The 283,792-nt window shown below is 48.5% G+C and overlaps 5 protein-coding genes, 2 long non-coding RNA genes and 3 other non-coding genes across 19 annotated transcripts; 6 read left to right on the forward strand and 4 right to left on the reverse strand.

Moving 5' to 3' along the window:
• The first annotated feature begins 32,920 nt into the window (after positions 1-32,920).
• On the forward strand, positions 32,921-33,025 carry LOC115932405 (small nucleolar RNA U13). The gene has a single exon (XR_004068690.1). It is a non-coding gene; the product is annotated as a small nucleolar RNA U13 (small nucleolar RNA).
• Positions 33,026-33,408: 383 nt separating this feature from the next.
• Positions 33,409-80,419, reverse strand: LOC129533399 (uncharacterized). Its single transcript, XR_008679612.2, has 3 exons — positions 80,258-80,419; positions 64,548-64,719; positions 33,409-33,695 (listed from the first exon to the last, which is right to left on the reverse strand). It is a non-coding gene; the product is annotated as an uncharacterized lncRNA (long non-coding RNA).
• On the reverse strand, positions 54,520-54,657 carry LOC115932079 (U4 spliceosomal RNA). The gene has a single exon (XR_004068436.2). It is a non-coding gene; the product is annotated as a U4 spliceosomal RNA (small nuclear RNA).
• Positions 74,451-79,122, reverse strand: LOC134758225 (uncharacterized). Its single transcript, XR_010133176.1, has 2 exons — positions 78,645-79,122; positions 74,451-74,718 (listed from the first exon to the last, which is right to left on the reverse strand). It is a non-coding gene; the product is annotated as an uncharacterized lncRNA (long non-coding RNA).
• Positions 79,322-225,865, forward strand: CAPZB (capping actin protein of muscle Z-line subunit beta). 6 transcript variants are annotated; one of them, XM_055386230.2, is made up of 10 exons: positions 127,282-127,495; positions 128,476-128,974; positions 145,101-145,190; positions 179,233-179,354; positions 186,141-186,254; positions 207,278-207,419; positions 208,101-208,217; positions 219,397-219,462; positions 220,217-220,293; positions 221,770-221,882. In XM_055386230.2, the coding sequence occupies exons 3-10, from the start codon at positions 145,134-145,136 to the stop codon at positions 221,870-221,872; spliced, it is 798 nt and encodes a 265-aa protein (XP_055242205.1). In that variant the 5' UTR covers positions 127,282-127,495; positions 128,476-128,974; positions 145,101-145,133; the 3' UTR covers positions 221,873-221,882. The 6 variants fall into 6 exon arrangements, with proteins under 6 accessions (XP_004024835.1, XP_055242188.1, XP_018867480.1 ...); XM_004024786.5 differs by lacking the exons at positions 127,282-127,495; positions 128,476-128,974; positions 221,770-221,882 and adding exons at positions 79,322-79,476; positions 225,021-225,865; XM_055386213.2 differs by lacking the exons at positions 127,282-127,495; positions 128,476-128,974 and adding an exon at positions 79,350-79,476.
• LOC101142173 (uncharacterized) lies at positions 210,755-219,430 on the forward strand. The gene has a single exon (XM_004024790.5). The coding sequence runs from the start codon at positions 210,861-210,863 to the stop codon at positions 212,091-212,093; it is 1,233 nt and encodes a 410-aa protein (XP_004024839.5). The 5' UTR covers positions 210,755-210,860; the 3' UTR covers positions 212,094-219,430.
• Positions 225,866-235,402: 9,537 nt separating the features above from the next.
• On the reverse strand, positions 235,403-252,464 carry SLC66A1 (solute carrier family 66 member 1). Of its 5 annotated transcripts, XR_002003105.4 has the most exons (10): positions 252,316-252,404; positions 251,785-251,945; positions 246,845-247,086; positions 239,917-240,046; positions 239,097-239,184; positions 238,298-238,440; positions 238,062-238,154; positions 237,284-237,469; positions 235,900-236,128; positions 235,403-235,789 (listed from the first exon to the last, which is right to left on the reverse strand). XR_002003105.4 is itself a non-coding variant. In XM_004024788.5 (9 exons), exons 3-9 carry the CDS (start codon positions 247,006-247,008, stop codon positions 236,057-236,059), a joined length of 876 nt encoding a protein of 291 aa, XP_004024837.3. In that variant the 5' UTR covers positions 247,009-247,086; positions 251,785-251,945; positions 252,316-252,464; the 3' UTR covers positions 235,403-236,056. The 5 variants fall into 5 exon arrangements, 4 of the variants coding, with proteins under 4 accessions (XP_004024837.3, XP_063560895.1, XP_063560926.1 ...); XM_004024788.5 differs by having other exon boundaries at positions 235,403-236,128; positions 252,316-252,464; XM_063704825.1 differs by having other exon boundaries at positions 235,403-237,469; positions 252,316-252,398.
• AKR7A2 (aldo-keto reductase family 7 member A2) lies at positions 252,424-260,706 on the forward strand. The gene is made up of 7 exons (XM_004024785.5): positions 252,424-252,848; positions 256,028-256,215; positions 256,408-256,512; positions 257,260-257,356; positions 257,569-257,668; positions 258,528-258,657; positions 260,285-260,706. Exons 1-7 carry the CDS (start codon positions 252,551-252,553, stop codon positions 260,444-260,446), a joined length of 1,080 nt encoding a protein of 359 aa, XP_004024834.5. The 5' UTR covers positions 252,424-252,550; the 3' UTR covers positions 260,447-260,706.
• Positions 259,493-259,597, forward strand: LOC115932131 (U6 spliceosomal RNA). The gene has a single exon (XR_004068460.1). It is a non-coding gene; the product is annotated as a U6 spliceosomal RNA (small nuclear RNA).
• Positions 260,707-275,103: 14,397 nt separating the features above from the next.
• LOC115933748 (aflatoxin B1 aldehyde reductase member 3) lies at positions 275,104-282,004 on the forward strand. Its single transcript, XM_031008634.3, has 7 exons — positions 275,104-276,096; positions 278,234-278,421; positions 278,614-278,718; positions 279,490-279,586; positions 279,820-279,919; positions 280,489-280,618; positions 281,675-282,004. The coding sequence occupies exons 1-7, from the start codon at positions 275,883-275,885 to the stop codon at positions 281,834-281,836; spliced, it is 996 nt and encodes a 331-aa protein (XP_030864494.2). The 5' UTR covers positions 275,104-275,882; the 3' UTR covers positions 281,837-282,004.
• Positions 282,005-283,792: the final 1,788 nt, after the last annotated feature.

Here is a 283,792-nt window from a genome sequence, read left to right on the forward strand (position 1 = left end):
TAATCCCAGCACTTTGGGAGGCCGAGGTGGGCAGATCATGAGGTCAGGAGTTCGAGACCAGCCTGACCAACATGGTGAAACCCCATCTCTACAAAAAATACAAAAATTAGCCAGGTGTGGTGGCGCATGCCTGTAATCCCAGGTACTCAGGAGGCTGAGGCAGGAGAATCGCTTGAATCCAGGAGGCAGAGGTTGCGGTGAGCTGAGATTGCGCCACTGCACTCCAGCCTGGGCGACAGAGCAAGACTCCATCTCAAAAAAAAAAAAAAAAAAAAAAAGAGAGACAGTTACTTGGGGCCAGGCATGGTGGCTCATGCCTGTAATTCCAGCACTTTGGGAGGCCGAGGTGAGTGGGCAAATCACTTGAGCTCAGGAATTGGAGACCAGCCTGGGCAATATGATGAAACCCCATCTCTACAAAAAATACAAAAAAATTAGCCAGGCACAGTGGCACATGCCTGTAGTCTCAGCTACACGGGAAGCTGAGGTGGGAGGATTGCTTGAGCCTGGGAGGCAGAGACTGCAGTGAGCTGTGATTGCGCCATTGCACTTCAGCCTGGGTGATAGAGCAAGATCCCGTCTCAAAAAAAAAAAAAGAAAGAAAAAAGAAAAAAAGAGCTAGTTGGTCAAGGGCGTGGCGCTTTGCAGGTGTTTAATAAATGCCAGTTCCTGGTCCCCTTCTGATCCGGAATAAGTAACTTCCTCCTGTTGGCATGGAGCCCCTGGACTCCAGTAAAAGAGCCGAGTTTGTGTCCCTCCCCCTCGTCATGTTCTCAGAAAGGCTCAGAATAGAACCCAAATCTCCCGGCTCCACTTGGAGCTGTAGCCAACAGACCACACGACCACTTTTTTCCTGTCCACTACTTTCTTTTGAGGTGGAAAGTAGTCAGTTGGAATAACTTACCCAGGGGCAGGGAAAGGAAAAAACAGCAAAAATTGTTTTAAAAGGGAGTTATACAAGCATTTGCAGGAAAACCCCATTGAGGGGCATTAATGCTGATTCAAAGGAGGAGGAAATATGAAATCTGACAGTTTTCCAGGCCTCTGGTCCTGAATTTCCTCTCTTCCATCACACATTTTTCTCACCCACAAAATGGGCCTTAAAAAAAGGATGACAGGTTAGAAAATAGACCATGTCAAAAAAAGTGGGGAGTCTGAGGTTGTTGTTCCGCAAGAGCATAAATGCTGCTCCCCATTATGACCGGCCAGTTCCCTAAGTAATGATGGGGAAAGGCAGGCTCAGGCAGAAGCTGATGTCTCCCCAGGGAAGGAGAATGAATTCTGGATTACGAATGGAGACCATTTTCCAGGGCTGCTTTGATCTCTTGCCAGATCCAGGGCTGGAGACCAGCAAGTTGGGACTCCAAGGAAAACCGGACTTCGCAGCAGTCTTTAGCAGCTGTCTTCCCAAACGGGTGTGTGCCTGCAAAGCCGGGGCGGCCCTACGGTCCAGCCCAGCTTCTGCCCAGCGCCTGTGCCCTTGCACTTCTGCCCCTGGGAGTCCTGCCTCCTGCTTTTCCTCCCCACCCAAAACAGAGCTGAGTTGGCGGCCGAAAATGAGTAAGTGTGAAGTGAGACTGCACACTGGTCTTTGTTGAGGGTTTGTTTTTGCCAAGCAGCTTGGTGGAGAAGATTGCATTGCTTGGTTATTTTTAAACCTGGATTTCTGGAATTTTATTTGGAAAAAACAAAACAGAAACTCAAGTCTTGAGAGGCTAGGGGCTCCAGGCATCCTCTCTAGGAGGCTTGATATTGCCTAGAGCTGCCAGGAGCCTGGGGGAGTTTTGGGCCGGCAGAGGACGGAGGAGCAGAGGGTTTCCAGTCAGTTCTGGAAAGCAGCCCTGCTCCCCATCCCCAGGGGAGAGAACGCCACACCTATATGAGGGCTCACTTCTGGTGCTTCTACTTGCTGTGTGCCAGGCTGGGTGGCAATCAAGACAGTTTCGGTCCTTGGTTGTGTGTGGCTCATGGCTTAGATGAAGATAATTTTCTTTTTTTATTTTTTAGAGGTGGGGTCTCACTATCCTGCCCAGACTGGTCTCAAACTCCTGGCCTCAAACCATCCTCCTACCTCAGCCTCCCAAAGTGCTGGGATTACAGGCATGAGCCAGTAGTTCACCTGGCCTAGATGAAGAAATTGATAGTTGCAATATATTTACAATACCAGCTTCACAGGGGAAGACACAAAGGTTGGGGTTGGGGCTGCTAACCTAGCCTAGAAGGATCCAGAATGAAACCCAAAGAATGTGTAGGGTCAGCAAAGCACAGCCAGAGAGGACTGTGGGTAGGAGAGGGGTGGGGCGGGGGTGGCAGCAAGAAAGCAGGGGCTTGATGGCAGAGACTTGGCTTCTAGCTCCTGCTCCATCTCCAGCAAGCAGTGCCATTTAAGCAAATGTGCTTGTCTCCTCTGCACTTCATTCTGTTCATCTATAAAACAAGGGATGTTATTAATCCGTTACTTACAAAAGCTAACATTTACTGAGTCCATACTTGGTGCCAGGCCCTATTCTAAGCACCTTATATATATTAAGTCCAGGGGTAATTTTCAAAAACAATAAAATTATGACTCTCATACAGATATTAAATGAACCTATATCAAAGATTTTGTGGAACACATTAAGTAATGAGGGAATTGATAAGATGTTACGACTAGTTCAAAATATCTCACAGTTATAGTCGCGTAAGGAACAGGGAAGTGAACTTACAGATTAGGTACAAAACTGGCAAAGTTGGTTGATATCCACACGGCAATAATTAATTGCATTCTACCGGACACAAGTTGCATTTCTATGGACGAGAACCAGGCCGGGCACAGTGACTCATGCCTGTAATCCCAGCACTATGGGAGGCCGAGGCAGCAGATCACTTGAGGTCAGGAGTTTGAGACTAGCCTGACCAACATGATGAAACCCTGTCTCTACTAAAAACACAAAAATTAGCTGGGTGTGGTGGTGCATGCCTGTAATCCCAGCTACTCGGGAGTTTGAGGCAGCAGAATCGCTTGAACCCGGGTGGTGGAGGTTGCAGTGAGCCGAGATCACACCATTACACTCCAGCCTGGGCAACAAGAGTGAAACTCCCATCTCAAAAAAAAAAAAAAAAAAGAACAATTTGTTTTACTGACAGCTTTCTACAAGATACAGAGCTACAAAGTAGCTCAAAGACGAAGGGCCAAAAATAATCCTATGGGTTGAGCTAGTCAGGACACCCACTGAATGTCAAGGTTTTTCTAATTTGTCCCTATGATCTCCCCAACCCCTTAGGATCATTATAATCTTAAATAAAAATGACTCTTGATTTAAAAATTGACTGTTCTCATTAGATGTGGCCTGATTGTTTATGTAGGTACAGCAAGAGAGTTAATTTGTCAGCTAGACATGGTGGCTCATGCCTGTAATCTCAGCCCTTTTGGGAGGCCGAGGTGGACGGATCACTTGAGCCCAGGAGTTCCAGACTAGCTTGGGCAACATCATGAAACCCCTTCTCTACAAAAAATACAAAAGATTAGCTGGGCATGGTGGCACACACCTGTAGTCTCAGCTACTAGGGAGGCTAAGGTGGGAGGATTACCTGAGCCCAGGAGGTTGAGGCTGCAGTGAGCCATGATTGCGCCACTGCACTCCAGCCTGGGCGACAGAATGAGACCTTGTCTCAAAGAAAAAAAAAGTGTTAATTTGTCGTATAGGCCTCCTAAATGTGCTTCACAAAATTTAGAGCCATGTCATTTCAAACAATTACAAAATTAGCTTTTGTCTAGAAGTTTTCATAAGGAATCTCCAATTGGAATCTTTATTCTTTTCCCAGCTGGAATCTTAAAAGGCTTTATTATTTGTTATTTCAAAGTTAAGACACCCAGCTCAAGACACTTCCCACAAAATTTCTTTCACCTGTCAAACCTGTATATCTGAGTGAATTCTTCTCTTTTTTTGTTCTCTGAATATCATAAAGTTCCTGGCCTTCCATGAAGTGACTGTCTTTAATATCTGTAAATCAGGTACCAAGTCACTTTTGATTTTTTTGTTTGTTCTTTTTTTTTTTTTTTTTTTTTTTTAAGACAGAGTCTGGTTCTATCATCCAGGCTGGAGTGCAGTGGTGCGACCTCAGCTCCTGCAACTTTCGCCTCCCCGGTTCAGGCTATTCTCCTGCCTCAGCCTGCGCAGTAGCTGGGACTACAGATTACCGCCACCACAGCTGGCTAATTTTTATATTTTTAGTAGAAATGAGGTTTCACCATGTTGGCCATACTGTTCTCAAACTCCTGACCTCAGGTGATCTGCCTGCCTTGGCCTCCCAAAGTGGTGGGATTACAGGTGTGAGCCACCGCACCTGGCCCCAAGCCAGTTTTCATGGAGACCTTTGTAGGCGTGTGTTCCGTAAGTATTAATACAAATTGTATCCCTTAAAATGCCCTGTCACACCTGATTTAGTGAGCACCACTCTCAGATATGATGCTCCAAGTGAGGCCTTGGCTACAATTAATCCATTTGTCCTGGTAAGAAGGAGGACATAGTCTTGCTGAACATGTGCAAATAACTATTACCATGAGAAGTAAAAAGACTTTTTTTTTTTTTTTAGGTGGAGTTTCGCTCTTGTTGCCCAGGCTGGAGTGCAATCGCGCAATCTCGGCTCACCGCAACCTCCACCTCCCGGGTTCAAGAGAGTCTCCTGCCTCAGCCTCCTGAGTAGCTAGAATTACAGGTGCCCACCACCAAGCCCGGCTAGTTTTGTATTTTTAGTAGAGACGAGGTTTCTCCATGTTGGTCAGGCTGGTCTCGAACTCCTGACCTCAGATGATCTGCCCACCTCGGCCTCCCAAAGTGCTGGGATTACAGGCATGAGCCACCACGCCTGGCCAAAAAGTAAAAAGACTTTATAAGAGTTTCTGAATTCTAGAAGGCCAGGGAGAATCAGATATCATTTTTAAATGGTTTCTTTCCGTTTATAAAAGCAGAGATGACAAAATTGTTATGGTTACAGATGGATTAAGAAGAGAGAGAAAGGACATTTCTTCTTTAATAAATAAGGACAATAGAACGTTGAAACAACACCAGCAGTTTTCTAAACATATTTGTTTAGAAAAATACAATAAAATTTCCCTCATCAGTTCACTCAGTCCTATGTAATTAATTCTTATTCTGCTGTCTTCTGAGTTAAACATGAAACTATTTGCTTCTAACCCTCAACAGCCCTGGAAATCCTGACTCATTCCACTGATAATAGTCTAAGAATTTTCTAAGTAATGTCAGCTCAGCTCAGTTTGAAGTACCTGGTACAGTCCTTTCCCATACAGCTCTGAGACTGTCCTTGGTTGGAAACACCAAATCCAGCCTATAGCTTATAGCAGTAAACCTCTGAGGCATTGCAGATGACAGAGAGTTAATATGGCTTTGGTTAATTTATTATAGATCATCTTAAAATGTGAAAGGTCTGGCCAGGCTCGGTGGCTCACACCTGTAATCCCAGCACTTTGGGAGGCCGAGGGGGGCGGCTCACCTGAAGTCAGGAGTTCGAGACCAGCCTGGCCAACATGATGACACCCTGTCTCTATTAAAAATACAAAAAATTAGCTGGGCATGGGGGCACACGCCTGTAATACAGTTACTCAGGAGGCTGAGGCAGGAGAATCGCTTGAACCCAGGAAGTGGAGGTTGTAGTGAGCCGAGATTGTGCCACTGCACTCCAGCCTGGGCACAGAGCGAGAGTCCATCTTAAAATACAATACAATACAATACAATACAACACAATACAATGCAATACAATACAATATAAAATAAAATAAAATAAGAAAGATCTGATGAAGGTTCGTAACAGGAGCCAGGAAACAAGGAAATGTGGTTGTTTTTGTGGCACGCAAAACAGAGATAATAAAACCACATCCAAAATTTTGACAAAAATACCTCTAAAGATAATTGATAACATCTATCTGCACAGAAATCAGTAAATATTACATCTGATTCATAGAAATGTATGAACATAATTTGTGCAGAGGAAAGAAAATCTTGAGATTGAACATATGATAATACAGAAACATTTTTTTTTTTGAGACAGGTTCTGACTCCATAGCCCAGGCTGGAGTGCAGTGGCATGATCATGGCTCACCACCGCCTCAACTTCTTGAGCTTGAGTGATCCTCCTGCCTCAGTCTCCCAAGTAGCTTGGACTACGGGCGTGTACCACCACGCCTAGCTAATTTTATTTTTATTTTTTATAGAGATGGGATCCCACCATATTGCCCAAACTGGTCTCGAACTCCTGGGCTCAAGCAATCCTCTCACTTCAACCTACCAAAATGTTGGGATTACAGACATGAGCCACTGCTCCTGGACATAATTTTTGTTTTTATGAGCCCAAGAGTTTGGTACCAAGAATATCAACTAAAGAGATTCAGGCCAGGAGTGGTGGCTTCATGCCTGTAATCCTAGCACTTTGGGAGGCTGAGACAGATGGATTCCCTGAGCTCAGGAGTTTGAGACCAGCCTGGCTGACATGGTAAAACTCCGTCTCTACTAAAATACCAAAAATCAGCTGGGCATGGTAGCATGCACCTGTAATCCCAGCTACTCAGAGGCTGAGGCAGGATAATTGCTCAAACCCAGGAGGCGGAGGTTGCAGTGAGCTGAGATTGTGCCACTGCACTCCAGCCTGGGCAACAAAGCAAAACTCTGTTTAAAAAAAGAAAGAAGCAAGATTCAGTAACAGTAGAGTAGAGCCTAGACACCTTACAAATGTTTACAGCTCTCTATTCCATGACGAGTCTGATGTGCATCCTAACCAAGACACACTGGCTTTGACCACGATAGACTCAAATTAAAGAAGGAAGGTTGTGGCAAGTAAACATTTTAAATAACTGAACTTGGCCGGGTGTGGTAGCTCACGCCTATAATCCCAGCTCTGTGGGAGGCCAAGACGGGCAGATCTCTTGAGCCCAGGAGTTCAAGACTAGCCCGGACAACATGTAGAAATCCCAGAAAAATACAAAAATTGCCAGCCATGGTGGTGCCTGCTTGTGGTCCCAGCTACTAAGGAAGGCTGAGGTGGGAGGATCATCTGAGCCCGGGGAGGTTGAGCCTGCAGTGAGCCATGATTGCATCACTGCACTCCAGCCTGGGTGACAGATACCCTGTCTCAACAAAATAAAAAAGAGAAAGGAAAGGAAAGGAAAGTGAAAGGGGAAGGGGAAGGGGAAGGGGAAGGGAAGGGGAAGAGGAAGGAAAGGGGAAGAGAAGGGGAAGGGGAAGGGAAGGGAAAGGGGAAAGGGAATTGAAGGGAAAGGGGAAGGGAAGAGAAAGGGGAAAGGGAATTGAAGGGAAAGGGGAAGGGGAAGGGGAAGGGGAAGGGAAGGGAAGTGAAGGGAAGGGAAGAGAAGGGAAGGGAAGGGAAGGGGAAGGAGGGGAAGGAAGAAAGAAAACTGAACTCATAGCTGATAACACTATACTGTTGTTGCCAATATCATCAGGCAAAGCATGACCAGGACTTTGATAAAAGTCGGAAAACTCGACAGATCTGTTTCATGAGTTCTAGTTCATAAGAGAACTAGCTCATGGGAGTGTTCTCCTTAAGGATAAAAACATAAAAAGGACGGCTGGGAGCAGGAGTTCACGCCTGTAATCCCAGCATTTTGGGAGGCTGAGGCAGTGGATTCCTTGAGTCCAGGAGTTTGAGACCAGCCTAGGCAACATGGTGAAAACCCTGTCTCTACTTTAAAAATAAAGAAATTAGCTGGGCATGGTGGCGTGCGCCTATAGTTCCAGCTACTTGGGAGGCTGAGGTGGAAGAATCACCTGAACCTGGGAGGTTGAGGCTGCTGTGAGCCGAGATCGCGCCACTGCACTCCAGCCAGGACCACCCCAAACCCCCCCAAAAAACAAAACAAAAATATAAGGGACAAGGCCATTGTCTCAGGGGCTTCCCATAAAACATGCAATTTTAAAATATTTATGTGAATAATATTTTAATTACACAAATTTAACCTGAGCGTCTCTTCTGAATTGACAACTCTTCCTGTCCAACTTTTAAATTAAACCTAATTATTTCTTGCATTTTTCATCTAAAGTGAAAGAACAAATCTTTGTGATTTTCCAGGGTTACTTGGGAAATCTCAAAGATCATTTTAGGTGAAGAACATATTTTGAAAGTTTTATTTTTTATTTTTCTATTTAAGGATTCAATTTAGGAAGGCAAAAATCAAAACAGTTGTCAAGGAGATTTGGACATTTGATTAAGATAGGATCTTGGGTGCCTGTAATTGTGACAAAAAGCACTTAAAAATAAGCATAGAAGGTAACAAAAATGGTAAAGAACATTAGCTTCTTCATAAGTGAGAATTCCTGAAGTAAATTGATTATTTAGGGGGAAAAAGAATTTATTAAGACCTGGAGTCTTTGTTCTCTGTGTAATTATATAGTAAAGAATAACCTTTTATATTGCGGTAAATCAAGCCCATCAAGATTGAGCAAACTTTGCTACAATTTCAATGTATTTCATAGCTCATTTTCAGACTCAGATATGGACAAACCAAGACAAGTGAAATTCACTTTTGAGTTTTGTCTTTTTTAATGCTTTTTTATATTCTGGGCCACATTAATGCTTTACTTGAGTACAATGTTTCTCTTTCAGTGGGTCTATGAGGTCAAAACAATTTTCATATTAACAGTAAAATGTTATTTATATTAGCATACAGTGTATTCATAATTCTTAGCTTTAAATGAGTCACTCATTAAGTATTTTAGGCCAATCACGGTGGCTCACACTTGTAATCCTAGCACTTCGGGAGGCTGAGGATCACTTGTGGCCAGGAGTTCAAGACCAGCCTGGGCAGCATAAATAAAAAGTTTTAAAAAAAAGTAGCCAGGCGTGGGTTGGGTGCAGTGGCTCACGCCTGTAATCCCAGCACTTTGGGAGGCCAAGGCGGGTGGATCATGAGGTCAGGAGATCGAGACCACCCTGGCTAACATGGTGAAGCCCCGTCTCTACTAAAAACACAAAAAATTAGCTGGGGGTGGTGGCGGGCGCCTGTAGTCCCAGCTACTCAGGAGGCTGAGGCAGGAGAATGGCGTGAATCGGGGAGGCAGAGCTTGCAGTGAGCCAAGATCGTACCACTGCACTCCAGCCTGGGCAACAGAGTGAGACCCTGTCTCAAAAAAAAAAAAAAAAAAGAAAAAAGCCAAACATGGTGGCAAGCACCTGTAGTACTAGCTACTTGGGAAGCTGAGGTGGGAGGATCACTTGAGCCCAGGAGTTCGAGGTTACAGTGAGCTGTGATCATGCCACTGCACTCCAACCTGGGTGATAGTGCAAGACCCTGTTTGAAAAAAAATAATTCTTTTTAATTAAATATTGATTAAATATTGATAGCTATAATTCACATAAACAAAAACTGTTGTGGATCTTCATGAAGTCCCAAGAATGGAAAAGATTCAAGAAACCAAAAAGAAAAAAATAAAAACCTGAGAACCTCTGCTTACATAAAGATGGATCTCTTAGTCACTGTTGCTTCTAGTGTAATCTCAACCACTCATATTAATTTTTATTTGATACCAAAGTTTTACTTTTTACCAAAGTAATGGACTTCTATTTTGCAGGTCAAGCTAGGGGGTGGAGAGAGGGTAAGTAATTAAGGCCGGTCTGCTTTATCCAGCATGGGAGCTGACTAACAAAGATAACAGTACAACTTTCTACAGCCACACATCCTTTTTTACACCTTTAAAAAATGTCCATTAACATAACCCCAAATATTTTAAATAGTACATATATTATTTTATAAATATCTTATATAGCATATGAGCAGAATTATATAAACTTTAAATTATGTTTAGTAAACATTGTTTCTATCTTTAGTTAGCAATCATTTAGGTATCAATGATTATTCATTAAATAACTCAATTTAGTATCAGTTCAGGTTTTGTGGAGACAGAGTTTTGTTCTGTCTCCCAGGCTAGAGTGCAGTGGTGCAATCATGGCTCACCCCAGCTTCGAACTCCCGACTCAAGCAGTCCTCCCATCTCAGCGTCTAGAGTAGCTAGGACTACTGCAGGCACATACCATAGTGCCTAGCTAATTAAAAACATTTTTTTTTTGTAAGGACAAGGTCATACTTTGTTGGCCAGGCTGGTTTCAAACTCCTGAGCTCAAGTGATCCTCCCGCCTCTGCCTCTCAAAGTGCTGGGATGCCAGGTGGGAGCCGCTGTGTATGCCCTTAGTTCAAAGATTTTTTGTTTTGTTTTGTTTGTTTTTGGAAACGGAGTTTCGCACCTGTTGCCCAGGCTGGAGTGCAATAGAGCAATCCTGGCTTGCTGCAACCTCCGCCTCCTGGGTTCAAGCAATTCTCCTGCCTTAGTCTCCTGAGTAGCTGGGATTACAGGCACCCGCCACCATGCCCAGCCAGTTTTTTGTATTTTTTAGTAGAGATGGGGTTTTGCCATGTTGGCCAGGCTGATCTTGAACTCCTGATCTCAGGTAATCCACCCACCTCAGCCTCCCAAAGTGCTGGGATTATAGGTGTGAGCCACCGTGCCAGCCTGATCTTTTCCCTTCTTGAGCCAGTTATTTTGACTTTGAGCAGGAAGTGCTTTTGTGTCCTATTTCAGGGTTTGCTGTCTGACCTAAAGACACACTCTCACTAGCAGAAGAGGAGTTAGAGGGAACAAATGAATGAACAGTGAGTTGGGAGGAAAGAGTGGATGAATAAGTAAAGATCCCTTGGTGGCAAGTAACAGAAATGAAACTCAAACCATCTTAGGCAATATGTCTCTGAAAATCCCATTGGCTTCAGGTATGGCTGGATCCAGGGACTCAAGGTTATCAGGACCTATCTCTCTTTGTCTTTTTATTGTGGAATGTTATATAGGAAGGCTTATTGAAAGCTCTGGCACTGGCACCAACAACTCCAGGCTTACACCTTATCTTCTCTTAAAACCAGCAGGAAGATGCTCTAATGCCCCTGGAGCTCATTGGCCTGCATTGGTCCTGACTCTCTTTTGTTTGAATGGGGTCACATGGCCATAGTCAAAGCAGTCACTTGGCCAGGGATAAAATAGATGGACTAGTGTAGACCTGATCTGCATGCCCATTCCTGGAGCATGGTAAGTTATTCCAACCAAGTCACATGGACTGAGAGTGGAGAAGGGGTAGTATCCCTAAAGAAAAATCAGAAGAAGGAGATTTGAGAAAGAAAAGACATAAAATAAAGGGACAGCCAAGTGGCTGGATGAGGCTTCAGCTCCATTTCAAATAGTGACAAATCTACAAAGAAAAATAAAGCAGGGCCAGGCACTATGGCTCACACCTGTAATCCCAGCACTTTGGGAGGCCGAGGTGGGAGGAACACCTGAGCCCAGGAGTTTGAGACCAGTCTGGGCAATATGGTGAGACTCCATCTCTACAAAAAGATCCAAAAATTAGGCCGGGCACGGTGGCTCACACCTGTAACCCCAGCACTTTGGGAGGCTGAGGCGGGCAGATCATGAGGTCAAGAGATCGAGACCATCCTGGCCAACATGGTGAAACCCCATCTCTACTAAAAATACAAAAATTAGCTGGGCATGGTGGCACGAGCCTGTAGTCCCAGCTACTTGGGAGGCTGAGGCAGGAAAATCACTTGAACCCGGGAGGCGGAGGTTGCAGTGAGCCAAGATCACACCACTGTACTCCAGCCTGGTGACAGAGGGAGACTTGGTCTCAACAACAACAACAACAGAAAGGTACAAAAATTAGCCAGGCATGGTGGTGCATGCCTGTCATCCCCTGCTACTCAGGAGACTGAGGTGGGAGGAGTGCTTGAGCCTGGAGGTCTAGGCTGCAGTGAGATGTGATGGCACCACTGCACTCCAGTCTGGGCAACAAAGTGAGACCCTGCCTCAAAAAAAAAAAAATTAAGCAGGATAATGGGGACCAAAAAAAGAGAGAAAATCTTCACTGCTCTGAAACTAATACCTCTTTTGAAGCTGCTCTTGCAGCATTTTTGGAGCTTGAAAGGTCAATGTCTTCAGCTTTTAGCTTTGCACTCTGGAGATTCTTTGAGGTGAAGTGAAGGAATTCATTAACAACTTTCTGAGGGTGGGAAAAGATGTTCAATTACAAGCTGTAGGGGTTTCAGGGTCTTGATCTTCCCTTGTGTTTGAGTGAAGCCACACCTCTTCCTGGGTCAGGAGTCTTTCACTTAGCAGTTAATCATTGAGTGCCTTCTCTGCTTCATGCAGAGTTCACAGTGATGCAGCAGCAAGTGAGAGTTCCTGTCCTCATGGAGTTTACTCTCTAAGACAGGGCACAGAATGACCAATGAAACAGGCATGTGTGGCATGTCCAGTGGTGAGAGATGCAGGGAGGAAGGATGAAACAGGCTGAGGGGTAGAGGGTCACCAGGTGGCCGAGGAAGTCCTCTCTGTTGAGAAGACGTTTGAACAAAGACTGAAGGGTGTGATGCGTGAAGCCATGCAATTGTCTGGGGAGTAGAATTCCAGGCAGAGAGAAACGCAAGATCAAAGGCCTTGTGGCAAGAGATGCCTGCCTCATTGGAGGAGCAGCCAGAAGGCTGGTGTGGCTGGAACAGAGTGAGTGAAAGGGAGAACGGTAGGAGGTGAGGTCAGAGAGATAAAAGGAGGTCACCCTGGTAACAATGTTGGCTTTACTCTGAGTGAGACAGGAAGACAGTGGGCATGGTGAGCATTATCTGACTTTGGGTGTTAAGGAATCACACAATGATATAGTTTTGGAGACGGAGTCTTGCTCTGTTGCCAGGCTGGAGTGCAGTGGCACGATCTCGGATCACTGCAACCTCTGCCTTGGGTTCAAGCAATTCTCCTGCCTCAGGCTGGGATTACAGGTGCCTGGCACCATGCCCAGTTAATTTTTGTATTTTTAGCACAGACAGAGTTTCACCATGTTGGCCAGGCTTGTCTTGAACTCCTGACCTCATGTGATCCGCCTATCTCGGCCTCCCAAAGTGCTGGGATTATAGGCATGAGCCAGCACACCCGGCCTCATGTTCGACTGTAATCCTCAATGTTGGAGGTGGGGCCTGGTGGGAGGGGATCGGGTCATGGGGGTGGTTTCTCATGGTTTAACACCATCCCACTTGGTGCTGTCATCACGATAGTGAGTTCTCATGAGATCTGGTTGTTTAAAGTTGTGTGGCACTTCCCACCTTGCTCTCTTCCTCCTACTCCAGCCATGTGAAGATGCCTGCTCCAGCTTTGCCTTCCACCATGAGTAAAAGCTCCTTGAGGCCTTCCAAGAAGCAGATGCTGCCATGCTTCCTATATAGCCTGAAGAACCATGAACCAATTAAACCTCTTTTTTTTCTTTTTTTTTTTTGAGATGGAGTCTTCCTCTGTCACCCAGGCTGGAGTGCAGTGGTGCAATCTCGGCTCACTGCAACCTCCACCTCCCAGGTTCAAGTGATTCTCCTGTCTCAGCCTCTTGAGTAGCTGGGATTACAGGTGCACACCACCATACTCAGCTATTTTTTGTATTTTAGTGGAGACAGGGTTTCACCATGTTTCCCAGGCTGGTCTTGAACCCCTGAACTCAGGCAATCCACCTGCCTCGGCCTCCCAAAGTGCTAGGATTACAGACATGAGCCACTGTGCCCATACCTCTTTTCTTATAAATTACTCAGTCTCAGGTGTTTCTTTATAGCAATGTGAGAACAGACTAATACACACCACAAACCAAAAAACCAACACACAGACAACAGAAGAAGTACTTTGGCAGCTGTGTGAAGAACAGACTGCAGTAAGCAAAGGTGGAAGCATGGAGACGGGTATTAGGCATCTGCTGCAATAATACTGGTGAGAGATGGAGTTGGCTGGGACTAGGGTGCCGCAGTGCAGGTGGTGAGAAGTGGCCAGATGCAGGAGGAAAGACACTGTTTTGGGAAGTCAGGGACCCCGAATGGAGGGACCGGCTGGAGCCAAGGTAGAAGAGCATAAATTGTGAAGATTTCATGGACATTTATCAGTTCCCAAAATTAATAGTTTTGTAATTTCTTACTCCTGTCTTTACTGCAATCTCTGAACATAAATTGTGAAGATTTCATGGACATTTATCACTTCCCTAATAATACTCTTATACTTTCTTATGCCTGTCTTTATCTCTTAATCCTGTTACCTTCATAAGCTGAGAATGTACGTCACCTCAGGACCACTATTGTACAAATGGATTGTAAAACATGTGTGTTTGAACAATAATGAAATCAGTGCACCCTGAAAAAGAACAGAATAACAGCGATTTTCAGGGAACAAGGGAAGATAACCATAAGGTCTGACTGCCTGTGGGGTCGGGCAGAATAGAGCCATATTTTTCTTCTTGCAGAAAGTGAGTAGGAGAAATATTGCTGAACTCTTTTCCCAGCAAGGAATAACCCTGGGGAAGGAATGCATTCCTGGGGGTAGGTCTATAGACGGCCGCTCTGGGAGTGTCTGTCTTATGCGGTTGAGATAAGGACTGAAATAGATCTTGGTCTCCTGCAGTACCCTCAGGCTTACCAGGATTGGGAAATTCCAGCCTGGTAAATTCTAGTCAGACCGGTTGTCTGCTCTTGAACCCTGTTTCCTGTTAAGATGTTTATCAAGACAATGCATGCACAGTGGGACATAGACCCTCATCAGTAATTCTAATTTTGCCTTCGCCTTGTGATCTTTATAGCCCTTTGAAGCATGTGATCCTTGTGACGCACTCCCTGTTCATACATCCCCTCCCCTTTTAAAATCCCTCATAAAAACTTGCTGGTTTTGCAGCTCAGGGTTGCCATCACGGTCCTACCAATATGTGATGACAGCCCTGGAGGCCCAGCTGTAAAATTTCTCTCTTTGTACTCTTTCTCTTTATTTCTCAGACTGGCCGACACTTAGGGAAATAGAAAGAACCTACATTGAAATATTGGGGGCTGGTTCCCCCAATAGGACACGAATGAACAAGCCACCTAGATCTACCTGGAAGGGTCATATAACAGCAGTGGTGATATTTGTAAGCATTTGTGAAGACATCTATAGACTTTTGGCCAGTCAGCATCCATCTCCTTCCTTCTTCCTGTTAATACCCCAGTCCACCTCTACGGGAACACACTTGGAGTCTTGATGTGAGGGCAGTTCTGGCACCCTTTACCACCCTTGTAAAGGAAACCAAGTGGACCAGATCTTTTCACCTTCTGTCCCATAGAATAGCCAGGGCTGGACATTGGACTTAAGCTCAACCCATGGACTCTCTAAAGACAGAGAACAGGAAAAGAGATTGGAAACCCCAGATTCACCACTGAGAAAGCACATAAACCTCACCTGTCCTGCAGCATGCAGTTTTGCCTGCTCAGCCTCCCTCCAGACAAGGCCACCTGTATACTGCACAACTCCAGGAGGAGTGCCATTTCCATTCTATTCTATGTTAAGCAATGACAAGGGTCAGGAAACATTTTCTGTAAATATTTTAGGCTTTGCAGGCCACATGGTCTCTGTCAAGTGTGAAGGAAGCCATAGGCAGCAACTGATGAACATTCTTGGGGACAGTTATTGTTCATTGCAGACCGGATTGAAGAAATCAGCTATGTTATCAGAAAGAAGTAGTTCCAACAAAACTTTATATTTATTTATTTATTTTTTTAAATTAATTTTTTTCTTGAGACTGATGCTCACACCATCACCCAGGCTAGAGTGCAATGGCATGATCTCGCCTCACTGCAACATCTGCCTCCTGGGTTCAAGCAGTTCTCCAGCCTCAGCCTTCCAAGTAGCTGGGATTACAGGTGCCCACCACCACACCTGGCTAATTTTTGTATTTTTAGTAGAGACAGGGTTTTGCCATATTGGCCAGGTTGGTCTCAAACTCATGACCTCAGGTGATTCACCTGCCTTGGCCTCCCAAAGTGCTGGGATTACAGGTGTGAGCCACCATGCCTGACCTAAAACTTTATTTATAAAAACATGTAGTGGGCTGGAATTGGCCAGTGGGCCATAGTTTGCTAATCCCTGGACTTTGAGAGTAGCCCCTAGAGTTGTGCAAACATAGCTGCCAGGCCTCCAGAGCTCTGTTTGTTCCTCCTGATTTTCCACACCTGGCCCCACAGCTTCCTCTTGATTCTATGAGCCCCTACATTCTTCTAATAAATTTTGGTTTTGCTTAAGGTAGAGTCAGTTTCTGTGGCTTGCAACCAAGAACCCTGATTGATGCAGCACTTACTCAATCTCATTTAATTCTCTGTGGCTTTTAGGAAAGAAAGTTAGAAGGGAGAGTAGGGATGGCTCAAAGTCCCTCTTTCCCACTGCTGGAGAAACAGCTCAAGGCAGATTACAACTCACATAACTCATTAGTGTCAACTTGACTCACAATACAACCATGTCTTTAAAAGTTTCCTCACTGCATAGTTTATTTTTATTTTTATTTTTTATTTTTTTGAGACAGGATCTCACTATGTTGCCCAGGCTGGAGTGCGGTGGTGTGATCTCAGCTCACTGCAGCCTCAACCTCCTGGGCTCAAGCCATCTTCCTACCTCAGCCTCCCAAGTAGCTGAGACTACAGACACATGCCACCACACCAGGCTAATTTTTGTATTCTTTTGTAGAGATGAGGTTTTGCCATGTTATCCAGGCTGGTTTCAAACTCCTGAGCTCAAGTAATCCACCCACCTGGGCCTCCCAAAGTGCTAGGATTACAGATGTGAGCCACCATACCCAGCCTGCAATATATATATATATATATATTTTTTTTTAAAGATGAATATTTTAGCTGGGCAAAATCCCAGCTACTCAGGAGGCGAGCAAGAAGAATCACTTGAACCCAGGAGGCGGAGGTTGCAGTGAGCCAAGATCATACCACTGCTACTGCACTCCAGCCTGTGTAACAGAGCAAGACTCTGTCTTGAAAAAAAAAAATGAAGTTGGAACTAATCAAAAATTGGGGAAAGAAAAAAGATGAGATGAATTAAGAGACAAGTTAAAACAGAGTTGTTGAAACATCTCTTGCCTTAAGCACCATGTAAATGTTAGAGATGTACTCAAATCTTATTCTGAGCTTCCTGGTTTGCAAAGCAAACAGGAAAACACTTCTGATGTGTGAGTCACAGTGTCGTTAAGATTGAAAACAAACTAATTGCTCTGACAACATGGCTGTTTCTAATTCTTTTTTTTTTTTTTTCACATGGTAAATGCTAGTTGAATAGTTGTATCTTATTTGGGCTCAGAAAATGGCAACTTTTTGAATCTCAAGAAATGCTATACATTTGATCACCTTAAGAAAACCCAGCCAGGTTCAGTGGCTCATGCTTGTAATCCCAGCACTTTGGGAGGCTGAGGTGGGAGGATCACTTGAGCCCAGGAGTTCAAGACCTACCTGGGCAACATAGTGGACCAAGGCCAGCTCAGTCGTGGAGACCCTAACCCATAGGCACTAGAGGACTTAAAGACCCACACACAGAAATATAGAGTGTGCAGTAGGAAATCAGGAGGCTGACAGCCTTCAGAGCTGAGACCCCCGAACAGAGTTTTATCCACGTATTTATGGACAGCAAGCCAGTGATAAGCATTGTTTCTACAGATTATAGATTAACTAAAAGCATTCCTCACAGGAAACAAAGGGATGGGCTGAAACAAAGGGATGGGCTCTGGCTAGTTATCTGCAGCAGGAACATGTCCTCATGGCACAGATCGCTCATGCTATTGTTTGTGGTTTAGGAACGCCTTTAAGCAGTTTTCCACCCTGGGTGGGCCAGGTGTTCCCTGCCCTCATTCTGGTAAACCCACAACCTTCAGTGTTGTGTCATGGCCATCATGAATATGTCACAGTGCTGCAGAGATTTTGTTAATGGCCAGTTTTGGGGCCAGTTTATGGCCAGATTTGGGGGCCTGTTCCCAACATGTTCCCCCTTTTTGTTTTTGCAAGACAATAAAAGCAAAGGTGGCTTTATCACAGTGAGCTACTTCTCACAGGAATCGGGATCCCCATCTGCAAACTATATAAAGATAAACAACACAGATTAAAAGCACAATCATCATTGAAATCACAGAGCTTCCAAGTGTTTGTATCCATTTTGATGGGTTACTAGCTGCTAATCTGTCTGCAGCTCCTTCAAACACTCCAGTTCCTGGCATTAAGGTCAGGTGTGCCTGGGATGCTTTACATATTTGTTCTTTTAATTTTGCAATATCCAAAGACAAGTTTGTACAGTGTCCTTCTAGATGCTTTTTCATTATTTCCCAAATTTTGATCTTATTAAGAGCCATTAATAGTTTCCACAAATCCTTATGTTTAGCTCCTAAAGTGGGCCATATCATTTGAGGTTGAGGTGCCACTATACCTCCATGTTTCCAGACAATAGGAACTCTTGCAGTATTTTTTTTTTTTTTTTTTTTTACCATTTCTACTATCCTACCATTTTGTTCAGACCAGCTGAACACAGTGTGGCCATGGCATGCAGACTGAGAGGTGCAATTCAAGCTAAACATCCCCTTAGGGGGACCAATCAATAATGATTCCATAGGAATCATTGTGCAGCACCTCTGCCTGTTCTGCAATGTAATCTTCCCAAACAAGTACATTCACTATTTCTGACCAAGTCCAATTCTGTTTACAAATAGGTTCTTGAGGGCAGTATGCCTCAATTATAGGAGCAGATTCATTATGGTAAATACTGAGATCAGAAAGCATGTGTAACTATGTCATAGAGTGATTGCACCCAGGCATTATTGCCAGCCAAGATTGATAAATATGCCCAATAAGTATAATTGTTCTTTGTGTGAGCCCTTGCTAAAGGGATACTCATGGCAATGGTGATCACCGCTATCATAGCTATCATTAAGTTACTCGTTGCTACTGGTTGTCCCACTTTTCTCAGATTTTCTTCTGCCATCTGCAACAGCTTCTTGATCTGTCTCCAGGTGGGTGGCTGTGTTCCATGGATGTTGCTCATGACAGCTGGGGTCCTCCTCAGCGTCAGTCTCGATGTGGCTGCAACCAGGGGTCCTTGAGATCCTCCTGGAATCTCTTCCTCAGCATCTGGCTCATGACAAGGTTTCAGGTATCTTGCTGGTATCCAAATTGGCTGCTGGTTTTGGCCTGAGAAACAAGCATAACCTCTACCCCAAGTTATTATTTTACCTATTTCTCAACTTTTTGTTATCAGATCTCTCCACCAAACCAGTTGTTCTGCCTATGTCTTTGCAGCTGGTTTCTGTAGATGCTGTTCAGCTGCTGATAGCATCTGGCCTTTAGGCAGGCTCAAAAAATTTAAAGTCAATAATGCTAGATTCAATTGCATATGGGGTGTCGTGTAGTCCCTGTTCCCTGCCCTCCCCCCCACCTCTGCTTTTGCAATTTTTGTTTTAGGGAGAGATTCATTCTTTCCACTATGGCTGGTCCTTGAGAATTATAGGAGATACCAGTAATGTGTTTAATATTCCATATAGAGAAAAATGTAGCTAGAGCTTGGCTAGTATAGCCTGGGGCATTATCTGTTTTCATAGAAGCTGGAATGCCCATCACAGCAAAACACTGCAAAAGGTGACATTTAACACAGGCAGAAGACTCTCCTGATTGGCATGTAGCCCAGACAAAGTGAGAAAAGGTGACCACACATACATGTACATAAGCTAGTCCCCCAAATGAGGGAACATGTGTGACGTCCATTTGCCAAAGAGAATTAGGTTCTAATCCTTGAGGATTTACTCCTCCTGTAAAAGATGAGGAATGTACCATTTGGCAAGTTGGGCATCGCTGGATAACAGCTTTAGCTTCTTTCCAGGTAATGTTGTATCTGCATTTGAGACCAGAGGCATCAACATGGGTTAAATTGTGAAAGGGTCTGGCATTTGACATTGCAGTAGCAACTAGGCGATCATTGATTCCCTGCAGTCAAAGGTCCTGGAAGAGGTGTATGAGCCCTAATGTGAGTGATGAAAAAAGGGTGCATTCTACTCCTAACTGCTGTTTGTAATTGAGTAAATAAAGTCATCAGTTGTTCATCTGTATGGAATCACAGCTGAGCATTTTCAACTAACTGTGTAGGATGAACCACATATAAAGAATCAGAAATTACATTAATAGGCATATCAAAAGCAGTCAATACCTTAATTACAGCTACAAGTTCCACTTTTTGAGCTGAAGTATAGGGCGTCTGAAAAACTTTACCTTTTGAGCCAGAATAAGAAGCTTTAGCATTACTAGACCCATCTGTGAAGACATTTTCAGCACCTTCAATTGGTTTAAACTTAGTTATTTTAGGGAGAATCCAATTAGGTAATTTCAAAAATTGAAACAGTTTCATTTTAGGAAAATGGTTATCGAGAATACCCACAAAGTCAGCTAAATGGGTTTGCCAAGTAAGACTATTTATAAAAACTTGCTGTATTTGTGCCTTCGTGAGAGGGACAATGATTTTTCCAGGATCATATTCATGCAATTTAACTATCCGAGTTCTCCCATTTCCTATCATAGTAGCAATTTGATCCAAATAAGGAGTTAGAGTCCGTGAATTAGTATGTGGAAGAAAAAGCCATTCTACAAGATCTTGCTCTTGAACAATAACACCAGTAGGTGAATGCTGAGTTGAAAAAATTAGCAAATCTAGAGTCTTCTCTGGATCTATTCTATTTATTTGAGCCTTATGGACTCGCTTCTCTATTAGCTGTAACTCTGCCTCAGCCCCCTTTGTTAATTGTCGAGGGCTAGTGAGACTAGGAGCTCCTCTAAGGATAAAAAATAGATTACTCATGGCATAGGTAGGAATGCCTAGAGCAGGTCATATCCAATTAATGTCCCCTAGTAATTTTTGAAAGTCATTTAATGTTTACAATTGATCCCTACATATGGTTACTTTCTGTGGCACAATGATAGTGTCATTTACTAAGGTCCTTAAGTAGGAGTAAGGAGTGTTAGTCTGAATTTTGTCAGGAGCTATAATTAAACCAGCATGAGAAATTGAATTTTCCAAGTGATCATAACATTGGAGTAATATTTCCCGAGTTGAGGTAGCACAAAGAATATCATCCATATAATGAATAATGTAACACTGTGAAAATTTTTTACAAGTAGGTTCAATTGCTTGCCCTACATAAGTCTGGCAAATTGGTGGACTATTTAACATGCCTTGTGGCAACACTTTCCAATGAAAACACTTAGCAGGCTGCAGGTTGTTTATTGCAGGAATTGTAAATGCAAACTGTTCACAGTCTTGTTCAGCTAAGGGGACAGTAAAGAAACAGTCTTTTAAATCTATGACTATTAAAGGCCAATTTTTTGGAACCATAGCAGGAGAAGGCAATCCTGGCTGTAATGTCTCCATAGGTTGTATAACTGAATTCATGGCCCTTAAGTCAGTTAACATTCTCCATTTACCTGATTTTTTTCTTCATTACAAAAACTGGAGAATTCCAGGGGAAAATGTTGGAGCTATGTGTCCTTTTTCTAATTGTTTAGTAACTAAGTCCTCTAAAGCCTCCAGTTTCTCTTTACTTAGTGGCCATTGTTCTATCCAAATTGGCTTATCTGTTAACCATTTTAAAGGTATAGGTTCTGGAGGCTTAACAATGGCCACCATGAAAAACGATATCTTAAACCGTGGCGGGAACTTTGTCTTCCTGCTTGAAGCGGTCCCTTCGAAACTTGAAATATTTTCCTAGTGCCATACCAGGGACATACCCCATTTCATGCATCATATGTTGACTTTGAGGGCTATATAATTGCTCTGGAATTAGAACTTGTGCTCCCTATGGTTGTAATAAATCTCTCCATCATAAATTTATAGGTACAGAAGTTATAATTGGTTGAATAGTCCCAGGTTGTCCATCGGGCCCTTCACAATGCAAAATATAACTACTTTGATATACTTCAGGGGCTTTACCAACTCCAACTATGTTAAATTGAGCGGGTTGAATTGGCCACATGGATGGCCAGTGCTATAGAGAAATGATTGAAATGTCTGCTCCTGTATCTATTGTATCTACCAAACCTTTAAATTTCTGTCCCTGAATAGTTATTTCACAGGTAGGACATTTATCAGTAATTTGATTCACCCCGTAAGCTGTTTTGCCTTGTTTATTTGTGCTTCCAAATCCTCCTGTTCATTTAATTTCACTTTTCCCCATTTCCACATACAGTACCATCAGGAGCTGTGCTATATGCTCTCCTGGCTCTGCTTTCCAGGGAACAGAAGTAGATATAAAATTTGAATTTTCCCATTGTAATCTGAATCAATGACTCCTGTATGTACTTGCACTCCTTTTAAATTTAAACTAGATCTACCTAGAAGTAATCCTGTTGTCCCTGCTGGCAAGGGTCCACAGACTCCTGTTGGGACCTTTTGTGGGGTTTCCCCAGGCAGAAGACTCACAGCTTTTGTGTAGCATAAATCCGCGGCACTACTGGCTGTGGTATGGGACAGACTTTGTACAGGAGTGAAGGAGTGGCCTGAGCCAGAAATGCCCCGGTTTGGAACAGGGCCCAGGACAGGCCCCTCATGGCGTTTCCTGAAATCAGGTTCCAATCTTTATCAAACTTAGAGTGATGCTGATTAGCCTAATGTTTTCCTTTTTTTGTATTTTGGACATACTCTAGGCTCACACTGATTGATAGCTTATTTAAATTCTTTGAGTAATTTAAAAGGAAAAGGCTCAAATGTAGCTATAATATTTCCCTGTTGATCTGGGGGGTGTATCCTAACAGGGAACTGCCAAGCCTCTAAGTCACCCTCTCATCTAGCTTGCTGGATTCCTGCCTGAATAGATCTGACAGTGATCGCTTAAGGCGCTACTCAAACAGTCACTGGGGCAACTACTTTTCACCTAGTGTCCTCCAGAAAAGAAAGATCTGGAGGGTCAGGCCACTCTTTCTCTTCAAAATAAGGAGGGGGAGCAGAAGAGTAGGCATTAACCTCTTCCTTCTTTGCCGCTTTAGCTTTAGCTGGCAAACAAACCTGCTCTGTCACCTCTTCTGTTACTTCATTATACTTTCCTTCCTCCTCATCGTTAGTGTGAAAAGGTTCCAAGGTGGAATGAACCAGATCCCACACTTGTCCCATTGTTACCCTGATGCTTCTGAACTCCCCTTCTTACTCACCACAGGGATTTTTTAAGAGTACTCGGGTGTCCTCCAGCTTAGTTCCACGTTCTCCAACCATCGCTCCAGCAACCCTTCAACCCGGTTTCAATCCCCATGTATGGGCGCTACTTGCCAAGGCCAGCTCAGTTGTGGAGACCCTAACCCAGTGGTGCTTGAGGACTTAAAGACCCACACACAGAAATATGGAGCGTGCAGTGGGAAATCAGGGGGCTGACAGCCTTCAGAGCTGAGAGCCCCAAACAGAGTTTTACCCACATATTTATTGACAGCAAGCCAGTGATAAGCATTGTTTCTATAGATCATAGATTAACTAAAAGTATTCCTTACAGGAAATAAAGGGATGGGCTGAAACAAAGGGATGGGTTCTGGCTAGTTATCTGCAGCAGGAACATGTCTTTAAGGCACAGATCGCTCATGCTATTGTTTGTGGTTTAGGAATGCCTTTAAGCAGTTTTCTACCCTGGGTGGGCCATGTGTTCCTTGCCCTCATTCTGGTAAACCCACAACCTTCAGCGTGGTGTCGTGGCCATCACGAATATGTCACGGTGCCACAGAGATTTTGTTAATGGCCAGTTTTGGGGCCAGTTTATGGCCAGATTTGGGGGCATGTTCCCAACAATAGTGACGTCTCTACGAAATAATTGTGACAACCCCATCTCTACAAAATAATTAAAAAATTAGCCAGGCATTGTGATGTGTGCCTATAGTCCCAGCTACTTGGGAGACTGAGGTGGGAGGATTGCTTGAGCCCAGGAGTTGAGGCTGCAGTGAGCTATGATCAAGCTATTGCACTCCAGCCTAGGTGACAAAGAAAGACTGCCTCTCTCTCTCTCTCTCTCTCTCTCTCTCTCTCTCTCTCTCTCTCTCTCTCTCTATATATATATATATATATATATATATATATATATATATATTAGAAAATAAAAAATAAAAGGCTCATGCCTATAGTCCCAGCACTTTGGGAGGCTGAGGCAGGTGGATCACTTGAATCCAGGAGTTCAAGACCAACCTGGGCAACATGGGGAAATCCCGTCTCTACAAAAAAAAAAAAAAATTTAGCCAAGCATGGTGGCACATGCCAGTACTACCAGCTACTTGGGGGGCTGAGACAGGAGGATCACCTGAGCCTGGGGAAGTCGAGGCTGCAGTGAGCTATGATCACGTCACTTCATTCCAGCCTTGTGACAGAGTGAGACCCTGTCTCAAAAAAATAAAAATTAAATAATAATAATTTGAATAATTTTAATTTTATAATTTAACATTTATATTACCACCAAAAAACACATTTAGGTATAATCTAAAAAAAATGTACAAGATCTATATGAGGAAAACTATAAAACTCTGAAGAAAGAAATCAAAGAAGGTCTAAATAAATTGGCTAGGCACAGCATCTCATGCCTGTAATCCCAGCACTTTGGAAGGCCAAGGCTGGCAGATCACCTGAGGTCAGGAGTTTGAGACCAGCCTGGCCAACATGGTGAAACCCTGTCTCTACTAAAACTGCAAAAACTAGCTGGGCATGGTGGTGGGTGCCTGTAATCCCAGCTACTCAGGAGGCTGAGGCAGGAGGAGAATCACTTGAACCTGGGAGGCAGAGGTTGCAGTGAGCTGAGATCATACCACTGCACTCCAGCCTGGGCGACAGAGCAAGACTCTGTCTCAAAATAAATAAATAAATAAATAAATAAATAAATAGACATTCCATGTTCATTGATAGGAAGACTCAATATTATCAAGATCCCAGTCATCCCAACTTGATCTATGGATTCAATACAATCCCAATAAAAATTCCAGCAAGTTATTTTGTGGATACTGACAAACTAATTCTAAAGTTTTTGTGGAGAGGCAAAAGATCCAAAATAGCCAAGACAATATTAGTAAAAAAAGAACAAAGTCAGAAGACTAACATTACTCATCTTTACTATACACTGCAATAATCAAGACATGTGACACTGGTAAAAGAATAGATACTTTAAAAAAAAGAAACAAAGAATAGACAATTAGATCAATGAAATAGAAGAGAAACCTAACCAGGTGCGGTGGCTCATGCCTGTAATCCCAGCACTTTGGGAGGCCGAGGTGGGCGGATCACCTGAGGTCAGGAGTTCCAGACCAGGCTCAACATGGAGAAACCCCGTCTCTACTAAAAATACAACATTAGCCAGGCGTGGTGGTGCATGCCTGTAATCCCAGCTACTCGAGAGGCTGAGGCAGGAGACTTGCTTGAACCTGGGAGGCGGAGGTTGCAGTGAGCTGGGATTGTGCCATTGCACTCCAGCCTGGGCAACAAGAGTGAAACTCTGTCTCAAAAAAAAAAAAAAAGAAAAGAAAAGAAATACAAGAGAAAGCCTAGAAATAGACCTACATAAATATAATCAACTGATCTTTGAAAGAGGAACAAAGAAAATTCAATGGAGAAAGAATTTTTTGTTGTTGTTGTTATTTGAGACAGAGTTTTGCTCTTGCTGCCCGGGCTGGAATGCAATGGTGCAATCTCGGCTCATCTCAACCCCCACCTCCCAGGTTCAATCAATTCTCCTGCCTCAGCCTCCTGAGTATCTAGGACTACAGGTGTGGCTCACCACACCCAGCTAATTCTTGTATTTTTAGTAGAGATGGGGTTTCACCATGTTGGCCAGGATGGTCTCGAACTCCTGACCTCAGGTGATCCACCCACCTTGTCCTCCCAAAGTGTTGGGATTACAGGCGTGAGCCACTGCACCTGGCCAGAACGTTTTTTCTTTATTTTTCAGAGACAGGGTCTTACTCTATTGCCTAGGCTGGAGTGCAGTGGCATGGTCTTGGCTCACTATATCCTGGACCTCCTGGGCTGAAGGTATCCTCCCACCTCAGTCTCCAGAGTAGCTGGGACCACAGGCACATAATCCCATATGCCCAGCTAATTTTTTGATTTTTTTTTTTTTTTTGGTAGAGATGGAGTCTAGAGATAGGGTTTCACTATGTGGCCCAGGCTGGCCTTGAACTCCTGGCCTCAAATGATCCTCCTGCCTCAGTCTCCCAAAGTGCTGGGATTACAGGCGTGAACCACTGCACCTGGCCGTATACAAAGAACTCTTGAAACTGAATAAGAAAATAAGCAACCAAATCAAAAAGTGGGCAAAAAATCTGAAGAGACACCTCACCAAAGAAGATATACAGATGGATGCCTGGGTATGGTGGCTCTCAGCACTTTGGGAGGCCGAGGCATGTAGATCACTTGAGCCCAGGAGTTTCAGACCAGCCTGGGCAACATGGTGAAACCTCATCTCTACAAAATACAAAAAATTAGTCAGGCGTGATGGTGCATGCCAGTAGTCCCAGCTACTCAGGAGGTTGAGGTGGGAGGATCACTTGCTGAGTCCAGGAAGCTGACGCTGCAGTGAGCTGTGATTATGCCACTGTACTCTGGCCTGGGCAACAGAGCAAGACTCTGTCTCAAAAAAAAAAAAAAAAAGAAAAGAAAAGAAAAAAGAAGAGGCCAGGCAAGGTGGCTCACATCTGTAATCCCATCACTTTGGGAGGCCGAGGCAGGAGGGTCGCTTGAGCTCAGGAGTTCGAGACCAGCTTGGGTAACACAGCGAAAACCTATCTTTACTAAAACTTCAATAGAAATACAAAAATTAGCCAGGCATAGTGACGTGAGCCTACAGTCCCAGCTACTCAGGAGGCTGAGGCTGGAGAATTGCTTGAGTCCAGGAGGTGGAGGTTGCAGTGCGCTGAGATCCCGCAACTGCACTCCAGCCTAGGTGATGGGAGTGAAACCTTGTCTCAAATAAAAAAAATTTTAAAAAAAAGGGAGAAGAAGAAAGACAATAGCAAATAAGCAAATGAAAAGATGTTCATCATTGTATGTCATCAGGGAATTGCAAATCAAAACAACAGTGAGATATCACTACATATCTGTGAAAACAGCTAAAATCCGAAGCACTGATAATGCAAGTGAGGACACAGAGCAACAAAAACTTTTTTTTGAGATGGAGTCTCGCTCTGTCGCCCAGGCTGGAATGCAGTGGCACCATCTGGGCTCACTGCAACCTCTGCCTCCTGGGTTCCAGCGATTCTCCTGCCTCAGCCTCCTGAGTAGCTGGGATTACAGGCGTGCACCACCATGCCTGGCTAATTTTTGTATTTTTAGTAGAGGTGGGGGTTTCACCATGTTGGTCAGGCTGGTCTCGAACTCCTGACCTCATGATCCACCTGCCTTGGCCTCCCAAAGTGCTGGGATTACAGGGATGAGCCATTGCACCTGACCTCAAAAATTTTCATTCATTGCTGTTGGGAATACAAATGGTACAGACAATTTGGAGGACAATTTGGAGGACAATTTGGCAGTTTCTTACAAAGCTAAACATAGTCTTACCATATGATACAGCAATCACACTGCTAGGTATTTACTCAAATATGGTGAAAACATGTCCACACAAAAACCTGCACATGAATAGCAGCTTTATTCATAATCGCCAAAACTCGGAAGCAACCAAGATGTCCTTTGACAGGTAAAGAGATGAACAAACTGGTACATCCACACAATGGAATATTAATTCAGTGATAAAAATAAATGAGCTATTGGCCGGGCGCAGCGGCTCATGCCTATAATCCCAGAGCTTTGGGAGGCCAAGGTGGGCGGATCATCTGAAGTCAGAAGTTCGAGACCAGCCTGGGTAACATGGCAAAACACCGTCTCTACAAAAAATACAAAAACTAGCCGGATATGGTGGTGTGCACCTACAGCCCCAGCTACTTGGGAGGTCGAGGTGGGAGAATGGCTTGAGCCCAGGAGGCGGAGGTTGTAGTGAGCTGAGATCTCGCCACTGCACTCCTGTCTGGGTGACAGAGCAAGACCTTGTCCCGCTGGGTGCGGTGGCTCATGCCTGTAATTCTAGCACTTTGGGAGGCCAAGACGGGGTGGGGGGGCCGATCACCTGAGGTTGGAAGTTCGAGACCAGCCTGACCAACATGGAGAAACCCCATCTCTACTAAAAATACAAAATTAGCCGGGTGTGGTGGTACACACCTGTAATCTCAGCTACTCGGGAGGCTGAGGCAGGAGAATAGCTTGAACCCAGGAGGCAGAGGTTGCAGTGAGCAGAGATCACGCCACTGCACTCCAGCCTGGGCAACAAGAGCAAGACTCCGTCTCAAAAAAAAAAAAAAAAAAAAGAAAAAAAAAATATATATACATATTATATATAAAATTAGCTGAGAGTGGTGGTGCGTGCCTGTAATACCAGCTATTCGGGAGGCTGAGGCAAGAGAATCGCTTGAACCCAGGAGGCGGAGGTTGCTGTGAGCCGAGATCGCACCACTGCACTCCAGCCTAGGCGATAGAGTGAGACTGTCTCAAAAAATAAAAAGAAAGAAAGAAAAAAAGAAATTATGTTCCTTCTGCTTCACATCCAATTGATAGCTTGGCTGGAAATAAAATTCTATGTTAATGATATTTTTCACTCTTAATAAATTCCCTTTCTAATTAAGTCAACTAGAGCTGACTTTTGAGTATTTTGAAGATATCGTTTGTTGTTGTTGTTTTTTGCCTTCTAGTTTCTAATGTTATTATTTAGAAGTTCAAGGCCATTCTAATTCCCATCTTTTTTTAAAAACAACTTTATTGATGTATAATTAATACACCCCAAGTCTTTTTTTTTTTTTTTTTGAGACAGGATCTCACTGTGTTACCCAGGCTGGAGTGCAGTGGTGCAATCACAGCTCAACTGCATCCTCCACCTCCCAGGCTCAAGTGATCCTCCCATCTCAGCCTCCCCAGTAGTTGTGACCACAGGTGTGAGCTACCATGCTTGGCTAATTTTTGTTTTTGTTTTTGTAGAGATGGGGTTTCCCCATGTTGCCCGGTCTGATGTTTGAAGTCCTAGGCTCAAGCGATCCACCTACCATGGCCCAAAGTGCCAGGATTATAGGCATGAGTCACCGCACCTAGCCATACCCCAAGTCTTTAGATGTGGCATTCTTTTAGGTTTTCTCCTCTCTCTCTCTGAAATCTTGTTAGGTTCCTCTCTACCTCTCCTACCTCTAGCCCAATGGCCACAAGTTTCCTGGGGCTATTCCTCCCACATCAAAACACAGTTCTCCATACTCCATAAGGTTTAAGGAATCATAATTATAGAATGTCCCTGCTTCTTTCATTCAGCCAGTGATTTATTGAGCATGTACTGGACAATTGCTGGACAATTGGCTGAACTGTCTTCTAAGTCTGGGTTTATAATGGGTCAAAAACACAGGGCTCCTAACCTCAGTGGAGCTTGTATTACAGCAAAGAGATTTTGCTACTTTTTTTTCTTTTCTTTTTTTTTTTTTTTTGCGATAGAGTTTCATTCTTGTTGCCCAGGCTGGAATGCAGTGGCACAATCATGGCTCACTACAGCTTTGATCTCCTGGGCTCAAGTGATTCTCCCATCTCAGCCTCCTGTGTAGCTTGGACTACAGGTGTGCACCCCACAGGCCTGGCTAATTTTGTTCATTTTTTTTTGTAAAGATGGGGTCTCACTATGTTGCCCAGGCTGGTCTTGAACTCCTGGACTCGAGTGATTCTCAAGCCTTGGCCTCCCAAAGTGCTGGGATTACAGGCGTAAGCCACCACATCTGGCCTGACATACTATATTTGTTTACTTGTCATGTTTACGGTCTGTCTTTCTTCATTAGCATGTAAGTTTCCCAGTGGCAGGGATTTGCATGCCTTTCATTCCTGTCTCTTCAGCACCAAGTACAGTGTGTGGCACACAGTAGGTGTTTCATAAGCACTTGTTGAGTGAATAGGTAGCTCTATAGTTTGGTATATTTGTGCAACAGTAGAAGGCCAGTGGATGGGACAAGGGAGCAAGTCAGTGGGGCAGGAGGGGAGCTTGGAGGGGTGGTCAGGGGGCAGACACACAGGCTGCTAGGCCATGGAAATGAGGGTGGATTTAAACAATAATAGAAGACCTTGCAGGGGTTTTAAGTAGCAGAGTGACATTATCTAATTTGTATTTTTTAAAGGGTCACAATGGCTGCCTTGTTAGGCCCGAATGTAGGGGTCCAGAGTAGTAAGTAACGGGTAGAAAAGAATCAACCAGCCAGGCATGGTGGCTCACACCTGTAATCCCAGCTACTCAGGAGACCAAGGTGGGAGGATCGTTTGAGGCTGAGAGTTTGAGAACAGCCTAGGCAACACAGTGAGACCTTGTTTCTAAAAAAAAATAATAATAATTAAAATATTAGCCAGGCATGGTGGTGGCATGCACCTGTAGTCCCAACTACTCAAGAGGTTGAAGTGGGAGAATCGCTTGAGTCTAGGAGTTCAAGGCTGCAGTGAGCCATGATCACACCACTGTACTCCAGCCTGGGTGCCAGAGTAAGACCCTGTCTCAAAAAAAAAAAAAAAAAAAAAAAAAAGAAAGGAAGGGAAAAGGCCAGCCACAATGGCTCACACCTGTAATCCTAGCACTTTGGGAAGCCAAGAAGGGAGGATTACTTCGGCCAAAGAAGGAGGATCATTTGAGCCCAAGAGTTCAATACCAGCCTGGGCAACATAGTAAGACCTTGTCTCTGTAAGATAAAATAAAATAAAAAAAGAAAGAGAAATTAAAAGAAAAGAGCCACCCAGTTAGGAAGCTACTGCAGTAGTCTAGGCAAGAAAAGATGTTGGCTGAGATCCAGGTGAGGGCAAGAGCAGATGGAGAGAAGCAGCCAGAATGCAGACTCCACAAGAAATCTGCACTTCATCCTGTCGTGGGATCCTCGCCACACACTGGGTGTGGGTTTATAGACCTCTTTTAGTGATACCTCTTCTAATATCAAATCCAGTTTGGCAGTTAATGTTCCAGCTAGACTCTACGAGGGATCGGAGGAGGCTAAATTAGATCCTGCCAGCCAGGTCTCAGAAGCTATGACCAAGAATGCAGAGGAATCCCTACCCCAGCCTTCAAAGTCCTCCAGCCAGGAAATACCCTTCCCCGTACTTGGCTCCTGGCTGATAAGCCTTGTTATTCCCTGGATCTATCCCATCCTCTCCATCTCCAAGGCCACTTCCAGACCCTCATCACACTTGGCTGCACAAGTGATGGCAGCGTCCCTCTTCACTGGCCTCTCTGCTTCCAGTCTTCAAATCCACCATCCCCAGGGTTGACTGAATGAACATCCTGAAACCCAAACCTAATGGAGTCCCTTTTCTGCTCAAAACCTTTCAGTGACTGCCTATCACGTCCAAGATGAAACGCTAGCTCTGTATCGTGGGATGCAAGACTCTCCTCCGCTGGACACTTCCTTCTCCTCCAGCTACACTTCCCGCCCCTCCCACTTCACCCCCACTTGACCCCCAGCCTCACCCAGCACTTGGTGCTCCTCCTTCCACTTCCCGCCTTGCTGGTGAGGCCTGGCTTAGGCTCTTCCCTCTGCCTAGGTAACTGTTCCCAGCCTCTGTTGTGTGGTTACTTCTCTCGCCTCACAATTAGCTCAGGAAACACAGCCTCCAAGAGTCCAGGAACCCTCCCTTGGCCTCCCCTGTCTCGTGCCCCCAGTTCACCTGGCGTGGCAGTACACCTCTGCTGCTGCTCTGGGTTTTTTGTTTTTTGTTTTTTATTTTTTTGAGACAGGTTCTCATGCTGGTCACCCTGGCTGGAGTGCGGTGGTGCAATCTCAGCTCACCACAGCCTTGACCTCCCAGGCTCAAGCGATCCTCCTCAGCCTCCCAAGTAGCTGGGACTACAGGCGTGTGCCACCATGCCCAACTAATTTCTGTATTTTTTTTTTTTTGGAGAGACAGGGTCTTGCCATGTTGCCCAGGCTGGTCTCAAACTCCTGGGCTCAAGCAATCTGCCCGCGTTGGCCTCCCAAAGTGCTGGGATTACAGGCAGGAGCCGCTGCACCTGGCCAAGTGAAGGCAGCAGCTACTGCTCTGAACTGTAGTTACTGATTGGTTTGCTTGTCTTCCCCAACTGGACCATGAACTCCCCAAGGGCAAGGACCTTGGCTACTCATCTTTGTGTGCTGGCCTTGTCTACAGTGACTGGTGCATAGCACATGCTTGGTTAAAGACTGTTGAACTGGCTGGCCTTAGCCACACCGCCATACCCTTAGGACAGCCTGGCTAAGGTCCTCGTGGTGAAACAGAGAGAGCTAGCCAGCCCATCTTATTTATTTATTTATTTTTATTTTTATTACAGATGGGGTTTCACCATGTTGGCCAAGCTGGTCTCAAACTCCTGGCCTCAAGTGATCCGCCTGTCTTGACCTCCCAAAGTGCTGTGATTACAGGCATGAGCCACTGCACCTGGCCAGCTTGTCTTTTTCAGCCCCGAGCTGATGAAGCTGTCAAATGTCAACCTCAACGCTCTTCCCAGCCTCTCTTTTCCACCTCAGGCAGAGTTTGTCTTCAGATGCAAAGGCCTATAAGTCTTCTCTCCAGTTAGTGCTGAGACTTTGCCAGCCACAGAAGGGATTCTGACATTGCATCCAAATAAGGTGAAAGGATTAGCTGTTGTTAAAACAGTGTGAGAGCTGTGAGTAAGGAAATATTCTCTCTGAGATGGGCCCTGCTGAAATATACAACATGAGCCTTCCAAATATGAGCTACTGACTGGAAAGAAGCCTGCTTGTTATGGAGCCTGAATCTTCCTCCCCAGCCAGGGATCTGGTGATGCCAATCCCGCTGAGGTCTGGTGTTCATCGGAGGTCAGGACGCAGCCCACCTGAGACCTTAAGGGGTAGGGGGTCCTTCATTAGTTAGCAGGCATGGTTTAGTAACAGTAACATCACCAATAATGTGTGGGATTCAGGGTTTCTGAATAGTGCTAACATAATGTGGAGAATGAACAGTCCGAAGTCTCCATGAGGAAGGATTGATAGAAAAGAATTCGTTCAACAACCTTTTATCAAGAATAGTCATATAAGATCCTTTTGTAGTTCATGAGCATGATGATTGGGTGTTTATGTGTATGTGTGAGATCTGCCACTCTCTGAACCTTGTTACAACATTGTCACATTACCCGTCTAACCTGAAAAAAAAAAAAAGTCATATATGGGCCAGGCATGGTGGCTCACACCTGTAATCCCAGCACTTTGGGAGGCCAAGGTGGGCAGATTGCTTGAGTTCAGGAGTTCAAGACCAGTCTGGGCAACATAAGGAGACCCTATCTCTACAAAAAAAATATTAAAAATTAGCCACGGGTAGTGGTGCACACCTGTGGTCCCAGCTACTCAGGTGGCTGAGGCAAGAGTATCGCTTAAACCTGGGAGGTTGAGGCTGCAGTGAGCTGTAATCATGCCACTGCACTCCAACCTGGGTGGCAGAGTGAGACCCTGTCTCAAAAAGACAAAAAAAAAGTCATACAAAATGTATAACTTATCTATTGCTGTGTAACAAATTATCCCTAAGCACAGCAGCTTAAAACAATATTTATTTATCTCACAGTTTCTGTGGGTCAGGAAATTGGGAGTGGTTCTGCTGAGTGGTTCTTATTCCTGGTTGCATGAGAGTTTGCAGTCAAATCATCAGCTGGGGCTGCCATCATCTGAAGGCTTGACTGGGGCTGGAGGACCTGCCTCCATGATGGCTCATTCACACAGCTATTGGCAGAAGGTCTCAGTTCCTCGTGACATGACCCCTCGCTAGAGCTGCTTGAGAGTGCTCATGACATGGCAGCAGCCCTCTGCAGGAGCAGGCAATCTGAGAGAGAGAGAGAGAGACCAAGACAGAAGCCTCAAGGTCTTTTGTGACCTTGGTCTTGGAAGTTGTACACTGTCACTTCCACTTTATTCTGTTTGTTACAAATGAGTTACTAAATTCAGTTCACAGTCAAGAGGAAGGGAAACAGGGTCCACCTTTTGAAGGAAGTGTCAAATTGTGGACATATCTTAAACCACCTCATCAAATCAAAAAGAAACAAGAAACCTGAAAGTCTTGAGGCTGCTAAAACTCCTGCTGCCATTAGGACAATGGGAATTTAGTATGAAGAAAAGAGTTCTAGATTGACAGTGATCGCAAGATTCATTCACTAATTCATCCATCCATTCATTCATCCACTCATTCAATAGCTATTAATTGACCATTACTGTGTGCAGTTGGAAAACTCTGTTATATGCTACAGGGCTCAAGAACAAACACCATTATAATTAAAATAACCATTGCTAGCTGGGCACAGTGGTTCATGTCTGTAATCCCAGCACTGGGAGGCCAAGGCGGAAGGATCGCTTGAGCTCAGCAGTTTGCGACCAGCCTGGGCAACATGGTGAAACCCTATCTCTACAAAAAATAAAAAAATTACCCAGATGTAGTGGTGTGTGCCTGTAGTCCCAGCTACTAGGGAGATTGAGGTGGGAGGACCATGAGCCTCGGAGGCAGAGGCTTCAGTGAGCCAAGATTGCATCACTGCACTCCAGCCTGGGTGACAAAGTGAGATCCTGTCTCAATAATAATAATAATAATAACAACAACAACAACAACAACAATTGCTGGCCTTTATCTAGCACTTACTGTGTGCCCAGTACTACAAAGATCTTTGGATTTAATTATCTCATTTAATTATCCCAATAACCCTTTGAGGTGGGGGCTGTTATTATTCCCCATTTACAAATGAGAAACCTTAGAAAGGGAAGGTCATGTACTTTCAAGGGGTAGAACACATGATGTGAATCTTAGTCTGTTTGGGCTGCTATAACAAAAAAACACCATCAACTGCATGGCTTATAATCAACAACCACTTACTTCTCACAGTTCCGGTGGCTGGAAAGTCCAAGATCATGACACCAGCAAATTCAGTATCTGATAAGGGCCTACTTTCTGGTTCACAGATAGCATCTCCTCACTGTGTCCTCACGTAGTAGAAGGGGTGAGGGGTCTCTCTAGAGCCTCTTTTACAAAGGTACTAATCACATTCATGAGGGCTCACCCTTATGACCTGTCACCTCCAAAAGGCCCCACCTCCTAATACCATCACTTTGGGGGTTAGGATTTCAATGTATGAATTTGGGAGGGGTGCAGATCACAGACATCCAGGCCATGGCAGAACCAAAGGACTCTGACCTGAAAGTCTGTATGCTTACACCATAGAGTGTTCTAGTAATAACAGTGACAGTTGTTATTACTGTTTTAATGATGGATTCCTGTTACCTAGCTGACGACTCTGAGGCTCAGAGAGCATGAGTGAATTGTCCAACGTTGTTTTTGGCAGAGCCGAGCTGCAAAGCCAGGTCCCAAGAGTGCCGAGTCTGTGCTCTTTCTTCTACACTTGCTTAAAATGGAATCCTTTTTGTCCTGCTTCCTGCAGAAACAGAGCTAAGATGGAAAAGGGCCCAGGAGACTGGGGAGGAGCGTGGGAAGGGGGGAAATTATTGCTGGTGCCTGGAAGTTTTCACAAGCGTGGATTTCCCCTGGTTGGTTGAAGACTAGATCAGAATCTCTCCAGAGTCTGCTGTGAAGATGCTGTGGAATTCCTGGTGTGTCTGATGAGGTGTTGCTGCACCGAGGCTGTCAGACAGCTGGCTCTCTGAGAAAAGCTCCAGACCCTGTTGCTGCCCCAAGGAATGAGGTCAGATATAGCTAAATGTTATGGAGCCTTTGCTGAGCGTCAGGCACGGGGTTTAGGTGTGCACATTTACTCAGCGTCTTCATGGCCATACACAAGTCAATACCCTTTATTATTCCCATCTTACAGAGGGGGAAACTGAGACACAAAAAGGACAACTTGGGCCAGGCGCAGTGGCTCACGCCTGTAATCCCAGCACTTTGGAAGTCCAAGGTGGGTGGATCACTTGAGATCAGGTGTTTGAGAACAGCCTGGCCAACATGGTGAAACCCTATCCCTACCAAAAATACAAATATTAGCCAGGCATGGTGGCACATGCCTACAATCCCAGCTACTTGGGAGGCTGAGACAGGAGAATCACTTGCACCTGGGAGGCAGAGGTTGCAGTGAGTCGAGATCACGTCACTGCACTCCAGCCTGGTCTCTGTCTCAAAAAAAAAAAAAAAAAAAGAGAGAGAAAATACAAAACGGACGACTTGTCTGGGTGCGCATAGATATATGGTCTTCAAGCAGGTTAGCTGGGGTGTGGAGAGCTGGTAAACTGTAACAGTTTAAGCCCGGGGCCTGCAGTGAGGGGGCCTGATTTCATGGACCCTAGGCAATCTTGCCTCTGTGGACCCCTTCCCTCCATAAAAAAATGTAACTTTATATTTCACGACTATGTCGGAATGAAGTTAAATCTAATCCAGACTGAAGTCACTATTTTTAAAATGTATTTTTTTATTTTTTAATTTTAAAAAATGTAATAATAGAGATGAGGTTTCACTATGTTGCCCAGGCTGGTCTCAACCTCCTGGACTCAAGTGATCCTTCTGCTTTGGTTTCCCAAAGTGCTGGGATTATGGATGTGAGCCACTGTGCCTTGCTGAATTCATTATTATGTGCTCATTATTATTATATTTATGTTTTTCTTCCAAGTTTAAAACAAATTAAAATAAAACAATGTTATTAGAATAAAATAAAGCCTCATGGGCCCTGTGCTTGCAGTGTCTGATGGGGAAGTTGGCCTTGTGGGGTGAGTCCTGATTCTCCCACGTGCTGACTGCGTGACCTTAGCCAACTTCACCTCTCTGTGCCTCACTTTATGTAATGTGGGAATAAATGGTAGACTATGTGGTATGGGGTGATTATGAGGATGAAATGAACAATGTATGTAAAATGCTCAGTACAGTGCCTGCCATAAATGAAAATGCTCAATCAGTTAATAAATGTTAGTTGATATTTTTTGTTTTTTAGTAACTTGTACTGGTCCCACAGCTAGCAAGTGGTAGAGCTAAGAGTGTACCCTAGGTTTAACTGACTATCAAATCTCTGATCTAACCTCCTCAAAGCGGTGACAGAATAAGTGGCAGAACGGAGCTGAGAATTGCGCTACAGTGAATCTGTTCCCCAACTAAAATACAGTCAACATTGTAAATTTCCCAGCAGGGTCTTCATATATATATATATATATATATATATATAGACACACATACACATATGCACATACACACACATATCTCTCCCTATGAAGTAGACATTATTTATTTAAATTTTATGTAACATATATTTTACCACTATATATATGACCACTATTATATATATATATATATATATATCTCCACTATATATATATTTTCATATTTTTTATTTTATTTTTTGTGACAAAGTCTTGCACTGTCGCCCAGGCTGGAGTGCAGTGGCACAATCTCAGCTCACTGCAACCTCCACCTCCTCGGTTCACGCGATTCTCCTCCCTCAGCCTCCCGGGTAGCTGGGATTATAGGTGCACACCACCAAACCTGGCTAATTTTTTGTATTTTTTTTTTTTTTTTTTTTTTTAGTAGGGACGAGGTTTCACTATGTTGGCCAGACTGGTCTCAAACTCCTGATCTCAGGTGATCCACCCACCTCAGCCTCCCAAAGTACTGGGATTACAGGCGTGAGCCACTGCTCCCGGCCCACTATATATATTTTACCATTGTATATATACACCACATACACACACATATATCTCCCCATGAAGTAGACATTATTTATTTAAATTTTATTATATTTATTTTATGACTATATATACAGCCACTTTTTAATATATATAAGTATATATTTTACCACTATATATTTATATATAAACATACATATACCTAGTGATAAAAATATAATAATATAATATGTATAAATATATACATGTTATATATAATATGTATACATATATAATATGTGTATATACATGTTATGTGTATATATAATACACAATACATAGTCTGTATATATACATATTATATATACATTATATACATATCAATTATATAATATTCATGTAATATAATTTATATTCATTATTGTATAATATGTATTAATTTATGATATGTACATATTAATTATTATGTATACTGATATGTACATATTAATTATTATGTATACTAATATGTATATACATTGCATAAATACATAATATGTATATATTATAATATGTGTATATTATATCTACATATGTGTATATGTATTTACATATATGTGTAAAATATTTATATATCATGAATATTTTAATATGTATATATTAATATATGTATGCTATATATATACCAAAATTATTTATAAATATATATTTATATAATCTATAACATAAAATTTACTATTTCAACCATTTTTTAGTGTATAATTCAGTGGTATTAAGTAGATTCACATTGCTTGCACTATTTATCTCCAGAACTTTTTTATCTTTCAAAACTGAAACTCTGTACCCATTAAAAAATAATTCCTCATTCCATCCTCCCTTCAGCCCCTAGTAACTGCTCTTCTAGTTTGTCTCTATGAGTTTGACTGATCCAAGTACATCATATAAGTTTCATCCTAAGTCATCAAAATCTGTTGTGTATTTTACACTTACAGCATATCTCAGTTTGGCCTCACCATATATTTTGAGTGCTCAGTAGCCACATGTGGCCACCATATTGGACAGCACAGGGCTATAGGTTGGGTGATCAGGATTCTGGGGACACTCCATATCCAGGATAACCTTTACTACTACAATTCTCTCCCATATTCCCCGTGAATATGTGAGTTGAGGTTAGAAAAATATACTCCTCCTGAGATTATGGTGTAGGAGTAGAGTCAAAAGCCTGAAATAAGAGTCCACGGGTTTTAGTTGAAGTGGACTGGAGTGAGCTGCCGGGACTTAGACTTATCGAGGATCTGCAGAAGACATGCCCTCTCCATCGCTCTTCCTACCACCACTCTCACTTGCACCCATGCATGGAGTGCTGGAGGCTGGACAGTGGGATTTCGATTGAGGATGTCTACTATGCTGAAATAAACAAGCAACACACCAGACTATTACCCGTAGGCTGACACACTTGAAGACTGAAGGGTATCTTAGGCATCATCCAGCTGAGTGGCTTTGAGCTGGTTTGTGGAGTCACTGGGCTTTAAAAAGCTAGAGACGTGGATCCTGGAGTTGAGTGTCTGGGTCTGAATCTTGGCTCTGTGACTTACGAGCTGTGTGACCTTCAGCAAGTTGCTCAACTCCATTGGGCTTCAACTGCCTCATGGAAATTGTGGATCATTATAATGCCCACTTCACAGGGTTATTAAGAAGATTTAAGTGAAATATTAAATTAATGCATGTAATACACTTAGAGCTGAGCTTAAAGTAAATACAATTTCAGTGTTTGTTAAAGAATGACTCAGTGGCTCTACTGAGGGAAAGGCCAGGTCCCTGTTCTCACTACAAGCAGAGAAGCTTCGCTTTTATCTGCTTCTATGTTGGGCTTCCTTGTAAAATGTCATTAAAAGGAAGAACAATGGGTGAACACTCACTCGTGTTGTAATGTAAGCCTGTACTTTACAAATGGGAAACACAACCAGGACAGCTATGTGCTCTGCCTGAGGTCCCACAACTGAGAGGTGGGTAGAACAGGTGCAGAAACCAGGGCAGGGCTGTTTCACTACACTGCGCTGCCTATACTGTGCTGAAAGACTGGAATTTTGGGGTCTTGTTTTCCTAGGGAAGTCTCATACATCACTGGTAACAGCTCAGCTCCATGCCAGCTTGAAAAAAGATGGTATAAATGAGCTCTTTGGCTGGGTGCAGTGGCTCACATCTATAATCCCAGCATTTTGGGAGATTGAGGCAGGCAGATCCCTTGAATCCAGGAGTTTGGGATCAGCCTGGGCAACATGGTGAAACCCCATCTCTACACAAAAAAAATACAAAAATTAGCCAGGCGTGATGATGTGCACCTGAGTTACAGCTACTCAGGAGGCTGAGGTGGAAGAATTGCTTGATCCCAGGAGGTCGAGGCTGCAGTGAGCTGTGATCACACCACTGTGTTCCAGCTTGGGTGACAGAGGGAGAACCTCTCGGAAAAAAAAAAAAGAAGGAAAAAAAGAAAAGAGCTCTTTGCTTCTTCATGGCAAATGTCATTGAAGGTGGTCCCTGGAGGAGTTGCGCTTTCTTGTCCCATGAATGGTGGAGAAGTTTTGTTGTTGTTTTGAGACAAGGCCTCGCTCTGTCACTCAGGCTGGAGTGCAATGGCATGACTATGGCTCACTGCAGCCTCAACCTCATGGGCTCAGGTCAAGCCATCCTCCCACCACAGCATCCTGAATAGCTGGGAGTACAGGGGCACACCACCACACCTGGCTGATTCTTAAAAATTTTTTTTGTAGAGGTGGGGTCTTGCTGTGCTGCCCAGGCTGGTCTCAAACTCCTGGGCTCCAGTGATCCTCCCATTTCAACCTCCTAAGGTGCTGGGATTACAGGTGTGAGCCACTGCACCCAGCTGGTGGAGAAGATTTTGAGCCTGCTGGATGGTATTTCTGGGTGCTAGAACTTTCCATAAAGTACATGACTTTGGGCTTGGCGCTCAACATCCTCTCCATCTCTCCTCCACAGAATAATGGCTGAGAGGCTCAAGGAATTGATGCCACCTCTAGGCCTCTGATTAGTCTAATCAATCACCCACCTTTTTTTTTTTTTTTTTTTTTTTTTTGCTAATGTTTGGTTCAGGGATGGCAGGTCGAGGCCAATGTGGGCCAAAGAGATACTGGAAAATTTTGCTAAGTTCTCAGTCTTTTTGAATGTAAACTAGAAACACATTGTTCTAGTTTCTATGGGAAGTCCTTCTGCAGTCATGAAAAAGACATCCTGAGAACTAGACAATATTTGAAGTAAGAAAGAGAATATCTGGCCTGGTGCGGTGACTGACACCTACAATCCCAGAGACCGAGGCAGGAGGATCCTTTGGGGCTAGGTGTTCGAGACCAACCTAGGCCAACAGAGCGATACCCCTATCTCTAAAAATAAAAATAAAAACAAAAAATTAGCTAGGAGTGATGGTGTGTGCCTGTAGTCCTAGCTACTCAGGAGGCTAAGGCAGGAAGGTTGCTTGGAGCCCAGGAGTTTGAGGCTGTAGTGAGCTATAATTGTGTCACTGCACTCTAGCCTGGACAACAGAGCAAGACCCTGTCTCTAAAAAAAATTAAAAAATAAAAAGAGAAAATCCCCCAAAATAGTGTCTCCAGAGTACTTACCAACCAACTGTAGCCCTGTGCTATTCAATACGGTGGCCACATGTGGCTTCTGAGCACTCAAAATAGATGGTGAGGCCAAATTGAGATATGCTGTAAGTGTATAATACACAACAGATTTCAAAAACTTAGGATGAAAAAAGCCAAAATATTTCAATACTTTTTTATGTTGATTACATATTGAAATAATCTTTTGAATATATTGGGTTAGAAAAATTTGTATTAGGCTGGGCGTGGTGGCTCACGCCTGTAATCCCAGCACTTTGGGAGACTGAGGCGGGTGGATCACTTGAGTCAGGAGTTCAAGACCAGCCTGGCCAATATGGTGAAACCCCGTCTCTACCAAAAATACAAAAATTAGCTGGGTGCAGTGGCAGGCACCTATAATCCCAGCCACTGGGGAGGCTGAGGCAGGAGAAGCGCTTGAACCCAGGAGGTGGAGGTTGCAGCGAGCCGATACTGTGCCATTGCACTCCAGCCTGGGCATTACAGTGAAACTCTGTCTCAAAATAATAATAATAATAATTAATACTGATTACTAATTTTACTTGTTTCATTTCTTTTCTTCTTCTTCTTCTTTTTATTTTATTTTATTTTTTTATTTTTGAGACAGGGTCTCACTCTGTTGCCCTAGCTGGAGTGCAGTGGGGAGAACATGGCTCACTGCAGCCTTGACCTCCTGGGTTCAAGCGATCCTTCTGCCTCAGCCTCCTGAGTAGATGAGACCACAGGTGCACACCACTACACCTGGCTAATTTTTAAAATTTTGTAGAGATGGGTTCTCACCATGTTGCCTAGGCTGGTCTCAAACTTCTGGGCTCAAGCAATCCTCCAACCCTGGTCTCCCAAATGCTAGGATTACAGGCATGAGCCACCTCGCCCAGGCTGTTTCTTTTACTTTCATTAATGTGACCTAGAAATTTTAAAATTACATATACTGCTTTCATTCCAGATTTGTAGTTATGCAAGCCAGGAGAATCCCACTGATTTGCTCTTTTACAGGTAAGTGTGACTTTGAGAATACAGAATTTCCATGCCCTGAAACCAATGTGCTTGGTTATACTAAAGCAAAGCTCAGACATCAAATCTTCCCATTTGCAAATGTGTCACAGTGTATTTTTGTGTGTATGTGAGACAGGGTCTCACTGTGTCGCCCAGTCTGGAGTGCAGTGGCACGATCATAGCTCACTGCAGCCTTGACCTCCCAGGCTCAAACAATCCTCCCACCTCAGCCTCCCGAGTAGCTGGAACTACAGGCATGCACCACCACACCCAGCTAATTTTTGTATTTTTCATAGAGATGGGATTTTGCCACGTTGCCCAAGCTGGTCTTGAATTCCTGGGCTCAAGCTATCTGCCTCCCTCAGCCTTCCAAAGTATTGTGGTTGTAAGTGTGAGACGCTGTGCCTGCCCTCTCACCATGCATTTTTAAGAAACAAGATCAGCCAGGCATGGTGGCTCATGCCTGTAATTCCAGCACTCCGGGAGGCCAAGGTGGGTGGATCACCTGAGGTCAGAAGTTCGAGATCAGCCTGGTCCACATGGTGAAACCCTGTCTCTACCAAAAATACAAAAATTAGCCAGGAGTGGTGGTGCACACCTGTAATCCCAGCTACTTTGGAGGCTCAGGCAGGAGAATCGCTGGAACCCAGGAAGCAGAGGTTGCAGTCAGTGAGACTGCACGACTGCACTCCAACCTGTGCATCAGAGCAAGACTCCATCTCAAAAAAAAAAAGAAAAGAAAAAAAAAGAAACAAGATCTTTTGTTTTAAAAAATAAAAAATAAAACTATGATACCATTAACACATGAAAAAACTCTTAATATCCACTAATGTCTAGTTAGTGTTCAGATTTCTCTGATATTCTTATAAATGTCTCTGTAGGGTTGTTTTGTTCAAATCAGGATACAAACAAAGAATCACTTTTCATCTATCATGATTCCTCTATTTTTTAATGCCATTCATTTATCACGTAGAGGATTGACTAATCTCCTCCTCATGGTGTCTTTTTTTTTTTTTTTTTTTTTGAGACAGAGTCTCGCTCTGTCACCTGGGCTGGAGTGCAGTGGCGCGATCTCAGCTGACTGCAAGCTCCGCCTCCCAGGTTCACGCCATTCTCCTGCCTCAGCCTCCCAAGTAGCTGGGACTACAGGCACCCGCCACCACACCCAGCTAATTTTTGTATTTTTGTAGAGATGGGGTTTCACCATGGTGGCTAGGCTGGTCTTGAACTCCTGACCTCAGGTTATCCACCCACCTTGGCCTCCCAAAGTGCTGGGATTACAGGTGTGAGCCACTGCACCTGGCCTCTCATGGTGTCTTTTAACATGCTCCTCTATCCCCTGTTGTTCATCACATTATCTGATAATTACATTGAGAAGATTAATGAGATTCAGCTAGATTTATATTTTTGGCAGGAATACTTTACTGGTGGTGCTGTCTGTAATGGTTAATTTTATCTGTCAACTTGGAGGGCGTGTTTGGATGAGATCAACATTTAAATCTTTGAGTAAGCAGGCGGCCTTCCATAATGTGAGTGGGCCTCATCCAATTAGATGAAGGCCTGAATAGAACAAAAATTCTGGCCTCTGTGAGCAAGGAGGAATTTTCCAGAAGACTGCCTTTGTACTGAAACTATACCACCAGTTCTCCTAGGTCTACAGCCTGCCAGCCCACATTGCAGATTTGGGACTTGCCAGCCTCCATAATTGTATGAGCCAATTTCTTATAATGAATTTCTCTCTCACCCTCTCTTTTTCTCTCTGTTAACATTTGGGTATGTTTCCTTCCCACTTAAAAAAAATTTAACACCGTTGAGATCACTTTACATTATTTTGTCTTCTGCCTTTTAAATTTAATATTATAACAAATTGCATTTCCTCATATTATAAACCTTGTAACCATTATTCCTCTTTTCTAATCATAAAAGTAGGATTATTGCAGGACATTTGACAAATACAAAAAATTGGCTGGATGCAGTGGCTCATGCTGGTAATCCCAGCACTTTAGGAGGCCAAGGTGGGAGGATCACTTGAGCCCGGGAGTTTGAGACCAGCCTGGGCAGCATAGTAAGACCCTGTCTCAATTTAAAAAAAAAATAAAGAAAAAAGAAAGGAAGAAAAATGTTTAAAAATTTAAGAATGAATAAAAACTCGTCTATAATCCCATCATATATTAATATGTTTTTGTAATACATTGTAGTCTGTGTTCTCTTTGTGGAAATTATATTATAGTATAGCTGGGCATGGTGGGTCATGCTTGTAACCTCAGCACCTCAGGAGACTGAGGTGGGCGGATTGCTTGAGTCCAGGAGGTTGAGGCTGCAGTGAGCTAAGATCATGCCACTGTACTTCAGCCTGGGTAACAGAGCAAGATCTTTCTCAAAAAAATAAAAAAAATTAAAAAAAAAAATCGGCTGGGCGTAGTGGCTCACGCCTGTAATCTCAGCACTTTGGGAGGCCAAAGCAGGTGGATGACCCGAGGTCGGGAGTTCGAGACCAACCTGGCTAACATGGTGAAACCCCATCTCTACTAAAAAATACAAAAAATTTAGCCGGGTGCAGTGGCGCGTGCCTGTAGCCCCAGCTACTTGGGAGGCTGAGTCACGAGAATTGCTTGAACTTGGGAGGCAGAGGTTGCAGTGAGCCAAGATTATGCCACTGCACTCCAGCCTGGGTGGCAGAGGGAGATTCTATCCCCCCCCCCAAAAAAAAATGATAGTATAAGAATAAATTTATTCTACTTTTTTCACTATAACATTATATTAATATGTTGAGCATTTTATACTCCCATATTTTTCCAATTTGATTTTTAGAAGTCTTAATAATAAAGTATTATATTAATATACCATGGATTCTATAGTACACATATAACACTACTTTTGAAGTGTGAATGCAATTTTTTAAAGGGTCTATAACATATCGTAAGTAGTGGTTCCATAAATCACTTGACCATTCCCTTTAGGAAGACATAAATATTAGAAATACCAAATTATTTCTCTTTTCCACCAATTTCCTGCAAAACTGGCCCATTTATTCAGTTTACCCCCAACCTCTTTCCTTCTAACCCAACATTCCATACTTGCTTGGCTGCGCTTGTCTTAGTGTATAGGATGTATGAACAATCATAGTAGAATATAAATTGCAAGCTTGCCTAAGACTCTTGAATCTTGGATTTTGTTTTATAGATAATGGAGAATGAGCAAAGACTTGAGTAGCAGAGGGTCTTAAGTAGATTAGATCAGTTTTATCAGAAACATCACTGTGGTAGGAACTGAACAGTAAGTGCAGATGGAGGGCAATAAAGGCAGGAAGTCTAGGTAAAAAGTTTTTCCAACAGTTCAATCAAGAGTTGATGAGGCAGGGCACAGTGGCTCATACTTGTAATCTCAGCACTTTGGGAGGTCAGGTTGGGAGGATTGCTTGATCCCGGGAGTTCGAGACCAGCCTGGGCAACATAGCAGGACCCCATCTCAAAAAGAAAGAAAAGAAAACAAAAAGAGTTGATAAGCAGGAGCACTGAAAATAAAAACGAGGAAGCAGATGAGAGAAAGACCTTGCTGAGAAAGAATGCACAAGGCCGGTCATTGCAATCGTCTGAATGTTTGTGTCATCCCCAAATTAATAGATTGAAATCCTCATCTCCAAGGTGATGGTATTAGGAGGTAGAGCCTTTGGGAGGTGATAAGATCATGAGGGTGGGGGCGCTCATGAATGGGAATGGTACGCTTATAAAAGAGGCCCCAGAGAAACCCCTCACCCCTTCAACCATGTAAAGACACAGTGAGAAGGTGCCTTCTATGAACCAGAAAGTGGGTGCTCACCAGACATTTTGGGATGACATAAACATTCAGATATAGCAATGACCAGCCTTGTGCATTCTTTCTCTGCCAAGATCTTTCTCTCATCTGCTTCCTTGTTTCTATTTTCAATCCTTCTGCTCATCAACTCTTTTTTTTTTTTGAGATGGGTCCCACTATGTTGCCCAGGCTGGTCTCAAACTCCTGCACTAAAGCAATTCTCCCATCTCGGCCTCCTAAAGTGCTGGCATTAAAGGCATGAGCCACTGGACCCAGCCTCATCAACTCTTAATTGAACTGTTGGAAAAACTTCTTACCTAGACTTCCTGCCTTGATTGCCCTCCTACTGTTCAGTTCCTACCAGAGCGATGTTTCTGAATCTTTTGGTACTTTGATCTTCAACTTCCCAGCATTCAGAACTGTGAGAAACACTTTCTATTATAAGCCACCCAGTCTATGGTATTCTGTTATAGCAGCCCAAATAGACTAAGGCAGAAATCAACGCGGAGAGAGGAACGCAGTAGAGAGGTCAACAGTGACTGAGGATGGTTAGGCTATTCAAGAAAAACCCTGCCCTTACTCCCAGCAACCTCCAGAAAGGCAAACAGGCAGCCTCCACTCCCAGGAAGGTTCCCATCTTATTACAGCAATGGCGCAATCTCGGTTCACTGCAACCTCTGCGTCTCGGGTTCAAGTGATTCTCCTGCCTCAGCCTCCCAAGTAGCTGGGATTACAGGTGCCCAATCCTCCCACCTTGGCCTCCCAAAGTGCTGGGATTACAAGGGTAATCAATTTTTGTATTTTTAGTAGAGACGGGGTTTCACCAGGTTGGGCAGGCCGGTCTCAAACTCCTAACCTCAGGTTATCCACCAGCTTCGGCCTCCCAAAGTGCTGGGATTACAGGTGTGAGCCACCGTGCCCGGCCTCCCGGCTAATTTCTTAATTTTTTTATAGAGATGGGGTTTTGCCATGTTGCTCAGGCTGGTCTCAAACTCCTACGCTCAAGCGATCTGCCCGCCTCAGCCTGCCAAAGTGCTGGGATTACAGGCATGAGCCACCTTGCCCAGCCCCTCTTTCATTTTCTACCCCTCGACCCTCCTCCAGAGTCTCTGGCTCCATCCAACCACAACCTCAGCCTTTGTGATTGAGGCTAAAGAGATATACTTCCGTCTTAATAATATGAATAGGTTCTTGTAGATCTTTGGGGAATTATTATGTTGAAAGATCTGCCCTCTCATCTCCTTCCAGGTAGAGGCACCAGAAAAACCCAATCTGCCACATAACCAGAGGGGAAACATATAAAGAATCAGGTTTGAAATTCATGATGCTAATTTCCACCTGACTAGGGCACAGCCTGGTCTGCCCCAGTCACAAAGGGAGGCATGATTGGACAGGGAGTGGAGTGTTCTTGGCAAAGGGAGATGATGTCAATCGTGATGATTGGATCTGGAGGCAATACTCTCAGAGTCTGTCTTCCTACCTATAAAGGGGTCTGATATGGTTTGGCTGTGTCCCCACCCAAATCTCATCTTGAATTGTAGCTCCCACAATTTCCATGTGTCTTGGGAAGGACGTGGTGGGAGGTAATTGAGTGATGGGACAGGTCTTTCCTGTGCTGTTCTCATGACAGTGAATAAGTCTCACGAGATCTGATAGTTTTATAAAGGGAAGTTTCCCTGCACAAGTTCTCTCTCTTGCCTACCACCATGTAAGACGTCCCTTGCTCTTCTGCTATGATTGTGAGGCCTCCTCAGCCATGTGGAACTGTGAGTCAATTAAACCTCTTTCCTTTATAAATTACCCAGCCTTGGGTATGTCTTTATTAGCAGTGTGAGAACTGACTAATACAGGGTCTAAGTATTACCAGTATTGGAACTATTCCTGAAGGCAAACTTCCTTTTCAAGGTCAAGTTCTTCTTGGGTAGAGTGTAGTGGTATAATGATAGCTCACTCTACAGCCTTGACCTCCTGGGCTCAAGCACTCCTCCCACCTCAGCATCCCAAGTAGATAGGACTACAGCTGTGCACTACCACAACTAGCTATACTTTTATTTTTTGTAGAGATGAGGTCTTGCTATGCTGCCCAGGCTGATGTTTAATTATTGGCCTCAAGCAATCCCTTGGCCTCCCAACATGTTGTGATTACAGATGTCAGCCAGCACACCCAGCCTAGTTCTGCTTTCTGATTCAAGCAGTTGTCATCTTCTTTGCCAAGAGGCTGTGTCTGGGTTCCTTGGCCAGGCCTCTCCTTTGCTTCATTCTTCATCAAGGTGTCTGCTGGTGGCAAACTTCCTTTGCTCTGGCTTCAAGTTTCCATGTGGCAGGAGGTCCATCAGAGTAACATATTAGCTGCTCTTGGTCCCCTCCCTTACTGTTTCCCATGGGAGGAAGAATAACACTCTGGTGGGTGTGGGAGAAGGAACTGGGCATGCTCCACTGAGTTCCTTCTTTCTGTTCTTTTTGCCAACACACCTTCTCTTCTGTTCCTCCATGCCTTAAGTCCTGCAGGGCCAGGCTCTACCTCTGAGGCATGGGTCTGCTCACTTCAGTGCTGGGTAGTAAAGCACCAAGCACTCAAACAGGGTGGCTAAGTCTGCTTAACTCTAGGGTGAGGAATTAGAAGCTCCTTAGTTGACTGGATGCAGTGGCTGTAATCCCAGCATGTTGGGAGGCTGAGGTGAGAGGATTGTTTGAGCCCAAGAGTTCAAGACCAGCCTGGGCAACATAGTGAGAGCCCACCTGATATGGTTTGGATTTGTGTCCCCACCCAAATCTCATGTGGAATTGTAATCCACAGTGTTGGAGGAGGGGCCTGGTGGTAGGGTGAGTGGATCCTGGGGGCGAAGTTCCCCCTTGTTGTTCTCGTGATAGTGAGCGAGTTCTTATGAGATCTGGTTGTTTAAAAGGTGTGTAGCACCTCCTGCTTTGCCCTCTTCCTCCTACTCCAGCCATGTAAGACTTGCCTGCTTTCCCTCATCTTCTGCCATGATCCTAAGTTTCCTGAGGCCTCCCCAGCCATGGTTCCTGGTCAGCCTGTGGAATCACGAGCCAATTAAACCTCTTTTCTTAAGGCTGGGCACAGTGGCTCATGTCTGTATTCTCAACACTTTGGGAAGCCGAGGCAGGTGGATCACTTGAGGCCAGGAGTTTGAGACCAGCCTGGCCAACATGGTAAAACCCCATCTGTACTAAAAATACAAAGATTAGCCAGGTGTGGCAGTGAGCACCTGTAGTCCCAGCTACGCAGGAGGCTGAGGCAGGAGAATCTCTTGAACCTGGGAAGCTGGGGTTGCAGTGAGCCGAGATCCCGCCATTGCACTTCAGCCTGGGTGACAGAACGAGACTCCTCTCAAAAAATAAAATAAAATAAAACTTGTTAAAAAGTAAATTACGCAGTCTCAGGTAGTTTTTTTTTTTTGGAGATGGAGTGTCGCTCTGTCACCCAGGCTGGAGTGCAGTGGCACGATCTCAGCTCACTGCAACCTCTGCCTCCTGAGTTCAAGTGATTCTCCTGTCTCAGCCTCCAAAGTAGCTGGGACTACAGGCACCCACCTGGCTAATTTTTGTATTTTTAGTAGAGATGGGGTTTCACCATATTGGTCAGTCTGGTCTCGAATTCCTGACCTCAGGTGATCTGCCCACCTCAGCCTCCCAAAGTACTTGAATTACATGCGTGAGCCACCGCACCCAGCCCAGTAGTTCTTTATAGCAGTGCAAGAACAAACTAATATGCCATCTCTACCAAGAATACATTTTAAAATTAGCTGGGCATGGTGGCATGTGCTTGTGGTCCAAGCTACTTGGGAGGCTGAGATGGGAGGATTGCTTGAGCCTGGGAGGTCAAGGCTGCAGTGAGCCATTATCACACCACTGCACTCCAGCTTGGGCAACAGAGCCAGACTCTGTCTCAAAAAAAAAAAAAAAAAAAAAAAAAAAAAAAAAAAAAGAAGAGGAAGAAGCAGCAGCAGCAGCTCTTTAGCCACACACCTAAAACAAATCAAATCTCTCCAAAATCAGTTCACTGGAAATCAAGTGATATTATCATCCCCACCTACTTGGTTCTTGTGTCTTCCTTTCATTTTGTGCCAAATTCAAGCAGGAAAAAGTGGCATGTTCCTTTTTTTTTTTGAGACAAGTCTCGCTGTTATCCCCCAGGCTTGAGTGCAATGGCTTGATCTCAGCTCACTGCAACCTCCGCCTCCCAGGTTCAAACAATTCTCCTGCCTCTGCCTCCCAAGTAGCTGGGATTAAGGAGCCTGCCACCATGCCCAGCTAATTTTTGTATTTTTTAATAGAGACAGGGTTTCACCATGTTGGCCAGGCTGGTCTCGAACTCCTGACCTCAGGTATCTGCCCGCCTTGGCCTCCCAAAGTGCTGGGATTACAGGCGAGAGCCACTGCGCCCCGCCAAAAGTGGCATGTTCTTTACTGTGCTTTCCCCAAACCCTAGCAGTCTCAGTAGAGGCACATCTAAGCAGCCTACAATTAAATTAGAGAACTGGACCTCCCAACAAATAGAAATAACACATAATTCATTTTAAGTCTAACAGCAAATAGAGACAACACATAATTCATTATAAGTCTAGCAGCGAAGTGATGGGATTTCAAAAAAAGTTATGTTCTTTCCATCTGTAGCTAAAATATTTACACGGGGCCCTGGTCATATGCAAGTGGTGGTTTACAGAGCACAGCTTGTTCAAACCAAACAGTTGCTCTGTTCCCGCTTTTGGAAACTTGTCAAGGAATCAGTGTTTACTTAGACAACTCGGGCCCCAAGCGGCCCTTGTGTAGACTGAATTCAATCCAAGGAGAAACCAAGGCCCGGGAACATTCTTCCTTCTCCCCTGACCATGGAACCACAGACCTCTCAGTTCTCCAGGGCCCTCTTGAAGGCATCCGGTTCAGCCTCTGGTCAACTGTCCGGTGCCCAGCCTAGACAACGGAGACTAAGTCCTTTTTCAGAATTCCCAGGCTGGGCGCAGTGGCTCACACCTGTAATCCCAGCACTTTGGAAGGCCAAGGCGGATGAATCATGAGGTCCGGAGTTCAAGACCAGCCTGGCCAAGATGATGAAACCCCATCTCTACCAAAAATGCAAAAATTAGCCGGGCGTGGGGGTGGGCGCCTGTAATACCAGCTCCTCAGGAGACCGAGGCAGAGAATTGCTTGAACCCAGGAGACAGAGGTTGCAGTGAGCCAAAATCATGTCACTGTACTCCAGTCTGGGCGACAGAGCGAGACTCAGTCTCAAAAAACAAAAAACAAAACAAAACAAAACAAAACAAAAAAACGCTGAGCACGGTGGCTCACGCCTGTAATCCCAGCACTATGGGAGGCCGAGGCGGGCGGATCACAAGGTCAGGAGATCACCATCCTGGCTAACATGGTGAAACCCCGTCTCTACTAAAAATACAAAAAGTTAGCCGGGAGTCCCAGCTACTTGGGAGGCTGAGGCAGGAGAATAGTGTGAACCCAGGAGGCGGAGCTTGCAGTGAGCCGAGATTGCGCCACTGCACTCCAGCCTGGGCGAGAGAGCGAGACTCTGTCTCAACAACAACGACAACAAGAAGAATTGGCCCCTTCGCGCCCAATCTTTTGAGTAATTGTGTGCGTGAACATCTCATTTATTTAACTCCCAAAGAGAGAGCTTTGGCTTCAGGGCAAAGGATTTGATGTTTAATATGTGGGTGACTTGAATTAGTCTAGAGCATAATTCAGCACATGGGCCGGCTGTGGGAAACTGGCCACAGAGAACCTAGGAAGGTGAAGTCTGAGTGTTCAGGAAACACCATCTGCTATTTCTACCCAAAGCAAGAAAACAAGCCCTATGTTATTGAAGAACAGTGGAGGTACAAGTGTGACTATCAATAATTGTGCACATAAAAAGCACATATGGCTGGGCGCAGTGGCTCACACCTGTAATCCCAGCACTTTAGGAGGCCGAGGCAGGTGGATCACTGGAGTCCAGGAGTTGAAGACCAGCCTGAGCAACAAGGTAAAACTGCATCTCTATAAAAAATACAAAAATTAGCCGGGTGTGGTGGCGTAATCCTGTAGTGCCAGCCACTCAGGAGGGAGGATTGTTTGTGCCTGGTAGGTCAAGACTGTAGTGAGCCATAATTGCACCACTGCACTCCAGCCTGGGTGACAGAGCAAGACCCCATTTCACAAGAAAAAAAAAAAAAAAAAAAGCACATGCCACAGTACCTAGGCTCTGAATAAAAGGTAGTAGTAATCGTTATTATTGTTCTCGTTGAGATAACTTGGAAAATTAATGTATTAGTCCGTTTTCACACTGCTGTGAAGAACCACTTGAGACTGGGTGATTTATGAAGAAAAGGGGTTTAATTGACTCACAGTTCTGCAGGCTTAACAGGAATCATGGCTTGGAGGCCTCAGGAAACTTACACTCATTGTGGAAGGCGACGGGTAAGCAAAGACCCTCTTCGCATGATGGCAGAAGAGAGAGAACAAAGGGAAAAAGGCCACACACTTTTAAAAATCAGATCTCATAAGAGATCTATCACAAGAACAGCAACAGGGAATTCCACCCCCGTGATCCAATCACCTCCCACCAGGTCCCTCCCCTGACACGTGAGGATTACAATTCGACATGAGATTTGGGGGAGGACACAGAGCCAAATCATATCAACTAATGAAATCGGCATGTGGGTAGGCCCAGTGGGAATTATATGACAGAATTAAAGCAGTTAATAGTAGTTTCTGTCTGTCCTATCCTTTTACTTGGTGACTGCCTTTCTCTGATCTTAGGTGGTTTTTTGTTTTGTTTTGTTTTGTTTTTGAGACAGAGCCTTGCTCTGTCACCCAGGCTGGAGTGCAATGGTGCGATCTTGACCCACTGCAACCTCCGCCTCCTCGGTTCAAGCAATTCTCCTGCCTCAGCCTCCCAAGTAGCTGGGATTTCAGGAGCCTGCCACCATGCCCGGGTAATTTTTGTATTTTTAGTAGAGATGGGGTTTCATTATGTTGGCTAGGCTGGTCTCGAACTCCTGACCTCGTGATCTGCCCACCTCGGCCTCCCAAAGTGCTGGGATTACAGGCGTAAGCCACCATGCCTGGCCTGATCTTAGGTGGTTCTAAGGGGACCGAAATTTACAATCCTGAAGAACAATGGAGGTACAAGTGAGAACATCAACCAATAGTGCACATAAAAAGCACGTGAGGCTGGGCTTGGCGGCTCACACCCATAATCCTATCACTTTAGGAGGCCGAGGCAGGTGGATCGCTGGAGTCCATCCCCATCCAAATCTCATGTTGGTCTCCTGGACTCCAACAATCCACCTGCCTTGACCTCTCAAAGAATTATAGGCATCAGCCACCAAGCCCAGCTGTGTGTGCTTTTTATGCTATTGTTGATGTTCACACTTGTACCTCCATTGTTCTTCAAGATTGTGAGTTTCCTGAGTCACTGTCTACCAGTACAGTGGTGGACAGTGACCTGGGACAGACCAATCATAGTAGCCAAACTTTTCATCCAATATGGCTGGTCCTAGGGATAGGCTTGTTACTTGAGAAGGGCCAATCAGAATCCTTCTATGAGATTTGGAATCTCTCAGGAGGCAAGTTAGTATAATAGAGAAAGCATGAGCTTTGGTAACTGGAACTATGGATTCTGGCTCATGGAGTTGCGCAAGTCTGTTTACTTCTTTAAGGATTAACTGAGACAAAATGGAGTACCTGGCACAGAGTAGATACCAGTAAGTGGCTTCTGTTGATAACCTTTATAATAAAAAACACTACTCTAATTAACCTTCCTCACTGTTCCGCCCTGCTTGATCAACCTTTGCTCTGTAAAGCTCTTCTAAAAAGCTATAATTGGGAGACCTACCTTTTAGTGGGGAGGGCCATACTTAATTTTCCATGACCCTTGAGCTTTCCAGAGAGTAGAGAAGGGATGAGAGAGTAAAATCTCAGAATGGAAAGGTCATTGTCCAGTCCATCCACTGATTACAAGGAACTGGGGAATCTTTCATTCAGCTAGAGTTCTAAAAATGGTCTTCAGCCTAGATGCTAGATCCTTGCTGCCTCACAGAACTTCCTTCTCTGATGGAAATATTTATATCTGTGCTGTCTACCAGAGTAACCACAAGCTACATGTGACTACTGAGCACTTGGAAAAGGACTAGTGGAACTGAGGTACTGAATTATTTATTGATTTAAATGAATTTAAATTTACATATCCACATGGGGCAATGGCTACCATATTGAATAGAGCAGCTCCAGATTGGAGCATGCCATTAGCAGACAGGCACAGAAGTAGATGAGAATAATAGCCAGTGCTTGCTTGGGCAGGAAAAGTTACTACGGCTTAGAAGCAGGTGAGTCTCCAGGTTTAGACAGGTACTAAAGAAAAGCCACCCGGACAGGCGCAGTGGCTCACGCCTGTAATCCCAACACTTTAGGAGGTCAAGGCAGGCCGATTATTTGAGGTCAGGAGTTTCAGACCAGCTTGGTCAACACAGTGAAACCCCATTTCTGCAAAAATACAAAAATTAGCCAGGCATGGTGGCACGTGCCTATAATCCCAGCTGCTCAGGAGGCTGAGGCAGGAGAATCGCTTGAACCGGGAGGTGGAGGTTGCAGTGAGCTGGGATTGCACCATTGCACTCCAGCCTGGGCAACGAGAGTGAAACTCTGTCTCAAAAAAAAAAAAAAATTGCCAATGCTGAATATGTTGCAAGTTGTCATGGTGGGGTATTGGGTAAAGTTTTCAATTAGCAATAATTGTGCCTTGGATAAACTTCATCGGCTATGATACTGCCACAGCACAAAACTTCTTGGCTTTTTTGTTTGTTTTTGTTTTGTTTTGTTTTGTTTTGAGACAGAGTCTTGCTCTGTCGCCCAGGCTGGAGTGCAGTGGCGTGATCTCGGCTCACTGCAACCTCCACCTCCTGGGTTCAAGCAATTCTCCTGCCTCAGCCTCCCGAATAGCTGGGATTACAGGTGCCCACTACCATGCCTGGCTAATTTTTTTGTATTTTTGGTACAGATGAGGTTTCACCATGTTGGCCAGGCTGGTCTTGAACTCTTGACCTCAGGTGATCCACCCACCTCAGCCTCTCAAAGTGCTAGGATTATAGGCATGAACCACCATGCCCGGCCCCTTGCATCGTTTTTAGTCATTGCAATAGTCTACTGACTACACTCACTATAAATCACATAACCATCCTCAATTTTTGTATTTTTTAGGATGTTTCCAATTTTTTTCAGAGTGATGCTAGGATGGGTGCCACATAACTTCCCCTGCACCCCCCACCATTTTTGTAAGGCAGAAGGAGCATGAGTTTTGAGGGCAGATAGACCAGGGTTTAAATCCTCAGCATTCATTACTTAGTAGCCACATGACCTCTGACAAGATCATTCATTTTCTCTCCCCCCCTCCCTCCCTCCCTCCCTCTCTCTCTTTCTCTCTTTCTCCTTTCTCTCTTTCTTTTTCCTCTCGTACTGTCGCCCAGGCTGGAGTCCAGTGATACGATCTCGGCTCACTGCAATCTCCACTTCCCAGGTTCAAGCGATTCTCCTGCCTCAGCCTCCTGAGTAATTGGGACTACAGGCACGTGCCACCATGCCCAACTGATTTTTGTATTTTTAGTAGAGATGGGGTTTCACTATGTTGGCCAGGCTTGTGTGGAACTCCTGACCTCAAGTGATCCGCCCGCTTCAGCCTCCCAAAGTGCTGGGATTACAGGCATAAGCCACCATGCCCGGCCCACAAAATCATTCATTTTCCAGAGCCTCAACTTTTTCATCTATAAAATAGGAATAATACTACCTGCCTTTCCTGGTTGTTATCAGAGCTGGACATTTATAAATTGCCTCTCACACTACCCAGCACCATGGAAATATTTAATGAATTACAACTAACGCTATTATAGTTTTCGTTTTGTTTGTTTTCTTTAGACATGCTGTCACCCAGGCTGGAGTGCAGTAGTGCCATCACTGCTAAGTGCAGCCTCAAACTCCTGGACTCAAGCAATCCTCCTGCCTCAACCTCCCCAATGGCTGGGACTGTAGGCATGCCACCATGCCCAGCTAATTTTAAAATTTTTATTTTGTATGGATGGTGTCTCACTATGTTGCCCAGGTTGGTCTTGAACTCCTAGTGTCAGAGGCATTTGAACCAGAGCAACTCCATCTTGAATAGGGGCTGGGTAAAATAACGCTGAGACCTCCTGGGCTGCGTTCCCAGAAGTTTAGGCATTCTTAGTCACAGGATGAGATAGGAGGCCGGCACAAGATACAGGTCACAAAGACCTTGCTGATAAAACAGGATGTGGTAAAGAAGCCGGCTAAACCCACCAAAACCAAAATGGTGATGAAAGTGACCTCTTGTTGACCTCACTGCTCATTATATGCTAATTAGAATACATTAGCATGCTAAAAGACACTCCCACCAGCTCCATGACAGTTTACAAATGCCGTGGCAATGTTCTGAAGTTATCCTTTATGGTCTAAAAAGGGAAGGAACACTCAATTCCTGGAAATCCCCATCCCTTTCCCAGAAAACTCATGAATAATCCACCCCTTGTTTAGCGTATAGTCAAGAAATAACTATAAGTACATTCAGGTGGGCAGCACATACCACTGCTCTGCCTATGGAGTAGCCATTCTTTTATTCTTTTACTTTCTTAATAAAGTTGCTTTCACTTCACTCTATGGACTTGCCCTGAATTCTTTATTGCACAAGATCCAAGAACCCTCTCTTGGGGTCTGGATTGGGACCCCTTTCCAGTAACACTGGCCTCAAGTGATCCTCCTGTCTCAGCCTCCCAAAGTGTTGAGATTATAGGTGTGAACCACCGCACCTGGCCTACTTTTTTAAAAAATCATAATCATTTTTGGCCAGGCGCAGTGGCTCATGCCTGTAATCCTAGCACTTTGGGAGGCCGAGGCGGGCAGATCATGAGGTCAGGAGATCAAGATCATCCTGGTTAACACGGTGAAACCCATCTCTACTAAAAAAAATACAAAAAAATTAGCCGGGCATGGTGGCGGGCACCGGTAGTCCCAGCTACTCGGGAGGCTGAGGCAGGAGAATGGCGTGAACCCGGGAGGCGGAGCTTGCAGTGAGCCGAGATTGGCCACTGCACTCCAGCCTGGGTGACAGAGCGAGACTCTGTCTCCAAAAAAAAAAAAAACAAAAAAAAACCATAATCATTTTTAGGAAGTTCAATTTCAAGGACCTCTCTATTTGAAGAAGATTTCCCGATCTGTTTATGCTAACAGGTCTCATGGCCCATCTCTTCCGATTGGATCAGAATCCCCGACAGCTTAGAGGCTGGCAGGCTGAGGGTCCCCAAGGCATGAGAGAAGAGGGGGCTGTGGGGAACTTGGAGGAAGCATCACAGGAAGCCGCAGGTGGGCGGGAGGGGGATTCGTCCTGCTCCTACTAACCAAATGCACAGTCTTCCGCTCAAGCTTGCTTCTCCTCTGAGCTCTTTTGTGCCCTTGGTGATGGGTGGGGGAGACTGAGAATGGAGAACGACACAATGGTGGGAGAGGATGGGGTGGTGGACCCCGGAGTTGGAAGAATCAGGAGGCACCCTTGTGTTTTCCCTCCAGAGGTGGCACCCCTGGGGTGGTAGATAAGGCATTGTGTTTGGAATTCAGCCCCATGGGTGTATGTAGCTGGGGTTCTAGTCCCTCCTGAGCTACCCTCGGCAAATTAGTATACCCCCGTTAGTCCTGTTTTCCGTGTCAGTTAAATGGCCAAGCTAATAATAATGTCCACACAGAATTGGGAAGCTCAAATAATAAACAATAGCACTGTCCCCAGGCATGGAGCAAATACTGCTTGCCAGGTTCTGGGCTGAGTAATTCCCACGCATTACTTCATCCGACCCTCACAACAGGCCCCAAAGGTAGGTGTTATTGTTTCTATTTTACAAGAAAGAACCCAGGACTCAGAGAGGGGAAGGCTCCTTCCCATGCACCTCCCTCCTTTGTAATCTGGAAAGTCCTGGGTAGTTGTAATTTGTAGTTATGAATTTCTGGAGTTCTCAGCTCATTCCCTGGAGATTTGTGCTAGAAAGTTCTAGAAGATTGCAGAGTTTATTAAATAAATTGATTTGACAGGTATTTGTTGAACACTTTGCTATGGTCTGAATGTTTTTTTGTCCCTAATATTCATATGTAAAATCTTCACTTCCAAGGTATTAGGAGGTGGGCATTTGGGGAAGTAATCAGGGCATGAGAGTGGTGACCTCAGGATTGGGATCAGTGTGCTTATGAAAGAGACCATAGGGCACTAGCCAGCCCCTTCCACCGTGTGGGGACACAGTGAGAAGGCACCACTTGTGAACCAGGAATAGGGCGTTCACCAGACACCAAATCTGCTGGCGCCATGATCTTGGACTTGCCAGCCTCCAGAACAGTGAGAAGTAAATTTCTGCTGTTTATAAAATGCTCAGTCCGTGGTAGTTTGTTATAACAGCCCAAATAGACCAACACACCTGCTGTATGCTAGAAGTGGTTCTAGGTGCTTGGGATTCAGCAATGAACATCATAAAGCCCCCTCAAAGAAGATACATTTTTTGCATGCAAAGACTGAAAGATCAGCAACAAAGAAATATAAAATAAGACAAGGTTAAGTGGGGAGTGCAATTTTTTGTCCAATGGTCAGAGAAGTAGGTTGTGCTCACCACTGTGACAAGATGGAAGCTGTGCTCACCACTTGCATTACAGTGTACAAGAATGTAATCTCCATAAGGACAGGGCCCTGGAATCTTGTTTCCCTTACAGCTCCAGTCCCTAGCACAAATTCTGGTTTCTAGTAGGTGCTCAATAAATATTTGTTGAATGAATGAACAAATAGCATCAGTCTCAGATCTGCCGGAGAAATGTCCATTTTAGGGTAGGCATGGGATTTTGAATTCACCTCCTATAAGCTGACATTTATGGAGAAACTTGCGTGCCCCAGGCACTGTGCCAGCCACCATGGCTGAGTACAGCCCTTCCCTTGAGAATCTTCACTAGAGAAGATAGTGGTGCTTGCAATTTAGTGGTCTAGAAGAGAAGGCAGCAAAGAGAATAAGGGAAGAACAGGAGTTAAGTGCAAAGAGGAAGCGTTTCAGGGTCAGCAAAGAATTCGGCAAGTGTATTGCCTGACATTTTTTTCTTGATGCAAAAAATAGCTAGTTCTGCTTTTTGGACTGGGGCTCGCTGAGTCAGGGGTTCAAAGAGAATAGCATGAGGATAGAAGCAGTAAATGTCATCTGCAGCAGATGGTGATGCCCCAGAGACAGACCGTGGCCTTGAAGATGCTTCCCTCCACCGACTCTGGCCCAAGAATCAAGGTCAAGGGCAGGCAACCAAGCTCAGCTCCCTGGTGTCCCGATCCCAGCCTCTCAACTGGGCCAACCCTACCCAAGAACATCACCGTTGTTCCACCCGCTTGGACTCCACACCAGGCTCAGTGGAGTCTCAGAGTCCAAGGGTGTGAGAAGAATAATTCCAGCATCTGTTATTAACCATCATTTCCATTTTTTTGGCTTCACTTTCTCTTTGGCCCTGAGAACACTGGGTCAGTGCTTCTTTGAGCACAAAACGACTGATTTGCCAGGTCTTTGTTCAGCCTCACAAAAGAAGGGGATGATTATTACAAGAACAGATTTTGCATTCCATATTTACCCCAGATGACACTGCCTTGATCCCTAAAATAACTCCAGATCGCCTGGGTGGAACTTGCTTTTTCCTTTTCATCTTGCTATTTTGCAATTGTTTATGGAGAACATCACCATAGTGATATTATCAGAGCAGGGCAGAATGAAACTCCAAACTCTGGGTTGTTATTGGTTTTTCCTTTGTACCTCGGAACATGACTTTTTCACCTCAAACCTTCTCTATTATTTCTTATAAGCATTACAGTTCTCAGTTCCAACTCAGCCAGCATCACTTTCTGACTCATCCCCAGCAGTTAAAACCACAGAGGTGGTCCACACTGGGATGAGGGATGGAAGTGCTTGGGTTGAGTTTCCAAATTGGAAACTATTTACCAGAAATCCTCTTTCCTTCAGATAAGACTGGGGTCAAAGTACTAGAGTGTTGAAAGAGGCACTAAATAAACTAAGAATCTAAAGGACCTTCAGTGTTTGGGCCAAGGAACATGGTGATAGAGTTCAACAAATAAACACAGCTGGCGTAGGGTGAGCCTTTAGCAAACACTTATCTTCTTGATTTTGTTTTTTTTTTTTTTTTGGTCATAATTGTCAACTTGGCCCAAAGCCTTTATTATAGCATTCTCATACACTGCTGCCAGGGGTGTGTATTTGTACAACTTTCTAATGAAATTTGGCAATGAATAGCAAAAACCTTGACAATGTAGCTCTTCCTTAGATGCAAAATTCTACTTGTGGGTGCTAAAAAAATAATTAGGGATATGAGCAGAAGGATACATACAAAGATGTTTATTGCTATTGATGGTGAAAAATTGGAAACAACCAAACTGTACAACATTAGGGGGTTACTTTAAAAAAATCAAAATCCAGGGCTGGCGCAGTGGCTCATGCCTATAATCCCAGCACTTTGGGAGGCTGAGGTGGGAGGAGCACTTGAACCTAGCAGTTTGAGACCAGCCTAGGCAACACAGTGGGACGCTGTCTCTACAAACAATTTTTAAAAAGTAAAACAACAAAAAAAATCATGACCCCCTGCTCCATGCAATGGATACTGAGCCACTATTAAAAATTATGCCGGTTGCACGTGGTGGCTCATGCCTGTAATCCCAGCACTTTTGGAGGCCAAGGCTGGCAGATCACTTGAGATCAGGAGTTCGAGACTAGCCTGGCCAACATGGTGAAACTCTGTCTCTACTAAAAATACAAAAATTAGCCGGGTACAGGGGTGGGCATCTGTAATCCCAGCTACTTGGGGGGCTGCGGCAGGGGAATCGCTTGAACCCAGGAGGCAGAGGTTGCAATGAGCTGAAATCACACCACTGCACTCCAGCCTGGGTGATAAAACGAGACTCCATCTCAAGAAAAAAAAAGACCAGGCGCGGTGGCTCATGCCTGCAATCCCAGCACTTTGGGAGGCCGAGGCGGGCAGATCGCAAGGTCAGGAGTTCGAGACCAGCCTGGCCAATATGGTGAAACCCCGTCTCTACTAAAAATACAAAAATTAGCCCGGCATGGTGGTGGGCGCCTGTAGTCCTAGCTACTTGGGAGGCTGAGGCAGGAGAATTGCTTGGACCTGGGAGGTGGAGGTTGCAGTGAGCCGAGATGGCACCACTGCACTCCAACCTGGTGACAATAAAAAAGATTAGAAGGATAAATTCAAAAAGATGAAAGTATTTCTTGGGAATTTTCTTTTCTGGTGCTTTTGTTTATAATTTTTCTACAATGGGCATGTATTCCTTTTCTTTTTTTTTGAAACGGAATCTTGCTCTATCACCTAGGCTGGAGTGCAGTGGTGAGATCTTGGCTCACTGCAACCTCTGCCTCCTGGGTTCAAGCGATTTTCCCATTTCAGCCTCCTGAGTAGCTGGGATTACAGGTGCACGCCACCACACCTGGCTAATTTTTGTATTTTTAGTAGAGATAGGGTTTCCCCATGTTGGCCAAGCTGGTCTTGATCTCCTAACCTCAGGTGATCACCTGCCTGCCTCAGCCTCCCAAAGTACTGAGATTACAGGCATGAGCCACCGTGCCCGGCATTTTTTTTTTTTTTTTTTTTTTTTTTTTGAGAACGAGTTTCCCTCTGTTGCCAAGGCTGGAGCACAGGGCATGATCTCAGCTCACTACAACCTCTGCCTCCTGGCTTCAAGCAATTCTCTGCCTCTGCCTCCTGAGTAGTTGGGACTACAGGCATGTGCCACCATGCCTGGCTAATTTTTGTATTTTTAGCACAGATGGGGTTTCACCATGTTGACAAGGCTGGTCTCGAACTCCTGGCCTCAAGTAATCCACTACTTTGGCCTCCCAAAGTGCTGGGATTACAGGCATAAGCCACCATACCTGGCCACTACAATGAGCACGTATTTCTGTAGTCAGATGTTTAAAATGCTATTTTTTCAGAAAAATAATAAGCTGCCAAGCTTTTTTTTTTCCCCCATAAAGAAAGAGCTTAATAGACACAAGGCTGACCACGTCATGTGGGAGATGGAGTTAGCACTCAAATCATCTCCTCCAAAGTTCCTAGGTTAGGAGTTTTTCAAAGGCAGTTTGGGGAAAGAGGGGAGAGGTCAGGTAACTGGGGCTTGCTGCTGATTGATTGGGGCGGATGAAATCATAGGTAGTCTAAACTGTCCTCCTGTGAGCTGAATTCCTTCTGGGTGGGTCCACAGGAGTGGGGTTGGGAGGTCCAGGTGGAGCCATGGGCGTCAGACATGCAAAACCCCACAGATCAGGAACCCTATACAGGGACTGGGTAGACAAGGTATAAGGCCAGCTTTCCTGAGGAGTTTCATTGGCTCTATAAGTCAACTTTGGTTTCTTAGAACAGTCTCTTTGTATCTGAAAGCATGCCATTCCAGTCAAAACCTTGATAAAATAACCAGTATCTTCAATTGCATCAGTTCCACAGGCTTAACAGGAAGCATGACTAGGAGGCCTCAGGAAACTTACAATCATAGCGGAAGGTGAAGGGGAAGCAAGCACGTCTTACCATGGTGGAGCACGAGAGACAGTGTGTCATGCCTTTTAAAATAATCTTGGCCGGGAGAAGTGGCTCATGCCAGTAATCCCAGCACTTTGGGAGGCCAAGATGGGCGGATCATTCGAGGTCAGGAGTTTGAGACCAACCTGGCCAATATGGCGAAACCTTGTCTGTACTAAAAATACAAAAATCAGCCAGGCATGGTGGCACAAGCCTGTAGTCCTAGGTACTCAGGAGGCTGAGGCATGAGAATCACTTGAACCCGGGAGGTGGAGGTTGCAGGGAGCTGAGATCGCACCATTGCATTCCAGCCCAGGCCAACAACAGTGAGACTCTGTCTCAAAAAAAAAAAAAAAAAAAGCCCAGCGTGATGGCTCATGCCTGTAATCCCAGCACTTTGGGAGGCTGAGGCAGGTGGATCACCTGAGGTCAGGAGTTCGAGGCCAGCCTGGCCAACATGGTGAAGCCCTGTCTATACTAAAAAATCCAAAAATTAGCCAGGCATGGTGGCAGGTGCCTGTAATCTCAGCTACTCAGGAGACTGAGGCAGAAGAATTACTGGCACTTGGGTGGCAGAGGTTGCAGTGAGCCGATATTGTGCCATTGCACTCCAGCCCGGGCCAACAACGGCAAGACTCCATCTCAAAACACACACACACACACACACACACACACACACACAAACACAAAAACCTCACAGCAATTGTATGAGATAGGTATCATGCTCTCCATTTATAGAAGGGAAAAGTAGGTATAGAAGGAGGTTTTAGTCACCCGCTCCTTCAACATTTCAGGGAGGAGGTAGATGCAGTTATTCAGGTAAGAGAGGGATAGAGCTTCTGAGACTAAATAGTTAAGATAGGAAGGTACAAGTGGATGGAGAACGAAGACCTACAAAAGCCTTTTACCTAGACTGGTAAACATTCAGGTTGCAAGCTGGAGAAAATAATAATTTTAACTACCCTGCTTTGAGCGCTTGGGGATGATGTTGACATAAAAATGAGGATTACAGGGTGTCATTATATTCAACCTCACTGGCTTGTGGGAAATGGTGGAAGTTCTGTAGGAATATATAGCACCGATGCACCAGAGAGTAAATTACACAGAAGCCCAGAGTCTATTATCGTTATGATCATCACTCAAAACATATAAACACCTCTTTGTTTGGGATAAGGTAGAGAAGTGAAAGTGCATAGGCTGTGGGACCAGACAGACCTCCATTGAAATCCTGGCTTACCATCCACGTATTAATAGCTATGTGATCTTTGTCCCACTTCACCAGCTTGGCCTTGAGATCCCTGTGGCACCTTCACACTTTTATGGAAATCCTGCTTCGATTTTTTTTTTTTTTTTTTTGAGATGGAGTCTCGCTCTGTCACCCAGGCTGGAGTGCAATGACATGATCTCGGCTCACTGCAAGCTCTGCCTCCCAGGTTCACGCCATTCTCCTGCCTAGCTGGGACTACAGGCGCCCGTCACCAGGCCCAGCTAATTTTTTTTTAAGTAGAAACGGGGTTTCACCGTGTTAGCCAGGATGGTCTCGATCTCCTGACCTCATGATCCACCCACTTCGGCCTCCCAAAGTGCTGGGATTAGAGGCGTGAGCCACCGCACCTGGCTGAAAATCCTGCTTTGATTTATCATCCCAAACACTTCCTGCTATATTGAAAGCTATCATAGGAGCTCTTCAGACCTGAAGTCGTTGAGGGTAATGCTAGCTGATGGAACAAAGAACTCCCAACTTTGAGTGGCTTACTGCTATGATAAAGGCTTACTTGCCCCCAAAGGCACAGTCTGGTTGGGTGTTTTCAGCGACTACCATGGAAACAGATACAGGCTTCTTCCATCTTGGAGTCCTCCCTTAGGTCCTCTGCATTCAGTTTATTGATGAACAAAGAAAGAGTGTGCGACAGGACACAAGGGCCATTTTATCGCCATGCCTGGAGATGGCACATGTCACTTCCGCCCACATTCCATTAGTTAAAACACAGTCACATGACCATATGACTATGTTTGTGCCCAGAAAGATGAAATGGAAAAGGTAATCATGCAGCTTATTGATGCTAGCATACCTGTATCAGTTGTAGGTAATGTGGGGTAGAGAATGAATGGTCATTAAGATTAAAGCTCTTGCTGTGCACAGTGGCTCATGCCTGTAATCCCAACACTTCAGGAGGCCGAGGTAGGAGGATTGCTTGAGTCCAGGAGTTTGCGACCAGCTTGGGCAACATACGGAGATCCTGTCTATACAAAAAATTAAAAGATTAGTAGGGTGTGGTGGTGCATGCCTGTCGTCCCAGCTACTCCGGAGGCTGAGGCAGGAGGATTGCTTCAGTCGGGAGGTCAAGGCTGCAGTGAGCTATGTTCATGCCACTGCACTCCAGCCTGGGCAACAGAGCAAGACCCTGTCTCAAAAAAAAAAAAAAAGAGAAAAGATTAAAGCCCAAGAGAACTGCAATGGCAGTAGTCCAAGCAACGGTGTGTGACAGACAGAAATCACTGGCAGTCAGTTTTCCTTGACAGATACAGATTTTAAGCTGAGCCAGATCTTATAGGATCTTAGGTCACATATGTCTGATCCAGTTTGGCAGTTTTAAGCTGCAAAGAGGCAGCAGCTATGAAATAGGCCCTGTCACCATTGACATTGCTCTAGGACTCTCTGCTCAACCATTCTAACTCTCTGTGCCCCTCAGTTTCCCCCTTTACATTTTGTTCCCAATCTGCCAAGCCTCAGGCTTGGTGATTCATTTTCCCCACTTATAATCTCACTTTACACAGCTGGACCAGATACTCAACATCGTTTCTCTGACCTCTGTTTTTCTTTCAGACCACAATCTGGAGTCTTTCTGACTATAAAGGCATTGATTGCCTTATTGATTGCTTCAGATAAATAGGTCATCAGGTCTAGTCTGGTCTTGGGAGTTAAGAATCTCAACAAAGGTCCTTTTATGCTATACACTCCGTTTTTTCACTTAAACAAAAATATTAAGCTGATATGTATGTTTATTTACTTGGAAGGATTGAAACTTATAGACAGAATGCCTTTTCTTCCAAAAAATTTAATGTCTTGTGTATGTTTAAATAATGCTTTACATAGCTCTGAAATCTTTTTCTTAAATGGTATCTTTGGAAGGGCAGAATTTTCTTGTTTTCATCAAGTCCAATTTATCATTTTTTTCTTTTTTAGTTAGTGCTTTTTGTATCTTAAGAAATCTTTGCCAACTCAATGTTGTGAAGATTTCTCATCTGTTTTCTTTTAGAAGTTTTAGCTCTTTATGTTTATGTCTATGATCCATTGAGTTAATGTTTATCTATGGTGTGAGGTAAGGGTCAAGATTCATTTTTTTCTAAATGGATCTTGGGAGGAGAAGACAGAAGGATCCCTTGAGCCCAGGGGTTCAAAACCAGCATGGGCAACATAGTGAGACCTTGTCTCTATAAAAAATGCAAAAAAAAAAAAAAACAATAGGCACCGTGGTGGCTCATGCTTGTAATCCCAGCACATTGGGAGGCCAAGGCAGACAGATTGCTTGAGTCCAGGAGTTTGAGACCAGCCTGGGCAATATGGTGAAACCCTGTCTCTACAAAAAATACAAAAATCAGCCAGGAGTGGTGGCATGCACCTGTAGTCCCAGTGCTACTCAGGGGCTGAGGTGGGAGGACTGCTTGTGCCCAGGAGGTCGAGGCTGCAGTGAGCCAAGATCACACCACTGAACTCCAGCCTGGGTGACAAAGTGAGATCCTGTCCCAAAAACAAACAAACAAACAAAAATAGCCGGGCATGGTGGAGCACTCCTGTAGTTTCAGCAACTTGGGAGACTGAGGTGGGAGGATTACTTGAGCCCAGTTGAGGTCAAGGCTGCAGCGAGCTGAGCTCATACCACTGCACTCCAGTCTGGGCGACAGAGCAAGACCCTGTCTCTAAACAAGTAAATAAACAAACAAACAAACGATCTCCAGTTGTCCCAGAATTTTTGTTAAACACTGTTCTTCACCACATTGTTACATTGGTGCCTTTGTCAAAAATTATTTTACTGTATATACATGTGGGTCTATTTTTGGACTATTATGTTCCATTCATGTATGTGTCTATCCTTCTGTCAATGCCACATTGGGTTGATAGCTTTATAGTTACGTCTTGAAGTCAGGTAGTGTAGGCCCTCTAACTTTTTCCCTCTTTTTAAAGATTGTTCTAAATATTCTGGGATTTCCATATACCTTTTTAAAAGATTGTTCTTTTTTAAAGATCGCTCTTTTTAAAAAGATTGTTGGCTGGGCACGGTGGCTCACGCCTGTAATCCCAGCACTTTGGGAGGCTAAGGCGGGTAGATCACGAGGTCAGGAGTTCAAGACCAGCCTGGCCAAGATGATGAAACCCCGTGTCTACTAAAAATACAAAAATTAGCCAGGCGTGGTGGCAGGTGCCTGTAATCCCAGCTACTCGGGAGGCTGAGGCAGAGAATTGCTTGAACCCAGGAGGTGGAGGTTGCAGTGAGCCAAGATTGCACCACTGCACTCCAGACTGGGCAACAGAGCGAGACTCCGTTCCAAAAAAAAAAAAAAAAAAAAAAAAAAGATTTTTCTACTATCATGGGATTTCCATATACATTTTAGAATCAGGCCAGGCACAGTGGCTCATACCTGTAATCCCAGCACTCTGGGAGGCTGAGGATTGCTTGAGCCCAAGAGTTCAAGACCAGCCTGGGTAACATAGTGAGACCTCATCTTTACTAAAAATAATTGTAAAATTAGCCACGTGTGGTGCCATGTGCCTGTAGTCCCAGCTATTTGGGAGGCTGAGGTGAGAGGATTGCTTGAGCCTGGGAGGTCAAGGCTGTAGTGAGCAATGATTGCACCCCTGCTCTCCAGCCTGGGTGACAGAGTGAGACACTGACTCAAAAAAAAAAAAAAAAAAATCAGCTTGTGAGTTTATATACAAAAACTTGCTGGGATTGTGATTTTAATTGCATTGAATTTATGGTACATTTTCAGGAGAATGAACATCTTGATGATATTGAATCTTCCAATCCATAAATAGGGTACATCTTATTGATCTAGATTTTTAATTTATCTTGGCAATGTTTTCTTGTTTTCAGGCCTTGTACATCTTTCATTAAATATATCCTGAGTGGCCGGGCATGGTGGTTCACGCCTGTAATCCCAGCACTTTGGGAGGCCGAGGCGGGCGGATCAACTGAGGTCGGGAGTTCAAGACCAGCCTGACCAACATGGAGAAACCCCGTCTCTACTAAAAATACAAAATTATCTGGGCATGGTGGCACATGCCTATAATCCCCGCTACTAGGGAGGCTGAGGCAGGAGAATCGTTTGAACCTGGGAGGCGGAGGTTGCGGTGAGCCGAGATCATGCCATTGCACTCCAGCCTGGGCAACAAGAGTGAAACACCATCTCAAAAAAAATATATATATATGTATATATATCTCCTGAGTATTTTATATTATTTGATATTATTATAAAGATATTTAAATTTATTTTACAATTGTTCATTGCTCTGATCTTTTATTCCAGCCTTTCACTAGATTTTTCTCTAAGTCCTACCACTTTATCAGGTCCTATGTCAGTTCTGCATGTAGTTTAGCTTCATTTGGAACACTGCAATGTCTGATTGGAATGAGAGATGAGGATTTTGGAGAAGTAGAGGATGGCTGAGGTTTGCATCCTGGATGACTGGAGGTTCTCTGGCTCACAATTTGACAGGCTTCATTCATATTGTGCCATATCCCAGGTTCCGTGCTAATTGTTAGTGATATGACTCACAGTCCCTGCCTCAAGGAGCCATAGCGCAGTAGGGACCAAGTGAAAAGTGATCTGATAAGGTACACAAAGTAGAAGTTTCCATGGCAACACAGAACAGGGGGTCCCAAACCCAGCTTTTGAGGGGACTGTCAGAGACTATTACCAGGATAAGAGGGTGATTATGCTGAATCTAAAGGAAGAGTCAGCTTTAGACACATTGTAGAGTCCAGCCCAACCCTGGTGGGTGACTGGCTGGCCAGCTTAATACACTAAACGTGAAGTTTCCCAAATATGCATATAAAAACTCCAACAGCTGGCCTGCATGTGAGAGGCCCTTCCATAACTCTGACCAAGACCCCACAGATGGTCAGGATACAAATACTTCTGGTCCAGCAGAAGGCAGCTGTGAGTTCTCCCAGGTACCTATTAGAAAAGCAAAAGCAAAAACCCTGAGATGATTGTGTCTAACCTCAGAGTAAAGTATCCTCTTGGCACTGAAGACTTTGGGGATGCATTAAAAAGAAGTGGATTGCTAGTGGTCTGTCCACCTCCCTGCTCCCTGCTACATGTTCTTTCAAGATGCTGAAGGCTGGAAAAAGTTGATCTAAGCTGTCTAGCCGAGGCTGCCTCCTCTACAAACCACACAATTTTCTGTCTTCAAAGGAAATCAGCATTTTTTTTTTTTTGGCCTGTACTCAGTCCTGCTTAAGGTTTCAATGACTAGAAATTTCTGAGACCACAAATAAGTCTGTTTCATTCACTTGCCAGAGCTTACTCAGGATGCCCGTAATGCCCATCTGTTTCTTTCTTTCCTCCTCTCTACTTTTCAGCAGCCCTTCTCCTTCTTTTGGTAACAGTATCCTGATTTCCCCCATCATCAGGGAACCAGTTTCCCTCCCTGATCATCAGGTCCCCATCTGCCAGCTCCAGGGCTGAGGCCACTGGTAACTGAAGAAATGAACATGGCTGAAATTGTCTAAGGAAAAAGGGCAAAGTTAGAGAAGGAAAGAACCTGCTACCAAATATCAAGGAACTCCATCATTTAGTAGGTGTGTGGAGGAGAAGGAGTCTCCAGAGAATCCAGAGAAGGAGCGTAGAGGTAGGATTAAGAGTAGGAGAGTCACGTGATGTCATGGAAGCCAATGGGAAAGAGTGCTTCAAGGAGGGAGGACGTGGCCAAAGCACCAGAGGCTACTGGGAAGTTACAGGAGGTGAAGATTGAAAATCGTGCATGTGGCCCGGCAAGGTGGCTCAGGCCTGTGATCCCAGCACTATGGGAGGCTGGGAAGGGAGGAGTGCTTCGTGCTTCAGCCCAGGAGTTTGAGACCAGCCTGGGCAACAAAACGAGACCCTGTCTCAAAAAAAAAAAAAAAAAAAAAAATTTTTAAAAGAAAGTTGTGCATGTGACCTTCAACATGAAGGTTACGGGTGACCTCAGAGCCATTTCAGTGGAGGAGTTACGTAAGCGAATGGGAGGTTAGGAAGTGGAAGGAGGAAACAGACAATTCTCCAGCTGGGAAAGGGAGGAGGTGGCGGTAAGCTGGAGAAGATGAGGAATTCACGTAGGTTTCTTTCTTTTAAAAAAAAAAAAATCAGAACACTTAGGCATATTTAAAACCAGAGTAATCATTAGTTGAACAATCTGGGGAGAGACAGGATAATTGAAGTGTAAGGTTCTTGAGAAAATAAAATGCCCAAGAGGGAATATTGTTTACAGCATTTCCCAAACTTACTTGGGGAACTGCCCCTCTTCAGGCCGAGTTCATTTTGATTACTGTTCCGCAGAAAGCACCCTGGCCCAAATTAGGTCAAGGGCTGATCCACAAACCAATTAGCATGGCCAAGGCTATACTTTGACTTTGGCCAATCAGAATCCTCTCTTCTAGAGCTGGGGGTGGGCTGAACTCCACCCAAACTAAATGTCTGAAAATGAGACAGGGTTAAGTTGTAGGAAAGAGACGGTATTCATACCTGGGAGGTACCCCAGCAGTGACCTCGAAGCCAACTGAATGATGGTGCAGATGGCCTTGCCATGTGGTGTTCCCTCCCTCTTGGAACTCTTGGTAACAAAGATTCTTTTTTTTTTTGAGACAGAGTCTCTGTGGTCACCCAGGCTGGAGTGCCGTGGCGTGATCTCAGCTCACTGAAACCTCTGCCTTACAGGTTCAAGCAATTCTCATGCCTCGACCTCCTGAGTAGCTGAGATTACACGTGCACACCACTACGCCCAGCTAGTTTAAGTATTTTAGTAGAGATGGGGTTTCACCATGTTGGCCAGGCTGGTCTCGAACTCATGATCTCAGGTGATCCGCCCACCTCGGCCTTCCAAAGTTCTGGGATTACAGGCATGAGCCACCATGCCCGGCCGGTAACAAAGATTCTTAAATTGAATCCCATTGAAACTTCAGTATATGGAGTTAGGATGTTCAGGCAATATGGCTAGCTGTAGAATTCAGTGTATTGAGAGGTTAAAATCTGGCTTATTCTAAGGGTTCTCGGGCATTTCTAAAGACACAGTAAAACACCTAAAACCGTGTTAGTAACTTGAGAAGATGCCCAACTTAGGAAACAGGCCCAGACCTGTTAGACGGGAGGTAATTTAGGAGCTAGGCAATCCCCAGCTCCTGGGATAACTGTGCATTTATTAACCCAATTAATAGATGTAATTGAAGAAGGAAAGACAGATGTTGGGCAACTTCTGGGCAATGTCTGCTTTAATGGGTCCTGTATGAGCTGATTCGGCATAGGGTAGAAGGCTGTCTTTCAAGGACCTCAAGGTTGCTGCTTCCTTCCTCAGGTGATGGTATTATATGGCTTGGGGCTTCCCTTCCACCTTGCCTCAATTCAGAAAATGCTTATGGGCACCTACTATGTGTAATTGCCATTCTATGTGCCGGGATGTGGTAGCATTGCCTTTTGCAGCTTACAAAGCCCTTTCCTACCTATGATCTCAATCTGGTGATTCTGAGAACAGATTTTGAGTCCGAAAGACCAAAGTGAGAATAAATCCATCCACGTATTATGTGCGACTTTAGGCAAGTCATTTCATCTAAGCCCCAACTTCTTCTATAAATTGGTAATAATAAAAGTTCTGGCCAGGCATGGTGGCTCACACCTATAATCCCAGCACCTTGGGAGGCTGAGGTGGGGGGATCGCTTGAGCCCAGGAGTTTGAGACCAGCCTGGGCAACATGGCAAAAATCTGTCTCTACAAAAAATATAAAAATTAGCCAGCAGTGGTGGCTCACACCTGTGGTACCAGCTACATAGGTGGCTGAGTTGGGAGGATTGCTTGAGCCTGGGAGGCGGAGGTTGCAGTAAGTCGAGATTGTGCCATTGCATTCCAACCCGAGACCCTGTCTCCAAAAAAAAAAAAAAAGTTCTTAGCTCAAAGGATGGTTGGGAGGAGTCTATAATACACAAACAGTGCTTAGCACATAGCAAGTACTCATGAAAAAGTAGCTGTATTATTCATTCTTTGTTTATTCACACAATAATCTTATCCTGTTGATACTATTATCTTCGTTTACATACCTTCATTGAGCACTGATTATGTTCTAGGTGAACACCTAGGTCCATAATGACCAAAAGAGGACTCAGATGCAGAAGAACAAGGGTCCCAGAACTAAGCCTTCAGGAAAGGAAGAACCATCAAAGGAAACTCAGGGGAAACTTGAGCACCAGGAGAAGGCTTCCTTTCCACCTTGCCTCCAATCAGGAAATGCTTATGGGCCCCTACTATGTGTAACTGCCATGCTATGTGCTGGGATGTGGTAGCCTTACTGATCTCAGGCAAGCCAAGAGAGGTACATGAAGGAGAAGAAGCCAGGAGTAAGATGAGGCCCCAAAGTGAGCACTGGCTTCTGCAACATCGAGTTCCCAGGTCAGCTTGAGGAGAGCAATGTCTCTTCCTGGGCAGGTGGGGGCAGAGGCCTGATCAGACTGACTGGAGGAGAAAATGGAGCAGGTGTGGAATCAACAACTGCAAAGAATTTACAAGGTTTTGGTGTGAATGAGAGCAGAAAAATGGGGGAAGTGGCTACAGGGAGACGCAGGATCCAGGAGTTTTGAGTGGTGGTTCTTGAAACTTTTTTTTTTTTATGATAGGAGCTATTAGAGCATGTTTTCTGAAGCAGATAGGAATGATCCAGTACCGAGGGAGAAACTGGTGACTAAGGAAGGAAGGATCCAGAGAACAAGTGGAGGGGTGACTCTGATAGGAACAAAAATGCTTCATTTATTGTAAAATCTGGGGAGTCAAAGATTGTGGGGAAGGTGCAGAGATGTTGGTAGATGATAAGCTCCTGTCTGGTTCCATTATTTCTGTGAAGTGTGAGGCAAGGCCATCTGCTTAGAGAGAAGGATGCAAAGGGGACAAAGGAAGCTTGAGGAGGAAGAAGGATGAAAAATCATCATTTAAGAGTCTAAGCAGTGGGCTACAGCGGGGTAATACAGTAGAATTGCTAGGCAGGCTTGAGGGCTCGTTTGAAATTTGTGGACCTCACCTTAAAGGAAGAGCAATCACTTTCAACTTTCCAGCAATGTTCAGATGGTTTTGTTGTTGTTGTTGTTTTGTTTTTTGAGACGGAGTTTCACTCTGTCACCCCGGCTGGAGTGCAGTGGCATGATATTGGCTTACTGCAACCTCTGCCTCCTGGGTTCAAATGATTCTCCTGTCTCAGCTTCCTGAGTAGCTGAGATTACAGGTGCCCACCACCATGCCTGGATGATTTTGTATGTTTAGTAAAGATGGTGTTTCCCCATATTGGCCAGGCTGGTCTCAAACTCTTGGCCTCAAGTGATCTGCCCATCTCAGCCTCCCAAAGTGCTGGGATTACAGACATGAGCCACCTTGCCCAGCCAATGTTCAGATGTTCTGATGAAAAAAGGTGGAGGTAAAAGGGTTCTGGGCTTTTGTAAGGGAGTTAGTATCATACTCATTACTAAGCTGGGTCAGGTGGGATGTGAGCATGAAGGGGAAGGTAATTGTGAAAATCTGGCAGGGACAAAGGTTTGCAGGTCTTGATGAGGTTGAAGAAATAATGAGGTTGAGGAAATGCTTTTGTGGTGATACTATGGTAAGTGGGTTAGACTCAGATTTGAGATCTTTGTGACTGTGATTTCTTTTCTTTTTTGGAGACTGGGTCTCACTCTGTTGCCCAGGCTGGAGTGCAGTGGTGCAAACACAGCTTACTGCAGCCTCAACCTCCTGGGCTCAAGAGGTTCTCCCACCTCAGCCTTCCAAGTAGCTGGGACCACAGGTACATGACACCATGCCTGGTTAATTAAAAAAAAACATCTTTATAGAAATGGGGTCTTGCCATGTTGCCCATGCTGGTCTCAAAATCCTGGGCTTAGCCTCCCAAAGTGTTAGGATTACAGGTATGAGCCACCATGCCTGGCCAGTGTGATTGTGATTTCTGAGATAGTGCAGTTAAAGGCGAGAATAGGCCAGGGTAAGACCACAGGAGTGGGACCTGGAGAGAGGCGAAGGAAACTCATTGGTAGGGAAGAAATCAGGGAGAAGTCAGTGAGATTTCTGGTGGATTATGCTTATGGATGCTGAAGTCCTAAAGAAAGTGTAGAAGGGGAGATGGAGGTAAGTTCATGAAAGCTAAAAAAAAAAAAAAAAAAGAGGGTGTGGCAGGTGGAAAAATATGACAGTATGAACTTCAAGGGGGTTAGGGTCTTTAAAAGAGGATGAGAGGAGAAACATTGCTAAAGATATTTATGGCCTGGATGTTGTGGCTCACACCTGATATCCCAACACTTTGGGAGGCCAAGGCAGGAGAATCACTTGGGCCCAGGAGTTCAAGATCAGCCTGACCAACATGGTGAGATCCCGTCCCTATTTAAATTATAAAGTTATTATTTATTTATTTATTTGGATACGAGGGTCTCACTCTGTTGTGCAGGTTGGAATGCAGTGGCGCAATCATGGCTCACTGCAGCCTTAATCTCCTGGGCTGAAGGAATCTTCCTGCCTCAGCCTCCTGTGTAGCTGGGACCAGTGGCATGTGCCACCATGCCTAATTATTTGACTTTTTTATAGAGACGGGGTCTCACTTTGTCACCTAGGCTGGTCTCGAACTCCTGGGTTTAAGCAATACTCCCACCTAGGCTTCCAAAGTGCTGGGATTACAGGCGTGAGCTACCACGCCTGGCCAGAAAATTTTAAAATAAACAAAATTCATAGTGCCTGCCTACCAATTCACAACCCCTTGTAGATGACCGTGTTTAATGCCATGTGTCTCCATGCTCATAGCAATAGCTGATGGATCTAGGGGCAGGATCTGAGCAATGGGCAGCCAATCTGTGGAGTGACCTGTCCAGTGAATGAACTTTCCTTCATGCTTGGCCTCCATCCCTTGGTATCCAAGAAGGACACCACCTTTTCTTGGTCCCGTTCCTGCCTTGCGGGTCATTCCTTCTCAGTCTTCCTGCTGGTTCCTCTTTATCTTCACGACCTTTTCTCTCTACATTCACCTACGAAGTGAATTCACCAAGATGTCAGTGCTTTCAAATATCTTTACATGCCATTTACTAGCTGACAGTTCTCATAAGTTTATCACAGCTCTAACTTCTTCCCCCAACTCCAGACTTCCATATCTAATTACTTATTTGATATCTCCATTTATTTATTTTTATTTTTATTTTTTGAGATGGAGTATCACTCTGTTACCCAGCCTGGAGTGCAGTGGTGCAATCTCTGCTCACTGCATCCTCCACCTCTGGGTTCAAGTGATTCTCCTGGCTCAGCCTCCTGAGTAGCTGGGATTATAGGCATGTGCCACCATGCCCACCTAATTTTGGTATTTTTAGTAGAGACAGGGTTTCACCATGTTGGCCAGGCTGGTTTTGAACTCCTGACCTCAGGTGATCCACTTGTCTCCCCAAAGTGCTAGAATTACAGGTGTGAGCCACCACGCCCACCTGACATCTCCATTTAAATCTCCAGTAGGAGGGGCCTGGCGCAGTGGCTCACGCCTGTAATCCCAGCACTTTGGGAGGCCGAGGTGGGCGGATCATGAGGTCAGGAGATCAAGACCATTTTGGCTAACACGGTGAAACCCTGTCTCTACTAAAAATACAAAAAAAATTAGCCAGGTGTAGTGGCGGGCACCTGTAGTCCCAGCTACTCGGGAGGCTGAGGCAGGAGAATGGCGTGAACCCGGGAGGCGGAGCTTGCAGTGAGCCGAGATTGTGCCACTGCACTCCAGCCTGGGCGACGGAGCCAGACTCCGTCTCAAAAAATAAAAAACAAAAAATAAAAAATCTCCAGTAGGAGGCCAGGCGCGGTGGCTCACATCTGTAATCCTAGAACTTTGGGAGGCCAAGGCGGGCAGATCATTTGAGGTCAGGAGTTCAAGACCAGCCTGGCCAACATGGTGAAACCCTGTCTCTGCTAAAAATTCAAAAATCAGCCAGGCGTGGTGGCACACGCCTGCAGTCCCAGCTCCTTGGGAGGCTGAGGTGGGAGAATTGCTTGAATCCAGGAGATGGAGGCTGCAGTGAGCCGAGATCGCACCACTGCACTCCAGCCTGGGCGACAGAGTGAGACTCCATCTCAAAAACAAAAACAAAAAAATCTCCAATAGGCATCTCAAACATAACTTGCTCCCTCTTATCCACAACCCTCTCCTCAGAAAAACCCTGCTCCTCCTACAGTCTTCCCAGATCAATAAATGGTAAATCCTTCCAGTGTTAAGCCAAAAACCTTAGCATCAGGCAAAACTATGGAGTAAAAAGATCAGTGGTTGCCAGGAGCTGGGGGAAAGGGGATGAAGAGGTGGAACACAGGGGATTTTTAGGGCAGTGAAAATATTCCATATGATGGTTCTAACGGTGGCTAGATGTAATTATCCACTTCTCCAAGCCCATAGATTGTATAAGTGAACCCTAATGTAAACTATTGGGTGATCATGATGTATGAATGCAGGTTAATTAATTGCAACAGATGTACCACACTAGTGGGGAATGGGGACAATTCGGGGAGGCTCTGCATATGTGGGGCAGGGGGGTATATATGGATTATCTCTGTACCTTCCTCTCAATTTTCTTGTGAAACTAAAACTGCTCTAAAAAACAAAGTCTTGGCCGGGTGCAGTGGCTCATGCCTGTAATCCCAGCACTTTAGGAGGCTGAGGTGGGAGGATTGCTTAAGCCCAGGAGTTCGAGACCAGCCTGGGTAATACAGTGCGACTCAGTCTCTACAAAAAAATTAGCCTGGCACGGTGATGCACGCCTGTAGTCCCAGCTACTCAGGGCGGGGACGGGGAGGGGCTGAGGTGGGAGGATCACTTGAGTCCGGGGTTGTTGAGGCTACAGTGAGCTATGATTGCGCCACTGCACTCCAGTCTGGGCAACAGAACTGAGACACTGTCTCAAAACAAAAAAAACCAAAAGACAAAGTCTTTAAATATGAAAAAAAAAAAAAAAATCTTAGCATCATCCTTGATTCCTTTCTTCTCATGCCTACCACCAATACATCAGGAAATACCTAGAATACTATCTACTTCTCGCCATCTCCAATGCTACTACCCTGGTCTAAGCCAGCTTCATCTCTCTGCTGTGTGACCTTGGGCAAGCTCCTTACCTTTTCAGGCTTCTGTCATGAGGATTAAATGGCTTATTATCTGTAAGGTGCTTAACAGTGTTCATTACCTAGGATGTGCCATATCAGTGCTTTTTAAATAAATAAATGTCCTCAATATAGAAATGGCTTTCTAAGGCCCTAGTCCCCCTACAGTCCATTCAGAACACAGCAGCCTCATGATCCTTTTAAAGCCTAGGTCAAATCTTGTCATTGCTCTGCCCTTCAGCTCCTGCTCGACCTAGGCTAGCCACACTGGCCTCCTTTCTGGCCCTTCAAAACACACCAGTGCTGATCCAGCACTGTCACCTTCAGGGTTTTTACCCTTGTTGTTCCTTGTGCCTCTGCTATCCACACGGCTTGCTCCCTCCTTCCCTTCAGCTATATGATCAAATATTGCTAAGTTAGGCCTTGCCTGCCTGTTTGCTTGAATTTTTCTCATTATCTCTAATCACTACCCGACACTGTATTATTATTATTACTATTTTATTTTTGAGAAGAAGTCTCTCTCTGTCGCCCAGGCTGGAGTGCAGTGGCGCGATCTCGGCTCACTGCAAGCTCCGCCTCCCGGGTTCACGCCATTCTCCTGCCTCAGCCTCCCGAGTAGCTGGGACTACAGGCGCCCGTCATCGCGCCCAGCTAATTTTTTTATCTTTAGTAGAGACGGAGTTTCACCGTGTTAGCCAAGATGGTCTCGATCTCCTGACCCCGTGATCTGCCCACCTCGGCCTCCCAAAGTGCTAGGATTACAGGCGTGAGCCACTGCGCCCGGCCTCGGCTAACTTCTTGTATTTTTAGTAGAGACGGGGTTTCGCCATGTTAGCCAGGCTGATCTGGAACTCCTGACTTCAAGCGATTGCCCACCTCGGCCTCCCAAAGTGCTGAGATTACAGGCGTGAGCCACTGTGCCTGGCCTTGGACACTGTATTTGCCTGGTGGCCGACTGTCTCCCTGACAACACTTAAGCTCCACAACCATGTGGGTTGTTTTGCTTATTGCTGTATTTCCAGAGCCTAGCACAGTGCTTGGCACATAGCAGATGCTCAATAAATATCTACTGCGTATGCCATTCTCTTCCTTGAATTTCTGTAATACTCATCCAATACCATTCTTGCGAGACTTACCCGTATGCTTTTTCTGCCAGTGGCTACCTGTGAAAGCTTCGACTTGTCTCTGAGCTCCCTGAGGACAGGGCCTGGCTCAGGGAAACAATTCCTGTCATCTGTGCAGTTTACCATCCCCTCACAGATCGCCTAATTTGATTTAACCAAAGCAAACAGGCCACGGAGGCAGATATTGTTAGCAATCCAGGTCTCTCCTGCTACCTAGACTAAGCTCAACAAATATTTGATTGAGAGAGAGAGAGAGATTGGGAGACAGAAACTTGAGTCACTTTGTGGAGCGAGGAAGCCCTTCTGGGCTAATGGAATGGTTCTCTGTAGCACATCCAACAGCACTCATTACAGCTAGCATTTGTTGAACTTAATTTTTTCTTTTTCTTTTCTTTTTTTTTTTTTTTGAGACAGAGTCTTGCTCTGTCGCCAGGCTGGGGTGCAGTGGCGCGATCTTGGCTCACTGCAACCTCTGCCCCCCGGGTTCAAACGATTCTCCTGCCTCAGCCTCCCGAGTAGCTGGGACTATAGGAGCGAACCACCACGCCCAGCTATTTTTTGTATTTTTAGTAGAAACGGGGTTGCACCATGTTGGCCAGGATGGTCTCGATCTCTTGACCTTGGCCCGCCTCGGCCTTCCAAAGTGCTGGGATTACAGGCGTGAGCCACCGCGGCCGACCTGTTGAACTTAATTTTCTAATCTCTACCTGTGTCATCCTCACAGCTATTCTGTCTGCAGCTATACCGGCAGGGATCTTTATGTCTTATTCATCTGTTATCTTCCGGTGCCTAAACAAGGCCTGGTACATAGTAGGTGCTGAATAAATGGCGTCAGCCCGAGGCTCCTCAATTCGTGCCCGGGCTCAGGTGCAGCGCGGCGCTCCAGACCCTGCCGTAGCGAGCGGCAGCGCTGGGCTCCTGCCCCGCTCCCGGCGCGCTCCCCCAGTGCTGGGTTGGGCTGGGCCGGGCCGGTCCCCGCTCGGCGGCAGTTCCGGGTGCGCCGCAGGAATGAGCGCGTGCACGGGGTGGGGCGCGGAGGGCCGGTCCCCTCCCAGCCCCGGTGCCTTCCGCATCCCCGCCCGCGGGGACTGTGGGGCGCGGTTCCCTCGCTGCCACTCGCTGCTGCAGGCCCAGAGTCGGGGACTGGACCTCAGACAGCCAGGAGACCTTTCCACCCCGGCCCGCAACCCGTGCCCGGGACCCCCGGCAGCCGCACCGCGTAGCGCCGCGCCCCGCCCCGCCCCGCCTCGCAGGCCCCGCCCCCGTACCCCGTCGGCTCCCGCCTCTCGCGCCGCTCTCCATACTTGGCGATCGCCGCAGCCCCGCATGCTCATTGGCCGCGAGCTGGCGGCGTGGGGGGCGGGCCCGGGCCGGGCTGGGGCGGGGAAGGAAGGTGGCGGCGGCCCGGCGCGGGGGGAGGGGGGTGCTGACCCGGATGTTCACTCCTGGGCACCCGGGGAAGTGGAAGCGCCGGGCCCTGCTGCGGGGGGGAGAGCCACTGACGCCGGGACCGGGACCGCCGCCGCCGCCGCCACCATGGTAAAGGCCGCACGGCCCCCTCCCCGGCCCGGGGGCCCCTCCGGAGCTCGCGTCCCCCTCCCCCTGCCCATCCCTGGCCTGGGACGGGTGGCTTCCCGAGGTGGGGGAGGGGCGGGGTCCCGGACCCTGGGTGGACCCGGTCCCTCCCCGCCCAGGAGGGTGCCGCCGGCGCGGACGACTTGGGTGGCAGTGACCCTGCCCCCGCTCCCAGCCCCCGCCCTTGGCGCAAGCTGGAGTCCCACTCACCACCTCTGTGTTCAGGCTGGTCTCTCCCATAGCCCAGGCTAGACCCTCCCTCCCGAACTGTGGCCCCAGCCAGGCACCCCCTCGGTGACCCTGGCGTGGGCCCCCTTCCTCCGCCGGTCTAGGGCTAGGTCTGCTTTCCCCCGTCTCTCCGGCCCAGGCTAGGCCGTCGTTTCTCCCTGCCATGGCCCAGGCTAGGCCGCTGCCTCCCTCTCTCCCTCCCTCCCTTGCCTTCTCCATGGCCTCAGGCTGGACCCCGGTCAGCCCCTTCTGCAGCGGCCTAGGTTTGCTTTCCCTCTTCTCCGTGGCCTCAGCCTGAATCTCCTCTTCCCTCTGTGAACTTAAATCTGGACCTCCTCTTCTCCGCCCATGGCCCCCGTCTGGACCTCACTGCCCCCTCCCCACCATGATCCCCTTCCCTGGACTTTTCGCCACTCCTAGCGTAACCTGCGTCAGCCCCGCTCGGTCCCCGCCCTGACCCTCTCATCAGGGTCCTGCCCCCTGCCTGGTGCACGACCCAGGGTCCCCTTCCCTGTACCTGGGGCGCGCTTTCTTTGCAGCCTTTGGGGAGCGAGGGGAGCTCTCCATCAGGGATGGGGTGGTCCCGGTGCTGTGCCTTCTCAGTTGCCGCTTCTAGGGAGGCCGCCTGGGAGCCAGCGAGGGAAGGGCGGGCATCGGTGTGCCCAGAAGGCAGCGCGCTGCTCTGCGGGCCCTTCTCGAGGCCGCCGCCGTGGGTGCTGTGCGTGCGAAGCATTCTGCAGGGCAGGCCGGGGTCCGCGGCGCCCGGGCCTGAGTGGGAGCCGAGGGGCGAGGATGGGTGGCCCACAGGAAAAGGATGAACGCACAATCGCCCTTGTGAGGCCGTGGCCTTGGGGGGCCACCGGGCCCTGGATCCAGCATATGGCCTGGACACGATGCAACCAAGCAGGCGCAGCCTCCCCTTCCCTCTGAACTGTCAGCTTGTAAGGGTTGGAACTGCTGATTATGGAAGTCCCTCGGATCAGGTGAGCAGAACGCCTAGGGAGAGTGCTGGCTTCGCTCGTGGTGTTTGTTTTGGTAAAGAAGGCAGATGCTATCCAGACTTTTGAGGAACCTGGGGCTTCACATAGGCCCCCACAGATAGACCTGCCCTCCTGCCACTTGACCCTTCCGCAGGACAGGCCCAGCACTTAGGTTGGAAGGGCCAGAGAACTTCTTCCTGACGGGGTCAAGGGATTTTTGGAGCATGTTTGTGTGTGGATTTGGGCCTCAAAGTGTTTTGAGGACCATGGTTCCTTGTTTAGTCAAGGGATGTTGCTGCTGAACGAGGGTGAGTAGTTGAGATGGGTTAAGCTTTCTTTTGATGCTGATTAAAAACATGGGGAATGCAACTTTTAAGGCCTTCGGATTTATCCAGTAACTTTGGCTGAAAACTCCTTGTTTGGGGAGGTGGGCCTGGCCCCAGGCCTTGATGGAGAACGACTTCTCCAGGGCAGTGGTGGGTGAGGACTTTGAAAGTGGGCTGAAGTTTCCTGAGTGTGCACTCAGGACAAAGTGTAAGGCAGGAAGCAGCGATTCTCGCCAGGTGATGGGAAAGTGCCTCAGTCCCCCAGGAGGAGCACATGACACCTGAAGCTTCTCAGGAGTCTTGTACTCAGCTCTCATCTGAAAAGGCTGGAAAGGGTGGAGGAACTGTCTGCCAGTCACTGTGGTGTGCTTCACCTGTACAAGCTGGTTTCATCCACACGAAGCCCTTCTGGGGCTGTCCCCATTTTATAGATGAGGCAGCTGAGGCTCAGGAGGTGGAGTGACTTATTCAGGGTGTTGCTCAGCCAGTGGAGGAACCACCGTTGGTCAGTGGAAGCCCATCTGGCAGGCTCTAAACTGTTCTTCCCATTGTATCAAGCTGCTTGTATGTCAGAAGGTTTAATGATACCGTTTGAAAAACATAAAATGGGATATTCAAACATGGCAAGGGGGGAGGAGCAGTATTTATTGCCCATGTATTGTATTTTAGATCCTTTGTATAGGAAATCATGTTTATAGTGAAATAGCTGTATGGTGGTACAGGCATATTTAGCATGGACCAGAATGAGCTCTTGGAGGGCAGAGATTTGTGTCTTGTGTTTTCCGCAGCTGTATCCATGGGGCCTAGAACAGCACCTGGCGTTGGAAGAAACCGCTTGGAATGTTCTCTTTGGCATGTGTCTGTGTCCGTGAACTTACCTGCTTGGATTTCATATTCATTCTCTCAGTCACTTGTTCTTAGTATCCCTTAGCCTTGTAATTTCTGACTGCTTATTGTTACGTTTATCCCCTATTTGAATACTCTGACCATTAAGCCGGTGTAGATGGTTGGCGTAGGACAGAAGTGGTGGTGTGAGGTTGCATTGTAGGTAAATGAATTCAGATCACCATGTTTTTCATTTTCAGTAGATTTGATGGTAGAGAATACAGCTAGATCTCTGTTATCCATTGAGGGAAATAGTGACTTGAGAATCTAAAATGCATTTGAGTTTGGAATGAATTCCATGATTTTTGTTGGCATGAGTTTCTCCTTCCCAGTTAAAATGCATAGGCAAATGGAATTTATTTGCATTCCCTTAGCAGGTAATAATCTTACCACTGTTTGAGTGCTGTACAATTTCAGAGCACCGTTCCTTACACAGCTTCAGTTTCTGACTTGGGAATTATTCTTAGTTATGATGATGGTGAGGCTTTAGCAGGAACGGGGACTAGGGAGGCCCCCTCAGGAATTGCTGCTCCAGCTCACAGATGGTTTTGCCTGGCAGGAGCTGATGGGAACTTGGTATTGTTACAAGGTGAAACAACATAGTTGACATTAATGTCTCTTGATGTGGATAAGATACATTGTTCAACTCACATCCCTCTTGTCTGTCTGTACAGCCCTGTTCATTTAAGCCCACGTGGCCTCTTTTTGGTGGCATGCTTATAAAAAGTAGGCAGTGATCAGTGGCTTGAGATTAAGGAAATGATAAGCCGTGTCTTTGAAAGCAGATACTCCTATTTATAACTCAGACGTCCTATACTTTTACATTCCATGAGGTGGAGAACAGGACATATGACTGACCACAGGGAAACGGTGGCAGGGCAGGTGCCTCGCCCATTAGAAGCCTGCCCTCCCTCCAGGCTGGGAAATGCTTATTGTTAGGCAAATACTGAGGCACGTTGTGGGGTACCTGCAGCTACAGGATAATGTTAATTCAGCTTTTTGTGTATTAAGTGCCTACTCTGTGCTGCTTATGTGCTGAGGATGCAAGACAAGGATCTCTGCCCTCATGGCTCACATTGTTGAGGGGTGGGGATGTCACCGTTATCTAAAGCTTAAGAGGGAAAGAGCCTTGTTCAATGTACCTGCAGGCACATCTGCATGAGCTGTGGCAGGAAACTGAAGAGAAAGCTGGGGGCTTGTGCCAGGCTCCACTCCTAGGCCTTTTGGGGTGTGTCTTCTCTTGTGTCTGCCATTGGGTGGAATTGGATTGCACGTGCACGCAGTCTGCTCCTCTGCACAGCCAAGGCTTTCTGGGGCCCTGAAATGAAACCTTACAGTACCTTGGAAGTCCAGCCTGGGTAGCTTTGTCCAGCCTGTCCAACCTGGGTACCCGAGGATCTGCTGTGACCCAGAAACATGACTTAGGTTATAGCCCAGCCCCCATTTTACTCACAAGGAACCTGAAGCTTGAGAGCTTGAGTGACCGGTGTGAGCAGCAGGCCTGGGATTCGGATCCCTGTCAGCCCAAGTCATGTGCTGGACCCCACTCACTGTGTTTTCCAGAACACAGTGAGCAGAGGGCCCCGTAAATACAGGATCTTGTCCCATTTCCCCTTGCAGCAGATCCACCAGTGAGGGTGCGGTGTGGAATTCCAGGGGATGCAACTGCAAGATCACCCATATTGGGACCAGCTAGAGCCATATGCTATTTCCAGACCTAGGCTTTCACAGATTCATGTTTCAGTGGAAGGAAAGGGAGGCTTAATGGTTATGGAGCACCAGCCACATGGTATGCATTCTGTTAGAATGGTCCTCACCACAGCCTGACAAGGTAGGTTCAAGTTTAGGCTGGAGGCAGCATAGTACAAGAAAATAGAGTTAGGAGCCAGACTGCTTTAGGATAACAGTACCTCTGCATAAGGTCGTAATGAGGGTTAAGTAATATCTGTCAAGTGCATCCAGTAGCATCTGGCACATAGTGATGTAAACATTAACTATTGTTATTATCACCGTTTTCCAAAAGTGTGCAAAGGGGCGTATGGTTAGTCCCTGTCTAGCTACTAAGTGGAGGAATTGGGTTTTCTGACTCCAGAGCAAACCGTTTTTCTCCACTCCGTACTGCCTGCCGATGGCTGCTTTGGAGTTTGTCTGGCTCTGGGTTGTGCCTTGAACGCACAACTTACCTAATAGAGCCTGGGGCTCTTTTCTCCACTAAAGACAAGCTCACTGTGAGCTGGGCACCATGTGTTGCCAGAGCCTCATGCTATATGTCAGGCCCGAATTCCTTGTTTGTGCCAGTGGAACCCCCTGTGACTGGAGGGTTCCTGCCGTCTTCTAGGCTTGGAAGAAGAGAGACAGGGCTGGGGACAGAGCATATGAGCTCTGTGAGAGCAGGGACCTTGTCTGTTTGGTTCCCTCTGAGTACCCCACACCTTGCACTGGCCACCTGGCACTTAGCGCCAGCTACATAAACACTGAGTGAGAGCTGAGAGGCGGCTGCCTGCTCCACAGAACATGGTCTCTGCAGTTGGGCACATCTGGATTTGAGTCCTGTCTGCCACTCAGCATGTGACTGTCAGTGAGGCGGCTAATTCCCTCGGTCTCAATTTTCCTGGTCCGTAGCATGAGGATAACATTTTATAGAGATGGGGAGTAAGGGTGAAATTTGTAATGTACTTACTCCAGTGCTTGGCCCACGGTAGCTGTGGTTGTTGCATGTCTTATTCTGCATACCACAGAGTAAGGGACACAAATAGAAGCCATCATCCCTGTCCTCTAATCTGGGAGGGGGAGGCAAGATGCGTCCAAAAAGCCAAGTGCAGCAGGAAGGAAGTAGTACTAGAAAAGACTTAGCCAGGGACCCATGGGTGCTGTGGTCTGCCCATCCCTGCAGGCCTGGCTTGCATTTCCCCCTCGTCCATGCAGCCCTGCACACCACTCCAGCCCGCGGTCGGCTTGGGGGCTGGGCATGAAGCCTGGGAAGAGTGTGCTCAGGCAGAGAGGACAGGGTGGGGTATGGTCAAGGGGACTGGCACAAAAGCAGAGGTCAGGGGGTGTGGTCACACAAGCAGTAGATGCGAGCCCATGGGGTGCCTCAGTCTCAGGAGTGAGTTGTGGAGTGCCTGAGTTGCTAAGCTAAGGAGTTTACATTAGATCTGGGACAGTGTGAAGCCAGTGAAATTTTTGACAGGGCAGGTAGAAATTCGAGGAGGCTGGCAGAGCAGTGGTATTTTAGGAAGAGTCCTCTGGCTGTGCGTGCAGGAGGCCTGGGGAGGTGAAAGAGATGGGAGAGAGGCCTCCACAAGCATCAGCTTGTGAGCTTATGAGGGTCCTGGCCACTGTGCAGCTGTGGGTGTGGAAAGGAAGGGATGGTGGAAGGAGATAAAGGCAGAGTGACACGGAATGATTTACCACCTCTGGAGCTGAGGGGGTCTGCCCCAGAGCTGTGCCATGTAGGCGTTCTGATTGGACAGTTTATCATTGACACACAGCTATTTCAGGTCAGTTTAAATCCTAGATAGTGGTGTCTGCAAAGCCTTGAGAGCCTGTTAACAACTGAATGGGGATTTCAGTCTGGGTAGCCCAGTGATCCATCCAGCCAGTGACTCTGTGACTGCAGGTGGCACCAAGTTCAGCCTGATGCACACAGCATTAGGTTCTGGTGCCTAAGACACCAGTCTGCTGAGGGAGATGGTGGGGTGGCGGGCTCTGCATGGCAGCTGTAGGAATAACAGAAGCTAGTTTTTTTTTTGTTTGTTTGTTTGAGACAGAGTCTCGCTCTGTCACCTAGGCTGGAGTACAGTGGCACGATCTCGACTCCCTGCAACCTCCATCTCCTAGACTCAGGGAATTCTCTTGCCTCAGCCTCCCAAGTAGCTGGGACTACAGGTGCGTACCACCATGCCTAGCTAATTTTTTGTATTTTTAGTAGAGACAGGGTTTCACCATGTTGGCCAGGCTGGTCTCGAACGCCTGGCCTCATGATCTGCCTGCCTCAGCCTCCCAAAGTGCTGGGGATTACAGGCATGAGCCACTGTACTTGGCCAGGAGCTAGTTTTGACTGATGACTTTTTAATATTCCAGCCAGCCCTATGAGGCAGATTCTCATGTCACCCTCATTATGCAGGTGAGGAAACCGAGGCCCACCTGGCAGTCCTGGCACTGCGCTATGCTCCCTTTAGTGATTTTTTCCATTGGGTCATTCATTCCATGGATGTCTACTGAGCAGTCAGGTAGACCTAATAGAATATGCCATCTGAGTCTTAAGGTTAAATGGAGGAAGCGGGTGGAAGCAAGTATGTCCAAAGTTCTGAAAGACTCAGGAGTGAGTGCAGAACCAGCCTGGGGAAGTCCACAGCGTCAGACAGGCAGGGAGGCTGCTTGCCTGCGTTTTTCCGTGCTTCCTCCTGTGGTCACCCCACATGTTTCTGACATCTCTGGATGCCTGTGAACAGGAGCCTTTGCCTACAACTTTCTAGTGTTAGGTTTCCAGTTGTGTCGTCATGTGTCTTGTAAGGCAACAACCCTGGTGGTTGCCATTCACCTGGCACGTAGTGATGATTGTGAGGACTGAGTGTATGTGTGGAAAGTGTAGACGATGCCTGGCACATGGTAAGTGCAGTAGGAGTGTTATCTCTTATTATTGTGGTTATTCTATTAACATGGATGGATGATAGGTGGTGTTTCATTTAACTTCCCAACCAGCCTGGAAGGCAGGTGCTAGTTCCTTCTTCTGAGACTCCAAGATGTAGAGTCCCTTGCCCAAGGAGAGTGGTCTTAAGGGGCTCATTCTGTTTAAACACCAGACTGCTGAAAACAGCAGCCCAGGGTTTCTGGTCTCAAGAGCTCTTACCACATTGCAGCTTGGAAGCAGTTGTTACCACTGGCTCAGACCCCGCACTTCTCCACCCTCTGCTTCAATTGCTCTGTGCAGCTTCCTCTTCTAGTGCTGAACTCAGCATGATGCTCCTGAGTTAGGCTCGGTATCTTATTTAACAGTGTTTGGGCTTGCTGTCTCAGAGCCCTAATAAGTGGATTCAGGCATCGTATTTACCAAGTGAAGTACTTTAACTTAAAATAGAAAGTTAAGCCAGGTGCTGTGGTGTGTGTCAGTGGTCCCAGCTACTCAGGAGGCTGAGGTGGGAGGATCGCTTGGGCCCAGGAGTTCAAGGCCAACCTGGGCAACATAGTAAGACCCCATCTTTCTTTCAAAAAAAGTTGTGAAAAGATGCTTTTGCATTGCACCCTATCTGCTGGAGCTTCCAATTAGAATTGAGCCAGTGGCATTTTCCGGTGGTACCGGTGCCCTTTTCCCTTCTCAGTTGCAGCAGTGATTGGCAGGTAGAGTGTTGCTGCTGAAGGCTTCTCCGTCATGAGGCTTTGACCCTGACGGGCTGTCGTTGGTTTCACATGAGTGGGCTCCCTGCGTTGCAGTTTTGTGCTCAGAAACTGGAAGGAGGAGCCTTAATCCACCACATCCTTCTGGTGTGAAAAGTCTTGAGACACTGAGGAACTCAGACTCCAAAAGAGCGGCGGCCAGGCTTGGCTGTTAGTTCCTCTGCTGAGAATTTCCAATGTGAGCTGTTGTAGTGTCCTCAGTGTATACCCTCCAGACACCTTCTATCCTGAAATCTCTTTTGGGCACAGGGTGGTGTGGACCCCTGGTTGTCCTGAGATTTGAGACCTTGTTCAGGCAGAGAGGATGGGCTGGGGTGTGGTTAAGCAGAGTCCATTCTTGGTCTTGAGGAGTGCACTCATGGCACAGGCATTAGGGGATGCCATGAAATGAAGGATGCCTTCAGTCTGTAGGCTGGTATTGAGTGTTCACTCACAGAGTGGCCCCTTCCTTCTGCCAGTATTTACCGGATGCCCACAGTCATTATCTGTAATTCTCTCAACACCAACCCTGTGAGGTCTGTTTCCTCATTTTGCAGATAAGGAAACCGGAGCTCAGAGAGGTGTAGTAACTTGCTGAAGGTCCCCCAGCTAGTTAATGGCAGTTGCCACGGAGGTCCAGGTCCACCGCACTCAGGAGCGCATGCTGATGGAATTCCCCTCTCCTGCCTCTCTGGCACCAGCCCATGGGGATGTTTATTTTATAGATGAGGAAACTGGGGCGGAGAGGTTCCCCTGTACGTCTAGCCACAGTGGCTGAAGAGGTCTGAGTTTTGTTTAGGAGGTTTTTTTGGTTCCACTTGTTGAAATGCAAGGAGATGGAACTTTGTGAACTGCAATCTGTTTTCCAAAAGATAGCCACTCAGCTGAAAGGGCGAGATAGTCTTAGCCTAGTGTCGGCCACTGTGTGGCTTGGCCTGCTGGACAGGACGGTTCTTCGTGCGGTAGTGTCAGTGTCCCTGGCTCTTCCTGCCTGTGATGTGAGTGGCAGCAGCACATCTTAATCATTGCGACAGCCCTCCATGGGGACTGTTGGGTGACAAAGCCTTGCAGGATCCTTTGGCTTTTTCCTATGAAGCCCCATCCCAGCCCTGGTCACCATATACAGTGTAAGATGCAGGGATTCTGAGAGGAAAGACAAAATTGGCCTGTTTGATTGATTGATTGAGACAGGGTCTCATTTTGTTGCCCAGGCTGGAGTGCAGTGGTTCCATCTTGGCTCACTGTAGCCTCAACCTCCTCGGCTCAAGCAGTCTTCCCCCTTCAGCCTCTCATGTAGCTGGGATCACAGGCATGTGCCACAGTGCCTGCCTGCCTGCCTGCCTGCCTGCCTGCCTGCCTGCCTGCCTGCCTTTCTATCTATCTATCTATCTATCTATCTATCTATCTATCTATCTATCTATCTACTTATTTTTTAGAGACAGAGTCTTACTTTGTTGCCCAGGCTGGTCTCGAACTTGTGGGCTCAAGGGATCCTCCCGCCTTGACCTTCTAAAATACTGAGATTATGGGCGTGAAGCCACCATGCCTGGCCAAAATTGGCCTGTTTTAGTAGTTACCTGAGCTCAGGCAGATCGAGTTGGTTACCCTTGTTCTGCCTGGTAAGTTTGTTTCTTATCCTTAGGAGGGAAGATGAAAAATCCTGGCTCTCAGTCTTGGGGTGCTGAAGCAATGTTACACACTGGCCCTGACACAGCCATTGCTCTACAGGTGTTAGATGAATGACTGAATGTCCAGTAGGTCCTTAATAAATGTAAGAATCCCTCCCTCCATTAGGTTGAACCATATGAAGTTGCCATTTTCCTAGGTAAAAAAGGGTTGGATTAACCAGGCTTTCATGTGGTTCAACCTAATACAGACTAAACACTGGGGCCAGGCAATTCCACTGTGAGACTAGCCACGTCCAGATCTCTGGGCCTGAGCTCTCGGCCAAGCCTGGCTTCTCCTAGGGCCTACCCAGTTGTCAGTGTCAGGCTCTCAGTCGAGAACAGAGGAGCCGAGCGGGGTCTGCCCCCAAGATGGGGCAGTGCTCTCTTGAGCGGTTCTGCTGCTCAGGACTGCCCCAGTGGTGCTGGCCTTGTCAGGGTTTGGCCGTGGTGGGAGCCGTGATCCTAATAGCAGCTGACATTTACTGAAGGCTCTGCACATGGTGGGCGCTGAGCGCTTGGCCCGAAGTCACACGGGTGGCTTTCTTGGAGTTTCTTTGTGATCCCAGGCAGTCATGATTCCTAGTCCAGGGGCAGTGAAGGGCAGACTCTGGAGCCAGAGAGCCTGGCTTCAGGTCCAAGCCATATAGACCAGGGCAGTTCCCTTCACTTTGTGCCTCCATCTCCTTGTCTAAGAAATGGTGAGCATAAAAGTAGATATTTCTGATGGATTTTATGAGGATTAAATGAGTTAATATGTGTAAAGCCAGGCAAGTGTTAACCATCATTATTAACATTAACCACGACACGATGTTATTATCAGTGACATGGACTCATAGTGTGTTATTAGAGCCGGAAGGGTCTTCGCATGTGGACACTCCCTTTGCTTTATGTTGGGAGCTTGGACTTAGTGTGAACGCCTGATCTCCCGCCTCCTCCATAGCTCCCTGTAGGTCCTTGTCAGTTCTGGGCCTCGCAGACCATGCACCTGCCTCTCCATGAACAAGTTGTTTGAAATGGTGCTTTTGTTTCAGGTGATAATACAAGTCACTCTTCTGGAAAACTTAATTTTTTTGTTTCTCTGGGTGTAAGTGGCCCACCCAGGCATGCCAGTTACATTTGGTACCCAGAGCCTTTGAGGCAGCCAAAGTGTGGTGCCTTTAGATGCTCCTCGTCACCCGCACGACCCCCCAACAGGTACTGTGTTTATTTTCTGGTCCATTTTCTCCTCTTGTGAAGGTGGCAGGTCTTCCTAGGCACTCTCAGCTTCTACTAACCCATTTGCATTGGTAAACTGCCCCGTACTTACAAGCTGCCCTGCTTCAGGGTTTGATATTTCATTTTAAGGGCAGGTGTTTGATTCTAAGGCATGTGAAGTGTCAGGGTTTAGGTTTAAGAAGGGGGCAAGATAAAGGAATGCAGGAAGAAAAATAGGGCTTGTTGGAAGGCAGCCTGGGGTAGTATAGCAAAAGGAGCCTCCCAGATCCACACCCCACTGTGGCTGCTTATGAACTGTGCGGGCTTGAACCTAGTCACTTCATGTCTCAGCCTCAACTTCCTGAGCAGCAAAATGGAACTACTATTGTCCTCTTCCAGGGTAGCCCAGAGGATTAAGTAAGAATACTGTAAATAGGGCCTGGTGAGGTAGTTCACACCTGTAATCCCAGCACTTTGGGAGGCTGAGGCAGGTGGACTGCTTGAGCCAGGAGTTCGAGACCAGCCTGGGCAACAGGGTGAAATCCTGTCTCTACAAAAAATACAAAAATTAGCCAAATGTGGTGGCACACACCTGTAGTCCTAGCTACTTGGGAGGCTGAGGTGGGAGGATCGTTTGAGCCTGGGAGGTAGAAGTTGCAGTGAGCCGAGATCACATCACTGCCCTCCAGTCTGGGTGACGGAGTGAGACCCTGTCTCAAAAAAAAAAAAAAAAAAGAATGTACATAAAATGCTATAGCTTAGTTCTCCCATGTGGACATTTAATACAGGCTTGTGATTGTCCATAGGAATTCCATCATCTGTCATGCTATTAACACCACTGGATTGGGTCTAAAAATCTCTCTCTTTTTTTTAAGACAGAGTTTCATTCTCTTTGCCCAGGCTGGAGTGCAATGGCGCGGTCTCAGCTCACTGCAACCTCCGCCTTCTGGGTTCAAGTGATTCTCCTGCCTTAGCCTCCCGAGTAGCTGGGATTACAGGCACGTGCCACTATGCCCGGCTAATTTTTGTATTTTTAGTAGAGACGGGGTTTTGCCATGTTGGGCAGGCTGGTCTCGAACTCCTGACCTCAGGTGATCCACCTGCCTCGGCCTCCCAAAGTGCTGGGATTACAGGTGTGAGCCACCACGCCCAGCCAGATCTAAAAATCACTGTGCTGAAGGATACTGTACATCTAAAATGCAAGTAATAGTGATCACACTAAGGACAGATCCTGACTTTCAGGCTCTAGGGTGCTTGCTCTTGGGCCACTCCTTTAAGCTGATCAGGCCTTTGCACTTCTGCTTATGGGGTTTATCATGCAAGGGGACTTGGATTAGGCTGGCCTCTGTGCTTAACCTTGTAGTTATTATTTTATGCAATTACTACCATAGCCTTGGCATGCCCCCATTTTGCAGATGTGGATATGGAGGCCTTGAAAAGTTAAAAAATACTTGTAAAACATCACACAGCTAGGAAGGGGCAGAGATGGCCTTTCAAGCCATTCCTTTCAGATTCTAAAACTTGTCCCTCACAGGCACCCTGGAGTCTGATCCAAGGATGTCATTTTCATGTACAGGGGAAAGTGCTTTATGTTGGTGATTGCAACAGATGTTCTTTAGAGTTTTTTAAACTTCTGCAGCTGAAAGTGGAGTATTTCTTAGGTGACTCCCTCAGTTTTGCTTTGATGACTTGGAACCCATCTTAAAATGCAGGAAGAATGGGCTGGGCACTGTGGCTCACGCCTGTAATCCCAGCACTTTGGGAGGCCGAGGCGGGCGGATCATGAGGTCAGGAGATCAAGACCATCCTGGCTAACATGATGAAATCCCATCTCTACTAAAAGTACAAAAAATTAGCCGGGCGTGATGGCGGGCGCCTGTAGTCCCAGCTACTCGGGAGGCTGAGGCAGGATAATGGCGTGAACCCAGGAGGCGGAGCTTGCAGTGAGCCGAGATCATGCCACTGCACTCCAGCCTGGGTGACAGAGCAAGACTCCAGCTCAAAAAAAAAAAAAAAAAAAAAATGCAGGAAGAATGAAAGCGCAATAGTTGCAGCTCTTCATCTGAAACGGAACCTCATTCTCTACATACTAATCGGTAGTCAGGGTCTGGAATCACCTTTGAGTCCTTGGGTACTGCATAGTCCTGCCCCTCACTTCCCTTTCTCCTCCTCTTCTCTGCACACATCCAGGCAGACTCTGGAATAATAGAGCATAGTATGAGGATAAAGCTGTCATTGGCTAAGCTGGTGTTCACACTCAGGACCAGCTGGTTCCATGCCCTGGCTGTGTTACACCTGCGGCCAGGGACGAGCAGAGGCCACAGTCTGCTGCCTGCCTACATAACCGACAGGTTATTAGTTCATGCCCCAAGGGTTTGAGCCACCCAGAGATGTTGAAAGAGATCCCTAACCTCAGAGGGTTTAGAGCTCTAGGCTGTAGATGGCAACATCTGCCTACAAGGTGAGTAGGGTCTCCATGTCCTCAGTTCATGACAACCTCTTTTACTTTTTCATCCTACTTTGCACTAGGTAATATTCCTGGGAAACAGGCCTCGCATTTTCTTAAACACTGATTTCATCTGTCCTTCCTCTAATAACTGTATCTGGAGGCGTTTATCAACCTTCTAACTAGAATACCCTTGTCCTTTTGCCTGCCACAGAACTGGTTTTCCCTGTGTGCTGATGGCCCATGGTTTCTGAGCTTTCTGTATTCCAGATGGAGAGCACGTAGGAGAATCCTGGGAATATCCTCAAGGATACTACTTTTATCTTGGTTACATACTATCTGTGAGATGCATATTGGTTGTTGAGGAAGCATTTCTTTTTTTTTTTTTCTTTTTTCTTTTTTTTTTTGAGACGGAGTCTCGCTTTGTCTCCCAGGCTGGAGTGCAGTGGAGCGATTTCGGCTCACTGCAAGCTCCGCCTCCTGGGTTCACGCCATTCTCCTGCCTTAGCCTCCCGAGTAGCTGGGACTACAGGTGCCTGCCACCACGCCTGGCTAATTTTTTTTTGGTATTTTTAGTACAAATGGGGTTTCACCGTGTTAGCTAGGATGGTCTTGATCTCCTGACCTTGTGATCTGCCCACCTCGGCCTCCCAAAGTGCTGGGATTACAGGTGTGAGCCACAGCACCCAACCGAGGAAGCATTTCTTGACGTAACAGACAAGAACTGGTTGCCATGGTTCCAACGAAGGGCCCTCCCATCATGTGACTAACTGTCAGAACGTGGACACGTAAATACTGTGAGTGTGGGATCCTCAGCCCTGCACCCTTGGGGTCTGTGCTCCGAGTGCTTCAAGAGGCTTGACTACTTACTCCAGTGTCAGTTTGAGGCATTGGGTTAACTGATAAAATTCCCACTTGAATTTCATTACATGTCAGAATCTAAAGGGAAACAAATGGGGAAAGAGTGATTTCCAAGCCTTAGGTGATGGGCCTCGTTTTGGAACAAGTATAATCATCCCCCCTTTTTCCATAGTTTCGATTTCTGCAATTTCAGTCACCCGCCATCAACCCCAGTCCAGTATTTTAAAAAGAATACCACATGCACGTAGCTTTTATTATGGTATGTTGTTAGAATTGTTCGATGTTATCAGTTATTGATAATAACTGTGCCTGGTTTATGAATTAAACATCGTAGGTATGCATGTGTAGGAAAAAACAGTATATATAGGGTTTGGTACTATCCAAGGTTTCAGGCATCCACTGAGGGTCTTGGAAGGTATCCCCCGAGGATAAAGGGGGGCCACTGTACAAGCAGCTCACACCTCAGCCTTAGCATTCAGCAGGCCTCAGAGCTAGGAAGGCAGGCCAGGTGGTGGCATTGGTTCTTGTGCACTTCACCTGGTCCTCTGCATGCACCGTTCCGTTTCCTTCCCAGAATCCTTCTAAGCATGGGATCCTATGAATTTAGGCCTTTATGTAAATTCAGAATGATACAGATTTAGACTTCATATAAATTGCTAATAAGTGGCAGAGTCAGGTCTTGAACCCAGCTGCTCTGAATTTAAAAGCCTTTGCCCTCAGCCTCTGCTGTGTCATGGAATTTTACTGCTCACAGGGGTTTGGGGCTTGACCAAGGTCCCACGGTAAACCACTGGAGCACTGGGATCAGGTCCTATGTCTAGCACTCTAGAATCTAGATTCTACACTCTTGTGTGAGTCTTTTCTGCCACATAAACTTATGCCTGTTTCAAAGCTCATCTTTGAACATCCTTCTTCAGTGATGTGTGGAAAGACCACATTTTCCAAATAGGACATTGTGAGAGAGCTTCGTGGCAATTGGGTCGAACAGTCAGAATGCCAATGGCCTGAGTTCAAGAAGAAATCTAAGGAAAGGTCCAGATTCAAGCCCAGGTCCCTTTGATCTGTAGCTCATGTTTATGGGGTACATAGGGACAGGAATCGTTGTAACAAGACACTGGAGAAAGTGGTTGTCCAACAGTAGGTAAAAATGGTGGCACATCTATGCAATGGACTATTTTTTATTTTTTATTTTTTGGCGACAGCGTCTCATGCTTTTGCTCAGGCTACAGTGCAGTGGTGTGATGACAGCACACTGCAGCCTCCACCTCCCGGGCTCAAGCAATCCTCTCGCCTCAGCCTCCCGAGTAGCTGGGACTGCAGATGTGCTCTACTGCACCCAGCAATTTTTGTATTTTTTGTAGAGACGGGGTTTCACCATGTTGCCCAGTCTGGTCTCAAACTCTTGTGCTCAAGCCACAATGGAATGGAATGCAGCCATTAACATGTGACATGTGAAGACGGTGTTGTAGTTTGGAAGATGTGCTAGTGTTGAGTGAAGCACAGTAGTCCGTCTGTCCCGGGCTTGTGGTTCTGTGGAATACCCCCCGACCTGGGTGCTTGTGGGCATTACAGAAGTGAACAATTTGCAAGCCCTTTACTGTGCTCTCTGTTGCTTGCAGTGGGTGGGCGTGTGTGTGTGTGTGTGTGTGTGTGTGTGTGTGTGTGTGTGTATTCTTTTCCTCCTTTTGAGTATCTTCCTTCCTTGAGATAAGTCCCCAGGAGGGAGAGTGTAGAGTGTTTTTTCTGTCTGCACCTTCTTGAACCAGTCACTTTGCTCTGACAAATGCTCTCTCCGTGGCCGCTGCCTCACTGCCTGTCCCCAGAGCCCTCTGAGCTGACTCATCCTCCCTGCCTAGCAGGCTTCACTTCACTTCCTCAATCTCCCTGTTCTGGCCAAGTTGAGAGGACTCCCTTCCTGCAAAAATGTGTTCTAAGGTTAGCTCATGGTTTTTGCCGTATTAATCTCTATGCCAGAACTGTTATTTATTAATTTTTTCTTTAAGTTTCCTCACTTTTTAACTTAAAATTATTTAGGAAGGAAACTTTGTCCTTACCATGAATGGAAAACAATATCAATTGCTGTATATAGAAAGCACACACTGAAATAAACATATAGTCATCTACTGCTGTAAAAGATGTTCATCTGTAGAGCACCCACAATCCTCTGGCCACCACCAGCTTGTGGCTCCCCCTTACCTGCTTGTTCCCTCCTGCCTGTGTCTTTCTCTCTTGCCTTTCAGGGCTTGGCTCTATCGCGTCTTCACCGCCAAGCTTCCTTTGACTACTGCTGGCCTTCGTACCCGTCTCCCTGTCCATTCATTCAAAGAGACATTGATTAATATTGTGTGCCCAGCTTGGGGGTGGGCATGAAAAGGTACTTGCCGTCGCTATATGGAGACCATTGGTGGGAGCCAGTCAGACAGACGGACGGACTTGTAGAATGGAAGATAATTGCTGTCAGGGGCTGTGTCTGAACGCAGCCGTGCATTGAAGGAGGCGTCTCGCTGAGAGATTCAAGGCATGGGTCCCAGGGGACCGATTTTGTTGAAGTGGAGGTGAGAGGGCTCATTTGCCAGGAGGAGGAGAGGTGGGCCCAGAGACATGGCAGGCAGAGAGACGGCGTGTGCCGACTCAGTGGCCCAGGAGGGCATGGTAGGTGCTGGGGAAATGACTAATTTAAACTCAGAGGAGCCAGAAGAGTGAGGGGTGGGAGAGCTTTCAAAGCAGCTGGGTGGGAGGCAGGGCCATGCTGAGAAGGAAGTCCTGGGTGGAAGGAGGCTCTGATTTACCCTCTTCTATTTCAGTACACTCTCCTGCCCTGCCCTGCCCTGCCCTGCCCCGCCCCACCCTGCCGCACAGCTGATACCTCAGAGTTTATCATTGACTTCCTTTTCACGACTCCACCCCCAACCCCTGTGTATCATCATTCCCTGAGCGCCTCCTATGTGCCAGGCCTTGGGGACCCCGAGCTAGTGACAGGCCCACAGGCTAGTGGAGGGGAGTGGATGGGGCTTGGTTGAGTGTGAGCACCAGTGGCAAGGGACCCCTCTCCCCACCAGGAGGGAGCCCTTTGTAACCTGATAGTATCATTAAATAAAAGTGTATTGTGTTTTTTGTTTTGTTATAAAAGCAGTATGTTTATTATGGAAAAGTTTGAAAATATAGAAAAGAGGGAAGAAACAAAAATCATTCATAACCTTAGCTTGCCAGCAGCACTGTTAACCTTTCAATATATTGTTTCAGCGTCTTAGTCTATATGCATAGTTTGGAGTTCATATTGTCAGTGCCTAGCCCCCTTTTTTAGGAGATGGGGTCTCACTCTGTCACCCAGGCTGGAGTGCAGTGGCTCAATCATAGCTCACAGCAGCCTTGGACTCCTGAGCTCAAGGGATCCTCCTGCCTCAACCTCTCAAAGTGTTGGGATTACAGGCGTGAGCCACTGCGCCTGGCTGAGGGCTGCATTCTTAGGCCCTGCAGGGGTGGAATGGGCACAGCTCTTGAGAGCTCTGCAGCCCTGCAGTGTTTTCAAGCTCTAGTTCCCAGCATCTGATGCTGGTGTGGAAACAGATGTCAGGGAAGCATAATGAGGTGTTATGTGAACCCAAATTGTGCTTTAAACCAAAACAGCCCTGGTCATTTGGGCTTTTGTGAATGGGGAGGCTTTCGGGGGCCCTCTGGCCTCTCTGCACTGGGAAGCATGCAGCAGATGGAAGAGAGTTTAATGGGGACACCTGAATCACTCAGGCAAGAAAATGGATTAAATATCTGAGCTGATACTTGTCCCATGTACTGGGATAGAGGGAGGCCATTCTGATAGTAGTCTCAGGGCGGGTGTTAAAGGGCCATTTGCTCTCCGTGATTGGGCTGATACACAGTGTTTGGACCTTTGGACCTTAGCACATTTGGGGTGAGAAGAGCGGTGACTTAGGCTAGATAAGTTTGTAGGGAGAATGAGTGTGGCACATCCGTGTCCTCTGCTGTGGGGGCCTCACACCTCAGCGCAAGAGCTGAGCCTCTGGAGGGGACTGTTCCTCTCTTTCCCTCCCTTCTCCCTTCTGTTTGCTTTATCTTTCCTTTTATTCTTTCTTGCTTTAGGCTGCTGCACTGCAGGAATGAGCCCAGTGTGGCTGTCTACCAGCACAATGTTTGCTGGATTTGTATGCTACTTTTATTATTATTTATTTGAGGCTTTCCTTAAAATTGGCTTGAGGGCTGGGCACAGTGCCCATAGTTGCCAGGCATGGTGGATCTCAGCACTTTGGGAGGCCAAGGTGGGAGGATCACTTGGGACCAGCCTAGGCAACATAGTGAGACCCAATCTCTACAAAATAAATAAATAAATAAATAAATAAAAGCTGGGTGTGATGGTGCATCTGGAGTCCCAGCTACTTGGGAGGCTGAGGCGGGAGGATCCCTGGAGCTTGTGTGTTAGGATTTTTCCTGTGAATAACTCCTGCATTCCAGCCTGGGTGACAGAACAACACCCTCTCTCAAAAAACCAAAAAAAAAAAACTTTGGCCTGAGCCTAACACCACTATCTAGCCTCTTCGTAACCAGAAACATCTACAAAATCATGTTTGATGTGCTAGTTATATTTTTCCTATGAATATTAAATATAGGTAATTATTAAACTGCATTCATCCATATGCTCTCTAAAACCTCCCTTAAACCCCACTGGCCTGCACAGCACGCCGTGGGAAATGCTGCAGGCGTGAAAAGAGCACCGTACCAGGAGTCTGGAGCGTGACTTGGGACTGCATCCTGGCCTCTGATGTGCTGGGTGATGTTGAACTATTCCCGATCCCCCATGGCTCTTTTTCTTCTTTGCATATCAGACCATGTGAGCACCAGGGTCCCTCCAGGCTCGCACGTTTTGAGTGACTGCAGGATGCCATTCAGTGGTACCTCGAGGTTACTCAGCCCCTCTCACATCACCTGCGCCGTGAGGAAGCTCAGGACTCTGACCTAGACATGTGATCTATGAGCTCAAAAGATTGAAAAATGTTGCAGCTCGGGAACATTTTGTCTTCACGTGTGCTGCTTGTTTTTGTTTGGGTTTCAGCTCTCACCGTTTATTAGCCAAGGAAGCAGCTTGGTCTAGTGCAAAGAGTAAGGGCTTTGGAGCTAGGCAGGACCTTGCATAGCTCCATGCATCTGGCTCCGCCTCCCCAGTGTGGGAGTGAAAGACCCTCCCGGCGGAGCTGTGGAGCTGGTGGAGTAGGCCGGGAGCACAGATTCACCTCTGAGTCTGATCCTCCACCCACCACACCTCAGCCTAAGTGGGTGCAGTGATTAGTGTCACCTCTGTCCCAGTAAAAGGGTTGTCCTTGGTCATGGATGGTAGCTGGGCTCCTGGGGCCAGACTGCCTGGGTTTAAATCCTTGTTCCCTTACACTTTTAGCTGTGTAGCCTTGGGCTTCACTTAACTCTCTGGGACTGGTTCCTTGTCATAGGATTGATTTGAGGCTAATTAAATGAGGTCAAGCAGGTAAGAAGGCCTGTCATACCTAGCACATATAGGGCTCCGTACATGTTGTTGGTCTTATCACTGTTAATGAGTTAATGCATGTCAAATGAGTCGTAGCACCTGGGACATAGTAAGTGCCCAATAAATGGTAGCTCTTGTCTTTATCACATGGAGCCCAGAGGCCCAGGACAGGAGGCACTGGCTTCTGGGAGGAGAGGAGATAGATGGTTTTCTACATTCAGCTCTGGTTAGAGCCAGAGGTTTTCCTTCTCCCCACCCTCTAAGCTTTTGGTGCCTATATCCCTGACCAACAGGAACCCAGCAGTGGACCACACCACTTCTACCTGAGCCACTGCACAGAGTCACCTCTGCAGTTGGCTTTGAAAGAATTAGAGCTCAAGTTTGGAATAGGCAATTCAGTCACAGGTTTCAAAAATAAAAATATATACATTGTCTTAGTCAGTTTGGGCTCCTGGAACAAATACCTTAAACTGAATAATTTGTACACAACAGAAATTGATTACTCACAGTTCTGAAGGCTGGGAAGTCTGTAAGCAAGGTCTTGGCAGACTCAGTGTTTGGCAAAGGCTTGTTCTCTGCATCATAGACAGCGCCTCACATGGTGGAAGGGGCTGGCCAGCTCCCCTGGGCCTCTTATAGGGGCATTAATGTCATTCATGAAGGTGGGGCCCTCATGATCTAATCACCTCTTAAAGGCCTCACCTCTTAACTCTTGCATTGGGGATTATGTTTCAGCATATGAATTTTGAGGGGGTACCAGCATTCAGACCACGACACACATAAAACACTGCCTTCTCTTCTCATATGCCCAGTGTCTTCCACTCTCCCTTGCCAACCACAGCTAAGATTTCTAGGGTCTTCTTTTTTTTCTTTTTAATCAGGGTATTATTTGCAAGTAATAAAATTAACCAGCTTTAAGTGTACAGTTTGAGTTTTGGTACTAATCATGTTGCCACCACCACAATCGAGTTACAGAACAGTTTCCTCACCCTAAAAAGTCCCCTCATGCCCCTTTGACCCTTTTCCCCCTCCTAGACAGCCTTGTTCCCCATCCCTAGACAACCACTGATCTGCTTTGTCACCACGGTTTTGCCCTTTCTATAATTGTAAATAAATGGAAGCATATAGTGTGGAGTCTTTTGTGTTTGACCTCTTTTGTGTAACATGATTTATTTGATTCATTCATGTTCCATGTATTTATATTTCCTTTTCTTGCTGTAGAGCATTCCATAGTATTCCATGGTATGGGCGTACCATTCAGCAGTTGATGAACATTCGGGTTGCCTCCAGTTTTTGGATGTTGAGAGTAAATCTGTTATAAATCTTCACAGATATGGCCGGGTGCGGTGGCTTACGCCTGTAATCCCAGCACTTTGGGAGGCCGAGGCGGGTGGATCATGAGGTCAAGAGATCCAGACCATCGTGGCTAACACGGTGAAACCCCGTCTCTACTAAAAATACAAAAAATTAGCTGGGCATGGTGGCGGGCACCTGTAGTCCCAGCTACTCGGAAGGCTGAGGCAGGAGAATGGCGTGAACCCGGGAGATTGCACCACTGCACTCCAGCCTGGGCGACAGAGCGAGACTCCATCTCAAAAAAAAAAAAAAAAAAAAATCTTCACAGATAAGCTTTTATGTGGACTTTTTTTTTTTTTTCAGTTTTCTTTCTTCCTTTCCTCCTTTCCTCCTCTCTTTCTTTTCTCTTTTCTTTCTTTCCTTTTTCGACAGAGTCTTGCTCTGTTGCCCAGGCTGGAGTGCAGTGGCATGATCTTGGCTCACTACAACCTCTGTCTCCCAGGTTAAAGCAATTCTCCTGCCTCAGCCTCCTGAGTAGCTGAGATTACAGGTGTGCACCACCACATCCAGCTAATTTTTTTTTTTTTTGTATTTTTAGTAGAGATAGGGGTTCACCATGTTGGCCCGGCTCAAACTCCTGGTCTCAAGTGATCTGCCACCTTGACCTCCCAAAATTTTGGGATTACAGGCATAAGCCACCATGCCTGGCCTGCTGTCCTCATTTCTTTAGGCATAACAAGCAAATAGAAATATATTTCATTTCTCCTCTTTTTAACATAGAGGGTGAAATATTATCCGTGTTTCTCCACCCTGTGTGCTTTGAAAGGGCCTCACCTCCAGATGAGAAGATGCATATGAAGTCTTTATAACTTGGCCATGTGTTCTAGTGTCCCAGGAGCTAAGGGTGCCAAGTGGTCTTCCTGGCTCCTGGAGTGGGTACCAGCCTCCTGGGGCCTCAAAGGAAAGTGGTGGAGGTGGGCATGGTGGCCACTGGCCCAGCAGCAAGGCTGGCACCCTGGGCAGTTCCATCTCACAGGGCCTTTTGCTCTCCCAACCATTTAAGGTGGGGAGTAAGGTTATGTGAGCTTAGGTGGGGTCATAGAGTATTTTGGTATTCTGATGCCAAAATTTAACTGTAAAGGAAATGAGCCTGTTTACTGACTTCTAAGAAATCACATCCTTTTGCAAAACCACAGGTGCTTTGCAGAAGCAGCCGACCCAGTCTTTTATGGCACTCTTATGTAAGTGAGGCTTGGCCAGCGGTCGCTGAACTGGGTTAAAGAATGCTCAGTTTGCTGGTGTGGAGAAGAGCGGCACAAGTGAGGTGTTTGCACAGAACACATTTTCATAAAATCCTGTGTACTCTCACCTGCCCTCAGACCCCAGACATTGCCCTGTAGACCCCCGCAGCCACCTAATAATACTCTATTTGAACTTTCTGAGGGAGATTGGACTTGGCAGGAATATGCAGATTTGCATAATAAAGCAAGGCTAACGAGGTCTTTCCCTTCCTGCCGCCTTGCAATAGGATTTAGGAAACTAAATCTGCTGAATGAGAACAGAAATTACACATTAATGATATCTTCTCTTTGCAGCTGTGCTGTCCGCTGGAACTTTCCGTGATGATGGAAATGTTCTATATCTGGGCTGTTCCATAATCAGTATCCACATACAGCTCTTGAGCACTTGAAATGTGGCTAGTGTGATTGAGGAACTGAATATTCGGTTTTATTTCATTTTTAGTGGACTGAAATTTCAATATCAGTGAATTCAATTTGATAAATTGAAATTATCGAAGGCTAGTGGCTGCCTTAACGAACAGTGCGGGTGCTGATGAATGTTGACTCCCATTGAGAACTTTTCTTTAAAGAATTCTTCTGGATAGGAACCAGAGGGAATGCCATTCAACTGGACCTGTTTTTAACTGTTTTGAAGCAGATTAGGTGAATAGGTGAATATGTTGTTTCATATGTGGTTATTACTTATTCAATGCGCTTACTTCGTGCCTACTATTTTTTAAACACTGCAGTAAATGCTGTTGGACTATCAGGAGTTATCTAACGTGCTTACCCTCCTTGGGCCTGTTTCCCCACCTGTATTGAGGGTTGGACCAGATGACTTTTTTTTATTTTAATTTTTTATTTTATTTTTTTTGAGATGGAGTCTCGCTCTGTCGCCCAGGCTAGAGTGCAGTGGCACGATCTCGGCTCACTGCAAGCTCTGCGTCCCGGGTTCACGCCATTCTCCTGCCTCAGCCTCCTGGGTAGCTGGGACTACAGGCGCCCGCCACCACGCCCGGCTAATTTTTTTTTTGTATTTTTAGTAGAGACGGGGTTTCACCGTGTTAGCCAGGATGGTCTCAATCTCCTGGCCTCGTGATCCACCCGCCTCGGCCTCCCAAAGTGCTAGGATTACAGGCATGAGCCACCGCGCCTGGCCTTAATTTTTTTTTTTAAAGAGATGGGGTATCTTGCCCAGGCTGGAGTGCAGTGGCTCATTCACAGGTGTGATCACAGCTCACTGCAGCCTCAAAGCCCTGGGCTCAGGTGATCCTCCTTCGTCAGCCTCCTGAGTAGCCGGGACTGCAGGTCCCTTCTTGTGCAGTCATTTTTATGATTGTATCATTAATAGAATCAGTAGTAATAGCACATATTTATTCATTGCTGTGTGCCAGAGACAGTATTCAAGACATTAAGTCAATGCATCATCTCATTTAAATGTAATGACTTAATCTTCATTCATCCCAGTGAGCTAGGTGTTATTATCCTAGTTTTAGAGACAAGAAAACTGAGGCTCAGTGAGGGTAGGTAATTCGCCTGTTATGATGTTTCTGGTGATCCATAGCATTCGGATTCCTACTCAGGCTTGCCCCATTCCAAACTCTTCTTCAGTTAAGTATTTATGCAGTGGCTTCTAAAAGATAGATTTCGTTTCCATAAACACTTAAAAAACTCTTATTTTAAGTAAAAGTTCCATCAGGTTTTTACAAAAATAGATTTTACCCTAGTGCTCAAGTCAAGGGGGCAATGGCCCTGCGGGTTTAGGATTTAGGATGAGGTGAGCAGGAAGCATGCGTGGAGGCCAGCTCATGCCCCTCATGCATATTCACGAAGGGCCTGCTTCTGTGAAACACACCCCGACTGGGGTGCCTCTAGATGCCCATGCTCAGCTCAGGCTGGGTGAAGCTCCGCCTCAGCCAGGAGCTCCAAGGAGTGGCAGGTGGGTCGGGGGAGAGAGAAGGAGGCAGAGCCTGGTCCTACAACGTTCACTTGTCCCTCAGTGTGACCTATGCTGAGGCTTGCCAGTTTGCAAAGCAACAGTGACCTATGCTGAGGCTTGCCAGTTTGGACCTGAAAGTGGGCTCCACCCCCTGCTTACTAGCTGGGTGACCTTGTGCAAGTCCCTTCACCTCTCTAAGCCCATATGAAGATCCATTCTCCCCATCCACTAACAATACTTCTGGAGGCTCAGCCCATGAGCCACGTGCTGTGCTGGAACCCGCCCCCTCCCAGGGGTGAATAAGAGACAGCTGCTCCGCCTACTTGAAGCTTGCATCTGAGTGAAGATGAGCTTTCCTTTCCCAGCCTTAAGAGAGGGAGGCTGAGCTCAGTAGCTCAGCTCCTGGGTTGGTTTTGAACAGTAAATGATCTAGGTACCTGGCCAGCACAGCTCCTGGTGCCCCTTTCCTGAAGGCTAACAATGCAGTTCAAATTATATGCTTATGCATGTTCAGAACACAGTAGACATCATGTGTCAGTGGGTGTTGAGCTGGGGTCCCTGGCTGCCTGTTGCTCTTAAGGAGTGATACAGCCATCCTCCCCTATCCGTGGGGAATGTGTGCCAAGACCCCGAGTGGATGCCTGAAACTGCGGTTAGTACCGTTGATGAGAACTTGGTGGCTCATGCCTGTAATCCCTGCACTCTGTGATGCTGAGGTGGGCGGATTGCTTGAGCTCGAGCTTGAGACCAGCCGGGGCAACATCTCCACCAAAAATACAAAAAAAAAAAAAAAAAAAAAAAAAAGGCTGGGTGCAGTGGCTCACGTCTGTAATCCTAGCACTTTGGGAGGCCGAGGCGGGTGGATCAGGAGGTCAAGAGATTGAGACCATCCTGGCTAACACGGTGAAACCCTGTCTCTACTAAAAATACAAAAAATTAGCCTGGCGCGGTGGCGGGCACCTGTAGTCCCAGCTACTCAGGAGGCTGAGGCAGGAGAATGGCGTGAACCCGGGAGGCAGAGCTTGCAGTGAGCTGAGATCGCGCCACAGTGCTGTAGCCTGGGCGACAGAGCGAGACTCCGTCTCATAAAAAAACAAACAAAAAACCAATACTGTTCATGTCTTCCACTCACAAATTTAATGCCTTTTCCATCTTAACTAAGCACTTACTACACACTGTGGCTGTAACTTTTGCAGTTTGAGGTGTGACAGTAAAACTAGCATTTATTTTTCCTTCTTCACAATTTTACAGATAGAAGATTTGTTCTTACTGTAGATCTTAGCAACCTCAGCATACAGTTTTTTTTCGTTCCTTATTAGATCAAGAACTTTCACCTTTTCACTTAAAGGAAGCATTTGGCAACTTCTCTTTGGGATAATGGAATTGACAGCATCACTACTCTTGCGCTTTGGGGCCATTATTAAGTCAGATAAGGGTGACTTGAACACAAGCACTGCAACTATGTGATCACTAAGAAGGCAACTACGTGACCGTGGGGTGGGCGGTGTAGACAGTGGATTCACTGGATAAAGGGATGATTTACGTCTGGGGCGGTACAGCAGGATGTCATCATGCTACTCAGAGCCGTGGGAAATTTTGAACTTCTGAATGGTTCATTTCTAGAGTTTTTCTCTTAATATTTTCAGACCACTGTTGACTATGGGTAATTGAAACTGCAGAAAGTGAAATTGCAGGTAAGGGGGACTGTTTTATTCTTCTTCAACCAAGTGGAAGGGTGGACGATGTGGCTAAAGCTCCCAGCACAGTGCTCGGCCCACAGTGGCTGTCCGGGTACTGGCATTTCTTTCTCCCAGCCCCATCCCGTTTTTTGAATGAAGAAATTCTACCCCAGGTGTGGGGGCTGAGAGGCTGAGCAAGGCGTGGTAGAAAGTTTTAAAAAAATCAATCAAAGCAGGTCTCCTATTTTCTCTCTTTAAAAATATTTTAATCTCCGAATTGTTTTTCTGCCTGCAAAAGTAATGCTTATTTTATTTAAATAACATAGAACTTTAACAACTTTAACGACTTTTCATTCTACCCCTGAGATACTGCTAAGACTTTGATAGACATTTGTTGAGGTGTTTTCTGTGCCTGTGTTTGTATGATTTTTAAATGGCTCTACCCATACAGGTGGTTGTTCAGCCTGTTCTTTTCAGTGTGTTCTTTCCATCCTTTTTACTTTGTTGAGTAAAATTAGTCTTGTCCTCAGGCCAGCAAAGGGAAGCAAACATCCTTTAAGACTCTGGCCTGGAAAAATGGGACCTGGTTGAAGGTGGAGGAGGCCTTTGGAAGGGCAGGCAGGCGGGAGGGTCAGGCCCGTGGGGTGGCACTTTCCCTACCACACCTTCCTGCCAACGGTCTCCTGCCAACAGACTTTGCCTGCTGGCTTTCCTGACCTGGTGAGCTGTTTCTGCCCTTCGAATGTTCCACATGGAGGTGCCCTCTCCACCTAGTAGTTAAAAAGGAGAAGCCTGCCTGCATTTTTCAGAATTGGGCTTACATGTAGTGAAACTGACTTTGGTCATTTTGTTTCTGTCAGTTGCTTCACACCTTAGAAGGATTTCTCTCCTTTTTGGATTACAGAATTCTGAGGACTGCTTTTAGACCACTCTACTTGTGTGTCACACATGTTTACAGATCTGTCCTTAGACATTAAAGAGGGGTGGTAGCGCAGAGCAAGGGCAGATACTGTGAACATCTAAAGTTATTAAACCTTGCATGAGGCTGGGCGTGGTGGCTCACGCCTGTAATCCCAGCACTTTGTGAGGCTGAGGCGAGCGGATCACCTGAGGTCAGGAGTTAAAGACCAGCCTGCCCAACATGGCGAAACCCCGTCTCTACTAAAAGTACAAAAAATTAGCCAGGCTTGGTGGCAGGCACCTGTAATCCCAGCTACTTGGGTGGCTGAGGCAGGAGAATCACTTGAACCCGGGAGGTGGAGGTTGCAGTGAGCTGAGATCACACCACTGCACTCCAGCCTGGGTGACAAGAGTGAAACTCCATCTCAAAATTAAGCAAACAAACAAAACAAAACAAAACTTGGATAAATACTTTCATAAAAGTATTAAAGCTTTCATAAAAATACTTTCATAAAAGTATTAAAACTTTCAAAAAATATTATGTTGACCCATGTGAAAGTGCCACTTGTGTAGGTCAGAAATGGCTGTGTGTTGGCAATTTCATGTAGTTCAACTTAATAAAGCATCATTGTGGAAAGCTCAGATCACAGAAGGAAAAGAGTCACTTGTACCAGTTTAGTGTTTTTTTTTTTTTTGGCAACTCCTTTTATTTCTTATATACGTGAGGTTTTTGATTAGTTGTGGTCATAGGCTACATATAATTATTCATCTTCCTTTTTAAAAATTATTATGACCTAAGACTTTTCCCACATTATCAGGAAGTCCTTACAACCATCATTGCTTACTGGCTGTTTACTCCTTAAACATCAGATGGCAGGGGGGTAACTTCCCTGATGTTGCCCTTTAGGTTTTTTCCAGTTGTTGTTGTTTTTCTTTTTTTTCCTTATAAGCGATGTCACAGTGACTGGTCCTTCTGCAGTGGTTTCTGTGTTTGGATTCCCAGGAGTAACGTTACCGTGCCACAGTATGAACACTTTTACAGCTCTTGACAAATTCTGCCACGTTGCTTTCCAAAGTGTCAGGCCGATTCATAACACCGTCCACAGTGTGAGCATCAGGTTATTGCTTCTTTGTTAACACTGGGCGCTTTTCTCCCTTAATTTCTAATTTAGTCGGCAGTACATCATCCCTCATTTTTCACTTGTATGTCTTCACTTGGCAAAGTTGAATATTTTTGTGCATATGTGTTTGTGGGTTGCAATGTCATTTCTCTCCACCTTTGAGCCATGTGCGTAAATATGCTTGTACCAAATTAGAGAATTATCAGTACGTAGTATGGTAAGAGCTCCCCAAGCATGCAGTGGATCACACAGTGCCCTCTGAGCCAGCCTGTGCGCCATTGTTTGGGGAATTAAAGGTGCCTAATTAGTGCGATCAAGCCCGGAAGCGAGTACTGCGGACCTTGTCTGTAGTTTCTGGGGCCCACTGGTGATGTCTGTGTCATCTTCTACCTTCAACTGTGCTGTGATCCCAGTTGAAATTTGATCACATTACAGTATGGCTAAGGGGCCTAATTAGCCGTAAACCTCAGGAAATTCAAAAATTAGAGAGTCCATTAATCCCAAGGCCCCTCCCTTTGTGAATGTCTCTAATTCCCCTTTGGTTTGCTCGCTTTTCCCGCTGTGCTTTAGTTCCGACAAGACTTGGGTAGAATGACTGCCTTTTTTCTGGAACTTCCTGCCTTTCTGGGGTTAACCCTAACCCTTTAGGCTGCCCTCCAACACACACAGAGCTAATCTCTAAGTAATAGTTTGGAATGCTGGTCCATTTCCTGGATGAAAATCTTCAAGAGTGCCCTGCTCAAATGAGTATAAATGACCTTTATTAGTGCTCTTACCATCTTCTGTCTTGGAGGAATACAGATGACCCATGCAACAATACCTTTTGCTGAAGTTGTGTTTGAGATTTAAGCATCATCTTCCCTTCTCCCTTTATAACATTATTGGGTTTTTGTTAGGTTTGGGATTCCTGTGATCTGAGCAGCCCCTGTCATCGGCCGCTCTGTTTGCCTTTCCCAAATAGACTCCATGGGCAGCCCCAGTGAAATAGTCTGTTTGAGGATGTCACGTTGTGGGATGGTCTGATCCTTAAAGACAGGCTGGGTCTGTGGGCTGGAGTATTCTTGCTCTGAATTTTTTTCTGTACGGGGGAATCGTGCATGGGTAGGGGGATAGTTCTGCATTCCATGTGAGGCAGTCGATGAACCAAGAACACCTACGTTGAAAGGAACCCAAGACTGGGATATTGAGGCTAACGCTGGAAAGATGGTCCTGTTGTATACCAGTCTCTGTGTGAAACCAGAGATTATCTTGTGGGATTTATTTTTTTAAAAAACTAGTTTCCAATGGAATACCTGATCCTGGCTTGGATTTGCACCTGACCCTCTTCTTAGAGGTGTCATTAGTATTCAGATTATTTTAAAATTTCTTTTGTTTACTTCTCAAAGCTCTTGCTTCTCTCTTCAATGTGTTCTGTTTACTATAGCAGCAGATTGTTGGTTGCCCTTAAAATTATGAGCCTTGTGGACCGGGCCTGGTGGTTCACACCTGTAATTTCAGCACTTTGGGAGGCCAAGGCAGGCACATCACTTGAGGCCAGGAGTTCAAGGCCAGCCTGGCCAACATGGCAAAACTCCATCTCTACCAAAAATGCAAAAATTAGCCAGACACGATGGTGCGCGCCTGTAGTCCCAGCTACTTGGGAGGCTGAGGCAGGAGAACCGCTTGAACCCAGGAGGCAGAGGTTGCAGAGCTGAGATCGTGCCACTGCACTCCAGCCTGGGCAACAGAGTGAGACTTGGTCTGAAAAACAAATAAACAAGAGCCTTGCATATAAGAATCTTATAAAATGTAGGAAACTGGCCCTTGTTTTTCCTGTGTATATAACTTGCTTGAGATTGTGACCTATTCATGGCTTAGAAAGGAAGTGTATGTGTTGTAGCCTGTGGTACTGGATGTGGCAGTGTCCATGGACCTCTGAGTCTGCCAGCCCTTTTGGAAGGACGTGAGATGAGTGACAATTGGCGTCAGGGCCAATCTCATCTCTTTGTAGCTCCTCAGTGATTTTTATAAAGCAGGATGCAAATCCAAAGGCCCACAGTGGCTGGTAGATAAGAGTAAATAGGCCAGGTCAAGAGACCCAAGATGCGGCAGGGACTGTGACAGATTGGAGGGCACTTGCTGTGGGCATCCCGCTTGTTGGAAACCACTAGTGTGTGACAGGACAGACCATGTGTGTTGAGAAATAATAGTCCCAGCCTTAATGAGGCCAGTGGGGACCAACAAGGGAGGCCTGCGTGTCTTATCCATCACGTGGCCACCCAGCGATCCTCTCTCATCGTCCTCTTCTAGAAAGTAAAGTTTAATTTTATTTTTTGAGTTAAGAAATAAAAATGGAAATAGACTGTCTCTATGGGATCCCAGGAGCCCTGTGTTAGCATTTGCTGATGTGGAATCGTTTTGTTAACCATACTCCACCTTATTCACCCACACTCAGCACAGTCAGGCCTTTCATATTTTTTAGATGGACCCCTTTGTTTCCCCTTAACCCGGGAACGCTTGCCTGCTCCCGGGACGGGAGGCATGAATTGTCTCCGTCTGCTGCTCCTGGGGGTGTCTCAGAGCTTGTCCTGCTCTGTCTTCACAGCCAGGCTGCCTGCAGGTTTCCAAGCCCTCCGGGCCCTCCGCATCCTGGCTGCTCGGACTGCAATTTGGCTTCCTCTTTGCGGGACCGGTGTCCTGTGAATTCAGCTGTAACTCAGCCACTCAACCCCTCTTCCTTCCCTTTACCAAAAGTTTATCTTTCCTTTATGGCTCCTGCTGATGTCTGCAGTTTCTCAGCAGAGGCTTTCATGCTGCAGTGGGCATTTTAAACATCATTTAGATGAACGGAACAGTAATTTTCTGATGTGTCACCCAGAAGTAGTTCTGCCTTTGCCTCACAGCCTCTAAGCTCTACTCCTTGAATGAGTATTTGTAAGTATTAATAGTTTAGAGAAGATCCTGACAATTGCTTTCTGAAATGAGTTAGTGAAGCCTTTGGCATTACAGTACAGACTGCGAGCTTGCACTCAGGCAGCCTAGATTTCCTGCTTGGCAGCTGTGTGGCAGCTGTGTGGCCCTAGGCAAGTCCCTCAGGTCACTGAGCCTTGGTTTCCACAGTTGTCATTTGGGATGATCGTGTGTGACTCAGAGGGTTGTTGTAAGGACCAAGTGAGGAATGTGCATAAATGTGCCACTACTCTAAGCGCTCAGGAGTGACTCTTAGGAATCTTATATAACTTTCCAAAATAAAAGCAGCAGGAAAGCCCTCCAAATATCATTTGCTTGACTTTCTCTGGAAAAGAGTTTTAAAGATCAGGATGCAGATATTATGGGGCAAAATAGGGACCTGATGGGACAAACTTGCTCTTTGGGGTTTACATCTTACGTGGCCAGCATTTCATTCTTCAGCCCACCTGAGGGACTGCCTTATCCTACCTGTGAGTGCAGGTGTGAATTATCAGCACTGCAGGGATGGCGCTACTCATGGCCAGTCTTGCCTGCCTTTTATTGTAGGGTTTTCTAGCCAAGGCTTCCTTGAACTTCAGTTATTCCTGAGCTTTTATTCAGGACCTCCTGTTGGAGGGCCTGAGCCTGGAGAAACCTAAGAAGTGATGCCTGCCCTCCAGGAGCCCTGGCCACTCTGGGGGATGAGTCTGCAGCCCTCCACAACTCCAGGAGGCAGCGCACTTAGGGGAGGGTTGAAATTGCAGACGCTGCAGCTGGCTGCCTGGGCGTGAGTCCCAAGTGGCCCCTGTCCTTAGCTTCTTTGTTCCTCATTTTCTTCATCTGTAAAATGGCAGTAGGGATGTCCACCAGGGGATGAGTTAATGCATCTAACGTGCATTTCACTGCCTAGCCCCCAGCAAGGGCTCAGTAATTGTTCACTATTCACATAGTAAAAGGGGTGGATTCAGCAAATATTCACAGGGATGGTGAACAAGACAAAGCCCCTGCTATTCTGGGCGGGACAGATCGTGATTGTGATACAAACACAGTCATTTTGAGTTGTGAGATGTGTTGTGAAGTCGGGTGACAGGGAAGACCTAGAAGGAGAGAGAGGCCTTCCAGGTGGGAGGAGAAGACAAGGAAGGGGCTACGGGTACAAGGCTTCCCAGGTTGAGATATAGAAAGAGGCGCTGGTGGCCAGGGGCAGTGGCTCACGCCTGTAATCCCAGCACGTTGGGAGGCCAAGGCAGGTAGATCACCTGAGGTCAGGAGTTCGAGTCCAGCCTGGCCAACATGGTGAAATGCTGTCTCTACTAAAAATACAAAAATTAGCTGGCATGGTGGTGCGCCCCTGTAATCCCAGGTACTCAGGAGGCTGAGGTGGGAGAATTGCTTGAACCTGGGAGGTGGAGGCTGCAGTGAGCCGAGATCGTGCCACTGCACTCCAGCCTAGGCGACAAAGTGAGACCCCAACTCAAAAAAAGAAAACAAAAAAATAGAATAAAAGACGTGCTGTTAGTTATCAGGAGCGCAGGGGCCCGGTGACACCGGGCCTGTATGCCAGGTTGTAAGTCTAACAGTCACAAGAAGCTGGAAGGTGTCAATCTGGGCGATGACTTTATTTATGTTAAAATAAATTATTCTGACTGCCAGCCAGGCACAGTGGCTCACGCCTCTAATCCCAGTGCTTTGGGAGGCTGAGGCAGGTGGATCACCTGAGGTCAGGAGTTCGAGACCAGCCTGGCCAGCACGGTGAAACTGTATCTCTACTAAAAATAAAAAAATTAGGTGGGCATGGTGACAGGTGCTTATAATCCCAGCCATTCGGGAGACTGAGGCAGGTGAATTGCTTGAACTCGGGAGGCAGAGGTTGCAGTGAGCCAAGAGCGCTCCACTGCACTCTAGCCTGGGCGACAGAGTGAGACTCCATCTCAAAAAAAGACAAAAAAAAAAAAAAAAGAAATTATTCTGACTGCCAAAGGTGGGGCTTAGAGGGGAGTGGTGAGGGTCCAGTGGCAGGAGGGCAGTGTGGTGGAGAGGAGAGCAGAGGAACAGATGGGGAGTTTCTGCTGGAGTTGAGGACTTGGGCGTTGACATGGATTCCAATGAGATCACACTTGGGGTTTGTCCGAGCTTGAGTGGTCACCATCAGGCCCCACAGGATTTGGGCGTGCTGACTCTGCCTTCAGGGTATGTACGTGGCAGTGGAAGGCCTGCCTTGGCACCAGGATAGCTCAGCCCACAACTCAGACCCTGCTCCTGTTTTTGGTGCTCAGGCTAATTTGAGAGTCAGAATTGTTCCGGGAATGTTTATTCATTGGCTATGAGCCGACCACTGTGCCAGACTTGGGCGGTACAGAGGCGACCAAGAACAGCCTCTTCCTTTGCTCCCCTGGAGCCTATGTCCCAGTGGGGGCAATGATCAACAACTACGGAGTCATGGCATCTGGAGGGAGATGCTGCCCTAGAGCCGCTGCAGGGGAGCAGGCTTGAGCTGAGGGGGTGGCAGTCCAGGCAGAAGGAATAGTACATGCAGAAGCCTGGCAGGAAGGAGCTGAGTTGGAGGCAGGAGCAGGCTGGGACATGGGATGGAGAGGGGTGGAGGGATGATCAGGTAAGAGGACTGCAGGGGGTGGGCAGTGAGGACTGGCCAGGTAAGTCTTGGAAAGCTTGCCCTGACCCAGATGTGCAGAGAGGATGGGTTGGGGCAGGTGTAGGGCAATCACTGTGGTCTCTTGGACAAAGTGGGGGAGGGTTGGTACTTGGGTGGAGAGAAATAATAAAATAATAATTACAATAATAAACAGTAAATTACAATAATAAACAGTAAAATTGCTTCATAGCATTATTATTGGCACATAATAAATGCTCAGTAAATGTTAGCTGTTATCTGCATGATAACTGCTAGGTTTCGGTGGGGCAAACCTAGTTCGGTTTCAGCTATGTTGAGGGTGAGGCACTTTAAAGTCATCAGAGAGGTGGAGGCCATAATAAATAGATTAGAGGACACATTATTGGCTGATATTTCCACACTGTCCATGTGGAAAGTGATCACCCCCTGGTCCTAGCCTTGTCTCTGAGTAGCCACATGTTTCTGGGGACCACTCCCCAGAGCCTCTGTCTCCCATCTGCAGGGTGGGGATGGTGTCGTCTCCCTCTCAGTTTTGTCTGAGGGTCAGATCACTAAGGTGGGACACTCGGTAGGCTCCTAGATGACACGTGCCTGTAGGGTGGTATTCATATTATCTTACCCATTACCGTCCTTTCCTCTGCATCCTTCTACCACATGCCAGTGGGGAGCAGGAATAAAGAGCACATCATATGTTGCCAATTTCGGGATTGTCCATTTCCACTCTGAAAGGCCTTTTGCATGCCATCTGTGTCAGTGATTTCCTTTTATCTGTTGTTTCCCTTCCCTGTTTCTGTTCTCTGCCTCTAACATTCCCCTTTTTGTCCCATGACTCCAGTCCCCAGACCCATGGTGGGTTCCTTTGGGGAACTTGTGTGGACCCTGGGCATTTCCAAGCAACTCAACTGCTGAGGTTGATGAGTTCTTGGACTAAGATAAGGTTAAAGTCTTAATGCGAAATAGCAACAGCTGGTCCTGAGGAGAGGTGCAATACCAACCCCTTAACATGGCTGATTTGGCGCATATCAGTTTGCCCTGCAGTGTTGTGAGTAACCGTCAGTGATAATGTTTGCAATTCCATAATTCAGCACTCTTTCCTTGGCACCAGATGAGAGCAGTCCTTGCATGCAGGAATGAGTCATGTAATAGCAGAGATCATTCTTACAAATAATACACATCTCTTTCCATTATTCCAAAGACAAACATTGGTGGTGGTGTCACTGGGGTTTTTCATAACCTTTTGTGGGCTCCTGACTTGTCTTTTCCAAAACAAACGTGGTATATGTGTCTGCATTTTAGATACTTTTTCCCTCTTGCTGCTTTATCCTTCTTCAGAAGTATAAATTTTGCAATACAAGCCTAACATCAGCTGACCCTGCACAAGTGTGAAAAGATAGTTTTTCAGGTTTTTGCTTCCCTGGGGCCTTGTGCCCAGCTTCTCTTTTTTGGGATTCACCTGGTCTCTGGAACCAGGCTTCCAGCTCTGCCACTTATTACCTGTGTGATATTTGGTAAGCTCCTTAACCTCTCCCTACCTCAGTCCCCTCATCTATGAAGTAGGATTAATAACATAAGCTGTCTTACAGGCATGCTATGAAGATTGAGTTGACACATTTTACATGCCTAAAACAGTGCCTGACACACTCTTACAGGCTGAGTATCCCTAATGTGAAAATTTAAAACCCAGAATGCTCCAAAACCCAAAACTTTGTGAGCACTGACATGAGGCTCAAAGGAAATGTTCTTTGGGACATGGATTTTGGATTTTCTGATTTGGGATGCTCAACCAGTAAGTATAATGCAAGTATTTCAAAATTGGAAAAAATTCAAAATCCAAAACACTTCAGGTCCCCAGCATTTCAGATAAGGAAAACTAATACTCAGCCTGCATTATCACTATTTCCATGTATTACTACATTTTTTCTTCTTTTTTTTCTTTTTCTTTTTTTTTTTTTGGAGACAGGGTCTTGCTCTGTTGCCCAGGTTGGAGTGCAATGGTACAATTCCTGCTCACTGCAGCCCCCACCTCCTGGGCTCAAGCAGTCCTCCCACCTCAGCCTCCTCTGAGTAAGTGGCACTATGGGTGCGCAACATCATGCCTGGCTAATTTTTTAATTATTTGTAGAGACAGAGTCTCCTTATGTTGCCCAGGCTGATCTCAAACTCCTGGGCTCAAATCGATTCTCCTGACTCAGCCCCTCAAAGTGCTGGGATTACAGGCGTGAGCTACTGTGCCCAGCCTACATTTTTTTCTTTCTCTTGCTCTCTTTCTTTCTTTCTCTCTGTCTCTCTTTCTTCTCTTTTTTTTTTTTTTTTGAGACAGACTCTTGCTCTGTTACCCAGGCTAGAGTGCAGTGGCATGATCTTGGCTCACTGCAACCTCTGCCTCTTAGGTTCAAGGTTTCTCATGCCTCAGCCTCTCAAGTAGATGGGACTGTAGGCACGCACCACGCCCAGCTAATTTTTGTGTTTTTAGTAGAGACAGAGTTTTGCCGTGTCAGCCAGGCTGGTCTCCAACTCCTGATCTCAAGTGATCTGCCCGTCTCAGCTTCCCAAAGTGCCGAGCTTACAGGTGTGGGCCACAGCCCCCAGCCAGTCCAGCCTACATTTTCTTTACGAACCTGGGTTTAGCTGTTTCATACTGTTCCACTGAGTGGACATACCATGGTTCACCCTGAGACCTGCTGGTTCTTTCCTCACCTTAAGGATGCTAGTGGATGGCATGAAGACAAGGTCTGATTCACTGGCAAAATCTTCCCTGTTCCTCAGATCCATGCCCGACTGTGACTCGCATCTCGCCAGGCCAGTGCATTTCCTCTTCTGGCTGTCATCAGAATTTTCAAGCGTCAAGACCCCACTTTGTTCCTGTTGTCCTGGTTCTGGCTTTGGGAAGCATGACCTTTCAGGCCTGCTCAGAGACACCGCAGTGCACTTTGTGCATTATCAGCCTTACAGAGACTACGGTCAGGAGTTTTTGTGGCAATGGAACTGCTGGGGTTTCATCTGCAAATGAAAACCACCTGGCCAGCTGCTTGGGTCAGATGGAAACCAGATGGGAGAAGTCAGGAGCGGGCAGCGAGCAGCCTGGGGCAGCGTCCCCAGTCACGTCATGTTTCCACTTCCTCTTGCCCCCTCGCCTCCCCTGCCTGCAAAATGATTGTTATTAACCCATCACCTCCTCCAATGCCCAGGCAGTTCCAGGATACAGGGTTCTCTCGCCCGGGCCTTGGCCAGCCCAGAAGATGTGACCCAGAACCTGGAAAGGTGACACGCACTTTAGATCTGAGGGGGGAGGAGGAGCAACAGGTGGCCGTGGCCATCAGGGTTGAAATGTTAACTGCCAGGGTGAAGGGAGAAGTAAATAGCAAAGCTGATGGAATCCACAAGGCACAGTCTACCCCCAGGAAATGTGTTGGCTAGGTGACAACTTTTTGCCAAAGTAGGGAGGAAAGTTAGTCTGGTCACCAGGCAGCTTCTAATGTGAATCATCTGCAGTTGAATAAGAAAAAACCCCTACAGCATTTATCATGGGTAGGTGATGATGAAACGCTGCATCTTTCTCTGGTCCACAGTGGCCCAACTGTAACCAGGTTTGTTTCTGCGGTTCAGAGAAGAAACAGCTTGTGAGTTTTTACCTCTGGGCTTTGTGGATTAAGGCGGTTGTCAGAGAGGGAAGTAATGTATTATTTTCCATCTCTAAACACTCCTCAACTTGGGGCAACAAAAGTAGAAAAATATTAATCAAATGCTCTCCCGAAAGGGTGGAAGGGAGGAGGAAAGGAGATGTCCCATTCACAGTGGTTGACAGCCAGGAGTGGAGCTCTGCCACTTGGAAAAGGGAAAGTCCCTCATGGGTGGGCAGTGCCTGGAGAGAAGCGGGTATTTGGGATGTGCGCAGCGGCGCACCACCCTTCTTGCTTGGAGATATTTGGCTTCCCATCCTATAGACTGTGGCCCCTTGATGCGCAGTTGGCTGATAGGTTGACTGGCTACTACTTAATTTTCCTCCGAAAGAAAAGCCCACCTGTGCCAGGCCTGAGAGGTGTCCTGAGCTCCACCCACTCCTGGTGGAGTGTGTTTCACAGTTCCCTCGAGTAAGCCCTCCCTCCGCCCTCTTTTCTTCACACTGACGGAAGCTTATTAGAGTGCAGGGGAGTGAGGGTGTCATTAGAGAGCAACATTGAGCCTGTTCCAATTCTTAAACCTAAAATGAACTATGCTTTCACTACTGTTAGTTGCTGATTGCTTAGATGGTACCAGTGCATCAGAGAGGCCCAGCATTCTGGCAAGGCCACTGAGGCGGAGAGGAGCAGTGTGGCCTGCGAGCTGCTGGGGCTGGGTCGGATGGCGCCAGTGAGCCGTGCCCTCCTCCACCGGCTCCCAGGGTGCTGCTGTGCCGCCCTGGCCCTGATCTTAGTTAGGCTGGCATCCCCCAGGTGTATCTGTGCAACTCACCATTTCACTGGATTGCTGCATCCACAAAACACTCTTACGAAGGCACAAAAAATAGATCTTGTGGTTTCAGCCTTCTATGATGATGCTGAGTTCCCTCAAAGATTAGGTCTGGGCCAGGTGCAGTGGCTCTCGCCTATAATCCCAGCACTTTAGGAGGCCGAGGTGGGCAGATCACCCGAGGTCAGGAGTTTGAGACCAGCCTGGCCAACATGGTGAAACCCCATCTCTACTAAAAATACAAAAAAAAAAAAAAATTAGCTGGACGTGGTGGAGCGTGCCTGTAATCCCAGCTGCTCAGGAGGCTGAGACAGGAGAATCGCTTGAACAGAGTGAGACTCCATCTCAAAAAAAAAAAAAAAAAAAAAAAAAAAGATTAGGTCTGGTGCTGCCCAATGTCTCTGTCTAGGTCGAGTTTTAAATTCGTCAATATTTTTCTTTCCCACTTTAAAACAAAGCAACAACAACTACAAAATCCTTCTCTGCAGAAGGATGATAGAAGAAAGAGAGAGCTTGCACCCAGTGAGGGCTGGGATAGGCACACCTCCTGGGGGCCACCATAATCTTGAGTGTGGCAGGTGTCATTTTTTGGGCAGTGGGGTGGTAATTTGAGAAAACATACTCAGTAATAGTATTTTTTGTTTGGAAAATAAAGTGAAGCCTAGTTTTGCACAGTACAAACCATAGAGGGTAAAATGGACAAAATCCAGTTGGCATGATGGATCACGGATTTTTAGAGACTGAAATCGTGTGATAGAAAAAACTTGGAGTTCACTAAATACATATGAAAGGAGGGGAAAAAATCAATCTTTCCAAGTAAAGAAAAACACTGTTAACGTTTTTATATATCATTTCCAGGATTTGGGCATTTTTTTACTCACTCGATAGTAAATTTTTATATTCAGTTTTGCTAATGAAACATAAAACATTTTCCCACGTTTTTAACACTGTGCAATTGTAAGGGTTACACAGTAGATGATCACTTCCCTGTTGCTGGGGGAGATTATTTCCAGTTTTTTTTTGCCGTGGAGCAGTGGGTAGAGCAGTGGGCATCTTTGTTCATCAGCTTGAGTGGTTTCATTAGGGTAGATTCCTAGGAGGGTATGAATATTTTAAACGCTTTTGACATTTATTTGCCCATTACTTTCTAAGAGAATTGCACCCATTTGTACCTTTTCAGGCTTCCAGATTGCCTTTCTAGACTCAGGTCATTGTGCCTTTTATGTAGTTCATAATCTTCCACTCACCTTTACTTCTTACATGGCTCACTGTCATGTTACTCACTTTAACTTTTGCCAATGGCTTTTCACCGTAATTGAGTACTTCCAGGGACTAACATGTTGTCAGGGGTGGTTTTCAAGTTTCTGTTGAAACAGAGAAAAATGGTCTCAGTTTTCCTGCACGCAGTGCATCCTGAACTTGGTAAAGTATTTGGACACCCCGGCCAGTGCTGTTTTCCTTTGGCCTGGCTTTAAAGCGAGCCTGGCAGTGCAGCCTGAGCCTCAGGAATGCATTTTCAGGGCTGGCGCTCTTCCTGCCTCCCGTGTAGACTGGAACTGACCTCGCTGACCCTGCCGCCCTCAGGTTATCTGTTGAGCCTCTCTGCCGAGGGCTGTTTGTCCAGGTGATGCCGAGAGGACTCCAACTTCCTCTGTTCCTGCTACAGGGTCTTACCATGTGCTCTTGAGGGCAGAGCATAAAGCCATGGACTGCCCTCCTGCACAGCCCAGCACTCCCTGCCTCTAGTGGTTGTTTTGTTCTTTTTTCAGCTGCTTTATTGAGGTCTGATTTACATATAAGATTCCCCAGCTTTAAGTGTACAGTGCGGTTTTGTACATTTTTAGGAAATTTACAGAGTTGTGCATCCATAACCACAATCCAATTTTGGAACATTTCCATCACCCCCAGAACACCCCCTGCATCCATTTGCAGTTATTCTTCATGCCCACTCCTGCCCCAGCTCATCATTCACTTTCTGTCTGGCCATTTCATATGTATGGAATCATGCGGATTATTTTTTAGAGAAATTATTTGATTCTAAAAGTAATCCCTGTTGGAAAACATCTGGAAGAATGGGAACCAAGTTATTATTGGCAGTTACCTTTGGGGAGTCTCTAGGTGGTGAGATCACAGGGGGATGTTTCACTTTCTGTAATGCTTTGAATTTCCTACAGAGAGCCTATATTACATTTATAATCAGAAGGAAAGGGCAAAGCGGGGAAAGTGCATGTTTTACTCTTGGAAAATGCCAAAATGTATAAAGAGAATTAAAAAAAAAAAGTCACTCAAAATTCCCCCTCATGGATAAAACAACTTTTGCTTTTTTGGTGGGTTTTTGTTCGAGTCTTCTGAGCACATTTTTAAAATATGGCTCTGAAATTTGCATCCTGCTTTTTCCTATTGGGTCACATAAGTCTTATTCCCACTTGCTTAAAACACCTTTGCAAACTTCCTGTTAGTGATCGTACAGTGCTTCATCTTACAGTTGTACCTTAATTTACTCATGTTGGACATGAAGGCTGTTTTCACTTTTTGCTATCATAAATAATGCTGAAATGGATATCTTTGTGTCAAAGATTGCATGGGTCAAAAAAATTTTAAAAAGGCCAGGCGTGGTGGCTCACGCCTATAAACCCAGCACTTTGGGAGGCCGAGGCGGGCAGATCACTGGAGATTAGGAGTTCGATACCAGCCTGGCCAACGTGGTGAGACCCTGTCTCTACTAAAAATACAAAAATTAGCTGGGTGTGGTGGCAGGCGCCTGTAGTCCCAGCTGCTTGGGAGGCTGAGGCAAGAGAATCGCTTGAACCTGGGAGGTAGAGGTTGCAGTGAGCCAGGATTGCGCCACTTCACTCCAGCCTGGGGGACAGAGTGAGATTCCATCTCAAAAATAAAAATAAAATAAAATACAAAAATTTTTTTTCTTCCCAATTTGGAGCTATCTTACAAAATTGCTTTTTAGATCACCTCTCTGAATTTCAGCTACACATTGTAATTGCTTACTTTGGCTGGAGGATTGGTTCCTTTGTGTCAGTTTGAGGCATGAGGTTGGGGAGTGGCAGAACAGTGAGGCCAGGGCCTGGGAAGATGGCAGGGTCCTTAGAGCCAGTGTGCAGTTATGTTTATAATCTAGATGGGGCTAGGCACGCTGTTTTCTGTAAATAATCCCTTTGTGTTCATCATTAGTTTTCAGTAAAGGTTTGTTTGTTTATATGAGTGAGAAAATGTTTTCATTGTTTTAAGAGGATTGGACCCTAGAGAGTTTTGATAAGATACAAGCCCAAGTTGTCACAGGGTGGGGAGGTGGCAGCTGGGTGTCTGAGACCTCAGGGCTGGGGGGTGTTGCAGACTGACGGAGGGGCAAGCCCTGGGGCCATGTACACCTCAGGAGAGAGAGGGATTGAGGCCAGAGACACACCTGCCTCTTTCTATGGGAGACACTCCTGCTGAAGCTCTTCATTGATGAAAATCTGAATAGAATTTTTTTTTTTTCTTTGAGACGGAGTCTGGCTCTGTTGCCCCGGCTGGTGTGCAGTGGCATTATCTCTGCTCCCTGCAACCTCCGCCTCCCAGGTTCAAGCAATTCTCCTGCGTCAGCCCCCTGAGTAGCTGGGATTACAGGCGTGCTCTGCCACACCCGGCTAATTTTTGTATTTTTAGTAGAGACAGGGTTTCACCTGAATAGAGTTTTTTTAACCAGAGGGGACGTTTGGGGATCAGAGGGGCACTATGAACCCACCAGATATTTCATTCAGACTTTTGTGTGTGTGCACTCCCTGGGGAGAGAGCCCATAGCTTTCATCACAGAGTGCCCCAGAAGGCTTTGAGTCCCTCTTGGTGAGGAAGGCTGAGTCTGGGACATGCCTCACTCTGCGGCCACACACAGCATCTGCCAGGCGGCCTTGCCCAGGTGACCTGGCCTCTCTGTGCCTTGCTTTCCTTGTTTGTAAAGTACCTGACACAGTGCCTGGCACAGCGGAGACACTCAGTGTCACATCAAACCTGTTGTCTTTTTTTCTCTTTAAAACAACAACAACAACAACAATAACTTAAGCATACCCTGAGAGAAAGCTGTTGTTTTAATTTTGGCTCAGGGAGGTTTCCAAGGCAGCTGTGGACCAGAAACTGACGTCAACAGTCTGAGGTCTCCCTAAAGCCAGGCCGTAAGTCCAGTGGTGCTGCCATGGCTATATTAATATTATACAGTGTCTTATTTTAAAAAAAAGGAATGGATTTTTATCTTTTTATTTTTTTGAGATAGGGTCTTTCTCTGTTGCCCAGGCTAGAGTACAGTGGTGTGATCATAGCTCACTGAAGCTTTGACCTCCCAGGCTCAGGTGATCCTTCTGCCTCAGTCTCCCGAGTAGCTGGGACTACAGGCACGCGCTACCATGCCTGGCTAATTTTTTTGTATTTTTTTTTTGTAGAGATGGGATCTCAGTATGTTGCCCAGGCTGGTCTCGGAACTCCTGGGCTCAAGCCATCCTCCCAGCTTGGCCTCACAAAGTGCTGTGATTACAGGCGTGAACTACCACTCCTGGCCAGGAATGGATTTTTAAAATCCTGTTATAAAAGTAAGAAAGGTCATTGTAGAGAAGGATGTAATTATGATTTTAAGGTTTTTTTGTTGGGGGAAGGGTATGAAGTCAGTGATAGACATCTATGTGTTCACTCGTCTGGACGCTGATAGGATGGATGCAAGTAGCGAAGGCTCCCCTTCAGCACCACTGGCGTAGAGGTCGTTTGCGCCGCACAGAGGAGGTGTATTTGTATAACGTGGAGTAGGCAGCCAAGCTGAAGGCAGGAGGAACGGAACTTTCCTAAAAACAAACCGGAGTTGGAGATTCTAGAGAGCCTGCGGCATCTTTACAGGAAGCCAGGGAAGGAAAAGCTGTCCAAGCCAAAGGGTTTTTTGGTGATTTTTGAGGACCCTGTGTTTTTCAGTCCTTCAGAGCAGCTGGGCTGCTACAAAGCTGCATTTAGGGTTTCCTTTGGCCCCCTGCCCCAGGAGGGCTTTCCTGGACCGAGTGCGAGTGTGAGTGTGAGAAAATTGCCTAATGTCCAGTAAACATTCGACTCATACTGGCCTTAAAGCTTGCAAGAGCCTAGGAGTAGGTGGCAACCAGGCCTTACCGTAAGGGAACTTTAAGTTAGTGTTGCCTGATTTAAAATCAGAGAACTTTTTGTTACAGAGAATTTCAAGCACGTGATATAATGAGCCCCCAATTATCTGTCGCCCAACTTCAGCAGTTATCCTCCATGCCCAGCGTTGTTTCAGCTGCTCCTGCTCACTCCACACCCCCCCACTCCCCAGCTCGAATCAGTTTGAATCAGATCCTCTGGTTTAATTGTCATGAGCAGTCTGGGTCTCTCCATTCTGAAAGCCAAATTCTAACAGTGTACCTGATGTAAACAACAGGACTAAGCACTGACTTTTGTTTTTTGAAAATTGTCAGTTAAAAAATTTGTGAGCCTTTTTTTTAGGATTACAGTAATAATGTAGGCTCATTGAAACTGGAAATCACAAACAGGGTTTAAAGATGACGGAGCCCTTCACCTTTCAGCATTTGGAGCTATCACTGATGCTTTTTAAGGGCCGTGGATACCTCTCCTGTGCTTTTTTTTTTTTTTTTTTTTTAAGACGGAGTCTTGCTCTGTCGCCCAGGCTGGAGTGCAGTGGCACAATCTCAGCTCACTGCAACCTCCGCCTCCCCGGTTCAAGCAATTCTCCTGCTTCAGCCTCCCAGTAGCTGGGATTACAAGGCACCCACCACCACGCCCAGCTAATTTTTGTACTTTTGGTAGAGATGGGGTTTTGCCATGTTTGCCAGGCTGGTCTCGAACTCCTGACCTCAGGTGATCTGCCCACCTCGGCCTCCCAAAGTGCTGGGATTATAGGCATGAGCCACTGCACCCGGCCTCTCCTGAGCTTTTGAGCCGTTTGGTGCTGCTGGTTTTTTTTTTTCTGTCTGCCTTCTACACTGGGGACCCCACCCAGCATCACTTGGGAAGGATGTGATGTGACGCTTCTTCAGTTCCGTAGTTCTGAGTGTACTGGAGCCACCCTGGGTGTATGTTGTTATGCAAAAAAAGGGGTGAACATGCCCCGCTGTGTATACTAGGTAGGTACTCAGTAAATGAAGCTGAATGAATGTGCTATACCTCACTCCCCTGAGGCCAACAAGGTTTTCTCTTTCTTCCTCTGAAACACTTTAAAACTCCTCTTTCCCTGTGCTGGGCTGGGCAACAAAGCCGAGTCCCAGAAAAAATGCAGTGTTCCTGATACTTACTTTATTTCCAAGAAATGTCCCCAAGCAAACGGACTCTTGTTGCGCTCAGGCCAGCAGTGTGCCACGTGTCCCCATCCTCTGACTGCAGGGAGAGTACAGACCCAAGGCTGTAGCTGGGTCACGAGCTGCATGGGCAGGAATGCAGGGTGAGCTAACTGGGATTCACGCGTTTTCAGCCTCGCTTACGTTTATATGACGTATATTTTCAAACTTCGTGGACTTTCTGCATAAGGTTTTAGCAACTATAACTGTTTTTTTTTGTTTTTTTTGTTTTTTTTTTTTGAGATGGAGTCTCACTCTGTTGCCCAGGCTGGAGTGCAGTGGCACGATCTCAGCTCACTGCAAGCTCCGCCTCCCGGGGTTCATGCCATTCTCCTGCTTCAGTCTCCCGAGTAGCTGGGACCACAGGCACCCGCCACCACACCTGGCTAATTTTTTGTATTTTTAGTAGAAACGCGGTTTCACCATGTTAGCCAAGGTGGTCTCGATCTCCTGACTTCGTGATCTGCCCGCCTTGGCCTGCCAAAGTGCTGGGATTACAGGCGTGAGCCACCGCGCCCGGCCTAGCAGCTATAACTTTTTTAAAACATGGCTTTTACTGTAATAGTCTGTCTTCAGGATGAACTGGAGTAAGTCAGTAGCGTTGGGTGCACGGATGCCTATCCAGACACTAATTCTGAGTCACTCTGCCCAGGGGACCTCAGCTTGGATGTCTGCCCAAGTCCCTTCCCCCCACACTGGTCATAGGAGCACAAACCAAACACCTAGCAACATCACAGCACCTTGCTTTGAATCTAGTGGTTGCCATTCAGAACGGCTGGCCTTAGGCTGGTCTGGAGTTCACCTTTTCACAGTGAGGAAAAGTTTGGACTGAGCTATGAGGGTTGGATTTCAGGGGAAATGCTTAATCTGCATAAGAGAGATTAAATAAAAATAAAAAATTGTTTTTACAACATCTCTTCCAGTATCTATTTCTCACATATTCATTACAAAGGTGTATTTTATGGGCCGGGTGCATGGCTCACACCTGTAATCCCAGCACTTTGGAAGGCTGAGACAGGTGGATCGCTTGAGCCCAGGAGTTCAAGACCAGCCCGGGTAACATGGTGAAACCCCGTCTCTCCAAAAAGTACAAAAATTAACCAGACATGGTGGTATGCAAGCAAGACCCTGCTTCAGAAAAACAAAAAGAAAAGAAAAAGAAAAGTAGTTTGTATTAAGGTATTTCCTGAATGGTTCTGCCTTGAAGTGCTTTCTAAGCAGGTTATTAGATTTGCAGTAATATATGTATTTTACGTCAGCTGTAGGGAAAACCGGTAGCACCCCCACCTGGCCACGCTGTGGTCCTGTCCCGCTCTCTTCGTGTCTGGGTAGATGATGTGGATGGCAGCCAGAGAGACTGCTGAGGTTCTGGATGTTAGGGCCTTGATTCCTGCAAAAAGAAAAAGCACAAACAAAACCAAAACAGAATACTTGCAGGGGTTGCTCTCACGGGAATAAGAGGTGGTTTCTGAAATGGTTGGCGCCTATTAAGCACCCAGTGATCCAGTGGCATGAACCCCTGGGGACAGCCGAGGGCGAGTGGTCTCGGAAGCGTGCCATGTGCAGGACACAGCAGAGCTGGGAGTGTCAGCCGGGAGGGAAGCTGCTTGGAGGGAGGCTGAGATGGCTCACTTCAGGTGTCTGAGGGATGCCATGTGGCAGAGAACTTGCACATCCTTGAGGTGGTTCTGGACAGAGGACTCTCTGTGCTGGAGGCTGCAGTGTAAGGCAGAGCTGCCAAACAGCCAGCACCGCGTGACACAGGCTGACCGGGGACATGGTGCATTTTCCCCATAGTCAAGATCAAGCAGGGGTCAAAACACCTAGTGCTTTAGGGATTTCATACAGGGGAAGTGGGACTCCAAGGCCACTGAAACTGAGATCCCGTGGTTCTTCAAGAACAAAAGACCTTTAATTCAAAGACTTTACTATTAATAATTGATACCATATTTTCCCATATGAGTACAAATGTACATGGGTATGTTCTACAGGAAGGAGGTTATAGTTGTCTAAGATGGTTTTAAAACTTTATTCCTGTAAATATAGAACATGTACAAGAGTGTGGGGCAGTCTTGTGCTTTATCTCACCTTTCTGAGATGGGAGTTTTGGGGACAACTTCCAAGAGACGTGTTGCTTCCTGTCCCTCAGATGGGCCAGCCCAAGCCGGGTGGCTTCTTGGCCACAGGCAGCTCTCACCCAGGATGTGCCACCATGCTTCATACCTCCTGAACGCTTGTAGCCATGGGTGGAGCTCTGTGATGTTTACAACATGTAAGAATGAATCCCAACTGATGAGGGAATCTGGTTTCCATCATTGATTGGAAACGGATTCCTATCCCTTTCCCTTGCTCTGGATTTAATCTTCCTGTGAGAATGATCTAAGCCACTTTCCTCTTATCAGAGGACAGAAGGGAAACCAGGAGAAAGGGAGGGAGCGACCATTCCTAATGATCTCTGAGCCACCCAGTGCCCGCCGGCCCCGGTGGGGAGTCACGCACAGCACCTGTGTCCTTGCCTTCGTTGCACCCCTCCCTGTGTTGGAGAGCTGAGATCCTGACGTGGGTACCTCATGTGGCCTCGTGTGTCCTCTGCTGAGTCTCACTGGGAAACAGCACAAGAAATGGATGAGGCGGAGCAGACCTGGCCTTGGAATCTGGCCCCGCGCTTAAGCGAGGATGGTCTTCGTGGCCTTTCTGAGCTTGGCTTCCTCTGAGTGGCGGGAAGCCTCATTGGTCATTTGAGCTTGGCTTCCTCTGAGTGGCGGGAAGCCTCATTGGTCATTTTTCAGAGCCCCTTGGTCCACTCCTCGGCACTAAGACACTTGAGAAAGGCTCCTCTCTTCACTCAGCATGCTATGGGGTTACTTAAGTTTATTCCTAATTGAATTTTCTCATTAAAACCTGCTTTCCCAGATCTGTTTGGCAGCAGGACAGTTTCGAGGTGGTAGAAGAGAGGCCCAGCTTCCTCTGTTTTTCCTTTCCCTGACTTTCTGGAGGCATTATCGAAGCACGCTAAGCCGCACGTAGCTGAAGTGCACAACTGGATGGCTTGTGTTTGTTTCAGTGATAACACACAACATCTGCCTCCCTGCTCTCCCCAGCCTCCCGTCTCTGATCGCTCACTCCCTAGTTTTCCAGCCTCTTCTTAAGCAGCGATTCCAGCTGGCAGCGCCGTGACAAGTGTTTCCGTAAGCATTCCCACGATCCTCTAAGTGAGGAGCATGACCTCGGAACCATGTGCCCGGTCCCCTCCACTGACGTAGGAGGTGGTGGGAGGTAAGAACAATACTTGGATGGATGGATTCCTCGTCTGGGGCACTGCCGGAAAGCTGAGCATTCGTAGGCCATCCAAACACGATCGTTCTCCAGGGATTCGAGGGTTAGAAGGGGAAAGCGAATTGATTTCCACCTTCGTGTTAGAGGAAGCAGCCTAGGAAAACAACCCCCTCTGCTTTTCCGAGCTCTCCTACCGAGCCTTCTATTAGTTTTGGTCACAGAACTTATGAGCTAAGTATTTAAAAATTGGCAAATGAAAGCAACGATGTTTTTCTCTTTGTGTCATGAAGTTCTCCCACTGGTGAGTTTTGAGGCTCGCTTTGCTGGGGTCCCTGGTAAACAGCTTATTCGGTTTCCCTGGGCTGGCGGGAGCAAGGGGAGGTGTGTTCCTAGCTTTGGAATACTAGAAGGGTGTCTTGCTGTGACAGTACCTGGAATGAGTCTCGTGCCCATGGTGTTCTGTTCCTGATTGCTTTTCCAGTTTCCCATCAAGTCTTTAAGACTGTGGAAGGTACACAGGCTTTCGAGGCTGGCGGACTTAGCATTCTGTACTGATAAGACCTGAAGACAGGAAGCAATTGATGATACCATTTATCTGCTTTATTGGAAGTTAACAGCAACCCACTCAAACACTTATTTGGGAAGGTGTGTCTCCTGGGACTCAGCGGTGTGTGGCCTTGCCTGTGATTTCCGTTTGTAGGTGAGGAATGTACTGACTGGATGTTGTTAGGGTTATGATATCCCAGTCTTCGAGCTGGTCAGCACCTTCTCAAATTTCTCCCTCTCCCACTCTCAGACACAGGCTGTGAGGACTTGTGACATTTCATATATTCATGGAAGGCCTTCCTAGCTTACGGTTCCTTATTGCAAGACTGTTTGCTTTTAATGAAAGCTCTCAGTCAGCAGATTTATTTGTCTGGATGAGAAACCTTTTTATCTGTCATGAAACAGGAAAACACCTTTCTGAGAAACTGAGCATTTGGCTTCCTAAAGAATCATCATATCAGCCATCCCTGGGCTTCCACTTTGTAGAGGTATGTGCTGAAACTTGCTCAGCTTAGATCACTGAGCCTAATCCAGCCCTCCTTGGCTCAGACAACTGAACCATCCAGGCTCCACAGGTCCCAAGGTCTTCCTGGTGTCTGCAGTCCCAGCCACACTGTGGGTACACAGAGTCCAGCACTGTTTTCTAGAGGTTGGCAGAAGGCCAGCGAGGCCTTTGTTGTGAAATTGTTAGATTATATGCTTTTACTTTCTTGTTTTTCCTCTTTTCTGTTGACTTAACGTGTAGAATTTATGGAGCAGTGACTATGTCCCAGGTATGTGCCAGATACTGAATGAGGATTACCCCCACATAATCCTTAAAATAACAGTATAATGTATGTATAGCAGTTGTCCCTCCTTAGCTATGGGGGATATACTCCAAGACCCCCATTGGATGCCTGAAACCACAGATAATATCGAACCCTATATGCTTTGCATTGAGGTGTGACAGCAAAACTAGCACAAATTTCTTTTCCTTCAAAATTTTAGATAGAAGACTCATTCTTACCATAGATCTTAGTCTCCGCATATAGTTTTTCCCTTCCTTTATTAAATTGAGAAATTGCACTTAAAGAAGCCCTTTTGTCTTCACTTCGGCATATCTGAATTGCTGGCATCACTACTCTTGTGTTTTAGGGCCATTATGAAGCAAAATAAGGGTAACTTGAACGCAAGCCCTGTGACACCATGACAGTGGATCTGAGAACCGAGCCGGCTCCTGAGTGACTAACGGGTACATAGCTTGTACAGTGTGGATACGCGGGACAAAAAGATGATTCATGTCCCAGGCAGGACGGAGTGGGAAGGCATGAGATTTCATCACGCAGAACGGCGTGAAATTTAAAACTTCCAGTGTTTGTGGAATTTTCCACTTAGTATTTTCAGACCATGGTTGACCACAGGTAACTGAAACTGCCAAAAAACAAAACTGCAGATAAAGGGTGACTACTGTGTTACTACCCTCATTTATAGATGGGGAAACTCGAGGCTCAGAAGAGTTTAGTGACTTGTCCAAGCTCACACAGCTGGGATCCGGTGGAGTCAGGATTTGAATGCAGACAATTTTCCTTTCAAACCTGTATCCTTAACTAGAGAGCGGTGCTGCCTTCCTCACTTGTGACTCAACTGTGCAAAAGTAGGTGCTAAATAACCCGCTCCTCTTCTTTTGGAGACTTTAAAACAAAGAGATGGCAGTGGTTCTTAGCACAGGTGGCCCAGCTGCTGGGCTCTGTGGAGTATTGAGTAGGCACACAGGTTCTGGGGTCAGATGCACCTGCCTTTGAACCCCAGCTCTGCCATCCATTTAAATGTGTAAGCTCACCACTCTCTCCGTACCTCAGTTTCTGCATCTGAGACTGATACTGGCACTTAACTCCTTGGTTCATTTTTAAGATTACATGAGATATTGGCATATAAAGCACTTAGAAGAATGGCTTAATAAGTTTTAGCTATTACTATTATCGCTGTGTTTTAAGCCCTAAGTCAGCGCCTGCCGTGCACTACCTGCTTAGTGAAAGTTGTTAGTAGCAGTTGGTTGTTGTGCTGTGTTTGGCAGAGCCTGTTTTAGGTGGTGGTGAGAGTCAGTAATACTGTCCAGGGCTGGGCTTAGTTCCTAGTTATCAAAAAGCTATTTTGGAACTGGAACTTGTTGCTTCCCTTTCTTTAATTCTTTTTGCTCATGGAAGGATGTTAAGCTCCTTCCTCAGCCAGCTTTCTTCTTGAGACATAACACTCAACGTTTGATTGGGGATGGAAAGAAAGAAGGTTTTGAGCTTGCGAAATATGTCTTGTTGGCAAGATGTTCACCAGCTCTCAGGAAACTTGTCTGTTGATGGAGGAATAATGTTTCCACTAGTAAAGATCATTTTGGCTTACCCAAAAGAACCAAAAAGGAGCGGCCTTGACTGATTGGATTTTCAGGCCCCTTGTTCCGTGGCTACCCACTCTCATGCCTTTAGGGAATGTTAACTTGCGTAAGTGAGAGTGTGCGTGTGTATGTTTAATTCCATATTATAATGAGTGTTTTTTTTTTTTTCCTTTGAGACAGAAAGGAAAAAAAAAACTTTTTGACTGACTTGATTATCAGGCCCCTTGTTCTGTGGCTACCCACTCTCCTGCCTTTTGGGTGTTTTGTCCCCCAGGCTGGAGTGCAGTGGCACAATCGTGGCTCACTGCAGCCACGACCTCCCAGGCTCAATCTGTCCTCCCACCTCAGCCTCCCAAATAGCTGGGACTACAGGCATGCCCAGTTAATTTTTGTATTTTTTGTAGAGACGGGGTTTTACCATGTTGCCCAAGCTGGTTTGAACTCCTAGGCTCAAGTGATCCTCCCATTTTGGCCTCCCAAAGTGCTGGGGTTCCAAGCATGAGCCACTGCGTTGGCTAGAAACATTATAATCTTATGTTTTCTGGAATGAAGTTCTGTATAAGAGGATGGTGATAATACCTGTTTTGTATTTTTTTAACCCTTAAAAAAAAAAACAAAAAAAAGGCTTACTCTGTTGGTCAGGTTGGTCTCAAACTCCTGGCCTCAAGCTGTCCTTTTGCCTCAGCTTCCCAAAGTGCTAGGATTATAGATGTGAGCCACCATGCCCAGCCAATGCCTATTTTTTTTTTATTTAATTGAATATTTGTTGTTTTAGGAACTATGCTAGTTTCTTTACAGATATTTTGTGATATTGTTCTCAAAATAACCCTGTAAGATAGGTTTGATTATTATTGCCACTAAACAGATGAAGGAATCGAGGCTCAGAGAGGTGAAGGAATTATTCAGACCTTAATTGCTAGGAAATGGCGAGTATGGGCTTTGAACTCTTGTCTGTCTTACTTCCAAGGTCTTTCTGCCAGCTGCAGACCTGCAAGGCCTCTGTCTTTGGTCTGGAAAATCGAAGCCCAAAGGATGTCATGTTTCAGGCATCTCCCTGCCCAGTGGGTCCTGACATTAATTGGAAGAGGGCAACGTTATGACAGGTCTTGGGTTAAGTTTGCAAAGGTGTCATGGGTGGGTAGAGTGTTGCATTGTACATTTCTGTCACTAAAATATGTTTAAAACTTTGGTGATCTATTTAGGGGAGCCAGAGGGCCAGTTGTTGCAGAATTCTGTTGTGCTCTGCAGTGCTGGGCCCATGGTTGTCAGTGTAGAGCGTGGTGCTGTAATAGAGAGTTACCCTTGAGCTGGATGGGGAAGGCCGACAGGGACAAATAGAGATTTGATAGAGTCTTCCATATTGAGTCACACACAGGCATCTGAAATTGGAGCCCAAAAGCCCAGGGAAGAAATAGCCCAAGTGGTTTGTTGGATCAATAAGCACTGTGTTCTTTTCCTCAAGCTTCCTTTTGGACATAAGTCAAAAAAGCAGCACCACCCCCTTCTAGATAAAATATTTGGATTGATGGAGCCTTCGTTTTTTCCAGATCCTTTAAACCTTTCTGCTTTCCCATCCAGACGTGCCCATTTGTGCTGTTTGCAGGTTGGACCGAAGCTTCTCCCCGATGTCTTTGGAAGCCATGTGCAGGGTTTTGTTGGAGTAAACCTGTGTCCAAATATTATAGATTTCATCTAGGCCATCTTATAAATCTGTTTGGTTTATGTGAATTGGCTGCTTCTGCTATGAAAAAAGGAGTTTACTTTTCTTAGCCTTCGTCAGTGAACACGTGGTCGACATTTTTCTGAATTGTTTTTTCTTTTAACTGTTATTTGGAAGACAGGAGCACCCTGCTTTACTCAGCTTCCACTTTTGTGAAAGGCTTCTTGAATTTCTCGTGCCATTGAGGGGGAAATGGACAACATGTACGGCATCCCTTGAAGACGTCTCAGGATTGCCCATAATTATGTGTCTAACTGCCAGTTGACAAAGTGGAGGGATTAGTCGCTTGTTACATGAAACCAGCCAGGATCATGTGGAGGCAGCAGCTGTAGACATCTGTGAAACATTAATGATCAAACACAAGGTGATGGCGCCTTGCAGATCTTCTCAAGGGGTCCAGGAAACCGTCAACCAGAGAAACTGTGTGGGAGAGGCTTTCTTGTTTTCGACAAATCCACCTGCCAGGGATAGTGTTTGTGAGAATACAGTCTGTAATCCACGGTGACAGATTTCAGAATTTGGTAGTAGATGGCATTGTCCATAATTTGTTCATCCCGGGAGAAGAGACTCATTGCCCCTATCTGATTTTGTGAGCTTGCAAGTTGTTCCCTACAAGTCGTTAGAAATTAATTTTATTTCATTGGGAGTGTTTAACATTCTTTGGAGAATGTTTGGGCATGGGAGGGGACCTGTGTTATGTCCTTCTGTGTCATTCAGTGCTCTGGGGCAAGTCACCTAACCCTTCAGGGCCTCATTCTACTTATCTGTGAAACTGGGGTACCCAAGAGCCACCTCCTGCAGCTGTTGCGAGGCTCTCCTGAAACCCACAGGGTGCAGCGCCTGGCCCATGCTGGGCCACCCTTAGCAGTTGTTAGTTTCCTTCCCTTTTGCGTTTGAAATTGGTTTGCCTTTTGGATACCTAGTATTCTTAATAAAGATCAATTCACTTAAAAATAAAAGTAAAATTATCTGGACAATATATAAATATTCTTTTTTTCAAATTTTTTTTGAGAGAGGGTCTCACCTTGTCACCCAGGCTGGAGTGCAGTGGTGCTATCTCAGCTCACTGCACACTCGGCCACCTAGGTTCAAGTGATTCTCATACCTCAGCCTCCTGGGTAGCTAGGACTACAGGCATACACCACCACGCCTGGCTAATTTTTGTATTTTGGATGGAGATGGGGTTTTGCCATGTTCTCCAGGCTAGTCTTGAACTCCTGGCTTCAATGATCTGCCTACCTCGACCTCCCAAAGTGCTGGGATTACAAATGTGAGCCAGTGTGCCCAGTCTGGACAATATATAAATATTCTTAATACTGCCATTGTTAATGCTAATAATGTAGAATTTTATTCAAAAGAGTCAAAGAGTATTTTCTTTTTTCTTTTTCTTTTTTTTTTTTGAGACAGGATCTCATTCTGTTATGCAGACTGGGCAGCCTCAACCTCAGGTGATCTTTCCGCCCCAGCCTCCCGAGTAGCCAGGACTACAGGCATGCACCACCACACCTGGCTAATTTAAAAAGTTTTTTGTAGAGAAGGGGTCTCGCTGTGTTTCTCAGGCTGGTCTTAAACTACTGGGGTCAAGTGATCTGCCTACCTCTGCCTCCCAAAGTGCTAGGATTACAGGTATAAGCCACTGCTTGCAGCCCGAAGTAGTATTTTCTTGGATAAAATCAACTCTATTCTTTTTATTTATTAATTTTTTTTTTTTTGAGACGGAGTCTCACTCTGTCACCCAGGCTGGTGTCTGGTGTGCAGTGGTGCAATCTTGGCTCACTGCAAGCTCCGCCTCCTGGGTCCACGCCATTCTCCTGCCTCAGCCTCCCGAGTAGCTGGGACTACAGGCGCCCGCCACCACGCCCAGCTGATTTTTTGTATTTTTAGTAGAGACGGGGTTTCACCGTGTTAGCCAGGATGGTGTTGATCTCCTGACCTCGGCCAGATGGTCTTGATCTCCTGATCTCTACCCACCTTGGCCTCCCAAAGTGCTGGGATTACAGGCATGAGCCACCGTGCCCGGCCCAAAATCAACTCTATTCTTAAATTTTGACTGATGATTAAACTACAGGTTTCTTATCCGAAATGCTTGGGACCAGAAGCATTTTGGATTTGAGACTTCTTTGGATTCTTTTCAGATTTTGAATATTTGCAGAACTTACTGGTCGACCATTCCTAATCCGAAAGTCTGATATGCTCATTGGAGCCTCATGTCTGTGCTCAAAAAGTTTGGGATTTGGATTTTTGGGTTAGGGCTGTTCCACCTGTATAAGCAGAAGCGCTAAACTGTGTACTAAAGAGATTTGTTTTCTGGTCATGGTTCATTTGCCGTTATGTGATGTCTCATTTGTTATGGGTCAGTCCAGGCCTCAATTTTCCACCGTTTATATGGTTTCTAGGGTCCCCTTTAGTGTAACATCCCTGTTGATTCTGTGTTTTAAAGTTGGACAGGTGGAGGGGTAGGCACACCCAAGAGAAAATGCTCCAGCTCACTCAGTTGGCCAGCAGAGCCAAGCACAGTGCCTGAGAAACGTGGTGGAGAGCCATCCTGAGCAATGAGTTTGTTGGTTGTCATGTGACCCAGGGTTTTTCTGTGCATCAGGTTAGCCCATTTGCTTTGTATATGTTGTAGAAAGCAAGCAGTGATTGCCTTTAGGCAGAGCTGCTTGGAAGCTTCAGTGCACGGCTCAGGGATCAGCAAGCTCTCTGAGGTGCGGGTGCAGGTGCGGGTGCAGGTGGGCGGCCGCCAGCTGTGTGCTGGGAGTGACTAGAGTTGGTGGGTGCAGGGGTAAGAGATATATGCCTTAAAGGGGAAACAGAAGAGCAGCAGAATAAACCCCTGCATACTCTTCCTTGCTGGGCAGCTACTCTGCTTTGCCAATTAAAATGTGCTTGTACAGCCACCCTCCTCTGGCACTCTGGATGGCTAACTCCTTTTGGAGAATTTTTGTCATTTCGCCAGGTTCACCAGGTAAGCTTTGATCTCTGCAAAGGAACTGTTCTGTGTTCAGCAATTAGAGGTTTTGGAGTGTAAACAGTGAATTGGTTATCCAAAAAAACTGCAGCGGAAGTATAGCTCCGACTCCTGAGTATGACTCATTTCGGATATTTCACTTCCTGGAGGGATGTGTAAGGGAAAAATCAACTGATGGCTGTTGTAGAGTTTGACACAGAGCCTGTGTGTAGTGTGTAGGTTGCTAAGTTTTCCTCTGGAATAAATATGCCAGGGAGAGGCGCGTGGAAATTTTCCTTGCCGGGGAGGGTGTCAGGGTAGTTTGGGGACTCTGCTAGTGCTGCCACAGTTGTCTGGTTTCGATGGCCTCAGATGGGGTTGGGAGCACCAGTAAATAGGGAGAAGGTTCAAATAGATGAGATGGTGGAAATATTTCTTGATGCTGTCCTGGGCTGGGGAAATGGAGCAGAGGGCTTCAGAAAGCAAGCTGCATGAGGGAGTTACTAGAGTGCAGGAAAACAAAGGGAAGGTGATCTTCCATGGACACATGTGGAATTCCTTCAGCTCTCACTGTCCCTGCCTCTCTTCTCCTTGTGGCTTTAGGGAAGCCATGTGCTCCATCGTACTCAGGGCAGGGGCGGTTGTGTGGCGTGAGTGCTGTGCAAGCCTGCCCTCCTTTGTGGGTGCTTAATGACTTGGAAACTGACATAACACTCCGCCTACCTTTCTAGAGACTCCTGGCAGCCTGAATGGAAAACCTGTGTCAAGTGAGGGAAAAATCCAGGCAGAAAGGACCCTCTAGCACCTAAAAAATGTTATGTAAAAGTCCTGGCAGATAAGCCATGTGCTTTACTCTCTGGGAGAGTTCCTACCCTTTATGGAGGATGCTCTGTGGGCGGTGCCCTTATGGCCCAGACGTGGTACCTCATTCCCAGTGGCCCGTGAGGTAGACAGTACCGTCGGGCCCAGGTTTTAAAGAAGACTGAGGTTCCAAGGGATGAGGTGGTGACTTGCTTATGCAGGTTGTATGGGAAAGTAGGAATTATTAGTATATCGTATCTCTGCCTTTAGAGTCTTGAACTTCTTCAAGAAAAGAAAGAATTAATCTTCATATAGTGTCAAGGTACTTACAAACTATTTGTGGGCTGTGACTCTGGACCCCAAGTTATCAACCTGATTTATTCCTTCTCTCAGAGTTTCTTTTTTTTTTGTTTGAAATGAGAGCAGATTTCTAATTTTCTGGGTTCTCAACCCCATAGAAGATTAGAAGCAACATATTAGTTGAGGAAGTGTAGCTGACAGCCTGGCAGAAGAAGCAGATAAATATGAAAAGCAGACACAGGGCGCCATTCCAAGAGTGGCTACTCATACACTGTCCTTAGGCTAGTGAGAAATGGTTTAGCTGTGTTCATTGCATTGTCCTGTGATCGTTTGCATTGTGTAAAAATGTAGAGCAGGTAATACATTTTAGAGAGATTGCTGTCTTCTAGAATTTTTTTAAAAAGTTGATACCTTGATGACCTGGACAAATCACTGGGAGGACCAGTCCTCGAAAATAATGGGGTAGCTGGGATGCTGGGTGTTGAATGTAGGAGGATGGTGTAGTTCTTTCCTGCTGTTTTTTTCTGGCTGTCCTCTACCTTAGGTCACAGCTCCTTGAGGGTGAGAATCTCATCTCACTGTTCGGTTGTGTCTGCCAGTCACTTACACAGTCTCTGGATGAAAGACTCATGGGGGAGAAGGGCTCGGGGCAGAGCCAGGCCTCAAAACACGAAGAAGATCCAGGTTTAGGTGCGGATTTTGCCTCTATCTGTGCAACCTGGCAAAACTTGCGCTGGACCTCATTATGCATCGTCAAATGAAGGAGCAGGACTCAGATGAAATTGAGATGTCAGTCCAGATCTAATTTCTGTGATCCCAACAGAATTTTTTTAAAGGAGAGACTTGTTTATAAAAAAAAAAAGAGAGAGACACATAAAGCAGTTATGTTTTCACGGTGATCCAAATGACCTTAACATAGCCACTGAATTGTTCACTTTAAAATGGCTAATTTTTCTTTTTTTTTTTTTTTTTGGCAGGTGGGGGGAGGGTGTGGGGACAGTCTCACTCTGTCACCCAGGCTGGAGTGCAGTGGCATGATCTCAGCTCACTGCAACCTTCGCCTTCCAGTTTCAAGTGATTCTCCTGCCTCAGCCTCCCGTGTAGCTGGGATTACAGGCATCTGCCACCACGCCCTGCTAATTTTTGTATTTTTAGTAGAGATGGGGTTTCACCATGTTGGCCATGCTGGTCTTGAACTCCTGACCTCAAGTGATCCACCCGCCTCCACCTCCCAAAGTGCTGGGATTACAGGCGTGAGCCACTGTGTCCAGCCCTAAAACGGTTACATTTTATTCCTCAAATGAGATAGGAGTTTATTTCTCATATAACAACAGGTCACCCATTCTGGCTGGTGGGTCATCCACAGAGCCAGCCTCTTCCTTCATGTTGCCCTGCCATCTCCCAGGGTTTTGTGTTTGTCTGTATGGTCAGAGTAGGACTAGAATGGTTACTTTTATGTTGCATGGTTTTTAAAAAACAAAACAAACAAAAAAACCTCAATTTAAAAAGATGACATTGACTTGGCTATGATGGTAGACAGCAGACCCCAAAAGGTTGAAGAAGGCTTGGTCTGCCAAGTGGACTTCCTCCGTGGCTGTGATTCCCTTGACAGTGAGGGTATTGGATTTTCCCATGGGAACAGAAAGTCATCCAAGGAGTATTCGTGTGTTTGTGTTTGAGGCATCTCCCTCCTGCACAGCTATCGTCACATCCCAGAGGACACTCAGGCAGTGGAGGAAGCACTTTTCTTTTTATTAATCCAAAATGTGCAGTTTTCCAGAGTGACCTAAAGATGAGTGGTCGGCTGGGCCGGCCCAGGATTCCTTCTCCAAATCGCCCCCAGCACAAACTGTTCCCGGGCCACATGGCAGAAAACAGATTCGACGTTTAAACAAAGTTGCTTATTGGGTCACAGATTATACAAGACAAACCATGGTTAAGTGAGACTCCATAAATTTGTGGTAAGTCATTCTGGGCGCCAGCAGAGTTTACCTTTGTGCTGTCTATGAAGTTATTTGCTAAGCCTCTCGGGAATGTAAACGAGTGAAGGTCTTGATGAACTTAAGAACAAACTCTGAAGGCCTTGAAGCTTTGGTTGGTTGTTTATGTACAGACAGATGCTGTTAAGCACAAATCTGCCTTAACCAGCCACTACAGCAGGCCAAGCAGGACCTCTGCTTGCAAGCATTAGCAATTTGAGTTACTGCCTGTGCCTGTCTTTGAAATTAAAAACAGTGGGTTTTAAAAGCACACACAAAACGTACACACTCCGGTGAGGCTGTGGCACCATCCTCTAGCAGTTGGCCCCAGCTAGGAAACATAGTCATCTCAGGCTCCTTGGGCTTCTTGCCATTTCCAGTAACTGACCTCGTCCTATCTGTTGTGACCTTAAAGTCTTTGGCTCTCCTCCTCTCTGGCCATCCAGCCAGAGACCTGGTTGCTGTAGAGGCTCCTCTGCTAGCTCTTCTGTCCCCAGTTTCATCTCTGGTCAGGCTGTCTCCCCAAAGTCACCAGACAAATCCTTCTGTGTCATTTACTGTTGCTGTCTAACAAAACCACCCCGAAACCTAGTGACTTAAAGGAACAATTCATTTCATTGTCTCTGATGGTTTCTGTGGGTCAGGAGTTCAGGAGGGCCTTGGCTGGGTGGTTCTGGCTTGGGGTCTCATGCTATTGCAGTCAGATAGCTGAAGCTGGAACAGTGGGAGCCTGGAGCATCTGGGGGCTCAGTGGGCCTCCCTCTGTCCATGGAGTCTCAGGGACTCTTCTGCACAGGGTGGCCTCGGGGCAGTTGAGTGGGCTCCAGGCCTGTGTGTTTAGCAGGCAGGGAGAAGCCGCGTTGTCTCTTGTGGGCTCACAAGTCATAGGGTATCATTTGTGCTGGGCTCTGGTGATAAAAAGTTACAAAAGCTCCTCCGGTTCCAAGGCGGAGGGGACACAGCCCCCCCCGCCCCACCACAAGTGGGAGGAGTGTCACAGTCACGCTGCAAGAGGAGCATGTGGGATGGGACTGCTTGTTATGGTCATTTTTGGAAAATATAATCTGCTTCGCCTTCTAAGTCACAACAGCAGTCGTCATTCCCCTGTGGAAAAATCTCTAGGGGCTCCAAAACCTTCACAGAAAAGTGGATTTTAAAGAATGTGGCACAGATGCCTTACCTATAAACTGGACAGGAGCAAAAAACTGCGGGGAGAAGTGAGGTTCTGAGCCTAGCTCCTCGGGCCAGCATAGCTGCCCCCTGAGTAGTTTGGGTGTGATCTGGCCCTTGTGACAAGGCCCCAGTCACCTCCCCAGGCCATGCCCCATGGTTCCCCACCTCCTCCACGCACCTGGCTCACCTCTCCTTAGCCTGCTGCACCTGCTGCCTGGAAAGGCACACCTGCTTATCCAGGGCTAACCTGCTCCTGTGGCCCCATTCTGAGACATCTTCTGGGGCTCCCTGCCCTACTTAGTGGGCACCTCTACTCTGACGTTGACATTGTTGTGGATGGTGTGTTTACTCTACCAAACTTGGAGTGTAGGGACTGGTTACATCTCACTTGATGATGGTTTCCAAATCAGACTTTGCCCTGGAGTTTGCCTGGTAGGCCAAGTTTTCCTGTATGCAGATGATTTCATAATACCGTCAGATGTCTGAACACTGTAGCAGATATTTAGATGGTGGGGTTTTATTTGACTGATTTCTTATTCTGAAAAATTGTTTTAGTCCGTATTAATGGTGGTTTTATTTATTGCAAGGTGATTTAAGCAATTTTATGCTTTTTCTTTAAATCATGTGAAAACAGGAGGTGAAATATTTCTTATCTCAGTTTATATACCAAAATAAGAAAATAACACAAAAAAAACCCTAAACCTACCCCTTGGAGCCTTGCCAGCTTAAAATGGGGTAACTGTCCCCTCCTTATTATTTGACATCCTAACAAGGACTCTTCCTTGATTTTTTTTTTTTCCACACTGATTTTGACTGCACCATAAGCTCCATGAGGAGCAGAGACTTTTATGTTCACCACTCAGCATCAAAAACAGTGCTTGTTACCTAGGAAACACTCACATAATGATCAGATGATTAATTGAATGGACAGAGAATTCCAGAGGATAAGGAGGAATGGTCCTTCTCTTACTATTTACCTTTCCACCTGGAGCACACCATTGGGAGGTGGAACTGGTGAAGCTCGTTGTATGAAGGAGGTGCCTGGACCAGTCAGAGTTTTGAAGGAGCTGGCCTGTGGAGAACTCTTAGCCACCGGGTGACAGTTTACTTCCCCTGACTGGCCTTCTGTTTATTTTGTAGCCATGTGAGGGAGGGAAGTCCTAGGAAAATAATTGACACAAGGAAGTACAAATCAGTGTATTGTGAACTGTGCCTTGTTTCTTTGTACCTTCTCTGTCTCATCATTGTACACACCACACGACCTTGTGGTTATTTGCTGTTTTATGGACAATTGGTTCCTTGAGGCTTGGAACTGGGTCTCATTTGTTGGGCCGGATTCAGGGCCTGGCCCAGGGTTGGCAGTCAGTGCACAGTTGTTGAACTGTAGCCCAGTTGCTGGCCTGCAAGCGGCCAAATCCAGGATGATGGTCTTGTTTTGAAGGGTGTGGCGGTTAGGCATGTCTGCTCTCGCAGTAGGATAGAGGGCACTCCATCTAGAAGGAGTCTTAGAGTTCATCTGGGCCAAATCCCAGGCCACGAGGTTAAGTGAGCAGTCCAAAGCACACAGACGTCTAGTGACAGGGCATACCTTGGACCCTGGACTCCTGAGTCCTAAGCCTTCTCTTTACTTGCTCTTCCTTGTATTTTTTGACCTGCTCCGTTTCTGTCCTGGGCCGGTTCACCCCTCCTTAGGCAACCTGGTGGTTCCCTGCTCCCAGGAAGTCACCATATTGATGCCAAACTTAGTGCGGACACCTGATGGGCATAGCACACTACAACCCAGAACTCCTGGGCTTGAACGATCCTCCTGCCTCAGCTTCCCGAGTAGCCGGAACTACAGGCACGCACCACCACTCCCTGCATACTTGTAGTTTTTTCTGTTACCTTTAAAAAAAGTTTAGATATCTGATAATCATAACTTAAGCATCACGTTGATGATGAATACCCTTGAACCTGCCATTGCGTGTGAGACCTAGACAGTATAGCTTTCATCTTCCCCTCATGGCTTCCCTAGAACTGCTCTTCTACTCTTCTTAAATGTTGTATTTATCATTCCTTTGCCTTGGCTTAAAGGAAAAAAAAAGCCTTGTTATATTAGTCTAAAACACGTGTCTAAATAATAAGAGTGTTCATGGCCAGGTGCAGTGGCTCACGCCTGTAAACCCAGCACTTCGGGAGACTGAGGCAGATGGATCGCTTGAGCTCAGGACTTTGAGACCAGCCTGGGCAACATGGCAAAACCCCATCTCTACAAAAAATAGAAAAATTGGCTGGGCATGGTGGCTCATGCCTGTAATCCCAGCACTTTGGGAGGCCGAGGTGGGCGGATCGCTTGAGGTCAAGCGTTTGAGACCATCCTGGGCAGCATGGTGAAACCCCATCTCTACCAAACTACAAAAAATTAGCCAGGCATGGTGGCCCCCCAGCTACTTGGAGGGCTGAGGTGGGAGGATGGCTTGAGCCTGGGAGGTGGAGGCTACAGTGAGCTGACATTGCGCCACTATACTCCAGCCTGGGTAACAAAGTGAGACCCTGTCTCAAGAAAAACAAAAATTAACCAGGCATGGTGGTGTGTGCCTGTAATCCAAGCTACTTAGGAGGCTGAGATGGGAGGATAGCTTGAGTCCAGGAGACAGAGGTTGCAGTGAGCTGAGCTTGTGCCACTATAGTCCAGCCTGGGCGACAGAGTGAGAGCCTATCTTTAAAAAAAAAAAAAAAAAAAAAAAAAAGAATATTCACTATTGCTTGTTATTGAGCTTTATATAAAAGTGACAGCATCCTAGGGAGGCCCCTGGGACTAGCCCCCTCCCTCTGTCCCCATCGTTCCATTTCCTGGGTCACTTACGTTGTTGCTTGTAGCTGAAGGTCATCCACATCTGCTTCATTCTCCGGTGCCGTTTCCTGTTTGGACCCCTTAGGGTTTGGGATGACTCCCAAGCAAATGGCTCCAGTTAACTCTAATTTTAACGTCTTAAAAGCTGTCATTAAGCTTTCCCATGTTGCTTCACTTATGGGAAGCATTTAGTCATTTCCTCATTGAATGATAGTTAAACATCCTTAGCCCTAGAAATTTGTAGTGAAACATTTCCAATTAAGATTAATTGGGATTAATGCAAAATATGAGTCAGATCCTTTTGTAGTAGTATTCTAGTGCTGTCAACTAGATACAGGTCTACAGAGGACTGTCCAGCCCCCTTGCGGGGTGGGGATGTGATCAGCATATTGGAACTGGGCTTGTGAACAGGCACCGAAGAAGGGTTAAAACAGTGTCTTTCACCTTGAGCTTCTCTGGTCAACTTAGGTCTTTTCCTAGATAACACTGCTCAGTTTTCTAGTTAATCCCTTCTATATTCTGTCTGGATCACCGTTTCAAATTAGACAGGCTTACTTATATCTTAATTTGCTTTTCATTTATAAGGAGGATTGCTAATATTTAGTTGAGATACTTTCTGAAGACCAGAAATTTTTAGGGGTTATGTGTGGGTTTGTTGTTGTTGTTGTTGTTGTTGTTTGTGAGATGGAGTCTCGCTCTGTCGCCCAGGCTGGAGTGATCTGGGCTCACTGCAAGCTCCGCCTCCCGGGTTCATGCCATTCTCCTGGCTCAGCCTCCCGAGTTGCTGGAACTACAGGCGCCCGCCACCACGCCCGGCTAATTTTTTTGTATTTTTAGTAGAGACGGGGATTCACCACGTTAGCCAGGATGGTCTCGATCTCCTGACCTCATGATCTGCCCGCCTTGGCCTCCCAAAGTGTATGTGTGGTCTTTAAATTAGAATTTATATATAAAACGTTTGCCTGCATGTGCAGTCTTCCTGAGGGGGACTTTATTGTCAATCAGATTCTGGGAATCTGCAGCCCCCAAACCAATTATTTTTAGCCCAGGGCTTCTCAGCCTTAACTCTATTAACGTTTGGGCCGGGTGATTCTTTGTTGTGGGGAGGCTGTGTATCGCGTTTTGGGATGTTTAGAAGCATCCCTGGCCCCTACCCATTAGATGTCAGTAGTTTCTTCTCTCCCAGTTGTGACAAAAATGTCTCCATACATTGCCAGATGTCTCCTGGCAGGGTTGTTGGAGGTGTGTGTGTATGTGTGTGCACGTGTGCAAAATCATCCCTAGTTGAGAAATACTAGTTTATACCTTTTAACGAGTTTGACTTGAATCATTTAGGGTTTTCTATTCTTGCTTGGCCAAGAGAATACGTAGCTTTGTATTGAGTTTGAACATTAGCTGTAGTTTAAGGGGAGCAAGAGAGAGAGAGATCCAGGGCTGGGTTGAGGGGCAGGGAGGTTGGGCAGGGGAATCATTTAAAATTTTTAAAAAGATTTAAAAGCTGTGTGTTTATTTGTATGCACTCAATATCCCCAATCATTAAACACATACTACTGTGTATTAAGCGTTCCACATGCATTACTAAATTATTGTCACTCTCTAAGGAAGATACTGTGTTCCCATTTTATGGATAAATAAATAGAGACTTCTAGAGATTAAGAAACCCACCCAAGGCCATAAGTTAATGAATGGCAGTATTGGGAATTGAATATGTCTCTCTAGAGTCGAATCAGCTTATCTGTGTGTTCTGCCCAAGACGTGGTGTTAAAATTTCCTCTCATGCCAGTGGGCCAAACCCATCACTGTGGCCTTGGCTGACACATGTTGGCATAGAAATGCGTGGCACAAGTAGGGAATTCATGGTTGCTGGCATTCAGCAAAACAAGTGGTAGAATTTCTGGTGTGGTGTTTTTCTTTTCTCTTTGCAGGGGAGCCAGTTCGTTGTGTGTTCCAGGATGAACTGTCACTGATAGCCATCTTGAGCAAGGGACAGGCTTTTTCTTTTCTTTCATTCTTTTTTAAAACAGCTGGCTGTATATGCCATGTCAATATCTTTTTTAAAAAAAATGAAATTGATTCTCCTTAATAATGTGTTACGTCTTTGGTGACTATGAAGTGGGTCCTTGCCCCACGGCCTACTTGTGGTTAACAGACCTGGAGTATAAATGGTAATATTCAAAAGTTGTATTTCGTTAAGGCCAAATGTGGCATTTTGAGGATTACTTTGTGTATTTTATGAGACTGTAGCTTGTTGATTTAGGCCTTCCAAAAATCCTGAAATTGGTCTGAGCAGAGCAGAGTCCAGATATAAATCAGATAGTGGCTGCTTGGGTAGTGTTGGGGACTCCATCTGCCTTACTTGGAGTCACCTGTACTCCTTAGAGTTGCATACACAGGTCTTCACCTTGTACCTGGCCCACCTTTCTCACTTTATTTCTTGTCTCATCTCCTGAGGTCTAGCCACTGTGCATTGAATTTACTTTGCATTTTACCAGCCTTGCCTCCGCTCAGTTCCCTTCCTCTCCCCCTCCCTTTATTTATTTATTTTGTATATCTTTATGGTGACTGGCACATGGTGGCTCTTAGTAAATATTTGCAGCATATATACTGTGAGGAGAGTATGGTGAAGCACAGGATGCATAGCTTTAAAAAGGTGCTTGGGCTGGGCACGGTGGCTCGTGCTTGTAATCCCGGCACTTTGGGAGGCCAAGGCAGTTCGATTGCTTGAGCCCAGGAGTTCAAGACCACCCTGGGCAATGTGGCAAAACCCCATGTTTCCCCCCCTCCCCCCCAAAAAAAACCTCAAAATTAGCCAGATGTGGTGGCATGCACCTGTGGTCCCAACTACTTTGGAGGCTGAGGTGGGAGGATCACTTGAGCCTGGAAAGTGGGGGTTGTAGGGAGCCAAGATCATGCCACTACACTCCAGCCTGGGTGACACAGCAAGACCCTATCTTTAAAAAATGAAAAACATTTTTTAAAAGAGTGCTTGATAAACAAGAGTAATGGTTGTCTTTCCAGTCCTTGCCGCTGCAGTGACATAGTTTACTGCATTTGCAGTCCAGTTTGCTGGGTGGAGTGAGCTCTTGACTGTAGTGTGGTTCAGGTCTTAGTGTCCTAAGTTTCTATTGAATGAATGAAGCGCTTTTAACCCTGTGTGCATCTTGCCACTTGTTCTTTGCCTGGCTTTTCTCCCTCCCTTGGAGCTTATCAAGGAACCTGGCCTGGGGGTGTTACCTGATGTTTATACCCAGGTTACAACAAAGGGCAAAAGTAATCCGCTACTAGAGTGTGCTCACCATGGAACCAACTGGGAGGCACGACATCTGCAGCCCCCAGGGCCTGTTGAGCAGGAGCAGGGGAGCCGGTGAGGGAGCTTTCTGATGTCTCCAGCCTGCTTCCACTTCTTTCAGGGTCTTTTGGATGCCCCCACTTGAGACAGAGACTGCTGTCAAAGGGGAGCAAACAGCCTGCACAGTCGCCCCCCGCTCCAGGCTGCCGGCACACAGAGACCTGGCGGAGGGCCCACTGCATGGCTCTTTGGGTTTTAGAATGCCTTGGGCAAGCATGCTTTTTAAAAGGAGTTTTTGATATTCCTTCTGGCAAAAATGACTGACGCACTTGTATTTCTCCCTCCACAGAGTGATCAGCAGCTGGACTGTGCCTTGGACCTAATGAGGCGCCTGCCTCCCCAGCAAATCGAGAAAAACCTCAGCGACCTGATCGACCTGGTACGTGCCTCCTTCATATGGTTCCATTTGAGACTGCGGCTAAGAGTTAGTTGCTTTTGTGTAGCTTTTTCCATGCAGAATTCACAACACAGGAAACCTTTTCTCTCCCTGGCAGACCATGCCACTGGACTATGAGATTCCTCCAGGCAGAGAGAAGATGGGTTTCATATGGTGGTCTGTCATTCAGAACCATCTGTGTTGTTGAAGCCCAAGTTAGGAGTTCTAAAGTTAATGACAGTCTGCTCCCTCCCCAGCTGCCTTGTCTTCAGTTTCTAGAAGCTTGCATTTAGATGTGGTGAGGAAGAGGCCATACCCATCCCGCAGGCATTCAGCAGTGCACGCAGGCCAGACGCTATCAGTGTCTGCTATGGTGTGAGTTTCTCCAGCCAACACAGTACAAGCGTCTACCTGTAAGATGCTTCCGTGGCTTCATTTCTAGTTTGAAAAGGTATAACAAGCAAAAGTTGGCTTGTTAAAGGGCCCGTCACATCTAGTTTTTAAATATTCTCTTCATTTTCATAGATTTTTATGCTCAGAATGATTGGTCTCAAGATGTTGCCTCAAATTCACTAGCACCATATTATTTGAAGAGTGCTCAAAATATTCAAAAACATCTATAAAGCCATAGGAAATATTGGAAAGAAATAAAATCAGGTCCTAAGAGGCCAACCAAATCACCCTGATCACTTGGCAGTGAGTTCTGGTGCTGGGTTTGGAACGTGAGTCCCTGAGTCTGGTCCTCTGTTTTTTCCACTGTGTCCTGTGTCTTCTTGGATGTAATTATCCATTGCCAAGCATGGCTCATCAGTGAGGTATCTTTTTAGAGTGGGTTGGGAACTTGTTCATATGCTGTAGTGATTTATTTAATTCCATTGTATGCATTCAGAACATTTTTACTAGGAAAAATGTATGACTGCTAGGAGAGGCACGGATGTCATTCACAGAAAACTTTATACAGCAGCCCGAAAGGTCTGTAGTGCGACTATTTGTATATTTATAGGGATGCAAACTCCCAGCTGAGAGGCAAGTGTGTGACACAGAGCGGAGCCTGTGGAGGGAGTTGGGAACCTGCTGTATCTCATTCATAGTAATTGAGGAAGTGGGAAGAAAGAGGTTTCTTGAGGTCACTGGCTGCTCAGAGAGACAACTGCACATGCTTGTGATATAAGTGGAGAGAAGGCAGGTATCAAAAAGAGAGGGTCCCGCCAGACAGTTGACATTTCAGGGGGGTAGTAACATAGTTGTGATGCAAATGAACCCACTGTGTGCTCAGGATCAGGGGTCCCCGGCCAGGAGCCAGCAAGTGAGGAAGATCATTGAAGTGGGCATGGTGGGATCTGGAGGCACAGGCCCCTGTGGGAAGAGCAGCTACCCTCGTTACTCCTGGTGCTTGTTGCCCTGTTGGAAGTAGAGCCTCTGTTGCTCGTTTTCACATTTTTCTAGAGGAGCCATATATTTGGGGTTTTATGTAAAATTTCCTGGTTTGTTTGTGTGTGGTGTTTTTTGTTGTTTTTTTTTCTTGTGACAGAGTCTCATTCTGTCACCCGGGCTGTAGTGCAGTGGGGTGATCTTGGTTCACTGCAATCTCTGCCTCCCCGGTTCAAGCAATCCTCCTGCCTTAGCCTCCCCAGTAGCTGGGATTACAGGCGCCCACGACCGTGCCCAGCTAATTTTGTATTTTCATTAGAGACGGGATTTCACCATGTTGGTCAAGCTTGTCTCAAACTCTTGACCTCAAGTGATCTGCCTGTCTCGGCCTCCCAAAGTGCTGGGATTACAGGCGTGAGCCACCGTGCCCAGCAGAATATCCTGATTTTTAAACATTGGGCTGCACATTAGATTGGCCAGGTCCAGTTTTGTGTAGAACCTGGGCCTGAGCATGTGAAATGTGAGCTGGGGGCGGTCGGGCAGTGTGGGCTGGAGGGGTTAGAGGAGATGTCCTTTGTTGAGAAATACTGAAGTATAAAGTTGGATAGGTAGGAGGTATCCTTGAAAGTGAGGAGACCTTGGACTTGATGTGGTGAGAATGGTCACCATCAGCCCACTGACTGCTGAACTTGTATGCAGTGCCTCATGCGCAGCCATATTTAAACTCTCATCAGTCCTATGAGGTAGGACTGCAGAATGTGGTCTGGGAAGTGTTTTGATGGCTTTGCATTTTTCTTGGTCAGAAATCTATGATTGATCCTACGTGGAAGAGGTGGGCAAAAGTTGAAGGTGTGATCTGCCTTTAATTTGGTCAGCTGCAGGGGCTTGTTTTTCCTCTAAACTCAGCATGAAAGCATGCTTGGCTGAGTTTAAATTTAGTTTGCCAATTTAGTTATTACTGTATTTTAGAAATAAGCCAAACATAGAAGTAGGAAATGATGAGCAAATTTTTCTCATTAGACCCTTCCTGGTGTTTAATAGGCTATTTTGTTCTTATGGCAACTGAAGTGTTTTACTACAGCTGTGTCTTTTCTCCGGGACTCCCTCATCACTCTCTCTTTCAGGGATGTGCATGTAGCTACTTTTATGAAAACCTGCTCAACTGGTTCCCTTGCTGCCCGTGCGGGTTTTCCCTGGGCTCAACAGGGAAATTGCAGCATTGATGGTGAATGAAGGAGAGTATCAAGAGCTGTCTTTCGCCATAGCCAGATAATGAGAGAGATCACCTCTGAGGCTTAGTTGCAGGATGGTACTTGGACACAGGTTGAAGTGCCAGGCCGTATCTACCACTGATATATGGTGTAGTGTGTGACATTCTATAGATTACTGTCAGAGCATACTTTTTTTTTTTTTTTTTTTTTTTTGAGACAGGGTCTTGCTCTGTCACCCAGGCTGGAGTGTAGTGGTGCAATCAAAGCTCAATGCAGCCTCCTAAACTCCTGGGCTCAAATGACCTTCTGCCTCAGCCTTGCAAGTAGCTAAGACTACAGGCGCCCACCACCACATCTGGCCAATTTTTAAAAATGTTTTATTTTGCATAGAGACTGGTTCTCCCTATGTTGCCCAGGCTGGTCTCGAACTGCTGACCTCAGGCAATCCTACTTTTCTGTTTTTAACTTTGTCTTCTGTAGAATGTATGCTAGAACTGGTGGAGGTGGGCTGAGGTTGAGGTGGACAGCTGACATGTGTTGAATACCTGCCGTGTGCCCAGGACTAAGCTGGGAACTTCTGTTTGTGTCGTTTATTATTTCTTCAAAGTCATACAACACCCCTGTAAGGTACATATGGCCACCTCACCTCGTTTAGATGATTTAGACTCTATGGGGAAGGAGCCAGGATAGGGATGTGGCTTGGGAGCGCCGGGAGGTCTGGTTTCTCCTGCTTGCCAGGTTCCTTTGGGTTAGTCACACTGAAAGCAACAGATTAAATGTGGCGTGTCTATGTGCTGTGTCAGTTTTGCCTGTTGGGAGAGAAACTGTTAATTAAATTCATTAGTAATCTAAAATGTTAACACATAGGTATATTATGGAGAATAATGTTAAATTCACATAATTTAAAAGCAAGAACTAGACACGGGGCAAAAAAACCCTTCTCGGAACCAGGCCATTTATGATTAGTGGTTCTCTTTCCTCCACTGCCTCGGGGCGGCCTGAGAGGCGCTAGCTCCCCTCACCGGCTGTGTGGAGGCCACCTGGGGCCTTGTCTACCTCAGAGGCTGAACAAGAGGCCAGAGTGGATTCCCATCGTCCAGAGTGGGTTGGGGAAACGGTGTTCTCATTAATTTTTTAATTGAAGTATGAGGAATGTCAAAATGGAAATGGAGCATGACTTTTCAACAAATTAGGATCTGGTAATGCATGCCTCATTAAAACTATATTGACATGCATTGGCCAGGCGCGGCCCATGCCTGTAATCCCAGCACTTTGGGAGGCCAAGGCAGGTGGATAACTTGAGGCCAGGAGTTCGAGACCAGCCTGGCCAACATGGCGAAAACCCATCTCTACTGAAAAAAGACTATATTCACATGCTTCAAAAGCCACTTTCTGATTGATGGCCTGGCTTTGAACTCCTCGCTACGTGTGATGCTCATATAAGGGGCAGTGCGCTGGCTTTGTACTGGATCCTGTGACTGATCCTGGAAGTTTCTTCTTTGAATGTTTATTTTCATCACTGCCAGTGTTCTCTGGGAATGACAGTTTTTCTTTTTTCCTGTTTAACTGAACTTACGAAATGCTTTTATTCTGTAAGGATTGGTCTGTGCTGAGTATACTGTTGTAGCATTGAAGTTCACATGCAGTTTTAGTTTCTTCCCAAAGTGGTAGTTTCAGAAAATTCACACTATTATGCACCTGTCTAAAGGCAAAGGATCCGGGCCTTTGTCTCGTGTAATCTGGGATCAGTCAGATGTTTTGAAAGTAGCTAATGCACTGCTGCTCCATGCAAACAGCAGTCATTCCTCTCTGCTCACCTGCCCAAGATAATGAAGGGGGGGAGATTGTTGTTTTCAAGAAAAGTCTCCAGTTTTAAGACGGACGAGAATGTTAGGATTTGCCAGCATTCCCCATGAAGGGAATGGCCTCGCTTAGATGTCAGGGCCAGGGAACTGGGGGGGAATGGATCCAGTCCACCATGGTCTGATTACAGAGTGGTATTAAAGAGAAATGTGAGGGATGCTTGGCAGCCAGGCCAAGGCAGCCCAATTTATCATGCCAGGTCAGCTTTCTTTTTTCTTCCCAGCATCAGAGAGTTTTTGCTGCCTTGGGATTATGAGGCCTGCTCTGATTGGTGGGAAATGACCTTCCTTTGCAGATGGCCAAAACATCATTTTATTACATATTAATCCCATTGTGCTAGAGTGAATCCAGCTGAAATCCGTTGTTAAGCTGTTTCAAAAATACCCACACATCCATGAGGGCCAAGAATCATATGATGTGAAGATGTTCCCTTGGCTTCATAAACTTGGCCCTTCTATGGCCTTACTCTGCACACTGGCAGCAAGAGCAGAAATGTCTCAGCTGGGGTGTATTTTGAGCCCTGAGCTGAGGAAGGAGTTTGTTTCTGCATATTGGCACCCAGCAGGCCTTCCGTCCTTTGCCTTTTTAAGAGCAAACCAAAAATAGCCGTGAATCTGTTTAACTAGGCAAGAAAGTCTCTGCTTGCAAACATTGGTCACTTCATGTTTTTAGTTCCTTCACTTCTTTCTTTCTTACAGTCACCCTAAGGCTCAGCTCTTGGGTGTCCCCAGACTTTACTCTATCAAGGGGAAGACATCAGGGCTGGGAAAGTATCCAGGCCAATGAAGTAAAGGTGGAAGAGACATCCTGATTTTTTACCGGGGAGTTGATAACTTCATAGGTTGACTCGTTTCAGCATATTCTTCTTTTTAAGTAGCCAGAGCAGCCCTCTAGAAATAGAGCCAGCTGGGCACAGGTGTTCACACTGCCAGCCTCAGTGGTAGCCATGCTTTGAAATTATCCCTGTCACCCCCGCATCGCCACCCCCATCAGGGCAGCGTGATGTCTGCAGGGAGTGTGATTTGACAGATGAGAAGGCTGAGTGCTTGGGGGACGTGTCCACGTTCGAGCCTTAGTGAACGAGTGAGTGGAGACCCGCTGCTTACGTTTCCAAAAACCTGCTCTCCGTGAAGCAGCCCATGGAGCCAGCTCACACACATTTGTAATTGACTGGTGACGTTAAGGATGATACTATTAGTCAATAGTTCATTAATACAATTGATTAGCAGAATATCTGATGTCTGCTAAGCAGTGCTGCTCAGTTTTCAGTCTTTAATAGTTAAAGCAATGAAATCTGGAAATCATTTTTCCAGGGACAGCTGTGTGGAGTGAAGCAAAACTCAGTTTTCTCCCCCAGGTGATGAAGCTGCACTGGGCCTGGGACCCAAGATGACTACCCCTGCCTTTGGAGATCTTGAAGGCCAGATAGGATCTGCTTTATCTGTGTTAATAGAGTAAGCAGGCTTACATTTTCTTCTTCCCTAGCTTCCCCTTTAGCCTTGTCATTTCAAACAATCTCAAACCAGCATTTTTCGTCCTTTATTTCAAAGACAACATTTCAAATGTCTTCACTTAAGCTGGGCCTGGTGGCTCACACTTATAATCCCAGCACTTTGGGAGGCCAAGGTGGGAGGATTGCTTGAGCTCAGGAGTTTGAGACCAGCCTGGGCAACACAGGGAGACTCCATCTCTACTAAAAATTAAAAAATGTTTTGGGCATGGTGGCATGCGCCTGTGGTCCCAGCTACCCAGGAAGCTGGGGTGGGAGGATCACTTGAGCCGAGGAGGTCAAAGCTGCAGTGAGCTATGATCACCCCACTACACTCCAGTTTGGGTGAGAGAATGAGACCCTGTTTTGTTTTTAAGTTTTTGCCTTTCTAAAAGGGTCTCAGCTGAAGTAAGTGAAAAGGTAATGGATTCAGTCAACATTTATTGAGCACCTCCTGGAAGTCAGGCACTGTGTTTAATTCTGGGAAGAAGTACAGCCTTTATTCCTTGCCTTCTCCTCCACGGGTCAAAATGCAAGGATTCTTCAGCTTGATCCCCGAAAAGAATGACCCTAGTTGGATTCTCTCAGGCCATTGGTCATTGACCAGTGAATAAGCTCTGAGGATGAATAGCAAGAGCTGCAGAACTGAGTTATTCTTTCTGCAAACATTTATTAAATGCACCATCCATGCACCAGACACTATTCTAGGTGCCGGGGTTTTTGTGGAGAGCCAGATGAAAAGCCTCGCTCTATGGAGCTGACATTTTATGGGGAATTAATTTCTGGAAGGAGGACCTGGCTGTGGTCAGCTTTGCACGCTGTACATCTATTGAACAGGATAACTGGCAGCTGTGCTTATTTGTTTTTACTTACTCATAAAGGTGTTAGAGGCTCTTTAATGGTCGTGCCCAGCTGTCAGTAAATGTTTGTCCACTTCTGCAAGCCATTGCTCGCCACCTTTTAACTAGTTTCTCAGTGACTTGTGCCTTGGCGCTTCTCATTCTTTCCCCAAAGTACTCATGTCAATAGAGGAAGAAAGAAGAGCAAATACACATTTTTGGGGTTTTAGGGGAAAATCCACAGGTGCCTGCCTCAAGGAGAGCATTGTATGTTTTGTCTTACTTAAAAATTGTTTTCTGTCTGGAAATGTGGCATTCATCTGAAGTTACAACTACTTGGGAGGCTGAGGTGGAAGGATCGCTTGAACCCAGAGTTTAAGACCAGCCTGGACAACATAACTAGACCCCATCTCATAAGAAAAAAATTAAAAAATAAATTGTATTCCAATCCATAACATGCCCACATGCAAGACATTTTAACATTAAAAAAATGCTTTTTCCACCAAAGTTCCCCGTGGGTTTATGTTAAGGGTGGGGAAACTTGGCTTCCTCTCTCCTACCCATCCTAGGGTCTGCCTGGAAGTTTTCTCCTCTGAGCCGAATGTTGTCTCTGGAGCAGGAGCCGCGGAATGGATGGAATCACTGGTAATATGCACCAGCCCCTACATAGTCTCTGTTGTGACTGATGTTTCTGAGTGTATTCTGAGCTTTCCTATAGACAACACTGCTGTAGTTCCCGTTTTACAAGGAGAAAAAACATTCCAGCCAAAAGCCTCTAGCAGTATTTTAATAAACTCCATTCCTTGGAAAATTGTGGTGAGTCTTTTCACGTGAGCCTTTTGCTCTGTGTATGGGTGGCAGCTGTGGGGACTGAGGCAGGGAGAGCAGGAGGCATGCTCTGGACGGTGGGTGCCAAGCTGGCCGTTTCCTGTCCATCCTGGCCTCTCCGGAGGATGGCGGCCCTTCATGACCCCAGCCTGTTATCAACCTGAGGACCTGCCACCTAGTAGTGCAGCCTCTGATTTGTGTCCAGGTGGCAGCCAGGCAGCCCTTCTCCACCAGGAAGAAATGGCATGATTTGCTTAGAAAGAGGAAGTGGGGCTTCCTGGGGTGCTCTTACCTGACCAGCTCCCTCATAGATTTGGCCAGAAGTGATTTCAGATTCTGATGAGTTCTGTTACATGCAGCATAATGGTTCCTCATTTTATCCAATTAAGAATGCGATTAATTGCCTCCTGTAAAGGCAATCCAGACAATTACGGTGGAATGAATGAAAGAGAGGAGTGCAAGAGAAAGGAAATGAACCAAAGAGATTAGTAGGGCCATTGGCTTTATTTTGTGTGTGTGTTCCTTGGGGAGCAAAGACTGTTTCCAGGAGACTGCAACGATATATCCACCAGTCCTGAGCTGTCCTAGAACAGTAACGGTTGATTTTCCATTAGGGGAAGGGGCTTGAATTTCTCCAAAGCCAACTATTTTGAAAATTGATGCTCTCTCATCATCTTTAAGATAGCCACGCAGTAAGCTTTGGTTATTTTTCAGAGAATAGAAATTTCAAAACAAATTATTTTTTGTTTGGTCTCAGATTAACAATTTGACTCTTCCCTCTTTCATTCCTTATAAAATACTTTTCAATTACATGGAAACAAATTTTTTTCATCTTTTTAAATTAAACATAGAAAATAGAGACGGGGGTCTCACCATGTTGCCCGGGTTGGTCTCAAACTTCTGAACTCAAGCAGTCCTTCCACACTCAAGCAGTCCTTCCACCTTGGCCTCCCAAAGTTCTGGGATTATAGGTGTGAGCCACTGTGCCTGGCCAAAATAAGTAACTTTTAATGGATCTCCGTCAGATGTCAGCAAGTACTGATAGATGGGTCTCATTATTAATACGCTTCATCCAGGACCTTATCTGTCTTCATAGCCATTCTGTGAAGTGAGTGGGAGGAAACTGAGGAATGGAGGAGGGCAGTGAGTCTCTGACCTGATAGGTGATGCGTGCTGTGGGGTTGGGGGGAAGAGGTGTCAAGCCCACCTCTTGATTCCAGTCAGTATTTTCTACTGAATTACAGCCTTACAAATGAAAATATTATAGTGTGCCATTTCTTAAATGTCCTGCCAAAGCTAAATAATCTTTTAAAAGTGAAAATGTAAAGGAAATTTATAATGAGGGCCTGGGAAGAATGGTCACCATGGAAGTACCTAAGGGAAAAGGACATGAACTTCTCTTCCTGCCACTGCTGGTGTGGAGCTCTGGGCAGGCGATGTTCCTCCAGAGCTTGACCAGCAGAGGAGCCGCCGCTCCCTTCAACCGGCTGGGCTGTGGGGAACCCGGGCTCAGTTGGAACAGTGGGGCAGAGGCAAAGCTTCCTATTGCAGCCCCCCACCGCCCCCCAGCCATACACACTTTGCATTGTGTGTGTTTGGGGGGAAAGTGCTATTTTGAAAGCATCCTGCCCAGACACAAGTAGTATATCACTATACTTTCAGTTAAAACAAATGTAAAAATTTTGGAAAAAGCAGTGCACTGCAAGAACCAACGGGATGGTTCAGTAAGGGAGCTTATTTCTAGGTGGCATCTCCTTTTGCTGTTACAAATGGGCTCTTGTCCCTCCATCTCCCCTGGCATCTTATCTGTTCTAACTGATTTATGCTGGAGCACAGGCTGATTTTGGTACATTTAATTTAAAGGCAGTCACCTAAGAGGCAAGCAGGCAGTGCATGAGGACAGCTGCAGAGCTCCGGGCTGAGTGGCGGAAGCAAATCAGTCGGAATTCTCAGAAACAGACTCAGTAATGGAAGAACTTAGAACAATCACAAGTGGTATTCCTATTTGGGAGAAAAATAATTGTTCAATAAATGTGTTGAAACAGCTAATACTTTTGAAGGAAAACACACTAAAACTCTATTGCAACAGCATGTAGTCATATTGCGTATTTCTCATGGACTGAAGAATTAACTATTAAACGAACATGAAAGACCCAGAGAGCAAACATCAGTATTTGATCTTGAGATGGAAGAGGCCTTTAGAAGGTGCATAAGCCAGTGCCGAAATGATAGCTTTGACTGCATGCAAATTTAACTTAGAAGTTTACACAAAATTAAAAAGCAAGGAACACACTCTGAAAAGCATTTGTACCTTTTGGCAAAACACTTCTCTCTTTAAATCTGAGAACACCTGCTAAGGCTATTAGAGTTGTCGTCCCCATTGGACAGATGAAGAAGCAGGGCCTCCAGCAGTTTATCCAGGGTCACCAAGTATGATGGTGGAGCTAAGCTTTGAACCCAGACAACCTGACTCCAGGGCTCTTAACTACCACATGGCATTGCCTCTATCAATAGGAAAAGGAGGAATACTTTGTTAGAACAAAGAGCTGGCTACATAGGCAATTCACAGAGGAAGAAACACAAACGCCTAATATGTGAAACTTTGGTCCTCACTAGTAGTTAGAAGTGCAAAATAAACCGAGATGGGATGGCTGGAAAAGGCTCCTTCACGGATGACTGTTCCTTCTGCTTGGTGGGTGGATTCGTTTCTTGTTGGACTGTGACCTGCACATTTCGTGACTTTCTAATGAAGTGGATCCCCTCACCTTGGCATTGAGTCTCTTGAGGGATAAAGGGCAGTGATTGACTGGGAGAAATCCAGAGTCTGGATAATCAGACTCCATTATCCATTAAGAGCATCATCACCCATGTTGGCATATTAAAGGCTCTGAGAAGTCCCGCAGTTAATTAAAAAAGAACTGAACCTGTTATCCCAACTCATGTTCAAGGAATGTGCTTTGGGAAACATTGTTTTCCTGGGAAGGATCATAACCTACACACTAAATGGCCTGGATTCTACACCCTTTTTTGACAGTGCCACTAAGTGTGATATTAGCCAAACCTTTTATTTTCATAAGTGTGGTAAAATGGGGTAGAAGGAAACATAGCTTTTTTGGAATTATTTATCTATTTGTGCAAATAGAGAACTGCTTCAGGAAACTTCCTGCTGCTTCAATAGGAGGGACAAAGGTAGATGAAAAGGAAGCACTGTGTCCATTAAGAAGGTGCCTTGGCAAATCTTACTGGAAGTCGGGAGACCTGGGCTGTGGCTTTGAGTCTGCCACTAACTTGCTTTGGGAATTGCAGGTCTTTGGGTCTCGGGCCCCCACTCTGCGAAGTGGAGGCCTGATGGTCTCTCAGTCTCTCAGAACTGGAGGTCTGTTGCCTAGAACTAAAAGAACATCACCATGGATACCCTTCTGTTGATGTCACCACTTTCAGGCTCCCCTTTTGCTGGCAGAAGAGACCTCAGTTTCTCTCAGGCCTATGAGCTGCCCCATCTGGTAAATAGGCGGAGAGAACAGAGCCGGCAGAGGCCTCCAGCAGATACTCCAGCCCACAGTCTTTGTCCCTGGGTGGCTCACTAGAGCCAGAAGAGAAGGCTCACTAGGACTTGAATCCTGGCCTGGTCATCTTCCAGCTTTGAGACCTTGGACAAGGCACTTCATCTCCCACAGTTTCCGAAAGCCGAATTCATGAGAGGGTTGTGAGGATTTGGGGTGCGTGTAAACTGCAGATGTGAGTGGAAGACAGGCACTTAATTGATGCCAGCTGGTGCCTTTACTGCCTTTGTTGGCTTCCTAGGGCCGATTGGCTCACTCCTGGGTTCCGCCAGCCTAGAGGCTGTGCCCTGATGCCCTGGGCAGCCTTTTGGGCTGAGTTTTCACAGGTGAACCAAGTCCCAGCCTTGGCTCCCACAGTGGGGCATTTTATAACCCAGTGCACGTTTGCAAGGACTTGGCTTATTTAACTGAGGAAGGAGATTAAGAGGCCCTCCATTGAGGCCTTCTGGATAGTCAGGAGAACTTGTCAAGGTGAGGATCCCCGAATGGGAAGCTGAAAACGCCATGGCCCCCCACCCAAAGGTGAGTCATGGAGGTCAGAAGGTGAGCCTCCAGACTGTGGCTGGCTGGTTTCCATTCTGCAGAGATAAGGGTCATCTGACACCAGCTGCACAGTCCGCCCTGGTGAGGGTCTCTCCCCCTCCTCTTCCTGATTGCTTGCTAGGCACTTTTCCTGCTTCTGCTCCCTGAATGAGGAGCTGACCCCGGTTATCATTGGGAAAGTCTTCGGAAGCCCTGGGAGAGAAAGCTAGACAAGAGCGTGGCTGGATGGTCTAAGGCGGCAGGAAGGAGTCTTAGGTTGATCTCAGTGTCCAAGGACAAGCCAGCCTTGCAGCCTCCCAGGTCATCAGACCCCTCAATCCTCAGCCTTCCAGAGGTGCCAGGTCACCTGTGAAACCTGGGTCCTCAGGATCCTTTCTGTCGGTTTCCCAGCTTCCTTGCCATTTACCCTCTTCCTTATCAGCACTGCTCACCTCTTGCTCCTCTTTCCTCTGAATCTCTTGTCCCCTTCTTGAACCCACATCTCTAGTCTCCCCCCAGGTACCCTTTTCCCCAGCTTGAGAGTCCCCCAGTCTATGTGTGAGGGTCCTACACAACCTCGCAGTGATGGTCCTCTGTTCCATATCTCTGGGCCTCTCCTGGGACTGCTTTCTGGTGGGGAGGCTATTTTAGCAGCTCACCTGCTGCTACCTGTTCATGACCCTGATGCAGAAAATGCTTGTGAGGTGCCACTAGCCAAGAAGCAGACCAAGGCTGGAAGTGGAGTCCTCATTTGTTTTGCAGACTTCCTTGGAAACAGATTGGCCATTTAGTGCCCCCTACCACGCCTTTATATGCCAGGCCAGAGAAGCCTGTTTTGGTGTATTTGGAAATTCAAATTCTACAAAATTCTTGGTTAGGTGTTTCTAGGCTGTTAGTGTGAGGATGCCTGAAATGCTTGGTTAGGAGCATTGAAGTTGATAGTGGAGTGCCTTGAAATCGAAAGGCACAATCCTGTTCAGCTCTTGTCTTTACCACGTCTTAGCTGTGTCACCACTGAGCCTCAGTTTCCTCATCTGTGAGATGGGCATAATGACACTAACTTCAAGAATGAGAGATGGGGGGTGTAAAGCTCCTAGCATAGTACCTGGCTTGTAGTAGCTGTCTGCATGGAGTTCTGAGGTCACGTCAAACTTGCGCAAAATACTCTGCTGTTCTCCCGGGTTTTAAGAGATAACTATCGTGTGCCAGGTACTGTTCCAGAGCCTTTGCTTATTTAAACTGCACACCACAAGGTTGATCTTTTATGCCCATTTTACAGATGAGGAAACCAAGTGAGGTTTCATGAGTTGGTCCAAGCCTCACAGCTAATTAGTAAGGAGCAGAGTTGGGATCTACCCGTCTGCAAAGCCTGTCTTCTCCGTCACACTGTTTGTGCCCAAAGCTGCCCCAGGAGTAGCTTTCTCCTTGTCACTGCAGGTCACCAGAGGATGGCTGACTGAATGCAGCTGTCTTCACAATTCTTAGCACTGGCAAGAAGTTACTCAGTCTCCGTAGTGGGTAGCTTCCCCCTTCCCACGCTGAAAGGGCGTTCTGTTCTGGCCTCCTGTGGTTAAAGGTGCACTGCTGATGGAGACGGAAGCATCCGTGGTAACAAGCACAAGACCCCAACATCCCAGGTGCCAGCTGCCAAGCAGTAGTGCCGGGGGGAGGGGTGCGTTGGGTTCCAGTGCACCCAGAGGCTTTGCATTGCTTACATAAAGAAGCTTCAGAGCTTTAGAAGGGATGCCTGGGGGAGGAATAGTCCCGCCCTCCTCCTTTTTTGGGTCATTGGCCCTCACTGGGCCGGACACTTCTTATTCACTAATCAGACGGTGTGCGGTTGCCCTTTGCCACATCTGTGGCTGCCTTCCTGGGCCTGTCGAGCTCACAATTAAGGTTCATTAGAGACCCTGTCAGTCATAGCACGCACAGAGCCTGCCTGAGAGAGGCCTTGCCAAGGGGCTGGCCAGCCCCATGCCCCCACCAAAATAAGTCCCTTTGCAAATGACTGCCAACCAAATTCTAGAGGCTTTGTGTACAGGAGAGGGGGTGTGAGCAGCGCTTGTGAAGCTCCAGACTCTCGGGTCCTAGTGGGCCCATTGCCTTTTATGTAATTGAAACCTTCAGGCGAGCTCTCGAATTGATGTTCCAGATGGTGGCGGCGGGAGTGCTGTCAGATGGACGCTTTGGAGGGAGCATCTGACAGCCGGCCCCTCCGAAAAGAGATTTGGAGCCAAATGCAGAAGAGATTTAATGATCGTTAATCTCCCTCTCCCTCTTTCTGGAATATATTGGGACTCTTAATTACTATTGACTGGAAGCTAAAACAACACTCCTAGTTCAGAACAAAACTCTTTAGGAGATTTGCCCCAGGCTGAAAGGATTATCCTTCATACAAGGGGATTTTTTTTTTTTTTTTTTTTTTTTTTTTGCCTCTTTCTAGCCATGTGTTGAACATCAGTTGGGAGTAGAGGAGATATGTACATCAGGTGTTTTAAAAAGGCTTAATACTTCTTCACCCGCATTGTTTTCCTGTCTCATTGACCTTCCTAGTCCCAAACGCTGCCTGTAGGGGCAGCCAAATCTCCACGTTGTATCTAACGCACTGAAAGCACTGCTGTGTGCTGTAACTGTACTCTTAGCACTGGAGGGCCCTCTGGCTTCTGAGCACCTGCGGGATGCCATGATGCTCACCTCTATCCCCAGACCCTAACACAGTGCCTGGACACATGTCGATGCCAAATAAATATGAGATAATGAACCAAAAACCCTGCTATCCCCAAATTCTGAGGGGAGTCCACATTAGACATTCTAGGCTGTGTGATCTGAGACCGAGAGATGAGAAGGGACGGATGCCTCGTGGAGCTGAGCTGTGACTCAGGAGACCTCAGCCCCTGGGACTGAAGGGCTGGTGGTCCCGGCAGGTGGCAGTATATGGACAGAGTCTTTAAGGTCACGGAGTCATGAGTTAGCTGGGGCTGGGAGCATGCACCCTGAATATCTAGGTGACCCTTGGTAAGCTACTTAGACTCCAGGCCTCAGTTTCCTCATCCGTGTAATGGAGAGAATTCTGGATTTGCCTCACTCTAAAAGAGGACAATTGTGAATATTAAAGGAAGTCGTGTAGGGAAAATGCTTGGTGCAAATCATCCAAAGAAGGTGGTGGAATCCCTGACAGGAGCGGCTGGAATCCATTGCTTTCCCATGATTGCTGAGCTGTCCTTTTAAGGAGGAGAGTGCGTGCCCCTTGTCAAAAGCAGCCTGCATTTCCCTGTTTGGCCAGATAGGTGGGTGAATGCTGCTTGATCAGGCTCTGAAATGTCCTGCCTTCTTCCAGGTGGGAGAGGGACTGTGAGGTGAGCTCAGATCTTGCAATGACAAGCGAGCATTATTCCCATTACCTCTTTTTTTTTTTTTTAAAGATGGAGTTTTGCTCTGTCACCCAGGCTGGAGTACAGTGGCGTGATCTCGTCTCACTGCAGCCTCCGCCTCCCGAGTTCAAGTGATTCTCCAGCCTCAGCGTCTGGAATAGCTGGAACTACTGGCCTGTACCACCGTGCCTGGCTAAGTTTTGTATTTTTAGTAGAGATGGGGTTTTACCGTTTTGGCCAGGCTGGTTTCAAACTCCTGACCTCAAGTGATCTGCCTGCCTCAGCCTCCCAAAGTGCTGAGATTACAGGCATGAGCCACTGCGCCCAGCCATTTTTTTTTTTTTTTTTTTTTTGAGATGGAGTCTCAGTCTGTCTCCCAGGCTGGAGTGAAGTTGTACGATCTCGGCTCACTGCAACTTCTGCCTCCCCAATTCAAGCGATTCTCCTGCTTCAGCCTCCTAAGTAGCTGGGACTACAGGTGTGTACCACTACAGCCAGCTAATTTTTGTATATTTAGTAGAGACGAGATTTCACCATGTTGGCCAGGCTAGTCTCAAACTCCCGACCTCAAGTGATGCCACCGTGCCCGGCCTACTACTGTTACCTCTTGTACTTCAACCTCTTGAGTCTTGACGCTGCAGGCATTAAGTAGGGCATGTGACAGGGAGGAACTGCGGCTGGAGTCCAGGAGGGAGGCAGGCAGAAGGGGCACTGGGTGCAGCTCAGGCTGCTGGAGGCCAGTGGAGATGTAGTTCCACCTGCCCAAAGCGGGGTCACTTTTTTACAGAGTGCCATCCACCTTATCCAGCCTGTTGGGTGAAGGTATGTCCCAATCCTCATTTTAGAGCAGTTCAATGAATGTTTATTGCTACTGCTCCTCCCTGCATTACTGGAGTGTCATAGTAGCCTGTAGACAGGCCTTCCTGCCTGTCATCCCCTGCCTGCTCTGCATACAGAGTAGTCTTGCCAAAATGCACTTCGGATAATGTCCCTTAATGACTCCACATTGTTGGGATCAAGCCTGGAGAACACATCTAGGTGGAAGAGCTCTTGATCTGGCCCTGTCCCTTCCTCCTGTCTCCTTGTCTTGCACACTCCCAGGCCTGTGCCCTGTCTTGTTGCATCTTTGTACATGCCGTTTCCTTGACTGGGACACATGTCCACACCAACTCTGCTCCCTCTAACTGCTCATCTTCCCACCTCCGCTGGAGCCTCACTTCCCTCACCCTGCCCCCCAGCATGCCCCTTGTTTCTCCTGTCTCTTGGAGTTGCTCCATCCTAGGAGCTTTGGCTCTCGGAGGGCAGGGATCTTTTCTTTTGTTCACCTTTGTATCCCCACTGTCAAGCCTGAAGCGGACATTCAGTGAGTGCACGCCTACTTGAGCCCCCATGAATGCAAGGCTCTGCCTAAGCTGAAGCACCAGGGTCAGAGTGACAACAGAATAGTTGTGTCTTTAAAGAGCTCATAGCCACGGTGGGAGACAGATAACCCAGGATGGATAGAATGCAAGGCTTCTTTTTTTTTGTTTTGTTTTGGAGATGGAGTTTTGCTCTTGTTGCCCAGGCTGGAGTGTGATGGCACAATCTTGGCTCACTGCAACCTCTGCCTCCCTGGTTCAAGCAATTCTCCTGCCTCAGCCTCCCAAGTAGCTGGGATTACAGGTGCCTGCCACCACCCCTGGCTAATTTTTTGTATTTCTAGTAGAGATGGGGTGTCACCATGTTGGCCATGCTGGTCTCAAACTCCTGACCTCAGGTGATCTACCCGCCTCGGCCTTCCAAAGTGCTGGGATTACAGAGGTGAGCCACCGCTCCCAGCCAGAATGCAAGGCTTCTGATGTGAGGAACATGGGCACTGCAGAGCACCACAGAGGACACCGTGGCCCACCCGTGGCAGGCAAATCCCAGGGAAAGCTTAGAGTGGGCAGAGCCTGAGATACAGCTGGTGGGTGGTGGGAAGGTACGAGCTGGGCAGGGACTGAGCAGGAGCAGGTGGGTTTCTGCCCGATTAGATAGAGCGTGTGAATTGGTGTCTAGTAAGCTTTGAGTTTTGATTCAGGCCACATGGGTCCCTTACCAGAAAGCAGGTGATGGGCGCACACTCTGGTTTTGCTGAGGATCAGCTGTTAGCTCCCACTCAGACTTTCTAGATGGGTAAGGGACAGAGATCAGCAGGTTCCCTGCAATTTTAAGATCGTAACTGAGAAATGTGCCCTTGTAAGCCTGTTGATCCAAGAGCCTGCCTGCCTCTAGAAAAGCCCACATCAGTCCTTTCCTAGGAGGCAGTGGCCTTGTTGCCTCTGTTGAGACAAAGTTCTTTATTGACCTCACAGGGAGCTGGGACTTTCTGAATCAGACCATTCAGGTGTTCTCTCAGTTCCTGTTGATTCCTTCGCAGCCCTGGTGGGAACAGCTGCTGCTCTTGAGGGAACCTAAAGTAAACTCCTGGCTTGCCATTTTCCTGAACTCGTAGATTTTGGCAGAGGAGAAGGGTGGAGAGTCCAGGCCTTTGTTCCTGATCCTGTCACCCTTATGAGTTAAGATTTGGCAACCCTTCTCATAACTGCCGGGGGCATAGGGTATCCTCAAAAGTAGAGTTAAATTACTGGTTTAAAGAGTCTGTGCTCCAAACTCCAGTGAACTTCATGATACAGAAAGCAAAGAATTGAAGGGTATCAGCTGTTTGGGGAAAACCACTGCTCCCACCACCTGGATGCCAAATAAGCAGATGTCCCCTCTGGGTGGAGCAGGGGGCCAACATCACTTTCTTACGTTATTATAGGTTGTCAGCCTATGTGCAGGCCATTTCAGTCTCATTGGAAATACCTGTAAAAATGCCTGGACTTGTAAAAATGCAAACAAAAAATATAGCACGTAGCTCTAAAGGGGTTGTTTAGTCCTCCCCTGAATTCTGTTTCTGCCTTAAAACACCAGAAGAGCTTTGGCTGTGTGCCATCTGCAGGAAGCACCCTAGGAAGGAGAGGATCCACCCTGGCTTCTCCCAGGCTAGGTGGTCCTTCCTTTTTCACCTTTTTAAGAGGCTCACCTGAGGCTGCTGAAAAGGTGGCAAAAGACAGGACTGCATACTTCATTCCCAGCAAGAGTGTCAGGCAAAATTCGAACTCCTTGATCACCCATTGGTTTCCACATTCTTTCCATTCCGGAGACCAAGGGGAGATTTGCCAATGCTGATGCTCCCTGGGCTTTGCAAAGCTTTCCCTAATTAAAGTCCTCCCGGCTGTGTACATAGCTCTTCTGCTGCAAATCTCTGCCCTTTTGTGTTTGTGTTTAAAATTCCATCTTTCCAAAATGTTTGCCCACTCAGCAAGTCTCCTCGAAAGTCCTCACTTTTGTTTGGGGGAAGTTTTTTTTTTTTTCCTTTTTGGTTTTTATTCTGCCTATGTGTAGGAAATTTAAGTCTCTTAGGAATTGCTTGTGAAAATGCTCTCTGATCTTCTTTTAAATCATGATGAGTGTCTCTCACCATGGCATTGGAAGCTGGCAAGGGATGCCCCTGGTGTCCATGCTGTTAGCTGCCACTTGAGCTTTTAGATGGAGCTACTGGAGTATCATTTTGGTTCCATTCTAAGGAAAATGAACAAAAGAGCTTTTCCCTCCTGTTCAATGTGCAGCAGTGCTACAAGGTGAGAGAAGTATGTTAGCAAGGAATCTGAACCAGGTCAGGATCGGGGCAAGGTGGTAGGAGGCCGAGCTCTCCAGTGGTGAAAAAGATGGTTCTTGTCACCTAGAGCCAGGAGGCATAATTCAAGTGAAGTGCATACAGGCCCCTTCCTTGGCCTTGTCCTCATAGGATTTTTTTCCTACAAGATCTATCCAGGTCCTTCATTTGGGGAACCTTATGGACTCTTGTTGTTGGAAGCCGGAGAACAGTGTTTGGAGAGCTTCCATTGAGGAGGGTCTGAAGACTATCCCTTTAAATTAGATCCTGCCCTCTGATTGATGAGAAATGTGAGACGTAAAAGGGAATTGGAGAGAGATCCCACTTCCCCACGTACCAGAAAAGGCAGACAACAACTCCCTCCCCAGAGCTGTTAGAAAGCTAACATCTCGTGGTTGGCAGGCACTGGCCCTGGATGAGGAATTCCTGGGTCGCCCCCCTTAGAACATGTCTGGTTTTGGAAACAGGTTAAAAATACTTGAGGAGGGCATGGCACGCTCAGTCTGCTTCCCTGCTGTTTGAAATAGGCCAGGAATGTGGGCCGGGAAGCCCAGAGGAGCCTGCATGTCCCGCAGGGTTTTGTAGTTGGAGCCTGGGGTTTCTCCTCTCCATCATCACCCCCTTTAACTGCCAGTGACCACATGCCAGATTCATGAAGGGCACACTGAAATTGACGAAGACCTGTGCCATGGGTAGCGGGAAAAACTGAGCTCCCTTTAGTAAGCAGGATGGTGTTGAGGTCTCGGAGGCAGGCAAGGGGTGGGCTCGGAATCTCTCCTGGAAGAGAAAAGAGAAGGGAATTTGGATTCTGTATACAAATATAGAAACTCCCTAAGAGTTTTAAATTTGAACATGGCATTCAGGGGAGAAGATTATGGGTTCCAAGCCTTTTCTTTCTTCCCCTTCTTGTGAATAACTCACTCAGCTGCTTGCGTCTGTGTCCTAAGGCTGTGAACCGAAGAGCTGGGCAGTCCACAGTTGGTTTGAGCCTTGGAGTACCTTGCTTAGTAAAGGTTTGTTTTAGGAGGGATGACACAAACTTTTGAGTAACTCTCAAGTCTTGAACTATGAAACTTTGTAGGATGTCAACACTAAAATGAACCTTACTGATTATCTCATCTAGTGGTTTTCAAACATTTTGAAAATTGGTACAGCCCTTTTTTTAAGCAAAATCTTAGAACTTGAATAAACCAGGTAGAAGGTGGTAGGCCCAGACTTCCTCTCCCACTCTTGACACCCTGAACTCCTCCCTCTGTACTCACAGCCCTCAAGGCGCTCCTCTCTCAGAGAACCATCCATTGCAGAGACCAGGGAGCCGTGGCCCATGCCCCATGTAGCACCGTTTCATGGCAGAACCAGCTCTGACTTCCAGGCCAGTGGCAAGTCCCTGCATTACCTTGGTTTATTTTGATGTAGGAAAAGCTCTGGGTAGTAAGAGTGAAGAGTCAAACAGCTACAACTGAGAGTGAGGAGAAAGACAACACTGCCCATGGTTCCTGACACCCAGGGTCACTTTTTACCAACCTAACTCTGGGTCACATGACGTACTCGTATTCTGAAACTGTTGGTTCCCTGGATGTCTACCTGTGATGTCTTGGATCCATGTGGTTCTCTCTGCCTAAAATATCCTCTCTTGATTCACCTTCTTAACAACAGCTTTCTGGAGATATAATTCACATAACATAACATTTACACTTTTAAAGTGTACGGTCCAATGGTTTTTAGCACACTCAAGAGTTGTGCAGCTAGCTGGGCATGGTGGCTCATGCCTGTAATCCCAGCACTTCGGGAGGGCGAGGCAGGTGGATCACTTGAGTCCAGGAGTTCAAGACCAGCCTGACCAACATGGTGAAACCCCGTCTCTACTAAAAAATAAAAAAATTAGCCAGGCATGGTGGCAAGCACCTGTAGTCCCAGCTACTCGGGAGGCTGAGGCAGGAGACTTGCTTGAACCTGGGAGGCGGAGGTTGCGGTGCTCGAGATCGCTCCATTGCACTGCAGCCTGGGTGACAAAAAAAAAAAAAAAGAGTTGTGCAGCTATCAGCATTCGGCATCCCACGCTGTCTGCCTTTGACGGACAGATGCTCTCTGTCTGCACCTTAGTCCTTGGGCTGCTTTGCAACCTGCCCTAACTGCCAGCCCTGCCTCACTTTCTGTAACTCAGCTCAGATGTGGCCCCCTGGAGATGTCCCCTCCAGTCTCCCCTGCTTGGTCGTTTCTATGGGTGACTCAGTGAAATTACAGCAAAACCTGATGAGACATCCCTCCAGTGGAAGGAATCCAGTGTGAAACATTGTGGCCAGACAGCCTGGGTGACTTTTGTGCTGAGAACGGGGAAGCCACCCGACTTGTTGAGTCTGCCTCAGCACCCGCCCCCCACTCAGACACGTAAACATGGCACAAACAGTCCCACTTGAAGGGAAGCAGAAGTATTACTGGAATCATGGTAGGTCATTGAGGTTTAGAAGCTTGTGGTCGTGAGGATTTTTGGAGAATCTGTTGGAGGAAGCCAGACCTCCGCCCTCTGACTCAGTGGCTCCGTGCTCTGAGCTCATCAGCCTCTGCTGTGGCTTCAAAGGTCATTCGCCTCCCAAGGGGCTATCAGGACCCCCTGGGGCGAGGAGTACAGGGCTCAGCACCTCGCCTGGCTCATCGGGAGACTGAGCAGGTGTGGCAGGATGACTGTGGCTCACCTCCATGTGTGGGCCCTGGAGGTCACGGAGTTCCTCATCATGGAGCAGATCCTCTCGGACTCGAGGGTGTTTCACAGGCTTTCAGATTCTAAAGTATCCCCTGCGTTCCCTTGCCCATGGTTGCCTGGCCGTGTGACTCCTGATTGTCACTTTCTGCCTCAGGTGTCTCGTTTCTGCTAAACAGAACATGTGAGATTTCCCTGGCATCCCCACCAGTGTCGACGTGCAGATGAATATCAACCCACAGACCCCGATGCTGTTGGTCTGTCCCTCTGGGCAATCATGAGCCCCCCAGATCAGTGGTAAAGAACAGCCCTTCCTATGCTGCCCCATCTGGCTCCTCCTGCATTCGGGTGGCACGTGCCCTCAGGCTTCCCCCCTGCATTCTTATTTTGTAACTTCCCTGGTAGCCCATTCATAGTTTTCACCCTAAACTCTAGGTTTAGACGTGGACATTTGGCACACATGTGGTTTATAAAGCCTGAGGCCAGGCCTAACCCTTAGTATCCAGTGATGATGAAATGGATGCATTTCCCATTTCCCTCCCTGCAATTAGGTCTTGATGCTCTACCCTAGTAGGTGGTTGGTATGAGAGGTTCCATTCGCATTGACCTTGTGTGAAAACCCAATCTTGCCAAGTACTTCTCTCTGCCACCATCCAGCTGGTGACTCTTTCAGCTGAATTATTTTGCCTGCTAGGTTACTCACCAGGTGTCATTCTAGAGTCCGCATGGCCTTAGGGTGGGATCGCATGGCTTTCATTGAATTACCTGCTGTGTGACCATAGCCAAGTTGCTTAACCTACCTGTGCCTCTTTTTTTCACCTGTAAACAGTAATGTGGGATAATAACACCCCTGCCTTCTACAGGGTTGCTGTGATGATAAAATGAGGATGTGTGTTACATGCCTTTTAAATGGTAAGACTTAAACATCTTTGCTGTTATTCCAATCATAACTTTGATAGTTCAGTAAGTCCTCACTTAATGTTGTCCATAGGTTCTTGGGAATTATGACCTACAGCAGGCCCTTGAATAATGTTTCATTAAAATGTTGACGAGAACAAAAATTTGGTTTCACTCTGTATCTTTTCACTTAAACCAGAGGACAGAGACCCTCTGTGAAATTACAGTGTCTTTGGAGAAAAATCATCTTATATATGAGTTATGTTTGTGTATTTTTACCTGGTCTTTTCCCAAAAAGATTTCAGGTGACAGAAGAATACAAGCCAATATGATAAATCATTTTTTTTTATATTTTTTGAGACAGAGTCCTCTCTGTCACCCAGGCTGGAGTGTAGTGGCGCCATCTCGGTTCACTGCACCCTCCGCCTCCCAGGTTCAAGCGATTCTCCTCCCTTAGTCTCCTGAGTAGCTGGGATTACAGGTGCTCGCCACAGTGCCTGTCTAATTTCTTTTTTTTTTTTGTATTTTTATTAGAGGTGGGGTTTCACCGTGTTGGTCAGGCTGGTCTCGAACTCCTGGCCTCAAGTGATCCTCCTGCCTCGGCCTCCCAAAGTGCTGGGATTACAGGCATGAACCACTGCGTCCGGCCAATAATCCTTAATAAAAATGTGGACTGAGAAAGCTGGACCGAGGACTGAGGACCGTCCGGGAAGGGAACAGCAGCTACCCCGTGCTTGCCTTCATGCTGGGAAGGCTGCAGGTCTGGCTTTAGGAGGAGCCTGTGTAGGGTACGAGGGGCAGCGGCAGCTCCACAGCAGGCGGCAGCCCACGCCCAGTGGGTGCACACCTTCATCCAACTCAGGGCTGGCAGTCAGGAAGATGAAATGCCATCCACGTCAGGTTTCGGTCTGTCTCCCACTCACCGAAGAATAGTCCCTCCTTTAAGGGAGGCGCTGAAGAGTGCTGAGAACTTGCTTCCCACCAAGGCAGGCTTGGGCTTCAAAAGATCAGAACCTGACCCAAGTGGCCCTAGTTTTCCACCATCCCACACCATCCCACCAACGCTTCAGAAGTCCTGCCAGCATCAAGCCGGGCATGAGGCAGTCCAGACAGCTCATCACTGCCCTGGGGAGACACAGGCATGTCACAAACCTGTGAGGCTCAAGACCGCATCCTGCACAGGGTGCAGGAGCAGAGGCGGGGCAACGGCCTCTGCTGTCGAGGCTTTGGGAGGTTGCTGTGGAAGAGGCAGGCATGGCCGAATCAGACCCTGAAGGATGACTTAGGTGGAGCACGGGGAAGAAAGGTGGTCTGGATAGACATGCAGGATGCTGGGTGTGGGGCAGGGCTGAGTCAGGGGAGCCTCCCTGTGCTCCTTAGCCCGAGGCCATTGCCTGGCTGTAAGCGGCAGCTTGTCCTGCCGGCTGGCTGGCCGGCTGCAGGCAGTTCTCAGCATTAAGTCCAAGATGACTTCCATTCTGGTGACTCGAAGGTGGTTTTGTATATTGTGCTTCATCTCTCAGGGACGAGTCCTTAATTAAAAGCAGCCGGGAGCTTAGAGAGACCCTGGCTTCTCTGCACACAGGTGATGGGTTGTGTGCCTGGCCAGGAAATGGTTCATTTAATTAGGCTCCGAGGGCCTGGTTCATCCCCTTCAGGGAAGCTTAAGGTTACATGTGGACAACAGGAGCCTTGTGTGTGCCTGTGGTTGACCCAAATGTAGTGATTTTCATTTCTCCTTTCCATTTGTCTTCTTTGTTCTGCCCCTTCCTGACCCTTTCTTTAGGAAACCGTTGTGGCCCCTTCCAGACTGTGAGCTTCCAGAGGGCAAAGCTTTGGGGTTTGGAGTATGAATGGCTGAAAGCGAACCCAGGAGGCCTGCTTTTGTTTATTATTTATCTCTGGATGGTCAGGGCACCTGTCTGAGAAAAGAAAGAGATGGAGGGGACTTAACCGTTTCCTGAAAAAGCTCTTTGTTGTTAATGGCATGTGGAAGACTCATTTCTAAGTAGAATAAATCATTTGTTGGTTAAAAATGGCTTCCTAATGTTGGCCCTCTCGGCCAGCCTCAGTTGCATTAAACCCTAGGTAACCAACCACAACCCCCGCCTTGAGTTGTGTGCCTCATATGAGCGGGTACAGATGCTGCTGCACCCTCGAAGGGGTTACATGACGAAAAATCCACTGGAAGTAGAAAATGCTTTTAATCCCCCTAACCTGCCAAGCGTCATGGCTTAGGCTGGCTGACCCTAAACCTGCTCAGAACATGCCTACAGTTTGGTGAAAGCACCTGGCGCGCAGTGGCTGTAGAGTGTCATCGCTCACCTTTGTGATCACAGGGCTTGTGGGGAGCTGTGGGAGCTGCTGTCTCCCTGTGTCATGAGGGAGGATCAGACCGTGCATCGCTAGCCCAGGAAAAGATCAAAATTCAAACTACAGCTTCTACTGAATACTATCGCAGAATCAAAAAAATCTTAAGTCAGAAACATCTGTGTTACTCCGCCAGATGTGCTGTATGTACCATTATCTCAAATCTATGTTGCGTGGCTTGCTCACTTTTTTTGTTTGTTTTGTTTTGTATTTTGAGACAGAGTCTTGCTCTGTCACCCAGGCTGAAGTGCTGTGGCGCGATCTCTGCTCACTGCAACCTCCGCCTCCTGGGTTCAAGCAATTCTGCCTCAGCCTCCCAAGTAGCTGATTACAGGCCTGCGCCACCACGCCCGGCTAATTTTTGTATTTTTAGTAGAAACAGGGTTTCACTATGTTGGCCAGGTTGGTCTCAAACTCCTGACCTCAGATGATCCGCCCACCTCAGCCTCCCAGAGTGCTGGGATTACAGGCGTGAGCCACTGTGCTCAGCCATCGCTTGTGTTTTAATGTTGCCAAAATTGGGAAATTGCTTCTTACACTTAATGTGTACACTTAGCGATGTTATAATTACTGGTGCATCTTACAACTTACAGCCTTCACAGGAAGAAAGCAGGCTGTGCTTGCACTTAAAGAATATAGCCCTTGGCCAGGCGTGGTGGCTCATGCCTGTAATCCCAGCACTTTGAGAGGCCAAGGAGGACGGATCACCTGAGACCAGCCTGGCCAACATGGTGAAACCCCGTCTCTATAAAAATATAAAAACTAGCTGGGCATGGTGGTGCACACTTATAATCCCAGCTACTCGTGAGGCTGAGGCAGGAGAATCGCTTGAACCTGGGAGGCAGAGGTTGCAGTGAGCCGAGATCGCGCCACTGCACTCCAGCCTGGGCGTGCAGGCTGGAGTGAGACTTCGTCTCAAAAACAAAACAAAACAAAAAAATATGGCCCTCAGCTCCAAGTGACTGCTTAAAGAGGAGAGAGGCTGGACCTGGAAGTGTCCTCTTGTGTGTGGCCCTGGCAGGCGGGGGGCCAGTTTCTCACTAGGCTCTGCTGGGCAGTAGGCACTGAGCCCCTGCCCACACGCCAGGAGTCCCCGAGGCCCAGAGTGGAAAGGTCACGTGTCGGATCTGCTGTGGGCTGTGGGCTGTGGTGAGGGGCAGGAGAGCCCAGCCCTGCAGCCCTTCCCAGGCAACCCCAGGCACCTTGGGTCTGCCATGACCAGGCACTTGGGGGAGAAAGCTTTGGTCCTCACAGTCCCATAGTTCCCCCGATTCTATTCTTTTTTCCTCCCCTGTCCCCTGAGCCTGACTGGGGATGGGGGCAGCTCGCCTTGCTGACCCGGTGGTGCCTGGTCTTTGGAAGAGCTGGGTCAGTCTCAAATTGAGATTCTCATTCCCCTCCACCTCGTGTTGGCTGGGACAGCCGGGGCCAGCAGCTTCCCCATGCCTGGGTTTTCTCATCCACAGGTGGGGGGGTGCCCTCAATCCTGCCTCCGAATAGGTGCGCCATACCCTAGCTCACGTGGCTATTATCCTAAGGAGATATGTTTTGATGCTTCCTGGGGTGAGCAGGAGCCCCTGGGGTCCCCCTCTGGTTACTCAGGGGTACCACTTGCCTGAGTCTCTGGGAGCACAGCTGCTTCCCATCCAAAAACAAGCTTGGCCACCCGGGTGTGACTTTCAGGCCCGGTGTGAAGCTGCCGCCTGTGCAGGTGCCTTCTCATTGCAGAGGTGGCCATGCTCAGAGAGCCATTAGGCAAAATGGGTCGGAAGCTCCAGCCTCGGCTACATGAAGCTGTGCTTCCGTGGCTCAGTGTTCCTAATGACAAACTGAGGTCCCTGTAACGAAGCTGCCCTTGGGGAGCTGGGGAGCAGGCTTGTGTTTTCCCTACACTAAGTAGTGGTGGTGGGGTGGGGATTCCTGCATCTCTCATAGGCTGGTGGAGGCCACGTGTCCACCTGGACAGACCGGTGAAGGGAGCCCCACTGAAGGGATCCTGACCTGGAGGCCATCTCCCTAGGCGAGGGCAGCCAGCTTGCAGGCCCTCGCTGGGAGGCCTTTCCCAGCTTGTGCTCTTGTACCTTTTTGAATTCTGACCTATGTGAATATATTACCTATTATACATAAGTAAACACTTTTTTTCTTGAGTCGGGTTCTTACTCTGTCACCCAGGCTGGAGTACTGTGGTGCAAACACGGCTCACTGCAGCCTTGACTTCCCGGGTTCAAACAATCCTCCCACCCTAGCCTCCTGAGTAGCTGGGAGTACAGGAACACGCCACCATGCCTGGCTATTTTTATTATTATTATTTTAGTAGGGACGGAGTCTTGCTCTGTTGCCCAGGCTGGTCTCGATCTCTTAGTCTCAAGCGAGCCACCGCAGCTGGCCTTTTTTTTTTTTTTTTAAATTCTTAAGAAAAGCAGTGTGCCAGGGCCTGCCCTCACCCTTGGAGTGACCCAGGAGGTGCTGCGTGCTGCCTCACTGGGTCTCACTCCAGCCGCACTTTGCTCCTCTCTGTTCTTGCACTTGCCTCAGTGGCCTCTGCAGCAGAGCCTCATGCCAGCTCTTCCCTCTTCTTGGGATGCCCCTGTTATTTTTCCCTGCAGTCTTGGAGGGCTGGCTCCTTGGTCATTATTCACATGTCATCTCTGTGCCACCTCCTAGACTGCTGACTTGACCCCACAGCAACCCCCTTCTGTCGTCTCCTGCAGGTTCGCTTCCTGCCTCTTTTTTTTTTTTTTTTTTTTTTTTTTTTACCTTGAGACAGAGTCTCTCTGTGTCGCACAGGCTACAGTGCAGTGGCACAGGCTACAGTGCAGTGACACAGTCTTGGCTCACTGCAACCTCTATCTTCCAGATTCAAGTAATTCTCCTGCCTCAGCCTCCTGAGTAGCTGGGATTATAGGCGCGCACCACCACACCTGGCTAATTTTTGTATATTTTTTGTAGAGATGGGGTTTTGCCACATTGGCCAGTCTGGTCTTGAACTCCTGAACTCAAGTGATCCACCCTCCTCAGCCTCCCAAAGTGCTGGTTACAGGCGTGAGCCACCATGCCTGGCCTACCCTTGCCTCTTGGGGATGCCTCTGTGGCTGGACTTTGCTGTCAGAGCAGGGCCGCCCATGTCCATCTCTTCCCGTGCTGAGCCCTTGCACCTGACACAGGCCTGGGGCGGGCATTCGGGGTTTATGGAACAGTGTGAATTTCTCCTTGACATGGGTGTTGTAACCCCCAGTTCCAGAGACTTAGGAAGGTTACACTCAGCCAGCAAGTGACTGACCGAGGATTTGAACCTGTTCGGTTTCGAGGTTGGTGTTTTTACAGAATGCCACACTGTATATTTTGTTTCTGACACGAGTGTATGTGCCACTTGAAATGCTCTTTTATCTTTTTAAGAAAGTTTTGGGCCTTCTGGAAAAATAAAAGGAACAAATTGTCACAGAGCCCTCTGCTGGACGTCGGCAGCTGCAGCATTCTGGCGTGGCAGTTTCCTCTGAGCGCACCCGAGTACGCAGAATCTGTTTTTGATTCCTATCTCGCTGGTGGTGGGCTCTCGGCCAACAGGCAGATCAAAAGATGGAATGTGTTCATTTGGCCATTTTAAAAAAAACCGAGGTACAAGGGTGCACTTCTTAAAGACAAGGGCGCCGTGGGTTAGACTCCGTGGGTCTGAGCTGCTCTGGCTTTTGTGCTTTTTTTAAGGGTTCATCTCAAGTTTCTTTTTCTGGTTGAACAATTTTTTTCAACATTAATAACTAATGGAGAAGAGGAAGAGGCAAAGTAGAACCATATGGCGGCACAAACACGAACCTCACTTGTGGCCGGAAACTTCTGATTTGTATCTCTTCGTGTGATCAGCTGTTGGGTTGGATGATTTAAGAAAAAAAAAAAAGGGTTCAGTTTGGGCAAAAGCAGTTTCTTTTTGAACCTAGCTGTGCTGTATATATCTGCATGTCCTTCCTCAGACATTGGCCCGTAGCTGCGTGGCTCTGGTCAAGTTACTTCTCTAAGGCCCTGTTTCCCCTTCTTTAAAACAAGGACTGGAGCGCGTGTCTGTGTGAAGAGCCATTGTCAGGATCATAGGGAAGGGCAGGGAGAGCTGCTAGCATAGTGCCTGCCACGCAGGACAGGGCTATTACGATCACCTGGTCCTTCCACGGATTATTATTCAGGTGTCACCTGAGGCCGTTGCCAATGGCATCCTGGTCTCTCCCTTACCTTCTACCTTCTGGGGGTTTTTCTTCTCCCTGCCCTAGTTCACTTTACCCACTCCCCACCTGTCTTTCCAGTGGCCTCCTGGGTACCACCGAGCCCGGCAAAAGTATCGGTGGTGAAGGACTTGTGGCTCCTGCTCCCTGGGGTGAGCACACTCCTGTGGCAGCAGAGGAACTGGTGGAGCCCTGAACTCCCAACAGAAAGACGGCAGGCACTGTCCTGACCAGTGTAGTGTTTATTATTCCAAGTCACTGGGAATTATGTTTAAATTCCCCCAACAGCCTGGATTGGTCTGACACCTTTGGTGTTATCTGAACATTCCCTCCAAGGCTGTTAGGCAGTTCAGATGGGTGGTTTAGACAGAAACCATCCGGCTGCCGCGTGTCAGCACCGCTCCTCCTCCTCCTCAGAGGCCCTCCCTGGCTTTGGAGGTGACAGAGCCAGTGCCACACGCACCCCAAAGTGAACTCTCAGCTTTGTTTGGACCTGTCGTTTCATTTAAATCACTGTACAAACCCATGGTCTGTGACACTTAATGTGATTTCTTCCACTGCTCTAAGCACTCGACATGAGTAGGGGGCGGGGGCCGGGGTTCAGATGAGTGTAGGGACTGGTTAGATTACAGAGATACACTGCCTTCATTCTGGTTCTGTAATATGACCTCAGACCACAGGATTAATATCCACTTACATGGAATCAGCATGCATTGACTGATCCCTGCTGCAGCGGGCTTGATGCTGCGCTGAGGCTGAAGGGCCTGTCTTGGCCTTTGTAGGTGTGGAGTCAATTCACAATGAAAAATGCTAAGTGGTGAGGAAGGAGTAAGGTGAAAGCCATTGGCAGTATTAGAACAGCCATCCCCAAAGCATTTAGGATTCAGTTGATATTAGTGTTACTGCAGGAATTCTGAAGAATTTGACATCTTGATAAAGAAGTTGGAGTTTGGGCCAGGCCCTGAAGGATCAGTAAGATTTAAGAGAGCAGTGGGGATTGGCTGTCAGATTTAGCAAATAAAAATACATGGCCTGGCCAGGTGCAGTGGCTCACACCTGTAATCCTAGCACTTTGGGTGGCCGAGGTGGGTGGATCATGAGGTCAGGAGACCATCCTGGCTAACGTGGTGAAACCCTGTCTTTACTAAAAATACAAAAATTAGCTGGGCGTGGTGGCGCACACCTGTAATCCTAGCTACTCGGGAGGCTGAGGCAGGAGAATGGCATGAACCTGGGAGGCGGAGCTTGCAGTGAGCCGAGATCACGCCACTGCACTCCAGCCTGGGTGACAGAGCTGGACTCCATCTCATTGAGAAAAAAAACACATGACCCATGTAACCTTTAGGAAGTATTCATACTAAAATGTTATTCATTGTGTATCTGAAATTCAGATTGAACTGGTCTCCCTCTATTTTATCCAGCAACCCTCAATGGGGAAGATGTTTAAGTGGGGGAATGCACGTGCATGTTCAGGGAGTGGTGAATGGGACCGTGTGGTTGTTTGAGGAGTTTCGGGCAGAGGTGGAGGGACGGCGTGGGTATGAGACAGGATCAGTGATGGTGCCAGGTCGTGACTAATGCACCTTTGGGCAGCTGCTGTGGTCCAAGTCTGTGGGCACACCGTGTATTATTCCACATTTCTCATTCCCCATGACAACGAAAATGTTATTATTCCAGAGCAGATTATCTTTGATCAGAAGAAACAGTGCTGATGGAAATATGGCCAAAACTGTGGCCCAGCTTGAGAGTTGATCCAAAAGGCAAAAATCGTGCCTGCTTGGGTGGAGTCAGTTGGCCATATCAAGTCCCAGAGGCTTTTCACTGTAGGACAAGCAGTGCCAGTTTTTGAGTTCCAGTTTAAATGTATGTTTTTCTGGGGTTGGTTAGTACCTGGCATACTGGCTTTCAGAAGTCCCATCACAGATCTTCAAGGGTGGTCTGTCTCCGTGCACCTCATCTACTGTGTTTGACAAATGAACAGTCTTGGGCTTTGCCTAAGGTTCCGTGGCCAGCTCACAGCAGAGCAGAGGCTAGAACCCAGGTCTCTTAGTTCTCACTCTTTCCACCAATGCTGTGGCTCCTTGAGGTCATATGTTAATAAAAAAATGCCAGGGCTTTCATGACAGCTCCGGTTCTCTTTGTTCAGTGCTTTCCCACCATACCATGGTTCATATCTGAGAGTGCTGGGTTGGAACCACACAGGAAACTTGTCATCAGCATCCATTCAGATTTAGTTCTGGACAAGTGCTTTTGCTAAAGATTCCTATTACCTGCCAATTTATTAATTTTAAAGTAAAGTTGATTGGAGTTTGGGAGGCTCTGTGTTGTAAAACTCCTTTCCTCCCTCTTTCCCTCCTTTCTTTCCTTCCTCCCAAATATATTAAGCATTTGCTGTGTGTCAGGCACAGCCACAGGCACTGAGAATCCTGCAGTGAATAAGATCGAAGTCCTTGCCCCAGTAAAACTTACATTCTAGTGAGGGATACAGATAACTGATCAATGAAAAAATACTCCACCTGGTGTTAAGTGCTAGGAAGAAATTACTCAGATGCTTTCGATTCATAGATGAATCTCTTGGATAGGAGTAGAGTCAAGCCTCTTTTATACCAAACCCTATTTTCTTGTGAGCTTTCCTATGTTGAGGTGACTTAGCTGCAAGCAGTGTGCCTGGCAGGAGAAGGGAAACAGCTGGCTCCAGGTGGAACTGGGGTGAAGCACCGGATCCTCACAGGTACGTTTGTACCCTGTGTCTGAAGCAGCACAGTGAATTCAGGTATGATCCAGGCTATTGTTGCCATCTGAGAGTAACAGGTGACAGATGATACTGTCTAAAGGAAGGGAAAGGAACCTGAACGTGTCAGGCAGTAACATACGTGCATTTCCCTGTGCCAGGCTCTGCCCTGAACACGGAATGCATTGTGTCATGTGGGTCCTCAAAATCACATGGGCATGGGCACCCAGATGGGTTGGTTTTATTATCCCCATTTTACAGGTACGGAAACCAAGTCTTAGTAGAGAAGTAAAATGACTTACCCAGGCCATAAGGCTACTTGTACGCAGCGGAGTCAGGAAGTCTAACTTCAGACCCTGTTTTCTCAATCTCTCCTGTAATTGAGGAAAAATTGAGCTGATGGTGTCAGGACTCCAACCAGAGAGAATGGGTTCCAGGCAAAAGTTGAGGCCCAACAGATAAGCCAAGGCAGCATCCCAGCATTATAAACAGAGATGCTTAGGGACAGGCATGATGTGTTAGGTGAGGTGGCTTCATTGGCTGTGGCAGCACAGCAAGGCCTCTTTCAGGTCCCAGATGGCCTTGGGTGGAAGCTGTTAGACCTTCCTTCCTCAGCCAGGACTTCCTTCCAGTTGAAGGGCTCTGTGGCCACAGCTAAGCAGGGCTGGGGCTAGGAGAGGGCTGTTTGCCACCAGAGGGTGCCTTTAGCATGCACTGTCCTTCCCCTTAGCTGGACATTAAACCAAAGTTAGAGTAGGAGGAGTAGGGACTTTGGACTCATCTGGCCCTGGTTTTGTTTTCTGTCTCCACTGCTTGCTTCTTGTGTGGCCCTTGGGTAACTTTATGGCTCCGGGCCTCAACTCTAATCTGTAAAATGGGGCTTTGCATACCCACTTTGCAGAATGCGTGTGAGTTTTCAAGTCAACAATATGCTCTATGTAAAGGGCCTACCATAGTGCGTGGTGCATGGCAGGCACATGGAAATGGTAAGGTGCATGATATTATCACCAAAACCAACTTTGAAAGTAGCCCCCATTTTTCTTATGTTTGTTAGGAAAGGGCAGATACACATGGAGAAAGAATTCTGAAAACAAGCACAGGTACAGGCCAGGCCTAGGGGCTCACACCTGTAAGCCCAGCACATTGTACACAGGGGTTGGTGGTGTATGTCTGTCTCTTTGGGTCCTGTCCCCTGTGTAAGAAACAGATCATCTCACCAAGGCCAGAATTTCTGTGAGTTACGAGACAGGGTTACAGTCCTTTAGTTGTGCTGGGCATTGCTTTCCAAGCTGAGTTCTAAAGCACCCTGGAGGGGCAGCAGAGGAGCCCGTGGAGGCTGGGTGGTCCCTGTGGTGGTGGGACTCCCTGTCCCTGCCTGTCTCTTGGATGGTGGCAAGGGCCTTCTGGAAGAACACAGGAACCACTGTCGCTGTCAGCCGTCTGCTGAGCTGCTCTGCTGGTGTCTTTGCCATACGATTGAATTTTTCCATTGGGAAGGGTTATTGGTGCAACTGGCAGGTGCTTTCCTGGTAAATGATATGGTGGGGCCCCCATAAACCCAGGCCCATGAAACAAATAAGTCAGCACATTGAAAATATAGCGTGGAAGTGACTCAGGCCTGAAGGAATCCATTTCTGAAAGTGCTGCCATCCCTTTCTGGGATATTTTGGTAGAAATTGATGTTTGAGTTGGGAGGAGGAGGCCAGTGGCCTGGTTACTTGCAGAACCTTGTGTCAGAGTCGCAACATTGGCCCAGCGTTTGAGTCCTGCCAGCCCCCGACCGCGGGGTCATCTTTCTTGGTGAGGCGGCCCCCTGGCAGGCCAGCCGGAGGTGAGCCCACTGGGGGCTCTGTGCTGTGGGGGAGCCGGGGTGAAGCTCTCTTTGCAGCAGATAGAGTTGACTCTACAAGCCAACTGGTAACACTTGGCTAGGGGCCTGGAAAGTACTGGAGACTCCACCCAGCATAGGAGCCTGTGGGAGTTCCCGGCACGGACGAGTTTTTCTACTCCGAGTTCTTTAGATTCCTGTGTATTTGAAATGTTTACCTTCTTCTCGGGACTTCAGCTTGTACTTTGCCCACCAGAGACCAATACCAAGCACATACACACTTAAATTTACTAGGCCACCCTGGTGACCAGGTAATTAAAGCTGCACACAGTTTTTGGAAGGAAGACTGTATTAGAAATCACGCTCCACTGTAATTCAAGAATGGGTTTCTTTATAGAGGGACACAGTTGGTGTCAGACACATGTGGAAAAGAAAAGAACAGGCCCATAATTTTGGCTCAGTACCCAGGGCCAGATGTTAAAGGTACTGACCATAATATGGCTGCAGTATTGTTAGCCACCTGAGTTTGGTGTGCTGTTTTAACCTCTGTTTCGACCTTGTCCTTTCTCTCTGCCAGGTCCCCAGTCTATGTGAGGATCTCCTGTCTTCTGTTGACCAGCCACTGAAAATTGCCAGAGACAAGGTGGTGGGAAAGGATTACCTTTTGTGTGACTACAACAGAGATGGGGACTCCTATAGGTGAGCTCATGCCCCGGGGATGCAGCAGGCACACCAGCCACACGCGGGCTGCCGTAGGTGCCTGCTGCAGAGCACAGGGACCTTGGACTTGGGCAGCTGGCAGCCCATTCAGCTTTCCTTCCGTTTGTTCCCTGCCCTCCTCTCCTTTCTTCTCTTGTCCTCCCCATTCTTCTCATCCTTCCATCTGTTATTCCAATCATGCAGCAGACGTTTGAAGAGTGCCACCCACAAGCATGAGAGATAGAGCAGTGGACCAAAGGCCCCCTGCCTTCATGGATCTTCCAGTCTAACGGGAGAGGGATGTTGTTCAAAAACAACTATTCTATTATAATTGCATTCAGTCCTGCGAAGGGCAGTGTACAGGGTGCGCATATGATGGGGATCCTGAGGGCAGGGAGGGTCTCTGTGGTAAGGGATCTACGAACGCAGCTCTGTCAGATATACAACTCTCCTCTCTCTTTCCGTCACCTCGCCCAAGGCTGTAAATAACTAAATTGACATTAGTCCCTGCCCTGGGTGTCTGATCACCAGGTCTAGCATAGGAGACACATTGGGTAACTGATAACTGTATGATGTGATTCATACAGCCAGTGCAAAGTCTGTTCAGGGTGGGACGGTAGCACAGAAGAGGCCATGGTCAGCTCCAGGAGGACTTCCTGAAGGAGGTGATGTCTGAGCTGGGTTTTAAGGGCATGTAGGAGTTATACCTCTATTTTTTAAGAGTGGGAATCCTTAAACTGGCCCAGTGTTTCCATGATGAATTGCAGTAGTCACTGCCTTGGAGAATGGTAGAGGAACACAGCCTGCTTTAGGTTTATTTGGAGACCACAGAACCAGGGTTGTCTTGAAGCTTCACCCTGATGCTCTCTTTGGAGATGGGGCAAGGCTTCTGGGAAGTCAAAGCAGGAAAAATGATCAGGAGTCAGCCAGTGTGGGCTTCAAACCAGCACAGCTCCCTGTGTCAATGGGACTTTGACAAATCACTTATTGTCGCTGGTCTTTTAGTTTTGTCATCTGTAAAACGGAAATAGTAGTGTTTGTTTACTCAACAGAATGCTTCCTGAAGAAAATAAAGAGGACAGTGGGAGGGAGGGAGAGGACGGGCAGGCAGGGAAGGCTCTCCCACAAGTGGGAACTGGAGGAGGAAAAGGTCCAGGTCTGGGGAAGAGCCTGCTGCGTGCTGAGGCCCTGGGTGATGAGCTCACCAGGATGGAGCTGGCAGAAGGCCAGAGGTGGAGAAGGCAGTGAGGGGAGGGCAGTGGGGGCGGAGATGAGGGAGGAGGCATGGCCAGGGCAGGTCTGGCAGGGTCTTGAAGGCCAGGCTGAGGGTAATAAAAGTTAGCACAGGGTTATTTATTGGGGGGATAAAAGAAGTAACACACGTGAAATGTTGAATGGCACAGACATTGTCATATACTTAAAAAGTTTAATACTGACTTATAAGAGACTAGACAACAGTTTTATAATCATGTCCCTTTCCTAGCTTTAAATGGAAATTAGGTAGAGAATATATTTTGCCCTCCTTCAGACCACAGACTAAAGTTGAAATGGTGAGAAGTGGTGAGATTTGAGGTCACTTTTAAAAGTAGAGCCAGCGGCCTCTGCAGGTAGGTCGGGATGGAAGAAGAGGAGGTGGGGTGTGAAGGGTGATTACAAGGCTTCGGACCTGAGCCACTGTTGATTGAGGTGAGGAGGACTCGGGGAGGAGCTGGCATAGGGACACTTTAAGCTTGAGAGGCCCATTAGATCAAAGTGGAGATACCAGGTAGGCTGTGGATGTACCATGTGGAGTTCCAGGAGAGAGGTTTAGGCTGGGGATGTGGCTGCAGATGTCCCAGCATATAGATGGTGATACAGCCCTGAGGCCGATCAAATTCATCCTTGAAGGGCTCATTCTGTGCCTGGAACTGCTGGTCACAGCATGGCGTCCAGGTGCTGTCCTTGGGAGCATCTTGCTCTGTCGCCCAGGCTGGAGTGCAGTGATGCGAACATGGCCCCCTGCACAAGACCATAGGCATGTATCACCATGCCCAGCTAATTTTTTTTTTTTTTTTTTTTGAGACAGAGTCTCACTCTGTTGCCCAGGTTGGAGTGCAGTGGCACGATCTCAGCTCACTGCAACCTCTGTCTCCTGGGTTCAAGCAGATTCTCCTGCCTCAGCCTCCCAAGTAGCTGGGATTACGGGTGTACGCCATCGCTCCCAGCTAGTTTTTGTATTTTCAGTGCAGACAGGGTTTCACCACGTTGGCCAGGCTGGTCTTGAACTCCTGACCTCAAATGATCCTACTGCCTTGGCTTCCCAAAATGTCAGGATTATAGGCATGAGCCATTGCGCCCAGCCCCAGCTAATTTTTTTGACTTTTTCTCTCTCTCTTTTTTTTTTTTTTTGTAGAGATGGGGGCCTCATTTTGTTGTCCAGGCTGGCCTCGAACTCCTAGGTTCAAGCAGTCCTCCCACTTCAGCTTCCCAAATTGCTAGGATTACAGGTGTGAGCCACATTGCCCAGCCAGGGAGCCACTGATGAAGTGGGTGGACCAGCCCTTAGAGAGAGAAGTCCAGTGAAGATGGTGAGTGGTCTTGACAGACCAGGGAGCAGGCAGGGAGAAGTATTCTCGCCCGGCATGCAGTTCAGGGAACGCTTCCTGGAGGAGGTGTTCCTTGAACTGGTCTTGCTTAATCAACATCATTATTATATTTATTATTTCCACCTAAAAACTCCAGTTGACTGTGTAAGGCAGCTGTTCTGCAGGAGCTGGTAGAAGGACGGGATCATGTCTAGGTCTGTGGCTAGGCCAGGCTCTGCGGGAGACTTGGTACCTGCAGCCCTTCCAGGTCACCCCTTTGTCCCCCACCTGCATTCCTGAGGCCCTACCACCAGCTCTGGGGGATCTCAGGCCTTTAGAGAGGAGCCTGGGGTGTGGAGGCAGAAAGTATGTCTTTCTTTCTCCTCTTCTCGATATGAAACTTCAAGGTCTTCTGATTCTGTCCACAGATTTCCATCCTGACTGTGTTTGATGGTTTGCTTAAATAAGATCCTTATGGTGTGACCGTTGCCAGCAGCACCGTTTGAAACCTGTTAGCCGAAACAAAAAGCCTTCTCAGAGGGAAATGAAAGGCCTGACTTTTGAAATCTAGGCATTCCTGTCCATCTGTCTTTTTTCAAATGGCCTCCATTTAAGCTCTTAAGTGTGTTCTGAGTGCCCCTTCCACTAAGAATATTCTGGTTAATGTTATGATATTTCCCTCAGCTACAATTACCCTGGCTTCAGGACTAACAGCTTGAAATGCTATCGTCTGTGAGCCAGTAGAAATGTGAGTTACAGGCTTCTTGCAAATTGCAGGCCCTCAGTCTGCCCGAAAGATGGGCTCTTGTATCTAATCAGGGTGCTTTGAAATGAACGCCACTTGGGTCGGGTCTTCCCGGCCTACAGGAAGGCGATGGCTGTCATCGAACTGTGGGAACGGTCCTGCGTATGAGTGTGCTGCAGAGTCTCAAAGGGCCACCCAGGGGAAGGAGGGAATTCAGCTCCACACCCTCAGATTCTTATCCACTCCCCCGGCCAGCAGAAGAACCAAGCCTTGTTTATAGATAAATCATGGTGACAGCATCTTTTCACCTGGATCTTTGTCTCTGAGATCTGATGAGAGGCTTTTGTTGATTTGGTGTTTTTGTTTTTTAGTGCTTAGGTGAGGCTGAGGCAGGAGACTCTGCTTGAACCCAGGAGACAGAGGTTGCAGTGAGCTGAGATCATACCACTGCACTCCAACCTGGGCAACAGAGTGAGACTCTGTCTCAAAAAAAAAAAAAAAAAAATTAGCTGGGCATGGTGATACATGCCTATGGTCCTGTGCAGTGGACCATGTTCACATCGCTGCACTCCAGCCTGGGCGACAGAGCAAGATGCTCCCAAGAAGGACAGCACCTGGGCGCCATGCCCGTGACCAGCATAAAAAAGCCAGAAAGCTGCTCCATCTCTTGGTTTGGAGAAGTGGAACACCAGCAGAATTCCCCTTTCTTCCTCTCCCGGGCTGTGAGGCTTCAGTCCACCAGCAGCATCTGCTTGGCACTAACTCAGGGCTGGGTACTGGGGACAAGGGCAGGCAGCACAGGCTCTCTGCTGTCAAAGACCTCTTGCAGTCGAGGGTGAGGGAAGAAGGACAAGGATATGACAGGCATGAGGATCAACATCTGTGTGAGAGGGAGGAGGGAGTGGTTGGTTCTGTTGTGGTGGGGGGGCGGGGGTGCAAGAATTCATTCTTTTTTATTTTTATTTATTTACAACTGTGATTGGACAAGAAGAATTCATTTATTTTTTTGTTGTTGTTTCCCTGAGATGGAGTCTTGCTCTGTTGCCCAGGCTGGAGTGCAGTGGCGCGATCTCAGCTCACTGCAGCCTCCGCCTTCTGGGTTCAAGTGATTCTCCTGCCTCAGCCTCCTGAGTAGCTGGGATTACAGGTGCATGCCACCACACCCAGCTAATTTTTTGTATGTTTAGTAGAGATGGGGTTTCACCATGTTGGCCAGGCTTGTCTCAAACTCCTGACCTTGTGATCCTCCCGCCTCGGCCTCCCAAGGTGCTGGGATTTTTTTTAATGAGCGTGTAGTTGAGTGCCAGGCACTGTTCTAGGTGCTGAGCAACCTGAAGAGAAGATGACAGAAAAGGCTCTTGCCCCCTCCTAGCTGAGGTTCTATAGTGAGCTATCTGCATTCAAATCGATTCCCATTAAATAAAATTAAGAATTTAGTCTCTTGGTCATACCGGTCACATTGTAAGTATGCAAGTAGCTACACATGGCTAGTGACTTGTTTTGGACAGCACAGATTTAGAACATCTCCATCGTCTCAGGAAGTTCTGTTGGGCAGCCCCGTTTCAGAGGGAGGAGTGACAGGCTACAAGAACTGACAGGTCAGCCCGCGCTTGGCTTCTCAGGAGAACTGAGGCATCGATTGTGGGCGGCACGCCTGTCTTCCCAGACATCTGGGGTCCCAGCTTGTTGACAGTTTCCTTCCCATGGTGTGCGAATGGCCCAGTGTGACCATGAAAGCTGGCTGCTGGTCATGGGGCAGCAGGGGGTGTCTCACCCCATTCTTGCAAAGTCTCTACCAAAACTGCGGTGAGCAGCAGAAAGTGGTCGGCTTGGAAACAAGGATTTCCAAGGCTCCTTCTGCTTTGAGGTGATCAGGAGTGTAATGACTGCCTGGAGACTCTTTGGGGACACCAAGCACAGCAACTCTTCCCCTACATGTACCGTTTGTGAACCAGCCTCTGAGAAAGCTGCCTGCGGGTGGCTGGTGGAAGAGGCCGCCCAGCTTATTCTGGTTCCATACTCCATGATCTACTGACGTAGGTGCCTGGTGGAGCATCACTTACCAAGAAGAAAGATGTCTGTGTGCAGAATTCTTTAAAACTGGGGTTTGGAAGATGATGAGCATACTTTTTTTTCCCCTTAACATGCATTCCACATCACAATGATGTGGTCAGGAGGGGATGCGGAAAAGGCATTGTGGGTGTCTGACAGTGGAAACAGCGAGGCGTTTAGACCAAGAGTGTGAAGGACTTTTTCTGAATTCCATGTTGTCTTCTCTGTCTTTTCATTCCTCTCTCACCTTTTTAATTCTGCTACTTTCTCTGAACACTCGGCCCTCTGAACCCCACCTGCGGGAATTAATGAGTAGATCTTTCCCTTATAACCCCCTTTCCAGTTCTCTGTGTGATTAAATGCTTTCCTGATGTGGCAAAGTACATTTCAAGAAATATAGCAAGTCTTTTGGGCTGCAAAAAGACTGGTTCTCATTACTTAGCAGTCTTCATATGTGTGCATAGCTCTTGGATGTTGGAAAAGCTATCCTGTGTTCACGTGGAGTACCTGATTGCTCAGGTTTTCTAATGTAATCAGCATTTCCCTGTGGAGCTGTGTCTCTTGCCCGCCTCTGTAACTGACAGCTCTCTTCTTAATGCTTACTACGTAAGAAGGTCTTAAAGTTTATGTAGAGCCTCCAGCAAATCAGGGAGGAGAGAGGGGCATCTGTTGAACTATAAGGTGGTGAACACATGGCCAGGAGCGGTGGCTCACACCTATAATCCCAGCACTTTGGGAGGCTGAGGCAGGCAGATTACTTGAGGCCAGGAGTTTGAGACCAGCCTGGCCAACACGGCCAAACTCCGTCTCTACTAAAAATACAAAAATTAGCTGGGCCTGGTGGCTTGCACCTGTAATTCCAGCTACTCAGGAGGCTGAGGCACGAGGATCGCCTGAACCCAGCAGGCGGAGGCTGTGGTGAGCCAAGATCACGCCACTGCGCTCCAGCCTGGGCGACAGAGTGAGACTCTGTCTAAAGAAAGAAAAAAAAATAGGTGGTGAACACAGAACTGAGAAAGCGGGTAAGAAAGAACTAGCATTTGTTGAACACTGACAGTCTGGCAAGCTCTGGGCTGGGCGCTTGATCTGCTTGTCTCATTTCTCGTGACAACCCCGTGTGTGGAGCAAGTAGCAGCCGCATTTTACGCAGGAGAAAAGTGAGGCTCAGGGAGTTGGGACACTTGCTGAGCATTCACAGCCAGTGAGAGGTGAAGCACGGGCGTGTGCCCCAGTCTGCCCGCATCAGAGCCCTTGTTCTGCAAACCTCCAGAAAGCCCTGTTTGTTGCCAGGACCCAGAAAAATCTTTGCTGGAGTTAGCGGCTTTGCCTCCGAGATTTCAGATAGCCAGGGCTCAGGCTCCCTGCTCGCTGGCCGTGTCTTCATGGAACGATTCATGGTATATACTTTTCCTTCCTTCCCTCCAGGTCACCATGGAGTAACAAGTATGACCCTCCCTTGGAGGATGGGGCCATGCCGTCGGCTCGGCTGAGAAAGCTGGAGGTGGAAGCCAACAATGCCTTTGACCAGTATCGAGACCTGTGAGTCATTTTCTCCTGTTGCACTTTAGCGCTTGTGATTTTTGAGAGGTAAATCCTAAGTGGCAGTGTTCTATCTGGAATCTGTTACCTGGCCAAGCATTCTCCCTTGAATCTGTTACCCGGCCAAGCATTCTCCCTTGAATCTGTTACCCGGCCAAGCATTCTCCCTTGAATCTGTTACCTGGCTCACCTAACTAAAATTGGGAGCCTCCCATAGCAGGATGCAGGGCACTCGTTTGGTGGTTGGGTTGGTTATGAGATGACTCGGTCATAGAATGCTACCAGACTTCACTATGTGCTGTTCCCCTGCATCGTGATTCATAATAACAGCAGGTGCCACTGGTACAGTGCCTACTGTGTATAAGAAACAGTGCCAGGTATTTCTACATAGCATCTCAAATCCTCACAAACATAGCTAGTTTAGTCCTCATTTCTCAGATTAAGAAATTAAGACACAGATTAAAGTATTTGTCCACAGCAAGGGGTAGAGCCAGGAATTAAAGTCAGACCTGTTTATCTCCAAAGGCCCCTATGGATTTTTTTGCCATACCACATGCTCAGTTCTGACCTGGAGCTCAGGGGCCTCTGCCTCCAGCTGCTCCCAGGCCAAGATTAGTGCAGTCCTTACAGAGCAGGAGCAGAGCAGCAAACATCTTCCTGAATCCTGAGTTGTTTGTGGCCTCGGCACCTGCCTTAAAAAGTGTTTTGCTAGATCTGTTGAGATTTCTTCCTGCTCCATCTAATCCTGCCTCCCAGCACCACAGCACCAACATGTCACTTAGTTGTTCAGGCTTACAAGGAAGGGCTCCAGAGAAAGTTAGCCATAATCAACAGAATCTCATTTATAATTAAGCTCTATACTGAAAATACAGCAAAACTGTAAAATAGGCAATACTAATTCAAGTTGGCAGACTTTTTTCTGTCAAGAACCAGATCCTAAACGTTTTAGGCTTTGCAGGCCACATAAGGTCTCTGTTGCTGCTTCTTGGTTTGTTTTCTGTTGAACCTTTCAAATGTAAAATTCACCTCTTGAGCTTTGAGGTGGGTGGGGCTTGGCCCCCAGTCTGTAGTTCTATTATATACGAATATTTTATATACATTATCTTTACTCCTTAACAAGAACCTCTGGGGAAGATGGTTTTGTTCCTCCTTTTACAAATGAGACCAAGGTTCCAAGAGGTTAAATGACTCACACAAGACCACAGGACATGGAGGTGAAAAGCTAGGATTTGAACCCATATTTATCTGAAATTCCCACAAATTGTTGATTTTCACAGTCAAAATAGGCTTCAGTCTTTTAAAGGTTCTTACATCTAGAACTTTGTCCTATTGTAGAATAGCTCCTTCCCCAGTGATACTGAAAAGCTGACTCATTGCTCTATGGTAGTTTACTTGTAATTGTTTTTTACTATCTTCTTTTATCTGCCCATTTTGTAAGAAGCCAATCCAGCTATTAAACAAGAATGCCCAAGTAGAATCGGTTTAATATTAAAGTGATAATACTGGTAATAAAATAACGATGGTGATGATAACAGTTACCAGTGGCCATGCAAGTGGGCCTCCAGGTGTTCTCTGTCTCATTCGGTCTTCACAGGAACCCATGAGAGAGGGTTATCCCCCTCTTACAAACGAGCTGACAGATCAGAAAGGTGATATAACTTACCCAGGTTCACAGAGCTAGTAAGTGGTGGAACTGGGATATCAAACCATCCTTATCCAGCTCCAGAGTCCAACATCGATTTATTTACTCAGCAGACATTTGAGTGCCTCCCATGAGCCAGGTGCTCGCTGAGTACCAGGGATGCACCTCGTACATGGTAGATGAGGCCCCTGCCCTCACCACACTCCATTGTGGAAAAACAAACAGTGGACAAGTGAACAAGTCATTGCTGCTGGTGATAACAGGGAGCAGCTGACTTGTTACGTAGAGCGGCCCATGAGGCCTCTTGAGGAGACACTTGACTGAGGTCTGACATTGAGGAAGCCAGCCAGGCAGGGGGGCTGGTTGTGCCAGGGTCTCTGAGGCAGGGGCAAACTCACCTAAGGCCCTGAGACTGGTGCCCCTTAATGTGCACACACAGCTGTCAACCAGCAAGTGCACACCCTCAGCCACTTTTAAATTGGAAGTCAATTTGATAGAGATTTGGGCAAAATTGGCCCCTTTTATATGTAAGCTTCTTGGGAGCCATCTCAGGATACTCCAGGAATACAGCCTGCCCTTTCAGCTAAGTTTGAAGGTGGAAGTGGAAAGTTCCCCCTTGAAAGTGTTTGCTAGATTTTCCCCCAGCTTGGGGAGCTAACGTGCCATGCGTGCCATCCCCTAAGCCTGAGGAAGTTGCCTGGCTTCACCCCTTCTGTTCTATGAGGAGGCTGTACTCTGGCTTATTACTGGGCTGCATGTTGAGATATGGAGGTGGGGGTGATTCTGATTCTTTATGAGACTTAAGTGTTCATGTTGTTACTCCCTTAATAAAGTGAATCAGATGTGTTGCCTTACTTTGCCATTTAGGGCCAGCCTTGGGGAAGAGCCCAGTTTCATCTTGGACTTCTGCTTCCCTTGTTCTCCCTTCCCACCTCATCGTTCACATATGTAATGATACATGGTGTATGGTTCTGCAGGGGCTTTTTTGGCCTGTTATCATGAGAATTTCCCTACTATCATTAAAACTCTTCAGAATAATCACTGAATCCTTACAGTGACTATAGGACAAGTGGGAGTTATTCCATTTGGCAGCTGATGAAGCTGAGGCTCAGATTAAGTACTCAAGCTGGTTAACACAGCTAGAAAACCACAGGAGCCGGGAGTCATAGCTAAGGCCTCACTCTTCACGCTGCCTCTGGTGAAGGCTTTCCCTTCCCTGGGAAATGTGTATTTGTAAGGTGGCTTTTGATTTCTGTGTGCCTTTGACTTGCCTACACACTCCTCTCTGAAGGTAAACTGACTCGGGGGAGTTGAAAGAGGGGTGACAAGACAGCATCCTGCCCCCAGTTGGGGGTCCAACTGGATAACCCAGACCCCGAGGGTCTGCAACAGTGTGTAGTGGGATCCAGGCTGGTGCCGTTCTGTTCCCAGCACCTCGGGAGGAAGGAGGAGAGTGGCCCCACAGGAGAGGCAGGAGGCCCTTCCTTACCTTGCATGTGCAGGGGCAGTGGGGCCAGGCTCTTCCTGGGTGATAGGGACCGCAGACCACCAAAGGGACAGCAGTTGGAGCTGCCATCCGGGATACCAGAGGCATGAATTTTGACTCACCCAGTGCCATCCGAGTGTGCTGAAGAGCTCTCTCTCCTGGGACCACATGCGAGGAACGTTTTCCCAGCTGAACAACATGTGACGAACCAACCCATTTATAGTCTAAAAATTATGAGAACAAGTCTCTTTTTTTTCTTTTTTAAAAACGTCTTGGTACATTGTGGTACATTGCTCATCTCCAGAAGTTCCCATTCCCAGAGTGCCCCGCGAGGCTGTTGGTGGCCACATAAGTGACCACAGCAGGCCCTGGAATGCAAGCTCTTTTCCCCATGGCTTTGGAGCAGAGGGGAGTCAGCTGGGTGGCCTTGTCTCCTGAGGGGCATTGGCCAGGGTCACACTCGGTTTTCTAGGGACCAGGCTGTTCCATGGGGTGGAGAGGCAGTAGGCCATCCCTTTCTCTTCATCTTTTATCTAGCCCTTCCCCACACAAACACTTTCTCACAGAAAGACTTGTTTGTTGTTCCCTGAGCAAGACCACAGCTCTCCCACCTGTCTTCTGTTCAGGTTGGCAGATGGGTTCAGGCAAGGTCATTCTGAGAGGAGACCTCCACCCAATGCTCCCGTCTGCTGGCTTGGTCACCCTGAGCTGCTGCCTGAGGGGCCAGGAAAGTGGCTGGTGTCCCCGGCCTGTGAGAGATGGCCGGAGCCTCAGCCAGACCCACCCTGCCAGGAGAAAAGGGGAGTGGCTGGAGAAGCCACCCCTTGAGAGCAGGCTGGGCTCGCCCTTGTGCCCAGGAGGGCTGCACAGGTGCAGCTGCCACTTTCAGGCCACACACTTCAAGCTAGAGCTTGGCCTGCGCCCCTGGTGGTTGGGGGTTGGAAGAACAGACTGTGTTGACAGGGTCTTTAATTCACAACGATTCCAGATGCTTCTGAATTCTTGGATCCTGATGAATCGCAATCAGGACTATGTTTGGCTTGAGCTCCAGCCTCATGACCACCAACCCCATCGAATGACTGAGAGCTGCCAGGCTCCTGCCACGTTGGAGCTCAGAATCCTCCCGTGGGGACACCATGCTGCAGCCAGCCTCCAGGGAGCCGCTTGTTTTATGGCCTAAAAAGTCTCTTTATGCTGGGAAGATCACACTGGACTTTGCTCACACAGAGATTTGACCCAAGAAAAGGAATAAAGAGGCCTCGGATACCCTGTCTTGCCCCTATTCCTGCCCCCACCGTACCCTGCTGGCTCATGCCAGAAGATTGGACTTGCTGTCTGTGGGCATGTTTGTTGTCAGCTGACGTAGCACCCACAGGCACTGGCCATGTGTGTGCCACAGTCAGGAACGAGGTGCCTGCCCCCCACCCATTAACTCATTAGCTTTGTCCTTACTCCTTGAGGCCCTGCTTGAAAAGATTAATGGTGCTTTGGGAGGCTGAGGCAGGAGGATTGCTTGAGGCCGGGAGTTCGAGACCAGCCTGGGTGACATAGCAAGACCCTGTACCTCCAAAAAATAAAATATAAACATTAGTCAGGCATAGAGGCACACACACACAAAGGCCTAGCTACTCAGCTGAGGTAGGAGGATTGCTTGAGCCCAGGAGTTCAAGGTTACAGTGAGCTATAGTCATGCCATCATACACCCAGCCTGGGTGACAGAGTGAGTCTTTGTCTCTGGAAAAAAAAAAAGAAAACTAAAAAATAAAAAATATGTGAAAGGAGACATTGGTAAAGAGATAGGCTTGAGGGTCCAGAGACCTCGAGCATGATCCAGGCAGCCCACGGGCCACACCAGCCTCCTCAGATAGCAGAACTTACCGTCTCCCCAGAGGCTCCCTCTGCCACTGGAGAGAAAAATCTTCTTCACTGGATCCTGAGGGAAAGACGTAGATTCTGTCTTCAGGCTCTGGGCTTTGATCCCTGGCTCTGTAAAGGCTCTGACTTTGTAGGGAGTTGGATTTAATCATAAGCACATGGAATCAATGTCAGAATGGTGGAGCTGGGCCAGGGGACGGGTTGACCAGCAGGCCTTTCTGGCTTGTAACTCCTTGGAGATGTGGCAGCCCCTCTCCCCTGTGGATTGAAAGGGCTAGCAGTTGGGAGCGTGACTCCTTAAGGTGGGCAAAAGGCGAGTAGGGGTGCAGGGGGCTGAGCCGTATGTCCTCACGGCTCCCTCTGAAGTCCACTAGCTCCTGGCTTGCCCTGCCTCTGCTGGGTCCCTGCGGCATTCTCACATCCAGGTCCGTTCCATGCTGATGATTCCCTTCTCTGCCATCCTCAGGGGCAGAAAGAGATCATAGTAGTACTTTCCCTAGGAGAGTAACTGTCACTACCCAAACAGCCTTGTTTTTAGATGAAAAGAGCCAGTTTGCGCAAATGCTTAGGAGATGACAAGCACATTTTGCTGGTGTGCTGGGGCCAGGTGAGGGTATTATCTGCTCGCAAGTCACTTTCATTTTCATCACTTCCGCTCCCAGCCAGCCCGCCCACCTGGTCCCCAACATCTAGGCTATTCTCTCTACCAAGCCCCGAGATGGTTTTCTGCCTGTAATTGATGGGCCTGGCTCATCCAGAGGATGTCACAAGAACTGAGCACTGAGGCAGAGGGAAAGACAGCGGAGCGGGCCGACTCCTGGGCAGCTGGCTCGGAGGATCATTTGACACTCTTTCTCAGCAGAGCCGACTCTGCTTTCTTAGGTCCAGGCCTAGGCTAGCTCATCAGTCACAAAACCTCATCTTTTGACCTAAGTGATCTTTCTTGGGAGAGACTTAGAAGTGGAGACTTTGGTCAGGCAGCAGCAGCTGTCAGAGGAACATCTTGCTGGTGTGAGCGACCAGTGGGCTGCCATGAACCCCAAGATTAACACTTTGATTTTTCAGGTTCCTGGAGAAGACAGGAAACCTTCCCTGCTCGAGCTTTCACATCAAGTCTGGCCCTGGCCTGTGTCGGCCCCGGGTTCTGCCTGGGACCAGATGTTCTGACCAAAGGGCTGGCACTGCCTTCTTCCAAAGATGATTACTCCCATCTGCGCCAGACATCTCGTCCCATGCTCTGAAGTCCTTGGCTCTTGGCTTGGAGCAGATAATACCTTCAAACATGCGGTTGCAATTTATTGGCCTTATAAGTTAATTTTAGTGGGTGTGCAATTGATTGAAATCAAAGCCTAATGAAGGCCAGAGTCTGGGGAGTGGAGGAGCAGGGTGGGAGGGTATTTTGTGTTCTTCCTTGCTTCAGTTCTGAGATAATCTTCAAAAGCTTTAATTAGCTTTTCCAATCAGTCCTCCTTGTCTGGAAGAAGTTTATAGAGTGAAACAAGGCTGGCATCCTCATGGCAGTCCCAGGGCCCAAGGGCCTCTCCAGGAGTGGAGCAGCCAGGAGCTTGGTGGATGGGCCCCACCCCCCGGCCCGGGCTCCCCAGCACCTGTCCCCTCTCTGGGCCATTTCAGAACTGCAGTTGTTCCTGCTCCTTCCCGCCATTTGATGTTTGAGGAACATTGGCCCAGGAAGGGCAGGATGTCCATGTTCACATGTGAGAAATGTTTGCACCTGATTTCCAGGGTCCTTGAAACTGCAGGTTCCCAGCCCCAGACCCCTCAGGGCACCCCTTCCTCGGGACGTGAGTGTGGAGGAACTGCAGGCGATAGGGGGAGATTTTCCAGGGAAAGAGTGCAGAAGTGTGAGCGGGCAACTGAGGTGCTGGGGGGCTTCCCAGGCAGAAGGCACCACCACCTCCCACCAAAAGCCTCTGACCCTCACCCATGGCGTCTGAGGCCCAGCCACGGAATGGAGAGGACCTTAGCTTTAAAGAGCTTTGGACTGGATTCTCTATTTGTCTTTTCTTGCTGACTGACTGTGGGCGAGTGAGTTAACCTCTCTGAGCCTCCGTTTCCTTACCCATCCTGCGGGCTGAGGCGTCACTCAGTGACACACTGTGCATCAGGCCCCCGCTGCACTCAAGCCTTGCGTCCACCCAGCACCTTCCAGGCTGCTGGGTGACAGGGCTCTTTTAATTGTGCAGCAGGTATCTGTATGTGCATCTTACATTCTGTACCTGCATCTTACATTCTGTGGGTTTATGATCACAGATACGGGGCCATTTGGGTGGTGGACCTGATGGGGTAGCAGGCTTCGTGATCATGCGAGAAGGCTGTAGTTTCGGGATGGGGCTCTTCCACCACCTCCCACAGCAAGGCCTCCAGGAAATCTCTGTCTCAAAAATGGAATTAATGATTCCTGCTCAATCCACATCATCAGGTGTAGTGAGGCTGAACAGAGATGCTGGTAGTGCCCGTCTGCAGTGACTGGAGAGAGAATCCTTGGGATCGGTCACCAGGTCCTTACTGAGAACCTGCCGGGGATGGTGTCATGTGCCCAGGGTCAGTGGCAAATGTGTCAGGCCCAGTCCCTCCCTCATGGGGCCCATGTTTCAACACAGGAACAAGTCAACAGATGAACACAGTACTTGCACAGTTTGATAAACGCTGCAAAGGAACGAGAGCTGGGTCCTGCGGTGGGGAAGAGCAAAGGGTGTGGATGTTAGGGAAGGCTCTGAGGAAGGAACTGTGGTTCGGTTACAGGGGGGTTGCCCTTGAATGGAAAGAGCTAACAGAGCTGGCCTGAGACTGCTGTCCCTCGGAGGCATGCTTGCCAGCTTGGCCCGCGGCTGGCAGCTGGGAACTTGGGTTTCAGGAGGGCTCTTACCACTCCCTGATAAGAGTGACTTCCGATGTCTGAACTGTGTGCAAACAGTGTGGCCTTCCTTCTCCTTTCCTTGTGGGCATCTGAAATTTCACCGTGTGCTAGGTAGAGGGTGCTTAGTAGTACAGCCCTGGGCACTGAGTCCCTGGCTTGCTTCACCAGTAGACAGTACTTCACACATGCCGTCAAGCCCATCCCTGGGGGAGTGTATCACGTCCTGTGTGACGTCATGGAGCAGGACGTTGAAAGCTGGTGCCTGGTTTCTCAGGACCCCAGCCCCAGCACCTTCTCCCTCAGCCTCCTTTGCTCTGTTCCCTTCAATAACCCTTGGCCCCGAGGGCAACTTTGTGCCACGTTCCGTGAGTCCTTGTAGCAAATTATGGAGCCTCGGGTGGTCTGGGGATCCCAGGCACAGCCCTGTACTGTGATGGGAGAGGACAAGGACAGTGCCCTGAGCAGTGGGAACTGCCTGGGCCACGCCCTGAAGGGATTCCCAGTGGTCGTGGGCAGTGAGTGGAGGCCGGAACAGGACAGGGCAGTGGGGAGAGGCGCACAGGCCTGTGGGGCGCGGGCACTGGGTGTCATTCTGGGAGCCTTGGGAAAGGTCTGGAAGGTTCCAAGGGTAGGACAGCTCTGATGTGCATCCAAAGAAGTTCCTCGGAAGTAGTGTGGAGGCTGGATTGGAGAGGCCAGGAGCAGGAAGGGCCTGACAGCTCAGCTAGAGTGGAGGGCTGCTTCCCTTGCTCTGGCTGAGTGAACTCTGCAGTTCCAGGTGCCCCGGGGGCTTTTTCCACCGCTGGAAACGGTCAGGCCTGCGGACTCAGAGCCCCACTGGCAGGTGGGCAGAGTAAGGGGAGTAACGGAGAATGCCTAAGAACATCCTGGAGCTGCAGGGACGGTTTGGTTGGGGACATCCCCCTTCACTCCCTGTCCCTTCAGCGAGGTCTGTGTTCTCATTTCCTTGCCTAGAGGTAGGACCTTTTCCCAGATGTAAAGGCCTCCAGAGGGATCCTGTGACGGGCACCGCTTGCCACTCATCTTGCACTCGGGACAGCAGGGTGGAGCCAGGCTGTCTCTGGCTTCTGGCATGTCCACAGTGTAATTAGCACTTGGGTTTGAACATGTTTGTGTCTTCAGCCATGTGCGCACAGGGCCTCTGAGAACCCGCCCTGCCTGCTATGGGACACTGGCTTGCCACTGCCTGGGGCTTGTGAGAAAGTGCCAGAAGCACTTAATGGGGAAACCCAAGCCCACCTCTATTGTGTTGTTTTCACAGAGCAGAGAGAAAGGTCTGGAGAAACCTCACAGCTTTGGAGGGGTAGAGCTGAGCCTGCTTCTTGCTCTCGCAGTGCGTTTCAGCTCTTTTCATGACCACTGCTCCTAGTGGGGGTGTCTGCTACAGTTATCAAGCCCCTAAAGAGTGGATCTAGACAGGCTTGCATGTTGCCCCCTGTCCTGGGGTCCCCTTTCATCTGGCATCCTAAGGCTGCAGGCCAGTGTCTGGTTGCTTGGCATGTGCAGTCTGATTTTCATCTGCTGAAAGAAAGTTAAATGGAAAACAGGAGTGTGCAGAAAACAAGTTTGCTTATGAACATGATCCCCGCGTCAGCATGAGGGACTCTGATGTCTCTAGAATTCTTGGGTTCCTCTAACCAGATGGCACACAGTCACTCTTTGGTTTGGGCCGTTGCACATGTTGGAGTGAAACTCTGCTGCTGGAAGCAGGGACCAGCTCCCTCCCTTGGTCGAGCTCCCCCATCCTGCCAGAGACCCTGCACTCCCCTCACTGAGATGTTTCCCAGGCTTCTGTGATGGAAAACTGCTTTGTGCAAGTATCAAGAATAGGTGGGGTGGGGCACAGTGGCTCACACCTGTAATCTCAGTGTCTGGGGGCTGAGGTGGGAGCATCACTTGAGCCCAGAAGGTGGAGGCTGCAGTGAACTACGATCCCACCACCACACTCCTGCCTGGGTGACAGAGAGAGACCCCATGTCTAATTTAAAAAAAAAAAAAAAAAAAGGCATTCTTGCAGTGACCCAGCCAGCAGCCCCAGCTGCCTCACTGAGGCAGAGAACCCTCCAAAATCCCCAGTACAGGGTGCTCAGGGCATGTCCCGGATTCCTGGTCACCCAGTGGGCTCCTTTTTTAACTCTGACTCTCTCCACCTTTTTTTTTCAAGAAAAAAAATGGAGACGGGGGCTCTCACTCTGTTGCCCAGGCTGGTCTCAAACTCCTGGCCTCAAGTGATCCTCCCATCTTGGCCTCCCAAAGTGCTGGGGATTACAGGCATGAGCCACTGCACTTGGCCTGACTTTCTCCTCTTTGGGGCAGCTTTGTGTTCAGTGGTGTGGCTTCATACGGGCATCTAACCTACTGGCTGACCCTGTTCTGTCCGCCTGCACTCCATCCCACCACAGCTGGCGTGTCTCAGGATGGCCAGGCAGCCTGGCATGGGGCAGAATATGGGCACTGGGGCCAGCCAAGCCTGACATCTCCTCCCAGATCTCTGCTTCTCAGCCTGTGACTTGGGCACGTTCCTTATCTCTCTGGGTTACAGTTTTCTTAACTGTAAAAAAAAGATATGCAAAGCCCCTGACACAGAATGAGTTCTCAACAATGGCAGCTTTGGATGAGAGTGATGACTTGGAAGCCCAGAAAGCCCTGACTGTTGACGGCTCATGAGGTAGCTCCATGGGGCCAGCAGTGTTTTCACAAGTAGTCCAGAGGGCAGAAGACAGTCGCAGTGGTGCCAAGTGTGGACAGTTTGGCTAGATCCCAAAACCAGATCCCAGAGCCAGATAGCCGGCCCCTGCAGCAGCACCATTGTTTCCAGAGAGGCCTTCATTATTTCTTTAAGTAAAAAAATAAAAGCCTCATAAAAGCGAGGCTCTAAAGCGCGGCAGCCGCAGTCCAGATGTGCCTTCTAAGTGCAGCTGGCATTAAAGTCGCACATGCCTAAGCTGATTGGTATGTTGACTCGGGGGATTGTTGCACCTGTGTGTACTGGAAGGAATTTCCGCTGAATACCTGTCCCGTGTCCATGGGCGGCCTCTGGGCCGTGTTCCCTAAACCATGGTGAAAACAGCTGGTCTCAACACACAGACAGGGGTGGTTGAGTTTCAGCATCAGCTCTGGACACGGCCCGCCCAAAGCCAAGCGTTGATCTTTCTCCATTTTGTGTGGAGTCTGTGCCAGTGGGTACGGAACCGCTCCCAGTAAGCGGCACTTTGTGTTTCTGACGGACACTTCCAGGGCAGCTCACAACACGTCGAGGTTGCCTTCTCCTCCCCTCTGTTCAGAAAGTAAGAGCCTGATGAAAACCAGCAGCCACCACTTGTTGAGTGCTTGCTCTGCCAGGTGCCATGGCAAGTGCTTGCCCGTTCATTTTTTTCTTGTGATCTTCCTTATATCTCCTCATGCTTGTTTGCCAGATGCATCTTGAGTGCAGGCTGGTACAACCAGTGTAAAGAAGAGAACCCACACTCTCCAGCCCCTCGTGTGCCGTCTGCAGCTCTCTGGACTTTGCAACATTGTGCCCACTGGGCAGCACCCACGCCCATCCATTGGACAGGGGATGCGCTCAGCTTCTTTTCGAAGTTGGCTAGATGGCAGCCAGCAGAGCAAAAAGGAATGTTGGTCTACACCACGAGGAAGGGAGCCAGGTTTTAGATGCCCCTCTGAGCAGAATGGACAGTTTTCTCTTTTTCCTGAGGTGGAGTTGGATTGTTCCCACCTGTGAAGACCAGGTGCCTGTTTTGTTGTAAGGATGTTAAGGATGATCAGAAAAACAAACTACTGCTGATAGCTGGGGATTTTAGTTTCTTTTTTACCCTAGGAGGGAACAAAAAGGCATTGTTTTAGGGCCAGAACCTCAGCTGCCGGGGAATGGCTCTGCCTCTGGGTTTTATTCTCTTCCTCTTTGCCATAAAATCAGTCATGGAGCTTGGGAGTTTCTGTTTGTTTGTTGTTGTTGTTTCTTTTGAGATGGAGTCTCGCTCTTTTTGCCCAGGCTGGAGTGCAGTGGCGCCATCTCAATGCACTATAACCTCTGCCTCCCGGGTTCAAGCAATTCTCCTGTCTCAGCCTCCTGAGTAACTGGGATTACAAGCACCTGCCACCATGCCTGGCTAATTTTTGTATTTTTAGTAGAAATGGGATTCACCATGCTGGCCAGACTGGTCTTGAACTCCTGACCTCAGGTGATCTGCCGGCCTCGGCCTCCCAAAGTGCCGGGATTATAGGCATGAGCCACCGCACCCGGCTGGGAGTTTGTTTGAACTCATGCCTGTGTGACCTTGTCTTTGTCATGACCAAACACTAGTACAGCAAAAAGTGTCCCTCATGACCATTTATATATATATATATATATATTTTGAGACATGGTCTCACTATGTTGCCCAGGCTGGTCTTGAACTCCTGGAGTCAAGTGATCCCCCCACCTTGGCCTCCCAAAGTGCTGGGATTATAGGCGTGAGCTACCGTGCCTGACCTAAGACCACTTATTTGTCCCAAGTCTTGCTGCTACTCCTTGGTGAGATCCCAGAAGCAGAACACACCATACACGTGACGGGAGAACATAGGGTAGGAGAAGAAAGACTCTCGTGGAATCTTACATGTTGGAGCTGTTTGAGGGCCCAGGTTCCTAGCTTAGCACCAGACCATAGAGGAATTCTGCTTTTTTCAGTTACATCAACATTTCAAATTTTTTAGCCTGAGCTCTTCAGCTGGCATTCCAGCCAGCCCCACCTCCTGTGTTCCCTTCTACTTCTGCCTCATCAAGGCTGTGGGCGTTTCCATCTTTTCTTTTTCTTTCTTTCTTTTTTTTTTTTTTTTTTTTTTTTGAGACAGAGTTTCACTCTTGTTACTCAGGCTGGAGTGCAATGGCATGATCTCGGCTCACCACAACCTCTGCCTCCCGGGTTCAAGCGATTCTCCTGCCTCAGCCTCCCAAGTCGCTGGGATTACAGGCATGCGCCACCACGCCCCACTAATTTTGTGTGTTTTTTTAGTAGAGACGGGGCTTCTCCATGTTGGTCAGGCTGGTCTCGAACTCCTGACCTCAGGTGATCTGCCCGCCTCGGCCTCCCTAAGTGCTGGGATTACAGGCGTGAGCCACCGTGCCCGGCCTGGTTTCCGTCTTTATACTGACTCCAACATGAAAAAAGTGCCCAGACCAGAGCCCTCCTTCCTAGTGGACCATCAGTTTCTCCACAGAAGCCTTCACTAGAGCTGCCGGTGCTCTTTCTGGAAATCCACGCGATCTGGAACTCAGTGACATCCTCATTTGCACAGTCTCCTGCTTTCACATATATTCCTGTGCATGAAGACTTCGGGGGAAGAGTGGCTTGGATAGAATACAGATCACAACAGATTTGGGATCCCAAAAGAGACGTTGAAATGTTGAAGCCATGTCTACGAGAGTGATCTGTAACAGATTTGAGTGGAAAGTGATACTCTTGGGTCCAGTCTACCAGGTTCTCAAGTCCAGGATGTGAGAGGTATTTTCATGGCAACACATAAGAAAAAATATTCAGCTGTACACGGTGACTTATGCCTACAATCCCAGCACTTTGGGAGGCCGAGGTGGGAAGATTACCCGAGCCCGGGAGTTCAAGACCTGCCTGAGCATAGCGAGACCCTGTCTGTACAAAAAATTTTAAAATTACCCAGGTGTGGTGGCATGCACCTGTAGTCCCAGCTACTCAGGAGGCTGAGGTGGGAGGATCACTTGAGCCCAGAACATCGAGGCTGCAATGAGCCATGGTCATGCCACTGCACTCCAACCTGGGCAAGAGAACGAGACCCTGTCTCAAAAAAAAGAGAGAAAAAAAAGAAAAAATACTCCATTTGAGATGACTGCAAGTTCAGTATGTGCAGCATGGATTAGGTGTGATTGCTAATGAAAGCTAATTTGGTCTTGAGTGCTGGAGGGAGGAGTAGCCTGTTTGCCAAGAGATGTTCCGGTCCCTGCTATGCGTTGGTTAACACTTAGTTGGCGCATTGTTTTCTGTTCTTTTAAGAAGGACATTGACAAGCTGGAGTATGTTCAGAAGGATAAACAAGGTATTGAGTCGTATGAGGAATTACAAGGAGGAGAAGGCCAGAAAAGAGAAATCTTGGTGTAAGCCAGTTTTAAATGTTTGAAAGGACTATGCAAGGAAAGGGCATTAAGTCCTTGTTTTTTTGTGATTCTGGAAGGCAGGAGTGAGAAGTCTTCACTGAAGTCCAGAGAGAACTGTCTCAGTTGTTCAGAACAGAAATGTTTGCCTCAGGAATGTAATGAGTTCACTGTCACTGGAGGTGTGTAAGCAGCGGTTTGACAGAGACTAAGATGTTAGGAACCTGCCCTGTGGTGCTCAGTCTGCCTCATACAGGCCCTGATGCAACCACCAAATCCTGGAATGTCAGAGCTGGGAGGACCCTCTACGCTGGCCTCTGATGCAGCTCTTTGATTTTACAAATAAGAAAAAAGTCTTTTGTACTGTGTTGGTGCCAAATATTGCCTTTCCCTTGGCTTTATTCAGTGAAGTTGACTGCAAGAGAAAGCCCTGTTCCAGCACCTATGGAGCTCACCTTAATAATGCCCCTAACTTGGCTGCTGCCTGTGCCTCAGCGTCACAGGTATCTCAGGCCAGAGGTCCAAGTCCTGTGAGTGTGGCCCAGCCCACTAATAGCCAGAAGGACATGTCTCACTGAACCCTAGAACCACAGAGTCTGTTTCTTGGCTCATGCTGGAAAGCCCTGCTCCCAGCAGGTCTGTCCTGGCCTTGGTTCTTGTGGCATGTGGCATGTACTCATTACCTGTTGGGAGCCTTTGTATTCGAGCCACGAATCCAGCTCTTCTCCCAGGAGGTGATGTGAAAGGAAGGGGTAAAGGCCAGCTTCAAAGCCCCTTCTTCCCCTCCCGTTTTCCCTGTTAGATTTGCAGCCCCGTGTTGGCCAGGCCTGGGAATTGGGTCATTCATAGTTACAGCTCAGATTCCCCGAGCACGTTTCCACCCCACACACACCTCAGCTTCAGACACTCCATAAAGCTTTTGGAGCTGAAACATTTTCTTTTCTTTTTACTTTTGTGAAGTAGGTCATTTTGAGTGTGAAGTATTATGTTTTCCCTTTTTTCTCCTTCCCCCCAGAAGTCCTGTGGTTGAAAAGTTACGGACATAGAATCTATATCCGTGACTATGACATTATTCAACTGGAAGAGTGATTTTGAGGGAGAAACGACCTAAAACTCTGAGAAGAAGAGAATTACTGACACATTAGGCTTTTAGCTGATCCACGTTTAGGGACCAAGGTGACGATAGACAAAAACCCAACCAGATGTTTAATTGTAATTGGCTGTGTGTAAACGGCTTGAGACCAGCCTGGGCAACATAGCAAGACCCTGTCTCTACAAAAAAAAAAAAATTTTTTTAATTAGCCGTGAATGGTGGTGCATGCCTGTGGTCCCAGCTGCTTGGGAGGCTGGGGAAGGAGGATCACTTGAACCCAGGAAGTCGAGGCTGCAGTCAGCCGTGATCGCACCACCACACTCCAGCCTGGGCATCAAAACAAGACCCTGTCTCAAAAAACAAAACAAGATGTTAATCTGTGTTAGGAAAGTCTTAAAAGGCGCCGGGACCGTTGGTAAAACTGATGGCACTCAGTTGAAAGAGTTAGCTCTTCAGTGGATGCAAGCAAACAGGTGACTCCAGCACTTTGCTCCCAGTCATTCCCAAGTTGGTCTGTCATTTCACCCCCTCCTCATTTTCCTGGAGCTTCTGAGGCCCCCCCCCCCACTTCATGGTTCAACACTTGTCCAAGTTGACTTCTCTGCAGTCTTTGCAAGCTAGTCCCTGTGTTGTCCTGGCCACTGGGGAGCTCTGATTTGAGCATGTCATTCAGCCTCTTGACTGTGGGGATTGATTTCAGCCCTGTGCTGCCCATGCTGTCTGGCTTTCCATTTAGGAAAGAAGTCTAGGAAAAGCTCATGCATTTCTCTTTGGGCCTCCACGGTTTTTTTTTTTTCTTTCTTTTTTCTTTTTTTTTTATAGAGGCTGGCCTTGAACTCCTGGGCTCAAGCAGTCCTCCCACCTCGGCCTCCCAAAGTGCTAGGATTACAGGTGTGAGCCACTGCGCCTGGTCCTAGGCCTGCATGTTTAAAAGAGGTTCTTGACCAGACGTGGTGGCTCACGCCTGTAATCCCAACACTGAGTGGAGACCGAGGCCAGGAGTCAGAGACCAGCCTGGGCAACATGGTGAGACCCAGTCTCTACTAAAAATACAATAATTATCCAGGCATGGTGGCAGACCCCTGGAATCCCAGCTACTTGGGAAGCTGAAGCAGGATAATCACTTGAACCCGGGAAGTGGAGGTCGCAGTGAGCTGAGGTCATGCCACTGCACTCCAGCCTGGGCGACAGGGCGAGACTCTGTCTCAAAAAAATAAAATAAAGCACTCCAGCCTGGGCGACAGAGAGACTTTTGTCTCAAAAAAATATAATAAAAACTTCCCCCTTCTACCTCCTTGACCAGAGACCTCACTGCAGGGACTCTCTGAGATTTTCCTCTTGAGCCCAAATCAGCTGAGCTGTGGTAGTGAGTCCTGGGCCTATTCCTCCCTCCCTGCAGAGTTGGGAGATTTTGAAATTATCAGGCATGGGCAGGGGCCAAGGCAGGGCGGATTAATTCCTCTGCAGCCTGCTCTCAGCGCTTGGCCACATTTGATCATTCACTCACATGGAAGTGCAAGGCCTGAGAGTGAGTCGCTGGCGATGGTGGCCACCTTATTGAAATAGCATGTTAGCATTTAAACAATATTAATACTATTTGACTCATTACATATACAAAGGCCAGTTAAAGTGCTTCCATGTGTGTGCTGTTAGTTCTGGCGGGCGACTCCTCAGATGGCTTTATGTGGTTTCAGACAACGTTTTAGCACATTCTTAAAATACCCACAAAAGCCTTTATGTAAAAACTCATAAATGCAAACCACATAAAAATTATTTTTTCCTTGTTTCACATCGTTATGATCAAAGTACAGTAGGTAAGAAATAAATTTTCAAAAACGTGTTGTGGTCCCTCTTTAATTAATGCTTCACGCGCAGAGCAAAGCCATAAACCATGTAGCGGGGGCGCTGTCTGTGCGCCCTGCAGTCACCTCCCACCTGAAGGTGCCGGAGCGCCCCGACAGCACTCGCAGGAGAGGCTGGTGCTTCTGGGCGATTCTGAAACAGGCCTTTCTAACCACGCAGTCCTCTGCTCCCTTTGTCTCGGAATGTCAGGTTGAGACTTGTGGCTGCTCCAGTCCCTGGAGATCCCTTTTGGTGAATGGAATGCAAGTCCATTCTTGAATTATTGTAGTGTTTGAGCTGTACCTGCAGAGGCCAGGTCTCAGCACGTCTGACTCACCTCAGTTGGAACACCCCGATTCAGAGAGGGAACAGATTCAAAGTGAGAGACTGACCATGCCGCCTCTAACTCTGTCGCCGTTGTTTCTTTATTAAGTCAGATTGATGGTAAATTAGGATACTACCCGACTGAATACTATCCTTGCTGTTAAAAATGATTATGGAGATCATGCGGCTCCATGGAAAAATGCTAATGATTCTGTGCCAAGTGTAAAAAGCCGAGTTCAGCATGGTACTCTTGCTGTGCTTACAGTTATATAAAAGTCATGCATCTGGACTGGAAGGGAATTTGGAAAAATCAGATTTATGGGATAAGTTGATTTATGTCATTGTGGGCTAATTTTCAGATTTCCTTTTTTAAAAAACAATAATGTTCCTGCAGTAAGTTTTAAAATTGTGAGTAAAAGAATAGTAACCCCACAAGGAGTGACAATTGAGCTTGCATTTTTACCTCCCCTGGCTCCAGCATTTGAAACTTTAGACCTGGTCACTGTGGCCCGCCAAGGAGAAGCTGCCCGTAGTGGGAGCCAGGCCACGGGGTGGGACGTTGGAGTGGAAACGGCCAGTTCCACCCTATAAAACTTTAATGCGGTTGTTTTATTTTTCTGGAAGAAACGGAACGCTCAGGGATGGGACTGAGGGGAAGCAGCCGTGGGCCACCTGGTGCTTTTGAACTGGTCACCAGAGGGTGTCGACAAGGGCTGTCAGGCCATCGGGATTTCTCCTGGTTCCCCTCCAGGGCATCCTGACCTGCCTCTCCCCAGTGTCCCAGCACACAGAGGAGAGCAAGCCTTGGGCAGGCACAGCACCGCAGCTCTGCATGGATCTGTGAAGGAGCGGAAGGATGAAATGCCCCTGGGCTGCAAGCCTTCTTTCCAGAATGGCCGAAGGAAAGAAGGGATTATTGGCCCATCCTTTTTGCCAGCAAAGTGGGGTTTTTTTGTTTGTTTTTCTTCCCCCTCTTTTGATGTGGGGCTGCTCTCCCTGTAAGCCGACTGAAAGGGAAAACCGTGTGGTAGAACCAAGCCATCTGTTGCCAACAGGAAGGGTATTAGCAGGTCTGTTATGAGTTGCTCTTCCGTCGGTAGTATTGATGTGCCTCGTAAGTTAACTTGCAAGAATCCAGGAGAACAAGCCAGAAAGGCTCACAGAGCCCATGCTGCCAGTCATCTGAGCCCTGCTAACCCTCAGGTCCAGCAGGGCAGTCCATCCCTCTCCAGGTGTTCCGGGAACATTGCAGAATGGCCTGATCTCTCCAACTCTGTGTGGGCCCGGTCCAGACCAGGAGGGCCCTATGGAGGCAGATGGGGTCTTGGGCCCTGGACCAAAACACTCATCTGCTTACCTCGCCTTGCCCCAAGGATGGGGACTTTGGAGCAGACTGGAATAAAGGAAATGATCTTCTGGAGTGGGATCTCTGAGTGCCAATGTTGGCCGGTTTCCTGGACATCACCTCTGCCAGCAGTGAGCTCTGGGCCTCACAGGTGTGTCTGTTCATCCAGTGGTCCTTTTCCTCTCGTAGGAAAGGATGCCTGTGCTGCACCTGGCCAGAGCCAGACCCTTTCCCACCCTGCGCCATTTGACCAGCAATGGGCTCAGCATCTGACACCTGACACCTCCATCCGACAGGTGTTCCCTGAGTGACACTTGTGTTAGCCAGACAGCCCTGCCCTCATCTGCCCTCCTGCAGACTCACCCGTGGACACATCATAGTGTACTCGGTTTGAGAGCTTAGTCATAGTGGGTAGTGCCGGAGAGGGGAATGGGACAGGATGTGGTCCTGCCGCAGGGGCTGGCCGCAGCCTGCCTGAGGGAGCCCTGGGCAGGGGGCCAAGGGTAGCCCACCTGAGTATTGGCCCCCTGGATGCTCTGCAGGTCTGCGGGTTGGAGTGAGGGCAGACCAGCCAGGGCACCCTCATTCTCCTGGGAGGATGCCTTGCTTCCTTGGTCTGGTGGTCTCTTAGTTACATTATACTCTGGTGTATTCGTGTACTGATTTTTCACAAAAGCTTTTTAGTTTGGAATGGTATGACTTACTGTAAAATTGCAAAAAGAAAAAAAAAGAGTACAGAGAATTCTTGTATACCCATCACCCACATTCTGTAAATGTGTATTTTTTGTTATATAATAGCTTTGGTGAGACATAATCTACAGATACATGTTAATTTCTAGTACTTAATTTTACATTAACCGATTGGCAGGTGTCTACTTTTCCTAATTGTTTTTGTCTCTCAACAGCTGTAGAAAGTAGATTAAGTCCCTGAGGCCCATATTCACACCGCTGGTCCCTTAGTAAATAGTTGTTGGACGCATGCATGCATGAGCATAACTCATAGCTGGGCGTGCTAGAGCTGTCACTGGGTCTGTCTGACTCCCAAGCCTGTACCCACCCAGTGCACTCTGCGGCCCACCTTCCCAGCTGTCCGGGGCTGAGGGCAGGGTGCTCCCAGAATGCGCCTGCCGCACTGTGGCTTTGGGGCTTAATAGGTGTCAGAGAGGCCCCAGACTTTCTGATAAAGATGTGCTCACCACGAGAGATGAGATTGCTCACAGTTTCGTTGGTTATCAACAGAGATGAGATTTCTCTCTTTGGGGCTTAATTGGGGTCGGAGAGGCTACAGACTTTCGCCACAAGAAATGAGATTTCGCATAGTTTTTGTTGGCTATCAACAGCATTTGCGGTTCCCATCAGCTGACTCCACCCCTCACCTCTGCTCACGGCAGTCCCAGTGAGCCACAGTAGTTGACCTGGGTCTGTCGGGTTTGGGATCCCAGACTGATTCCCATTTCTCATCTAACCTTTTTGTTCCCTCTTCCATTTGATCGTAGTTAGAAATCCCTCTTCCATTTGATTATAATTAGAAATGTTTCTGGGCCAGGCGCAGTGGCTCATGCCTGTAATCCCAGCACTTTGGGAGGCCGAGGCGGGTGGATCACTTGAGTTCAGGGTTTTGAGACCAGCCTGGCCAACATGGCAAAACCCCATCTCTACTAAAAATACAGAAATTAGCCGGGTGCAGTGGTGCACACCTGTAATCCCAGCTACTCAGGAGGTTGAGGCAGGAGAATCGTTTGAACCTGGGAGGCGGAGGTTGCAGTGAGCCGAGATGGTGCCACTGCACTCCAGCCTGGGAGATGGTGAGACTTCATCTCAAAAACAGAAAAAAAGAAAAGATGTTTTTGCACTGAGTCGGATTTGAGGAGGAAGCACTGTCTCAAGCTGCGCCCTTCATTTCCGGCTAGCGCTTTGTAGGAGGTTGCTCCGAAAGGCCAACTGGAGCCCTGGTCTGCCAGGCTCAGGAGGGATCAGGGTGTAGGGAGTTTGTTGCTGTATTTTCTCATCTGCCCTGTAAAATATCCCAAAAGACAGAAATATCGAACAACTGTGGTGACTCCAGTAGTCATGGCCTGCATGGATTGTCACTGGATGTCAGTCGTGCTGCGTTCTTTATCTGGGAGGAGTGTGACGCCCAGAGAGGTTCAGTAAGCCAAAGACCACAAAGCTAGAGGAGGTGGCAGAGCCCAAACTCAAATTCATCTTTATGACGCCTAAACCTACTACACACCCAGGAATGCTGCACCCCCTCCCCCAGCCACAGAACGATCAGAACACACCCAAGGATCGGCTCCCATAACTGTCGCAGGGAGGGCCCTGAATCCCAGAATCTTTGCTGAGCAGCAGCCTGGGACCCAGGCTGATGATCTGTCCTTTAGCATCTAACAGGCACGTTGGCCTGTTTCCTGCAGGTATTTTGAAGGCGGCGTCTCATCTGTCTACCTCTGGGATCTGGATCATGGCTTTGCTGGAGTGATCCTCATAAAGAAGGCTGGAGATGGATCAAAGAAGATCAAAGGCTGCTGGGATTCCATCCACGTGGTAGAAGTGCAGGTACTGCCTCCCAGCAGCTGGTGGCACGGGCCGCTAAGTACAGATGGCACACCAACCAGTGCCGCGCTGCTCTCTAACAGATGCAGTAGGGGGATGCTGTGATCTCTGAACCCCCAATTCTGAGAAATGCCTCAAAGCCATTTGGATAAAGATAAGTCAAGATTGCAGTAGTCATTGATGATTAAGTTCCCAGAAGAAATACATAATTACAAATGTCCCTTTAAAAACCAGTTGGGATTTTATAAGAAAGATAATATTGTGAGGCCAGGTACGGTGGCTCGGGCCTGTAATCCCAGCAGTTTGGGAGGCTGAGGTGGGCAGATCACCGGAGGTCAGGAGTTCAAGACCAGCCTGGCCAATATGGCGAAACCGCATCTCTACCAAAAACACAAAAAACATTAGCCAGGCGTGGTGGTGGGTGCCCATAATCCCAGCTACTTGGGAGGCTGAGGCAGGAGAATCGCTTGAACCTGGGAGGTGGAGGCTGCAGTGACTTGAGATCGCACCACTGCACTCCAGCCTGGGTGACAGAGCAAGACTTTGTCTCCAATTTAAAAAAAAAAAAAAAAAGGGTAATATTGTGATAATGACCTAGGAAGGGAGATGTTAGGATGACCCTAAATTCAAGGGGCCACTTCAGGCTCTCCCTCAGCTCAACAGATCTCTGTCTTGTCCTTCCAGGAGAAATCCAGTGGTCGCACCGCCCATTACAAGTTGACCTCCACAGTGATGCTGTGGCTGCAGACCAACAAATCTGGCTCTGGCACCATGAACCTCGGAGGCAGCCTTACCAGACAGGTAGAGTTACCCGCTCATAGCCACTTGCCAGTGCCCACAGGTGCTGGCCTCAGTGCTGACCTGCAGAGATGAGTGAGCAGGTGCCCCATTTAGGGTAAGCGTGTTCAGCCAGCTATAAATCCACCATCTAAGTAGGGCTTTGCATTTTCAAATAAAAGCTCTCTGGGCTGTGCAAGGTTGCCCACAGCTGCTGGCACTCTGCTGGCCTCCTGCTGAGGGAGGCCAGGTGCTGGCCGTGGCTCCTCCTTACCCCTCAGGGCCCCGCACATCCCCATGCTTCAGCTCATGTTTTGCTGTGAGAAGTGGTGCTTGGCCCTGTTTGCCATCTCTGTGGCCATGCCCAGCCCATCAGTCAGGCCAGCTCTCTGGGAGCAGCTTACCTGAGCTCAGAGTGTCTGCACCTTGCTGCCCTCAGTGTAGTCCAAGGACCAGCATCAGCATCACCAAAGAGCTTGTCAGAAAGGCAGAAATATCAGGTCCCACCCAGACCTAGCATATCAGGATCTCTATTTTCACAAAATTGCCCAGGTAATGTGTGCACATTGAAATTTCAGAAGTGCCCTACTGGATACCTCTCTCTTATCCATCTTTTGTTTGGGTATCACTAGCAACCCTTCTCCACGACGTTGTTCCCAGGTTCTGTCTAAGGCAAACTCGGACTTGGACTGGAAGGTACTGCCTCCCCTGAGCAAACTTGCCTGCCCTTCTACCTTAGATGCTCCCATAAGCATCTGGGTGGGTTTAAGAACCTTGTATAAAGGACCCTGTTCAGGACCCTTTACATTCCCATCCCAAGAGAAGGCCTTAATCTTGTGCCAGTGCAGTGCCACAAGATGCCTGGCGTAAAGGGGGAAGAGAAAGCATAGACCAAGCACAACTGGGTTTCACAAGGACCCCTCTTTGCCTTCGGAGAAGTCGGTATTGGCAGAAACAGCACAGCCTTGAGAGCCTCAGCGGGGCGCCACTTTCTGCAAGGATGCCCTTCCATTCTCGGTTCCAGCAGTCCCTGACTGTCCACTGTGAGAATTCCTTTTAACATCAGAGATCTCTTTCGGTAAGATAATTATGCTCTCAATAGCTGTGGATAGAAAAAATATGACCAAAAGGATCGATGCAGTAAATTTTTTTTTTTTTTTTTGAGACGGAGTCTCGCTCTGTCACCCAAGCTGGAGTACAGTGGTGTGATCTCGGTTCACTGCAATCTCTGCCTCCCGGGTTCAAGCGATTCTCCTGCCTCAGCCTCCCGAGTAGCTGGGATTACAGGCGTGCACCACCACGCCCAGCTCATTTTTTGTATTTTTAGTAGAGATGGGATTTCACCATGTTGGCCAGGCTGGTCTCGAACTCCTGACCTCAAGTGATCCGCCCACCTTGGTCTCCCAAAGTGTTGGGATTACAGGCATAAGCCACCACGCCCGGCCCAGTGTAGTAAATCTTTTAAGTGAATTTGCATTCTACTAGTTACAACAACATCTACATGCATTGAAAAAGTAGTGGCGCAAGGTGAATGTCAGCCGTCATACCTGGGACCCTCCCTCCACCTATAGAAGCTCCACTGCCTCTCCTGTGTCAGAGGGGCTGGAGGCCAGAAGGGATGTTGCGGTCCTCTTTTTGGCCTCTGGGCAGGGATGTCACAGTCCCATCCCAGGACTACTCACTAGTGCACACGGGGGCACTTAGCCTTTTTGCGTGGAAGTAGACTCCTATCTTCCAGGGGCCATTGGCTGGGGAGGAACAGCTAAACCCCCAGGCAGCCAGCTCCCCTGCAGCCTGACTCTCCCACATCCTGCCACCTGGGGAGTGGGTGGAAAATCCTGAATCTGTATCCAGAGACTGCTTCCTGTATCACTTACCACTCCAGGCTGTTGATAATTCCACCCGGTTTACAGTGACCTGGACAAATATTTAATCCTCAGCCCTCCTAATAGTTTAAATCAGAGCTGTGAGCCCATGGCCGGAGTCTGGTTCCAGCTTGCCGTGAGCAGTGTCTCCTGCCAAGCTAAACCCAGGCCTGATGAGTGCCTGTCCTCAGCACACCTTGGCCAGGGCTTCGGACTTTGTTTGCGTTGCCTTTTGCTCTGGGGGCTTTAATGAGGAAATTAATGCTCTGCCATCATTCTAACGGCCGATCACCACATCATTCATTTGAGGTGCATTAAAGCTGGGGCTGGGTTCCAATGTAAGTAACTACAGAAGGGGGAGGGATTGCAATGAGGTAGACAAATCTAAGTTAATGATGCACAGCTTCTGAGCAAACAGGGGAAGTGAGGGTTGCAGAGCTTGGCTACGGGTCCCAGAGGAGCCTTGGAAAAACGCCTGTGCTTGTTTGGATGGGAGGCGAAGGGTTCTGGGAGAAGTGAGCAGATCAGTGAGCATGAACATGCATGGTTTGCAGGCTGTCCCCTTGGATTAGATTGTAACCAAGGTCAAGTTATTCTCATTTAACAGGTGAGGAAACTGAAGTTCAAACTTAAATAATTTGCCCATATAATTTAACCAGTAAGAAGCAAAGCCGGGATGTGAACCCAGATTTGCCTGGTGAGAAAAAAATATGCTACTTTCTACCACGCCAGAACTGTTTTGGTCTTAATTCGTCCTCTGTGCCTGCCATTTGGTGACTGCTAAATAGTCAGATGGAAGTGCATGGAGCAGTCAGCTCAGTGTAGACAGGACTCTGTCTCAGCAGCCGGCATGAGCAGCTGCAGTGGACCTGTAGCCTCAGGAGCAAGCAGGATCAACCCTGCAGAGCCGCACACAGGGTCAAGGCTCCCCAGGTGTGTGCTGAGCAGCGCCGCCCTCTGGGCCCCTCCCGCAGGTGTGCGTTTGTCTTTCAGGATGATCTCCTGCTGGAAGCCACTTGGCCACTGGGGTGTGTTCACTACTAGAGGCTGTCAGGAGGGCTTTGAGGTTTCTAGGGAGTCCAATGATCTGATTGGATCTGTGTTTTCAGAAGGTGGTTCTACCAGTGGGCTTGGGGGATGGGTGGTCAGGGGGAAGCTGTTACAGTCATCAAGGAGAGAGATGACAAGGGCCTGGATCAGGCAGCCCTGGGACGGTCAGAGGGGACAGCCCTGCAGCAGAGAGGTCAGTGAAGAAGCTAGTGTCAGTCTGAGGCATGAGGTGGCAAGGGCAGAAACAGAAGGGCAGGGGAAGAAGGACAGGCTGGGAGGCATTCTGGAGTGGAGTGGTCAGGGGCTGGACGACCAAGATGTGAGATGGGGGTCAGATGAGAGCCCCTCACTGGAGTTCCTCCTTACACAGTCCTTACAGCAACCTGGGCCTGGGGTTTTCCTCTGGAAACCTGGCCTCATCCAGGTCACCCACACTCACATGTCCTTGCCCCACGTGTGTCAGGAAGGAAGGCTGCTTGGTTTTGGAGCTGTCTCCCCAGGCCCACAGTGCCAGGCCCTAGCCCCAAGAGCCATCCCAGCCAGCATCAGCACCCTCAGCAAGGCCCCGTGGGTCCTCAGCTTTTCCAGGGTCCTGTGGCCCAGCCTGCCTCACCCCGGCAGCAGCGGCAGCTGCCCTTCCCTGTGTGTGGCCCCGGGCGCACCCTTGTCTTCCTGTTTCCCACGGCCCATCTGGAGAAGGCCGCCAGCTTTGGCTTGCTGGCATCTCGCAGGGGTCCCTTCCGTGGGCACATTAGGCTATGCCCTGTGCCCACTCGTGTCCCAGTGTAGGCGGCTGGTGGTAGGCCAGTGGCCGGGGCAGAGCGCCACTCTCCTGGGCACGTGGCCTGCCAGCCAGCCAGAACACAGCCAGACCAGGCGACGCTCCCTCCACCTAGCCCTGCCTCCATCGTTTTCGCCTTTTATTTCTCCCACCTCCAACCACCAAAAGATGTTTCTCAGGGACGTCAACTGGAAGACAAGGTAAACAGCTAAAGTCTTCTGGCAAATTCCCGCAGCAGTGAGGCTGACGGAGTGAAGGTGAACCGCAGGCCGGCCAGATCATACGTTCCTGCCAAGGCTTGTGGATGTGTGTGAGGAAAGGCGGGCAGAAGGTACCCTCTGGCACACTGCCATGTGGCCCCCCATGGGAGGGTTGTAGAGCAAGTGAAAAAAGGTTGCAAGCCCCAAGTTCCAAAATGTTGAAAAGGAAGTTGTACTGAGAGGTCACTTCTCCTATGTGACAGCAGAGACGTGGGAAAGAGGCAAGATTGTAAATCTCTGGAAAGAGATCCAAGGTTTCCCATCCGGGGAAGGGCCCTGCAGATGTTCGTTTGATATTTTCTCAGCTTCTAAATATTTAGAAATGAAGGTGGAATGTTTTGTTGAGTGGGGAGATCAGGCGGGTCATTGGCTAGTGAACAGTCTCTCCCCACTCAGCAGTAGACACCCCCAATATATCTTCAGGCAGTAAATCCCCAGCAGAGGCACTTGCCTGTGTATCCTAGCAGGAACATCCTCTTTGACTTGCATTTGGCAGTTAGGCCAGGCAGTATATTTTTGTCACAGGGAAGAAGCCCATTGCCCTTCCAGATGCAGGGAACAAAGGGTGGGCCGGGCCCAGCTTGGCAGTTCCAGGAGTGCACGCTCGCTGGGGAGGCCTGGCTGCAGCTGCACACACGCTCCTCGTGTCCTGTGGGGTTGCCTGGGTTCAGGGGTGGAGATGCTTGAGCAGCGCAGCTTCAAGGGGCGGCTGGGTTTTTGCCAGATGACCTAGGGTGGAGTGACCAGTGCCTGGCTGAGAAGGAAAGCTGGCCTGAGACAGGCTCCCCACAACCATCCCGTGCTGTGAAGGGCGGAAACAGGAGACGAAGGGACTGGAGATCCCTGGCAGGAGGCGGCCGAGGCAGGGATGGACCCTGCTCAGGTTTGCTGAGCCCTGGATTGTGGTTTGTCCTTCAGTTTTCTGGTAAAGGATGTATATGAAACTGAGCCAGCAGAGAGATCTCATAAAAGGAAGCAGGTTTCAGAATCACCCAGACCTTGATTCAGATCCTAGCCCAGGAACTTTCCAGCTGTGTGACCTAGACAGACCTCCACCTCTTTGAAACTCAGTGTTGATAATGCCCATTTTGAAAGATAATAGTTCCAGCACTTTGAGAGGCTGAGGCAAGAAGATTGCTTGGCCAGGGGTTCGAGACCAACCTGGGCAACAGTTGCACTGCCCCCTACTCCTTCACCCCTCCCAACAAAACAAAAAGTTATCTGGGTAGGGTGGCATCTGTGGTCCTAGCTTCTTGGGAGTCTGAGATGGGAGGATCACTTGAGCCCAGGAGTTTGAGGTTATAGTGAGCTATGATTGCACCATTGCATTCCAGCCTGGGCAGCAGAGCAAGACCCTGTCTCTAAAAAACATAATAAACAAATTTTATTTAAAAAAAAAAAAAATGGAAAGATCGGGCGCAGTGGCTCGTGCCTGTAATCCCAGCACTTTGGGAGGCCAAGGCAGGTGGATCACGAGGTCAGGAGTTCGAGATCAGCCTGACCAACACGGTGAAACCCCATCTGTACTAAAAATACAAAAATTAGCTGGGTGTGGTGGCACGCACCTGTAATCTCAGCTACTCAGGAGGCTGAGGCAGGAGAATCGCTTGAACCTAGGAGGCAGAGGTTGCAGTGAGCCAAGATCACGCCATTGCACTCCAGCCTGGGCGACAGAGCAAGACTCCATCTCAAAAAAAAAAAAAAAAGGAAAGATCATTGTAGAGTAGAAACAAAAAACTATTTTACACACAGTTTTATGCTCAATAAATAATAACTTTTGCCAGGTGTGATGGCTCATGCCTGTAATCCCAACACTGGGAGGCCAAGGCAGGCAGATCACTTGAGCTCGAGAGTTTGAGACCAGCCTGGGCAACAAAGTAAGACCCCATCTCTCTACAAAAAATACAAAAATTAGCCAGGTGAGGCAGCATGTACCTGTAGTCCCAGCTATTCAGGAGGCTGAGGTGGGAGGGTGGCCTGAACCTGGGAGGCTGAGGTTGCAGTGAGCCGTGGTGACAACACTGTGCTCCAGCCTGGGCAACACAGCCAGACCCTGTCTCAAAAATAAAAATAAAAACAATAACTTTTACTGCTACTACCATATATCTTGCAAGGAGAGGCTTTTTGAATATGTACAATTCTAGATTCAAAATGTTTCTAAACTGGGCAACCCTAACTTTCCCTGGGAGGCCGTCTGACCACCATCTTCTGGCCTGGCTGCACGCCGGGTCCTGACCTCCAACCCACAGCACAGTGTGGTGACCAGGAGGATGCCACAGGCCAGAAGAGTGCTGGGGATGGAGCTGTGCTTTGACAATTGGTGAGAGCTGCCATTCTGGCAAGTCCCGCTCTAGGCCTTTTGTGTACATTTGTTTATTTAGTGCGAGGTGAAGGCAAAGAAATGGAGGCCTAGACAAGCCCAGGCCCTTTCCTCTCGGGCTGCGGCACAGGAGGTGCGGGGCCTCAGCGCTGGTGAGTGGGGCCCATGCCTTAGGGCCACGCCCTGCGGGTCGCGCTAGAAGATGCTGCGTGGCAGTGGGAGGTGTAATATATCCCCTCTGGGGGAAAGGCTGCCAGCTTCCAAACACTTGCCTGTGTTAGGGCCATGGGGAGGAGGAGAGGCGCCTGCTGGGGACACACGGGCCAGGCTCCGGCTTCAGACACCATTGGAACCACCTTGTGGAACATCTGCAGCCACAACACATAAAAATGTTTTCCTTCCGGCAGCCACTTTCATAAGGATGTAATAATATATGCAGTGCACAAATGGTTCTATTTTTGGTGGGTCGGTATTGCCACCGAGCCGACCCTGACCAGGTGTGGAGGGGAGTGAGCAGGGGCGGGCAAGGGGGCTGTGGAAATATGGCCGGGTGCACCGAGCCCTGTGCCCCTCACTTCCCAAGCACCTCTCTCCTTCCCTCCCCAGCCGCTGCGTGGCCATTTACGTGGGCTCAGCTTCCCTGCCATGGGCTGAGGGGGGCCTGTGTTCTAGGGGATCAGTCTGCTCCTGGGGACAGTGTCGCACACTGCAAGACCCAGCCCTCTCCTCCACCCGACCTCTTCTACCTTTGTTGGCTAAGGGGTTTCGCCTGTTTGTTGTAAGACGGCTCTTGATTCTGAAACACAAAGATGGTAACCACGAGGCCAAATTGCTGATGTGACTGGACTTGCCCAGGTGACCCAGGACCTTTGCTGATGGCCGTGACCTCTCTTTGGGTTGTTGGTGCCCATTTAAAATGGGGCCCACAGTGAGCTCAAAACCCTCATCCCTTCCCTAGGGTGGCCGGGAATCTGCCGTCCACATGGAGCCGGGGAGGAGGAGAGACTGATTTGCTGGAAGGACCTCATTCATTTCCATCCAACCCCCAGGCTTCCCTGCCTGCCGAGCTGACTCCAGCCAGCCCTGAGCCTAGGCACAGTAACCACCTTCACGTCTGGGAGAACACACAGTCCCCGGAGGCCAGCATGCAAAAGTTCTTTTTGAAGCTGGGTGGATGGAGCCCCCTCCCTCCTGAGGGTGCTCCCCAGCTCCTGTTGAGCAGACAGCCCACCCCGTCGTCTTGACACCAGGGTTTTGCTAGTGGCAGATAAAGATGATGTTCCAGCAGACGCTCCAGTGCTGCCGAGGGTGGTGTGTTTATTAGACCTGAAATGAGAACTGTCACTCTCAAGCTCATGGGCACTCTCACTACTCCTGTTTTATGGAGACCCCCTGGGGTCTGAGGGTCGAGATTCCTCAGGATGACTCGCCAGAGTGTGCCAAGACAGATGGGAGCAGAGAAGCCGGTCTTTCTAGCATTTCTCTCCCTCTTTTCCACTAGTCCTCAGTAAAACAGCCTTGCCAGAACCAGATGTCTTTTTTCTGCAGATATTTACTGTTATGACTTGGGAGGCAGCAGGTTCTGGACTGTTGACCTCACCTAGACCCCCTCCTTGTCAGATGCCACCCGTTTTCTCAGACCCGTCGGTCTCCCAGACCACATTGCTTTGTGAGCAGATGCCTGTCAGGGACAGCTCTATCAGAACAGACCGAGTCCAGCCCAGTGAGCCGTGATGTTCTCTCACTGCTCGGTTCCCCCGCTCTGCCATCTACAGCGACATAGGTTGGGTCTGTTCCCCTGGCAGACAGCAGGCCTTCAGAGCCCTGCCAGAATCTCTTGTGTCTTCCCTAGCACACACACATCCCTCCCCACCCACCACCGCCAGGCCTGGATAGCCCTAGTTCTTTCCCATTTCTTGGTGTCAGGGTGTTCAGACCTTTTAAGCAGATGAACGCTAACTCATTCAAGGCTTTTAAAACCCAGTGCCTTAGCAGGGTACAGTGGCACACACCTGTAGTTACAGCTGTGTGGGAGGATTGCAGGAGTTCCTGTCTAGCCTGGGCAACATAGCAAGACCTTGTCTCTTAAAAGAAAATTAAAAAAAAAAAAAAAGTGCCCTAAACTGAATCCAGCCCTGCAGATGTAGCTGGGCCAGGACAGAACAGAGGGGAACCACTGCCTTCCCAAGCAAGCGATGGAAACTGGCAGCTGCAGTGTCTTCATCACGTGATGGGGTGGGAATGCTGCCCCTTATCTGGGCACAAGGAATAGTGTCATCTGTGCACCTTAAAGTTGCACAAAAGCTTTCCTAGTAGCGACATCTCGTCCTTGTCAAACTTGAAATTATCTAAAAACCACAAGTCTCTTCATAGGAACTGTTTGCAAGTCAGCAGTTCCCCATTTTGTACTGCATGAAATGCACCCTTGAGCCTAAATATCTGGCTTGCATTTGCCCTGGTACATTTAACTGGCATGGTGAGGTAGGAGGAGCAAAGGCGTCGGAATCTAACAGTGCTGTATGATTCTTGCTTGTTTAAGCTTCGGTTTCCTTGGGTTTAAAACAGGGTTCCTAGGAAGCTGAGATGGAAAAAGCTGGCTGCCGCCTGGCTCCATTCCAAGTTGCTGCTCTCGTTCTGTAGCTAGCCCAGGTTTCTGGGTTCCGTATTAACCCTGTGACCATCTCAACCCTTGACACTGTCGATAGGAAGCTGGCCATTCTCTCAGCTGGGCCTTTACTTACTAAGTCCTGGAGAAACAAGTTGACCAAGGGCAGGCAGAGACTGCTACAGGGTGCCACATAATGTATGCAGTGCACAAATGGTTCTATTTTTGGTGGGTCGGTGTTGCCAGCGAGCTGACACTGACCAGGTGTGGAGGGGAGTGGGTAGGGGGCTGTGGAAATGTGGCCAGGTCCCTACCCCTATCGGCAGAGGCTCCATCCTGCCCTTCCTCTCAGCCACAGGTGCAGGATGGTAGATGGGAACTTGCCAGAAGGATGCGACCCTATTTAAGTAGTTGTGTTTTCTTCCAGCCCAGCATCCCCACCAAAACAGGAAAAGAAGTGCTCTCGTGCAGGGGTTATTCACAGTGAGCCTGGCTGGCTCCTCATGATCTCTGAGTTTAAAACGTGCCAGCAGATGATTTTAACGATCCCATCAAAAATTGTCTGGATCAGTTTCGAGCTAGCGTTTCCTTGCAGAGGCCATTCTTCCTTTTTTTGACAAAAGTTGGGTCAGCCAGGTGCAGTGGCTCATACTTGTAATCCCAGCACTTTGGGAGGCCGAGGCAGGTGGATCACCTGAGGTCAGAAGTTCAAGACCAGCCTGGCCAACATGGCAAAACCCTGTCTCTACTAAAAATAAAAATAAAATAAAATTAAAAAAAAGCCGGACGTGGTGGTGGGCACCTGTAATCCCAGCTACTGGGGAGGCTGAGGCAGGAGAATCACTTGAACCCAGGAGGCAGAGGTTGCAGTGAGCCAAGATTGCACCATTGCACTCCAGCCTGGGCGACAAGAGCGAAACTCCGTCTCAAAAAAAAAAAAAAAAAAGATAAAAGTCGGGTCAGTGCTGCCGCCCCCAGTGTCAAGAATTGCAATCACAGGTCGGGTTTGCCCGACCCTGGAAGCCTGGTCGTTTAAAGTGGCTTGGTTCTCTCCTGCCCTCTGCTCACCCCCTCTTAACCAGGTTGGTTCCATCTTTCACAGCCTGAAAGTCAGTCTCCCTGATGAGGAGATGTAGAAATAGATGAGAAGCAACAGAGCCCGTACCCTCTGAGACAGTATCTTCCCCCAGACTCCACCCTGTTCTCCTGGTTCCAAAGAGAGGAACCCGCCTTTTGCTGGTTTTTCTTCTGTGGGCCTGGTCTCATTTTGAACTCTACCCTTTCTGATGCTGTTCTTTTCTTCCTCTTTCTTGATTATTTATTTCAGCTTCCACATTTTATTTCAACAACATCAGTCATGGTAGCTGCGTATTCCTATTTTCAGTGTAGTAACGTTGAGCATTTATGTTCCTAGCACTCTTCCAGGTACCCTGTGCGTTATGAGGCAGGCACATCTCTCCTGAAAGAATTTATATTCTTGTCAGGGAAATAAGGCTTCAGATCAGAAAAAATTTGGGGTAAAGTGCCGAATTCCTTCTACCCTAACCTGCCTCCATTTCCTCCCTCCTCCGAGTTGAGATGATTGGGTCAGAGCCAGCTCTTCCTGGGCTTGGGAAGAGGAGATGGGGCTTGAGTGCTGCTGCCCCCCCTCATAACCTCAGAGTCTGTATTGAGACTCTCTTGCTCAAACTCCCCTCGCAGAGTAGAACGAACAGGCCCTGGTGCGAGGAAGGGTTTGACCCAGGCTCTGCCATTGCCACCTGCATGACTAGGGTGAGCCACTGAATCCCTCTGGCCTGAAGTCTCCGTCGGAGGTTGTCTGTCCCTCCCTGCGAGACTGCAGCAGATGGCACCCCAAAGCCACCATTTGGGAGTGCCAGGGCGCAGCAGCAGCACAGAAGCTTCCCCTGCAGTGTCAGGCCCTGAACCTGGGGTGGATGGCCCAGTGTGGGCCTGCGCCTGCCAGTAGAGGCCTGAAGACAAACTGAGCGAGTCTTCTCCAGTTGGCTCGGGTGAGCTGGTGCCTGCCAAGGGCTGCTGCTGTGGCTCTGGGCATCTGCCTGCTCTACCATGGGCAGCAGCAAAATCTTCTCCCTTGGAAGTGGGGACTCTGGGCTTCTGCCCTCTGGGCTCTTTATGGTCTGAAACTGAAGTCGGTTTGTGCTTCAGTTCCCAGGCTGCAAAACTGGCCTTGTCATACCTGCAGCTGGCTCTGCGGTGGGAACAATAGGCTCTTTGCAGACCATGGAGGTGGGGTGGGCTGTCTGCCGTTCTCAGAAAGCTCTGGCTTTCTCTGACTTGGAATGTTTCTGTCTTTTGCAGATGGAGAAGGATGAAACTGTGAGTGACTGCTCCCCACACATAGCCAACATCGGGCGCCTGGTAGAGGTGAGTGGCCTGGGCTCTGGCTGGCTCCTGCATTGACCCACAGCAGTGACACTGCAGCCCCGGAGCCGCTGTGCTGGCCTCCTTCTCTGCTGCTTTCTCTCAGCTCCACAGCAGCCGGCAGAGCGCTTCTTGGATTTTACCCTGGCCTCATATTTTCGGAGCCTCTGATTTGGATGCCAGCAGGCTCCAGCTTCAGGGCCACCTCCTGCTCCACCCCCAGACCTGGGATCCCAGAAGACTCTGCTCAGGCGCTGGCTCTGGGGCGCACTAGGTCTTGTCTCCCCTGATCGCCTAGGTGTGAACAGGGCCCTGCGCTGGGAGAGGAAGCAGATCCCAGGAATGCCAGTGGGCCCTGGCGTGGCTTCAGTTGCGGCTGCCTTGGCCCTCCTGTCACCACGTTGTTTGGGAAGGCAGGGAGGTGCTCTCGGGTTTCACAGAATTGTTCACAAAATTAGTGGGGAGCCCAAGGGGTGGTGATGTGGTTTAGAGCAGCTCCCAGGCATGGGCAGAGCTGGCCGCCAATCCCTGGGTACTGGCTTCCTCCCTGCCTGTGGACTGTGGACGGGAAGGCGCCGGGAGCACAGATGGCAGGTGGGGTCTTGGCAGCCTGGAGCTCGCTCACTGATGCCCCAGAGCAGGCGTGTGCCACCCTCCAGTGGCCACACTGGGGACTGCAGGGCTGGCGGGTGGAGGGAGGGCGTGGGCCTCAGGGTTCCTGACCATTTGCCACTGCGCTGACCGACCTCCCTTCCAGGACATGGAAAATAAAATCAGAAGTACGCTGAACGAGATCTACTTTGGAAAAACAAAGGATATCGTCAATGGGCTGAGGTAATGTACCAGAAAGCACAAGCTTTAGAAGCCGACAGAGGGATTTGAACCCTGGTTCTGCCAGTTACTAGCTGTATGGTCTTGGGCCTCGGTGTCCTCATTGGTAGGCTGCAGTGCCCCTCTTCTGGGATGATCGTTATGCTGATTTTGGAAAGTAAAGTCCTGATGTGTCATCTGCACTCTCCGTGGCAGCTGTCGGTCCCTACCTGCACCGTTTGTTTTCTGGGGCACGTTCACCCTAACAGCCATTGGTGCCCTTGCCCCCGGAGCCTCCTCAGCCCTGCAGTTTGTCAGTCCCCGCTCAAAAATCTCCCCACCCTCCAGCCTGGGCCTAGGGGAGCTATGACACCACATTCCGGGCAGCCCGGCTGCCTCTGGCTGGCCTGCTCTCTGAGACAGCAGAGCGCAACGTGCAGGCAGGGCCCTCAGCCCGGGCCTTCTCAAGCCCCCAGCCTCCCTGACGCCACATGCAGGCAGGGCCCTCAGCCTGGGCGTTCTCAGGGGGCCCCAGCCTCTCTGACGTCCTCTGCCAGGGCTCTGCTGCCAGTGGCCAGTGTCCTGCACCATCCCTCCCACCTCATGCCCTCAGCTCTGCAGTGTCAGCCCAAACAAAAGGCGGGGGCTCTCTGGACCCCCCAGGTCCACGGCGGACAGAGCAGGAGGCAGGCCTCTGACATGAGGCCAGAGCCCAGCTGGGGGCAGTAAACGGCTGTGGAGGGAGCACTGGCCTTGGAGTCAGGAGAGTCAGGAGGCCGGGATCTCCCCTAAGCTCTGTCATCCCGAGCTGCATGGCCTCTGGCACTCCTCGCAGAGGCTGTTGTCCAGTCGAGGAGGCACGGTCGGCTGAGATGATGAATCTAGAACACGCTCTGCAGTCCAACAGCACCGTGTGAGTCGGGCTGTGCTATGCCTTTAGCGGCCAGCCCTCTCACCCACTGCCGTGGTGCCCAGAGGAGAGGCAGGCTGCAGTCCTGGGGCTGCCCCAGCGCATGGACTGGGGTGGGCAACAGATTTCAGTCACCTGCTTTACAGTTTTAAAACACAGGAGGAGTCCTCTTTGGACCCTTGTCTTCTGATCTTCTGCCCACCTCGGGGAGGCTTGGTCTTCGTGACCTGTGACAGGGTTAAGGCCCAGTGGTCCCTAGTGTTAGGCCTGCCACCGGCAGCCACTGCCCGATACACCAAACACACTTTCCCGCCCAGCCAACCTGCACAGTCCCCAGGCAGTGGCTGGGAAGTGGGGGAGAGAAGCAGAAGAGCCTGCGGGTGGTGGTGGCGAGCCCCTGAATACCACGACCACCGCCAGCGTGGGCCTCTGCAGCGGCCATACCACCCCACACCCCAGAGCCGCCGCGGCATCCCCCCTTCCGCCTCGTGGGTCTCCCTGAATTTCCTCCTCAGCTGTGGCCCCCTGCGTTCCTGGCTTCTCGTCGTTCTCTTCCCTCCCACTCCACTCATCTTGAACACTCTCTGTAGATCTATTGATGCTATCCCTGACAACCAAAAGTTTAAGCAGTTGCAGAGGGAGCTCTCTCAAGTGCTGACCCAGCGCCAGATCTACATCCAGCCTGATAATTAAGCCGATCCAGGTACCCTGCCTGAGAGCCGCGAGACCCTCCCCACTAAAACAGGACTCACCAACCCGCCGAGACCCTGCCGGTCCGGCTGCTGCTCCGCGGCCATTTAAACCACCACTAACCCCCACGTGTGCTCCCGGCCGGTGCACAGCCACATTCCCGTGTAGCCTCGGCCCCGTGTAACACGGCACCTATCACGTGTGTGTGCTTTCCACTCTGGGTGGAGGCTGGGTGTGGGGAAGACGGCTGATTTTTTGGCTTTTGCTTCTGAAGAAGCCCAGGCCAAGGGACGGATGCTGCCTCTCCAGCAGCAGCCACTTGCGTGCACTGGCCTGACTGTCCCCAGGGCAGGGGTCTGCCTGCCGTCCACCCCCGCATGCTTCAGAGGAGCCTCTGATGCTGGTGCAGGGATCCCAGAAGCCAAATAAGCCCCCCTCGCTCAGCGGCACATTGGCTGTCCAGGGCAAGCTGGCTTGGAAGGGTTGACCTCACTCTCTGATCTCTGAGTCTCTGGGGTTGGAGGGCAGAGTCAGGGCTGGACTCCACCCTGGCCGGCCCAGATGCTCTGCTGGAGCTGCCTGGACGCCCAGTGCCGACTCGGCCACAACCAGTATAACCTTCCGCCCCTAACGAGCTGCAGCTGTTCCTTTAAACAGGTTACGCTAATGGAAAGGAAAATAGTCTTGCTTGTTGGTAATGGCCAAGAACCATGACTTGAGCTTGTGACAGATCCAGATGTAGGGAAGGAGGCAGCATCCCTGGAGAGCAGGAGGGAAACTTGTTTGTAAAAAGAAGGCATTTGGAACCCTGCCAGCTGGGGCTGCAGAGCCCAGGTCCAGGGACTCCGCACTGAAGGCCCACCCCAGAAGGGGTGCAGCAGACTTTCCAAGGTGGAGGTGGGGTCAGGCACTTAGAAAACCAGGTGGAGCTGCTTTTCCGAGGCCGTGGGACTTAAGTGCACCAGTCTGGTCTGTGTGTGCCAACGTAAGGCCCAAGACTTGGGTCAGCCTCACAGTGTGGCCATCAGGCATTTCCATCATGGCACTGAGAAAAAACCCTTTTTAAGATACACCGTGATGGTGCACTTCCCTGGCCGCCCACTGGGGGCGTCCTGGCGTAGAAACCCGGGCAGCCAGGTCTGCTCAAGATGACTCCTCCCTCCCACAGAGTCGAGCACTGTCTCCAAGCGCTGATTCGAGGTTGCTTGGCCGTGACCTTCCCAAGCATTGTCCCTTACTTAAATAAGCCCCCTGCTCCTTCCGCCTTCCACCATTTCACTTCTAACTTCCTGTGTCTAACTTGATTCTGGCTCTGGAACTTTCTCCTTCGTGTGATCCAGCCAAGACCTGGCGGGCTTGGCTCTTCCTTCCCAGAAGAGCCAGTGACCACCCAGGCTAGAGGTCCTGTACAGGCGCTGCTGCTTTGCCCGCCGCATCTCCCGCTGGCCATGTTGACCTCCCGCTGTGAGCTTGGCAAGAAGCCCCTGGGGAATCGGCTGAGATTTGGAGCCTGGGGGCCGTAGGGGCTGATGCCTTTGGCCGCCGCAGAGCCAGGGACAGTCCTGGGAAGATACTCAGAAATGTGTATTTCCCCAGCATGAACCAAATGTCTTGCGTTTCTCCTGGGAGTTTTTTCAGTTGTATGCAGCTTGCTTCCAGGTCTTGTCTTACGGCACCTGCTGAGTATTTTGAGGGCTCTTCCTGTGACTTGTAGGGATTCGGTAGCCAGAACTCAGTCTGGGTGCTGTTGCTTCTCCTGGGCCCTGCTTCACTTCCATTTGCCCATTTTTGCTTGTGGGGATTGATTTTTCTGATTATTCCTTCCCATGGCTGGTGTGAATCAAACGTGAGAGTCCGGCTGAGTGCACTCTCCGTAGCACTCTTCTTGAGCAGCCCTCTACCCACTCTTTTCACTGCTTCTAAACTGTTATAAAACCTACATTTAGGAAGTCTTTGCCTAACCAATATGTTGGGTAAATTTGACAAAATGATTAAAGAATTGCTAGGAGGGCATTCCTCTGAGCCTCAGTTTCCTCATCTGTAAATTGGGTTGATAGCTTTTTTCTTTTTTAAGCCTTGACTTCGCTTTTTGTTGTTGTCGTTGTAGAGATGGGGTCTCACTATGTTGCCCAGGCTGGTCTCGAACTCCTGGCCTTAAATGATCCTCCCGCCTTGGCCTCCCAAAGTGCTGGGATTACAGGCTTGAGCCACCACATCCGGCCGGGTTGATAGTTGAGACTTCCCCAGGATGCCCGTGAGAATTAAATGAGATAATATATGTGAAAGGCGTTTTGTAAACTGTGAAATCTCCATAAGCCTTCATTGTTTCTGGCTTTGTTGATGAGCGTCCCCACACATACGTGAATGCGGTCGCCCTGAACGTTTCCCCACAAATCCAGAATTTGACAGAAGGGATCCCAGGGGCACTTGGCTGAACTGTGCCGCCCTTTGCAATCCAGGCTGAGGGGTTTTCTGGGCCAAGTTAACAGCGGATGGTGCCTCACACAGAGGCCTGAAAGCACCTGCTGCGCGGGCCATGAACACAGTGTGCTCAGACACGCGGAGACACTGGTTCTTACCCACTCCCAAGGGTGGGATAACGCTGCACCTTGCACTTGTGGGGTGAGGAATGAGGCTTCTGCTGGGCAGGGCCTGGGCAAGGGGGAAGCTTTTATAGAGGAACCCGCATGGCCCCAGAGTCCTCCCCTCTTAGCCCCTGGCCTGAGTCCCCAGCCAGCAACCCAGGGTAGCTGTTCTGAAGCAGAGGGGCTTTGTTCCATTGTGTTTGGAAGCCCAGAAGCCACCTTGTGGCTTAGGGTGACATAGGGGCCTACACACAGAGGAGTGAACTTAGGGTTCTAGGGACTATGGCCGGGTCACCGGTGGCCAGGGGCAGAGATGAGCACCTGTCCATGTAAGCCATATGCCAACCCCACAGGGCCTGGCAAGGTGCAGAGGGTGCAGGTCTCGGCCATGTGCCCCTTTGCCCCTTTCTGAGAGGGGCAGATGCCCAGCCCAGTGACCCAGAGCCTCACCCCAGGAGGCGGGTCCATGCAGCAAATCAGCCAGGCACTGGCATGGTGGCCCCCAGGCCTCCACCGCCTCACCAGTCCCTGTTCAATCTGCTGATAACGCCTTTCCTCCCTTGCAGGTCTGTGCAGACTTTTGCAGACAAATCAAAACAAGAAGCTCTGAAGAATGACCTGGTGGAGGCTTTGAAGAGAAAGCAGCAATGCTAAACCTCTGCTTCATGCTAACCAGACACGCCGTGCACTCGTTAGATTCCTTTCTTAGAAAACTCGTTTTCTGCTCCCTTCCCTCGTCCCTTCTCTCCCCGACAGGTCACATAACAGCTGCATCATTGACCGCACAGCGCCATCTCTCCCTGAGAATAAAGCCGATAGCCACCCTCCTCCGGCTCCGAGCCTGCTTCCGCCACACCTTGCTCTCAGTTCTCTCCACATTTCCATAGAGACCGTGTGGTTTTTGTTCACCCGGGCCCCCCGTCTTCCTCGCTGTCCCCCCATTTATAGGCATAAAATCCACTGTCTGCCAGCCTCCCTTCCCTCCCACCTTTTTGTTACATTGGTGTAAAAAATGTAAAACAAAAAAATTTTATGAACTAACTGTGGTGTGTGAAAGAGAGAAGAAAAACTGGAAATCTTATTCCGTGTGTGTTTGGGAGTTGCTTGGGGTTGGGGGTCGTGGGGACAGGGGACAGCTCTGGGAGCAGAGGTGGCCCTCGGTGCCATCCTGCGCAGACTCGCCCGTCCCACGGAGGCCGCGGGGTGGGGGCTGGGGAGGGGCCGCCGACCGTTCCGCTCTTCCGGCCAGGTGCTTTTCTGTCAATTTCTATGGAATGCAAAAGGAGGTTTTTGTTTTATTCTGTTTTTTTGTAAAGCTTAAGAAAAAAATCTACATCTTATACTTGAGCCTCCATACTTAAAAAAAGAAAAGAAAAGAAAAAAAAAATCAATAAAAAGAAACTGGGACGCAGTTAGCGCTGGCCTTCTGTGTTCCTTCTCGCCGGCCTCACTTTCCAAGCGCGTGCGGCCGTGGCCGTGGCCGTGGCCGTGGCCGTGCGCTGGCTCCAAGCTGGGACGTGTGTGGGCCCCGCTCACGGCAGCAAGGAAGTGTCCGGTCCCCAGCCCCGCCGCCCTGAAAACATACCAGGTATGTGATGAGGTGCAGGGTCCCTGTCCCTTTCCGCTCTCCGCCGTTGGAGGGCAGAGGCACCAGCAAACACTGTTCTGGCGCCGCCGCACGCACCTCCCCATGCACCTCCCGCCGCCTTCCCACTGTGCCTAGTACAGATGTGAGGCAGCCGAGGCTCAGTTGCAGTAACTCCGCCAAGGCTGCACAGAGCCACAGAGTCTGCCTTCTACCCTCCGAAATGCCCCAGGGAAGATCTGAAGCAGATCTCAAAGTCCCTGCCGAGACCATCCCCCCATCTGTCCGTGGCCAATCAGCGGGCTCCACAACCTGGCCAGCCCATCTGTTTGAGGGTCCCTGGGTCTGATGCAGCAGCTTTTTTTTTTTTTTTTTTTTTTTTTTTTTGAGACGGAGTTTCACTCTTGTTGCCCAGGCTGGAGTGCAATGGCATGATCTCGGCTCACCGTAACCTCCACCTCCCAGGTTCAAGCGATTCTCCTGCCTCGGCCTCCTCAGTAGCTGGCATTATAGGCATGTGCCACCATGCCCAGCTAACGTATTTTTAGTAGAGACGGGGTTTCTCCTTGTTGGTCAGGCTGGTCTCGAGCTCCCGATCTCAGGTGACCCTCCCGCCTCGGCCTCCCAATGTGCTGGGATTACAGGCGTGAGCCACCGCACCCGGCCGATGCAGTATCTTTATGGAGTGCAAGTGCCGTGGCATACCGACAGCAGAGAAGCCCCTGCCCCCTGAGTTCCTAGTGCCAGGTGGAGAACGCAGGCACACTCCAGCCGTGAGCCGTGAGGGGATGCACCCAGCGAGCCGTTCCCCATGGGCACACGGGTGTTGCAGCCTCCTGGGGTCATGTTGGCAAGGTGCCTGGCACACACAAGGGCCCAGCGAGCCATTCCCCATGGGCACACGGGTGCTGCAGCCTCCCGGGGTCATGTTGGCAAGGTGCCTGGCACACAGAAGGGGCTGGAAAAACAAACGTTTTGCTTTTCATTTTCTTTCATGGTAAAGTTTTATCCAGGACCATCAAGGTAGGTACAGGGGCCACTGCAGTGGGGTCTTGTGGATGGGGAGAGAGATTGGGCTCAACTCTGAGTGCAGCAGCACAGGCAGGTGGGGATTAGAGCCAAGGAGCAGAGGGGAGCAGTGGGTGGAAAATGACTCAGAGGAAACCTCAGGGGTCAGGGGCCTTCTGGCCAAACACACCTAACAGGATTCTTGCTGAAGACAGGCCAGGGTGACCAGACACCACCTGGGGGCGGCGGTGGAGGATGAGGCCAGGTGTGGTGGCTCACGCCTACGATCCCAGCACTTTAGGAGACCAAGTTGGGAGGATGACTTGAGCCCAGGGCTTTGAGACTAGCCTGGTTAACATAGACCCCATCTCTACAAGAAATACAAACCAGGCGTGGTGGTGTGCACCTGTGGTCCCAGCTACTTGGGAGGCTGGGTTGGGAGGATCACTTGAGCCTGGGAGGTTGAGGCTGCAGTGAGCCGAGATCGTACCACTGTACTCCAGCCTAGGAGACAGTGAGATCCTGTCTCAAAAAAAGAAAAAAAATATCAAGGATGGCCATTTTTGTAAAATTGACTTAGCAAGGGATTGCTGAAACTGGGTTTTACAAGGGCACACAGGTGGGCGTAGGGGAAGGTTCAGGAGCCTGACTAAAGTTTGGCCAAGCAAATAATCTTTGGCAGTTGTCACTTCAAGAAGAAACTGGACAAATGGAAAATGCCTTTCCTTGGACACATGAGAGGAACTGAGGTCGCAAGGGAAAAACAGCCACCCCTGAAGTCAGTGAGACAGGCACACCTGGAACGTCACAGCAGAGGCCTGCTGTCCTGCAGCAGAGGCTGCTAGGCTGGGAGCTGCTGTGCACGCCAGTGGTAATTCCACAGAACTGCGGAGGTGGAGTGGACTCTGACTCACCTGAGAGTCACCCCTGGAGGCTCAGGCCCGCTCTCCTCTCAGGGGATTTCCCTTCAGGAAACCCACCAGTTGCTCCTTGAGCTGTCACTTTCATCAGCCGTACAATCCTGGGACCAAAAATAATGCTTGAAACCCAGAAATTGTGACTGTGATGTATGCCAGGCCTGATCTTGCTCTGCTATCTAGAATCTTCCACAGGGACCCTCACTACCAGTTGGGTTTTTTTGTTTGTTTTTGTAGAGATGGGCCCTCACCCTGTTGCCCAGGCTGGTCTCAAACTCCTGGCTTCAAGCGATCCCCCCACCTCGGTCTCCCAAAGTGCTAGGATTACAGGTGTAAGCCACCACGCCCAGCCCTCATTGCTAGTGTTGTGTTGTTTTGTTTTGTTTTATGATGGAGTCTTGTTCCATCACCCAGGCTGGACTGCAGTGGCGTGATCTCGGCCCACTACAACCTCCACTTCCCAGGTTCAAGCGATTCTCCTGCCCCAGCCTCTCAAGTAGCTGGGACTACAGGTGCCCGCCACCACGCCCAGCTAATTTTTGTATTTTTAGTAGAGGCCGGGTTTCGCCATGTTGGCCAGACTGGTCTCGAACTCCTGAATTCAAGCGATCCCTCCCCCAACTTGGCCTCCCAAAGTACTGGAATTACAGGTGTGAGCCACTGCACACAGCCCTCACTGCTAGTGCTTTAATGCTAAACTCAGCTGGTGAGATTGGGGACAGTGGGCCTCGAGGATGTGTTTGGCGACCCTCTCCCACTTCCCAGCCATGCCTTTCCCTGCTCGTTCCTTGGCTGCCTGGTGAGGAAAGCTCTGGGGTCCAGCAGGGCACCTCGGGCATCCCTAAGAAGAGAACGAAGGCGTATGGGAGCCCCTGGGGTTCATGGGCTGCAGGCGACAGACTCCTGGGGTTTGGCAGCAGCAGAGACGTCCCCCACCCCAAGGGCTCACTAGATGCTTCCTGGAGGTCCCCTTGGTGCCAACTAACAGAAGGGGAGGCAGCCTTGGTGAGGGTCTCTCCAGGGCTGAGGGCTTAAGTGGGTAATCCAGGGGGTTCCCTGTCTCTCTCAAGCCCTTTCATTCCTCCCTTGCTTGGCCTTAACAAATCAGCCTCCAGAGTCTTTTGTTGTTGTTGTTGTCCAGAGCCATTTGTTGTTGTTGTTGTTTGTTTGTTTGTTTGAAGCAGAGTCTTGCTCTGTCGCCCCGGCTGGAGTGCAGTGGTGCAATCTCGGCTCACTGCAACCTCTGCCTTCAGGTTCAAGCGATTCTTCTGCCTCAGCCTCCCAAGTAGCTAGGACTACAGGCATGCGCCACCACTCCTGACTAATTTCTGTATTTTTAGTAGAGACAGTGTTTCACCATATTGGCCAGGCTGGTCTCAAACTTCTGACCTCGTGATCCGCCCGCCTCAGCCTCCCAAAGTGCTGGGACTGTAAGTGTGAGCCACCGTGCCTGGTCTTTTCTTTTGAGACAGGGTCTCGCTCTGTTGCTCAGGCTGGAGTGCAGTGGTCTTACTGCAGCCTCGAACTCCTGAGCTCAAGCCCTCCTCCCGCCTTGGCCTCCCAAAGTGCTGGGATTGCAGGTGTGAGCCACTGCGCCCAGACTGAAGCCTTTCCTGAGGTTCTCCTGGGGCCTCAGGTTCAAGACTCCTAGTCTCCCAAGATTTTCTCCTGCATTCAGATTACTTTCTAGGTAACTGCTTTGCGGCAGGCCCTGGGCTAGTTGCACCCGAGGGTGTGGCACTCTCTCAGCAGGTGGGGTGATGTAGGCATTGTGGATTTTGCTAGGTGGGATAGCTCCTCTTTTTCTGGTGCCAAACCACCTCCATGCCACCTGGGCACAGTGCACTCAGAACACTCCCTCCTCCCCTGTGCATGACCCACACTGGGACAATGAAGACATTCTCTCTTGGCCAGGTGCGGTAGCTTACGCCTGGAATCCCAGCACTTTGGGAGGCCAAGGCAGGCGGATCACTTGAGCCCAGGAGTTCGAGACCAGCCTGGGCAACATAGCAAAACCCCATCTCTACTAAAAATACAAAAATTGGCCAGGTGTGGTGGTGCACCCTGTGATCCCAGCTACTCAAGAGGCTGAGGCACGAGAATCACTTGAACCCGGGAGGTGGAGGTTGCAGTGAGCCATGATTGTGCCACTGCACTCTAGCCTAGGAAACACATCACGGCTGTCTCAAAAAAAGAAAAAAAAAAGTACGCCTCATTTCAAATACTATAAGTTAAATCCTGTAAATTAAATATCATGTAAGTTAAATATAAGATAAAACATTTCAATTTCTATTTTTCTCAATATAATGTTGCAAGATGTCATTATATTCTCATTACCCATAACTTCCCATCCAAATCTTAATGGCACATTTGATATTTTTTCAAATGGCTTTGAGATATAATTCACATACCACACAATTCATGTATCTAAAGTATACAATTCTGTAGTTCTGTGGTTGTTGGTTACATCCACCAGACTGAGGGCTCCCTGAGGGTTGGTGCCTCAGCTTTCCCTTGACTTACTCATTTACCAAACATTGAGCACCTACTGAGTACTGGGGTTATGATGGCCAACAGGAGAGACAGTCTCTGCCTACTGTTTGGTGGGGGTGGAGTACTTAGTAACCGTCGTCATTATTGAGTGCTTACCTGTGCTGGGCACAGTGCTGCTACTGGGTGACTGTGTCCCCAGGGCTGTCCCAGGCTGGGGGCCTGGAGCAGTAGTTATCAGTTGAACTGAGTTAATCCACAGTGGAAGGTAACCCACTCCCTGCCCTAGGGCCAATGCTAAACAGATCCAGGTTTTCCTGTGTTGTTTTGTTTTGTTTTGTTCTGTTTGAGACAAGGTCTCTGTCACCCAGGCTGGAGTGCAGTGGTGCTGTCTCGACTCACTGCAGCCTTGACCTCCAGGGCCCAAGCAATCCTCCCACCTTAACCTCCCAGGTAGCTAAGTCTACAGGTGCACACCACCACGTTGCCCAGGCTGGCCTTGAACTCAGCTTACGCAATCCACCTGCCTCAGCCTCCCAAAGTGTTGGGATTCCAGGCATGAGTCGCCTCACCTGGCCAGTGGATCAGTTTAAAGCTTTACCATCTGGGGTAGTTGAGGCTCTGCACCTGGCTGTCACCCGGCACCTCTGGGGTCCCGTCATTCAGCTCCAATGAAAGCCAAGTCACACAGACAGAAAGGGTGGAGAGTGGTGAAGGCTGTGGCTTTCTCCCCTTCCTCAGCTTCAGGAATGGAAGGCCATGTCGTCTTGGCTGTGGCTTCAAAACCCTGGAATCCCAGCAAATTTGGGAGGCCGAGGTAGGAGGATCACTTGAGCTTAGGACTTTGAGAACAGCCTGCTGGGCAACATGGCGAAACCCCATCTCTACCAAAAATACAAAAATTAGCCGGGCGTGGTGGCACTCAAGTGGGAGGATCACTTGAGCCCAGGAGGTGGAGGCTGCAGTAAGCCAAGATCGCACCACTGCACTCCATCCTGGGTGACGGAGTGACTGTCTCAAAACAAAAACAAAAAACCGGGTTTGATAACCAATGGGACCTCGGGGCTGAGAGAGCCAGGGAGGGCGTGGGGTCCAGTGCTCGGCACAGGGCTGCCAGGACCTTCCCTTCTGCTTTGCTGGAGAATGCCACCAGCTAAGCAACCAGCTTTTCTGTCCCATCCCATCCCCGGAACCTGAGGAAGCGAAGCAGCGTGTGTGCACAGCACTGGGCCAGGCACTGCACATGTCACTTCCCCATACACTGTCTCGTTCAACAGGTAAAACAGAACCTGCCAAGGCGGGGACCTCTGGGGGTGCCTGGCCCAGCCTCATGCTCCATGTGGGCGTCCTAAGGCAGCCAGCCTTTCCTGGACAAGGGCAACTGGTAAGCGTGGTTCCATTTCCTTGATCACACCAAACTGTCCACACTTTTCCCTTCAGGCCACACCTGGAGACGAGCATCCTGCCATCCCATGACCTGCAGGAAGGAGCAGGAGGTGTAAGCCAGGGAGAAAGGGAAGCCACCTGCGGAGGCGTTTAACTTGGTAACATGTTTGCCCACCATCAGCAAACATGGCCCCATCAGTATGGCAGAATCCCATCGATGAGATTGGCCTTTATTGTAATTTTTTAAATTTTTGTAGAGATGGGGTCTTGCTATGTTGCCCAAGTTGGTCTTGAACTCCTTGGCTCAAGTGATCCTCCTGCCTCAGCCTCCCAAAGTGCTGGGAATACAGGCGTGAACCACTGCACCCGGCCTTGGCCCTTCTCTTTGTGAGGAACCTGGGGGAGTTTCCAGGCATTGGTAAGCCCCCTGATGACAAGCAAATATAGCCATTGTTTATTTACCAGGCACTTACTGTGTGCCAGGTGCCAGGACACAAGCCTCCGTGCTCATCTTGATCACGGCTGTGTTCTGAGGCAGACAGTGTTATTGGTCTCATGGGATGAAGAAACGGCTTCGGGTGTCTGCTCGAGTCACAAGGCTCACAGTGGCTGGGGCACACTTGGAGCTCAGTGTGCAGGACACAAAGTCTGTGCTCCCCGCCACCTGCCTCCAGCATCTGAATGTCACCAGCTCCTTCAACAGGGCTCCAGGGACCCAGGCCACCAAGTTCTTCCAGCCCCAACAACAGTTTGAATCCTCCTTGGGGCGCTGGAATGAGGCCTCCAAGGGAGAGGAGACTCAGGTTTGGATGAGCTGCAGGCCAGGTGCTCTCTGAGGGTAGGGGCTGTAACGCCTCCATCACACAGGGCACTCCCCAGGGGGAGGGGCCATGTCTTCCCCATCAGATTGGAGGCCTCCTGAGGAAGGAACCATAGCTCCTGCCTGAAAGTGCTATCACCCCAAAAGCTGGTGTTTCCCAGGAGGAAGGGATTATGTCACCCCATCAGAGAAGGGCCTCCAAGCAGGGGCTATGTTATCCCATCTCACTCTTCCCCACCTGGCCCCAGTTCAGGACTACACTTGGTGCTCATGTGGCTATACTGTGCCCCCAGATCTCCAGGCTGGAAGGGCACCTACTGGTCCCAGGTAACTGGCGTGGAGCCAGGTCCCAGACCCAGGTGGAGCGAGACATCTGGCTGGCACCTGAGGCAGGCACAGGCCAGGGCAAGCTGGGGCTTCGGGCCTGGGGGTAACTTATCCTGAAATCTCGGCAGGGCCAGAGGCTCAGGAAAGTCGCTATTCAGGATAGTGAGAAGAGAGCCTGGGTCCAGCAGGGTTCGGGCCACTCCTGAGGGTGAAGCTTAACTGCCACAAGCCATGGGCCCCCAGCAAGGATGGAGGAAGGGGACACGGGTCGCCAGCGTTGGCCAGGTGTGGGGTGGCTCCCGAAGCTGGAGGGTCTCGTGTTGCTGCTGCTCCTAGCTGGGCAAGTTGCTCAATTGTGCTGAGCCTGTTCTCCCATCTGTAAAATGGCCATAAGAATACTCCCATCTTGGCCGGGCGTGGTGGCACACCTGTAATCCCAGCACTTTGGGAGGCTGAGGCAAGCAGATCACCTGAGGTCAGGAGTTCGAGACCAGCCTGGCCAACATGGTGAAACCCCCATCTCTACTAAAAATACAAAAATTAGCTGAGTGTGGCGGCAGGCGCCTGTAATCCCAGCTACTTGGGAGGTTGAGGCAGGACAATCGCTTGAACCCGGGAGGCGGAGGTTGCAGTGAGCTGAGATCGCACCATTGCACTCCAGCTTGGGCGGCAGAGCAAGACTCTGTGTCAAAAAACAATAAAAACTCCCCCATCTCAGAGCTGGCTGTGAAGACGGGGAGATCTCGCGCACTGATGGCAGGCGGCGCAGCCTGCATATGGCAAGTGTGCAACTAACAGCTGCATGCCAGATGGCATCCTGGGCTCCGTGGGTGTCCCCTAGGAGGATGGGGCAGGGGAGACTGGCCCTCTCTGCCCACCTGGGTCTCAGAGGTGTGCCTTGCCTCCTCTCTCTAGCAAAAGGCTCTTCACCCGACCAAACCCCATCACGTGCTGCTGGGCTGCTGCTGGGTGTGCCCCAGGACCTTGTCCTTGGCATTGGTGTGGCTTTCAAGGCTCCTTGTAAGCAGCCCCACCTTGGAAGCAGCCGAGACACCCACCTCCAGGCCTCTGTACCTGCCCCTCCCTTTTCCTGAACTGCCCTCCCCTCTGCCTTCAAGATCCAGCTCAAAGGCCACTCCTCTGAGAAGTCCTCCCTGATTGACCCTCCTGGGGCTGGTCTCATCTGCTCATTTCCTGACATTTCTACCTTCTGGTCATGGTAACCATCTCCTCTCCTGGAAGGCAGGGCCTTGGAGCTGGTTCACCACAGCCCCGGTGTCTGACACAGCAAAGGCCGAGTGGAGGGCTGCGCTCACAAAGGATCTGCAGCACCAGAATGGCCATGGCGCCGTTTCCCTTCTCCGGGGCTGGGAAGGGAGATCCTAAAGGCAAGGCCCACTCTGGGACGCAGCGTCTCTCCCCAAGACCACCCCACCAGATGCCCCAAGTCCCTGGTTCTGGTTTTCCACAGCTAGGGTTGGGTGTGTGGGGTGAGATCAGGCCAGCAAGGTGGCGAGCTGGCGTCTCTGTGCTCCAGGCACCTGAGGGTCATGACCCCCAGGAAAGTGGAATTAGAACAGGGTCTGGAGCCAGGCATGGTGGTGCGCATCTGTAGTCCCAGCTCCTCGGGAGGCTGAGTGGGAGGATCCCTGGAAGCTAGGAGTTCGAGGCTGCAGTGAGCTATGATCGCACCACTGTACTCCGGCCTGGGCTAAAAAATTTAAAAAATAAACAGGGTCTGGACAACACTGAGTTTGCGGGTCTAGGAAGCACTCGGGGCTCAGCTCTGCCCTCCTCTCCACTCTCCCACCTTGCTCCTGTACCCGCCACTTCTTCCTCCTGCCTTCAATCCTCCCTTTCCCTGTGATATCTCCCGCTCATCCTTCTGACCTATCACCTCCTCCAGGAGGCTCTCCCTGATCTCCAAGATCTGGTTGCTCCTCTTCTCCAACTACAAGTCCTCAAAACTAACCTTTATTGAGCCCTTACTATGCGCCAGATCTGGGGCTAAACTCCATAATGTCAGCACCTTATGTAATCCTTGAAAGGACACAGGAAATGACAGTACTGTCCATTTCACAGATGAGGTAAGCTAGGCACTGAGGAACTGCGATGGAGAACCCAGATCCCACAGAACCTTAACCATTCTGCTTCTTCCTGAACACTGAGGGGCAGGCTCCCCGTGGGGAGTCACTCTCCCTGCTATGTCCCCACAATAAGGTGTGGGGCCTGTCAGGAGAGGGCCCGGAGAAGCAGGCTAAAGAAACCAGAGGCCCCAGGAGGCTGGGCCAGGGCTGCAGGCAGATGCGGTCCCCTCTGCTCAGCTCATCCTGAATCCCCATCCACATCCACCGCTGGTCCCCAAAGCAGCCCCGATCCCTCAGCACCTTGGGGAAGGAGCAACAGAAGCAGGTCTCATGGGGAGGTACCGTTTCCTCGGTTATCTTTATTTTTTTGAGACGGAGTCTCACTCTGTCACCCAGGCTGGAGTACAGTGGCACGATCTCGGTTCACTGCAACCTCTGTCTCCCAGGTTCAAACAATTCTCCTGCCTCAGCCTCCCAAGTAGCTGGGACTACAGATGTGTGCCACCACACCTGGCTAATTTTTGTATTTTTAGTAGAGATGGGGTTTCACCATGTTGGCCAGGCTGGTCTCGAACTACGGACGTCAAGTGGTCCACCCGCTTCGGCCTCCCAAAGTGCTAGGATTACAGGTGTGAGCCACTGCACCTGGCCTGTTTACTCGGTTGTCTGGAGTTGACAGGACAGTCCTGAGTCCAGCAGGCTGTAGCTGTGGCCCCTGGGGTGAGTAGGCAGAATGAGGTAGGTGGTAGGAGGGGCAGCCTCACTGTCTCCTGAGAGGCCCTGGGGTCTCCGCTCCAGCCCCAGCCTCGAGGCTTCGGGGTCTACCTGAAGGTGTGTTCCTGGAGGGACGGTTCGGTCCACGGAGGATCCAGAGGCCACCCGCAGGCTGATGCAGGGCCGCCGTACCATCACTGTCCACACCTCCCCCTGCCTGGTGTGGCATCCGGTGGCACCTGTCCTCCTGCGCTCAGCCTGGCTCTGGTCAGCTGGGGAGGAGGGGCTCAAGCTCCGAGGTGGCGGTGCTGCGCCTGTACACCACGAACTGGATGGAGATCTGGGGGTGCCGCCGTTAAGGCCAAGCTGAGCAGAGACTGGGTTGGACCTGCCCCTGGGGGCCTTCAACTCCTGGGAGCTGCCTCCCTCTCCCCTCCCTCCCACCCCTACGCTGCAGGTGGGAAGGGCCAGCCATAACCTCCCAGCCGCTACCTTAGCTGTGCCCTCCACTCAGAACTTCTGCCCGGCTCCTCAAGCCCTAGCCAAGCTCCATCTGTCTCCAGGCCTGGCACTGACTTCTCCTTCCCGTGGGCAGCCTCCCTTGACCCTGGCCCAGGATCTTCGCTTGCTCTCAGCTGTGGCGTCCTGGAGGCTTCCAGGTGGCTGGGCCGTTTTGGGGCACAAGAGCCTAAACTTTCACCCCTCCCTGCGCCCGGCAGGGACTTAGCAAATATTAAAACAAAGGCCATGTTTACTTGCTCCCAAATGAGACCCAGGTAACGCTCTTTACAGCCATTCAGCAAACACTTTCTGAGCCCTCACTGAAAACGGGTTCCTGTGGGGAGTGTTTCCAGATACCTCATCCTACACAACATCCTGACGAGACAGTGGCTGTTAACTGAGGTGAAGACACGGCAGCACAGAGAGGTTGACTGTGTGCCCTGCGTCACACAGCTAGGAAGCAGGGGAGGAGCCAGGATTTGAACCCAGGTTTGTCTGACCAAGTCATGTGTCTCTCCACACTCCAGCTCTCGTCTGCACAGCCTGGAACATTCCTCTCCTGCCTTCGCCTGACTTCTCCTACTCTGTCAAGTCACAGGTTCAATGAGACTTATAGGGGCCTTTGCTGCCCCTCTAACCAGGATGGTCCCCGGCTAGACACTCTTGTTGTTTTTCTCTGCAGCACTTGGTGCCACTGCAATGAAGTAATTATTTGATGATAACGTTGTGTCCTCTCTGCGCCCCGCTGGGCTGTAAGCTTCTGAGGCACTCATGGCTGTTCTTGCTCACTCACGGCTCTAGGGTCCAGCTGGGTGCCTGGCACACAGGAGGTGTGCACGACTGGGTGAACAGATGGAGGGAGGGAGGGAGGGATGGATGGATGGATGGACAGATGGATGAAGGGAGGAAGAGACGGATGAGTGCTGACGCTGTGTGCAGGCAGGGGCTTCCTTGCCCACACCCCGCCACCTGCCCCACACGCCCTGAAGGATACGATGGTGTCGAGCAGCAGCACACCCAGGCTGCCCACAAGCCAGGGCAGGTGGTGCAGCAGGTAGCTGCCCTCGCTCTGGCCCTCCTCGGGGTTTTTGAGCAGCACGCTCAGCCCATACAGCGTGTTCCCCAGCATCACCAGCGCGAACAGAGAGTAGGAGATCCCTTGGGTGGACTTCCGGAGGAACTGGGGCAGGAGGAGGTCAGGTCAGAGACCTCGAACAGGCCTCTTGTCACTCTGGATTGTAACTGTCCACATGTCCACCTGCCCCACCACAGTGCACCTGCTCTGAGCCAATCTTTCCCTGGGTGCCCAGGGACATGGGCCCGACACACAGAAGAGCCACAGACAAGCCCCCCCAGGCCCCTGCCCAGGTCCATGGGAGACCGTGGCTGTGCCAGGCCTGTAGCCCCACACCACCCTGCATTCCACCCCACACAGGCTCTAGCTGCCCAGCAAGCCTCCCCTCCCCGACTCCCCAGCTTCTCCTCTCCCCTCAGGCCTCCAAGCTCAGCCCCTCACCTTCCCCTGACCTCCCACTCCCCCAAGACACACATGGGTCTCTTGTAGCCTGGCTGGCAGGCCACGCCACGCCCATTTTCCAGAAGCAGAAATGGAGGCTCGGAGATTGGATTAACTTGCCCAAGCCAACAGCGGGAGTAGACCAGACTTTCTGAACCAAGGCTCCTATGTTGTGCTACTCCTTAGCCCAGAGGGCCCGGGTGGCCAGGCCAGCTCTCCTCTACTTGGCCCCACCCAGCCCCTGCTGGAGGCTCACGTTGGTGCGGATCTGAGGCAGCCGGGAGAGCAGGTACAACACGCTGGAGATGGAGCCGATGACGAAACCAATGACTTCCTGCCGGGTGAAGGGCTGTGGGGCAGAAGGGGGCACTTGGTGTCTCGTAGGAGCCAGAGGTGATCCCCCACCCCATTTAGCACCCATGAGGCTGTGCAGGGGAGAGCCCTGGGGACAAGCCAGCCTCCATCCCTTCGACTGCCACACCCACGCCTCACCTTGCTGCCTGACTCCACGGACAGGAGCGCCCGCCCCCGGAAGGCTTCCCTAGGGGCAGCCACGGGCCCAGCAGCGCTCAGCAGCGGTGTGGCGCACGCCGTCCCCATGAGGAACAACAGCACGGAGTTGATGGGGGCAGACACTGCACACAAGGCAGGAGGGAAGCTGAGGTTAGATGGCTGAGTGGCAGCGGGGGGGTGCTAAGTCCTGGCCTTGCCCCTCAGGGGCTGTGTGACCTTGGGCAAGTGACCTAACCTCTCTGAGCTTTCATTCTTCATCTGTCGAATGGGTACAACAACAGTACCCTTCTCCTAGAGTTATAAAGGTGAAATGCTGAGGGCAGGGAGGTCAGGAGGGGGTTACACGAAGCAGAAATGCTGATGAGACAACTTCCTCCCCAGGTCCCTCCCCGTGTCCGTATAGCCTCAAGCTGACCTTGTCTCCTGCTCCTCTTGAAGGCTGGGGCAGAGGCAGCCTGTGTGACTTGCCCTCGTTTCCCCAGCTCCAAGCCCAGGGCCGGACACAGAGGAGGAGCTGGAGCTGTGTCTGCCGAATGAGCCCCTGGGCGAGAGGAACCGGCCTGTGGTCTGGGCCAGGACGCGCTCACTGCCCTCAAGCCTCTATCTTGGCCAGTTAAGGCTCAGGCTCTTAGATAAGGCCCGGGGAAGGCTTTCCGAGGTTTGGGTTATCACCCAGCCATGGGAAACCCGCTTCCTCCCACACTCCAGGCGCCCCCCTGCCCCCCACTGCCCTCTGCTGCTGGTAGAGCATCTGACAGAGAGCAGTCCCCATACTCACACAGAGAGGGGCGTGTCCTGAACTTGTAGTAAAAGTACAGCGTCAGCATCACCAGGTCTGCCAAGACATAATACACAGCCGTGTAGGTCTGTAAGAGATGCAGGGGGCCCAGGGGTTGGCGCAGTCCCAGGATCTGAGACCACGCTCCGGCAGCCCTCTGTCATATCCCAGCTGTGTGACCCTGACCAAGTCACTTCGCCTCTCTGAGCTTCTGTTTCCTTATCTGGCAAGGAAGAACTCCCAGTTCCCACCTGGCAGAATGACAGAACAGGTGGGCGAAAGACCCAGGAAAGGATCTAGCCCAGGAGGGGCCAATGAGCTGGTGGTCAGCGCTAGCAGGCAGGACAAAGCGGGACTCCGCGGTGAAGTGATGGCTCTGGTTTGGCCTGACACCAGGGCAGTCAGAACTTTCTGGTCCCACATGGGAAGACAACGCCTTCCTGATTGGGAGCCCCAGCTCTGCCTGCCCACAGGAGCGGGATGGCATCTGGGCCTCCCACAGAAAAACTCCCTTTCTCCTCAAGGGGCCCACCCTCTGAAAGCTTCGCCAGCACTCCAGCACCCTGGAGGTGGAAGACCCCAAAACCTTCCTGTTAGACACGCTCATATTGCAGATGGGGAAACTGAGGCCCAGAGAAGAGCAGTGACCTGCCCACAGTCACAGTTCGGCAGACAGAAGGATGGGGCCCTCAAACAAGATGGAATGACGGGTCAGGGTTCTGGAGACCAGGCGGGCGAAAGAGCCTGGCATCTCCTCAGGCAACCCTGCAGGGTGAGGCAGGGTTAGGGGTAGCGCCACCTTGCCCGGGTACCGGCCCACCTGCAGGGGCAGCTGGTCAGCAAGGAAGGAGCCGATGAGGTTGCAGGAGTCTCCGCCAATCCAGCCCAGGAGGAACCACAGGGACAGCGCCTGGTCCATGTTGCCCGTCTTGTAGGCTTTGATGAACTGGCTGTGGAAGAGGAAGAGGAAGGGACGCATGCTCAGGCCACCTTACAGGGGATGCTGCCTTATAGGGGACACCGCCCAGAGGAGATGACCATGGGGATCGAGGCGGCGATGGAGGGGAAGTGGCCTGGCGGCCCATCCTCCCCACGGGCGGGATCCTCAGATGCCTTCTTGGCCCTTTGGAGGAGTCCCCTGGGGAATCCCTTCTAAGCCGAGGACTCTATGGCTGTGCATCTCTCCAGGGAAAGCCCCAGCCTTACTCAGATTCTCCTCTACCACACCCTGGGGTCGCCAGTGGGGATCTGGGGCTTATGTAGGGTCCTGAAGTTTTGTGTTGGGCCCTGAGAACCGCTGCATAGAACCCTGGATCCTTTCTCCTGTGGATGCAGGGAAGGGCACCGCAACAAGAACAGTGCTGGGGAAGGGACGTGCGGGCCGAAGGCCTGGGCACGCCGGGTCTCCAGGAGCAGCTGTAGCCAAGACAGGCAGAACCCCAGCCTAGTTCTCCTTAGAGGGCAACAGAGAAGGGCAGGGCTGAGGCGCCTGGAGCTCCACTATCAAGGTAGTAGGCTTTTGGTCCCCTGGCTGTTTTCCCAAAGGTCCTTGGTGCTGGGACCCTCTTAGGACTTCTGGCCAGGTGTGGGTACGAGGCCAAAGCTGGCGGTGGCACTAAGGCCCAGGGCAGTTCTGAGCCCTCTGCATGTGTGTTGACTCATTCTGTCCTCAAGACACCTGTGCTGTCCAGTCTACCACGATGACCTCCTCACTGGGCCTGGAGGAAGCCGTGCCATACCACTCAGATTCAACCCCTACCTGAGCCTCCGGTCTTGCTCTTAACCATTATACATACTGCCATTTACTGTTCCAGTTTCTCTTTAACCACCTGCATGCATGAAGGAAAACAGACAGATAGAAAGAAACTAAATGGTGGCCAGACACGGTGGCTCACACCTGCAATCCCAACACTTTGGGAGGTTGAGGAGGGTGGATCACTCGAGGCCAGAAGTTCGAGACCAGCCTGGCCAACATGGTGAAACCCCATCTCTACCAAATATACAAAAATCAGCCAGGCATGGTGGCGCACGCCTGTAATCCCAGCTGTTCAGGAGGCTGAGGGATGAGAATTGCTTGAAGCCAGCAGGTGGAGGTTGCAGTAAGCCGAGATCACACCACTGCACTCCAGCCTGGGCAACAGAGCAAGACCCTGTCTCAAAAAAGAAAATAAAAAGAAACAAAGAAACTAACTAACTAAATGGCAGCTCATCCCATCCATTATCCAAGCCAGAAACTAAGAAACCAGCATTGGCTGGGTTCTTCCCACAGCGAGTCCTTCCACCTGCCTCCCTCAGCCTCCTAACAAGCCTCCCTCCTTTCAGAAATCTTTCATCCTCCCTTTCAGAAATCTTTCTAAAACCCCCATCTCAGCCAGAAGCAGTGGCTTATGCCTATAATCCCAACACTTTGGAGGCTGGGCGTGGTAGCTCACACCTGTAATCCCAGCACTTCAGGAGGCTGAGGCAAGAGAATCACTTGAGCCTAGAAGTTCAAGACCAGCCTGGGCAACACAGCAAGACCCTGTCTCTACCAAAAAAAAAAAATTAGCCAAGTGTGGAGTAGGGACCTGTGGTCCCAGCTACTCAAGAGGCTGAGGTGGGAGGATCACTTGAGCCCAAGAGGTTGAGGCTGCAGTGAGTTATCAATGCACCACTGCACTTCAGCCTGGATGACACAGTGAGACCTTGTCTCAAAAAAAAAAAAAATTGTCTTTAATAACAAATAAAAAACTAAAACCCCAGTGTCACCAAAAACTGCCAGAGCCTTCCAGTGCTCTTGGACAAAGGCCCCCATTCTGTGAGGGGATCCTTGCAAGGCCCCAGGCTCACTGCCCCAGGATGGCTCTCTTCCTCCCAGCTCTGGTCTCAGATGTCCCGCTCACCCCTCCTCAGGCCCAGAGACCTCGGAGTCATCTTTCCCGTCTCAGGAAATGTCGGTTCCTCCTCTGGGCCTCCCCGACATGAGCTCCGCTGGCATCTTCTCCTTCCTCCTTTGTAACACTTGACATCCCCGTCCCTCCCAGATTCCCTCAAGTTTCCTGAGGACAGGGGGAGTGACTAGCATAGGCCCAGCACTGAGAAGGCCCTTAATCAAGGTTTATCCCTTACAGTAAAGCTCCTCCTAAGATGCTATGACTCGACTTGTCTTCATCAATTGCAGGAAAGTGATTCTGTCCCACTCAGGAGAGACTGAGTCCTAGGGAAGACCAGGGGGGCAGCCACCCTCTCTCCATCACTTAGGGCTCTCTCCCAGGCCTCCAATCCCCTCCCTGGTTAATCAACCAGCCCAGGCAGAAAGGGGGATCCTCAGCCAGCAACTCGGATAGTCCTGAGGAAGCTCTCACCCCTGGACAGGGAGCCTCCCGCCCTTGGCCCCATCAGTCACCTACACCCGTCCAGTCTGCCTGGTGAGGGCTTCTCCAATCCCCCCCACCACTGATGCTTGCTGAAGGCTTCCACAGCCTCCAAGGTGGCCTCCCTGCCTCCACTCTCTCTCTGTCACTCTGCTCCTTCCTCCCCATCACTCCCAGATTATCTTTTCAAGGGTACCAGAATGGAAGCTCTCCAAAGGCAAGGACAGTGTCTGTTTGGCTTACTTGCACCACACCCAACATGGCACCTGGAACAAGGTAACTCAGTAAAAACATCAAGCCTCTGATAGGGTGCCCAGAGAAATCAATGGGGAAGGACAGTCTTTTCAACACCTGGTGCTGGGACAACTGGATATCCACATGTGTGGTGGCTCATGCCTGTAATCCCAGCACTTTTGGAGGCTGAGGCAGGTAGACCACCTGAGGTCAGGAGTTCGAGACCAGCCTAGCCAACATGGTGAAACCCCATCTTTACTAAAAATGCAAAAATTTGCCAGGCATGGTGACACATGCTTGTAATCCCAGCTACTCAGGAGGCTGAGGTAGGAGAATCACTTCAGCCCAAGAGGTGGAGGTTGCAGTGAGCTGAGATCGCACCACTGCACTCCAGCCTGAACAACAGAGCAAGACTGTGTCTCAAGAAAAAAAAAAAAAATGAGGTTGGACTCCTACTTCACATCATTTACAAAATGGATCAAACACCTAAATGTAAGAGTTACATCTATGTAACACTTAGAACAAGAGATGCTGGGCACAATGGCTCATGCTCGAACCCCAACACTTTGGAGGCCGAGACAGGAGGATTGCTTAAATCTAGGAGTTTGAGACCAGCCTGGACAATACAGTGAGACCTTGTCTCTACCAAAAAAAAAAAATTTCAATTAGCAAGGTTTAGTAGTGCACATCTGTGGTCCCAGTTACTCAAGAGGCTGAGGTGGGAGGACTGCTTGAGCGCAGAAGGTCAAGGTTGCAATGAGCTATGTGATCACACTACTGCACTCCAGCCTGGGGGACAGAGTGTGACCGTGTCTCAAAAAAAAAAAAAGAAGAAGAGATAAGGATAAATCTTTGTTATCTGCATTTGGCAGTGGTTTCTTAGATATGACACCAAAACCACAAGAAACAAAAGAGAAAAAATAAACTGGACATCATCAAAATTTAAAATTTTTATGCTTCAAAGGACACCATCAAGAAAGTGAAAAGACGGCCGAGCAGGGTGGTTCACAGTTGTAATCTCAGCACTTTGGGAGGCTGAGGCAGGCAGATCACCTGAGATCAGGAGTTTGAGACCAGCCTGGCCAACATGGTGAAACCCTGTCTCTACTAAAAATACAAAAATTAGCTGGGTGTGGTGGGAGGCGCCTGTAGTCCCAGCTACTCAGGAGGCTGAGGCAGGAGAATCGCTTGAACCCAGGAGGCAGAGGTTACAGTGAGCCAAGATTGCACCGCTGCACTCCAGCCTGGGCAACAGAGCGAGACTACGTCTCAAAAAAAAAGAAGTGAGGCCAGGCGCGGTGGCTCACGCCTGTAATCCCAGCACTTTGGGAGGCCAAGGCGGGCGGATCACAAGGTCAGGAAATCGAGACCATCCTGGCTAACACGGTGAAACTCCATCTCTACGAAAAAAATACAAAAAATTAGCCAGGCGTGGTGGCGGGCACCTGTAGTCCTAGCTACTCGGGAGGCTGAGGCAGGAGAATGGCGTGAACCCAGGAGGTGGAGCTTGCAGTGAGCCGAGATCGCGCCACCGCTCTCCAGCCTGGGCGACAGAGCGAGACTGTCAAAAAAAAAAAAAAAAAAGACAGGCCACCAGTGTTGAGGAGGATTTGGAGAAACTGGAGCCTTCATATGCTTTTGGTGGGAAAGTAAAATGATGCAGCTGCTTTGAAAAACAGTCTGACAAATCCTCAAAAGGCTAAACTTAGAGTTAACATAGGACCCAGAAATTCTCCTCCTAGGTATATACTCGAGAGAAATAAAAACATATTTCCCCATAAAAACTCATACCTGAAGGTCGGGCACCATGGCTCAGACCTATAATCCCAGCACTTTGGAATGCTGAGGGAGGAGGATCACTTGAGCTCAGGAGTTCAAGACCAGCCTGGGCAACATGGTGAAGCCCCAGCTCTACCAAAAATATATACATAAATTAGCCAGGCATGGTGGCGCGTGCCTGTATTCCCAGCTACTCGGGAGGCTGAGGCAGGGGAATCTCTTGAGCACGCCAGGCAGAGGCTGCAGTGAGCCAAGATTGCACCACCGCACTCCAGCCTGGGGGACCAGAGTGAGACCTTGTCTCAAAAAGAAAAGAGACGGAGACTCTCTCTTGTCCCCCAGGCTGGAGTGCAGTAGTGCAATCCTGGCTCACTGCAGCCTCTGCCTGGTGGGCTCAAGCGATTCCCCTGCCTCAGCCTCCCGAGTAGCTGGGACCACAGGCACGCGCCACCATACCCCACTAATTTTTGTATTTTTAGTAGAGACGGAGTTTCACCATGTTGGCCAGGCTGGTCTTGAACTCCTGCCCTCAGGCGATCTGCCTGCCTTAGCCTCCCAAAGTGCTAGCATTATAGGCGTGAGCCACCGCACCAGGCAAAAAAAACAAAAAAACAAAAAAAACATGAATGTGCACAGCAACATTAATCATAATGGCTACAAAGTAGAAACAACCCAATGTCCATCAATGGATGAATGGATAACCAAATGTGCTATACACAGAGTAAAACAGTATTCAGCCACAAAAAGGACTGAAGTACTGATCTGATACATGCTATGACACGGATGAATCTTGAAGACATTATGTTAAGTGAAAGAAGCCAATCACAACAGGTCCTGTGTGATTCCATTTATATGAATCATGAAATATCCAGAAAAGGCAAATCAACAGAGACAGAAAGTAGACTAGTGGCTGGCAGGGACTGAGAGGTTCCGGGAGAAATGAAGAATGACTGCTGATGGGCATGGGTTTCCATTTGGGCTAACGAAAATGTCCTAAAATTAGTTGTGGTGACAGTTACACAACTCTGGCTATACTAAAACCAATGATTGTACACTGAATGGGTTAATTGCATGAAATGCGAATTCTCTCCCAATAAAGCTGTTAAAACAATGTCAAGCCCCTGATCAAACCCTTGTCTTTATCCCTTAGGATAAAGAGCACATTTCTTAAGAGCAGAGCATGCCGCTTAGGCCACAGGGCCTTTGATGACTCCTGTGACCTCACCTCTCCCTTCCCTGAGCCCCACACACTCTGTCCACCATATAAACGCAGCTGCCCCTTCTCTGTACATCTGCTGCTTCCTCTGCCTGAACTGCTCTTCCACACTCAGCCCCTGGCTCTCACCCCCAATGCTGTCCTATCCTCGGCTTTTAGCCTAGAGGCCAACACCTCCAACTCCCTTCTTTTTTGTTTTTAATTTTAATTTTTTTTTTTTTTGGTAGAGATGGGGGTCTCACTGTGTTGGCCAGGCTGGTCTCGAACTCCCGACCTCAAGTGATCCTCCTGCCTCGGCCTCCCAAAGTGCTGGGATTACAGGCGTGAGCCATTGTGCCTGGCCTCCAGGTCCTTCCTGACTGTAATCTTCTTCCACCTCTGCAGATCAGGTGGGTGTCCCTCTTCTGTGCTTCATGTAATGAAATACTAGCGGTGTCACCACTGACAGCTTTCAGGCTTGTGCAAACATTGTGTGAAGGCCCTGAGTGGGCAGCTCTCCCTACACACCCTCATGCCATCCTCACAGCAACCATCTAGTTAGGTAACAATACTTCCATGACACAAGCAAGGAAACTGAGGCTCAGAGCAGTGAGGTGACACGCCCAGGTCAAGATGCTCTTGACCCCTGTGCAGCATGTCCTCACTCCCTGATCATGGCAGCGGCCACGCAATGTTGTGTTCACTGCTGCTATCTCCACCACGAGACTGTCAAAGTCTGGAGGACAGAGGTTGTGTTTGATGCATCCCAGCCCTCCCACTCTCCCGCCCCATCTCTGACCAGCTGTGTGACCTAAAGCAAATTGCTTAACTTCTCTGGGTTTTGGATCCCTCATCTATAAAATAGATGGATGGTAACTGTCCCTGTTTCACAAGGTTGTTGTGAAGATTAAACGAGGTAGAAATATGGCAAGTGCTTAGAAGCAAGCCAGGTATATGGTGGGCACTCAATAAACTGTTGCAAAGGTGATGATCTCTGTATCAGCACTGCCCAACACTAGGTCTGACCTGCGGTAGCAATCAGTGCAGGTCCCTGTCGAGGGAACACACCCCAGCCTCTAGTCTGGAGAGGCCCGTGGCCACCAGACAACCCCTCGCTGAGCAGTAGCTGGAGACACTGCCTCAACCCCACAGCCCTGCCCTGGTCCTGCCACCAAGACACTACTCACGGGAAGGTAGATGCAGCAAAGCAGAGAATGGAGATCAAGCCCAGGCCCATGCTGGCCTCGTCCCAGCCGTCCTGGGCACATTCACCCAACACATCCCATATCCACTGGATGGAGCCATTGGGGCAGCTGGAGAAGTTGCGGGAGCCCAGTTTCTTCCAGACCATGGCTGTGGAGGAGGGGCGCCCGGCCAGGCAGGGCTGCACCGGGGGGAGGGCGCTGGTGTTCTGAGGCCAGCAAGGGTTCTACAGGGAGGAAGAGAGGAGGCTTTCAGCACTGGGAGGTCCAGGTCCTATTCATGGTCATCCCAAACTAAGCTCATCCCAGCCTTTTCACGGGGCTCCTGGCCCTGAGCCAGAGAAGGGCAAAGACATAATCTTCACTCACCAGGACCCAATCAGCCCCCAGGTGCACAGATCACAGCAAACACACGCCAACTACAGACACATGCAGGCAGCGTGCTGGATCTGCAGAAGGGATGGGTGTGTTCAAATCCCTGCTTCATCACCCATTCACGCTAGACTTTGGGCAAAGACTCAGCCTTTCTGTGCCTGAGCCCTCTCATCTGTAAATGGGGTCATCACAGTGCTGCCTCCCACATACAGCTGTTGTGTGGGTTCAATGAGTTCATACACAGTGTGTTGAACTGAGACCTCGATGTTACCTTTTCCTATGACTCTTGAACACTTAGGGTGTTCCTAATTTCTTGTTATTATTGTAAATTACTCTCTAAGGATCTGCTGAGGCCAGGCCCATCAAGTTCATCTAATTTAAAGCAGGTTGTAGCCACGAACGATGGCTCATGCCGGTAATCCCCACAATTTGGGAGGCCAAGGCGGGAGGACAGCTTGAGCCCAAGAGACTGAGACCAGCCTGGCAGCCTGGGCAACATAACAAGACCCCACCTCAAAAAAAAAAAAAAAAAAAAAAAAAAAAAAAGAGGTAACAGAGCGAGACTCCCTCTTAAAAAAAAAAAAAAAAAAAAGAAAGAAAGAAAGAAAAAGAAAAGAAAAGAAATACAAAAATTAGCCAAACATGGTGGTGTGCACCTCTGGTCCAAGCTACTCAGGAGGCTGAGGTGGGAGGATCACTTGAGCCCAGGAGGTACAGGCTATAGAGAGCCATGATCTCACCAATGCACTCCAGCCTGAATGACAGAGCAAGACCCTGTGTCAAAACAACAATAAAATAAGGGCTGGGCACTGTGCCAGCACTCTAGGAGGCTGAGGTGGGAAAGATTACTTGAGCCCAGGAGTTCGAGAACAGGCTGGGCAACGCTGTCTCTATGAAAAATTCAAAAATTAGCCAGGTGTGGTGGCACACGCTTGTAGTCCCAGCTAGCTACTCAGGAGGCTGAGGTGGAAGAATCGCTTGAGCCCAGGAAGTGGAGGTTGCAGAGCAAGCCATGATCACGCCACTGCACTCCAGCCTGGGTGACAGAGCTGAACCCTGTCTTAAAAGAAAACACACACACACACACACACACACAAACCATAAAGAGTTGCCCCACACAGATGAGGCAAGTGGAGAAGAGGAGCAAGGGATCCCCGGGGTTGCATGAATGACAAGGACTCAAGTTTGGGATGATGCAGCCTGTATTCTCCCAGGAGCTCACAGAGTGTGAGGGGGGATGCCTACCAGCAGGGAGTCCACAGCCACCACCCCACTGTCACACTGACAAAGCCAGAATATGGCTGATCGCAGGGGTGGGCAGGGCAGGCCTCTCCCGCTACCCGGGCACCCTGGACAGTGAGTAGAGCAGTCATTGCCTGCGTGACACCTTAGAGGAGGGAGGGAAAGTGAGGCTCGGCTGGGCCATCTCCATCAGTGATCGTCACCACAGCTCGGACCGGTGAGCCAAGCATCCTGCATGCACTCATGTTGCATCTTCACAGCAACTATGAAGTGGGGACCACTGATATCCACAAGGAGCCTGAGCCAGAGTGCGGAAGTGATGTGCCAGTGCCACCCAGCCAGGAAGCTACAGAGTCAAACCCAAGACTCAGACCTACACCCCTGCTCATAGCCACCTGCCACACCGCCCGCCTCAGGTCCATCTGTCACCAGCGAAGCAGAAGCCTTCTGTGGCTCGAGAGAGAGAGAGGGAGGGAGAGAGAGAGACAGAGAAGCCTCTGTGGTCTGGCATGACTGCACAGCCAGAAAGTGGGCTTCCTCTTTTTTCCCTGTGCTCAGAGGGGATTTCCTCATCCAGGCGGAGGCTGTCTCTAGCTGCCTTCATTCCCACTTGTGTCAGGAGGCCTGGGCTCCCCAGCTAGTCCCTGGCTGGCCCCACGGAACTGCTGAGGACACAGAGACCAGGGAGCACCAGGAGGGAAAGGAAGTGAGTCAGCACCTCCTCTCAGGAAGCCGTAGACCCTCAGCCCTAATGTGACTCGCTGTGGGCAGAGGCCCTGGACCTGAAGGTAAGGGTGCCCCAGGTCACTGTCAGCCCAGCTCACTGGACTACCTCCAGGGCCCGGCACAGGTAGGGAGGCTGAAAGCCTCTTCCCTGTGTCTTCGTGGCCCACCTGGGGGACCGTCAGCACAGATGATGTTGGAAGCCTTCACCTGATGCCCCATCTCCGGCCCCTGAAAGGCCACTCCAAATTAACATATAGTCCAGGTGTGGCCGGACGCAGTGGTTCACACTTGTAATCCCAGCACTTTGGGAGGCCAAGGCAGTTGGATCACTTGAGCTCAGGAGCTGGAGAACAGCCTGGCCAACATGGTGAAACACCATCTCTATCAAAAATACAAAAATTAGCCAGGCGTGGTGGATGCGTGCCTATAATCCCAGCTACTCAGGAGGCTGAGGCAGGAGAATCACTTGAACCCAGGAGGCAGAGGTTGCAGTGAGCTGAGATCGCGCCACTGCACTCCAACTGGGTGACAGAGCAAGACTCTCAAAAACAAAACAAAACACAAACAAAAAAACCATATAGTCCAGGTGAGAACTACACGTTTGCAAGGCCAAAGGCATTTCAAATCAAGTCCTCATGTTCTCAGCCACCACTCCCAACTGGGGTGCACCCCCACACCCCCTTGCAGAGTCTGAACACAAGGCTGCAGCTCATCCACTGCCATCCTCACCACTCCCCAGCAAGGTTGGGTATACTGTGCTCATTTGACAGGTAAGGCTGAGCAGCCTTGGAAGTGAATTAACCTGCCTGAGCCTGTCTATAAAATGGGGCTAACGACACTCACTCCTTGGGGCAGCTGCCCTAACTAAATGCACATAAAGCTCTCAGCCCTGTGCCTGACAACACATGGCAATGACTGTTTTCAGGATGAGAGTCCAGCATCTCAACCACCTTGGGGACTCTCTCTCTCATTTCCCCCTTTCCCCAGGTTAGGGAGGAAATGAAATGGACACATCTCAGCATGTGTGTGTTGGGGGGTTGTCTCGAGGAAGGTACCTTGGTTTATGGACCCTGCGGCCTCTCTCTCACTTCCCCCTTTCCCTAGGTTAAGGAGGAAATGAAATGGATGCACCCCAGTATGTGTGTGTGTTGGGGGGTTGTCCTGAGGAAGGTACCTTGGTTTATGGATCCAGGATACTGGGTGGGTGGCCCCCTGACCTTGGACAGGACCCATGTGCAATGTGGAGCTCGGGACACTCTGAGACACACCTGATCCCTGAATAGAAGGGCCTGGCTCTGAGGGCCATCCTGCGTAGTTCCTGTCACCTAGAAGCCAGGCATGGGCCCACTTCCTGTTCAAACAGCACTGAGCAAATGGATGTCCAAGGTTGCAATGGAGCTTGACCTCATCTTCAGGGATGGGAAGGACCCCAGAAGCGGTACCCTGGAATCACCCTTGGAGGGTGCATGTTCAAAATTTGGAGTCAGTGCACCTGGGCTGGGGCTTAGAGATTCTGGGTTTAAGAAGCCCTCCAGCGATTCTGCTCCATCTAGTGCACTTTGAGAAAGGCTGGGCTGGAGACGACATCTCCTGCCACACCCAAACTCCTCTCCCTGATCTCAAGCTGAGTCAGGGATGCTTCGGGCACATGATCACAGCCAATCATGTGTCCACCTTTGTCTACAGGATGAAGTCCAAATTACCTGAGGCTAGGCCTCGAGTTACTCCAAGAACTGCCCTCCCAACCTTATCTCCTGCCTCCTGACCCACGTCTTCAGTCATTTCAGGTCTCCAGGCTTCTGCACGTGCTATCTCTTCCCCTAGAAGTGTCCTGCTCCCCTTCAAGGGCCTGGTCATGAAATAAGAAGACTCACTTCTAAATTGCCCTTTCAAAGATGCCCCGTGAGAGCTGGCTGGACAGGACCTTCCAACTCCTCCTCTCCCCTTGTCCACACACCTGAAGAACGCTACCACCGTCCTCTGCGACCACTGTCTTTGAAACGTACTCTCCCCACCCTGGGTTGTGCATTTCTTATTCTCCAGGTGTAAACACACCTAGAGGTTCAGCAAATGTTGAGAGACAGTGAGAGAAAGAGAGAGGTAGAGAGAAGGACAGAGTGAAGAAGAGAGGAAACAGGGGTGAGGAAAGGAGAAAGGGTGGAAGAGAGAGAAGAGGAAGGAAAGGAGAAAGGAAGGGGAGAAAGCTGTGAGCTCGAACAGCCCAGGGTTGAGGAGAAAAGCACTCTGGAACAGACCTGCCCGATGCCTACCAGTCTGGAACTCAAGTGACTGAGCTTCGTAGTTCTCATCTGAAAAGTAAGGGAATAATGCAATACCCACCACCTAGGCTGACTGCAGAGTTAAATGAGACAATCCAGGCCAAGCGATTACAAGGGTGCCTGGCACTGGCACTCAACACCAACAGCCCAAAATGACTATTATTTGTTCTCATTGTAGCCCCTCCAGCGTCCGGGCACACAGGCGCCTTCAGTAAGCGTTGATTAGACATGACCTGTGACCCAGGCCCGGGACCCCTCACACTTCCAGACTCAGACTCTCCATTTACACGTTTGGAAACCTACCCTAAGCACGGCGTGGGAGGAGGCAGTGTAGGCCCTCGGTCCCTGCAGACCTGGGGAGATTGTGGAGGGAGGAGCGTCCCAGCTCGGGGCTACCACCCACTCCAGGTCTCGGCGTCCTCGGCCACAGCTCCCTCCTGGTGACTCAGCCCGGCGCGGGCCGCCTGTTTGGAGGGATAATGATAGGACAGCTGCTGGGGCCAGCGCCGCGAGGGCCCCTCGCCCGGCCGGCCCGGGAAAAACGAAGCCATCAGATGCCAAGGGGCCGGTAGGCCGGGGCAGGGCAACTCCTGGCCAGGCCAGCTCGAGAGGCCGCGCTGGTCGCCTTTGAGGTGGGGGGCCACTGGCTGCGGATTCCCGAGGGCCACCCAGTCCCGGCCCGGAGCCTCGTCCCAGGATATCGCGCCACAAGGAGGGCGCAGGAGCCCGGACAGTCCAGCGGCCGGAGGAGAGGGCTGGAAGGATGTGGCAGGGAAGCCCAGGAGCCCCGACCCCCAGCCGTGGAGTTTGCCACCTGCCCCCGGTCCGGCTCACCACGTCCAGATCCGCCGCCAGGGCCCAGCTTCTGGGTCAAGGCCCGCCGGGTCAGCTGACCGCGCGCCACCGCCCCCCCGGGAACCGCAGGCCCCGCCCCCACGCCGCTCGCTGGGCTGACCCGGCCTGGAGGCGCCGCTGGGGCGGCGCCTGGTGTCCCCGCCCCCAACTGCCTCCGCACTCCTCCCCGGCGTGGGCGGGGCCCCCCGGCTCCCAAGGCGCAGGCGCCGCTGCTATGCTGAGCGCCGCGTCTCGCGTAGTCTCCCGCGCCGCCGTCCACTGCGCGCTTCGCTCTCCGCCGCCCGAGGCCCGCGCGCTCGCCATGTCCCGGCCACCGCCACCGCGGGTCGCCTCGGTGCTGGGCACCATGGAGATGGGGCGCCGAATGGACGCGCCCGCCAGCGCCGCGGCCGTGCGCGCCTTTCTGGAGCGCGGCCACACCGAACTGGACACGGCCTTCATGTACAGCGACGGCCAGTCCGAGACCATCCTGGGCGGCCTGGGGCTCGGGCTGGGCGGTGGCGACTGCAGAGGTAACAGTAGCCGCAGATCCTCCCCATGCATCGTGTAGAGCTGAGCCCGTCCCCAGCCGTGCACCATCCCGCTCGGGCCCGGCCGCGGGCAGCACCGACGGATTCGTCCCTCGCTCCCCACCCCAGGTCCACCCCGCAGCTCTGGGAACCCCAGGACAACTAGACAGTGCTTTGCCCTGACTCCTTTCCCCCACTCTCCTTCCCCTGGGAGTTGCAGCGCGAGAGTCTCCCCCAGCCTGGTCTGGCCCATCGCTTCCCACCTCCATTGATGCCCCCGCCTCCAAACCTGCCAGGTGCCCACAACCGGTCCCCACCCAGGCTCTCCTCCTTTTCTCTACCCCTTCGTTACCATCACGCATGCACACCCTGGGCACCCTTTTCTCATCCTGGCCTTTTCTTAACCACTAGAATTTGACCTGTGCCCCTGGCAGTACCTCTGCCTCTTTCAGGGAGAACTGTGGCGATGCCGTAAGGCTGGCTGAGAGAGTAGGAGTGTTAGGGAGTGCGGACGGGTGAGGGTGTAGGGACTTTCTATCCACTCTATGCCAGGCTTTGACTTGGGGCCATAGGAGGGAAAGTGATTCCAGCCCTCCACAGGGAGTTCAGAGTCTAATGAGGAAGACTGAAGTAATGATTGCTGGAGAGCCCAGAAGAGAGAGTACTTTGGGGAGCTGCAGGCTGGGGAGAGGCACTAGGGAAGGCTCAGCAAATGCTGGATGGAGCTCAGCCTTAAAGGCTCAATGGTAGGTTGGAGGAGAACAAGAGAAAGGAGCATTAGAGTCTGTGCAAAGACTTCGTTTGGAAATGCAATGTGCGTGATGTGTGAAAGGAAGGCCACTGGGCAGGTGGGGCTTGAGCGGAGGATGGAGGGGACTGTCCCTTGTGAGCCTGGTGCCCTTGATAGCCCTTGGGAGGGTGCCTGGCACTCAGTGAGGGCCCAGGGAACGTGGGCTGTTACCCTTACCATGCTTCACTCACTGGACTATCCCGAGGCTCTTGCTCCCCACCCTTGAGGAGAGGTTCTCTCTGGGTCCTCCTTAGAGTCATAGTGCGTGGGGGGTCGGGGGGAAAAGAGGGCGAATGTGAATCTCAGGCCCACGCTGTTTCTAGTTCACCTGGCTGCATGTTGTTGTTGTTGTTATTATTATTATTTGAGGCGGAATCTTGCTCTGTCACCCAGGGTGGAGTGCAATGGCACGATCTCAGCTCACTGCAACCTCTGCCTCAGCCTCCCAAGTAACTGGGATTACAGGTGCACACCACCACGCCCAGGTAATTTTTGTATTTTTAGTAGAGATGGGGTTTCACCATATTGGCCAGGCTGGTCTCCAACTCCTGACCTCAAGTGATCTGCCCACCTCAGCCTCCCAAAGTGCTGGGATTATAGGTGTGAGCCACCACGCCCGGCCACGTTACATACTATTAATAATGATTTTGTTCCTGAGTTGGTTTTTCTTCTCTAACTCTTCCCCGCTTCCGTCTTTGGGGCCAGGAGCTCACTGAACCAAAGTCCTCAGGCCAGGCCTGAGGCACAGTTCATGCCAAGAATGCCTGGGGCGTTGTGGGGAAATGGAGAAAATCTGGATGAGAAACTGTGGAACTTGTTCTCTCCCATATCCCAGCTGATCTCGTGACACCCTTCTGAGCTACTGAGCTGACTTTGCTAAGTATGAAAAGTGCAGAATCCATCCCCCCACCAATCCAGACAGCTGGGGTTCTTTTTTTTTGTTTTGTTTTTTGTTTTTTGACACAGAGTCTCACTCTGTCGCCCAGGCTGGAGTGCAGTGGCACAATCTGGACTCACTGCAACCTCTGCCTCCCAGGTTCAAGTGATTCTCCTGCCTCAGCCTCCTAAGTAGCTGGGGTTACAGGCACGTGCCACCACGCCTGGCTAATTTTTGTATTTTTAGTAGAGACAGAGTTTCACCTTGTTGGCCAAGGCTGGTCTCGAACTCCTGACCTCAGGTGATCCACCCACTTCAGCCTCCCAAAGTGCTGGGATTACAGGCGTGAGCTACCTTTCCTGGCCCAGCTGGGGTTCTTTTTTAATTTTTATTTTTGTAGAGGGAGGGTCTTGCTACATTGTCCAGGATTATCTCAAACTCTTGGGCTCAAGTAATTCTCCCTACTCAGCCTCCCAAAGTACTCCCAAACTAGGTTTACAGACTTGAGCCACTACATCTGGACCAACAGCTGGGGTTCTTTATATGGGAAAGAATAGTGCAAAATTAACTCATTTCCAAGCTGCTCGGATGCAGAACACTGTTGTCATAGCGATGTGTCCCTACAGCGTTTGGATATATGCTCATGCTTCTGTGAGTCGGGAAGGGGAGGGGAGAATTATAATTACATTCTGCTCAGTTTGCCTTCTAAGCTCTCAAGTTGATCTCTACCACTGGGCCACATTCATGTGGCTGCTTCGCTTTCCTAAACTCTTCCAGGCCTGCCCCCTTGACTTCTTTCTCTATACTGCAGCCAAGTGTGAACACAGGTGACCGGTTCACACCCTGACAAAATCTGGAATGATCAAGTTCAGATTCAGTGGGATGGTATTTAAGAACTTTTGGGATGAGGTCTGTCCCTGTCTCTTGTCTTACGTCCCACTGCTCCTTGCTCTGGAATTTATGCTCTTATAACTTAGACTTGAAGGTTTGGAGCCTCACATAGTGTTTTTTTGCCTCTTTGACTTTGCATGGGTTCCCATGCTCTGGAGTGTACTTCCTGCTCTTCCTTGTTGGCTGGGACTCTGGGAGTGATCCCCTAGAGAAAGCCTTCCCTGGAGTCTCCAAGTTGGCTTCATGCATCTCATCTGGGCTCCTTGGCATCGTGTGCCTTTCCCTCCTGTGCTTACCATATTGTACCATCATCCTCTAGGGCTCCAGGAGGGCAGAGATCCATTGTGTTCAGTTCATCTCTGCATACTCAGTCTCTAGTGCAAGGCCTGGCACAGCCAGCAGGTTGGTGACTAATGATAGTTATTCTAATAGGTGAACATTGAGAACTCACATATATGACATTATTTAATCCCCAGGACCTCCCAATGAGGACAGTTTGATTATTATCACCCCATTTTACAGATCATACAATTGAGGCCAAGAGAATATTAGTAATTTAGCCAGGGTTACATGGTTAGCAAATGGCTCTAATAGGTCACTTAACCATTCCATTCTCTCTCCAAGTGAAAATTGCCACCAAGGCCAACCCTTGGGATGGAAAATCATTAAAGCCTGACAGTGTCCGGTCCCAGCTGGAGACGTCATTGAAGAGGCTGCAGTGTCCCCAAGTGGACCTCTTCTACCTACACGCACCTGACCACGGCACCCCAGTGGAAGAGACGCTGCATGCCTGCCACCGGCTGCACCAGGAGGTGAGGGGGCCCTCCGAGCTCCAAAGGTGGGCTCCTGCTGCTTTCTTTATCCTGATCCTACTCATGAGAGCAGAGGCACCAGGGCAGTCCCAGGGTGGGGCAGGGAACAGCCCCATTCCCTGGGGCCCCACTCTGGCCTCCCCTTCCTGGTCTGGGCTACACTGCGTTCTGACTGGAGCCTCACCCATGCAGGGCAAGTTCGTGGAGCTTGGCCTCTCCAACTATGCTAGCTGGGAAGTGGCCGAGATCTGTACCCTCTGCAAGAGCAATGGCTGGATCCTGCCCACTGTGTACCAGGTGAGGGCCGGGGCTGCAGAGGCCAAGGTCTCCAGGACTCCTGCTCATCCTGGGCTCTCTTTGCCCCCCTGACTGCCCCCTGTGCCCTCTGCATAGCAGCCACTCCCCTGCTGAAAGCCTGCAGATGGCTCCCATGTACCCTCAGGATGCCATTCAAGCTCCTCAGCCTGGCCACTGGGCATCTGCTTCCTTCCTGCCTATCTGTGCACCTTGGACCCTTCCTTCCCCACCTCCTTTCATACTTCAGCCTGGAACACATTTCCCCTGCCCTCCTCCCTGGAAGAAGCACTCAGGCCTTACATAGAGGTCTCCTCCTCTGGAAGCCTTTCTAGACAGCCCCATAGGAGTCTCCAGTCTCCAAATCTCATCTTCATACATTCAGCGAGTACTTTCCAGCTCCTTGTTTGATTGTAGAACCTAACTTTATTGTAATTAACTGCCTTCCTTGTCTGTTTTTTTAAACTTGAGTAAACATCTCCTGGAAGCAGGGATTTTGTGATACCTGCTTGTGGTTGTAACCAGTGTCCAGCATGGAGTTCATACAGCAGATATTTGTGGAAAGATACCATTCCACTTCAATTTTCTGTCCTTGGGCCCAACACCCTCCCTCCATCCCCTACTAACAGTAGTGATGTTAGAATATTGCTGAAGTCCTGGGCCGGTGTTGCTTTAGAGGTTTGAAAGTGGAAGGCAACAGTTTCTTCTCTTGACATGTCCACCCTGTCCCCGGGGTCCCTCTCCCTGCAGGGCATGTACAACGCCACCACCCGGCAGGTGGAAACGGAGCTCTTCCCCTGCCTCAGGCACTTTGGACTGAGGTTCTATGCCTACAACCCTCTGGCTGGTACGTGGAGCATTCCTGACCCTGTCTCAGCCTATTCCTGACCCACAGATGCCCAGCCCAGAATTTATGAAGCAGGGAGGGTTTGACAAGAGGCTGGGCTGTGTTCTTCAGCCCCTCCTGGGTCCCTGCCCCTCCCCTAGACCAGAGCCCTGAGGGATGTGGCAGCTTCTGGGCCACTCTGGGCCCAGGGGCTGATTGCTGCCTTCCCGCAGGGGGCCTGCTGACTGGCAAGTACAAGTATGAGGACAAGGACGGGAAACAGCCTGTGGGCCGCTTCTTTGGGAATAGCTGGGCTGAGACCTACAGGAATCGGTGAGCCGGGTGTGGGCTTGGTGAGGATGGCTGGGGTGGGGTCAGCTTTATGTGGAATGAAGTCCTGGGCTGTTCCTGAGGTAAGACCTTCCTTTGCTGTTTGCATCTCCTCCCCTGCATTCCTTCAGGAATTCCCAAGCCCTCTGTGGGTTTTCTTGTTGTCTTGAGACCTCTGGGGGGAAATGAGGATCCCTGGATGTTGGGGTCTTGAAGTCATAGCTCGTTCCTGAGCAATCACCTGCTGGGAAGGAAAAAGCGAGCCCAGGATGGGCCAGGCATGGTGGCTCACACCTGTAATCCCAGCACTTTGGGACACCGAAGTGGGAGGGTTACTTGAGCTCATGAGTTCAAGACCAGCCTGGGCAACATGGTCTCTACAAAAAAAAAAAAAAAATGCAAAAAAGTGGTCAAGTGTGGTGGTGCACACCTGTCTGTAGCCCAGCTACTTGGAAGGCTGAGGCAGGAGGATTACTTGAGTCTAAGAGGTTGAGGCTGCAGTGAGCCATAATCATGCCACTGCACTCCGGTGTAGGCAACAGAGTAAGACCATGTATCAAAAAGAAAAAAGAGAGCCCAGGAGGGAATCCTGCCCCATCTGAGCAGCCTTCGTGTCCCTAGGGAAGTCCCTAGGCTACTGAGTCCTCAGGAGTAAAGATCCATTGAGGTCTCTGCTGAGGGGCCCAGCATCCTGGGTGGTTCTGATGCCCAGCAAAGTGGGAGACCTATGACTAGAGAGGACACCCGCCCCTCAGGGCTGCAGGGTGTGGGGTGGGGCAGTGGTCCTGGATGGCTATTTGGTTGCGGCTCCCAGTGTGACCCCCATGGTACTGACCCCTGTGCTAACATCCCCTCTGCACAGCTTCTGGAAGGAGCACCACTTCGAGGCCATTGCGTTGGTGGAGAAGGCCCTGCAGGCCGCATATGGCGCCAGCGCCCCCAGTGTGACCTCGGCTGCCCTCCGGTGGATGTACCACCACTCACAGCTGCAGGTAACCAGCGACCCTGGGTGCTCAGCTTCTTCCCTTCCAGGGGGACCAGCGTCACCTTTAGGTGAAGCCCAAAGCATTTGATTTCTCAGTTCCTCTGAAATTTTTCTTTCTTCCAATTCTCATAAGCACTCTTCCCACTGGTCTTTGATGGTATCTGAGTGGAGGCTTTGTAGTGAGGGATTTTCGTTACAGGGATTTTCTTATTCCTTAGGCTTTCTGAAGTATGATTATCCCAGTGTTATTGATGAGGAAACCGAGGTTCACCCAGCTATTAAAGTGGCAGACATTTTAACACAGGTTTAACTAAAACCCACCCATCTCACCCTTTTGGTTTCTCTGTCTTGATGCCTCATGTCTTCCTGGTTAAAACTTATTTCCTGGCCAGTGGCAGTGGCCCACACCTGTAATCCAGCACTTTGGGAGGCCGAGATGGGAGGATTGCTTGAGCTCAAGCATTTGAGTCTAGCCTGGGCAAGAAAATGGGACCCTATCTCTACAACAAATCAAAAACATTAGCCAGGTGTGATGGCTTGCTCCTATGTTCCCAGCTACTCTGGAGGCTGGGATGGGAAGATGGCTTGAGCCTGGGAGGTGAAGGCTGCAGTGAGCCGAGATTACACCACTGCACTTTAGCCTGGGTGACAAAGCAAGACCCTGTCTAAAAAAACAAGCAAACAACAATGAAAATAACAGCAACAAACTTATCTCCAGCTTCAGCCTTCCACGTTGCATAGTGTCTGGCATATATCCGGTAGATGTTCAGTACGTGGGAGCTGTGTTTTACATAAGTTTTCTCATTCCAATGCTGAAAATAGAGAAAAAGATTGAATGTCATGCCTGCATCGACAGCACATACACTAAAATTGGAATGATACAGAGAAGATCAGTATGGCCCCTGCACAAGGATGACACGCAAATTTGTGAAGTGTTCCATATTTTTCCGCCGCCACCACCACACCGCACTACCTCCCACCCCCTTTTGTGTACAAAACACAAGGAAAAATATTTTTGTTTGAAAAAAAAAGATTGAATGTCAAAACAAGCTTAATAACGTAGCCTGCTTTTTAATTTTTTTGAGACAGAGTCTCACTCTGTTACCCAGGCGGTAGAACAGCAGCACACTCATAGCTCACTGCAACCTCAACCTCCTGGGCTCAAGTGATCCTTCTGCCTCAGCCTCCCTAGTAGCTGGGACAAGGCATGCACCATCACCCCTGGCTAATTTTGTTTTGTTGTTTTTTGTAGAGACAGAGTCTCTCTCTGTTGCCCAGGCTGGTCTTGAACACTTTGGCTCAAGTGTTCTTCCCACCTTGACCTCCCGAAGTGCTGGGATTGCAGGCATGAGCCACTGTGCCCAGCCAACTTAGCCATTTTTACACAGCTGCTGGGGGCAGAACTGGGCTGTGAATGTAGGCCTGTCTGGAAGCGTTGTGTGGCAGTAGGGGAAAGGATGCGGGTTTCAAGTCACGTGGGTACAGCTATCCAAGGCACCTTAAGTCCTTTCTGGACATACAAGATATAAATATAAACAGAGACCCCAGATCTCAGCAGGGAGGTGGCTGGGACGGCTGTGAGTGGAGTCGCTGTGCAGCAGAAGAGGGTTGAAGTCTGGCCATCTCCCTTGCAGGGTGCCCACGGGGACGCGGTCATCCTGGGCATGTCCAACCTGGAGCAGCTGGAGCAGAACTTGGCAGCAACAGAGGAAGGGCCCCTGGAGCCGGCTGTCGTGGATGCCTTTAATCAAGCCTGGCATTTGGTTGCTCACGAATGTCCCAACTACTTCCGCTAGGCCCATCATGGCTCAGGCTGCCCAAGGCTTTTCTGTCACCTCTTTTGTTCTCTCACACTGACCAGTCTTGGCCTTAAGCTGACTTAGAAGGGTTTTTCTGAATTGTCTAGATCCATGCATTATTTTTCTAGCTTCCTGCCTTGCTCCCTATTCACTTTACACTGTGAAAGGTGGGGGGTGAGTCCCACTTGAGCGCTTCCTGTTGAATAAAGCAGGCACTTGACCTGGCTGTAGCCTAGGTCTTGAGTGAACCCCAAAAACTTGCTTTCTCTGCTGTTAACACTTTGTTTCCCATCCTACCTGGGGACTGAGAAAGGGCAGAACCATGGGCTGGAGTCTTCAGAGGGCAGAGGTAGTAGGAGGGTCACAGAAGCACACTGCCCTCCCAGGGTCTCCTCGGGCCCCTGGTCTGAATACCCACCTGACCTCTCAACATTGAGGTGTCTCTCACTCTTCTACACACGATAGAAAAGAGAGTCGTACACCTGCAGTACATTTTCTCTAATTCAGAGTTGCCTCAATACATTCTTAGGAATGAAACAACTGGGACAAAGAAACTACCATTAGAGTCACTACCAAGAAGAAGAACACTTCCCAGGATCTGTGGAACATCTTGAAGCTCTCAATCTTAGCCTCCTCTTGTCTTAACTAAAGCCTCTTGTCTTTTCACCCATTAGGTTCTCAGTCTTGGCTCTGGGCCTCCTGTTCGGCATGGGGACATAGGCAGCCAAGGTCCTCATTTCCCTTGGAAACCCCTACTCCAAACAGGAGGAACCAAGGCTGAGAATAAGAATCCTCGGTTCAGTGGTTGCTGAACCTGCTGCATTCCCAGTGCAGCAAAATCCCTCCAGCCATGGGCAGGGCAGCAGGCAGCACTTGGAGCAGCTTCTTGAAGCAATGAAAGAGGCCCAACCTGGAAATTTACTTTTTCATTTATATTTATTATTTGTTCTTGAGACAGGCTCTTGCTCTGTCACCTAGACCGGAGTACAGTGGCATGATCACTGCTCACAGCAATTTTGACCTCCGGGGCTCAAGGGATCCTCCCACCTCAGCCTCCCGAGAAGTTTTTATTTTTATTTTTTTTGTGGAGTGGAGATCTCCCTATGTTGTCACCGTCTTTTCTGTTTACCTGTAACAAAACAGATGCTCACCCATCTGGAATGGTGTATCAGTTATCTTTGCACAACAAACCACACTAATAAGTTGCTTGAAAAGATAAAATCCAAGGCTGGCACAGTGACTCATGGCTATAATCCCAGCACGTTGAGAGCCCAAGGCAGGCAGATCACTTGAGCTCAGGAGTTTGAGACCAGCCTGGGCAACATGGTGAAACCCTGTCTCTACCAAAAATACAAAAAATTAGTCTGTGTGTGGTGGCACATACCTGTGGTCCCAGCTACTCTGGAGGCTGAGGTGGGAGGATCGCCTGGGCCCCGGAAACAGAGGTTGCAGTGGGCCGAGATCATGCCATTACACTCTAGCCTGGGTGACACAGTCAGACCCCATCTCAAAAAAAAAAAAAAAAAAAAATCTTATTGATCAAAAGATTTGATATAATTCCTATTACTCCCAGCTGACTTTTTCTTAATACTGAAATTGACAAACTAATCCTAAAGCTCATATGGAAATTCAAGGGACCCAGGAGAACCAAAACAGTCTTGAAAAACACAGTTGGAGGACTCATACTTTCTGATTTCAAAACTTACTACAAAGCTACAGTAATAAAGACAATGGTTCTGGCATAAGAATAGAGCAACTGAACAGAACTGAGAGTCCAGAAATAAACTCTTACTGATTTTAGAGTTGAGTGACAACTCAATAGGGACAGTTCAATAGGGAAGAGAATCATCTTCACCAACATCCAGATGTCCTGCTGTGAAAGAGTGAAGTTGGACCCCTTCCCCATACCATAAACAAAAAATTAACTCGAATCACCATCTAAATGTATAAGGTAAACTATAAAACTCTTAGAAGAAAATACTTGAGTAAGTGTGACTTTGGATTAGGCAGTGGTTTCTTAGATGTTGACACCAAAAGCACACGTGGCAAAAAGTAAAGTCAACACCATCAAAGTTGAAAGTGTTCGTGCTTCAGGGAACACTATCAAGAAAGTGAAAAGACAACCCAAGAATGGGATAGTATTTTGCAAATCACATATCTGTTAAGAATCTTGTATCTGTTCTAGCTACAGGACTCTTACAACTTAATAAAAGAGAAAACCCACCTGGGTGCACTGGCTCATGCCTGTAATCCCAGCACTTTGGGAGGCCAGGCGGACGGATCACTTAAGCCCAGGAGTTCAAGACCAGCTTGGGCAACACGGCAAAACCCTGTCTCTACAAAAAATACCAAAATAATTAGTCGGGTATGGTGGCGGGCACCTGTGGTCCCAGCTAATCGAGAGGCAGAGGTGGGAGGATCTCTCGGGCCCAGGAGGGGGAGGCTGCAGTGAGCCAAAATCAGACCATTGCACTCCAGCCTGGGCAACAGAGCAAGACCCTACCTCAAAAAAAAAAAAAAAAAAAAAAAAGAAAGAAAAGAAATCCCAATTAAACAATGGGCAAATTATTGGAATAGACCTTTTTCCAGAGGGCATACAGGTGGTCAGTAACCACATGGAAAGCTGCTCAAAATCAGTACTTATCAGGGAAAAGCAAATCAAAACCCCTTCAAATCTGCTAAGCACTAGGATCATCAGAGTCAATAAAATACAGAAAATAACAAGTGTTGAGGGTTTGGAGAAATGGGAGACTTAGGACACCGCCATTGAGACTGTAAAACGGTGCAACCATTTTGGAAAATATTCTGGCAGTTTTTCAAAAGATTAAGCATTTATATGACCCAGAAATTTCACTCCCTAGGTATACCTAGAAGAAATGAGGCTGGGCGCAGTGTCTCACGTCTGTAATCCTAGCACTTTGGGAGGCCGAGATGGGCAGATCACCTGAGGTCAGGAGTTCAAGACCAGCCTGGCCAACATGGTGAAACTCCATCTCTACTAAAAATACAAAAATTAGCCAGGCGTGGTGGCACGCACCTGTAATCCCAACTACTTGGGAGGCTGAGGCAGGAGAAGCGCTTGAACCTGGGAGGCGGAGGTTGCAGTGAGCCAAAATCTTGCCACAGCACTCCAGCCTGGGCAACAGAGTGAGACTCTGTCTCAAAAAAAAGAAAAAAAGAAATATATGTCCTTATTAAAAATTATGTGAATGTTATAGCAGCATTATTCATAATAGCCAGAAAGTGGAAACTGCCCAAATGTCAATCTTAATAGATGAATGGATAAACAAAATATCTGTATGTACAATGGAACATTTTTCAAAAAAAAAAAAAGGAATTAAGTATGAAACATCTACAATGTGGATGAACCTTAAAAACATGTTAAGTGAAAGAAGCCAGTCACAAAAGGCCTCATATTGTATGATTCCATTTATATGAAGTATCTGGAATAAGCAATTCTATTAGACACAGAAAGTAGACGAGTGGTTGCCTAGGACTGAGAGGGAGTTTGGGAGGAAATGGAGATTCACTGCTACTGAGTACAGAGTTTCTTTTGGGGAGGTGATAAAAATGCTCTGAAGTTGACTGTGGTGGTTGTACAATTCAGAATACACTAAACACCATTAAATTATACACTTTAAGTGGGTCAGTTGTATATAGTGCCTCAATAATATGTAATAAAACAATCAATTAGCTCAGAAATCTGTTAGAGCAGGGCTCAGCAGGGAAGCCTCATCTGTTCCGCAGTGTCTCAGAGGTGATCTAGCAGCTGGAGGCTAGGGTTGCCTGAAGACATTCACTCAAGCATGTGGCAGTTGCTGCTGAGGGCCAGCTGGAATATCAGCTGCTGTCATCAACCGGCACACACGTGACCTCTGCATGTGGCTTCCAAGGGAGCACATCCCAGGCAAACTAGGCAGAAGCCATGTGGCCTTTTATGTCCCAGCCTCAGAAGTCCATAACATCACTCTTGTGTCCTGGGAGGAGAGTCAAAGATACCTGTGCAAAGAGCACGTGAGAGAATGGAGTGGTTATCTTTGGAAAATAAACTGTAACACTTGGAGCAACAGTCCTGAGTGGAGAAGGTGAGCCCCGGGACCTGCCAGGAGACTGTGTCTTGACTATCTGCCCATCAGAGATGCATTTTCTGCTATGTCACATCCCATCCGTTAGAATCTTCCGGATACTATATCTCATAGTTGATGGTCTCTTGAATTCAGCTATTTCATATCTAAAGAGATTCTTGAAGACACCACGTTGTACACCTTAAATATATATACAATTTTTATTTGTTAATTAAAAAATAAATAAGTGAGGCCAGGCGCAGTGGGTCACGCCTGTAATCCCAGCACTTTGGGAGGCCGAGGCAGGTGGATCACGAGGTCAGGAGTTCAAGACCAGCCTGGCCAATATGGTGAAACCCCGTCTCTACTAAAAATACAAAAATTAGCTGGGCGAGGTAACAGGTGCCTGTAGTCCCAGCTACTCAGGAGGCTGAGGTGGAAGAATTGCTTGAACCCAGGAGGCTAAGGTTGCAGTGAGCTGAGATTGCGCCACTGCACTCCAGCCTGGGTGACAGAGCGAGACTCCGTCTCAAAAAAAAATAATAAGTAAGTGAGAAGGAGCAAAAAAATCTAAAGAAGCAGAGCTGGATCTGGAGAGCATCTCATATATTTAATCATCCTCAAACTAAGGAAGCTGTTCTGTGCTGTATGAAAGACTGAAGGAGGAGGGGGCATCGATTTTTTATTTTATTTTATTTATTTTTTATTTATTATTATTTTTTTGAGACAGAGTCTCACTTTGTTGCCCAGGCTGGAGTGCAGTGGCATGATCTCGGCTCACTGCAAGCTCCGCCTCCCAGGTTTACACCATTCTCCTGCCTCAGCCTCCCGAGTAGCTGGGACTACAGGCACCCACCACCACACCCGGCTAATTTTTTTGTATTTTTAGTAGAGACGGGGTTTCACTGTGTTAGCCAGGATGGTCTCAATCTCCTGACCTCGTGATCCGCCTGCCTCGGCCTCCCAAAGTGCTGGGATTACAGGCGTGAGCCACCATGCCTGGCCGATTTTTTATTTTAACGTTTTGTTTTATCTTACTGTTTTTCCTTAGGTGAGAAAAATGTACCCTTCCATGCCTGTGCTTTCTAAATTTTGGGACTGATACAGATCCACAGAGGCCACACCTAAAATTAAATTATCGTTAGTGCTAAAACTTAATTGACTGTGTATATAACTGTGCAATTGCTGTTACTGATATAACTGTTTGGGGTTCATTCAACAGATTAAAGAAGCAAGGTCTTGCATTTAACACACAAACTAATGAGATACTGCTTTATACAAGAATTTTAAAAACACTGTCATATGGTTTAGTGTAGTTAATGTCATGCTTATGTCATATAACATAGCATGTTAGAGTTCTCTAGAGGGACAGAACTAACAGGATATATGTACATAAGAAAGGGAGTTGATTGGCCAGGTGTGGCGGCTTATGCCTGTAATCCCAGCACTTTGGGAGGCCGAGACAGGTGGATTATCTGAGGTCAGCAGTTCGAGACCAGCCTGACCAACATGGTGAAACCCCATCCTACTAAAAAAATACAAAGATTAGCTGGGTGTGTTGGCAGGTGCCTGTAATCCCAGCTATGCAGGAGTCTGAGACAGTATCACTTGAACCCAGGGGGTGGAGGTTGCGGTGAGCCGAGATTGTGCCACTGCACTCCAGCCTGGGCAACAGAGTGAGACTCTGTTTCAACAAACAAACAAAAAAAGGGGGAGGGGGAGTTTATTAAGGATAATTGACTCACAGGTTCACAAGGTCAAGTCCCATGATAGGCCGGCTGCAAGTTGAGGAGCAAGGAAGCCAGTGGTGGATCAGCCTGAGTCCCAAAACCTCAAAAGTAGGGAAGCCAACAGTTCAACCTTCAGTCTGTGGCCAAAGGCCTGAGAGCCCCCGACAAACCAATGCTGTAAGTCCAAGAGTCCAAAAGCTGAAGAACTTGGAGTCTCATGTTCAAGGGCAGGAAGCATCCAGCACAGGGGAAAGATGAAAGCTGGAAGACTCAGCAAGTCTGCTCTTCCATCTTCTCTTGCCCGCTTTATTCTAGCTGGGCTGGCAGGTGATTAGATGGTGCCCACCCAGATTGAGGGTGGGTCTGCCTGTCCCAGTCCACTGACTCAAATGTTAATCTCCTTTGGCAACACCCTCACAGACACACCAGGAACAGTAATTTGCATCCTTCAATCCTATCATGTTGATGCTCAATATTAACCATTATACATTGATTCAAGTTCTTTCTTCAGTCACAAGAGTAACACAGGTAGAAGAGACAAATGAATAAGTGCCAAGTCTTGCTGCAGAGTTTCCTTCATAAGTTTTGTTTGCAACCTGGCCATCTCTTTTCTAAGGTCACTTTGTTCATCAGTAAGATGAACTCTGATTCTCTTCTAGGTCCTCCAAACTCCGTAGGAATTGCTCATTTCAGTTTAATTTGTTTCAGTGTCTCTGTCTCTGAACCATTCTAGCTTATAGACAACTCTTTTGTTGCTCTCGAAACATTGTAGCTAGTTTTTGTTCCTCTGGTTCCTCAGCCTTCCCTGTTCGTGTTCCAATCTTGAAACAAAGTCAGAAACTGCTTAGAATATTTGTAATGAAGTTTCTGCCTTTCCTCTTGTGTTTTCAAAACATGTTCAATTCTCTTCTTAGTGGTGTGGATAAAAGCATTCATATACTCCTGTAATCCCAGCACTTTGGGAGGCCGAGACGGGTGGATCACGAGGTCAGGAGTTCGAGACCAGCCTGGCCAACATGGTGAAACCCCGTCTCTACTAAAAATGAAAAAATTAGCCGGGCATGGTGGCAGCGCCTGTAATCCCAGCTAGTCAGGAGGCTGAGGCAGGAGAACTGCTTGAACCCGGGAGGCAGAGGTTGCAGTGAGCCGAGATCGCGCCATTGCACTCCAGCTCTGGGCAACAGAACAAGACTCTGTCTCGGAAAAAAAAAAAAAAAGCATTCATATACATTCTAGCCTTTTTCTCTGTGTAGCAAAATCCTGTTTAATATCAGTTCTGCTTACTTGTAACTTCTGTACATCATCCCCCACGTCTTCCTCATCTGTTCCTACAAAGTGCTTTCTTTCTCCATGCTCATCAGTTCCTGAATGCTTTCCTCCCAGCTCATTTCCTGGGCTGCCATAACCTGGGCCTCCACTGCCTTGGCAACCTTCACGGTGCACTCCCTGTCCACAGGCTCCATGGCTGGCTGTCCTGGAACTTCTGAACCTTGTGAGTGCAATGATGCACTGGAAGTAGGTGGAGATGTGTGTGATCTGCAGGCTCGGGTATCTGGAGGCCAGCGGGCACACTGGACACTCCCTGTGATCTAAGAACTTATTTAGGCAGATAGTGAGGATAAGGAAGTCCTTGGTAAGGTTTTCCTTTTAATGAAAAGGAGCCCCCGAATCATTTCTTTCCTAACAAAGTGCAGCCTGTAAAATCAAGCTGCAGACATAGATCAGCAAGCTGGAAGCTTGCAGGGGTGAATGCCAGCAGCTCTGCCAATAGGAAAAGGCCCCCTGGAGGCTAGGCATGTTCAACATGGTGGCTCCATCTCCCCTTTTTCTTTATCAACCACATGTACAGTAAGGAGCAGGCAACGTGGCGCCAGCCAGGTAGAGAAGCCATTTGTGGCCAGGTGCGGTGGCACATGCCTGTAATCCCAACACTTTGGGAGGCTGAGGTGGGCAGATCACCTGAGGTCAGAAGTTCAAGACCAGCCTGGCCAACACGTTGAAATGGTGTCTCTACTAAAAATACAAAAATTAGCTGGGTGTAGTGGCAGGCATCTGTAATCCCAGCTACTCAGGAGGCTGAGGCAGGAGAATCTGTTGAACTTGGGAGGCGGAGGTTGCAGTGAGCCGAGATTACACCACTGCACTCCAGCCTGGGAAATAGGAGTGAAACTTCATCTCAAAAAAAAAAAAAAAAAAAAAAAATCCATTTGCAAAATAGATTAGGGTGGGGCGGGGAGCTTCTTCCTGTACTATGTAAACATCGCATCTATTCCAACCAATCTTTGAGCCCTATGTAAATCAGACACTGCCTCCTCATGCCTGTCCTTGTGCATGCTGCTGCAGGCCGGAAGACCCACTCAGGTGCCGCTCTCTCTGCAGGAGAGAGAGCTATTCTCTTTTTCTTTCGCCTATTAAACCTCTGCTCTTAACCTCACTTCACATGTGTTCGTGTCCTTGACCTCCTTGGCATGAGGCAATGAACCTTGGGTATTACCCCAGATGAACGACACTGCTTCATTTTGGGGCCCCAGGTGGGATCAAGGTATCATCATCAGAACAGTGAGGACAGGAGTGGACCTCAACCCTGTCCTTTCATTTCAAGGATCTTGGCCTCCATTTTAAAATCAAATCAAATACTGGGCCCCCTTCAGCTATTTAAAAATGATTAGTGTGGCTGGCAGCCTTACAAGACTTGGGGGACAGGCTTGCTGGGGAGAACATTCTGAAGCAGTGGGAATTTTTACAGTTCAGGGAAGTAATCCTGTTAGGCAAGATCAGGAAATACCATAGTAACCGAGGTAGAGCTCAAGGCAATGCCATTTTTGTGATTTTCTAGGAACAGTGGGTCTTCCCCTCCTGTCCCCATAGTGAGGTCTCTCTCTGCCCTTGGTCTGGAGAGCACATGGCATTTAAAGGTCAACAGCATTACCCAGTGGCATAGGAATCCTCTCCATGAGGCACATTGTCGGCCCTTTGCCAAAACACTCTAGCTTCCCAATTCTCCCTTTTTGCACCCCTCTGCTGAACACCAGGCTTTATGCTACTTCCATAAATGGGAAAACTCTGCCTTCAACAATAAGGAGGAAAACGTCCTCCAAAACCAAATTTTAGTCTCAATACTGTCCCATCAGCAGGAAAATAGCCATTTGGTTCCTATGTTTTTTTTAAGGCACCTATTCTGCTTGTAATTAAAATAGTACTTAAATAGTAAGGGTAATTTAAGTCCAGAAGTTAACTGGAACCATTCTCTAAGGGTACTTTAGCACGAGTCATTATAGCAGGATATAGAGCTCAAACCAGCACACTTCCTCCATTATGGAGGGAAATACAACAGTTGCCTAAATGCAACTGTTACATAGTCTCTCCCAAGATCCATTTTTCGGGGAGCCGCACAGGTCACACAAGTCTTGGAAGTCAAAAGGAAATCACAAGTGCAGGACTAGAGTCACATGGGTAAGCATGACTAACCCCAATCACTTAGTTCCTCTGGTTCCATGGCTGGGGGTCACACCTGCAACCATGGGAGGCATGTTTAACAAGATGCTGGGACCCAGGAACCAAGGAGGGAAAACAGTAGGGGTGGCGCCCTCACTGTCTTCCCCTTCCCCTTCTCTGGAGTGCATTCTGAAGCACTGGGACTCCTTTGACCCTGAGATTTGGAAGAAAAAACAGCTCATTTTCTTTTGCACAAGAGCATGGCCTTCTTACTAGACCTTTGCAAGCATTGCACAATTGACTCAGCTCTTTCAGCAGTCATATCAGACAGGCCCAAAGGGAATGATGCCCCAAAACTAGAGAAACAAACCCCCAGGAAACCCTCAAATGAAACTTCCAGATGCCCTGGCCCTTCCTCCCTCCCTTTCACATTGTCAGCTTCTCCAATTCTACCACCCAAACCCCCAGACTTTTCTATGGTATTTTTCCTTCCTTCATTCATGATTTAAAATGGCTCCTATCTCTTCTTCTATAATGTTCCTCCAAACTGGGAGAAGTTAATTTCCTCAAACCTTAAAATGCTTGGCTTAGGGTTGAGCTCGGGGAACAGAACCCAGAAGCCTGACATGCTGTCAAAAGGGTAAAAATTTTTATTTTTATTTTTATTTATTTATTTTTTTTGAGACAGAGTCTCACTCTATTGCCCAGGCTGGAATGCAGTGGTGCAATCTCAACTCACTGCAGCCTCCGCCTCCCTGGTTCAAGTGATTCTCCTGCCTCAGCCTCCTGAGTAGCTGGGACTACAGGCACGTGCCACCACACCCAGCTTGCTCCATCAACACTGAACATTAGTGATTGAGTTGTTGCCACTACTGGCACTCAAAAAATTATCCAGGTGTGGTGGTGTGCACCTGTAGTCCCAGCTACTCCAGAGGCTGAAGTAGGAGGATCTCTTGAGCTCAGGAGGAGGTCAAGGCTGCAGTGAGCCAAGACCATGCCACTGCACTACAGCCTGGGTGACAGAGCAAGACCCTGTCCCCCCCCCCAAAAAACAAACAACAACAACAAAGAAATATATTGAAATAACTGGTATCTTCAATACAATGTTGAATAAGAGTGGACATCATTGGTTCCCAATCTTAGGGCAAAACTTTCTGATTTCATCATTAAATATATTAGCTGTAGGTGTTTTGTGTATGCCCTTTAAAAATTATTTTATTTTTTGTAGAGAAGGGTCTTGCTATGTTGCCCACACTGGTCTTGAACTCCTGGGCTCAAGCAATCTGCCCATCTTGTCCTCCCAAAGTCTGGGATTATAGGCATGAGCTACTGCTCCTGGCCTATGGATGCCCTTTATCAGTTTCAGGAATTCCCTTCTATTCCTAATTGGCTGAGAGGTTTATTTTCCTTTCATGAATAGGTATTAAATTTTGTCAAATGCTTTTTCTGCATCTATTGAGATGGTGATATGGGTTTTGTCTTATAGCCTGTTAGTATAGTAAATTATATTGATTGATTTTAAAATATTAAGCCAACCTTGTATTCCTGGGATGAAACTAGCTTGGTCATGATGCATTATTGTTTGTATTTACTACTGTATTCATTTTGCTAAAGTTTAAAAGGATTTTTGAAAAAAATAAAGAGGATTTTGTGTCTAGATCCATGAAGGATATGTGTGTAGTTTCTTTTCTTGTAACATCTTTGTGTCATTTGGTGTCTGGTAATGCTAGCTTCAAGATGAGTTGGTAAGTGACCTCTCCTCTTCTATATACTAGAAACATTTGTCCAGAATTGATGTTGTTTCTTCCTTAAGTGTCCAGTGAAGCCATGTAGACCTGGAGTTTTCTTTGTGGAAATATTTTTTTTTTTATCAAGAATTCAATATCTGGGCTAGACAAGATGGCTCACACTTGTAATTCCAGCACTTTGGGAGGGTGAGGCAGGAAGAATACTTGAACCCAGGAGTTTGAAACCAGCCTGAGAAATATAGCGAGACCCTGTCTCTACAAAAATATTTTTACAAAATTAGCCAGGTGTAGTGAGGTGCACCTGTAGTCCCAGCTACTTGGGAGGCTTGGGCAGAAGGATCGCTTGAGCCCAGGAGGTTGAGGCTGCAGTGAGCTATGATTGCACCATTGAACTCAGAAGACAAAGCAAGACCCTGTCTTAAGAAAAAAAAAAAATTCAGGTTGTTGTTTTTTTTTCTTTTTTTAGACGGGGCCTGACTCTGTCGCCCAGGCTGGAGTGCAGTGGTATAATCTTGGCTCACTGGAACCCCTGCCTCCCGGGTTCAAACGTTTCTCCTTGCCTCAGCCTTCCGAGTAACTGATTACAGGCACACACCACCACACCCAGCTAATTTTTGGATTTTTAGTGGAGATGGGGTCTCAGCATGTTGACCAGGCTGGTCTCCAATTCCTGACCTCAAGTGATCTGCCTGCCTCGGCCTCCCAAAGTGCTGGGATTACAGGCGTGAGCCACTGCGCCTGGCTGTCTCATTTTTCCTTACTCATTTTCCAAACACATTCCTTACTCATTTTCCAAACATAAACTTCGGTAGTTTGTGTTTTTCAAGGAAATTGTCCATTTCATCTAACTTACTAAATGTATTCACATAAAGGTTTTAATAATCTACCCTATTGTCATTTAAAATGTCATTTAATGTCATTTAATGACATTTAAATGTCATTTAAAATGACAAATTTGTATAATTTGTAGTGGTGTCTCTTCTGCTCTTTCTGGTGTGGTTAATCTGTGTATTCTCTCTTTTATTCCTGATCAGTCTAGCCAGAGGTTTATCAACTTTAGCGATGTGTTTATAGAACTACTTCTGGTTTTACTGACTTTTGCTGATGTTTTTGTTTTATATTTCATTTATTTTGGCTTTTTTTTTTTCTTTGAGATGGAGTCTTGCTCTGTTTCCCAGGCTGGCGTGCAGAGGAGTGATCTTGGCTCACTGCAGCTTCTGCCTCCCGGGTTCAAACGATTCTCCCACATCAGCCTATTTTGGCTATTATTTTTATTATTTCCTTTCTTCTGCTAATTTTGGTTTTACTTGACTCTTCCTTTTGTGGTTTCTTAAAGCACAAGCCTCGGCCGGTGCAGTGGCTCACACCTGTAATCCCAGCACTTTGGGAGGCTGAGGCAAGAGGATCCCTTGAAGCCAGGAGTTCAAGACCAGCCTGGCAAACATGGTGAGACCCCCTTCTCTACTAAAAATACAAAAATTGGCTGGGCATGGTGGTGCATGCCTGTAATTCCAGCTACTCAGGAAACTGGGGCATGAGAATTGATTGAACCCAGGAGGCTGAGGTTGCAGGGAGCTGAGATTGCACCACTGCTCTCCAGCCTGTGCGACAGAGTGAGACTGTGTCTCAAAAAAAAAAAAAAAAAAAAAGTAAATGCTTACATTATTGATTTGAAATATTTCTTCTTTTGTAATATGTCAAAGTGGTGCTGTAAATTTCCCTCATAGCACTACTGTGGCTGCATCTCAGAAAATTTGATATGTCCTGTTTTTACTTTCATTCAGTTCAAAATATGATCTAATTTTCCTTGTGATTACATATTTGAACCATGGGTTATTTAATTTCTAAATATGTGGGGATTTTCCAGATATCATTCCATTATTATTTTCTATTTTTCCTTTTTCTTCTATTTGTTAACTTATTTACTTATTTTCAGTTCCCTCTCAGGCTCTAAATTCTGTTATTATTTTCTTTTCTTTTCTTTTCTTTTCTTTTTTTTTTTGAGGTTAGAGTCTTTCTCTGTTACCCAGGCTGGAGTGCAGTGGTGCGATCTTGGCTCACTGCAACCTCCGCCTCCCAGGTTCAAGCAATTCTCCTGCCTCAGCCTCCTGAGTAGCTGGGATTACAGGCACACACCACAATGCTTGGCTAATTTTTTTGCATTTTTAGTAGAGATGGGGTTTCACCATATTGGCCAGGCTGGTCTTGAACTTCTGACCTCAAGTGATCTGCCCACCTCGGCCTCCCAAAGTGCTGGGATTAAAGGTGTGAGCCACCGCGCCCAGCCTCTGTTATTATTTTCTAGTTTAATTCCATCGTGTTCAGAGATGTACTTTGTATGATTGGAATCCTTTCATATTTATTTATTTATTTATTTATTTTTAATATGGAGTCTCACTCTCTTGCCCAAGCTAGAGTGCAATGGCCTGATCTTGGCTCACTGCACTCTCCACCAACCAGGTTTAAGTGATTCTCCTGCCTCAGCCTCCTGAGTAGCTGAGATTACAGGGGCATGCCACCACGCCTGGCTAATTTTTGTATTTTTAGTGGAGACGGGGTTTCACTGTGTTGGCCAGGCTGGTCTCAAACTCCTGACCTCAGTTAATTCACCTGCCTTGGCCTCCCAAAGTGCTGGGATTACTGGCGTGAACCACCGCTCCCAGCCTCTTTTACATTTATTAAGACTTGTTTTATGCCTCCAAATATGGTATATCTTGGGGGATGTGCACTTGAAAAGAATGCATATCCTGCTGTTGTTGGATATTCCATTCATGTTGTTTATGTGGAACTGGTTAATAGCATTGAGTCTTGTATACCTTTACGGAGTTTCTGTAAATTATGACTGATAACTGTTCTACAACTATTGAGAATGGTGTGTTGAAATCTCCAATTATAATTTTGTATTTATCTACTTCTTCTTTAGTTCTATTATTGTTTTTCATGTATTTCGATGATCTATGCTTAGGTGCATATATATTTAGAATTATATCTTCTTTGTTAATTGACCTCTTTGTCATTATGATATGTCTCTCTGGTAGTTTTTGTTGTTGTTGTTGTTGTTGTTGTTGTTGCTTTGAGACAGGGTCTCAATCTGCAACTTTGACCTCCCAGGCTTAGATGATTCTCCCACCTCAGCCTCCCAAGTAACTGGGACCACAGGTGCATGCTACCACACTTTGATAATTTTTAAAATTTTGTTGTAGTGATAAGATCTCCCTGTGTTGCCCAGGCTAGTCTCAAACTCCTGGACTCAAGCAATCCTCCCTTCTCAGCCTCCCAAAGTGCTAAGATTACACGTGTGGGCTAGTATGTCGCCCACTGTGTGGGCCAGTATTCTTTGTTTTGAAATCTACTTTGTCTGATATTCACTTAGCCATTCCAACTTCTTAAAATTTAGTTTTGTCAGTGTATGTCTTTTCCCATCTTTTTGCTCTTAAACTATCTCTGTTTTTATATTTGAATAGCTTTCTGGTATTTACCATATAGTTCGGTTTTGCTTTTTTATCCATTCTAACAATCACTTCTTTTACTTGGGAGCATTTACATCATTTATATTTATGTAATTATTGATATGATTGGGTTTAAATCAATTTTGCTATTGGTTTTTCATTTGTTCCATCTGTCTATTGGTCTTTTCTTCTTTTGTATTTGGAGACAGATTTGCCCTCTGTCACCCAGGGTGGAGTGCAGTAGAGCTATCACAGCTCACTGCAGCTGGGCACTGGTCCATTTTTCTATCTTTTTTTTTTTTCTTTTGAGACAGGGCCTCCCTATGTTGCCCAGGCTGGGTTCAAACTCCTGGGCTCAAGTGATCCTCCTGCCTTGATCTCTCAAAGTGTTGGCATTACAGGCGTTAAGTCACCAGAGCCAGTCCTTTTTTTTTCACTTAGGTACAGAACTCAATGCCAACAGTTCTTTTCTTTCAACACTTTAACCATGTCACTCCATGGGGACGCTGTCTTGAGCCTTTGGTAAGCCTCATTCTCCAGGACCACACGGCAGGCGCGACAGCCCTAGGTCCACCCCACCCCGTAAGCGCTCCCTCCGGGAGGAGACAGAAACCCAGGACAGCTCCGGGGCAAGGCCGAGGAAGGAGGGACGACGACGGGGCAGGGAGGCCCGAAGAGTCCCCGCCTTTTGGGATAGTCGCCACCCCTGGACCCCCTCACCCTTGGGGACGTTGAGGAGTGTTAAAATCTCCAAGACGCGAGTCACCGGTACGAAGCCACAGCCATTTCGCTGCTTGCTCGGTGCAAGTGCAGAAGGTCCTAGTAGCCGAGCGTGGAGCCGAGCTCGTGGGCGGCGTCGGGAACCTTCGGCCGCGCCCTCAGCTGCACCCCCCGGTGGGCGGGGCCCGAGCCCGTCTCTAAAGCCACGCGGCCGCCCGCTCCGGGGTTGGTGCTTCCTAACGCTGCGCGCCGCTCCCGGGCTGTCGCAGTCTCCCGTTGCCGCCATCATGTCCCGGCAGCTGTCGCGGGCCCGGCCAGCCACGGTGCTGGGCGCCATGGAGATGGGGCGCCGCATGGACGCGCCCACCAGCGCCGCAGTCACGCGCGCCTTCCTGGAGCGCGGCCACACCGAGATAGACACGGCCTTCGTATACAGCGACGGCCAGTCCGAGACCATCCTTGGCGGCCTGGGGCTCGGGCTGGGCGGCAGCGACTGCAGAGGTAACAGTGGCCCCTGATCCTCTCCCTGCACGGTGCAGAGCTGAGCCTGTCCACAGCCGTGCACCGCCCCGCTCTCCCTGGTCCGGGGCAGCACCCAAAGTTTTCTCCCCCCCACCGCCCCCACCCCCGTTCACCTCGCAGCCTTGGGAACCCCAGGCTCCTTAGGCTTGTCTAGCTCCGGACAACTTTTCTCTCGGCTTCTCTTCTGTTCGTCTCTCTTCTCTTCGGGGAGGTAGCCAGCACCCTCACTGACGCCTGGATGACTTGCTCTTGCCTGGAATGACTTGGCTAGCCCCTCTCTGGAGCACAAAAAACACTGGAATCTGGCATTGTGCAGCTCCTGTCCCCACCTGTGCCCTCCAGGTGCCCTTGACAGGCCTGATCTGCAGAAATTCTGTTCTTACCGCCTGGCATTCCCTGGCACAGTCCAAAATCAGAGTTTGGACCCAGCACACTATCTGCTTCCTCCTTTGCACATGCCAGCCTGCTCGGGGCCCCGGACTTTGCTCTGAGTACCTTGTGGTACTCACAAGGGCACCTCACAAGGGTGGCAGTGCCCGGAAGCCTTGGCAGCTCCCTCAGGGGGATGAGGGATTGGGGTGGTACAGGGTCTCACTGCCCTCTCTGTGGGAGGCTCTGTCGGAGGCTTTTGGAGAGAAACGGACACTAACCCACTCCAGGAAGCTCCAGTTCTAGAGATGGCTGGGGAGCCCAGAATGACCCCTTCCTGGGAGGGACCCCGTGAAGAAAGAATGGATAGGAGTTTGCCAGGAAGAGTACAAGGGGCAAGGGCGTCAGGGCAGTGGGCATGGGTGTGGAAAGGCAAATGTGTTTTGGCAATGCCGCGGGTGCTGGAGGAGGCAGGTGTAACCCGAGGGGAGGATGTGTGTAAAGGGGCAGGAGGAGCCGCCCTCGGTCTGATGCCATTTGCAGTGCTTAGGCCGATGCCTGGCAGGCACATAGTGAGGGCTGGGAAATGTTAGCTGTTTCTTTGTTCTTAGTATTAGCACCATTTGCCTCCTTCCACAGAGTGTCTGAGTGGAGTCTTATTTCTCCTCTGATTCACCACATGGTAGATCCAGAACAAACCTAGCCTGTGCGTGCATCTCAGTGTCACACTCTTTCTAGATCACCCAGCTGCCACTCGGTGACAGCTCTAACCATATTTCTGATTTTTTTTTTTTTTTTGAGACAGGGTCTTTCTTGCTTTTTTGCCCAGGCTGGAGTGGAGTGGTGCGATATGGCTCATTGCAGCTTTGACCTCTCAGGGCTCAAGCCATCCTCCCACCTCAGTCTCCTGAGTAGCTGGGACTACTACAGTAGCACCACACCCGGCTAATTTTTTGTATTATTCATCGAAACCAGAGTCTCACTTTGTTGCCCAGGCTGGTCTTAAACCCCTGAGCTCAAGTGATCCTCCTGCCCTGGCCTCCCAAAGTGCTCAGATTACAGGTGTGAGCCACCACAGATCTGTACCCTCTGCCTGGCCCTTATTTCTGATTTTTTTCTTTCCTTTTTTAATCCTTCTTTGTCTTCTGTCTGAGTCCAAGGTTGGCTGGCGAAAGTCCTCAGATCTGATCTGAGGTTAAATTCAATTGAGAAGCAGAGGGGTGGTGGTGGAATGGAAAAATTCCATATGAATAGTTCCTCAAACCTGCTCTTTGCCAGGCCTCAAGGGCTCCAGTGACTGCCCTCCTGCCAGCCTAAGTGACTTTCTAAGTGTGAAAAGTGGGAAGAGGACTCTCCACTCACCTATTAGTCCAGTTCACTAGGAACTAAGATTCTTTCTTTTTGTTGTTGTTTGTTTGTTTTGTTTGTTTGTTTGTTTTTTGAGAAGAAGTCTCACTCTGTTGCCAGGCCGGAGTGCTGTGGCACAATCTCGGCTCACTGCAACCTCCGCCTCCTGGGTTCAAGCAATTCTCCTGCCTCCGACTCCGGACTAGCTGGGGACTACAGGCAGGCTCCACTATGCCAGCTAATTTTTGTGTTTTTATTAGAGATGGGGTTTCACCATGTTGGTCCAGCTGGTCTTGAACTCCTGACCGTCTGATTTGCCTGCCTCAGTCTCCCAAAGCGCTGGGATTACAGGCATGAGCCATGGCGCCTGGCCCTGAATTTCATTTCTCTTTCCTCTCAGTGAAAATTGATACCAAGGCCATTCCACTGTTTGGGAACTCCCTGAAGCCTGACAGTCTCCGGTTCCAGCTGGAGACGTCACTGAAGCGGCTACAGTGTCCCCGAGTGGACCTCTTCTACCTGCATATGCCAGACCACAGCACCCCGGTGGAAGAGACACTGCGTGCCTGCCACCAGCTGCACCAGGAGGTAAGGGGACCCCTGAGCTCTGGGAGGTGGTCCACTGCTGCTCTCCTTATCCTGATCCTAATGGTGAGAGCAGAGGTACCAGGGCTGTCCCAGGGTGGAGCAGGGAACAGCCCCACTCCCAGGGGCCCCACCCTGGCCTCCCTTTCCTGGTCTGGGCTGCACTATGTTCTGACTGGAGCCTCACCCGAGCAGGGCAAGTTCGTGGAGCTTGGCCTGTCCAACTATGCCGCCTGGGAAGTGGCCGAGATCTGTACCCTCTGCAAGAGCAACGGCTGGATCCTGCCCACTGTGTACCAGGTGAGGGCCGGGGCTGCAGAGGCCAAGGTCTCCAGAACTCCTGCTCATCCTGGGCTGTCTTTGCCCCTCTGACTGCCCCCATGCCCTCTGCATAGCAGCCACTCCCCTGCTGAAAGCCTGCAGATGGCTCCCAGGTACCCTCAGGATGCCATTCAAGCTCCTCAGGCTGGCCACTGGGCATCTGCTTCCTTCCTGCCTATCTGTGCACCTTGGACCCTTCCTTCCCTACCTTCCCCTGCACTCAGCCTGGAACAAGCCCTTCCCCCACCACCGCCCCTTCTGTGAGAGAATGGTTCAGGTCTCACATACGTGTCTCTTCCTCTGGAAGCCTTTCTAGACGGGCCCAGAAGACCCTGAGACCTCAGGTCCTTGTTTACCTCCTCATGATTCATTGCACAAATATTTGCATACCTGCTTGGTGCCAGGCACTGGTCACAGAACTTTCTAGTCTATTATGATTGCCTCATGACTCGATTATAACTGTTTATACTTGACCTTATTATAAAACCTTGAGGGAAGGGACCCTGTCCTTTTGGCTTAAGAATCTAAATCTGACAACCAGCCCACAGTTGGTGCTCATGAAAGTTGGCAGAATGAATGAATTTTCCTAGGGCATAAGCCCCTTTCACCAGCACCAGTAAGAATAAGTATATGCCCAGATGGTTAAAGTCCTAGAATTGTTAAGGTCTGAAATAAGGGTTCTGGAAGGGTAAATTTTAAGTCTCTTCTTTTGACACATCCACCCTCTCCCCCGGGCCCCTCTCCTTACAGGGCATGTACAACGCCATCACCCGGCAGGTGGAAACGGAGCTCTTCCCCTGCCTCAGGCACTTTGGACTGAGGTTCTATGCCTTCAACCCTCTGGCTGGTACGTGGAGCATTCCTGGCCCTGTCTCAGCCTATTGCCGACCCACAGATGCCCAGCCCAGGACCTGGGAAGCAGGGAGGGTTTGACAAACTTTGACCTCTCAGGTCAAAGAGGTAAAGGCTGCATCCTTCAGCCTTCCTGGGTCCCTGCCCCTCCCCTAGACCAGAGCCCTGAGGGATGTCGCAGCTTCTGGGGCACTCTGGGCCCCGGGGCTGATTGCTGCCTTCCTGCAGGGGGCCTGCTGACTGGCAAGTACAAGTATGAGGACAAGGATGGGAAACAGCCCGAGGGCCGCTTCTTTGGGAATACCTGGGCAGAGATGTACAGGAATCGGTGAGCTGGGGGTGCTTGGTGTGGAATGCTGGGGTGGGGTCAGCTTTATGTGGAATGAAGTCCTGGGCTGCTCCTGGGGTAAGGCCTTTCCTCGCTGCTGCACCTACTCCCCTGCATTCCTTCAGGAATTTCCAAACCCTCCATCAGTTTTCTTGTTGTCTTGGGACCTCCAGGAGGAAAGGAGGCTCCCTGGACCTCGGGGTCTTGAAGTCGTAGCTCTTTCCTGAGCAATCACCTGCTAGGAAGGAAAGAAGGAGCTCCGGAGGGAGGTCCAGGAGGCCTGGGGCTGAGTCCTGACCCATCTTAGCGGCCTTCGTGTCCCTAAGGAAAATAAGAGCGGGCTGATGAGTCCTCAGGAATAAAGATTCGTTGAGGTCTCTGCTGAGGGGCCCGGCATCCTGAGTGGTTGTCTTGCCCGGCAAAGTGGGAGACCCATGGCTAGAGAGAACACCTGCCCCTCAGGGCTGCAGGGTGTGGAGTGGGACAGTGGCCCTGGTTGGCTCTTTGGTTGTGGCTCCCAATGTGGCCCTGATGGTACTGACACCTGCACCACCGTCCCCCCTTCCCAGCTACTGGAAGGAGCACCACTTCGAGGGCATTGCCCTGGTGGAGAAGGCCCTGCAGGCCGCGTATGGCGCCAGCGCCCCCAGCATGACCTCGGCCACCCTCCGGTGGATGTACCACCACTCACAGCTGCAGGTAACCAGCGACCCTGGGCGCTCAGCTTCTTCCCTTCCAGGCGAACCAGCAATATCTTTAGATGAAGGCTGAAACATTTGTTTATCAATTCCTCTGAAATTTCTCTTTCTTTCAACTCTCACAAACATTCTTCCCACTGGTCTTTTTCTATGTTTTTTTTTTTGGAGACAGAGTCTCACTCTGTCACCCAGGCTGGAGTGCAGTGGCACGATCTCGGGTCACTGCAACTTCTGCCTCTTGGGCTGAAGCAACTGTCTTGTCTCAGCCTCCCGAGTAGCTGGGATTACAGGCATGCGCCACCATGTTGCCCAGTCTGGTCTCAAATTCCTGAACTCAGACAATTCGCCCTCCTCAGCCTCTGAAAGTGCTGGGATTACAGGCGTGAGCCCCTGCGCTCCGCCTTCTCATTGGTCTTTGATGGTATCTGAGTGCCAGGCTTTGTAATGAGGGCTTCACTGCAGGGATTTCATTATTCCTTCAGCTTTATGAAATGACTATCCCAGTGTTATTGACGAGGAAACTGAGTTTCACCCAGCTGTGAAAGGGGAAGACATTTTAACACAGGTTTAACTGTAAAGCCCACTAGTCTCATCCTTTTGGTGGGAGCTGGAGTTTCCCTCTCTTGGTACATCATGTCTTCCTCACTTATATCCAACTCCAGCCTTAGATGTTGCAATAGTGTCTGGCATATATACAGTAGGTGCTCAATAAATGGGAGCTAAGTGCTCTACATAATTTTTCACACCCATAACCATGTTGAAAATAGAAAAGAGGATTGAATCTCAGAGAGGCTTAATAACTTAGCCGCGTTTACACAGCTGCTGGGGGGCAGAACTGGGCTGTGAATGTAGGTCTGTCTGGAAGGGTCGTGTGGCAGTAGGGGAAGGGATACAGGTTTTGCGTCACATGGGTACAGCTATCCAAGGTACCTTAAGTTCTTTTTGGACATATGGGATACAAGAGATCCCAGATCTCAGCAGGGAGGTGGCTGGGAGGGCTGTGAGTGGAGTCACTGTGCAGCAGAAGAGGGTTGAAGTCTGGCCGTCTCCCTTGCAGGGTGCCCACGGGGATGCGGTCATCCTGGGCATGTCCAGCCTGGAGCAGCTGGAGCAGAACTTGGCAGCGGCAGAGGAAGGGCCCCTGGAGCCGGCTGTCGTGGACGCCTTTAATCAAGCCTGGCATTTGGTTGCTCACGAATGTCCCAACTACTTCCGCTAGGCCCATCGTTTCTTAGGCTGCCCAAGGCTCTTCTGTAACATCTTTTGTTACTCACATTTTCTTTAATTTAGAACTGCCTCAGTAAATTCTTAGGGATGGAAGTATTTGGACAAAAACCTAACAGAAGAGTCACCACCAAATGAAGAATAAAACTCCCAGGGTGCTGTGTGTTAGTCTGTTTTCGTTGCTATAAAAGAATACTTGAGACTGGGTCATTTATAAAGAAAAGAGGTTTATTTGGCTCACCACTCTGCATTCTGTACAAGGGGGTGTGGTGCCAGCATCTGCTCTTGGTGAGGGCCTCAGGAAGCTTACAATCATGGCAGAGGGGGAAGCGGAGCCAGCTTGTCACATGGTGAGAGAGGGACCAAGAGACAGACGGGAGGAAATTCCAGGCTCTTGTAAACAACCAGATCCTGTGCGAACTCATAGAGCTGGAACTCACTCATTACTGTACAGATGGCACCAAGCCATTCATGTGGGATTTGCCCCCATACCCTAACCCCTCCCACCAGGCTCACCTTTAACATTGGGGATCACATTGCAACATGAGATTTGGAGGGGACAAAATACCCTAATGATATCATTGTACCAGTATCACCCCCCTGCAAATGTCATGTTCTTCTCACATTGCAAAGTACAGTCATCCCTTCCCAATAGTCACGCAAAGTCTTAACTTGTTTCAGCATCAACTCAATCATAAGGCCAAAGTCTCATCTGGGACTCAAGGCAAGTTTCATCCACCTATGAACCTGTATAATCAAACAAGTCATTTGCTTCCACGATACAGTGGTGGTACCCGTACTGGGTAAGATTCCCATTGCAAAAGGGGAATCAGCCGAAAGAAAGGGGCAACAGGCCCACGCAAGTCTGAAACCCAGTAGGGCAGGCGTGAAAATGTAAAGCTCCAAAATAATCTTTGACTGCATATCCCACATCCTGGGCACACTGGTGCAAGGGGTGGGCTTCCAGGGCCTTGGGCAAAATTCAGTTGCTTAAAATGACAAAATCCCCAAGATGATAAGAAAATTCAACATAATCTTTGTCCAAATCCCAACTGGCATTTTTATTTTATTTTATTTTTTAAATTTTTTGATATAGAGTCTCGCTCTGTCTCCCAGGCTAGAGTGCAGTGGCACAATCTCGGCTCACTGCAACCTCCACCTCCTGGGTTCAAGTGATTCTCCTGCCACAGCTTCCTGAGTAGCTGGGATTGCAGGTGTGAGCCACCCACTTGGTTAATTTTTGTATTTTTGTAGAGACTGGGTTTTGCCATGTTGTCCAGGCTGGTCTTGAACTCCTGACCTCAGTTGATGCGCCCCACTTGGTGCCTCGAATGCTGGGATTACAGGCGTGAGCCACCACACCCAGCCAGCTGTTTTTTGAGAACACAGAAGTTGGAAAACTGGTTCTAAAATTCATAGGAAATTCAGGGCACCCAGGATACCCAAAACATGCTTGAAAAAGAACACAGTTGGAGGACTCCCACTTTCTGATTTCAGAACTTACTACAAAACTACATAGCCGGGCGTGGTGGTAGGCGCCTGTAATCCCAGCTACTCGGGAGGCTGAGGCAGGGAGAATTGCTTGAATCTGGGAGATGAAGGTTGCAGTGAGCCGAGATCGGGCCACTGCACTCCAGCCTGGGTGACAGAGTGAGATTCCATTCTCCGAACAAAACAAAACAAAAAACAAACAAACAGAAAAAACAACTACAATGCTAAAGACAGTGTGGTCCTAGCATAAGGCTAGACATAAATCAATGGACTAGAATTTAGAGTCCAGCAGTAAACCCTTTCATGGTATTGTCAATTAATTTTAAAGAGTGTCAAGACAGTTCAACAAGGAAAATAACCATCTTTAGGCCGGGCGTGGTGGCTCATGCCTGTAATCCCAGCACTTTGGGAGGCCGAGGCAGGCGGATCATGAGGTCAGGCGATCGCGACCATCCTGGCT

Source organism: Gorilla gorilla, chromosome 1, assembly GCF_029281585.2.
Source record: "Gorilla gorilla gorilla isolate KB3781 chromosome 1, NHGRI_mGorGor1-v2.1_pri, whole genome shotgun sequence".
Taxonomy (NCBI): Eukaryota; Metazoa; Chordata; class Mammalia; order Primates; family Hominidae; genus Gorilla; species Gorilla gorilla.

Bases quoted from the DNA above. Each gene is read 5' to 3' on its own strand.
- CAPZB (XM_019011930.4), top strand. From the start codon at position 80,634: ATGCAACCAAGCAGGCGCAGCCTCCCCTTCCCTCTGAACTGTCAGCTT. The intron at 208,218-219,396 runs GTAGAGTTACCC...TGTCTTTTGCAG, and splicing joins GAGGCAGCCTTACCAGACAG to ATGGAGAAGGATGAAACTGT. The intron at 219,463-220,216 runs GTGAGTGGCCTG...CCTCCCTTCCAG, and splicing joins ACATCGGGCGCCTGGTAGAG to GACATGGAAAATAAAATCAG.
- LOC101142173 (XM_004024790.5), top strand. From the start codon at position 210,861: ATGGAGCAGTCAGCTCAGTGTAGACAGGACTCTGTCTCAGCAGCCGGC.
- SLC66A1 (XM_063704825.1), bottom strand. From the start codon at position 247,008: ATGGTCTGGAAGAAACTGGGCTCCCGCAACTTCTCCAGCTGCCCCAAT. The intron at 238,441-239,096 runs GTGAGTATGGGG...CCTTGTGTGCAG, and splicing joins CAGGACACGCCCCTCTCTGT to TGTCTGCCCCCATCAACTCC. The intron at 238,155-238,297 runs GTGAGGCGTGGG...TCTGCCCCACAG, and splicing joins CCGTGGAGTCAGGCAGCAAG to CCCTTCACCCGGCAGGAAGT.
- AKR7A2 (XM_004024785.5), top strand. From the start codon at position 252,551: ATGCTGAGCGCCGCGTCTCGCGTAGTCTCCCGCGCCGCCGTCCACTGC. The intron at 256,513-257,259 runs GTGAGGGCCGGG...CTCTCCCTGCAG, and splicing joins TCCTGCCCACTGTGTACCAG to GGCATGTACAACGCCACCAC. The intron at 257,357-257,568 runs GTACGTGGAGCA...GCCTTCCCGCAG, and splicing joins TGCCTACAACCCTCTGGCTG to GGGGCCTGCTGACTGGCAAG.
- LOC115933748 (XM_031008634.3), top strand. From the start codon at position 275,883: ATGTCCCGGCAGCTGTCGCGGGCCCGGCCAGCCACGGTGCTGGGCGCC. The intron at 278,422-278,613 runs GTAAGGGGACCC...TCACCCGAGCAG, and splicing joins GCCACCAGCTGCACCAGGAG to GGCAAGTTCGTGGAGCTTGG. The intron at 278,719-279,489 runs GTGAGGGCCGGG...CTCTCCTTACAG, and splicing joins TCCTGCCCACTGTGTACCAG to GGCATGTACAACGCCATCAC.